Source organism: Schistocerca serialis, chromosome 3 (genome assembly GCF_023864345.2).
Source record: "Schistocerca serialis cubense isolate TAMUIC-IGC-003099 chromosome 3, iqSchSeri2.2, whole genome shotgun sequence".
Lineage (NCBI taxonomy): Eukaryota > Metazoa > Arthropoda > Insecta > Orthoptera > Acrididae > Schistocerca > Schistocerca serialis.
This window is the reverse complement of record NC_064640.1, coordinates 212,861,422-213,123,378: the sequence shown is the minus strand read 5'-3', so window position 1 is coordinate 213,123,378 and position 261,957 is coordinate 212,861,422. Positions and strand designations below refer to the sequence as shown.

Here is a 261,957-nt window from a genome sequence, read left to right as displayed (position 1 = left end):
TGAGGGTGGGCCAACACCGTATTGAATTCAGTCATTACCGATGGAGGGTGCCACAACCTTGTAAGTAATTTTCAGCCGGGTGTCCGGTTACTTTTGATCACATAGTGTATGTGGCAAACACGGGGCCCAAGGCTATTGCAGCACATGTTTCCTTTCTGTGCTGAAATGTCTCATGTATGTCGCTCCTTCCATCTCTTGTTCGTTTTTCTCATGATGTCAGCCTTTGATGTCGCCCCAGCTATTCCCTAGCTTCTCCCTTCCTTTCTTGGAATATATTGTTTTGTTCAGCACCTATTGGCTGAGGTAATAATTTGTGGTCTCCTTTCTGGGTTTGACCTCATTTTCCAAATTTTTATGTGGTGTGGACCAATTGGATTTATCATGGATTTAAATAGTGCCCACTCCATGCAGTGTTAAAGATCATCTGCATACAATACCTGAGCAGGTTCTTTTTGGCACTTAAAATCGAATGCCGTAGCCAATCCAAAATGGTGAAGTCGTTATTTACCCTTTTGATTGAGGCCCCTAACAAAACAGGGATCACACTGTTGTTACCTGAGCTGCTAGCTTCTCACACATGCCTAGGAGTAGATGCTGATCTTCCTGGGCATCATGACTCCCGACAAAGGCCATCGTGCCAGATGGCTTTTGCTGCAGCTGGGTGGCACCCATGGGGAGAGCCCTTGATGCTAGTAGGTGGATCAGGAGGACATTTGGACATACGACATATCAAATTAAACCAAAACAGTAAGCGTTTTGATCTGGCCATCTCATCAGACAAGTATAGAAATTTCAATGTGGACAGTTACTATCATTCTGCTGTCTGTACCATTACTGTTTTCCCTACAATTGCTATCCCTATGGAGAGAGAGACAAGCCAGATGACTAGGAGCAAAACAATTTATCCAATACCTGGTATGTCCTCTAACAGACAGAGATAATTTTACTTCAATGAAACTGTTATTTTTTGTGACACACATTGAAGATAAAGTTTGAAAAGTTGAGTCATTGGGAAAAATGTGCAATGGATTGCTACTGATTAAATCTTCCTCTGCTGCAGAATCTACAACTCTTCAGGCATGTGAACATCTGGGTGATATATCAGTGCTTATTGTCCTACACAAGACTGAATATGGTCCAAGGAATCATCTTATACTGAGACCTAACACTCCAGATAGACAAGCAGCTGCGAGCTAATCTTGAGTGATGAGGTGTACATTTTATCCAACACGTCCAAAAAGGTCCCAACTATGATCGAACAGATGCGAGCACATTCACCTTATCCTTTGAAGGGAATAGTCCAGGCAAATTAGGAAGAATGGGGGAAAAAATTTATAAAGTTTTGATACTTTCGAAGAACATGCTTAGGGGATGTGGAAGTAAAAAAGAGAAAAGTTCCCTCCCCTATTGAAGGAGCTTCCTGTTCCCCACCCCTTAATGTAATTTGTTTTCCTTTTTTCAAACTTTATGAAAAAGGTTCATTTAATGAAGTTATTTATATGACAGAAAATATTTCTGGTGAAATTCTACGCAGAGGTGGTCAGATGCATGTTTAAGCAAGGCAATTAGTTTGAGTGCTAAAATTTGGAGGTAAAAAAGTGAAATTTCTTTTAAAACAGACTTTTATTTATACAGAACAATTTTGTTTTACAGTCTTTTACTTTAGATTTATGCAACTTAAATTATTGGAATGAAAATCATTTTCCATGAAAATTAAAAATTATTGTAAAACTAATCAAAAATTACTTTTGCTGTAATGTATTTACAATTATATGTACAGGATATAGACAATGAAAATACTGCAATACCTATCAAGCAAATAAATTCTTGCTTTTTTTTTTTTCTTTTTTTCATAAAACCATCATCCAAATCTTCTGTCAAATCACTGCGAGGCACATTAGTGCAGCTTTGTCCATGACAGTTTTTGCAAAGTGTTGTGCAATGTAGATCAGCCTTCATACATCCACAGTTTCTTCCGCAGCCTTGAGTAAAGTCACATGAAACCAGTCGCAGTATTTTCTCTGGAGCAGGTGGTCATTTTATTTGAATTGGGGAGAGGGATGAGTTTGATTCCCTCCAGCCCCAGTTTCTGGGATCCAAGTTGTTCCCCAGCCATAGCTGGACTTGTAGGTAAACTAGGTAAGAGTGGAGGCATCCCGCATCAGTAGTGGGTGGCAAATTAGATAGTATGACAGCATTGTTTGCCTGACCCACAAGTGCATTAAAACATTTAAATCAAATGGCAGTTAAGTTGTCATTATCAAGACAAACCACTGTTTTTGTGTAGAGAGAGATTATAAATTTCTCTCCTGATTTTGCAATGGTATCAGGAGAGGAAGCAGGATCGTTGGATATCTGTGGGATATTATGAAGTTGGGGATAGCAGTTGAATAGTTGGAAGGCTTGCAGCTTTCCTTTCCCAAACAAGGCTGAAGTGTTGTCGCAACCACTTACTACATGAAGAAACAATATTGAATTCTTGCATTCATGAATGAGTGAGGAGTTATGTATATCTTTAGAACTGTAGCACCATGTTCTGATGCTACCTTTACCTTCCTTCATCAGTATTACGTCTGTGTTGTCTGGAGCAAGAGCAATATGTTGCACAAGATGATCTACATCTTGACCCACTATAATCACTTGCTGGTAAAATTTTGAGGTACTTATTGCTTTTGCAACAATTTCAACATCTACATAGTCATCTGCAATCCTGGTTTCAGTACCAAAGCTGTCTAGTTTTGGCACAAGCTGTGTAATAAACATTTCCTTATTGCTGAGGTTACTAATAAAGGCGGACTGTGATTCAGTACATAACATCTTGTCACTAAAGAAAATTTCTCGTGAGGTCTGCTTCATCATTCGCCTTTGGTGTTCAGTAGTTTTTATGTTCAGATAACTTTCTGAATATCCATCAAATACAACAGCAACATTGTCTTTATGATGTCTCAAATATAGGCTACTAAGGTTTTATAAGTGTCACCAAAAGTTCCATTCTCGGGCCACACGACATGTTGGATAAAAAACCCTCCATCTATTACAAAGAACTTTGTTTCATTATTGTCAATTTTCCTTCCAGGTGCATGATTGAAAAGACTGTACAGAGACAACTTTTTTGTTTTTCTCATCAATCTACTGCTGTCAAACAGAGACCTTGGTACATTCGATAATCCATACGTGATGCTACCCTGTAAATTGTCAGGTGAATGAAACGTGCACACTATTCTCTGAAATAACTGTGTTGTATCTACTTCAGTTATATTTTTTCCAAGCCAAACAGATGAGATGCACATTGTCCTAACAATGCTAGATCGCTTAAGCTTCAGAGAACCAAATTTTGGCCAGACACTAACTATTGTTCGAAGAGCTGATTCATCAACACACACAGCACTGTAGAAGTTTACTTCCTGAGAAGCTACTAATCCAGATCCTAATGAATACAATTGCTCCTTATAAACAAATGGAGTGTGTTGTTGCAACCATAGCTGAAATGTTCTGCGAATTTTCTTGCCAGTTTCTGTCCTCCCACTCCTCAGTTCAACATGTTGATCATTCGAAACCGAATGTAAATTGAAGAAATGTTCCATAGCTTCACATATCTGGTGAGCTACTGGTATACTACAAATCTATCAGTTCAGCACACTATCGTGAAACCTCTTCCGTGTGAAACACCTCCAACACTCTTCAGGTTCTTCATAATCATTTATTCTATTGTCATGTCAGTCCATACTTCACACCAATACTTACCAGAGTGTCAAACTGTGAAGAAGCTGTCCTTGGTGTATTTATCGAACTCTGTGGTTTTCATGGTTTCTTTCAGTTTTTCCATGTACCTGGAGGTACAAATGACACGCCTTAGCATAAGGAAAGTGTCCAGTTGCGTGGAATATTGGGAGCATAGCTCTCACACATTCTATATGGAGCTCCCAATTCCCCATACGCTCTGCCGGGATGAAATGCAATGCCAAAATGACAAGCTGGATCCATAACTGGGAAGTTTTCCTTCTGTGCTTAATATCATCCATTGTGTTGACAAATTTATTTTTAAGTTTTTCAATCACTTGATCTTTTTCCAAATCACTGAAAGATGTACCGTTTTTTACTCAAATCAGAAATACAGTCTGTAATATGTTGCTTCTCTTCCTCCATGACTGCCATTTCCTCCAGTATTATGATGGAAAGAGCACACATGACTGCAGTGTGAGCCTGAATTGGCCCCAAGTATGCACGAGACCAGAAATTGTATGGGGAACAGAAGCTGCAGCATATACAGTCTCCAAAAGTTGAGGGAGTCCACTGTCTCTCATTAAGAATCCTATTGCTTCTAGAAAAGACATTATCAAGTGAACGCATTTAAATCAAATAACTATATTAGTGAATAACTCATTCCTTCCATTAGCCTCCAATGCAACTATATCTTTAGCTTTCATGTAGAGTGGTTGATCAAACATCACCATACACGTTTGCTGTGTGGTCCTCTTATTCGCTGTGATGGCATAAGTTAAAGCAGTTAAAATAGTACTATAATCTATGGGAGGGTTTTTGATGAATGGAAGTGCTAATACGTCTGATTGCGTATAAGCTTCTCCAGTTGTGATTTTCTCCATAAAACCTTGCCATAGAGGAATAGAAAGCTGTAAAAACTTTCCTATCATCCAAGTAAAATCGTGATTAGTAGCCATTGTTACTTTAGTGAATGATTGTTCTGAGTAGACTTTTGCAGAACAATTTCTTCAATTCTAACTGTATTCTGCCTTCGCATCACTCTCCCAGGAGTCACACACCTGATTCCACCCATAGCATGGAATGTACCTTTGCCTGTCATTGTTGCCATAGTGAAGTCAATATTATTGAAAACGAACTGTGAGAACGAATAATTTGAAACAATTTGATTTCCTAACTGAATGGTAGAAGCCTCAGATAAAGTCACAGTGCTATATGAAGAGTAGAAACCTATATTCAACACAATTTCAAAAATGATTTTTGATCCGACTTTACGAAACAAGTACACTGCAAGACCAAGTTGCAGTGGGGTAATAAATGAACGAGGCCTGGTAGCTGATACAATCACATGGGATATTGCTGTACATTTTTTTAAACGGAACTGTTAACTACCTTTCTTTTTTGACAAAACTACACCCTTCAAAAATTCGTGTAAAGTGTCAGCAACCACAACTTCAACATTCTCTGTCAAACCATTGATATCTGGATATCTGGACTGAACTGGACACCGGATAGGAAGAAACGGCAGTGACAATAGTGGTAGGAGAGCGCAGAGTTAATCTGAAGGGGAACTTGATATTTTCATTGTTGGCATGTACTCTTGATTTCAACAATACTGATAGCAAAAGAAATATCATCAAGTAGAATATATAAGCCATGAAATATTTCCACACACTTAATTACGCTTTTCATTTTAATACTTCGTTAAGTAACAAAAACTGCAAACTATTATGTTAACAGAATTCTATTACAATTCTTGTTCCTCAAATACCATTCGTATGGATGAAAAGATGCAAAAGATCTTTTTTGTATACAATTTTGCGAGGAATATATTTATTAATATGAACTCTGTTCGAAACATGAGCCTTTTTGTGCATAAATTTAAAATGTGGTACAAATTGACTTTTGCTGGGGATAAGAGGGATGCACCCCCCTCCCTATGAAGAGGAACTTTTCTGCTTCTTATTACTTCACCCCACATGAGCATTTCCCTGAAGTTTCAAAAATTTATACATTTTTCCCCCATTTGCTGATTTTCTTACTAATTTGCGTGGGGTAGAATGTCCTCCTGGAAAAAATTAGTCATGGTGTATAGATGTGAAATGAAACCTTACATCATACTGCCCATGAAGTTCTTCTGATGCCTATACTTTGAGCTTATGTTACCCCCTCTGCAGTACACCCAAAATGTGGTAACTGCAGATGATCACTCCATGAAGGTAGTTCTTGTGAACAACCACCCTTGTGTGTCAACTGCACAGAACACCATCCTCCATGTTCACTGGTTTGCCCAGTCTTCAATAAAGAAGAGAAAGTACAGGTGTATAAATCTACTGACAGCCTTTTGTATACTCAGGCATGTAAAAAATATGAACACCTACATCCTGTTGATATGACATCCAGTTATGTGAAAGTAACCACCAACATTCCCTCTACTTTAGTTTTTTCAAAACCAGTTCTTCCACTGCCCTCCTCTCTTGTGCTTCCTGTGGCACAGTCTTTCTGAACCACTTTCCTCACCTGGCTGGAAGAGCAGCTTCCTCTTGTGGCATGAAGTGGTGACGGGGCTCCCTTTTGGTTCCCCTCTCCAAGGAAATCCACAGTTTATTGGTATGATGCCAACCAATGGCTGAAGAAGCTACAATCTGTGGGTCCCAGGGCTGCCCACTCTTTGCCTATCCCCATGCTCATCAGTCGTGGATAGACCCTTGCAATAATCCTGCTAACCAAAGGTTGTGAAGAAGGAGAAGAATCAGGACAAGGCTACTCCAGTGATCCTAGAGGTGCCATATTTCATCATGGCATTGGATTCTGAACCAATGCTCATTGATGCGGTTCCACTGCGATCAGTGACAGGCAGTGACACTGGGATGTGACCAGTCATCCTGGCTACTTTACACCTTACCTGGACACCTGTAACATAGTCATTTAGTGGAACTGTAATGGAACGGAGCACGGTATCAGTTCAATCCGTGGCTCGTTCATCCATCCTCTTCCATATACATACTTAGATCTCTAAATATGAAACGGGCAAAGCTATTCAAATAAAACTGCTAATCACTGAATTTATATCATTGCAATTCGTCAAGGAAAATAACAAAGCTGAAGGAATGCACAGATCAGAACTTTGGGTTGAATTTCAATTCTGAAACTAACATGAAACATGCACAATACCCAGCTGTGATATAACTTAGCATCAACAATGCAGATGATGCTGTAATTTACCATCTAGTAAAATCATCAGACAATCAGTTCCAATTACAAAATGATGTAGGGAGAATTTATGTATGGTGTGAAAAGTGGCAATTGGCACTAAACAAAGAAAAGTGCGAGGTCATCCTCATGGGTACTAAAAGAAATCTGATAAATTTTGGGTATACAATAAATCGCACAAATCTAAGGGCTGTCAATTTGACTTAATACCTAGGAATTACAATTATGAGCAACTTAAATTGGAAAGACCTCATAGATAATATTGTGGGGAAGGCTAAACAAAGACTGTGCTTTGTTGGCAGAACACTTAGAAGATGCGACAAACCCACAGCCTACATCACACTTGTTCGTCCTGTGCTGGAATATTCCTGCATGGTGTGGGATACTTACCAGGTAAGATTGACAGAGGACATCGAAAAAGTGCAAAGAAGGGCAGCTTGTTTCGTGTTATCGCACAACAGGAGTGAGAGTGTCACTGATATGATACGCGAATTGGGGTGGCAGTCACTGAAACAAAGGCGGTTTTCTTTGTGGCGAGATCTATTTACGAAATTTCAATCACCAACTTTCTCTTCCAAATGCAAAAATATTTTTTTGACACCTACCTACGTAGAGAGAAATGATCATCATAATAAAATAAGAGAAATCATAGCTCGAACAGAAAGATTTAGGTGTTCCTTTTTCCCATGCGCCATTCGAGAGTGGAATGGTCGAGAATTAGTATGAAAATGGTTCGATGAACCCTCTGCCAGGCACTTAAGTGTGAATTGCAGAGTAACCATGTAGATATAGAACAAAGCTAAAAGTCCAACCCCCATATGTCGCCAGAAAAATATCCATTAATCTCCGCAACTATATCCCTCAGATAAATCAGATGGCTCAGTGTACTGTCCTGCCATGTGTATAACAACCGCAGACAAGTTAAAATCTGAACAGTACACTTGATGAACTTACAAAAATGATATTACATGATCAATGATGAACTAATACACTTTTCTCAGGACTAATACAGAATATTTACCCTCCAAAAAGTTCTCTCTCTCTAGTATTACTCCAACACATTCCATCGTGATCCTCATTACTTAGACAACTTCATGCATTTGGATTGGAATCACCATTACCTCAAAAGGCCCATAATATAATTCAAAAAATTGCTTTGTCGTCTTATTGTGTTCACTTGACTTCTCCTTTTTTCTCAGCAACACCAGATCCACAACTCTTATTTCTGTCACCTTCATCTTTCTGTCATGTCTTTGTTTTCGTTGCATTGCTCTTCCCTTCATTTTCTCCCTTACAAATGATTCCAACACTTCTCATCATCTGTCTGTGGGGGCGGGAATCAACGTGGTCTGATACCAGATTTGGTGGTTTTGTGTCAAACTCCACCTCCCATAGTGAAAATCCCATTGATCTATACCTCACACAGTTTATTATGGGTCAAAAATCTTTTACATATTGCGCTGCAGAGCTATGTTCATTAGTATAGTATGTCCTGCAGAGCCTTCATAATTCTCTCGTGTATTGGCTTGCTAGATTACGTGAGGGATGATATACTGAGATTCTTACATACTTTATCCCTGCAGAATCTATAAACTTAATCCAATCATTACCACTGAACTGGGATCCATTGTCACTTAACATAGTTTTTGGTATAGCAATCAAAGGAAAATGATCTTGTGTGAACTTAGTAGAGTTGGGCAATCCACTCCTGAACTGATTCAAAGAACTATATGCTTTCACAGAGTGAACAATCAGTGACTTGGAAAAAAGGAATGGTAGCTCTGTGGTTCCAGAAAGCTTCTACAGTGACATCAGTATGCATAACAAAGATTCTAGGGTAGACCGCCACATTAACTTCCCACCCATTGTCCTGAGTTAGTTAATAAGAGACATTCTGTGTCGGGGGGAAAAGAAAAAGCCTTATACAATGTGTTGTGTATGTGTTTGTATGCCTTACTGTTGTGAACAGCTTTTGTCAGCCATGAACAGAATAGAAAGCAAAAAAAGTTCATTCCCTTAGAACAATTAGTTAATTAGAAAACAATTTCTCACCTTTTATTTCTGCATTTGATTGGAAAAGACAGCTTGCAAAGAGCTGCCATGTTGGCCCATTCAATGCTTCACCATGAGAGATGATGCTCTGTGGAGTGGAAGCACTGTTCTGCCTTACTGCTCCTGATTTGGCATGGAGTGGATCGCATGTGATTCATGAGTCACTGTGATCCTGGCTCACTCACTGATATGGCTCTTGGCAGCTGTTCAATGCACCTGACTCTGTGCGGAGGAGATTTTAATGCAACTCAGGAGTCTCAATGCTGTGTGTGATCTTGGCTCATTCATTGATTTTTCTCACAGAGGGCATGGCTTGTTTGCTGTTTCAACATGCAGTTTGACTTTAAACTTTGACTCACTGCTCTCCATTCAGATTCAGCTTGGTGTGGATATTGTTCATTGTAGCAATAATGGTATGTATATCATATTATTAAATTTTGCGTGTAAAGTGTGTTTTTTATCTTGAGACACTGAAATATCTCAAAACGTACACATCAAATCAAAAGATGGAAAATAAGTGTTTGATCCCCTCCTGCCCCACTACCAGGGGGTGGGGTAGGGAACAACTTTGGTATCTTAAATAGGAACAGTCTATTTTTGCTGTAGCATCAGAGTCTATGTGAAAAATACATAACTTTTGTATGTGTAACCTTTGTCATTGCATGATAGATAGCACCATTATAGAAAAATACCAAAATGAGTTCTTAAAAAGTATTGTCTTCAGAAAAATGCAATGGCTAAAAAAATGCACCATGTTTCATTAATTGTGTAAAAAACTTGTTTGATGCATGTCCTCTCACCAATGGGGTGCTCATTTGAGGTGTGCCTTTTCCCCTATGGGATGCTTGTTTGTAAGAGTTTTTTCACAGTAAGTGCTCATAAATGTCGCCACCCACGTCACTGTGCTTATTTATCTGTGCATGAAATCTGCTGACATGCATTGGTGATATGCTAGATCATGTTATCTTGCATTGTTGACCCCATGAACAAAAGACAGGCAAAGTAAGACACGGCAATCTTGCAGGCCTAGACAATGGATCACCTCCTCCAATCCACTGACAGTTGTACGTGTGATATACTTCTTGAGCTGCTACAGAATAATGTGCTGAACAACCATTATGTTGAAACCACATTGTCTGTTGCAAATACAAAGGAAGGTCTGCATGCAATACTGGAAGAATGTCTGATGTTTAACACCATTTAAATTGCGATTGATTAAGAATGGACCAATCTGTGGTTCTTGAAGGTCGAAAAAAGATACCACTGCCAAAATGTTACTTGGTTCTGGAAATTATTCCTAAGAGGTTCCTGAGGGAGGGAAACATGAAACGGATGTTATTTTCTATATTTCAAAATTTGGCAAACAGTAGTCTGACTAATTCCTGATTCACAGCTTCATTGCCAAGTGCTAATGCAGGTATTATGATTCATTGCAGCTAATATCCTAGTTTCATTATTGTTTTAGGGCACAAAAACAACTAGGGTCATATACATCCATGTCAAAACTGTAAATCATGAAGAAAAGAGAGGAGTTAAAAATGACTACACATCAATCCTAATTGATGGAAGGTAAGACAGCTAAAAACAGGGCTGTGGAGAAAGGTCTATAAAATACATCACATTGAAACATAGCTCCGGAACTAAAAACTAAATGGCCTTTGCCATATTGCTATGACAGATAAAAAGTAAAATGCGGTCGACAGTCTGCGCATTGTTGTTACGGTGAGAGGGCCAAGAGGTCGTCATCCAAGCTGCTGGAAGAGGCATAACAACTTGGAACTTGTTCCCATGAAGTGAGGACCAGTGGTGATGCCAAAGTGACACCACCTGCTGACAGAGGGCAACACAGAGATCATTGGAGGGAATGTAAGCACTAGCAGGCTGAGATACGAGAACTGCAGCCTTGACAACAGCATTAGCAGCCTCATTTCCTGTCATGACCAGAAACCCACATAAACATCACAGTGGCTCCATCAAGAGTGAGCAAGTGACAGATTTCCTGGATCTGTTGCACTAAGGGATGGACTGTGTGCAGCACATAGAGGTTTTGCAGGGCTCTGTGTGAGTCTGAGCAGATGACACAATTAGAAAGCCTGTGTTGCCGGATGTATTGTATGGACTGATACAGGGTGAAGAGCTCTGTTGTAAATACTGAGCAGTATTCTGGAAGCCGATACCAAAAAACGTTGACACCGATGACGAAGGCACACCCAACATCACAGTCAGTCCGAGACCCATCAGTGTACACGAAGGTACTTTCACAAAGTTCCATGCAGAGGTCGTGAAACCGAAGGTGCTAGAGCAAGGCTGGAGCAGTGTCCTTAGCAAGCAAACGAAGGCCAAGGTGAATCACCAGCCACCGCCCAAAGCCAGGGTGGTGAAGCATTCATACCCACCGGGAAAGGTGCAAGGTGCAGGGAGTGTGAAGTTAAACTGCTGGAGCAAGAACCGAAAGCGAACTCCAAGAGGTAACAGAGAAGAGGGACGCACCCCATACATCAAAGGAGGCACAGGATGGGTGGCCACGCATGCCAGATAAATGGCATGCATATCTGCTAAGGATAAAATCACGGTGTAGGACAGCAGTAGTTTGGCAGCTTCTGCATACAGACACCCAGCCAGGCTAGTGTAAAAGGTGTCAGTGGCTAATCTTTGATGGTTTCTTTTTTTGTGGTTGTACAGTTCCCCCTGGTGGTGAACTGAACTGTTGAATCAGCCAACAAAAAGACACACATGATTGCACTCAGTTTGGAAAACATTGAGCGCAAAAAGGTTACAAAATTATCTACATTCCTGTCACTTTCTTGACAAATAAAAACCATTACATTTTTCTCTTCTATCATGACAGCCAGCATTCTAACTAATAACACAGTCAGATATTTAAGAAATGTGGGACAACCTACACACAGTATGATCACATCAAATAATGAATGGATGAATAAATGTTTCTAAACAGTTACACAGCGAAAAATGCAAAACACTCAGTCATTAGCCACATATGTCTGCTTTTATGTTTAGTTTTTCTGCCAAGGCCAACTGTGAGCAGCAGCGCATGGGGCTGCCAAGGCCAGACTGTGAGCAGCAGTGCATGATGGGAGAAGCAAACTGGATGGTGGTGGTGGTGGTGGTGGTGGTGGTGGTGGTGGTGGTGGTGGTGGTGAAGAGGAGGCTGGGGCAGGGAAGGCAGGGTAGGGGTGGGGATGGGGATGGTGAAGTGCTGCTTGTGGGAGCATACAGGGCAGTCAGGAGGTTAGGAGGAGAGTAAGGTGGAGGGCGCGATGGGCAGGGGAAAAGAAGTAAAAAGATTGTGGGTGTGTTGGTGGAATAGAGGGCTGTGTAGTGTTGGAATGGGAACAGGGATGGTGGTAGGTGGGTAAAGGACAGTGACGAATGAAAGGTTGAGACCAAGAGGGTTACAGGAACAAAGAATATATTGTAGAGAGAGTTCCCACCTGCGTAAGTCGGAAAAGCAGACAGCTTATTAGTTGTCATGCCCAAATAGAATGCAGCACATTGGTTGCAGCTTAGCTTGTAGATCACGACTGGTTTCACAGGTAGCCCTAACTTTGATGGGATAGATGATGCTTGTGACTGGACTGGAGTAGGTGGTGGTGGTGGTGGTGGTGGTGGTGGTGGTGGTGGTGGGAAGATGTATGGGACAGGTCTATTACAGGGATATGAGCCATGAGGCAAGGGGTTGGGAGCAGGGGTTGTGCAGGGATGGACAAGGAATTGTGTAAGAAATGAAACACCTACAGCTGTCCTTATGATCTTCTTTACTGTGTAGCTACAAGTTTTGGCACTTCAGTACATCATCTTGAGACCTGTATGCATAAAAAGTAACGATAGCATTATCAACCATGCAATACAATGACAGATTACAATGAGAATCAGAATCAAGGACAAGACTGTACAAGTGAATCAACAGTAACCATTTGATGCAATGGACAGGTACACCCATTGTCACATAACTAAAGTATACCATAACAAATTTCCACTCTATTCATTGTACCATTATATTATTTTTAATTACTTCATTAAATAACTGTTACATGATTTTTGTTGGCCAGTCAGCCATACATTATCTGCACAATGCTGAAATAACCTACTGAAAGACAAAACAACTGTGATAAATGTATGAAGGAGACAACAACCGCAGAAACAAGTAAAGCAAAGAAAGATGATTTATATGTCATGTCAAACTATAAAATGCTGAGAGATTACAACCTCAGAAACAAGTAAAGTGAAGAGACATGATCCATGTGCTGCATCAAAGTATGAAATGCTGAGTTGTAAACAGTTAACGTTCATACTTATATCATATGCATAAAATCAATGTCCAAGACATGTCAAAAGACCAAATATAGGACCCACCTCAGATCATAACATATGTAGAACATATGAAAAGCCCCCACATGTTGCATAGTTGATAAGTTGATAATGCTATCATTAATATTTATGCATACAGTCCTGAAGACAGTGCATTGAAGTGCCGAAACTGGTAGCTAGACAATAAAGAACATCATAAGGACAACTGCTGGCATTTCATTTTCTTACCAATAGTGAACGGCTGTGGTCCCCAAGACCTCCAGTCAAAAGGATGGACATACGAAAAGGAATTATGTAGGTTCAGTGGGTTGAGGAATACCACTTTGAGAGGGGTGGGAAGGACAAGGGGAATGCCCCTCTGTGTCCAGATGGTGGAACTTAAGGAGATGGTGGGTGACTGGAGAGATAAGGCGTGGGAGATCTGTCTTTGTATGTATAAGGTTTGGTGGGTAATTATGTTCTGTGAAGGCCTCAGTGAGACCCTCAATATATTTCGAGAGGGACTGCTTGTCACTACAGATGCGATGGCCACAGGTGGCTAGGCTGTATGGAATGGATGGCAGTTGTCAAAGTGGAGGTATTGCAGGTAGTTTGTAGGTTTGGTATGGACTGAGATACTGACTTAACCATCTTTGAGGTGGAGGTCAACATCGAGGAAGGTGGCTTGTTGGGTTGAAAAGCACCGGGCGAAGTGAATGGGGGAGAAGGTGTTGAGGTTCTGGAAGAATGTGGATAGTGTGTCCTCACCATTGATCCACCTCATGGAGATGTCATCAGTGAACCTGAACCAGGTGAGGGGTTTGGGAGTCTGGGTGGTTAGAGAGGATTCATCTAGATGACCCATGAACAGGTTGGCATAGGATGGTGCCCTTAGCTGCATCCCATATTTGTATGTAGGTGATACCTTCAAAGCTGCCTTGCCACAGTGGTAACACCAGTTCCTGTCAGATAACTGAAGTTAAGCACTGTCGGGCTGGGCTAGAACTTGGATGGGTGACCATCCAGTCTGCCAAGTGCTGTTGGCAAGCGGTGTGCACTCAGCTCTTGTGAGGCAAACTCAGGAGCTATTTGATCAAGAAGTAGATGTTCGGGTCTGGTAAACTGACATACTGCCAGGATGAGTGGTTTGCTGACCACACGCCCCTCCATATTTGCATCCAGTGATGCCTGTGGGCTGGGGATGACATGGTGGCTGGTCGGTACTCTTGGGCCTTCCAAGGCCTGTTTGGACAGAGAGGAGGAGGTTGTAGGTGTGGAATGTGGCGGGTGTTGGGTAAGGTGGTGTTCAATAGTGGCAAGACCATAGGCATTAGCGATGTTAGTGTAAAGTGACGAACAGAGCACCATGTGGTAAAGGAACAGGAAGTGTGGAGAGTCGATGGTGGAAATGATTGGTATCTTTTATATAGGAGGGTAGGTTGCAGGTAATAGGCTGAAAGTGTTGATCTGCAAGAGCAGAGATTCTCTCAGTGTGGTTACAGTAACTGCCCACAATTGGGTGTCCTGGGTGGTTGTGTTTATGGAATTTAGGAAGCATGTAGAAGGTAGGAGTGTGGGAGTGGTGGGGGTGAGGAGAGAGATGGACTGTGGGGAGAGGTCCTGGGATGGGCCTAAGGATCTGCTGGATTTCTGAAGTGGGGTTGCTGTGGCAGAGTTTGTATGTGTATGAATATGACAGTTGGCAGAGTCCTTCGCAAGGTAATCCTTGCGGTTCAAAACAACAGTGACAGAGCCATTGTCAGCAGGAAGATAGTAAGGTCAGGATTAGTTTTTACATGGTTCTTTCTGCAGTTGTAAGGTTAGCTTGCATGGTGAGTGATTTGGGGAATGATGGTGATACAAGGTTCGAAGTTAAGAAATTGTGGAAAGTCAACAGGGGGTGATTTGGGGGCAGTGGGGGTGGATCACGGTTGGATGGAGGAGTGAACTGAGTCAGGCAGGGTTCAACGTTGGTCTTTGGTTGAGTCTGGTTTATAGGGTTGGTGACAAAAGTGTTTTTCTACTGTAGGGAGTGGGACAAGGAGAGAAGGTCTTCAACAAGTCCTTCATGATTGAATTTGGGAGTGGGGCAAAAGGTGATGCCTTTGGAAAGGACTGATACTTCTATGAGGCTAAGGCATTTGGAGGAAAGGATAGTGATGTGTTTCTGGTCTGTCCAAGTTCTGGATCCTGTATAGTGGTTGGAGTGAGTTTTTGGGGATGGGGTAAATGTAGTAGGTCTGCAAGTCAGGGTTTGTCAGCTATGAGGAGATGTGTGAGAGATTTGGAGGAAGTTGTAGAGGTGGTGGATAGTGGTAGTCCAAGGCAGGAGTAGGAAGTGAACAGGGTGGAGAGTTTTTTGCAGTGACGTTGAGCATGCTGCTCTAGTTACTGGGGGGCAAGAGTTTGTGTTTAGCATGGGATCCAGGAATTTGGGATTGCATAGCAGGAGAATTGTGTGGATGGAGATCAGGTACTGCAAGGAGGTTTTGGCCTCATGGGCATGGCTTTGCAGGAATATGTTGGTGGGAGTTAAGGACTGGTGGAATCTGAACTGATGGAGGTCATTGTGGAAGGAGAGGTTGCAACCCAAGATGATTAATTTGATGGTAAGGCCATTTTGAGGGATTCCATGAGCCAAACAGTAATGCAGGAACAGTATTTGTTACTGGCTTCTGGCTAGGGGTAAGAAAATTTTCTGTATTGACGCAGAGAGAAGGAGCAACTATTTATGATGGAGGATAAAAACATGTAAAAATACGTAAATAATGTAGAAATATGTCCAAACAATTCGCAAAAATACACAGAAACACATGGGAAATATCATGAAATGGATGAAGTATGAGAAAACAAGAAGAAATCTTATGGAGTAGGCCGATAGTGAAAGATGAAAACCAACTAAAATCAACTTGAAAACACTATGAGATGAAAGAAAAAATAAATGAAAGGTTTATAATGTGGGTTACATGTCTGTGGGTGGATAACTGTGAAGAAGAGCAATATCAGATGTGACTAGATTAGGTGAAGTTAGTATGTGATAACTTGAGTAGCGAGGAGGAGGAGGAGTGGGGTGTGAGGAGGGGTTGTTAGGGCATGATACAAGTTCGTGTGGCACAGGAAGGCATGCGAAATAACAAGTGAGAGTGATGCAGAAAGAGTGAGCAATTTGAAAGTTTAGAATTAATGATATCGATGGGAGTAATGTGGGACATGAGATGCTGCACCAACAGTCAGGAGGACCTGTAGCCATCTGTTGTGTGTGACCAAGACTGTTGATACAGTGTTGGTTGTCACTATTGATGCCACCTCTCTTTATGTTAATGTTCCTAATACCCATGGCCTTGCCACTATCGAACACTACCTTTCCCAATGCCTGCTGGATTCCAAACCTACAACCTCTTTCCTAGTCGTCATGACCAACAATATCCTCACCCACAATTCCTTCTGCTTTGAAGGCATCACCCACAAACAAATCTGGGGTACGGCTATGGGCACCCACACGGCACCATCCTACACTAACCTGTTCATGGGCCTTCTAGATGAATCCTTTCTAAACGCCCAGAATCACAAACCCCTCACCTAGTTCAGATTTGTTGATGACACCGTGGTCTGGATCGAGGTTGAGGACACCCTACCCACATTCCTCCAGACAATTTTAGACCTACTTCTATGCTATCAGTGTTTGCTAAAGATACTGAAAAGGCTGCATATGTAAGGATAAATCATCATTGTATTTCACATAATTTGCTATCAAATGGGCAGTTTGAGTTTAGAAGTGGTTTAACAACTGAAAACACTTTTTCTTTCCTCTTTGAGGTACTGGATGGGTTAAACAAAAGGTTTTTAATGCTAGGCATCTTTGTTGATTTTACTAAGGCATTTGATTGTGCGGACCACAAAATATTGCTCCAGAAGTTGGACCATTATGTAATATAGGAAGTAGCTCATAATTGGTTCACCTCTTACTTTAATAACAAACAGCAAAAGGTCATTCTCCACAGTGTTGAGAATCACTATGATGTGGGGTCTGAGTGGGGCACAGTTAAATTTGGTTACCCCAGGGATCAGTGCTGGGACCACTCCTGTTCCTTTAGTATTACAGGTGATTCTAAAATATTTCTGTTTGCTGATGACACTAGCTTGGTAGTAAAGGACGTTGTCTGCAATGCTGGCATTCTTTCAAATTGTGCAGTTCGTGACAGAAGTTCATGGCTTGTAGAAAATAAACTTATGCTAAATCACAGTAAGACTCAGTTTTTTTACAGTTTCTGACACACAATTCAACAAAACCCAAAACCAGCTGGAGTGGCTGAGCGGTTCTAGGCCCTTCAGTCTGGAACCGTGCAAGCGCTACGGTCACAGGTTCGAATGTAGGTGTTCAGATAGATAGTAAACTGTTGGGGAAAGCCCACATTGACAATGTTGTTCAATGACATAATGCTGCCATTTTTACTATTCAAACGGTATCTGAAAGAAGTGATAGTTCAACATGAAAAGTAGTCTACTTTGCCTGTTTTCATTTGCTTATGACATATGGTATTATATTTTGGAGTAACTCTCCCATTCAGGAAGGATATATATATATATATATAGTGTGTGCGGATCACAAAATATTGCTCCAGAAGTTGGACCATTATGTAATTTATATATATATACACTCCTGGAAATTGAAATAAGAACACCGTGAATTGATTGTCCCAGGAAGGGGAAACTTTATTGACACATTCCTGGGGTCAGATACATCACATGATCACACTGACAGAACCACAGGCACATAGACACAAGCAACAGAGCATGCACAATGTCGGCACTAGTACAGTGTATATCCACCTTTCGCAGCAATGCAGGCTGCTATTCTCCCATGGAGACGATCGTAGAGATGCTGGATGTAGTCCTGTGGAACGGCTTGCCGTGCCATTTCCACCTGGCGCCTCAGTTGGACCAGCGTTCGTGCTGGACGTGCAGACCGCGTGAGGCGACGCTTCATCCAGTCCCAAACATGCTCAATGGGGGACAGATCCGGAGATCTTGCTGGCCAGGGTAGTTGACTTACACCTTCTAGAGCACGTTGGGTGGCACGGGATACATGCGGACGTGCATTGTCCTGTTGGAACAGCAAGTTCCCTTGCCAGTCTAGGAATGGTAGAACGATGGGTTCGATGACGGTTTGGATGAACCATGCACTATTCAGTGTCCCCTCGACGATCACCAGTGGTGTACGGCCAGTGTAGGAGATCGCTCCCCACACCATGATGCCCTGTGTGCCTCGGTCGTATGCAGTCCTGATTGTGGCGTTCACCTGCACGGCGCCAAACACGCATACGACCATCATTGGCACCAAGGCAGAAGCGACTCTCGTCGCTGAAGACGACACGTCTCCATTCGTCCCTCCATTCACGCCTGTCGCGACACCACTGGAGGCGGGCTGCACGATGTTGGGGCGTGAGCGGAAGACGGCCTAACGGTGTGCGGGACCATAGCCCAGCTTCATGGAGACGGTTGCGAATGGTCCTCGCTGATACCCCAGGAGCAACAGTGTCCCTAATTTGCTGGGAAGTGGCGGTGCGGTCCCCTACGGCACTGCGTAGGATCCTACGGTCTTTGCGTGCATCCGTGCGTCGCTGCGGTCCGGTCCCAGGTCGACGCGCACGTGCACCTTCCGCCGACCACTGGCGACAACATCGATGTACTGTGGAGACCTCACGCCCCACGTGTTGAGCAATTCGGCGGTACGTCCACCCGGCCTCCCGCATGCCCACTATACGCCCTCGCTCAAAGTCCGTCAACTGCACATACGGTTCACGTCCACGCTGTCGCGGCATGCTACCAGTGTTAAAGACTGCGATGGAGCTCCGTATGCCACGGCAAACTGGCTGACACTGACAGCGGCGGTGCACAAATGCTGCGCAGCTAGCGCCATTCGACGGCCAACACCGCGGTTCCTGGTGTGTCTGCTGTGCCGTGCGTGTGATCATTGCTTGTACAGCCCTCTCGCAGTGTCCGGAGCAAGTATGGTGGGTCTGCCACACCGGTAGCTTTCACTCAGTTAATACTAGGCAGAAATCCAATCTGCATTTGGATCACACTTCCTTGACTCTTGTTCAGAAAGGCGTGCAGTATACTGCTGCATCCATTTTCAATAAGCTACCACAAGAATGCAAAAATCTTAGCAGTAATCCACATGAATTTCAAATCAAAACTGAAGAGTTTCCTCATGGGTCACTCCTATTCTGTTGAGGAGTTCCTTCAAAAATTAAGCTTATTCCTGTGTTATAGTGTTGATTACATTTACATAAACTTGTGGATTGTATTTTTTTGTTCATAAACATTTTATTTTATCTGTTATTACTTTTATATTGTAATTTCATGTCCTGACACGTTCCATAATCTCAGAGATTTTGAGATTTTTAGCTCACTTTGATCCTGCAGAACTAGATGTGGAAAAAAAGAAAAAAAAACAATAACCTCAACACCTTCTCCCCCATTCGCTTCTCCTGGTCCTCCTCAACCCAACAGACACCTTCCTCTATGTTGACCTTCACCTCAAAGATGGCAAAATCAGTACTTCTGTCCACATCAAATCTACTGACCACCAGCAATACCCCCACCTCGACAGCTGCCACCCATTTCATACCAAGAAGTCCCTCTCATACAGCCTAGCACCTGTGGCTGTCACATCTGTAGTGACAAGCAGTCCCACTCAAAATATACCAAGGGTCTTAATGAGGCCATCACAGATCTTAATTACTCTCCCAACCTTGTACAAAACAGACCTACCATCCCTTATCTCTCCAGGCACACACCACCTCCCAAAGTCCCACTGTCTTGCCACAGAGGAGCATTCCCTTTATGACTCAGTATCACCCAGGACTGGAGCAGCTGAACCACATTCTCTGCCAGGGTTTCAACTACCTCTCATCCCACCCTGAAATGAGGAATGTCCTAACCAGTATCCTTCTTAACCCTCTCACAATGGTATTCCTCCACTCAACAATCTGATACAATATCCTTGTCCATCCTTACACAATCCCTGCTCTTAAATCCTTGCCTCATGGTTCATATCCCTGTAATTGATCTAATTCAAGGCCTGTCCCATACATGTTCCTACTGCCAACTACTTCAGTCTGGTCACAAGCATCATCTGTCCCATCAAAGCTAGGGCCATCTGTGAAACCAGTCATGTGATCTACAAGCTAAGCTGCAACCAATTTGCTGCATTCTATGTGGGCATGACAACTAATAAGCTGTCTGTCCTCATGAATGGCCACTGACAAACTGTAGACAAGAAACAGCTGGACTACCCAATTGCTTAACATGCTGCCTAACACAACATTCTTCACGTCAATGACTGCTTTACTGACTGTACCATCTGTATCTTTCCCACCTACAGTAGCTTTTCTGAATTACATAGGTGGGAACTCTCCCTACAATATATCCTATGTTCCCGTAACCTTCCTGACCTCAACCTTCATTGGTCATTTTCCTTTATCTACCTATCTCTATTCCTGTTCCCATTCCAACACTACACAGCCCTCTTATTTCACCAATGTACCCACAGTCCTTTTTACTTCTCTCCTTTTCACTGCTCTCCCCCTCCCCCCAAGTCCCCCATGCTTCTAATCTGTGAACCTTCCAACTGCACTTAGCTAGCCTACCTTCTCCCAGCCTTACCATCCCCTGCCTCACTCCCTGTTCCCTCCCCAGCCTCCTCTTTACCACTACCACCACCACCACCACCATCACCACCACCACCCAGTTTTCTTCTCCCATAATGCACTTCTGCTTGGCAGCCAGAAGCTGTGGTCGTGTGTGTGTGTGTGGGGGGGGGGGGGGGCATTTGCAGAGATAGATGTGTGTGTGTAAGCTGCATGATGTAAGTCAACCATGTCACCTTTTCATAGAAGAGTTTCAAATAATAGGTATGGTATCATTTTACCAAACTTATTTAAAAAAGTAAATTGCCATTACTACCAGCAATAGCTTCCTGTTCTTGCTCATTGAACCTGAAGAGACATTACTTCTACATCAGATGAAACTCACTCCTGGAAATCAAAGCAAGTCTCAATCTGTTTCGCCTATCTCCCAACCAGAATCTGGTTTAGTATCTTTTTTGACACTGTCACTCCCAGGTGATTTTGCAACAACACATAAGTAAATCTGTCAATGCTATAAAGCCAAATAACATTAAATAAAACTATTAATTTCTTGTACTATGGACCAACAGCTTCTACAATTTTTTGAATGACTTCATATTCACTTTTAGCTGTTACTTTTATTTTAATATTGCAGTTTCTGCGTTTGTACCATTTTCAAGCAGCTACAAAACGTAATTCAGCATAATGAGAAAAACATGAGATCAGCAGTATATACAACCAATTTCTGCAGTTTGTTAACATTCATATACTTACAGGATTTGATATTTTGTCATAGAAACAGGTTAAAAAGTAACATTATTATAGGAGTGTGTTACTTTTGATGATAATACAGTCACTGGTTGTTATTAATGACAACAGTAGATTCTTTACTTGTGGCTAACTACAGGTATACATCCATAAATAATAATAGTTTGTATGCACTCATGGAACATTTTGTAAATGATAAGATTTGATTAAAGTCATACTTTCTAGAGTGCATCCAATCTGAAGAAAGAATGTTTCAAATTTGAGTAAAGGCTTTTACAAGCAAATATAACTTAAAGTTTAAAATCACTATCATAATAATGAAGAATAATTCAAACATGAAATCAACTGCCACTCTTTTGAACTTTCCATACGTTCCACGTTTTGCACATTGTTAACATTGTATTGTCCAATGTGCTATACAAAAGTCAATAGAGAAAACTGTTAATTAAGTCAAAAAAGTAGTTACGTTTTACAACAGGTCTCCTTTTGCCTTAAAAAACTTCCTGAAAATCAAGGAAATTAAAAAAAGACCTATCACCAACCAAATTACTGCCATAAAGCCCAGGAATTGTTCTGTTTGGAAGGTGTTCGTGGATACCATCTGTCAGCTCCTAGGAAGCCACTACCTGGGACTTGAGTGATAGTCAAACTAGACATTTATTGTTACATTGATTATTAATGACTACCGTAGATAATTTGAGGAAGTAGAAGTTTAATTTAAATTATATTTCAGTTTTTGTATTACATTTTGGTTTCAATAAAATTATAAAAAAGTAACAAGTATGAGTTATTTTTATGATTTCCCAAACCCTTATTCAGAATGTTGTGATATTTTTAGTTTTTACTGAAGATGCAATGCAGGACTTTTTAGGAATTTAAGACTACAATGACCTTGAATTAAAAAGGGAAAGTGCATTTCTTTCATTAATTTTAGTGAGTGATTGGTGGTTCATGAAAAAGAGCTAGTTCATTCCAGTGAATGAGTGGTTCTGATCTGATCCTGCAAAATAATGGGTTTGCCCATCTCTAGTGTCGATGGAACTTGAGGCTTGATACAACCATGGAATCATTGCAAATAATAATCTGAAAGCAACAAACACATTTCCTTGAATATGAGCGTAACAGGATTTGAAAGTGGAACTAACTTCTTTAGTAAGAGAAATGTCTCCAGAGAAGCTCTAGAAAGGAAGAGTGACAGTTGGAGAGCGTCATCAGAAACATAAAAAGTGGTGAAGTGCTGTTTCAGATGCTGCACATACGTGTCCTAGTCCTCTTTTGCGTTGTTAAATGGCGTAAAGCCAGGTGAGGGACTCTCCACCTGGAATGTGACCACAGCCTAGATGATTTGGGAACCCTAAAAGTGCAGGAAATCTGTCAAAAACTGTATTTCCTAATGGAGCAATTTAGTCTGTTTTCGAAACTGCTGCTGCAGAAGCAGCACCCATGAGATGCTGCTAACCATTTACCTCAAAGCCACTTATAGTGACCAGTTTCTGACAAGACTGGGAACAACTCAAGAACCAGCAAAACTGACCAAAGGCATTAACAGTGAGTCACCTGAGAGTAAACAGACAGACAATAAGAGAAAGACAAACAATAGACACAGCATGATGGTATAACAGGTCCAATGAGTAAGCCAAGATCAAAATGAAACAATGATTTGTACCAAAATCAATACCAGAGTGCAATGAAATCACAAATGACTGACTGAGCAGCTGCGCTGCTGGCTTTAAAGGGCAGCTGTGAACGCTGATAGAGTGGCATGACAGGTGTGGCTCCATAGCTGGTGCTGCAGTGGCAACAACAGTGCTCAAAGATTATAGCAGTACTGTCTAGCGGCTTTGTGGAGCATGCCTTCCGGTTGGCTTCCAAACTCACCAGGCCAGGATACCAGAATGCCCTTTGCTCCCATAACCCTCCTGGCTTCAATTTCCCCACGCCCTCCACCCAACAGTTTCCCCTTCCTCTATCCTATCACCCCTTCATTGTGTGCCGCTTCCCACCAGCTGAGAGACCTGTGCGTCACATGCCTAGCCCATGTACCTACTACCCCTCCCTCCCACATTTCTAGCTAGTAAACTAGCTACCTCCTTCCTATTTGCTAGCTGCCCACCCGAACCCGTCTTTCTGTTTTCTGCTTCCCTTTGTCTTTATCCACCCTCAACCGACTCAAGAAAGGATTCATTCCGAAAGCTAGCAAGATTTCTTTCTTTTTTATGTGTGTGTTGATAACTAAATGCTTCTGCTTTTTGGTGAGTTGTTTCCTTCACGCCTGAAGTATTTCTCTCTTTTGTGAATTAGTATACATTATTACTCATCATATTGAGCAGGTGTTGAGCAATGGTCAGGCACACAACTCGCACACATGGCCACTGTCATCTCTGGGCTCTGAGGCATGAATCAGGCATGAGCACTGTTGAGTTTAGATACTACTGGATAAGAAGTTAAGACTCGGCATGGATTTTTTTTATTGAGGGGATATTGTTGTCAGTTCAAGGCCCCACTCTTCAGCTTGAATGTTTCAGTAGTTGTATTCATCACAGAGCTGTAATTCTGGTCATTGGAATGAAACTTAGTGTAGTGGCAACTTCTGACACTGAATGTAACAGCAACACCAAATGTAGTGGGAAGAGGTAGAAGGCACTGTATTAAGACTTGTCTGAGTTTCCCAAGTGATTTATTATTTCCAGCTACAGTGCCTCCATTCCTCTCGGTCTGTGTCACTAGGCCCTGTAATGCTAAGGACACCACTTTGCTCTCTGTGAAATGGGTTGGCGTGGAATGATTGCCTCAACAACCCATGCAGCGCCCCACTGTGTGTCGGTCTTTTACGGCTGCAGAATTGCCTCGTTGTCATTATTATAAGTCATTATTATAAGTGTAATTATAGGGGGTGATCAAAAAGTTTCCATTTGAGGGCATTGCTGCAGCAACTCTGACATTGCAAAATAAGCATTGATATGTAAATAGGGGATTAGTGTGGTATTTGTGCCTTTCCCTCGTGCATTTGGTAAATGTGTAAACATGACCTATGGCAATGTTATTACTAAATGCATCAAAAGAGGACCAACATGCTGCTGTTCTTTTCTTGGCTTCCAAAGAACAAACATTGGTAGACATTCATTGAAAAATGAAGAATGTGTGCTGGGAAGCATATATGTCAAAAACCACCTTTGTGGAACTGGGCACTAAGTTCTCTGCTAGTCGGGATTTGACACAGGAGACCTGTCAGTCTGAAAGGCCAGTCCCCTTTTTGCAGCAGTTATGCCACCTCAACTGGGAGACTCTTGAGCGCCTGCCTACCATCCTGATTTCTTCCCATGTGATTATCATGCCTTCAGTCCCCTGAAAAAGGCCTCGAAGTGTCGACGATACCTGTTGCATGAGTATGTGCAGCAGGCAGCTACGGACTACTTCATGCAACAAGTCATGGTGTTTTACCAAATGGGTATCTTCTACTTGGTGCACTGATGCGATGACTGCCTCAGTGCACACCGTGATTTTGCCTGATTATCATTCTGATTCTGGACTGTGCAGCCTTCCAGTGGAATCTTTTTGATTGCCCCTAATGGTTGAGATTATGGTTTAGGTTGTGAGGTATTTGAGAGTATAAAGGAAGTAAATGAGGAAGAGCATCAGCTAACAGTCTTTGTAAATTAAATGTTAAATATCATAAAAAATGGCATTACAGAGAAAGACCACTTGGGCATAGTATGGGAATTAAAAGCAATATTTGTTAGAGGGACAGAAAATTGTTTTCACTGACCACAGTCCTTAGTCATTCCTAATGGGGATTATCACATGGTAAATGCAAATTTGACCATCAAATATCCACGAGTTACAATCTGAAATAAAATGTTGGAAACTAGGCACATGAAGCTTTATCTAGACTCCCTTCAGGGTTAAATTCTAGAAAAGAGGTTGGAGAAGAGGAAAGTCAGTTTTCCTGAAGTAAAATGAATAAATACATATAGAACAATCATCATCATCATCATGATTTATTGCCCATAAACAGGACATTTAGGACCATGGCAGAAGACAAAATATCCAAGTATGGAAACATAAAATGTAACAAAATGATTAACACATCCAGTCCATGAACCAGGATTAAATAGAATTTTAGCATCACAAAAAAACATATGTTTGGCCATTTACTTCTGTCTTGGACATCCTCAATTCAAGCTGTTAGATCTGCTTTTTCCGGGATCAATAAAGTTCTCTCTTTCCACCATGTTCGCGAACGGTCTCTTGTACATCTACCAGTTGGCTAACGTACGAGGGTAATCCCAAAAGTAAGGTCTCCTATTTTTTTTATAAGTACAGAACTCTGTGTGGCAGTTGGTCACACTGTTATGAAGAGTGCTTCATGCACTGTGTGTAAACATGCGCACGTTGCACTGAAGTGCTCAGTCTTGGCTTGGCTGCCATTGAGAATGGAGCTCTCATTGGATGTTACCACCAAGTGCAAATTGCACACAGTTATTCGGTTTTTGAACGCAAAGGGCTCTACACCAATTAAAATCCATTGCTAATTGATGGAAGTGTATGGTAAGTCATGCATGGGTGTCAAAAATGTTCGTAAGTGGTGTAGATATTTTGCAGCTGGTCGGACCGAAAATCACAACGAGCAAAGGAGCGGGAGACCATCAATTTCTGAGGAGACAGTGTTGAAGGTTGAGCAAAGCAAGATTGGCGGATCACCCTGGATGATCTCTGCATGTTGATTCCTGAGGTTTCCCGAAGCACCGCTCACAGAATTTTAATGGAAACATTGAACTACCGGAAGGTGTGCGCAAGATGGGTGCCACGCATGCTGACTGAGGACCACACGCGGGAACGAGTTGATGCTTCCTGCGCATTTCTTCACTGCCTTGCAGCCAAACAGGACAACTTTCTGGACTCAATTGTCATGGGTGATGAAACCTGGGCATACCACTTTACACCTGAGACCAAGCAAAAGTCATGCCAGAGGCAGCATCCTTCTTCGCCAAAGTCAGAGAAATTCAAACAAACACATTCTGCCAGTAAAGTCACGACAACTGTTTTATTGGATTGGAAAGGGGTATTGTTGGTCGACTTTATGCTCATTGGGACCACAATTAATGCTGAAAAAACTCAAACGGGCAATTCAGAACCGGAGAAGAGGAATGTTGAACAAGGGTGTACACATTCTCCATGACAACACTCGCCCACACATCGCTCAGAAAACCGTTGCTCTCCTGCAACAGTTTCAATGGAACATAATTACCCACCCACCCTATAGTCCTGACTTGGCACCCAGTGACTATCACCTGTTCCCTAGGTTAAAAAAACATTTTTCCGGAAAGCGATTCAGCTCCAACAATGAGGTGAAAGGAGAGGTTCATAATTTTGTGAACAGCATGGTGGCGAGCTGGTATGACATGGGCGTACAAAAACTGCCACAGTGTCTACAAAAATGCATTGACAGAAATGGTGATTATTTCGAAAAATAGCTAAATGTTCAAGCTATAAACTGATGTAAACCATTGTAGAAATAAACATGTCTACGTACTCACAAAACAGATAGGAGACCTTACTTTTGGGATTACCCTCGTACTAATACTTTCTTAGGGGGAGTACCCGAAGCTTGGAGACCATGTCCTGCCCATTGTAGTCTTCTTCATGCAATCACTCTCCTAATATCAGCTTTCTTAAACAATACAGATCTTCACTGCATCTTCTTTTCCATGTTCCAGTTTCTGTATTGTTTACTGGACCATAAATTTTCCTTAAAATCTTCATCTCAAATGCACAGACGAAATTTTCCATTGTCTGAGTACTTGTTCAGGTACAGCTGTATGCTTTTGTGGGATAAAATGCTTAACATGTATAGGTGGTTTAAACTGTAGTACACCCAGTTTGTATTTATTATGATTTGTTGAATTTACTTCTCTATCTTACTATTATTCAACAATATTGGCCCCAGGTACTTGAAATGCATGGTAAACATTATGTACCAGTGTGTGTGGAATAACTGTATTTACTAAAGAAAAGGAGGTTATGTTTGCTGCACATGCTGTGACAAAGTGTGATTACAGCTTTTGTCTTGAATGCCTGGCAGCCAGAGACAGTGGTTTTTGTGTGTGTGTGTGTGTGTGTGTGTGTGTGTGTGTGTGTGTGTGTGTGTGTGTGTGTTAATATTGTTAAATAATAATAATAGTGATCTCTATAAAATTATTGTTAAACAGATAAATGTAAGTAACCAGGAAAAGAGAAGCCCATACAAGACAGGGCGATCCTCTCATTCTTGGAGGTAAGAAACATCCTTCCCTTATTTGTAATTATATGATGGAAACATACTAGACTGTAAAATTATAGGGAGACAGAATGACTGGCCTGCACTTGCCTTCAGGAGGTGTAATTTCAAATACTGCCAATAGAAACACATAAAAATAGAAAAAAAAAGATCATACCATTCAGAAGTATTCGTTTCTTTTTTGGTGAGAAAAGAGGGATGGACTGGGAAAGGTAGGAGAAGGGATGGATGTCTTCCTTACCCCAGGATGAGGGGGATCTATGTGTTGTGAGAATGAGGGGAGACATAGATGAAGTGGAAGGTGGCAGACAGAGTAGATCAAAGAAAGTACATTGGTAACGAGCCCAAGTTGACCACATGTTTGGATAACGTAAACTGTAATTTTCTGTTTAACAGAGAAAGGTCTAATACAGTTAACACATTGACTTCCACAAGGCTGCCAGTGGACACAGCAGATGCTCACACAATGTGGCCATATGACCCACTATGTATATTACAGTGTATAGTGCAGCACTTTGCATTAATTGGTTTTTGTGATTAGGGTGATGTTACTGTACACCATACATATATTGTACCAAACAGTGAAACATATGGTCACTGGTGGACACATGGCATCAGACATGAATCTCAGCTGTGTCTGCCGGCAGCCTTGTGGAAGTCGTGGTGTTAAAGTAGATATGTCTGGCCATGAAGAACTGTGATTCATCGTACTTATATACAAGAACATAGATAGCTTCTCAGCTGAACAGGAAACAGTAGTTCAAGAAGGATAGACTGTAGGGAGGATCCCCCTTATGCCAAAGAAGTGATGCCTGCCTCTGCCATGTTGCTGATTCTTCGTGAAGTGTTCGTATTGCAGTGCTGCTCTTTGATCTCTCTTAAAAAAATGACTAAAATGTTCAGCTTTTTTGCCATGATGTGCGCCATGCTTGATGAGTGAGAATTATTGTTAAAAAATTAAGTTTTCAACTGTCTGGTCATTAGTATTCATCCATGAAGGTATATTTTTTCAAAGTGCACTCTCAGAACCGACTGTCACTTCAATGCATTAACACTAAGAGGGTAGGTTTAACCCAAGGGCTTTAACAGTGAAACAGTCTTCTGAAACTCCCCAAGATGGCAGACAGGATTCAACTGACATCTGTGCTTGGCATAGATAATGCCATCTCCCCTTTATCTTAACCTCCTTGGAGTAGTGAGACTGATAATGGACAAGAACTAAATTAATTAAAATACAGGCTCAGTCACACACAAAATGGAGACTAATGTACCAACCATTAAATTCTTAGATGAGTTAACTCATATATTTCTAGAAACATGTCCTAGGCAGGATAAAAAAAAAGTAAGCGCAACATTCATCTTACACCAGTAATTCTAAAAAATACTGGCAGAATGCCATAGCTAAATAATATAAAAATGATGATGCACTTCTATTGAGACAGATCACCTGCAGTAGAGCAGGTGAGAATATCAGCACAACTGTCACAAAGCATTTTAAAATCCAAAACCAATGACAGTTATTTTCTTAACCCATTACATAAATGTAAAGCAGCTTGGGAAAAGAAAGACATTTCAAATAGGAATACTGTAGTAATGCAATTCCTCCTGACATATTAAACGCACACTTTATCAAACTTTACTACAAACATTACACAATAAAACGCATCTGAAAACATTAGTTGAAGCCATGTAACTTCTAGCCAGTTTAGTGATACAATAACCAAACTCAGTGATTATCAAGCTGAAGAGCAATATGGTCTTTCTAAATATGTGATTAAACACATGTTGTTGTTATTGTGGTCTTCAGCCCTGAGACTGGTTTGATGCAGCTCTCCATGCTACTCTATCCTGTGCAAGCTTTTTCATCTCCCAGTACCTACTGCAACCTACATCCTTCTGAATCTGCGTAGTGTATTCATCTCTTGGTCTCCCTCTACGATTTTTACCCTCCACGCTGCCCTCCAATACTAGACTGGTGATCCCTTGATGCCTCAGAACATGTCCTACCAACCGATCCCTTCTTCTGGTCAAGTTGTGCCACAAACTTCTCTTCTCCCCAATCCTATTCAATACTTCCTCATTAGTTATGTGATATACCCATCTAATCTTCAGCATTCTTCTGTAGCACCACATTTCGAAAGCTTCTATTCTCTTCTTGTCCAAACTATTTATCGTCCATGTTTCACTTCCATACATGGCTACACTCCATACGAATACTTTCAGAAATGACTTCCTGACACTTATATCAATACTGGATGTTAACAAATTTCTCTTCTTCAGAAACGCTTTCCTTGCCATTGCCAGCCTACATTTTATATCCTCTCTACTTCGACCATCATCAGTTATTTTGCTCCCCAAATAGCAAAACTCCTTTACTACTTTAAGTGCCTCATTTCCTAATCTAATTCCCTCAGCATCACCCGACTTAATTAGACTACATTCCATTATCCTTGTTTTGCTTTTGTTGATGTTCATCTTATATCCTCCTTTCAAGACACTGTCCATTCCATTCAACTGCTCTTCCAAGTCCTTTGCTGTCTCTGACAGAATTACAATGTCATCGGCGAACCTCAAAGTTTTTATTTCTTCTCCATGAATTTTAATACCTACTCTGAATTTTTCTTTTGTTTCCTTTACTGCTTGCTCAATATACAGATTGAACAACATCGGGGAGAGGCTACAACCCTGTCTTACTCCCTTCCCAACCACTGCTTCCCTTTCATGTCCCTCGACTCTTATAACTGCCATCTGGTTTCTGTACAAATTGTAAATAGCCTTTCGCTCCCTGTATTTTACCCCTGCCACCTTTAGAATTTGAAAGAGAGTATTCCAGTCAACATTGTCAAAAGCTTTCTCTAAGTCTACAAATGCTAGAAACGTAGGTTTGCCTTTCCTTAATCTTTCTTCTAAGATAAGTCGTAAGGTCAGTATTGCCTCACGTGTTCCAGTGTTTCTATGGAATCCAAACTGATCTTCCCCGAGGTTGGCTTCTACTAGTTTTTCCATTCGTCTGTAAAGAATTCGTGTTAGTATTTTGCAGCTGTGACTTATTAAGCTGATAGTTCGGTAATTTTCACATCTGTCAACACCTGCTTTCTTTGGGATTGGAATTATTATATTCTTCTTGAAGTCTGAGGGTATTTTGCCTGTTTCATACATCTTGCTCACCAGATGGTAGAGTTTTGTCAGGACTGGCTCTCCCACGGCCGTCAGTAGTTCCAATGGAATATTGTCTACTCCGGGGGCCTTGTTTCGACTCAGGTCTTTCAGTGCTCTGTCAAACTCATCACGCAGTATCGTATCTCCCATTTCATCTTCATCATTAAACACATAAGAAATCATAATACATTGAACAAAAATTATAAACAAATTATCGAAAGAAGATGTCTGTGTGAAGCATTTAAAAATATCTGCAATCCAACCTGTAATACAGCTTCTGATAACTACAAACATGTTACACTTACATCAATACTTCTTAAAATAATTGGCTACTGTGTGTACCAACAGATGAAGCAATAGTTTGAACAAAATAATCTACTCTTTCCTGTAAAGTATAGCTTCAAGCACAGCCTCTTTGGAGTGAAAGCAGTCAACAAAACTGTGACAAAAGTATGCAATTACTTGCCCACATGGCTAGCCGTGCAGTCTAATTTGCTGCTTCCTGAGTGGGAAGGCATGTCGGTCCCTGGCACGAATCCGCCCGACAGATTAGTGTCAAAGTCCAGTGTGCCAGCCAGCCTGTGGATGGATTTTAAGGCAGTTTTCCACCTGCCTCAGCAAATGTGGGCTGGTTCCCTTTATTCCGCCTCAGTTACACTACGAGTATGTTGGCTATTGCTGCACAAACACTGTCTCCACGTTCGCGTACACCATAATTGCTCTAACACGCATACATCTGGGGCGACACTTGCCTATTATGAGACATCCCCGGGGGGTGGGGGGAGGGTTCCACTGGGGACCGAACCACACAATAACCATGGGTTGGGTGTGGGGCAGCAGTGGGGTGAGTGGACTGCTCTAGCCTGTTGTGGGATTGTGTACCACTGAGGGTAATAGTGGTGATGAAGCCTCTCCATCGTTTCTAGGTCCCCGGTTCAATACACACAATACACACATTCAGTTGCTTTGAGAGTAAGTCAATAAATTGTGCAGTGCTACTGAAAGTAGAAGACAGCCTTTGATGCAGTGCCCCACAGTATCTGAAATAAAAGACTCTAATACCTTTTTGGTTGAAGTATTGCAGTCATCCCTATGCAACAGGAAAAACTAGACATGTTGTCAGTGACAAAGGTTGTACCGCAGGGCTCTATACCTGGACTTTTCCACTTTATAATATATGTAAATGATCTGCTATCATTATTACCTTGTGAAATGGTGCTGTATTCAGGTGACACAACTTTATCTACTCATGATACCAACCTGTATGAGTTGCAATGTAGTGCAGATAGAACACTAATGTTTTTTCCATTGCTTAATTTGATAAGCCGTGTTAGTGAAAAACTCTTACTGCAAGCATATTTTGTGTTGTTGAATTTGCGACAGAACTGATCTGAATTTTGTTGCCTCTCCTTGGTAGCACCAGTCTTGATCACCACCAAGCTGAAAGTTTAATTGAGTGTGGGGTGGTGCTTGTGTTGTTTGTATGGTAGCAACCCCAGATTGACTTCAAGCAGAGGTTGAACAAGTACACCACCACACACAAAATATTAATTAACTTTAGTAAAACACTTTAACATCAAATACTTAACTTGGATGCAATCCATGTCCACTTGAATGATTATATATTTTTATTATTGCCACACAGCAAAATAATACCTGTTTATGACATGAATTGTACTGAATGAGTGCCACATGTTGTTGTTGTGGTCTTCAGTCCAGAGACTGGTTTGATGCAGCTCTCCATGCTACTCTATCCTGTGCAAGGTTCTTCATCTCCCAGTACCTACTGCAACCTACATCTTTCTGAATCTGTTTAGTGTATTCATCTCTTGGTCTCCCTCTGCGATTTTTACCCTCCAAGCTGCCCTTTAATACTAAATTGGTGATCCCTTGATGCCTCAGAATATGCCCTACCAACTGATCCCTTCTTCTAGTCAAGTTGTGCCACAAATTTCTCTTCTCTCCAATTCAAGTCAATACCTCCTCAATAGTTATGTGATCTACCCATCTAATCTTCAGCATTCTTGTGTAGCACCACATTTTGAAAGCTTCTATTCTCTTCTTGTCTAAACTATTTATCGTCCATGTTTCACTTCCATACATGGCTACACTTCATACAAATACTTTCAGAAACGACTTCCTGACACTTACATCTGTGCTCGATGTTAACAAATTTCTCTTCTTCAGAAATGCTTTCCTTGCCATTGTCAGTCTACATTTTATATCCTCTCTACTTCGACCATCTTCAGTTATTTTGCTCCCCAAATAGCAAAACTCCTTTACTACTTTAAGTGTCTCATTTCCTAATCAAATTCCCTCAGCATCACCCAACTTAATTTGCTTCATTCTATTATCCTCGTTTTGCTTTTGTTGATGTTCATCTTATATCCTCCTTTCAAGACCATGTCCATCCCATTCAGCTGCTCTTCCAGGTCCTTTGCTGTCTCTGACAGAATTACAATGTCATCAACAAACCTCAAAGTTTTTATTTATTCTCCATGGATTTTAATTCCTAGTCCAAATTTTTCTTTTGTTTCCTTTACTGCTTGCTCAATATACAAATTGAATAACATCGGGGAGAGGCTACAAACCTGTCTCACTCCCTTGCCAACCACTGCTTCCCTTTCATGTCCCTCAACTCTTTATAACTGCCATCTGGTTTCTGTACAAGTTGTAAACAGCCTTTTGCTCCCTGTATTTTACCCCTGCCACCTTCAGAATTTGAAAGAGAGTATTGCAGTCAACATTGTCAAAAGCTTTCTCTAAGTACAAATGCTAGAAACGTAGATTTGCCTTTCCTTAATCTATTTTCTAAGATAAGTCATAGGGTCAGTATTGCCTCAAGTGTTCCAACATTTCCACAGAATCCAAACTGATCTTCCCCGAGGTCGGCTTCTACCAGTTTTTCCATTTGTCTGTAAAGAATTCGTGTTAGTATTTTGCAGCAGTGGCTTATTAAACTGATAGTTCAGTAATTTTCACATCTGTCAACACCTGCTTTCTTTGGGATTGGAATTATTATATTCTTCTTGAACTCTGAGGGTATTTCGCCTGTCTCATACATCTTGCTCGCTAGATGGTAGAGTTTTGTCAGGACTGGTTCTCCCAAGGCTGTCAGTAGTTCTAATGGAATGTTGTCTACTCCCGGGGCCTTGTTTCGATTAAGGTCTTTCAGTGCTTTGTCAAACTCTTCATGCATTATCATATCTCCCATTTCATCTTCATCTACATTCTCTTCCATTTCTATAATATTGTCCTTAAGAACATCACCCATGTATAGACATATACTCCTTCCACCTTTCTGCTTTCCCTTCTTTGCTTAGAACTGGCTTTCCATCTGAGCTCTTGATATTCATGCAAGTGGTTCTCTTTTCTCCAAAGGTCTCTCTAATTTTCCTGTAGGCAGTATCTATCTTACCCCTAGTGAGATAAGCCTCTACATCCTTACATTTGTGCTCTAGCCGTCCCTGCTTAGCCATTTTGCACTTCCTGTCGATCTCATTTTTGAGACATTTGTATTCCTTTTTGCTGCTTCATTTACTGCATTTTTATATTTTCTCCTTTCATCAATTAAATTCAATATTTCTTCTGTAGCCAAGGATTTCGACTAGCCCTTGTCTTTTTACCTACTTGATCCTCTGCCACCTTCACTATTTTGTCTCTCAAAACTAACCATTCTTCTTCTACTGTATTTCTTTCCTCCATTCTTGTCAATTGTTCCCTAATGCTCTCCCTGAAGCTGCTCTCTACAGCCTCTGGTTCTTTCAGTTTACACAGGTCCCATCTCCTCAAATTCCCACCTTTTTGCAGTTTCTTCAGTTTTAATCTACAGTTCATAACCAATACATTGTGTTCAGAGTCCACATCTGCTGCTGGAAAAGTCTTACAGTTTAAAACCTGGTAGCTGAATCTCTGTCTTACCATTATATAATCTATCTGTTACCTTCTAGTATCTTCAGGCTTCTTCCATGTATACAACCTTCTTTTATGATTCTTGAACCAAGTGTTAGCTATGATTAATTTATGTTCTGTGCAAACTTCTACCAGGCGGCTTCCTCTTTCATTTCTTCCCCCAATCCATATTCACCTACTACGTTTCCTTCTCTCCTTTTTCCTACTATCGAATTCCAGTCACCCATGACTATTAAATTTTCATCTCCCTTCACTATCCGATTAATTTCTTTTATCTCATGATACATTTCATCAATCTCTTCGTCATCTGCGGAGCTAGTTGGCATATAAACTTGTACTACTGTGGTAGGCATGGGCTTCGTATCTATCTTGGCCACAATAATGCGCTCACTATGCTGTTTGTAGTAGCTTAACCACATTCCTGTTTTCCTATTCATTAGTAAACCTACTCCTGCATTACCCCTATTTGATTTTGTATTTATAACCCTGTATGCACCTGACCAGAAGTCTTGTTCGTCCTGCCATCGAACTTCACTAAGTCAGACTATATCTAACTTTAGCCTATCCATTTCCCTTTTTAAATTTTCTAACCTACCTGCCCAATTAAGGGATCTGACATTCCACACTCTGATCCGTAGAACGCCAGTTTTCTTTCTCCTGATAACAACGTCCTCTTGAGTAGTCCCCGCCCAGAGATCCGAATGGGGGACTATTTGTTACCTCCGGAATATTTTACCCAAGAGAACGCCATCATCATTTAACCATACAGTAAAGCTGCATGCCCTCAGGAAAAATTACGGCTGTAATTTCCCCTTGCTTTCAGCCGTTCGCAGTATGAGCACAGCAAAGCCGTTTTGATTAGTGTTGCAAGGCCAGATCAGTCAATCATCCAGACTGTTGCCCCTGTAACTACTGAAAAGGCTGCTGCTTCTCTTCAGGAACCACACAATTGTCTGGCCTCTCAACAGATACCCCTCCATTGAGGTACCAAGTTCAACCTAGGACCTCACTCTTCGGAAAACACCACACCTGCCCTATCTGCTCCCCCCCCCCCCCCCCTTCCTCCCCGCCGAAAAAAAAAAACCACATCACTGTCATGTAGCACTGAGTCACATGATGATGGTGGGGGTAGGCCTGAATGCACACATAGATGAGGAGACAGGGACACAGGGATTGTAGTGATGGCTGATGGTAGCTCCTTGTCCACATTCTGGTATTCACCATGCGAATGACCAAGACGACTGGCCGGAAAACCAGCCACAGCATGTACACTTGCATCCAGTGACACAGTTGCTGTGGGTGAGAAGACAGCAGGTAGGGACTCCAGGGGCTATGTTACACCTGTCTGGGTGTAGTGCCTCCATGGCTGGCTGCAGGTCCAGTGAAGATGTGATGTCAATCTCTGCCAGCACTGCTCTGGACGGCACCAACTGCGATGGGTGGAGATGATGACTGGTGTGGACCTCAGTGATATTCTCGGTCTGTGGACAAAAATTCAGCAGCAGAATCATTAACATAAGATCACTGCAACTGGCTCTGGCGATGCTGGCGCAGCCCAGAGGAACCTTGAATGACGTGTAAGATGAACTACTCAGTAGTTGTGCTATTACATCATGCTCCTGATTCTGTTTCTTTCCAAAAACTGTGAAGAAAACTTCATCCTGCAGCTGAAACTTTGACTGACCTTGTGGAAAACATAATACATTGTTTTCACAGTGGCTGCAGAAGGTGCAGTGAGGTACAGTGACAATGACCATGTAATAATTCTGTTGGCAACTTCCCATCAGATGGCAAGGAGTGGTAGGAGGAAAGAAAAATCATTAAGGCTTGCTCTCCCATGACGTCCGGTGTGGCCATGAGGTTCTAGGCGCTTCAGTCTGGAACTGCGTGACTGCTATGGTCGCAGGTTCGAATGCTGCCTCGGGCATGGATGAGTGTGATGCCCTTAGGTTAGTTAGGTTTAAGTAGTTCTAAGTTCTGGGGGACTAATGACCACAGATGTTAACTCCTATAGTGCTCAGAGCCATTTTTTGCTCTCCCATGTGTGGGAAGAATGGAGTTTTCGCATGTGATCATTGAACACTGAAACAAACAGTGAGACTGAGGATGAAAAGGAGCACTAGTTACATGGGATATGACATTGTTGGCACAAAACTGTTGAAAATTGGTGGACATGAACTGTGGTCTATTGTTCGATATAAGGACCTCACCAAGAACTTCAAAACATAAAATAGAGAACAAAGCCACGATAGTATCAGCAGTATTAGTGAATGTCATGGGGACTACAAACAGAAATTTACTGTATGCATCAACCAGCAACAAGCATTACATATTCCAGATTTGACTCATGAAATCAATGCGTATGTATTGCCATCATCCATACAGACATGCCAACTGAAAAAGGTTTGCAGCAGAGCAGACTGATACCCCAGAAAAACACAGCAACGAGGGGTCATTTGCTGAACCTTGGCATCCGTGCTTGCCCAGTACAGTGACGTCGGGTGCACTGCTTTGAGCTAACTACACTCAGTGACCTTGGTGCAACAATTATAGAACTTCCCACTGGAGGGAGTGAGGAATCACTAGCCATGCATTGTCATTCTCTGTATATAACAGCAGTACACCTCACTGTGCAGATAGCCTGTGATGATGTGAAAAGTAGTAATGTGTCATTATGCAAGGAATTTCTTTCAAACCAAATCACCACCCATGGCACATGTATTGCAAAATTACCTGAGGAGCTGGGCTGGAAACAGTTGCTCCAGCAATATCATGAAAAGTGAGATGAAAATTTTGAATAATTTCAAAATTTTGAGCATCAGTTTCATAATATAACTCCTCAGGCCAATCAAATGCTGTGTCAGTACCGATCAATAAGCAGGACAAGTCAGCATTTGCAAGTTGTGCAATGGGCCTGTACATCAACTTGTATTGATAATTAGACAATAACAGGCCCCCATGTCATTTTTGCACTGTCTGTGGAGGGACTGGCTTGGAAGGAATGAACAAAGCCATTAAAGGCAAATGATCTGTTATCAAATAGAACTTCCACCTGTACAAAAGTTGGTAGAACTTGGTAACACCATAAATAATGGTGAGTGCTTCTTTTTTAAGTTGATGGTAATTGCACAGGACTTTGTTGAGAGTTTTCGAGGCAAATGATTTTGGGCCTGTTCTGTGAGAGAGTACAGCTCCAATCCTGTAAGAAGATGCATCCATAGCTAACATAACAGGCTTAGCTGGATCAAAATGAATCGGACAACAATGACAATGATGATACTGGCCCCAGTAGCCGAGCGGTTCTAGGTGCTTCAGTCTGGAACCGCATGACCGCTATGGTCGCAGGTTCGTATCCTGCCTTGGGCATGAATGTGTGTGATGTCCTTAGGTCAGTAAGGTTTAAGTAGTTCTAAGTTCTAGGGGTCTAATGACCTCAGATGTAAAGTCCCATTGTGCTTAGAGCCATTTGAACCATTTTGAACAATGATGATGATGACTTAACAATGCAGCCTTTCATGGCTGAAATGTGTCATTACATTCTTGGGGCCTCATGAAGGGAACACCATTCCAGCACAGCTGGTTCAGTGGAGCAGCAATTTGCAGTAAACTTAACATAATGTGTTACTTCCCCATAATGGCCTGTAACTCCTTTACATTACGAGGTGCTGGCTAATCTTCAATCACACAGAAATGTGAATGACCAGGATGCATACCCTGTGCATTTATGACATATCCTAAATATTCAAGTTCTTTGTGGAATAAGGAGCACCTTACCTTGTTACACTTTAAGCCAGCTGCAGCGAGCATGTTAAACAAACACTCTAAATTTGCCAATTTTTTTTACAGATGTGCAACCTGTGACAACAATATCATGCAGGTAGTTTGTACATAAAGGGGCTTTGGCTGTTAACTGTTTGAGGAAATTATGAAAAATAGCAGGAGTTGCAGCACTTTTGAATGATAGTCTTCTAAAATGGAACAATCCCAGGTGAGAATTGACCACAAAATATCGCTTGGACTACTCATTCTGTGGTAACTGTAAGTATGCCTCATGTAAATCGATCTAGGAACAGGATCTGCTCTGTCCCAGTCTGGCCATCAGTTTCTCCAGTCACAAGAGAGGAAATGAATTCATGACAGTTCGTGGGTTTACCATGGCTTTGAAATCAGCACAGATACACAAACCTCCTGATGACGTTTTAAGTACGACAAGGAAGATGTCGACTGGCTTGCAGGATCACCTCACTGTCTTTCCATCACTGCAGTTCCTGAGCAACCTGTTCATGTATAGCATGCTAAAATTGTGGCTGCACATTGTCTTTAACAGTAATGTGCACCTCAAAATCCTTAGCCCTTCCTAATCCTCATTATTGCCCCTCATAAACATTAGTGTGAGACACTGAAACACTGATTTGTAACACATTGTCTTATATCAATGGGCTGAACAAATCAAACAAGTCTAAACCAAAAAAGTTTGCACTATTTCTAGAACACAGTACATTAAATGAAACACACCTTGTAATGTCACAAAAAGTTGGCAGCAAACTGCCCAAGTCAAGTACTGGTATTTCATACCAGACAAAACAGGAGTAGACTTTTGTAGTCATGGGTTACCGACAGAATAATACTGAGGTGGTCCTGCACCCTTGGTAGGACTGTCAGGAGAGCAAGCCCTGACAAATTATCATACCTGGTGTGCAAGACATACGACAAAAGTGAAATACCCCTACCAGATTCACTCTCCTATCTGAGTGTAGGATCAATGCGTGGAAATGCAGTGGCAGTCAAGAGAGTTAATTTGGAGCTGGAACGGCTGCTCATGTCGGGTGCGGGGTCACACATTGGTGTGGTTCATGTTGATTCTGTCAGTAGGTGGGATTATACTAGGCATGGCCTTCACCTCAACAGGAAGGGGAAGGGTAAATTGGCTGGGGAAATAGCAGGAAAGTTAAAGGGGGGAGGCACTGTCATGAGTGGTAAAATACCAGTGGTTATAGGATTCAGAAAAGACCCTTTTTTAGGGTAGGGAGGACAGAAAGAAAACAAATTTTAAGAGAGGTTAGAACTGAGACAAACCTTCAGTTTGAGAAAGAAATCAAAAAACATAATTCCAGCTTATTACATCAACATAAACAGCCATTGGTTAAGAATTTTCAACTGTCAGCAGATATTTTAACTCCATCCAATTTTAAGTCAGTCAATGTGAAATGTCAGCTATCTTTATTGCATCAAAATATTCGAGGACTGAGAAATAAAATTAATGAATTAACTATCTGCATAGATGAATTAGAGTCTTCAAACCCAGCTGACATAATCTGCCTCTCTGAACATCATGTGACCACTGGTATAGAACTTTTAAGTGTTACAGGGTTTAGGTTAGCATCTCACTATTGTAGATCAGAAATGGAGAAAGGAGGAGTTGCCACATTCATCAGGAACTGTCATAAATTTAAGAACATAGACATTCATAAATTTTGCCTAGAACAGCATATGGAAGCATGTGCAACAGAATTAGATTTTCACAAAAAATCTTTCATAATATTAAGTGTATATCGAGCACCTGCAGGTAACTTTAATCTGTTTGTAAACCACCTTGAAGCTGTACTGGCCCATTTAACAACCAAAAACAAAGAAATAGTGGTTGCTGGTGATTTCAATGTAGATTTCCTTAAAGACTCTCCCAATAAGAACCTATTTGAGTTAGTAACACCATCATTCAACTTAATTCCCACAGTAAAGTTCCCCACTAGGATAACCACTTGCTCACAAACAGCCATTGATAATATCTTTATAGAAAAGTCAAATGAACAAAATTATATTACAAAACCAATAGTCAATGGCCTCTCAGACCATGACATGCAGTTCCTTCTGTTAAATGTTAATACTGAACAGGATATAAAATCTGTTAAATCTGAGCTCAAGAGGGTAATCAGTAAGCCAAAAATTGATTATTTTAGGACACTCCTCAGAGACATTCACTGGACTGATGTTTACAGTGCTCATGGCATGAATGAAAAATATAACATTTTTGCTAATAAAGTGCTTACCTTATTTGAACACTGCTTTCCCCCAAAACTTACCAAGGTTAGAGCAAAGTCTACAAAGAAGCCATGGATTACTCGAGGAATAGGGGTATCTCGTAAAACAAAAAGAAAACTGTATCTGTCAATCCGAAACATTTCCAATGTTGATGCTATAGCACATTATAAGAAATACTGCAAAGTATTAAAGACTGTAATACGGATGTCAAAGCAAATATATTACAAGGAAAAGATAGTCATATCAGATAACAAAATAAAGACAATATGGGATATAGTGAAGGAGGAGACCGGTAGAACCAGACATGAAGAGGAACAAATAGCATTAAGAGTAAATGATGCATTGGTGACAGATGTGTATAGTGTTGCAGAACTTTTTAACAAACATTTTATAACTGTTACTGAAAAGATGGGGTTGTCAGGTTCGGTAGATGCTGCTATGGATTACCTTAGACCAGACATTTCAAGTAACTTCCATAATATGAATTTGACCCTCACTACCCCAACAGAAATAATGTCCATCATAAAATCTTTAAAATCAAAAACATCTAGTGGGTATGATGAAATATCAACAAAGTTAATTAAAGAATGTGATTCTGAGCTAAGTAACATATTAAGCTATCTGTGTAACCAGTCGTTTATCAGTGGAATATTTCCCGAATGGCTGAAATATGCTGAAGTTAAGCCACTGTTTAAGAAGGGAGATAAAGAAATAGCATCAAATTTCCGTCCAATTTCACTGTTGCCAGCATTCTCAAAAATTTTCGAAAAAGTAATGTACAGTCGTCTTTATAACCATCTTATCTCAAATAACATACTGTCAAAGTCACAATTTGGATTTCTAAAAGGTTCTGATATTGAGAAGGCTATCTACACTTACAGTGAAAATGTACTTAATTCATTAGACAAAAAATTGCAGGCAACTGGTATATTTTGTGATCTGTCAAAGGCATTTGACTGTGTAAATCACAATATCCTTTTAAGTAAACTAGAATATTATAGTGTAACAGGAAATGCTGCAAAATGGTTCAAATCTTATATCTCTGGCAGGAAACAAAGGGTGTTATTAGGAAAGAGACATGTATCAAGCTATCAGGCATCATCCAACTGGGAACTAATTACATGTGGGGTCCCACAAGGTTCCATTTTGGGGCCCTTACTTTTTCTTGTGTATATCAATGACCTTTCATCAGTAACATTACCAGATGCCAAGTTTGTTTTGTTTGCTGATGATACAAACATTGCAATAAATAGCAAATCAAGTGTAGTCTTAGAAAGATCAGCCAATAAAATATTTGTAGACATTAATCACTGGTTCCTAGCCAATTCTTTGTCACTAAACTTTGAAAAAACACACTACATGCAGTTCAGAACTTGTAAGGGGTGTCCCAAGAGTATATGTCTAACATATGATGACAAGAAGATAGAAGAAGTGGACGGTGTTAAATTCTTGGGATTACAGCTTGATAATAAATTCAACTGGGAGGAGCACACCACAGAACTGCTGAAGCGTCTTAACAAATCTCTGTTTGCAATGCGAATTTTGTCAGACATAGGGGATATAAAAATGAAAAAGCTGGCATACTATGCTTACTTTCATTCCATAATGTCATATGGGATTATTTTCTGGGGTAATTCATCAAGCCAAGCTAAAGTTTTCCGGGCACAAAAACGTGCAGTAAGAATTATATGTGGTGTGAACTCAAGAACATCCTGCAGAAGCCTGTTTAGGGAACTAGGGATACTAACTACAGCTTCCCAATATATTTATTCCTTAATGAAATTTGTCATTAAAAATATATCACTTTTTCAAACCAACAGCTCAATTCATGGAATCAATACTAGAAATAAGAATAATCTTCACAAGGATTTAAAGTCACTTAGTCTTGTACAAAAAGGTGTGCATTATTCAGGAACACACATTTTCAATAACTTGCCAGCAGCCATAAAAAGCTTAACAACCAATGAAATTCAGTTTAAGAGAAGCCTAAAGGATTTATTGGTGGCCAACTCCTTCTACTCCATTGATGAATTTCTGAGGAAAACCAACTGATTTGTATATAAGTACAACATAACTTCTGCACAATTTCAGTGCAGTAATGTGTTCACTGAAAATTTGTGTGTGTGTGTGTGTGTGTGTGTGTGTGTGTGTGTAAGTATAATCTAACTTCTGCACCATTTCAGTGCAGTAATGTGTTCATTGTAAATAAGTATTACAGTAGTTGTATTACATGTTTCTTACCTTATAAATAAATATAAAACTTTTTTATTTTAAATTCAGTGCAATAGTATTTGTAAAATGACTCTTAGTGTTCATTAAAAAATGACGATCATTCCACTTGGGACCTGTGGAATGCTACATTAGCTTATTTGTTTTAGTTTAAATATTTGTCATGTATTGTTGTTTTTCTGACATGTTCCACATCCTGGAGGACCTCCTCACTACGGATCAATTGGAATGAAAGTAAATCTAATCTAATCTAATCTAAAGGGCCCTGTGGAGGACTGGGTCACTAATGAGACATTTTTCAAGTAACAGACATTTATTTCTGAGAGTTTTACAATCACTCTGTGTTCTTTCCAGTGATGTCCAGCAGCAGCCATGCTGAGCCTGCATTGTACATAGGTGCAGGGTAGCACATCACTGCCTGGCAAGAAATTTACAGGTGCAGGCTCTGGTGATGTCTGTGGTCAGGGCTGCAGTCCTGTTGTAGGATGGTCTGGTAACCAGCACATGGCTGCAGCATGGTGTGGCTGTGGACATCTGTTGGAGTCTCAGCACTCTAGCTGTTTCAGCTGTGCTTAGGATCAGTCCCAGAAAACTGAATGTCCCTGCTATCAGTTGTTGAGATGGCATGTAGGCAGAACACCTGATAGTGACATGAAGAACAGCATAAGGGCCAGTCTCAGCATACAGCTGGTAAGGTGGTACTTGTACTGCCCAGGAGTGACAGTACAGGTGCCTTGTTCCCAAGCTGAACAGCTTGTGGATGGGTATATTGATTCTTCATTCATGGAAGATAGGCCTGGCCCTCATCTTCAGTTACCATTGTAACCAGCAAGAGTGTAGCTCACAGAGTTGAAGTTCCCTGGACTCTTTGGCAGTGGCAACTGTAGACACTTCATTGTATTCACCAGGGCAAGCAGATGGAGAGGCCTGACCGAGAGTGAGTGGATGCATGACCAAATGTGCTGCTGTCTGCTAAGCCTGTCAATGCTCTTGGCTGGCCTAATGTTTAACTTCAGAGCATTCCTTTACACAAAGTTTGCAGCCTGAAAGGCATAATTGTGTCATCCCTAGGTGACGTTAATACACGTAGCCCCGTTACACAAGAGCATTTTGTCTGCTCAGTACTGTTGTCTAAGTGCTGAATCAGGTGTCCTGATGTTCTCCCTCTCTTACTATGAGCTCCCTGTTTGTCTGTTTGTACTTCACTTCCTCCAGCTGATGACAATTGTTATGTGACCATTGAGTACCCACCAGATGTGTTCCTCTTAGCACCATCCCAGCCAGTTCTAACAAACTTTTATTCCTACACTTAATTACTATTCTGCTGTGAAACACTACTACCGGACCATAAGTCATTGTTGCAAAATATTGACAGGCCTTATTTACAGAAGGATGGAAAACACAGACTGACCTCGAGGAAGATCAGTTAGCTTTCCAAGGAAATGTAGAAATGTGTGAGGCAATGCTGACCCTACGACTTATCCTATAAGAATGTTGAGGAAAGGCAAATCTATGTTTACATCATTTGTAAATTTAGAGAAAGGTTTTGGCAGTGTTGACTGGACTACAGACATTTGAATTTTAAAGGTAGCAGGGATAAAATGTAGGGTCCAAAAGGGTATTTGCAACTTGTACAGAAGGAAATGAGAGGGAAGCAGTAGTGAGATGTAGTGAGACAGGGCTGTAGCCTTCCCCCAATGTTATTCAATCTGTACACTGAACAAGCTGTCAAGGTGACCAAAGAGAATATGAAAAGGAAATTAAAATTCAAGAAGAAGAAACAAGAACTTTGTTCTTTCCTGATGACACTGTAATTCTGTCAGAGATAGCTAAGGACATGAACTAGCATTTTAATGAATTGGATGGTGTCTTGAAAAGAGATTATAAATGAACATCAGTGAAAGAAAAGCAATGGCAATGGAATGTAGTCAGAGTAAATCAGATGATGCTGAGGAAATTGCATTAAGAAATAAGACACTAAAAGTAGTAGATGAGCTTCATTATTTGAGTTGGAAAGTAACACAGAGTTGATTAACATCTAATACAAACCTCAGTCTTAGGAAGTCTTTCCTGAAGGCATTTGTCTGGAGTGCTGCCTTTTATGGTAGTGAAACCTGGACAGCAAGCAATTCAGACAAGAATGAGATAGGAGGTTTTGAAATGCAGTGCTGTGGAAAGAATGCTGGATATTAGCTTGGTATGTTAGATAACAAATAATGAGTTGTTATATCAGTTGCAGAAAAAAAAGGAAGAAAGGGGGGCAGCAGGGGGGGGGGGGGGGGGGCACAACTTGACTAAAAGAAGGAATGGGTTGCCAGGACATATTCTGAGACATCAAGGAACTGTCAGTTTGGTGGTGGTGGTGGTGGTGGTGGTGGTGGTGTGTGTGTGTGTGTGAGAGAGAGAGAGAGAGAGAGAGAGAGAGAGAGAGAGAGAGAGAGAGAGAGAGAGAGACTAAGACTGGAATACAGTAAACAGATTCAAATGAATGCAGACTGAAAACCACAACAACAGATGAAAAATATTGCACATAACTACTTAACTGTATCATTTTTGTATAAACTTTCTTAAAATACTGAAAGTCTACATCTTAGTTTATATGTCAGCGACTGCCCACTGATTTTAGTATGATGTATAATAAATAAGATAATATTCCATCCTCATAAATTATTAATACTGTATAAATTATGAATTGGAAATAAAAGGGAAAATGAATAAATGAATGTTGAGAACATTTTCCTTCTCAAAAATTACATTTTTATTATAATTTTAGTTTCCACTGCCTTGCATTGGTTATGTCACTGAGGTTGTATGTAGCTGCTTTGTCGTATTCTGTTGACAAGATAGCTGAATTTGACAGTCTACTTCACTTACACTTGACCATAAATAGGTTATTACCATCACTAATTTGCTGAAACTACATTGACAAGATGCTGCACTCACTGGAATTGTCATAAATATACTCAAAACTCTTTTGATGTTTGGCTTAAGCATATCATAACCAAGAAAACTTCCAATTATCCAAATAAAAATCTGTGTCAGTGCTCTTCATTAGTGCTCTCTACTGGAATTTGAAAGCCACTATTTTGTTAACTTGCTCAGTCATATAGATATTTTTGCTATATTTGGCATCAAAATCTGCTGCATATTTTTCAGGATAAGATAAAGAGCTCATATTTTAGGCATTCCAGCAGGAAATTAAAATGAGATCTGTTTCAAATTTCACATTTTACGCTATCAAAGAATTTGAAAAGCTCTAGCTTGAGCAGTTGGTGGAAATCAACAAAAATTGCAGCAAGAACTCCATGGCTGAACATGAACAGGCTGTGTAAGCTGCAGCTATATGAACCAGGTGCACAGTTGGCACATAGCCCATGTGACACCTGTTCGGTAATAGTCATTTCTTTATGATACTACTTGGATGAAGTGACACTGTGACGACAGCATTCATTCACAGTCTCAGGCCAAGGAAAAGGCTTCTTCTTGCAGGCAGAAGATAGGAATATGTGGGGCAAGTGAACTGACTTGTCTTCTGGTTAACTCTTAAACAGTCTTTCAAGATTTTTGTTTTGATTTTTGGGCCTCTGCCAGTTTTTGCACTCCCTCTGTACCTGAACACTAGGCATGGGTCACTCTTGCAATGGCTTTGGTATGGCCCTGGCTACTGATAATGATGTACGTGTCTTTCTTGATTAGGGAAACAGATGACAAAAAGTTTCTTGTTCTGGTGGTGGAATACAGCAGAAGGTTTCCAGAAACCAGCAAAGTGATCCTTTGTTGGTGGCGACTATCACAACCTTCACTTGTTGAGATCTAAGCTGTAACCAAGCAGTAGACCAGTGCTGCCATGTCTGTGTTGTAAACAGACTGTCTGGATATGACCTTGTTTACCACGCTTCAAACACCGTGCTTCGCAACAAGGGCAAGCTTTTTTATTATGACCTGAAAAACACTGAGGACAAGACTTCCTTGCCTTATTCTGAAATATACCTCATGTACAACATGAATGAATCAGTTTAACTTTACTTTTACTTTTAATCCAAGCCCTACAGTTGTTCACCTTAAATTAACTAGAGACTGAGTGCCTCATGCACTATGAACAAGAGAAATAGACAGAGCCCTCAATATCAGCTTCAGTCATGTCCCACAAGCCCACCCGGCTAGCTGCACAGTCTAATGTGCTGCTCCCTGAGTGGAAAGGCATTTTGGTTCCTGGCACGAATCCGCCTGGCAGTTTAGTGTTGAGGTCTGGTGTGCCAGCCAGCCTGTGGGTGATTTTTAAGGCGGTTTTCCATCTATCTCGGCAAATGTGGGCTGGTTCCCCTTATTCCGCCTCAGTTATACTCTGTCAGTGATTGCTGCGCAAACCCTGTCTCCACGTACACGTACACCATAATTACTCTACCATGCAAACATTTGGGGTTACACTCATCTGGTATGAGACATTCCTGCGGGGGTCTGCTGGGGGCCAAACCGCACAATAACCCTGAGTTCAGTGTGTGGCGGTGGTGGGGTGGGTGGACTGCTGTGGCCTGTTGTGGGGTTGTGAACCTCTGAGGGCTACGGCAGGACAAAGCCTCTCCATTGTTTCTAGGTCTCTGGTTTAATGCTCAATACACATGTCCACAATACTTTCAGACTCTGCAGTTGACAGAAATATTTTCAGTTCCAGATCTGGCAATTTTATAATAGCAGCATGTACACACGTCTGAAATGTTTTGTGTGATTGCATCACATAACGTAACATTGTTCTAACTTTGTCCACAAGAACACTTGAACCTGCAGTATCTTGTTAACCCTTTGAGTTCAGAGATCCATTGCTTTGAAGATTATTCAGGGTGCTCCTTAAGACGAAAAAATTTAAATCTTGCTATAGCAACATGAATCTGTGCTTTGTTATGCTTTTCAAGTTTTTGAATGATTTCCTCATAATCAGCATCTTCAGGACAAGAGTCAGGGAATAATTTTATGCATAGACTGTACCAGCCTGCTCTGATAGTGGACACAAAACATGCAATATGCACCATACCTTTAATGCCGTATGCTGTAAAGTGGACTTCCAGTTGCACACAATATTTGGACCAGCCCTCTTGTCTGCTTTTAAATGGGCAAAACTTGAGTGCATCAACTGGCTGTGGTGCTACTTGTTGTGACAGTAAGTCCTTCATCTGTTGTACACTGAGCAGCAGTCATTCAGTCTTCTCTGCTTGATGCTGAACAACTCTGTTTAGAGACAGTTCAAATGGGGCCTCAGACAAGTTGAAACACTTGATAATAGATATAAGACAGGAATCGCATGACCGCTACAGTCACAGGTTCGAATCCTGTCTCAGGCATGGATGTGTGTGATGTCCTTAGGTTAGTTAGGTTTAAATAGTTCTAAGTTCTAGGGGACTGATGACCTCAGATGATAAGTCCCATAGTGCTCAGAGCCATTTTTGAACCATGTAAGACACATGGATCCGAACTATGATGATGCTGCTCTCATAGTAGGTTATCACAGAGCAGTGTGAGTGGCACTGTACTGTGACATAAGTAGTCTTCCAGCATATGTAATGTCTTGAGGTGGACTTACCATACATCCAGGGTTAGCTCCGACATTCCTTGTTTTAGTGTTGTCCAGTGTAATGTCTGGGGTTTGAAAATTTTGTGGCCAGTGAGAATCTTTTTAAATTTTAGAACTGTATGTTTGACATTGCGTTTTTAAACCTTCTCTTATGGCCATGCCCCTACAGCCAGCCTTGGAGCAAGCACTATGGGGAAGCAAGGCTACCTGTTCCTCCACAACTTTTCACCTTCTGTTAATCATTTGGCAACACAACAGGGGCAATGTGTTTGTTGTGTGTGAAGTAAATTGTCTACATGATTTGATCATTTTGTCTCTCTTCATTTTTTTGTGTCATCTTTTAGGGATGTGAGTTTAATGTTAACCTTCAACAAGGATACAAATTTTTGAAATTGCATAATGACAGTAAAAATGAACATGTCTATTGCATACTATGTACTGGATAATATTCTGTTCCACATAAATGAAAGGGAATTCAGGACATTGTCATGAAGGATAGGTTGATATTAAAGATCATGTGAAACAGCTAAAGACAGGAGTACTATCAATGCCACTGCTTAACCAAACATAAGGTTGGTTAAAAGGTAATATGATCCAAACTTTTCATCTGCTGGAACCAAACCTGAATGAGGCAACTATTGTTAATGTTATTTTGCTACAACATCTGATAATCTGTTGTGTTCTTTCAGAAACATTAATTACATAACAGTAACAATGGATAGCTCAAACAGAAGTGAAGTAAAATTTACTCCAATTGTTGTAAGACATTCGAGTGTGGAGGGCAGAATTCAAGCTGAACTTTTAAATTTTCACAAACAGTCAGGTGAAACTGCTCAAATTCTGACTCAGTATTTTTTGCAGTATGTGAAGAAATACAGACTTTAAGAAAAGTTGGTTTGATGATAACACCAACAGTAGTTTGGGAGGTGTGAAGAGAAAGGGAAATGAAAATGTGTAGAGAGAAATTCAGCTTGATTTAGACACATATATTTTAGGAATTAACTGTACACTAACAGTTTCTGAGAAAATATATGTCTAATGAAAAATAAAAGTGAAAAATAAAGTTTTGGTAAACTGTTAAGACATTTAAGTAATTTTAGAATTATGATCTATATTCAAAAAATATGGTACTATGTCTTGAGTTGTACCCAAAAAACATGGTAAGTCTATCTTGAGGGTGTGGCTTGCCTGACATCTCTCATTCATGGCTTCATCTGGCAGCAACTGACTTTAAGTTGTGGTGCTATCATGGTGTACTGACTTTGACCCAGGACCTGACGCCTGGGATGACACCAGAATTTGTTTATTGATGTACTTAACACCATGCTTTAGATGACAATAACACACATTTTATTCCATGAAAAGTTCACTTATTAAGTATGGTGGCCAGCTTATATACTATGAACAATGATTAATGCACTTATCTAAGCCAGCACACACAATCACAGTGGTGAAGGTTTCAAGTGTGGCACAAACTAAACAGTCTGCATTTATGTATAAATGACACAGTTCTCAATTATCCCAATTAATGTTAAAGACAATTGTAGTCCAGTAGTTCATTTAAATCAGTCCATGACAATATCTCAATCTGATGGCAAAGATAGTCCACGGTACCTGTTCATCACATCCCAGATCAATTAAAAAATGTACATTAATTTAGATGAGAGTTATCACTTGAAAGTAATTAAATATTAAAATTCCTCAGTTTTGCAGTTATGAGTAGCATATTTTCGCGTACAGAATTACATAATTGCAGAAATGTCAAATGAGAGCTTACTGTATTCAAAATAGATGTACTCAGTTTTCAAACTGCAGACTGATTATTTCATGACTGAGATGGTCTGATGAAGACTGGTGAAGGAACAAACTTATTTTGAAAACTGCATAATAATCTGAAATATGGCTAGGTTTGAATTTAGTGTTTCTGATTAATTACAAGAATCAACAGAATTTTGAATTACAGAAAATGCTACGAGTTACAAAATTATAAGAGTACATGGACACTATTTTTCTTCTGCAATGTGAATCCCCTCATTTACATGAATATTCACCATATTACAAATAATGGTAAATTAGATGAACTTATTAATTGGTGAGTTAATCAATTAATGTTATATGTCATATTGTATGGAAAAATTAAGGCAACAAAAGTATATAGTCGGACTCTGGACTCTAACAGTCATTTTAACTAGATCTGCATTGAAACATAGTACTTGTTCAGAACTTCAAGTGTAATTAGTGTGGAAGATAATTAGCTTTAGGCAATTTAAAATACTTTACTGGGAACTTGGAATGCTTACTCCAAAAATGGGGTTGCCTTCCAAAAATTAGTGGAATTTTGGAAACTGTTTCAATCAGTCAAGGAGGTCTCATACACTCCTGGAAATGGAAAAAAGAACACATTGACACTGGTGTGTCAGACCCACCATACTTGCTCCGGACACAGCGAGAGGGCTGTACAAGCAATGATCACACGCACGGCACAGCGGACACACCAGGAACCGCGGTGTTGGCCGTCGAATGGCGTTAGCTGCGCAGCATTTGTGCACCGCCGCCGTCAGTGTCAGCCAGTTTGCCGTGACATACGGAGCTCCATCGCAGTCTTTAACACTGGTAGCATGCCGCGACAGCGTGGACGTGAACCGTATGTGCAGTTGACGGACTTTGAGCGAGGGCGTATAGTGGGCACGCGGGAGGCCGGGTGGACGTACCGCCGAATTGCTCAACACGTGGGGCGTGAGATCTCCACAGTACATCAATGTTGTCGCCAGTGGTCGGCGGAAGGTGCACGTGCCTGTCGACCTGGGACCGGACCGCAGCGACGCACGGATGCACGCCAAGACCGTAGGATCCTACGCAGTGCCGTCGGGGACCGCACCGCCACTTCCCAGCATATTAGGGACACTGTTGCTCCTGGGGTATCGGCGAGGACCATTCTCAACCGTTTCCATGAAGCTGGGCTACGGTCCCGCACACCGTTAGGCCGTCTTCCGCTCACGCCCCAACATCGTGCAGCCCGCCTCCAGTGGTGTCGCGACAGGCGTGAATGGAGGGACGAATGGAGACGTGTCGTCTTCAGCGATGAGAGTCGCTTCTGCCTTGGTGCCAAAGATGGTCGTATGCGTGTTTGGCGCCGTGCAGGTGAGCGCCACAATCAGGACTGCATACGACCGAGGCACACAGGGCCAACACCCGGCATCATGGTGTGGGGAGCGATCTCCTACACTGGCCGTACACCACTGGTGATCGTGGAGGAGACACTGAATAGTGCACAGTACATCCAAACCGTCATCGAACCCATCGTTCTACCATTCCTAGACCGGCAAGGGAACTTGCTGTTCCAACAGGACAATGCACGTCCGCATGTATACCGTGCCACCCAACGTGCTCTAGAAGGTGTAAGTCAACTGCCCCGGCCAGCAAGATCTCCGGATCTGTCCCCCATGGAGCATGTTTGGGACTGGATGAAGTGTCGTCTCACGCGGTCTGCACGTCCAGCACGAACGCTGGTCCAACTGAGGCGCCAGGTGGAAATGGCATGGCAAGCCGTTCCACAGGACTACATCCAGCATCTCTACGATCGTCTCCATGGGAGAATAGCAGCCTGCATTGCTGCGAAAGGTGGATATACACTGTACTAGTGCCGACATTGTGCATGCTCTGTTGCCTGTGTCTATGTGCCTGTGGGTCTGTCAGTGTGATCATGTGATGTATCTGACCCCAGGAATGTGTCAATAAAGTTTCCCCTTCCTGGGACTATGAATTCACGGTGTTCTTATTTCAATTTCCAGGAGTGTATAAATGATATGAGTTTGCCCCAATTTCTGATTGGTGCTTCAAACTAATGAAAAGAAAAGCACCAGTATGTCAGACTTATTATTTTTTTTAAGTTCTTCTGGAACTAAGCATTTCGTTGAAAAACCAAGGTTGCCAAAAATGTAGATAATTAAATTCTGCATTGCTTGAGTACCAAAACTTTGCTACTTGATTAAATTTTCCTATAGGAAAGCTAGGTGAGAAAATGGTAGAATTTCATACTTTTCAAAAAACACTCATTTCTTCACTGCAAATGTGCTGCATCTGAAAATCAGACAATGTGTGACAAAATTTTATGGAATAAAAGTTGTAGAACATTGTTTGTGTTTTCAAGAACTCAAAGAAAATGTCAAGAAACATAGATGGCAAATAAACAGCACCATTATTAAATTGTATCTAAATCACATGATTAATTACCAACATCAACTTTGTGCTTTCCATTCAATGAATTTTTACGATATTAACTTTTTCTTATTTGTCTGCTGATACATAATCTTTAACCTACAAGTTATTGAGATAATAGTTTTGAAAACTATGGAATTAGCAGATTGATGTTATGTAAAGGGCAAAAAATTTGTTTACAAGGATATTAGTCAAAAGAAATACATTAGATGTTTTATTAGAAATAAAGAAACTTAATTTCTTTAGCAGTAAATTGAGTGACATGTGTCTATGTAAATTTGTGTTAGAGTAATACAATAAAAAAGTATTTCCACCTAGAGTAAAAGATAAATGGTTGGATATAAACGGAGCCAAGTCACTATGCCATTTTTCAACCTCTTCAGAATGTTTAATCTATGTTATAACTACAGAAATGCCACACGTGATTGAGCACGTATAGATAAAATCATTGTTAACTTTGGAAAGGGTCTGTACACTAGCAGTTTGGTGGTGGGGGACTTGCAGAGCATGATCCAATACCCCTTAGGCTTAATGAAAACAAAATTGAAGGACTCTCCACTAATGCAGGTGCCAACACTAAGGAAAAGGTGACATGTTTATAGGGCAGAAGAAAGAAGTAGTAAACCAATTCATTCAGAACCTTAGAAATATTAAGTGGGACTGTATATACCAGTGTCAAACAGGTATAAATGAAACTTGAACTGCTTTTGAGAAATTCATTAACATTTATTTAGATTTGTGGTAAACTTGTTCTCCTCTTATAAAAATCAGTCATGAAAGCAAACCTATAACAAACATTAAGTGATACACCAATGAACTTATCAGTACCAGGTAAAATAAGTGTTCTTTGTATCATGTGTACAAAACCACTCCTAAATATGGAACTGAGCAGAAAGATCAGTTGTACAAAGCTTAACTTGAATGTAAGAGAAGCTACAGAACTAACCTCAGAATGGCAAAAAGAACAGCATACAAAAGGTACATTGAAGGTGCTCCTGATAAGTGCATAGTTGCAAGAAATGTTGTTGCACAAGAGCATCACATATATTACAAACATAATATAGCTCTTGACCCAGATAAAATTTATAATTTTTCATGGATTCTGTTACCAATATGAGGAACAACATGAAAACTACATATGCTAATGTAACAGACTTACTTAAGCAACACCAATGTGAGAACTGCAGCGTTAAATGGAGGACAGTCACACCTACTGGGATTACAAAAGTAGTGGCAAAGTTCTCAAACTTCAAGAGCATGGGCTGTTTAACAAGAGTCTAGAGTTTGTACCATTTCCTATAATACTAAAAAAAATCTCAAAGTTATTCCAGTATATGAAAAAAGTGGACAAACATGATCTCAGAAATTACCGACCAGTTTCAATAGTTCCTAGTTTCTCCAAAATATTTGAATCTCTTATTTGTAACGAACTAAACAACTACTTTGAGTCACATAATCTACTTCCATATAGTCAATTTCGCTTCCGCAAAGGAAGAAATACTACTACTGCTGTTCTCTAAATTGTGAATAAAGTAATAAAAGCATGTGAGAATAAAAATTAAGCTTCACCTCTTTTGTGTGACATAGGTAAGGTATTTGACTGTATTTCTCATGATATCTAATCTGTTAAACTCAAATTCTATGGTGTGCAAGACTCTACATTGGCAGTAATTGTATCATACATAAACAACCGGAAACAGTTTATCTTTATCAGAAACAGGCACTCAGAGATGCTACAAGTTAAAACAGGGGCCCCACAAGGTTCTGTCCTTGGGCCCTTCTTTTTTACAGTTGCAGTCAATAATTTACGCCAATGTGTTCCAAACTATGTTACTTGTTATGTAAATGACACAACTTTGCTAGCTCAGCAAAACACATTAGTTCTGCAAAATATGATGCAAGATAGCATAGAAGCAACACTAAATTGGTTCTCACAAAATACATTGCTTTGCTACCCTGATAAAAACCAGCTGATTATACTAGGATTGTCAAAGAAGGTAGAGGTGACAGCAGTTAAAATTCTGGGAAATCATGTAGACTCTAAGTTAATTTGGGAAATCTCAAGTTACTTATTTAATTTGGAATCTGGAAGTCTTAGTAACAAAAGAATGTTTAAGAGGTATTTCTATTGGACTCTTTCAGTCACATATAGAGTATGAACTGCTCATTTGGGGACATTCTCCTCACATCAGTGAAATTGAAGAAGTCAAAAGAAGGTCGTATGGGTGATGAGCAGTGCTGCTAAATTAGAGCAAGCTGGGCACTATTCATACAGCTCAAAATATTAACAGTCATTAATCTATACATATATGTCTCAGCACTGTAAGTGAAGAACAATATAGCAGATTTTGGCACTATTCATACAGCTCAAAATATTAACAGTCATTAATCTCTACATATATGTCTCAGAAGTGAAGAACAATATAGCAGATTTTGAAATGAGGGAAAACATATGCCACCATAACACTACATGCAAAATAAAATTAGATACACCTGGGCACAATCTGCCAAGAACAGGGAATTCCCATCTAATCAACAGCTTAAGAATATTTAATAAGCTTTCATTTTCTGCTTGGTCAGCTCACATAACTAGCTTCAGAAGCAAGCTATTAGACTGGTTACTTATTAATTCTTTTTATGATATAAGTGAATTTATGAATGTAAAGTCAATTGACATTAATTTTTAATGTTTTCATTATGTGATGTCATTGACTTGATTTATTTATTTATTATTTTATTGTTTATCCTATCATTTTTAGGTTCTATTTGGAATATGTAATATTCACTTAGTTTTAACGTATTAATGAATGAAAATGCAAAATACCTATTCCACCTCAAGTGGCCAGTGGTAAATAAATAATCTAAATCTGGATCTCTTTTTCTTCATTTTACAGTATTACTTCTTTACATGCTTGGAGGATGAGAGTCTAAAGAGAATTAACTCTAATTCTTCAATTTCTTCCATGTTCATACCCTCTATGGGATGTCTTCTTCATTCTTCCAAAATGTCATTACAGTGGAACTTTGATTTTATGTTCTTTGATTTTACATTTTTCATAATCCTACACCATAAATTCGTAGCCCTTGTGAAAAACCCATAAGGTTGATGCTAAAAATCCCCTATTTTACATTTCTTCCTAGCGGAATTTACCTCAGTTCTAAGTTCTTACCCGACACCTCCCTTGACTTCATCCCATTTTCTTCCTATTAACATTTGATGTGACTGAATGAGAGTCACAAGAGACTGATGTTTGCTCCACTAGTGGTGGCAGAGTTGAGGGAATATTTTTAGGCCATTGCGAAGAGGGGAGACATGAGAGAGAAAGTGCTGACATAATCCCCAATCAGTGTTGCCAACACAACTTGCCAAGTGGTTCTAGGCACTACAGTCTGGAACCGCGCAACTGCTATGGTCACAGGTTCGAATCCTGCCTCAGGCATGGATGTGTGTGATGTCCTTAGATTAGTTATGATTAAGTAGTTCTAAGTTATAGGGGACTGATGACCTCAGAAGTTAAGTCCCATAGTGCTCAGAGACATTTGACCCATTTTTGAACCAACACAACTTGCAATGTTTAGTTTCATCACACATTTATGATACAACTACTCCTAGATTGCAGAAGCAATGGATGAATAAGTCAGTTGATGAGAATTGTTTGTGACCCAGCCAATATGTGATGGAGGGAACCAACCACCACCTTTCCTTGCGTCAGTTATGGCTCAGTCTCATCATTTTGCATGTATTTCCAATGTACTGTAGTCAGCAACAGTATCAATCATCAACATTTTAAATTCAAATACTGAGTCTCAAAGAATATGCTCTGTCATAATCAAGGAAATGTAGGGTATTTCTGATTAGTGAGCTTTTATTGGATGGCGATGTGTTAAGTTACTCAACAGCTAGTGCAACCACCACACCACACTAACACACATAAAAGGAGCTCACCTGCTGGATGTTAGGAGAGGGGGAGTGACCCTTCAACAACAGGAGTGCAGGTAGGGGTGAAAGTACACACATCAAAAAAAGTTTTGCATCACCTCGATTCTGAGAGTTCCAGAACCTGTACAGAAAATCAGGATAGACATCAACATAAACATCATTTCTGCCCTTTTTATTGCTCATGAAAACCACACACTGCATGTTGTATCACCATACAGCAAGACATTCAGAGGTGATGGTCCAGATTGCTGTACACACCAGTACCTCTAATACCCAGTAGCATGTCCTCTTGCATTGATACATGCCTGAATTCGTCATGGCATACTATCTACAAGTTCATCAAGAAACTGTTGGTCCAGATTGTCCCACTTCTCAATGGAGATTTGGCATAGATCCCTCAGAGTGGTTGGTGGGTCATATCGTCCATAAACAGCCCTTTTCAATCTATCCCAGGCATGTTTGATAGGATTCATGTCAGGAGAATATGCTGGCCACTCTAGTCAAGCGATGTCATTATCCTGAAGGAAGTCATTCACAAAATGTGAATGATGGGGGTGCGAATTGTCATCCATGAGGACAAATGCCTTGCCAATATGCTGCCGATACGGTTGCACTATCAGTCAGAGGATGGCATTCACATATTGTACAGCCATTACAGCACCTTCCTTGACCATCAGCGGCATACGTCAGGCCCACATAATGCCACCCCAAAACAGCAGGGAACCTCCACCTCAATGCACTCACTGGACAGTGTGTCTAAGGCATTCAGTCTGACTGGGTTGCCACCAAACACATATCCAATGATTGTCTGGTTGAAGGCATTGAAACACTCATCGGTGAAGAGAACGTGATGCCAATCCTAAGCGGTCCATTTGGCATTTTGTTGGGACCATCTGTACCATGCTGCATGGTGTCATGGTTGCAAAGATGGATGTCGCCATGGACATCAGGGGTGAAGTTGCGCATCGTGCAGCCTATTGTGCACAGTTCAAGTCATAACACGATGTCCTGTGGCTGCACGAAAAGCATTATTCAACATGGTGGCATTGCTGTCAGGGTTCCTCCGAGCCATAATCCATAAGCAGCAGTCATCTACTGCAGTGGTAGCCCTTGGGCGACCTGAGCAAGGCAAGTCATCGACAGCCCCTGTCTCTCTGTATCTCCTCCATGTCTGAATAACATCGCTTTGGTTCACTCTGAGATGCCTGGACACTTTCCTTGTTTTGCTTTTTTCTGGATGAGTACAAACGAAAGATCTCTCAAAAATGCTTGTTTCGACATATAATTTGTGGTCATAGCGTGATGGAAAATAACTTAGTTATCTTGTACCCAGATATCAATTTCAATTTTTGATGAGTTTTTATTTGCTGTCACACACACATGAAATTCATTACCACAAATTATCGTATAAACATGGTATTGAACATTTAATTTCCTTCACCTATACAGATTTTATACAATGTATTGGAGAGGATTGGGATTTTTAATCATATATACCAATTAAATGTGTTTTTGTTCGTATTTTGCGGGTTTTAACATTTTCCTCGATTTTAAATTTTTCTCAGTACGGCATTTTTTACTTCCGGACTGCACAAAAATGTAAAATAGGAGTTTCACTGTATCTGTGCCACAGTCATCAATGTCAATAATACAGATGTCAGTTAAACATTGGTGCAGGAGTGTCCTCTGCATAGTTTGCAAACAGTGGTACACTTAATGCTATATTTCCTGCAGGAGCAATGTCCATGGCACCCTATGAAGCAAATTATTTCCAACAGATCCACATGTGCTGCTTCTTTAGTAGTGGGAAAAAGTTGAAGCCTTCCAGTTGCATTGCAGTGGATATGGTGGCTTGTTTTTCCAGGCTTGCACCTGCAAATACATTCTCATCAAATCCTGTCGGGCAGCTGTTTCTGTTGAGAGAGTGTCTTGCACGAGTAAAAAACCTGGCTGCACTGTCGTTTTGGCCTGGTAACAGGCATCAATCACGTGACTAACTTCTTTACACACCTGGCTGCAGAGACAAATGAACAGCTCACACAGAACTCTATGCTTGGGCAGAATATGATTGTATATTTGTAGCTATAAAATTCACGTACTTTTGCTCATTTTGATCCCTCAGTTATCCATGTGCATTAAACAAATTAGCAAGTATACTAAAATGGCTGATTGCTATTAGAGGGGGAAATATGCTGCTGATCACATTTCAGTTGTCTTAAGAACTTTCACCTTAAAGAAAGAAAGCATGTGAAGTATGTGATTGCTATTTTTGTAACATATGTGCATGACCCATTGTACAAGCAGAATCAAGATTAAATAGTATTCAAAATTTGTTGTAATGTATGTGGTCAAGTCAATTATCACTGCGCATCAAACATTGGGAAATGTATTATGGTACTGAAACTTTCCACGCAAAATTTTTACTATCAGGCTGTACCATATGCTACAGGCACATTGTGGATTACTTTAAATACAATTAGATATTTTGAATTTAATTATTATTCTAGGCCCATAAATTACTTTAATGTTATATTATTTTTTGTCTAAATCAAGTAAACAAACTTCAAATTTCATAAACACTTCTCTGTTAGTGCTTGGTGTAAACTTTCATATTTTTCTAGGCGTCTGTATCACTGGTAAATGTAGTTGTTCGTTGACATCTTCATTCCAGCAAAGTTAATTCTATTAAGATTTATTCACTCTAAAAGCAAAATCTAGGTTACTACCTTATACAGTGTTATATTCGTGTACATCTTGTCTGTGTGATAATGACTCGCCCAACATTTGTTTGTTTTTGGTATAAGGCATTTTTTAAAGCATACAATGGTAATACAATTAATATTATAAATCTCTGGTGGCCTAAATGAGCTAGTCACATATTCAATATTCCTTTGATAGCTCTGCTGTTTTCTTTTGCCACAGGAATACTGCTAGTGTTGAGTGTAGAAAGTGCAGAGTGTACACAACAGTTTTTCACTTACAATGGTTCCTACTCTGTGAAGGCTGAAACTACTTTTAATAGCTTTCTATGGACCTGCGCTGAGTGGTTATCTACCATACCAATCTGAGATCTAGCTGTATGACTATCCATCTGACTGAGCATACTTATTAAGTCAGTCAAAATGGTTCAAATGGCTCTGAGCACTATGCGACTTAACTTCTGAAGTCATCAGTCGCCTAGAACTTAGAACTAATTAAACCTAACTAACCTAAGGACATCACACACATCCATGCCGGAGGCAGGATTCAAACCTGTGACCGTAGCAATCACTCGGCTCCAGACTGTAGTGCCCAGAACCGCACAGCCACTCCGGCCGGCTTAAGTCAGTCATTGAGTTTGTGATGGAAAATGTAAATAGTAACACACCAGTGTTATTTAAAATATGGTTGTCTTGTGAACAAACAATTAAGAGTACCTATTATGCCTACTTCCTTCCAAAAAAGCAAATTTTCAGAATACCAAAAATGGTCATTAGAATCATAAGGGATGTAAACTTAGAAACTCCTGTAACATGCCCCCCCCCCCCCCCCCTGTTTAAGAGTTAGGTATTTTACCTTTGCCATGTGTTTACATTATGGTTACTCATGTTTTTTTTTAAAACTAATGTAATGGGCAAGGAATAGCAAACTATTTAAACAGAGGCAACCACCACCATAACAATGTTGTTGTTATCTTATGTCTGAAGACTAGTTTGATGCAGCTCTCCACACTACTCTATTCCATGCAAGCCTCTACATCTCTGGATAACTACTGCAACCTACATAATTTTGAACCTGCTTATTGTATTCATCTCTTTAATAGCATAAAATGCATTAAAATAAGTAAGTTTTGAGCAGCAAATATAATACAACAAACAAAAAGTAACAAAGCAAGCAAAATGAGAATAAGCAAGTGATATGGGATTAGGCAAGTGATTACGGCTGGCATGAGACAATTGCCTTCTGTAGGATGCAGAAAGGGCGAGGTTGAATGATGAATTTGATACACATTTTTCAAAGATTTGATAGTGAAGCCAAATTAAATGTTTCATCTTTATAGTACATTGGTGCTATGAACTCTTGTCCAGCCTCATCCATCTCACCAGAAACAGCACTGGAATTGCTGAATATCTCTGCTGCATGCCGTAGGTCACTTTTCATCTCCAGTGTCTCGAGAAGTTTCAGTTTCATTTTAATGAAAAAGACAAAGTCATGTCATGGCCTCTGAAGGCATGTAGGAACATAAAGTTATCTTTTGATACAACTTGAAATTTAGGGGGGGCTGTAGACTATGTCACCCTGTCTGTCTTTAACTGTCTTCAGTAGAAAATTATTGGGAGACAATATGGCTGAAGTGATCAGAATCAGGAGGTTGATATCCTCCCTGAAAACAACACAAGCACAGTCTTGAGCAATGTTAACAGCAGTAGCTACAATTAGAGTATTGGCATTCTCAGCAGCTTGCTTAACACTGGAGTGATCACCCTCAAGTTCTGTCATCAGTAAAGAAATGATAAAAAATCTTTTTTTATGGTTACTGCTGTTTCATTAAATGCGTGGCTCATTTGGTGGCTCTGTGCAGCTGCTGAGGTGAATCCTATCAACACAATTGTGGTCTTTCTGCCATACCATAGTATGTAAACTACATACTATGTAGTTATGGAAGAAAATAGTTCTTGCATGTCCCTTACCTCTCTATGCAACAGAAATCCTCCATCTACAACAAACTCTGCCTTTTAGAAGTCAATTGGGTCTTTAAGGGCATCAGACAACTTGTAAAACAAAGCTTTTGTGTTTTCCATGTACCTACCTACATCATTGAACATAGATAGAGGATATGGGACCAGCTCATAATCAAACCAGTAATGAAGCTCTTCTTTGGACTTTTTGTGGAACGTGATTCTGTGAAAAATTGATTCACCATTGATATCGACAATCTCTTTCTGCAATGTGATTTTATATGTTACACACTTTAGAGGTAGGACTATTTTTTTCTTTAAAATTTCACAATTTGCTGCACTGCAACTAACCTTCCCCCCATGAACCATGGACCTTGCCATTGGTGGGGAGGCTTGCGTGCCTCAACGATCCAGATAGCCGTACCGTAGGTGCTACCACAACAGAGGGGTATCTGTTGAGAGGCCAGACGAACATATGGTTACTGAAGAGCGGCAGCAGCCTTTTCAGTAGTTGCAGGGGCAAGAGTTTGGATGATTAACTTATTTGGCCTTGTAACACTAACCAAAATGGCCTCGCTGTGCTGGTACTGTGAACAGCTGAAAGCAAGGGGAAACTACAGCTGTAATTTTTCCCGAGGGCATGCAGCTTTACTGTATGGTTAAATGATGATGGCGTCCTCTTGGGTAAAATATTCCAGAGGTAAAATAGTCCCCCATTCAGATCTCCGGGCGGGGACTACTCAAGAGGACGTCGTTATCAGGAGAAAGAAAACTGGCGTTCTACGGATCGGAGGGTGGAATGTCAGAGCCCTTAATCGGGCAGGTAGGTTAGAAGATTTAAAAAGGGAAATGGATAGGTTAAAGTTAGATATAGTGGGAATTAGTGAAGTTTGGTGGCAGGAGGAACAAGACTTTTCGTCAGGTGAATACAGGGCTATAAATACAAAATCAAATAGGCGTAATGCTGGAGTAGGTTTGATAACGAATAAAAAAATAGGAATGCGGGTAAGCTACTACAAACAGCATAGTGAACACATTATTGTGGCCAAGATAGACACAAAGCCCACTCCTACCACAGTAGTACAAGCTTATATGCCAACTAGATCTGCAGATGATGAAGAAATTGATGAAATGTATGATGAGATAAAAGAAATTATTCAGATAGTGAAGGGAGATGAAAATTTAATAGTTGTGGATGACTGGAATTCGATAGTAGGAAAAGGAAGAGAAGGAAACATAGTAGGTGAATATGGATTGGGGGTAAGAAATGAAAGAGGAAGCCGCCTGGTAGAATTTTGCACAGAGCATAACTTAATCATAGCTAACACTTGGTTCAAGAATCATGAAAGAAGGCTGTACACATGGAAGAAGCCTGGAGATACTAGAAGGTACCAGATAGATTATATAATGGTAAGACAGAGATTTAGGAACCAGGTTTTAAATTGTAAGACATTTCCAGAGGCAGATGTGGACTCTGACCACAATCTATTGGTTATGAACTGTAGACTAAAACTGAAGAAACTGCAAAAAGGTGGGAATTTAAGGAGATGGGACATGGATAAACTGACTAAACCAGAGGTCATACAGGGTTTCAGGGAGAGCATAAGGGAACAATTGACAGCAATGGGGGAAAGAAATACAGTAGAAGAAGAATGGGTAGCTCTGAGGGATGAAGTAGTGATGGCAGCTGAGGATCAAGTAGGTAAAAAGACGAGGGCTAGTACAAATCCTTGGGTAACAGAAGGAATATCGAATTTAATTGATGAAAGGAGAAGATATAAAAATGCAGTAAATGAAGAAGGCAAAAAGGAATACAAACGTCTCAAAAATGAGATCAACAGGAAGTGCAAAATGGCTAATCAGGGATGGCTAGAGGACAAATGTAAGGATGTAGAGGCTTATCTCATTAGGGGTAAGATAGATACTGCCTACAGGAAAATTAGAGAGACCTTTGGAGAAAAGAGAACCACTTGTATGAACATCAAGAGCTCAGATGGAAACCCAGTTCTAAGCAAAGAAGGGGAAGCAGAAAGGTGGAAGGAGTATATAGAGGGTCTATACAAGGGCGATGTACTTGAGGACAATATTATGGAAATGAAAGAGGGTGTAGATGAAGATGAAATGGGAGATATGATACTGCATGAAGAGTTTGCAGAGCACTGAAAGACCTAAGTCGAAACAAGACCCCAGTAGTAGACAACATTCCTTTAGAACTACTGACGGCCTTGGGAGAGCCAGCCCTGACAAAACTCTACTATCTAGTGAGCAAAATGTATGAGACATGCAAAATACCCTTAGACTTCAAGAAGAATATAATAATTCCAATCCCAAAGAAAGCAGGTGTTGACAAATGTGAAAATTACCACACTAACAGTTTAATAAGTCACGGGTGCAAAATACTAACACGAATTCTTTACAGACAAATGGAAAAAACTGGTAGAAGCCAACATCGGGGAAGATCAGTTTGTAATCCATATAAATATTAGAACATGTGAGGCAATACTGACTCTACAACTATCTTAGAAGATAGATTAAGGAAAGACAAACCTACATTTCTAGCATCTGTAGACTTGGAGAAAGCTTTTGACAATGTTGACTGTAATACTCTCTTTCAAATTCTGAAGGTGGCAGGGGTAAAATACAGGGAGTGAAAGGCTATTTACAATTTGTATAGAAACCAGATGGCAGTTATAAGAGTTGAGGGGCATGAAAGGGAAGCAGTGGTTGGGAAGGGAGTGAGACAGGGTTGTAGCCTCTCCCCAATGTTATCCAATCTGTATATTGAGCAATCAGTAAAGGAAAAAAAAGAAAAATTCAGAGTAGGTATTAAAATCCATGGAGAAGAAATAAAAACTTTGAGGTTTGCTGATGACATTGTAATTCTGTCAGAGACAGCAAAGGACTTGGAAGAGAAGTTGAACAGAATGGACAGTGTCTTGAAAGGAGGATATAAGATGAACATCAACAAAAGCAAAATGAGGATAATGGAATGTAGTCGATTAAGTTGGGTGATGCTGAGGGAATTAGATTAGGAAATGAGACATGTAAAGTAGTAAAGGAGTTTTGCTATTTGGGGAGCAAAATAACTGAAGATGGTCGAATTAGAGAGGATATAAAATGTAGAATGGCAATGGCAAGGAAAGCATTTCTGAAGAAGAGAAATTTGTTAACATTGAACACAGATTTAAGTGTCAGGAAGTCATTTCTGAAAGTATTTGTGTGGAGTGTAGCCATGTATGGAAGTGAAACATGGACGATAAATAGTTTGGGCAAGAAGAGAATAGAAGCTTTCGAAATGTGGCGCTACAGAAGAATGCTGAAGATTAGATGGGTAGATCACATAACTAATGAGGAGGTATTGAATAGAATTGGGGAGAAGAGGAGTTTGTGGCACAACTTGACTAGAAGAAGGGATCAGTTGGTAGGACATGTTCTGAGGCATCAAAGAATCACCAATTTAGTATTGGAGGGCAGTGTGGAGGGTAAAAATCGTAGAGGGAGACCAAGAGATGAATACACTAAGCAGATTCAGTAGGATGCAGGTTGCAGTAGGTACTGGGAGATGAAGAAGCTTGCACAGGATAGAGTAGCATGGAGAACTGCATCAAACCAGTCTCAGGATTGAAGACCACAACAACAACAACAACAACTAACCCCCATAAAATTTTTAGTCAAACTGCTCAATTGTCAATTGATGCAAGTGTTATAGCCAAGAAATGATTGTTAAAAAAAAAAAACTGGAATAATTACAATTTTCTAACGTATTATTTCTATAGAAAGATTTAATCAAATAGCAAAGCATTGGTACTCAATTGATGTAGAATTTAATGATCCGTATTTTTGGTAACCTTGGCTTTCTTGATTAAATCCTTAATTTTGGAGGAATCTGGAAAAAAAGGTCTGGATTTTTTGTGGTTTTGTTTTCATTGCAGCTGAAGCTCCACTCAGAAACTGAAACAAACTCAGATTATTCATATCATGGGCCTAATTGAATGATTAAAATACTTTACAGAATTCCACTAATTTATGGAAGGCAGAACTCTTAATTTTCTTGACCTTCTATGGAATTATGCTGATTAGATCATGGGTTTTTGCATGCAGAGAACTATTGTGCTGACTTGAACATGTTGGCTGCCACACTTTTAGTGATGGATGTTTCACCAACAGGCAAGGCACATGGCATTTGGTGTGATGTGCCGCCATCTTCATGGGCTATGCTGTGGACACCAGTGGATACATGGCATCAGGTGTGTAGTTCTTCTGTGGCCACTGATGGCTACACAGCAGTCAACATGCTAATCAAGTGTAACTTTTAATTAACAATGCCCTGATGAAAACTAATCACACAAATGGAATCAGAACACTTGAAATAATAATCTGAATAATAAATTTAATTAAAATTCAATCTAAATAAGAAGTTGAGATTTTTAGGTAAGTATTACATGTCACTAGGTAAACACTTTGACAATAAGATGACATTTCACAAAAATATTTGTTTATTTGTGGCAGTAGGAAAACATAACAGCTGGGAAGAGTCCATATGATTTGTCGTATACACCCCAGACTGGGTTAAATAGGGAGATACTGCCAAATAGTTGACTATACAATCCAATGTCTAGACATTTAGTTTTAAAATTTTCATGTATATCATCAACAAAAAGGGAATGTACAAGTTCCATATAACAGGAATTTACAATGGTATACATATGAATTAAATATATACAAAACCTGGACACCAGTAAAAGCTACAAAAGTGTATATATATGATTATACCATGCAAATAAATTACAAAGAAGAGCAGATTTTTAAAATATGCTCAAATGCGTTTGAAAATGGTATTATATACAATATATGAAAAACATACTTTATTGTTAAACATTTATTTAAAACTAGTCAGTCTTTACTGCTTCTGGAAGAATGAAAAAACATAGAGAAACAACACTTTTACAATTTTTTTACTAAAACACTGTTCATTTGCACGGAAATCGCTTGTTAAAACGTTTAGCTGTAAATGGGTCCAACTGGCTGTCCTGTGTACCGTCAGTTACACCAGTGTCATGGAGTTGCTTACACTCTGTCATTGTAAGTGTGAATAAAAACAAACAAAACACCCTATTTTAGCATACTAGTAATTATCATAAGTAAACCTAAAAGAAAACACTTCATTTGGCCTAGTAACCATTATACATACAACACATGTACATCTTTACATCCGAAACTGACACAGAAAATTACCTAAAATAATACGAAGAGAATGGAAACTGTGTCCCTACAAGCAACAGCATAATCCAAATGACTTTGCAAGTTGACAAAGCATATTTTTCACATACCACAGAGAGAACAGAGCCATTATCCTAACACTGTTGCATAATTACTAGTTATATTAAGTTAAGGTGATGGAAGCTGTTTCAAATCATCACATCACTTTGCTCAAATCAAGTTATTACTTTCACTAAATCTGAAAATTAAACTCTTGTGAGATTCCCAAACTATTGCTTATCACCTGCTCATCAGAATATTCATGTTAGTTTTGAGTTACTGTTATTTGTTAATTAGCAAAGCATTGGTTCTACCATGTACCATTACTCAGAATCATCAGCACCATATGCAGTCATTACCTAGAGCACAAATAGCAAATTTCAGTAGCATGTAACACCAAATGTGCAACAGTATATAATTAGTATTTTATCAAAGTACACACACACACACACACACACACACACAGAGAGAGAGAGAGAGAGAGAGAGAGAGAGAGAGAGAGAGAGAGAGGGGGGGGGGGGGGGGGGAGGGGCAACACAAAGGACTTATCTGAATGGGATGGAAATTGGTAGATGTGATGTACATGTACAGACAAATGATTACAATTTCAGAAAAACTGAACAATTTTATTTAAGAGAAAGTACTTCACAAATTAATAAAGTCAATAATGTGTTGATTGACTTTCTGGTCCTTATGCAAGTAGTTATTCAGCTTGGCATTGATTGATAGAGTTGTTGGGTGTCTTCCTGAGGGATACCGTGCCAAATTCAGTCCAACTGGCACATTATATCGCCAAAGTCCTGAGCTGGTTGGAGGGCCATGCCCATAATGGTCCAGAATTTCTCAATTGGGGAGATATCCACCATTCTTGCTGGCCAAGGTACTGTTTGGCAAGCATGAAGACAAGTAGCAGAAAATCTCACTATGTGTGGGCGGGCATTATCTTGCTGATATGCAAGACCAAGTTGGCTTGCCAAGAAGGGCAACAAATTGGTGCATAGAATGTCATCGACTTACCACTGTGCTATAAGGGTGCTGTGTATGACAAATAAAGGGGTCCTGCTATAAAAGGAAATGGCACCCCAGACCATCACTATTGGTTGTCGGGCAATATGGCAGGTGACAGTCAGGTTGTTGTCCCCCCACGGTCCGGGGCATCTCAATACACATCTTTGTTGGTCATCGGGGCTCAGTTTGAAATGAGACTGTCCCACTCCAATCAATGAGATTTCTAGCCAAAGACATGTCTGGAGACGCCCCAGACAGTGGTGGGAGACCAACTTGACTGTCGCTTGCCACACGGCCCGACAACCAGGAATGATATCAGGGTGCCATTTCTTTTAATAGCACTATCCCTTTGATTGTCATCCATGGCATTTGGTTGTCATCTAAGCCACCCTTACAGCTCAGCTGTACATCAACAGTATTCTATGCCCTGTTTGGTTGCCCTTCATGGCAAGCCATTCTGGGCTTACATTTCAGCACCCGCACACAGCGACAGTGTCTACTGCCGGTCTTCGTGCTTGCCAAACCTCTGCCTTGGGCAGCGAGGTCACTGGATCTCTCACCAGTTGAGAACATTTGGAGCATTATGGACAGGGCCCACCAACCAGCTCAGAATTTTGATTACGTAAGGTGCCATTTGGACAGAATTTGGCACGATAGCCCTCTGGAGGACATGCAACATCTCTGTCAAACAATGCCAAGCTGAGTAACTGCTTGCATGAGAGCCAGAAGTGGACCTATGCATTACTGACTTGCTCAATTTCGGAAGCTCTTTTTCTTGAATAACTCATCAAATTTTTCTGAAATTGTAATCATTTGTTTGTCTATGCACATACATCACATTACCAATTTCCATCACATTTGGATAATTCCTTTGTGGTGTGTCATTTTTTTTATAGTGTATCACTCTTTCAGTCAACTTCCATTTTCAGTGCCACACATTATATACAAAAAACTAACATGTTCCTTAATTCAAAAACATGTTTCATTTTTTAAAAAATGCCTGTGTACTGTGACCATTATATTACTCATTCATTTTCATGACTTCAATCATATTCTTTCAATTCCAACCTTGTTATCTAGAGAAGTGCATTGCCAATAAAAAAATTATCCTAATGCAAAGTCAGGCTCCCTAACTGTTGGTAGCCTACCTAACACATTTCTCATTACTTCTCATTATTACTTCCTTATCTTGGTGAGGCATCAACATTACTTATTTCATTATTCCACTGATCAAGAAATACACTCATGCTTTGCTAATCATATAAAAAAATTTTTTTAAAAAATTAAAAAAAAAAAATGAAACTACAGAGTAGCACTTCCACAGTAACAAATCCTAGTATTATATGCAAACTTTACTCTCATTACAAAACAGACATTATACATTAATCTTTCCATAAATAATTGCACTGAGTACCAAAACATTTATATGTTATCCGAAATAGTACTAAAACATGTATTCAAGATTTTCTCTTCTTGTTTAGTTCTGCTGCTGTACAAACCTTTTAGAGTCTTTATGCTTGTTGTTTACTTTAGATCTTTAATGCTACTTTTCAACACTTCCACATTTTTATATTCTGATGACTGTGCTGTTTCACATTTACATTACCTTGCAGCTGAAGGAAATTTATTATTACTGACACAAAATTATCATCATTACTACGCTGAAAACCAAAATAAAAGACACCTCATCAATTTTACAAAATACCATACATGTTCTGTATACTGTCCAGGCTTCGATCCTCTTATACTTTTATTATTTGATATCATTAATATAATATAAACTAACAGCACAAAACAAACTTTACTCACAAACATTCCTATACTTGAAGCGTATACAAAAGTTGAAGGCAATTACTGATCAACTTACAAGCTACAGATAGGATAGTAGAAGAGGTTGAGTGATTCGGGAAAGAGGAAGAATGAAATGACCCATCTTGGGGATGAATTCACTAAAGATCACTGAACCCCCTATCTACTGGTGAAGTCATAATTAATTGGACCCCCTGCCCTTCGATCTAGTTTTGTATTGTTGACTACAAACCTTAGTCTTGACTGACTGTTCTTCATTTACATCACTACTAACCACCAATGACTCACCTTCTTCTTTGACATTCCCTTCCTGCTCATTATCATTTACTTCCCCAGCAGCTTCATTTGCTATCTGAACACATGACATTTCAACCTCACTCACTTCAGAATCATTTGCTTGACTTCACTTACAACCATGTTACTACTTATTCATTTACATTCTGTTTTGCACTGACATTCATTCACAACTTCCTCAATTTCTTTTGGGCGCAACGTTCTTCACTCACTCATTCTCTGCCACAAACACATCCCACAAATCTTTATCTTTACCTACAATTAATAGCCTGGTATCCCATCAGGATAGTTACTCTTCAGCCACTCATCCTCTGCTTCCCACTCTTCCATATCACTGCTTATATCTTCATTTGCATTCTCCAAATCTACTTCCACATCAATATCATCAATAACAATTTCATTACTATCAGCAGAAAATCAAGCTGACAATACTTCATTTAAATCAGATTGACAAGAAACAACTTCTTCCATCTCCTTATTACATATTTTTTCAGTTACTTTATCACAATATTGCAAAGCATGAACTTCATCTAATAATATTAATTTAAGTCTGTACATTTCCATTCTAAATTCCCTGTCTCCACATCCATTCTTTCAAAAACTTTATTTGTTGAGCTATTTTTGTCAGTCATTACACATCACAATATCAGTTTAACTTTTATAATCTCTCATGTCAAGTGCAGCTGCCATCGTGTCATCTGTTCACTGCTCCTACTTGTAATCTCCCCATTGCCTGATTCGTATTCCCACAACAAAATTTCATATCAGGCTGGTTTGTTTACGACTGCTAGCTCCATACTGCTGTCCAAAATGGCATTTATTATTATTATTTATTATTACTATTATTTCAAGCTGATCTGCTCACCCATTGTACAAGGTTTCCCCTGTATACTGCATCTGCTTCAGGTTGCATTTCATGTAATAAAATTTGTATTATTTAGGAAATTGGTTGTGCAGCATCCCATCCAAGGTTTAATCATGATTTTAGTTCATTTATGCCAACAACAAATATTTACACTGTCCAATAATCATGTCATTGCTATAAATAAATAATTCATTGGCCAACAAACAGTTCACTGATTTGCCATATTTTGTAAAGTCCGTGAGTAACAGGGTGGGACAATCTTCACCTGGTAAAACACCACATGCAACAGAGTTAATGAGAATTTTGCAGTCTCTCATTGGAAACACCAGTCTTGATCATCACAAAGCTGAAAGTGAAATTGAGTGTGGGATGGTGTTCGTTCATTGATGTACTCGACACATTATATTGTAGATGACAGCAACATTTTATTGCATGTGCAGGTCACTTATTAAGTACAAATTTTTACACTGCAAACAGTTATTAATACAATTATCCAGGCCAGCAAGCACAATCACAGTGGGAATGTTTTCAGTTGTCACATAGAGTAAACAATTCACATTTATCTACAAATGATACAGTTCTCAATTATCACAGTTCCTGCTAAAGACGATTATATTCTAGTAGTTCATTTAAATCAGTCCAAAACACAAATCACTGAGTTTAGTAATATCTCAGTCCAATGGAAATGATTCTCCACAGTACATATTTATCACATCACAGTTGAATTACAAAATGTCCAGTAGTTTAGATTACAGTTATCACTTGAAGGTAATTATATATCAAAATTCTTAAGCTTTCCAGTTACCAGTGCATGTATTCTCATGTGCAGAAATGACATAATTGTAGAATAAGTCAAACAACAAGAGCGTACTTGACACAGATGTTAACTCTCTTCATTTTGAAATCTTGGACTGACTATTTTATGACTGAGATGGTCTGATAAAGACTGATAAAGGAACAAACTTATTTGGAAAACTAAATAATACTTTGAAAAATTGTTAGGTTGGAAGTTATCACTTTTGGTGAACTACAAGAATCAACAGAATTTTGGATTACAGAGAATGTTACAGGTCACAAAATTATAGAAATATGTGGACACTATTTTTCTTCTGCAATGTGGATCCCCTCGTTTACATGGATAGGCACCATATTGCAAATAATTGCCATTTAGATGAATTTATTTATACTGTATGTCATGTTGTCTGGAAAAATTAAGGTAACAAAAACATGTAGTCAAAGTCTGGAATCTAACAGTGGTTTTGACAAAATCTGCAAAGGAAAACAGTGCTGGTTCAGAATTTCAAGTTTAATTAGTGCAGAAGATAATTAGCTTTAGGCAATTTAAAATATTTTACTCACAATGCTTAACTTTCAAATGGCATAGGTCACTCTATAGAATTATGCTGATTATCTCATAAGTTATTGCATGTAGAGAATTACTATGCTAGCTTTAAGTAACTATAAATTTTAATTAACAGGTCCCCAATAAAAACTAATTATGCATATGGAATCAGAACACATGAAATAATAATCCTAATAATAAATTTAAGTAAAAGTCAGTCTACATAAGAACTTGAGGTTTTTCAGATAAGTGTTACAGGTCACTAGGTAAACAACTCAAAAACAAGATGAAATTTAGCAAAAAAAAATTGTGAGTGTAGAAAAACATAACAGATGGGAAGAATCTACCTACTTCATCACAGATTCCTTTCTGGTTTAAAGAATTCTACAATGAGGAAACTTTAATGGTTCAAAAACTGTTCTGAATGGCAAAAAATATTTTCAGTTGCATAAAGGACTTGAAAAACAAAAACCACATGGGCAATATAATCTGTCATTGAATGTTATGGCAGTGTCTAGCTTTTATATTTATACTGGCCTAGAATATACCAAAGAAAATCTTAATAACCTTGACATTAGGATTTGAAACAAATACTAACAAAGAGATAGAGCGGTTGGCCAGAACTTACCTCAGGTCAGCACAGCTGATAGATACACAAAACAGAACAGAAAATTTACGTATCCTAGCTTTCGAAACTTTGTTCCTTCATCAGGGAGGAGAGAGGGGAAAACAGGGGAAGAAGGGAAAGTGGATTCAGTTACTCACAACCCAGGTTATGAAGCAACAGGGGAAAGGTAAACAGGGAGGGTAGCAAAGATGGGGGCATGGGTGTCAGAGGGAAGCCAAAGATATTCTACTGTAAGTACTGTGCCAGCTTCAAACCAAAGAGGATGCATACAGAAGTAAAGAGGTATATAGTATAAAGATAAACAAAGCTATGTAGGATGAAAAGATGCATGAATGGCTAAAGAGGAAAGGGAAAGAGGAGAAGACTGAAGAGTAAATGGGAGTGAGGTTGGTTAACGTAGGTTCAGTCCAGGGGGATGGCAGGATGAAAGGATGTGTTTGAGTGCAAGTTCCCATCTCCGCAGTTCTGAGGGACTGGTGTTGGATGGGAGAAGCCAAATGGCACCTACAGTGTAGCAGGTTCCTAGGTCCCTAGAATTATGCTGGAGGGCATGCTCTGCTACTGGGTATTGGACATCTCCTAGGCGGACAGTTCATCTGTGCCAGTTCATGCGCTCAGCCAGTTTAGTTGTCATCTTACCAATGTAAAAGGTTGTGCTGTGCAGGCATGTCAGCTGATAGATGACGTGTTGTTTCACATGTGGCCCTGACTTGAATTGTGTGTGTTTTACCAATAGCGGGACTGGAGTAGGTGGTTGTGGGGGGATGCATGGGGCAGGTTTTGCAGTGGGGTCACTTACAGGGGTAGGAACCGATGGGTAGAGAAGGTGGTCTGGGAATATTGCAGGGCTTGACAAAGATGTTATGGAGGTTAGGGGAGCGACGAAAGGCAATAAAAGGTTGTCATTGGTTACAAAAATTTCTACAACATTTGCCATTTATCCTATATAGATCCAGTGACTTGTGTATTAATACAAAGTGACTGCAGTGGTAACAGCTGCATAGCCCACATGTGGATGTAAACAAGATTTATTACTCACAACACTAGCTACAACAATAAGGAAGTAATTGTCCTAAGGCTGTCACAGAACTGGTCAATAAGTAGCATTATCACTACATGAAAACACTAACTGCCAGATGGTACTACCAACTAATTTTATAAAGTTGTGACTCTATAATAAGACAAAGAATGATAATGAAGCTTCTACTAGATTTACATTATGTAAGATGCAATAAACTATGTCCAGTTTAATTAAATATGTAGTAAACATGTACCGAACATTACCTGTTCATTAAGCAATGCAAAACCACGAAATACTGAATGATAAGGAAAATGGTACAAAGGTCACAACTGACAAAGTACAATATTTTTTGATACAGAAAATTATGAACAGTACCAATGATCAACAAACTATATATCCATACTAAATATTAAGACAAAATAATACTGCAACCTGAGACCTAGGTGCCAAATACAACCAGCACTATGTGTGGCTAAGATTACAAACCACTAAATAAATGGATAAAACCTAAGGAGGTACAATTGAGCCCTTTTCACAAAAATTGAAATTGGAAATGCCTTGGGGCTAGGGACTCCCGTCGGGTAGATCATTCACCTAGTGCAACTCTTTCGAGTTGACGCCACTTCGGTGACTTGCATGTCGATGGGGATGAAATGATGATGATAAGGACAACACAACACCCAGTCCCTGAGTGGAGGAAATCTCCGACCCAGCCAGGAATCGAACCCGGGCCATTAGGTATGACATTCCGTCGTGCTGACCACTCAGCTACCAGGAGCGGACAAAAATTGAAATTAATAAATATAATTATAGTACCTTATGCCTAAGTATTTGCTACAGAATATAGCACCAACTGAAAGCACACATGATATATGTCAAGGTACAAGTTAACTGAAGTCCAACAAGCAACATTTTTGTTTATTTTGTAATACATGTTCATGAAGACCATCATATTCGAAGACTAAGATCCAGAAGAGATAGAAATATATATAATCCAAATGTAGCTTAAGGTTTAGGTGTTACATAATAATACTTTTCAGGCCAGCCTGGAAGATGAGTCAGCTGCCAAGGACGACCAACAGAACCAGCACAACTGCTCAGAAGTCAACATACCTGGAATACAGCACAATTTAAACGAAAGGTCAGTGACACAGTAAATATGACTTCGAGCCCCCTGACTAAACCCCACTCAGACCTGAAAATCTATTATCACAATGTCCAATCCTTGAGCAACAAAACTGATGACTTAAGCATTTTGCTGACCAGTGAACTCAGTGATATCTCAGTGGTATGCCTAGCAGAGCACTGGCTCTGCACTGATGTAGTTAAGTTAATCTCACTACCAAACTTCAAATTGTGTGAACACTACTCCAGATCAAATGATGGGCATGGTGGGGTTGCCATCTTCATCTAACAACACATTGAATATAGCCCACTTCCTACCCTAAATGAAATAGGAACAGACAAGATCTTTGAATGTGCAGCCATAAAGCTTACAGATCTAAATCTAATAGTAGCTACAATTTACCGGCCCCCCTCCAGTAGTATTAATGATTTTCTGTTAAATGGGCTTGTTTCTATCCAAAATACGTCAGTGGAAACAGGATGTGATTATATGTGGTGACTTTAATACAGACTTTCTCACCCACAACAGAAACCGGGAAACATTGATTAACATTGCAAAAACTTATAATCTGCATGGCCTTGTAGACGAGCCCACTAGAATAACACCCACATCCAAGACAGCTCTAGATCAAATTTTTGCAAATAGAAATAAACTTAACCCAACTCTAGAAGTATACAATGCAGGATTCAGCAACCGCCAAGCTGTCATTCTAAAGGTTGATGTTAGCAAAGATACATCAAACCCAGTCCCACCTAAAACTTTATGAAGGTTTTTCACCCAAGAGAACTTGAACAAGCTAAATGCCCTCCTTAGTAAAGAAAAGTGGACAGAGATGTACACAGCCAATGATGTCAACATGAAATTCAACATATTTCTTGACAAAATGATCCACCACTTTGAAGAGGCCTTTCCACAAAAACCAGTAAGAATAAATAATAATAATAATAATAATAATAACAATAGAAACAACAGTTGGATTACACCAGCTATAAAAATCTCTTGCAAACATAAAAGAATACTCCACATGTTATGTAAACAAAGTAGTGACTCCCCCCAACTAACAGAATACTATAAAAACTACACATGTATCCTAAGAAGAGTGATAAGACAACCAAAAAGGATGCAGAATAATGAGTACATTGACAAATCCAGCAATAAAGGTAAAATCAATGTGGAATATCATAAAAAGGGAAAGAGGGGAAATGAAAGCTGCACACACGAACATAGAAATCAAACTCAACAATGAATCTATATCTAATCCCAAAGTTGTGGTGAACTCTTTCAACAATTTCTTTACGAGGATAGCTGAAAAATTGGTCCAAAATAATCCTAACACAAATTACCAACTAGCAAACCAAAAAGTTCACACATGTGCAGAGTCAATTTTCATTACCAAAGTCACTGAAAATGATGTTGAAAAAGCCCTCAGAGATTTAAAAAATTCATATTCAGCTGGAATTGATGGTATCCCAGCAGCTGTAATCAAAAATTGTGAACACACAATTGCTGAACCATTAGCTCACCTCTGCGACTGTTCTTTCCAGGCAGGTATCTTCCCTGAAGCTCTGAAACTTTCTAAAGTAACTCCTGTCTTCAAAAAAGGTGATAATAAAGATATAAATAACTACAGGCCTATCTCACTCTCATCCTGCTATTCTAAAGTTTTTGAAAAAATGATGTACAAAAATATGATGGACTTCATTGACAAAAAGATTTACTAAGTTTAGGTCAACATGGGTTCAGGAGCAACAAGTCTAATGAAACTGCAGTATATGATTGCATAAATACGCTATTAGAACTGTTAGATAGAAAACAACCCATAACAGGCATATTTCTGGATCTGTCAAAGGCTTTTGACCACAAAATATTACTGGAAAAATTAGAACACTATGGTATCAGAGGAATTGCAAACAACTGGATTGCTACATTCCTAACCATTCGGATGCAGAGAGTCAGCATGAAATAAACTAATAGACAAAGCAACTCAATAACCGAAATACTATCAAGTAATAAAACTGTAAAGCAACGTGTTCCACAGGGCTCAGTATTGGGACCCGTACTTTTCCTCCTGTATATTAATGACTTGAGCCTGAATGTTAATGCACACAAAACAATAATATTTGCTGATGACACAACTGTACTCCTCAAAGGGGAGAATACAGAGGCTGTGCAAAAAGCTGTGAACTTGGCCACTGAACAACTCAGCAACTGGGCTAAAATCAACAGATTAACTATCAACACCAAAAAGACAGCTTCCATGAACTTTCACACAACACAAAATGCAAATTCCTCTCAGCCATTTGTCACTGTAAATAACCAGTCAATAGAAACCGACACTGTTTTCAAATTCCTGGGTCTGTGGGTTCAAGATAACCTGAAATGGAATACACATACAGGCAAGGTAAATGCCAGGATTTGTACTGGCTGTTATGCATTGAGTGTACTGAAAACATGTGCTAGCCTGAAAACATTAACCAGTGCGTACTATGCTTACACACAAGCCCACCTAAAATATGGTGTAATATTCTCGGGAAATTCTCCAACTGCTGTGAGCACATTCAGAATCCAGAAGAGAGCAATGAGGATTATTACTGGGAGCAAACCCAGAGACTCCTGCAAATCCATCTTCAGAAAGTTGGAAATCCTTACACTGCCTTGCCTCTACATTCTTGAGACTCTAAAATTTTTCAGAAATCACATAGTGCTAACTGACCCCAGAGTCATAAAAATTAATGAAATACATGAACACAACACCAGGAAAAACGCAAACCTGCATGTTATACGTACAAACACTCAACTGTGTAAAAAGGGAGCTTTCCACATGGGCCTCCAACTGTTCAACAATCTTCCCACTAGTATTAAGTCCATCGAAGACAACATAACATTTAGCAAAGCCGTGAAGTCGTATTTGTTGTGTCACTGTTTTTACTCTGTAAATGAATACTTAGAACAGTAATCTTGCTGTTTGTGTTAAATTGAAAACATTGAGCGATATAATACATTAGGATATTATAGGCCTATGTTAATATATGTTAACAATGTTAAATGATATTTTCCAACATCTGCAACACACTATGTACCATCAGATCACATGGAATAAATAAATAAATGACATAACAAGTAAGGTAACTCAAAGTTTTAGAGCTTATTATAAGAAGTGAACAGCTGAATGTTACATAATGTTGTAACCCAAGATCTGGGTGCCAAGTATAAAGAGCTATTACACGTGGCCGCTATTTTTAAATAATAATAATAATAATAATAATAATAATAATAATAATCTGGAAACATCCCCCAGGCTGTGGGTAAGCCATGTCTCCACAATATCCTTTCTTCCAAGAGTGCTAGTTCTGCAAGGTTTGCAGGAGAGCTTCTGTGAAGTTTGGAAGGTAGGAGACGAGATACTGGCAGAAGTAAAGCTGTGAGGATGGGGTGAGAGTCATGCTTGTGTAGCTCAGTTGGTAGAGCACTTGCCTGGGAAAGGCAAAGGTCCCGAGTTCGAGTCTTGGTCCGGTACACAGTTTTAATCTGCCAGGAAGTTTCAATAATAATAATAATAATAATTAATAAAGTGGCACACTGGAACCACTGCCTGTTAATTACAATTGTATGTTTCCTTATTTCTATGTATTTGATGTGAAATAAGGTACCAACAATCATATGTGTAAAGATACAAACTGAATAACACACACACACACTCATGAAGTAGAATTTACTTAACAACCAAGGTCCAGAAGACATAAGAAACAGAATATGTGATGAAGCATTGGGTAAGATAGCTCACAGTCTCAGTGCTCCATATAACACAAGGGCTTATTAAGATTAAAGATAAAAATACAATATCTCTGTGTATCATAATGCACATTAATTAATTTGTTGCTCGATTGTTGATATTCCTACCTGGAGTTTCCATTATTTAATAGTAGGAATCCTTAAGTCTGAGTGCGAAGTATAAAGGGGCAGTAAACATGGCTATAACTGAAATCTGACAAGGATTACATAAGAAATGACATGATACAATTGAAATTAAATATTACATTGAAATAGGTTACAAGAATTCATCAATATTTAGCAGTGTAACTGACAAGTACCCTGAGGTCTATGTGTTATGAATATGAATACGACAGAGATAGTAACTAGCTTGAGATCTATGACCAAATAACAAAAGAACTATGTACACGAATACAGTTGAATTTACAGGGTTCAGCACACAACCTGGTGTCACACAGTTGAAATTGACTGTCAAGTTAAAATGAGATAAGAATTTATCAGTATCCATAAGAGTGAACAACATAGTAGTCTGAAGTTTAGGTGCCACATACTAAACCAGCAGCAGCACTAGTAACATTATATGAAATAGTATAACAATATGCACAATAAACCATAAGTAGTACCTATTGGAATGTACATTTTGTATTCATAAGGTGACTTACATTGTAGCCCAAGGTGTAGGTGCTATCATAGCCAAGGTTGATATATTTCATTAAGGCATTTGATATTGTAGCCCAATGTCTAAGTGCTACCTGTAGCACAAGGTCTAAGTTACTATTATAGCTCATGGTCTAGTTACTCTACTAGTACACAAAACATAAATGGAAGAGGATGTCATATAATTGAAAGCAATAACTATGCAACACCTGAGTATAAAAATGTCAAATTAAGTAATTTTGGCTATCATGTTTAAAATATTCACAAATATAAAAGGTATATTGTAGCCAGATATCTTGATGTTGAAGATATTGAAGTGACCCATATGGCTACAATATAAATATTACCACTGTCAGTCACTTAACACACAAATGTGGCTGTATGAAGACTGAATTTATATACAATAAATAGCCAAAGTCATAAAAAATTTTGTGATCAATGACACTTTTTTACTTTAGGTAAGATAAATGTTTCATATCACTTACCAAATACACTTTTGTATGTATTTATTTTTGTTACACTCTAATATATGTTCCAGTACATAAATGTCCATACAATCCTTCAATTTAATAACAGCTATTCATCTCAACAGATTAAGACGATATGTAATGCCTGGTGGTTGGTTCACACTGAACAAAATAATATTTTTATATTGATAAATTTATCATATAATGGAAGTTCAATTATTAAATGTATCTTGTTATTGTTCACCTCTTATATTTCTCTGCATTTTAGATCTGAAGATAGCCCATTAATGAGCTAAATCTAGTTATCAATAAAGTTATTTTTGTGATCTTGACCTAGGATTTTTTACCCATACATTTCAACATAACAGATCACTTATTTCCCTATTTGACAATGTCCGATAACAGCTACCAATATAAGTCTCCTTTTCTTCAGCCTATATTCTACATAAGCCATGTGGCAAGTATTGTGTGAGATATTTCTACATTTCTCTGGAACCAAAACTAATCTACCCTGAGGGTGGTTTCTATTTTTGCACTCTTCTGTAGATAATTCATGTCAGTATATTGCAAGCATGACTTATTAAACTTATAGTTGGGTGATATTCACATTTGTCAGCACCTGTCTTATGTGCCGCTTGAATTATTACAATCTTCTTGAAGTCTGAGGGAAATGCATCAGTCTTATATGGAAGGTGCTTCAGATAAGGTTTTTTGTCTGTAAATAAAAAAAATTGTAAGTGATAGGAATATTTATGTAGATAAGTAAATGTAAGAAGTGTTACGCTTTCTGTAAAGTTACCAACATAGTCTATTTAGTTATTTTCCAGAGTGCTACAGCGATGAGTTATTTCTTTCAAATAAAACATTTTTTCTATCATGTAGCTGGTGTAACATGCTGTTCATAGTTGATGAAATGTTCTAAGGGTGATGTTGAAATGAGTGCCCATTTTCCTGAATGCACAACTCAATGTGCCTTCTAAACGACCCATGGAAGAGATGTAAAGTTGCTGGTGTTGTGGAGTGACAAGCTTTATTTGATGCACTGTGTGAAATCATTTTTTAGGGTAGATTCTAGAATGAATCTTTACACTGCCATATAAAAGGCAGATCAGACTTCAGAAACAAATGAGGTTTGGTCAGTCATGGGTATACAGGGTGGTCCATTGATAGTGACCGGGCCAAATATCTCACAAAATAAGCATCAAATGAAAAAACTACAAAGAACGAAACTCGTCTAGCTTGAAGGGGGAAACCAGATGATGCTATGGTTGGCCTGCTAGATGGTGCTGTCATAGGTCAAACGGATATCAACTGCGTTTTTTTAAAATAGGAACCCCCATTTTTTATTATATATTTGTGTAGTACGTAACGAAATATGAATGTTTTAGTTGGACCACTTTTTCTGCTTTGTGATAGATGGCGCTGTAATAGTCACAAATGTATAAGTACATGGTATCACGTAACATTCTACCAGTGTGGACAGTATTTGCTTCATGATACATACCCGTGTTAAAATGGACCGTTTACCAATTGCGGAAAAGGTCGATATCGTGTTGATGTATGGCTATTGTGATCAAAATGCGCAACGGGCATGTGCTATGTATGCTGCTTGGTATCCTGGACGACATCATCCAAGTGTCAAGACCATTTGCCGGATAGTTACGTTACTTAAGTAAACACGAAGTGTTCAGCTACATGTGAAACATCAACCACGACCTGCAACAAATGATGATGCCCAAGTAGGTGTTTTACCTGCTGTCATAGCTAATCTGCACATCAGTTGGAGACAAATTGTGTGAGAATCCCCAATCTCAAAAATGTCGGTGTTGAGAATGCTACATCATCATCGATTGCACCGGTACCATATTTCTATGCACCAGGAATTGCATGGCGATGACTTTGAACGTCCTGTACAGCTCTCCCACTGGGCACAGGAGAAATTATGGGACAATGACAGATTTTTTGCACCCGTTCTATTTAGCAATGAAGCATCATTCACCAACAGCGGTAACATAAACCAGCCTAATATGCACTATTGGGCAATGGAAAATCCACGATGGCTGCGACAAGTGGAACGTCAGCGACCTCGGTGGGTTAATGTATGGTGTGGCATTACGGGAGGAGGGATAACTAGCCTCCATTTTATTGATGGCAATCTAAATGATGCAATGTATGCTGATTTCCTATGTAATGTTCTACCGATGTTGTTACAAGATGTTTCACTGCATGACAGAATGGCGATGTACTTGCAACATGATGGATGTCTGGCACATAGCTCGTATGCAGTTGAAGCGGAATTGAATAGCATATTTCATGACAGCTGGATTGGTCGTTGAAGCACCATACCATGGCCCACATGTTCACTGGATCTGACATCCCTGGATTTCTTTCTGTGGGGAAAGGTGAAGGATATTTGCTATCGTGATCCACCAAAAACGCCTGACAACCTGCGTCAGTGCACTGTCAATGCATGTGTGAACATTACCGAAGGCGAACTACTCGTTGTTGAGAGGAATATCATTACACATATTGCCAAATGCATTGAGGTTGGTGGACATCATTTTGAGCATTAATTGCATTAATGTGGTATTTACAGGTAATCATGCTTTAACAGCATGCGGTCTCAGAAATGATAAGTTCACAAAGGTACATGTATCACATTGGAACAACCGAAATAAAATGTTCAAACGTACCTACGTTCTGTATTTTAATTTAAAAAACCTATCTGTTACCAACTGTTCGTCTAAAATTGAGAGCCATATGTTTGTGACTATTACAGCACCATCTATCACAAAGCGAAAAAAGTGGTCCAACTAAAACATTCATATTTCTTTATGTGCTATATGAATATGTAATAAAAACAGGGGTTCCTATTAGAAAAAGCGCAGTTGATATCCATTTGACCTATGGCAGCGCCATCTAGTGGGCCAACCATAGCGCCATCTGGTTTTCCCCTTCAGGCAAGACAAGTTTCATTCTTTGTAGTTTTTTCGTTTGATGCTTATTTCGTGAGATATTTGGCGTGGTCACGATCAATGGACCACCCTGTATATGTGGAATAAACATGACATATACAGTCAACAAGTGTGTTGTCATGGTGCTGATGCTTGGCAAATGCTGACACGATGGAAATGAAGCAGCCATGCCTTATGACATGAGACATCTTGGTCAAAGAGCTCCATCAGCCATTATTTTCTTATGTGCTGAACAATTAGTCCTGCGAACAAGTGGTTTGAGAAGGTGCAGTGGTAGTAGACAAAGATTAGCAATAAGTGAGGATATGGAAGAGAGAGTTTAATTACAGAATACTACAATCCTCATGGCAGCTTATGAGAATTTCCTACAGTCACTAGTTTCAGCATTACATGTGTGTGGTGAATAGTGCACAGTCACAAATTTCACCTGTACCACCTGTCACTGACACAGGAGCTGCATGGGAATGATTTCAATGGGAGAGCTACTTTCTGCAAATGGACCATGAACAATATCACTGAAACCACAACAACAAATTATGATGCAGTGTATTATAATAATATGCATTACTGGGCCACAGAAAATCCTAGGTGGGTATGTCACGGCGATTGCCAAACAAGATGGTCCATTAATGTGTCATGTGAAATCCTTTGAGATGAAATCATTGGTCAACACTACTTCACAAGTACTCTGACATGTGAGATGTAACTAGCTTTTATCATTGAAAATTTGGGTGCTCACTTTGAAATTTTCAAAAGAAGGAAGGAAGACTAGGTTTAATGTCCTGTCGACATTGAAGTCATTAGAGATGGAGCACAAGCTCAGATTGTGTCAAGGATGGGAAGGAAACTGGCTTTGCCCTTTCAAAGGAGCGATACTAGTTTTTGCCTGGAGCGGTTTAGGGAAATCATGGAAAACCTAAATCTGGAAGGCTGGACACAGGTTTTAACCGTCATTCTCCTGACTGAGAGTCCAGTATGCTAACCACTGTGCCACCTCACTCAGTTTGAAAATTTCAGTCTAGACATTAGAGGCCATATGTGGATGCAATACAATCACTACCCAGCCCATTCTGCACATGATGACGTGCGAGAACTAACCCACCAGCTTCCTGAAAGAAAGAAAGAACGCCATGGTCCTCAGAATAGCTCCACAAGATTCATGTTCATACCACTGCAATTTGACAAAATTGAAATTCAACCCACCTATCCTACTGAAATTAGGAAAATAATAAATTCACTCAAAAGAAAAAGCCTGCATGAGATTGATGGCATTTCCAACAGAGTACTAAAAGTTTGTTCCCAACAGATAAGTAGGATTCTCAGTCACATATGTAGTAGCTCACCGAAACAGGGAATTTTTTCCAGATAGACTGAAATATGCTACTGTTAAACCATTGCATATAAAAGGGGATAGGTCTGATGCTAACAAGTACTGCCCAATCTCACTTCTGACAGCTTTATCCAAAATTCTTGAAAAAGTAATGTATTCAAGAGTAGCTTCACATATTTGTAAAAATGAAGTACTAACAAAATGTCAGTTTGGTTTTCAGAAAGACTTTTTCAACAGAAAATGCTATATATGCTTTTGACTGTGTGAATCATGAAATTCCTCCACATAAGCTTAAGCATTGTGGTACAAGCGGGACAGTGCACAAATGGTTGATATTTAACTGGAGGAATGCAGAAGGTTGAAATTAACTGTACAGATAGTCTGCAAGAATCAGCAGCATCCTCTAACTTGGAGGTATCAAGAATTGTGTCCCACAGGCTTCAGTTTTGGGCCCCGTATCGTTCTTAATATACACTCCTGGAAATTGAAATAAGAACACCGTGAATTCATTGTCCCAGGAAGGGAAAACTTTATTGACACATTCCTGGGGTCAGATACATCACATGATCACACTGACAGAACCACAGGCACATAGACACAGGCAACAGAGCATGCACAATGTCGGCACTCGTACAGTGTATATCCACCTTTCGCAGCAATGCAGGCTGCTATTCTCCCATGGAGACGATCGTAGAGATGCTGGATGTAGTCCTGTGGAACGGCTTGCCATGCCATTTCCACCTGGCGCCTCAGTTGGACCAGCGTTCGTGCTGGACGTGCAGACCGCGTGAGACGACGCTTCATCCAGTCCCAAACATGCTCAATGGGGGACAGATCCGGAGATCTTGCTGGCCAGGGTAGTTGACTTACACCTTCTAGAGCACGTTGGGTGGCACGGGATACATGCGGACGTGCATTGTCCTGTTGGAACAGCAAGTTCCCTTGCCGGTCTAGGAATGGTAGAACGATGGGTTCGATGACGGTTTGGATGTACCGTGCACTATTCAGTGTCCTCTCGACGATCACCAGTGGTGTACGGCCAGTGTGGGAGATCGCTCCCCACACCATGATGCCGGGTGTTGGCCCTGTGTGCCTTGGTCGTATCCAGTCCTGATTGTGGCGCTCACCTGCACGGCGCCAAACACGCATACGACCATCATTGGCACCAAGGCAGAAGCGACTCTCATCGCTGAAGACGACACGTCTCCATTCGTCCCTCCATTCACGCCTGTCGCGACACCACTGGAGGCGGCCTGCACGATGTTGGGGCGTGAGCGGAAGACGGCCTAACGGTGTGCGGGACCGTAGCCCAGCTTCATGGAGACGGTTGCGAATGGTCCTCGCCGATACCCCAGGAGCAACAGTGTCCCTAATTTGCTGGGAAGTGGCGGTGCGGTCCCCTACGGCACTGCGTAGGATCCTACGGTCTTGGCGTGCATCCGTGCGTCGCTGCGGTCCGGTCCCAGGTCGACGGGCACGTGCACCTTCCGCCGACCACTGGCGACAACATCGATGTACTGTGGAGACCGCACGCCCCACGTGTTGAGACATTCGGCGGTACGTCCACCCGGCCTCCCGCATGCCCACTATACGCCCTCGCTCAAAGTCCGTCAACTGCACATACGGTTCACGTCCACGCTGTTGCGGCATGCTACCAGTGTTAAAGACTGCGATGGAGCTCCGTATGCCACGGCAAACTGGCTGACACTGACGGCGGCGGTGCACAAATGCTGCGCAGCTAGCGCCATTCGACGGCCAACACCGCGGTTCCTGGTGTGTCCGCTGTGCCGTGCGTGTGATCATTGCTTGTACAGCCCTCTCGCAGTGTCCGGAGCAAGTATGGTGGGTCTGACACACCGGTGTCAATGTGTTCTTTTTTCCATTTCCAGGAGTGTATATTTATGAAGATGCAAAGCTAGTTCTTTTTGATGATGATACAAGTATAGTAATCACACCCAACAAACAAGAATCAGCTGAGGAAATTGTAAATAAAGTCTTTCAGAAAATTATTATGTGGTTCTTTGCAAATTGACTTTCACTAAATTTTGAGAAGACACAGAGCAGATGTCTGTTGCTAAAGCAGAATATTCAAAATTTCTGTGTGTGTGCATTGGCAAGAAATTGAATTGTAAGAAACACACTGATGTTCAGCTGAAATGGCAGGTTCAGCTACTTATGCTATTAGGGTTATTGCAAATTTTGGTGATAAACATATCAATAAATTAGCCTACTATGCCTATTTTCATTCACTGCTTTCATATGGCATCATATTTTTGGGTAATTCATCATTAAGAGAAAAAGTAATCATTGCACAAAAATGTGTAATCAGAATAATAGCTGGAGTTCACCCAAGATCACCTTGCAAATTTTTATTTAAGGAACTCAGGATTTACAGTACCTTTGCAATAGATGCATTAATTTTCGAAATTTATCATCAATAACCCATCCCAGTTCAAAAATAATAGCTACAACACTAGAAGAATGGATGATCTTCACTATTATGGGTCAAATCTGACTTTGGCAGAGAAAGGAGTGAATTATGCTGCCACAAAAATCTTTGATCATTTGCAAGATAGAATTAAATGTTTGACAGATAGCCAACCAACATTTAAAAACAAATTAAAAGAATAACTGAATGACAAGTACTTCTACTCAATAGATGAATTTTTAGATATGAAGTAGTAACTTTCAAATTAAAAATAAATAAATAAATAAAATAAAAAAAATTATATCATCTAAAGAAAATGTGTTAAACAGACACATTCCACATCATTATGAAATGTCATATTCATGACCAATAGAACAAGTATTAATGTAATGTACAGAGTTATTCTAAATAATGGAGCCATTTTCAAAAATTTGTATGTATCTAGGTACAAATCCAAAATGAACAAGCTTTATACCAACGAAAAGAGGAAGTTTCAAAGTTTTTGGTAGGCACCAGCAGGTGGTTGGTGATGGTTTCAGAAGCGGCTGGCAGAGTTCACGTGCCAATAGGGCCATCATTCCATTTCACTGTCAGTTGTGAGTGAGATGGCAACTGTGGAGCACAGGGTTTTCTGTGTTCTTGAGTTCATGAAAAGTGAGCCGCAAATTGCAGTGCAGCGGGCATTTCATAACAAATTCGGTATTCAACCACCAACTTGCAAAAGGATTACCCCATTGATTTAAACAACTTGAACAGACTGGGAGTATGTGCAAAGGAAAAAATACAGGCTGACTGCATTTGTCAGAGGATGATGTCCAAAGGATTCAAGAAAGTTTTGTGTGCAGTCCCAGTAAGTCCTACTAACAGAGCCAGTCGAAAGCTTGTAATACCCCCAACAAACTGTATGGGAAGCTCTGAGACAGCATTTGCTGTACAAACCCTACCGATTACAACTTGTGCAGGCTCTCAACCCCGATGACAAAGAGAAGCACCTCGCATTTTATGGTTATGTGTTAGCAAAGATGGAGGATGACACATTTCTACAGCGTGTAATTTTTAGCAGTGAAGTGATGTTCCACATTAGCGGAAAAGTCAACAGACACAATGTTTGCACATGGGGTTTGAAAAATCCACATTCACCATTGCAATATGAAAGAGACTCACCTAAGATCAACATGTTTGGTGCCACATCCCATACGAAGGTTTATGGGCCATTTTTCTTTGCGGAAAGAACTGTAACAGGAATCACATACTTGGCCATGTTGGAACAATGGCTGTTCCCTCAGGTTATGGAAGATTCCCAGGACTTCATTTTCCAACAGGATGGAGCTCCACGCAATCGGCACTGTGATGTACGAGGCTTTGCACTTCTGGCCACCGAGATCTCCTGATCTCACACCCTGCGACTATTTCTTATGGGGTTATGTGAAGGAAGCTGTTTACGTCCCACCCCTACCAACCACTCTGAACAATCTGCGGCACATGGGGTAGCTGCACAGTCTGAGGCATCTTGTCACTGTCCATACGGCTCCCCCTGTCGGAGGTTCGAGTCCACCCTTGGGCATGGGTGAGCGTGTGTTGTCTTTAGCGTAAGTTAGTTTAAGTTAGATTTAGTAGTGCATAAGCTTAGGGACTGATGACCTCAGCAGTTTGGTTGCATAAGACCTTACCACAAATTTCAATTTCAGTTTTCAATCTGTGGAACCAGATCACTGCTGCAGTGCACTCAGTAACAGTAGATATGGTTTCGCGTGTGTGGGACGAGTTTGGCTACCGCATCAATGTTTTTTATGCAGCCAACGGTGGCCACATTGAACATTTATAACATTTATCACATTTCTAATTATTAAATAATTATTAAAACTAATTAATTACAAAGTCTTACAAGTTATTAAATTGATATCAAACATTATGAAAAAAACTTCGAAACATCCTTTCTTCATTGGCATAAAGCTTGTTCATTTTGGATTTGTACTTGAATAAATAAGAAGTTTTGAAAATAGGTCCATCATTTAGAATAGCCCTGTGATGTAACTGAATGCATAACCCCAGACAGTGCTTTGAGAAAGCTCATCACTCCATGACACCAGCAACTATACATCTTGTCCACATGTCATTTAGAAGATGCACCGAATTGTGCACTCATGAAAATGGGCATTCATTGGAACACCTCAGTTAAATGAACAGTCCACCACAAGGACATCCATCTGAACACAGCCAATTATGTACACCGTGTTACATCCACCTCTAAAACTTTGGACGTTTCTAGCTCCTTCACTAAAACTGATAGAAATTTGATTTAAATTGCTGTGGAAAATAAATAAATAAACTATGTTCATAACTTCACAGAAATAGTAACTTTCATTAGCTTTATGTATCTAAATAAATATTCCTTTCACTTATTATTTTGCAAGTTTCAATGAAAAACATCTTATTTAAAATATCCTGTATAATGACCACCAGTTGGAATAGTTGCATCATGGATGGCTCTCCCAAGTATCTCCGTGATTCCAAAGGAATGTTGTCTACTATAGCAGCCTGGTTTTAACTTGGGCCTTTCAGTGTTCTGTCAAATTCTTCCCGCAATATTGTATCTTCCATCTCATTGTCATCCATTTCCTCTTCCTTTCCACACCATTGTCTTAAAGTTTTTTCTGTCTTTCAGCAATCCCTTTTTTGTGCAGTCTCATTTTTATGTTTTGTTCAATTTGACACCAGTGTATAAAATTATGGAGTTATCAGTTGTTCATGTACACAGTTACTTTTAACTATTAGATATATGTAAAAAAGATTTTACATCCTACATCAGTGGAAACGCATGAAACCAATTTATGGGGCAAATAAATAAATAAAAATTGCTTAATATTTACAATGGTGCTTCTCTTTTCTCTAAAGATTTCTTTTATTTTCTATAGGCAGTGTTCTATGCCTCCCATACCATGTGTACATCAACAGCTTTGCACTTCTCCTCTGACCATTCCAGCTTTGCCACTTTGTACATTCTGCCAATCACTTTTTCTTAGGCATTTGTACTCTCATTTTGCTTCCTTCATTTACTGAGTGAGCTGTCTTCTAACAGGATAATACACTGACAGAAATGGAAAATATTACAAGATGGCACCGCACGGTAAAACAGTAAATGAGGACGGCTCTGATAAATGTGACTATAAAAATGTTAACAATTGTAAGATGTGCGACAAAAAAGTGATTATTGATTAAAGGTATTCGGTGCAAAGGCTGTCACCACTGGTTCCGCGACAAGTGCGCTAAATTAAGCATAAAATTTGTAAATGAGGACTACATATGGACTTGTTTCACGTGCGTTAGTGATGCTGTGGAAAATACACTCCTGGAAATGGAAAAAAGAACACATTGACACCGGTGTGTCAGACCCACCATACTCGCTCCGGACACTGCGAGAGGGCTGTACAAGCAATGATCACACGCACGGCACAGCGGACACACCAGGAACCGCGGTGTTGGCCGTCGAATGGCGCTAGCTGCGCAGCATTTGTGCACCGCCGCCGTCAGTGTCAGCCAGTTTGCCGTGGCATACGGAGCTCCATCGCAGTCTTTAACACTGGTAGCATGCCGCGACAGCGTGGACGTGAACTGTATGTGCAGTTGACGGACTTTGAGCGAGGGCGTATAGTGGGCATGCGGGAGGCCGGGTGGACGTACCGCCGAATTGCTCAACACGTGGGGCATGAGGTCTCCACAGTACATCAATTTTGTCGCCAGTGGTCGGCGGAAGGTGCACGTGCCCGTCGACCTGGGACCGGACCGCAGCGACGCACGGATGCACGCCAAGACCGTAGGATCCTACGCAGTGCCGTAGGGGACCGCACCGCCACTTCCCAGCAAATTAGGGACACTGTTGCTCCTGGGGTATCGGCGAGGACCATTCGCAACCGTCTCCATGAAGCTGGGCTACGGTCCCGCACACCGTTAGGCCGTCTTCCGCTCACGCCCCAACATTGTGCAGCCCGCCTCCAGTGGAGTCGCGACAGGCGTGAATGGAGGGACGAATGGAGACGTGTCGTCTTCAGCGATGAGAGTCGCTTCTGCCTTGGTGGCAATGATGGTCGTATGTGTGTTTGGCGCCGTGCAGGTGAGCGCCACAATCAGGACTGCATACGACCGAGGCACACAGGGCCAACACCCGGCATCATGGTGTGGGAAGCGATCTCCTACACTGGCCGTACACCACTGGTGATCGTCGAGGGGACACTGAATAGTGCACGGTACATCCAAACCGTCATCGAACCCATCGTTCTACCATTCCTAGACCGGCAAGGGAACTTGCTGTTCCAACAGGACAATGCACGTCCGCATGTATCCCGTGCCACCCAACGTGCTCTAGAAGGTGTAAGTCAACTACCCTGGCCAGCAAGATCTCCGGATCTGTCCCCCATTGAGCATGTTTGGGACTGGATGAAGTGTCGTCTCACGCGGTCTGCACGTCCAGCACGAACGCTGGTCCAACTGAGGCGCCAGGTGGAAATGGCATGGCAAGCCGTTCCACAGGACTACATCCAGCATCTCTACGATCGTCTCCATGGGAGAATAGCAGCCTGCATTGCTGCGAAAGGTGGATATACACTGTACTAGTGCCGACATTGTGCATGCTCTGTTGCCTGTGTCTATGTGCCTGTGGTTCTGTCAGTGTCATCATGTGATGTATCTGACCCCAGGAATGTGTCAATAAAGTTTCCCCTTCCTGGGACAATGAATTCACGGTGTTCTTATTTCAATTTCCAGGAGTGTAAATTTAGAGACACCATCAAGGAAAAGGACGAAAAAATCAGAGTACTTCAAAGTGATTTACTTACTCTAAACAACAAATATGCTACTCTGAAGAATAAGTGTATATGTGGTGCAGAGGTACATCTTCAATACAAGGAACCAGGTGTAAACAAGCCAGACTGCTTCTTGGTAAGAGAAGACGATTTCTCGATTAAGGAAGATTATGGACATAAAGAAATGTCAAAAGAAGTCTTCTCACCATTGTGTAAAAGCGATTCTACAAAGAAGATACAACAGAAGAAGAAGGTGAAAATATTCGGCGACAGTCATGGCCGCAACATATGTGAACTCTTGACAAACAGTGTAAATAACGATGTTCAGATCTCAGGCACTGTAAAGCTTGGTGCCAGTTTTGACAATGTGGTTAAAAGTGTTAACGAAGATTGCTCAGAACTCACAGAGAAAGACAGTGTGGTGATAATAGGAGGTACAAACTATGTTTACAGAAATGAAGCCACAGCCTTTGTTAAGAAGCTGATCACAGTGCTGTGGTTACTGCATTTCACAAACGTAATTGTAACAACACTCCCACAGAGGTATGATCTTCCGGACTGGTCGTGTGTCAACAAAGAAACTTGACAAACGAATTATAAGTTAAAAAGTTTTTGTGCCAAATTTGTATATGTAAAGCTCATAGATATTGATACTTACAAAAGAAACTGTTTTACACGCCATGGAATGCATCACAACAAACATGGTAGGAAAAGATTAGTTGCGAGCATTAATGATGTACTTGAACAGATATCTCATGATAATGAAAACAGACCTGTTATTGCAATGGAAGCTCCTTCACAGGGAAACTAATACGGCGGACCAATTCCTATGGAATTAGGTACGAAAGAACTAACAAAGCAAGGGACTGTAAATTAGCAGTAAAGACTCACATAGGTGTAAACTTTACTGACAGTTCAATAGATACTGTAAGTTTATTAGTCAGTAAAAACAGCTTCATAATGCACTTAAATATAGGTGGTGTGTTGGGAGAAATGATGAACAAACTATATGACTTAGAAATAGTCTTAGGGCAAATTAACTCTGTAAAAGTCATATGTTTGAATGAACATTGGCTAAAATGGGACAACGTCAAGCAACTAAATTCACTCTCAGGATACAAGTTAGCATCGAGTTTTTGCAGAAGACAGGGGTATTGGGGATCATGTATATTAGTTGTACAGACACAAAACTTTGAAGCCAAAATGGCTGTCAATTGTTTAAATGAGGAACAGGTATTCAAAAGCTGTTGCATTGAGCTGTCTGAATACGGTTTACTAATGATAAGTATATATCATGTCCCAGAATATTGGGCTACTAGGGCATTTCTAGAGAAATTTGAAACTCTGCTAAGTAGCTTGCAGGTAGGGAAACCATATAAAAAGATTGTAATTTGTTCTGATTTTAATATAAATATAAGAGATGAAAACAGATTTGTTACCACCCTGAAGGATTTGTTGGCTACAAATGGCTTAGCACTAAATTTTACTGAGTACACCAGCCACTTCTGCCACAAGCATTGATAATATGGTGAGCAGCAAAAATTATGGGAATACATAAAAACATGTATTAGAATTAGGAATATCTGATCACTCAGCACTTTTTATATCATTGCCATACATAGACAAAACATATAGGCCCACAGTAAAATTGGTCAGTAATTTCAACCAGCCAAATATAAACACATTTATTTTGAAATTAAAGGAAACCCACTGGACCTTCAGCAACCAGTGTTCAGTAAACAATAATTACAACACTTTCATATCTGAATTCAAGAACACTTTCAATGAATGCTTTCTCCTCGTATCAACACATGATATATACAATAAAAGTAAGACATGGATACGGAAGGTTTCAGGATCTCTAGTATTAGAAAGAGGGAAAAGCATAAGGAAGCAAAAACCAACCATGATGCTGAATTTATTAGGTACAAAATCAAATACAAAAAATATTTTATCAGGTAGTTAAACAATCAAAACAAATGGCAAACAGTAAATATATAGCTAATACCTCAAATAAATCAAAAGCAGTATGGCAGGTTGTCAAGAAAGGAACAGGTACTGAAGAAACAAAACATTTTAATTACAAACTAGACATTGGTGGGAATACTGTTACTAACACTCGGCACATCTGTGAAGAATTTAATAAGTAGTTCATAACCACAAACAAAATTCATAACTTCTTGCTTCCACAAATAAGATCTGATGCACTACTGCAGGAATCAAGAGAGTTTAAATTTACTGCAGTATCATGTCAGGAAGTAGCTAACATCATACAATCCCTAAAAATCTTAAATCTGTGGGTTGGGATGAAATACCAACAAATATCATAAAGGCAAGAAGTGACACCATTGCACCTCAACTCTGTAAAATAATAAACCAATCATTTGATGAGGGCTGCTTTCCAGGCAGACTGAAATATGAGGGCTGCTTTCCAGGCAGACTGAAATATGCTAAAGTTTGTCCAATCTACAAAAAGGAAAAACAAGATGATTTAGTAAATTTCTGACCAGTGTCTACACTCCCAGTTTTCTCTAAAATAGTTGAACGAATAGTATATAATCAATTAGAGAAGTACAATAAAGAAGGTGATGTTATTCTCAATAACCAATATGGGTTTAGGAAGGGATGAAACATTTTACAAGCTGTAAATGAACTAATCTCTAAAGTAAGTAAATGTCTCAACAACAGACAAAGTGTATTTGGTATTTTTTGTGACCTCTCAAAGGTGTTTGACACAGTAAACCGTAAGCTACTGCCCCAAAAATTGGGTATCTATGGCTTCTATGGAAAATCTATAAGATGGTTTTCATCTTATCTCAAAAACAGACACCAAAGGGCGGTGATACATCAAAAGGGAGAGAAAACTTGCTCTAGCTGAAAAGAAATACAAGCAGAAGTGCCCCAGGGCTCGATATTAGGACCACTTCTGTGCTTATATCACATAAATGACATGCCTAGAAAAGTAAATACAGATACAATACTTTACGCAGATGACTCAACTGCTGTAGTCTGCTGCAAAAACACTGAAGAATTAGTATGGACCACGAAACAAACTCTACAAGAACTTGAACAATGGATAAAAAATAATGCTATGAAATTAAATCTTGAAAAAACCCAAATCATACACTTCAGGACCAAACAAACTACTGAATGTATTTCACAAATAGAATATTCAGGTAAAGAACTGACCACAGTTGAATCTGTAAAACTTGCAATGGCCCAACCATGTGGACAGTTTACTGAAGAGATTAAATAGTTTAATTTATGCAATGAGGGTACTACACAAAGTAATGGATTTAACGGTGAAGAAAATTGTATACTACGCGTATTTCATAACAGTTATAAGATATGGAATAATTTTTTGGGGTGCTGAAAAGACAAACCTCCTTCAAATCTTCAAACTACATAAAAATAATCAGAGCAATGACAGGAACTAATAGTAGACATTCATGCAAACCACTATTCGAAAGCCTGGACTTCATGACAATCCCTTCCATCCTCATACATGAAATACTTCTCTTTGAACAGAAAAACTTACATCTGCTTGAAGGAAATACATTCACACATGCCTATGAAACTAGACATAAATTGAAATACATGCTACCTTGTCACAGACTCACACTATATGAAAATACTCCATATTACATGGCTCTGAAGACCAGAAATAAGATAAGGTCAATATTTGGGGAATCCACATTGGAGACCATTGGCACATACCTAAAAAACAAATGTTATTATAGTCTAGAAGAATTTCTAAATGAATAAAAAGCAAATGTTATAGTAGTTTGAATGGCGGTTTGTATTCCGTTCAGTACATCCGTACTTCATATAGGTGTGTGAAATCTATGGTAATGATTCGATGAGTTACGAAAAGATTAAAAATATAATGTTGCATTTTATTATAATAAGGAATGTATGTATTACATATTTCCTGTAGTATATAAAATACTGTAACAACTTAACATTAAAGACTGACGAGTCACCAATGTTCTCAATCGAATGATTGTACAAAAACATGTCATGTGACAATAAAGTATCTTATTTTATCTTATCTTATCTTACCATGAACACCTTGACTGAACACCACCAAACATACTCCACTATTCCAAAACCTGTCAATTAAAATTCCATCTTTCCACAAACTTATTTTCAGAGCAGAAAAAAAGAGATCCTTACAGATGAAGGATATGACTACATGATGGCTATTATGCATGTCTAATGTTACTGGAATTTTTCAGCTGCAGATCACAACACTGCACGCTCAGAGGAAGTGATTGTGCAGCTTATCACTATCTCTTGGAGTCTGAAGCAAGTTGAATCATTGGCATGATGGAGAGAGACAGATAACACAGACAGTTGACTGTAGCACAATGACTGCAGAAAGAGTTGTGACAAGACAAACTCAGAACAATAGTGTGGCAATTGCTAACCCACAAGAAAATTGTAGGATTGTGTGACTGGCTCAGACAAGTAGACAGATGATAATAGCAGAAATCTGGACATAGTTTAGAGGTAGAGCATCACCACAAACTATCAGGAATGATTTACTGGCAGCCAGGGTGAGAGGCAACATGCCACGTTCCATTTGCTGCTAACACCACACCCCAGATAACAGAGACTTGGACGGTGTAGAGCCAAAGTCAACTGGGACATCCTGTGATGTTCAGCGATGAGTCTTTCTTCTGTTTGTGATAGCAAAAATCAACATCAGTGTGTCTGTAGATGACCTGGAGGAAGATCACATCACACGAAGCACCTATTCTCATAACCCATATCCCTCCAGTTGCTGGCATGAAGGTTTAGGGAACCATGGGCATCACTGCCGGGGGGGGGGGGGGGGGGGGGGGGGTTACCAACCCTATAGTTTTTGAAAAGTAATGTCAATTTTTTGAGTCTTAGTTGACAAACAATGGCACCATTAAACAAACATATCCATGCTTAACTCATTACAAATACTAAAAGCTCTTGTGCAGTAAGAATTAATGGTTTCCAGAATTTACTAGTGTGTCAGTAAATCAAATCAACTTATATTATTCACTAAAAAGACAATATTCCAAGTTTTAATGAATTTTGTGTTACAAATATGAGTGACAAAGAAGTGGGGTAGATAAGCTCAAATCTCTTTGTTTTTGCTGTAAGATTGTAGAAGCAGGGCCAGGAAGCATAATGCTTACAATCTAATGCCACACAACAATCACTTATACTCCAATGTTGGTATAATAATCAAGTTATAGTCATTGCATCAGTCAAGTGGTATTGTTATAAACAGAGTTCAAGCCAATTCATCGATACTATCTCTTTTTTAAAAAGAAAAGGAATGATAGTAGGTAAATATTTATTATAAAATATATTCTAATTTACTCGTTTTCATTACTGCCATGTAATAGAACACCTAGTTTATAAGGATTTATCAACTGTTTTTTAAACTGATGTAAATATAGCATATTATGTTCTATGCATGGTATTTGCTAATGTTGAAGCATTGGTAAAACTTGTGCACGCGAACCCAGCTTCGAGCTGTGAAGCGGAATCCAGTTTTACTGCTCTATGATGACTGAAGAACTATCTGCATTCAACAATGACACAGAATAGAACAGAATGGAATATTTATAGTCACATGACATGTTATATACAACCACTTGATTGAAACATTGGTGACTTGTCAAAGAGCAATTTTATGCCTACATAGGTACACATAAAAAAGATACACTAAAAGAAAGCATATGAATGCACCCAGAAGCACATGACATCATAAAAAGAAAAGTACATCTTGCATTTCTTCCTGTTTCTTAAAATTTTCCACAATGGTTTAAATTTTTTCTTTCCAAGTATTTTTCTTGTTTGTTTCTGTTGTTTATAAATATGGACATACATAAAAAGAACACATACCTCCATAAAAAATGGAACACATCTATACATCTAGATACTTAGAAAGATAGATACATATTTTATAAGTGTAGACACTTATAAAAAGAACATATGCATGCAAATAGAACATAATGCAGAAAAAAAAAACAGAAAAACAAACCAAATTCAATATCTCCTGCTTGCCTTTCTCATTTACAGATAGTCTGCACTGTAGTAACATTTACTTTTAAATATTTTAAATGTTTGCTCTTGTGGGTTCTAGATTGCAGTCCTTGAACTTGGACTGTATTTTATTACTAAGCTTCAAAGCCATGTAATATGGAGCATTTTTACATAATGTTAGTCTGTGGGAAGGTAACATGTAATCTTGTTTATGCCTTGTTACATAAGCATGTGAAAACAAATTTCCTTCAAAAAGATGTTGGTTTTTTATCTCGGAGTGAAGTTTTTCATAAACAAACATGGAAGGAATTGTCAACAAGTCAGGGCTTGCAAATAAAAGTTTGCATGACTGTCTACTGTTTGTTCCAGTCATAGATCTGATAATTTTTTTTCTGTAACTTCAACACTCTGAGGTGATTTCCTTTTACAACGCCCCAAAAAGTTATGTCATATCTTACAACTGATATAAAATACACATGGCACACAATTTCCTTAACAGCTAAGTCAGTTACTTTATTTAGAGCCCTTATTGCATAAACAAAACTATTTAACCACTTTAGGAAGCAATCCACATGATCAGTCCATGACAATTTTTTTTGTTTATAATCACTTCAATAAATTGAACAGATCCTGCAGTAATAAGTTCTCTGCCTTCATAACTTAACTGTGTTCTGTATTAAACAGTTTGTTTGTTACTGAAGTGTACAATTTGTGTTTTTATTAGGTTTAGTTTCATAGTATTATTATTTATCAAATTTTCTACTTATTGAAGAGTTGGTTTCATTCTATATGCACATTCTCTCATTCACTAATTTACTTACTTACTCCTTCCTACTTCCCTTCCTTCCTCTTCTTCTTCTTCTTCTGCTTTTTCCCCCTCCCCCCAAAGCCATAAGACTCTAATTCGAGGAGCAGCAGCTTATGGTTTACCATATCAAATACTTCAGCGAACTCACTCCTCTTATCGAGGCATTTGCTTATTTTAGTGATTAGTTCATTAATAGCCTGCACAGTGCTTTGCCCCTTCCTGAATCCATACTGATTATTAAGAATAATGTTATGTTTTCTGTTACACTTGTCTAATTGTTTGTACACTATTCACTCAAATATTTTAGAAAAAAATTGTAGTATTGATATTGGGCAAAAATTTCCTCTCTCCTCTTGTATGTCCTTTTTTGTGGCTAGATCAAACATATTTCAGCCTGCCTGGAAAGCAGCCCTCTTCAAACGGTTGACTTATTATGTGACACAGTTGAGGCTCAAAAAAAAAAAAAAAAAAAAAAAAAAAAAATAGACAAGAGGAGAGAGGAAATTTTTGCCCAATATCAATACTACAATTTTTTTCTAAAATATTTGTGAATAGTGTATAAACAATTAGACAAATGTAACAGAAATCATAACATTATTCTTAATAATCGGTATGGATTCAGGAAGGGGCAAAGCACTGTGTGGGCTATTAATGAACTAATCACTAAAATAAGCAAATGCCTCGATAAGAGGAGTGACTTTGGTAAAGTATTCGATATGGTAAACCATAAGCTGCTGCTCCTCGAATTAGAGTCTTATGGCTTTGGGGGGAGGGGGGAAAAGAAGAAAAAGAAGACGGAAGGAAGAAAGGAAGGAAGGAGTAACTTCCTTCCTTCCTTCTTCTTCTTCTTCTTCTTCTTCTTCTTCTTCTTTTCCCCCCTCAACCCAAAGCCATAAGACACTAATTCGAGGATCAGCAGCTTACGGTTTACCATATCAAATACTTTAGCGAAATCACTCCTCTTAGTGGCGCCGATGAGGTTGACACCAGAATCAATCTGAGTATCATCTTTGAACTAAGCTAAACATTATCTTTGTGCAGTGCCGCCATTTCAGTTCTTTGTAAGCCTTACTTGTGTAAAGAGGTGAATAAATGAACTCCTGATTATAAGGTGTTGTTTGGTGTAACTGACCCGAGCATCCCCCTCACTGGTGACCCCGAGTTATAACTTCTTCCGTTTTCGCCGTTTTACTGTGTTCGCAGCCTCCGCATTGATTATTTTCGTGTGTATTACATCAACATAACATTTGAACAATGACTTCAGCCCAACGCCTAACGCCGGATTTTGTGATCGACATGCATCGTGTGGCAGGCGACGTACACCTGCCAGGACTGCAACACGATGCCTCTCACTCAATGATTACGCCGATTTCGCCGAACGTTTTTGAGCCTGCAGCAATAAGTGAGGTTAGGAGTGTGCATGACTCCAGCTATCAGACGCCTTTGTTCCCGCCACATGTGCCCTCCCTCATCGATGGTGCAGTTACCTGTTACGGATCTCCATGCAGCATGGGACCAATACCGATTTCCACAAATGCTTCGTTGGAGAACCTAGCACCGCCCGGACAACGATTTGCCACGCCGCAATCCATGCAGTACCATGCAGATTCCTACAACGTCGCTGGAACTGCTTTGTTCACAGGTCAACCTCCTCAGCATCCTACCAAGCCTGCACTTGCCTTGGTTCAGCATCAGCACGTGCCTTCCTGCTTCATTACCTCGGCCTGTAACAGGAACAATAGCTTGTTATCTGTGCTGGACCTCCATCTCCATCCCACTGCTACGCCTCAGTGTTTTGTGTCATAACATTCACCTCATCCACATGCCGTTTTGAGTGGAGTGACTATGAACAGTGAACATTCACACATTCTGTCCGACATCATTTTCCGCACTGCGCTTCTGGACAGCCCGCACCTACGCAGCCTCCCTGCAACACAGGTGGCTCCAGCTCTGATCATACATTGAGCTTTCCGCTGACTAGCATGTGATTTGAAACTTTGAACTTTTCGTCACCTGTCGCCCCCGCGCTGGCTCCAGTCAAGCTTCCGCTACCATTCTCTGCACATCTCGGTGCCTCATCCGCGTCGGTCTTACGTGACATGTCAATCCGAACACACCCGCAACGTGTGGAGCTTCCGCAACCACAATCGACACATTACGGTGTCTCACCCGCGTCGCGACGGATCGTGCTCAACCACAACGTGTCACCTTCATGCTGCCACCCGAACAGCCATCGTTGCCACATCCCCTGGAGGCACACTCTCCTGGCATACTGCAGTAACAACAGCTCATTTCAGGCAGTGCCCTGACAAACTCAACTCAACCTGTTCTTCCGAACATTCTACAATGTTTACCGACGCTGCCGCCATTTAATCCCGACAGAGCTACAACCTGGTTCAAAATTGCAGATGAAGTGTTCGACCATTACAAACTCGAAGAGTCAACCAGGTTTCTGTGCCTCATCACCCACCTGCACGACCAGGAGCACTTGACTGCTGACCTGGTTGGCGCCCCGGACTCATCTATCCGGTACGCTCTAGCCAAAGAGACAGTTCTACGTCGGCTTGCACGCTCAACTGAGGCAGCAATACGGCAAGTGCTCCACGTCAAGCAACTAGGCAATGACAAACCTTCCCAGCTCTGGAGGCGGCTACATGCCCTGGTCAGCGCCGATCTATTCTCTGACACAGCTCTCCTCGCCATCTGGTCAGATAAACTATCTCCTCACATCCGCTTTGCTCTGGCTCAAAGGCCTCCTGAACCTGTTGAGCAAAGAATGACGGTTGCTGACAAGCTACATGATGCATCACTGCTCCATTTCGCCAGCCTCTGCCTACGTGACAAGTTTCAGGATCAGGCTCATCACCCTGCGGCAGGACGCGGCTGGGTCCGTACTTTGCCGACTCTTCCGCTCGCTCCGGGAAGAAGTAAACAAGCAACTGAGACGTCACTGGCCTCGCCCATGGTCACGCCCCCTCCTGCAACTGAGCCTGCTGCGGCCACCGAACCTTGGCCGCCACCGCTGGCACCGAACTTTCTGCAGGAAATGCAACTGCACTACCTGTACTGTTACTTCCACACATGGTTTGGTGAGGCGGCATGGAACTGCAGACCACCCTGCTACTTCCCAAACGCCAATCACAGGTAGGTTCGGGTGCCGCCTCCTGCGCACAACATGACAGGCACCACCCAGTGCTCCATTCTGTCCGGGGATGAACGGATAATTGTGGACGACTTTACATTAAAGACATTTCGTCGGGATACCTTTTCCTAGTGGACACATGTGCCGATGTTTCACTGCTGCCCACGTCCTTAGTGTCGTCGAACATCCGCCCTCATCATACTTCACTGAAAGCCAGGAATTCCACTAAACTACAATGCTCAGGTTCAACCTCACACATAGTCTCACTCTCCGCAAACTGCAAACTCGAGTGGACTTTTTTAGTGTGTGAAATTGACGAACCTATACTAGGCATTGACTTCTTGCAACACCACAAATTTTCACCGGACCTAGTGCGAAACACCGTGTTTCACCATCCGTCCAAGACACACTTCCCCTATGCTCCGTCGAGCAACCCCCCCCCCCCCCCCCCCCCCCCCGTCACACATCTGTCGGGGCTCATCTCATCCGTACATGCTTAGCTCTGTCGACGACGTTACAAGAAATCATAAGTGCCTTGTCGAGCTTGAACACGTCACTCACCTATGAAAGGAAAACAACGAGCTCTCCCTCCGGCTCCACAAAACACAGCTCCAGCTCTCCGATGCAGCAAAGGAATTACAGACAGTACAGCAAGGACAAAGCAAGGTCAGTAAGTGCACCAAATCTGCTTGCAATGCCAGCAATCGAGCTTCCATGTGTTTACCTCCCGCTACCCCTCGCAACTGTGCTATCAAGACTGCCATAACGTGTACTGACAGTTCCGCAGGGCCACACCCTCCTAACACGGCAGCATTTGACACTCGGCCGGACACAAGTGTGCATGCGCGACGAGCGTCACGTGTTCCCGAACTGACAGCTCCTACTCTGCCCCTCGCGGACAGCACATCAAACAATGCAGCTTCAGCTCCTGCGCGCCGCCGTACAACTGCCACTGAAAACACAAACAGTGCACTCGCACCAAGTGTTTTGCCCGCGACCGTGCTGCCACAGGCCGCGCCCTCGGACAATGGACTCACTAACGCTTCACGACCTCTACCGAGCTCACCTGTAAATGGAGCCACTGCTTCGGGCCGGCGGCCATCTTGTCACATTGACTCCTGGGACACTTCGCCACCTCGGCTCCCGTCGGATCTGCCGAGTGGCTCCGAACGCCATGACCACGCCTCGCCTGCCCCACCTGCCACACATTGTAAACAAACCGCTTCCCGTGCCGCCTTTCCGTCCGTGCCGTTGGTAAACCAACGGCACGGTTCACAAGCTTCGCCTCACGCCAGGCCCCCCCCATCTCCAGTAAACCACGTCGACTTTGTCCCGAGCACCTCTCCGACCTTAAAAAACAGACTTCTGAACTACAAGCTCCGGCGTCATTGAACCCTCCGCCAGTAGCTGGTCTACGCCCATACATTTGACACCCAAGTAAGATGAGTTGTCGTGCATGTGCGGAGACTACCGTCAACTAAATGCACGAACAATTATGGACACCTACCCCATACCCAACATTGCCGACTTTACCAGTTCCCTTGCAGGTGCGACCACATTCTCTGTCATTGATTACAAATTTCAGTTTCGATTCTTGCCCTTTGGTCTGAAAAACGCAACCCAGACCTGGCAACGCTTCATCAACGAAGTGTTATTCGAACTAAAATTCTGCTTTGCATATCTTGATGACATTCTTGTGTTCAGCTCCTCCATCGAGGACAACATTCGACATGTGCAAACTGTTATGAACACTCTCGCGGCAGCAGGCATTGAGACTAACCAGGACAAATTGTTACTGCATCAACCCACTGTCACTTTTATTGGTTTTCGGGTATCTGCCGACGGCCTTTCACCGCCCCCTGAGAAAGTACAAACAATACTAAACCTACCCAGACCTTTGTCATTCAAAGAGCTCTGGTGCTTTCTGGGGACAGTTAATTATTATCGACGACATCTACCTCGGGCTGCGGAGATTCAGGCTCCACTGATGGACGCCCTGGCAGGAACCAAAACTTTTGGATCTCGGCCCTTTCCATGGACCCCTGCTATGACTGACTCTTTCACTGCCCTCATAAACCTTCTTGCCGAGGCTCGCACCATTGCGCATCCTCATCCCAATGCGCAGCTTTTCATCACCACAGACGTGAGCGATACTGCCATCGGCGCTGTCCTTAGCCAGACTATTGACGGCCAAACTTCGCCTCTGCAGTTCTTCTCGTGCAACCTCACCAATGCACAACGGAAATATTCCGCATTTGACAGGGAGTTGCTCGCGGTCTACGAAGCAATCAAGCATTTTAAGACTGACATTGAGGGACGCCCTTTCTATGTTTTAATGGACCACAAACTCCTGGCTGTGGCCATTACAAACCCGCCAGCTGACCCGCCTCCTCGCCGCTTCGGATACATGGACTTCATATCTCAGCTCACCACCGATGTCAGACACATAAAGGGTGCTGACAATATAGTTGCTGATTTCCTTTTACGAGTCGACGCCGTCCATTCGCTGTTAGACCTCTCTGAACTGCCTAACCTCCAACCCGCCAACGAGGACACACAAAACCTGATTTCAGACTCTACCTTTTCACTACACTTCATCCGCACCACCTTCCCTGGAATTTCTGGTGAGATCTGGTGCAATGACAGTACGGGCAGGTTATGCCCCCTCATCCCAAGCATAATTTAGCCCACCCCGGTGTTCATGTGTCCGCCCACCTTGTAGCTGAGCGCTTTGTGTGGAGAAATGTCAACAAGGATTGCCAGCAACGGGCATGCTCCTGCGTCGCAGCCAATGATGCAAAGTACTCAAGCACACTTCACCCCCCCAAGGCGCCCATTCGATCCCTCCTGGGCATTTCCAGCATATTCATATTGACATTGTCAGCCCTCTACCCCCCTCTAATGGCTTTCATGTTCTCTCGTCTATCGACCGAACAACTCGCTGGGTCGAGGCTGTCCCCCTCCGCAATATTAAGGCAGAAACTGTTGCTCGAGCTTTCATCGAGTCATGGGTATCGCATTTCGGATGTCCAGCTATCATCACGACTGACCAGGGTAGACAATTTGAGTCGGCCCTGTCCAACGAGATTTGTATCATTTGCGGCATCTGGCACATCCATACCACAGCATATCACCCGCAAAGTAACGGGCTAGTTGAGCGCTGGTACCGCACTTTCAAGGCGGCTCTTCGATGCCACGACTCTCTATGGACGGAGGCCCTTCCTCTTGTGCTACTCGGCATTCGTGCGATCTATAAGGAAGACCTCAAAGGCACATTAGCCGAGTTCGTATACGGCCAGAACATTGTTCTCCCTGGCGAACTCATGAGCCCTTCTGCTTCTCTCCCTCAGTCTGACTTACCTTCCTTTGTGGACCGCGTCAGACACCACTTCATCAACCTCCACATCCCTCCGCCCACCAGCCATTCCCACCCTAAGGTTCACGTCCCAAAATCTCTGGAAAATTGCGAGTACGTCATGCTCCGAGATGACACTGTCCGTGCTCCCCTTCAACCTCCATATACTGGCCTGTATCAAGTTCTCCGGCGCTCAGTCAACACTTATGACATCCAGGTGAAAGATTCTGCTGTCACAGTCTCTCTCAACGGACTTAAGCCTGCTCATGTTGAGCCTCCTTCTACCCCCCCTTCAGGCCATGACAATGCCACTCACTGTCATGGCTTACGACACTCCGACAACTCCATCCATGTCGGACTTAAACACTCAATCGAATGACTTCCAACTCCAATCGTCGAGCTCTCCTCTGACCTCGCCCCCTACTTCGATCTCACGCACTCTGTCGAGTGACCACATGCTCCCCAAGTCGAGCTTACCTATGATCACGCCCTCGCCGCTGGGTCCTTCGCCGGTCCCTTCGACCTCTCCCCCGTCGCCTGCCTCACCCTGTCGAGGTTTCTCACGCCCCCCTATGTTGAATTAGCACACTGGACTCGCATTCGGGAGGACGACGGTTCAATCCCGTCTCCGGCCATCCTGATTTAGGTTTTCCGTGATTTCCCTAAATCGTTTCAGGCAAATGCTGGGATGGTTCCTTTGAAAGGGCACGGCCGATTTCCTTCCCAATCCTTCCCTAACCCGGGCTTTCGCTCCGTCTCTAATGACCTCGTTGTCGACGGGACGTTAAACACTAACCACCACCACCACCACCCTATCTTGAAGGTGCCCTCGCTCGAGGTGTTCATGTCTGTTCCCCCAGACATAATCCACAACATCTCTATAATACTATGCGATGATACACTGTTTGTCGTGTGTTTCCCTTCTTCCGGTGCTCATGACACAACCTCCGCCATTCCCTGCCACCTGGTAAAATGTGTTCACCTCTCGCCTGACGTCGACCTGGACATGCTTTGTGTGTTCGCCACGCCCTCCAGACACATTGTCATCGTCACTCCGTTCCACCCGCAAACCGCCGGCCCACCTGTCGCCGCCCGACCAGCACGCCCAGTATGACAACCCGGCGCGCTTCAATGAGTTCCAGGTTTGGTGGCCGAACCTTCCTTCACGTCTACATCTACATCTACATTGATACTCCGCAAGCCACCCAACGGTGTGTGGCGGAGGGCACTTTACGTGCCACTGTCATTACCTCCCTTTCCTGTTCCAGTCGCGTATGGTTCGCGGGAAGAACGACTGTCTGAAAGCCTCCGTGCGCGCTCTAATCTCTCTAATTTTACATTCGTGATCTCCTCGGGAGGTATAAGTAGGGGGAAGCAATATATTCGATACCTCATCCAGAAACGCACCCTCTCGAAACCTGGCGAGCAAGCTACACCGCGATGCAGAGCGCCTCTCTTGCAGAGTCTGCCACTTGAGTTTATTAAACATCTCCGTAACGCTATCACGGTTACCAAATAACCCGGTGATGAAACGCGCCGCTCTTCTTTGGATCTTCTCTATCTCCTCCGTCAACCCGACCTGGTACGGATCCCACACTGATGAGCAATACTCAAGTATAGGTCGAACGAGTGTTTTGCAAGCCACCTCCTTTGTTGATGGACTACATTTTCTAAGCACTCTCCCAATGAATCTCAACCTGGTACCCGCTTTACCAACAATTAATTTTTTTTTTTTTTTTTTTCCCCCTACCGACACAGCTCCCTGACGACACTGTTGAGCTGACCGTGGTCTGGCTCCCACTGACCAACCCTGCCAACGCCATAGTGACCCCCCCCCCCCATGTCTCTCAAGAGTACTTCGTACTGCGGAGGGGGGGCTATGTGGCGCTGATGAGGTCGACACCAGAATCGATCTGAGTATCGTCTTTGAACTAAGCTAAACATTATCTTTGTGCAGTGCTACCATTTCAGTTCTTTGTAAGCCTTACTTGTGTAAAGAGGTGAATAAATGAACTCCTGATTATAAGGTGTTGTTTGGTGTAACTGACCCGAGCATCCCCCTCACTTCTTTTCTCCCCTTCCCCCCAAAGCCATAAGACACTAATTCGAGGAGCAGCAGCTTACGGTTTACCATCTCAAATACTTTAGCAAAGTCACTCCTCTTATCGAGGCATTTGCTTATTTTAGTGATTAGTTCATTAATAGCCCGCACAGTGCTTTGCCCCTTCCTGAATCCATACTGATTATTAAGAATAATGTTATGTTCCCTGTTACATTTGTCTAATTGTTTATACACTATTCACTCAAATATTTTAGAAAAAAAATTGTAGTATTGATATTGGGCAAAAATTTCCTCTCTCCTCTTGTCTGTCCTTTTTTGTGGCTAGATCAAACTTCCACATATTTCAGCCTGCCTGGAAAGCAGCCCTTTTCAAACAGTTGACTTATTATGTGACAGAGTTGAGGCTCAATAGTATCACATCTTGCCTCTATTATTTTTGTTGAAATTTCATACCAGTTCACAGATTTAACATTTTTAGGGATTTTATAATGTTAGCCACACCATCACAGGATACATGATTAAATCTGAATTATCTGATCTGTGTCACATTATATTGGGATTTATGTGTGGAGGAGGTAGATCGTTAATTTTCTTTGAAGTTATAAAATACCTGTTGAATTCTTCACATACATGTCTGGAGTTTGTAATGATTTCCCCGTCAATTTCTAATTTAGGATTAAAGCTTTTTGTTTTTTCAGCACCTATTTCAGTCTCAACAATCTGCCACACAGCTTTTGATTTATTTGTGACATTTGACATATATTTACTGTTTGCCATTTGTTTCACCTGTTTAACTATTCTGTCAAATATTATTTTGTATTTGTTTACATGCCTGACAAACTCTGCTTCATGGTTATTCTTTGCTTCCATGTGGAGTTTCCTCTGTCACGTGCTGTTATAAAGAGGAAACATTCATGGACAACTCTCATGAATTATGATATGAAAGCATTGTAGTTTGCGTTTACTGAATACCTGTTGCTGAATGACAAGGAAGTTTCATTTAGTTTCACGACAAATATATTCACACTGCATTGGCTGGGTGTCCTAACACATTTGGTTGTTACTGTTTTTTCTAAATTTGGCCATGAGAGAAAAAGGGCTGAATGGTCAGATACACCTAATTCTAATATGAACTTTTCTGTAACACCACAGTTGATACTGCTCACTGTATTATGTATACATGTTGCAGAAGATGCTATTAGTCTAGTGTACCCACTAAAGTTTAATGTTAGGCTATTTGCAGATGGCAAATCCTTCAGAGAAATTGCAAACTTGTCATCAGCTCTTACATCTATGTTGAAGTCAGCACAAATTATGATCCTTTTACATAATTTTTCTACTGCAACGTATTCGGCAAGATTTCAAATTGGCTAGAAATGCAAATGCAGCTGGATAGTCAGGGATATGATACATGCTAGTAATTAATATGTCATATTCCAAAAGTTCAATTCATCAGCTTTCAAATAATAGTTCCTGATTCAAGCAATTAAATGTTTGTCTGACTTTAAAGCTTAGTGAGTCTTGTACTAGAATGCATGATGCTCTAAAGCTGTTTTTTCGACAAAAACTTACTACTAATCTGCAACCTGATGCTCAGTCATGTAGCAGTTTGCAAAGTGCATAAGTTGCTGTTGGATCAAATAAACTTAAGAACTGTTGCTAGAATATTTATATTCAATTTTGAAAACAGGAGAAATGTGTTTGGATCATTGTAGGATGAACATTGTAAGATTATTTTACTTTATGCTATGACACCGTCTTTAATTATTGTTTCTGACTTTTTAAGTGTGAACATTTTTATTCCTAGTTTTCCATTTGTGTTTTTAAATGTATTTCTAATGTTTGAAAAATAAACTAAATAAAATTGTACGTGTAATAGGCTATTTATTTACATTGGCAGAATTTAGTCTGTAAAACTGTTGACTGGTTGGTCGATTCGGGGAGGGGACCAAATAGCAAGGTCATCGGACTAGGGAAGGATGAGGAGGAAGTTGGCCGTACCCTTTCACAGGAACCAACCCAGCATTTACCTGAAGCGATTTAGGAAAATCATGGAAAACCTAAATCCGGATGGTCAGGACAGTTGAACCGCCATCCTCCCTATTGCGAGTCCAATGTGCTAACCACTGTGTCAACTCGCTCGGTGTGTAAAACTGTTCAATTTGAAATATTTTTCAGTTGCTTAGGACATAATACATAATAAAGGTACAACACTGTCAATTAATTTAAATGTTAATGTTTTATAACTTGTTTATATTCAGTAATAACAAAACATGTTTTAATCCATGCTTAAATTAGTATACTTTACCAGTTTCAATTACCACAGAAATGTATGGTCCGAGTTTTTTTCAACCTTTCCAAGATAATCTCCTGTTTAGGCCCCTTGTAATCTATACCCTGTCCCCCAATAATTTAGTGCCGGTGTTGTCCGTGTGGGGAATGATTAGATATGACAATAGGGCTTATTTCAAAATTGTTGAAGGGGCACTGAAAGCTATCAGTGTGTAGCAAGAATGGGAAACCTTGTTGTACCCTTTATGACCAAGGTACCAAATGATTTATTCCAGTACAACAACACAAGATGACACACTGCAGGTCACCTCAATCACCTTGAGGAATGTATGGATCCTTAACTTACCTGCCCGGTCCCACATTTGCCACAGGGAGTGTGTCTGGGATGTAAAGAGATATACTTTCAAACCAGCTTAGTAATCTTCATGAAATGACACAGCATGTTTCAGTCACAGCAAGAAATTCCTCAAGCTGAAGTTCAGAGGCTGTTTACTTCCCTGTCACAATGAATACAAGAGCATATTCATGCTCACAGGAGTACAGCTCATACTGACAGTTCCAAATGGAATTGAAGTTGAATAGTTTGATAGCTATTATTTGATGAACATCTCTACAAAGTTTGATGGATATTAGACTAGTATTTAATGGTGTAAAAAATTCCCATTTTCATTAGTGTAGGATGATACTTTTTTGTGCATCATTCAGGGATAACTGACAAAGTCCATGGCATGTTTTGTACAAAAAGAACCACTATACTCAGGTGGAAGACTACCATGAATGCATGAATGAAGAGAAACACCCCTATATGAGAGAAGGGTTAAACACACAAAAACCTGAATAAGATGCACAAATACTGCAATGTGGTATGGACAGCAAAGTTAGAGACAAAGCTAGGCACCGTGCAAACCCAATGCCAGTTACGACGAAAGCACATAAAATATTTTCGAGAGGAGTTATACTAAGAAGGCCATTTACAGGACTTAAGTGTGGACACAAAAATAGTACCTGCCATCAAAGACGTAAGCACATGAAGAAAAAATCATGAAGATTACTATCACTAATTTCACCATTGCAGAAAGAGTGATCTGCAATGGAGGAGTATTTAGTGTTTTGAAAAACTCATCATCAGTGTATTAATCCCATATCAGTTTTCTTTCCAAATTAGAGCAGTTAACAACATTACACGTAAACTTCTTTCAGGAAGTGACTTAATAACTATACATAATAACTGCAGTCTTCTTTTAAGCAGTTTAATATTAATTTTTGTAAGATTGTGGTGAAATAATTATAGCTGTGTTCAACTATTTCGTAAACTGTACTGGGTAAGGAGGACTTAGGCCCTTGGCAGATATTTGTAGTGTCGTTACCCACTTTTTGAGTAAAAGTTATAAGTCTTTAACAAAAGTAATGAGAAGTCACTGTGGAGGGCTGTGTTAATCACTGCACGCTGGTAGTCACCAATGCAGTGACATGTAGTTCACAACAGACATGCAAGTGGAATGCAGAGCCAGGATAGTCGAATGCAGCAGTAGACTGTGCCATGCGGTGATAACCATTGGGATACCTCTAATTACTGGTAAAAGTAATTAAAGTGATACATGCTTAACAAAGAATATTTATAACAAGTAGTGTATTGAAACTTTAGATTTCTCAGTGACATATAAAGACTCCTAGAACTACTATATAAAGGAAAGACCCCATGTTATCTTGTTCTTGTCACTTGTCTTTTTGAGCCTGTTGTTTAGCTTTTGTCTTGCACTTGTGGCTCTGTATGCCACGCTAGGTATGGAGGCTTGTTACCTCTTTGTGTAATTTGAATTACCAGTAAATAATAATGATCAAAGATGAATTTTAAAAATTTGTTCTTGCTGTGAAATGGAAACCTTTACCTCTCCATACCATTTATGTATATGTGGCCAGTGCTTTTTACAGATGGGAGCTCTTGTGGTATGTTAATTTAATTCCAAAAAGTAACTTAAAATTAGTGTTCTTTCATTTCTCACATTCTACATTCTGAACAACCTGCATTTTAAAGCTGTTCACAAAGTCTGATTTTCAGTTAACACAGCAAGATTATATTTGATTGTTGAAAATTTGTTTTCATGTAAAACCACAATAGCAAAAAAATGTTCAAATGTGTGTGGAATCTTATGGGACTTAACTGCTAAGGTCATCAGTCCCTAAGCTTACACACTACTTAACCTAAATTATCCGAAGGACAAACACGCACACCCATGCCCGAGGGAGGACTCGAACCTCTGCCAGGACCAGCCGCACAGTCCATGACTGCAGCGCCTTAGACCGCTTGGCTAATCCCACACGGCCCCCAATAGCAGAAGCTTGCATTAACTTTGGCTTGAGCCTGATGAAGTAATATTTCAGAATTAAAAGAATTTTCAATTTATTTTGAGTAAGAAAGAAAAATATTAAAATCCACACCAGTGATCAATTTTCATAACTTAACTCTTCCCGAACAGGCCATGAAGGCCAAATGGTACCGAATGTCATCCTCAGCCCACAGGCGTCACTGGATGCGGATATGGAGGGGCATGTGGTCAGCACACCGCTCTCCCAGCCGTATGTCAGTTTCCAAGACTAGAGCCGCTACTTCTCAATCAAGTAGCTCCTCAGTTTGCCTCACAAGCACTGAGAGCACCCCGCTTGTCAACAGCACTCGGCAGACCGGATGGTCACACATCCAAGTGCTAGCCCAGTCCGACAGTGCTTAACTTCAGTGATCTGATGGAAACCAGTGTTACCACTGCAGCAATTTTTCATAGCAGCAAAATATATCTATGATCTTAGAATAATAATTTCTTACACCACGATATTTTCAATTTACGTACATGTTATATCTGAATTGCAGTTTCTATTATTAAATGTTGGAAGAGGAGTTCATAACAACAGAAGGCATTTATTCTTGCTTTCCTGGTAATTGTTTAGGGAGATATTTTCCCAATTTCCCGTAATAAAATCAGGTAGGGACTAGTTTACTGCATAGCCAGTGGAGCAATTTCAGCACACTAGGGCAGATCTCATTATGGCTGACATAACAATGTGCCAGGTTTTAGTGAAACAAATGCAAGCCAGATGAATGTAAATAAGTCTGGATTTTGAGGCAGGGAGCACTTCTTGTCGCTGGAGACCAGCAGCATCATCTTGACATCAGAGCTACATTGGACAGTGAGATGACTGGGCACCCTGCAGCAGCCTTGCATTCAAGTCTGGGCTGCATCTGCCGCCAACACTAAGGGAACTCGCCAACCTGCTGTCCGAGCTGCAATCACCGATGCCTAGTCCCTAGTGGGACCTGCTGCCACAGAGCCAGCCACCGTCTGACTCCTGCCAGAGAGCAGCAAGTCGAATCCAGCATGCAGCTGTCTTCGTGCAACATCCCAGTGATGCGTGGAGGGAAAGGGGCTGTACCGACTCCATGATGCCTAGGGAAGTAGCGCACCACTACGTCAATGGCTGTGGCCTCTAAACGTTGCTGGCATTCTGCAGGCCTGTTGTTGTCATTGCAGGGCTTCAGCTCAACAGCGACGGTGGACGCTGACCTCCATATGTCAAAACTAACCAGGGACAATAGAGAGAAGTGTGGTCACCTCATTGTGTCCTCTATTGAAGTCAGTAAATGTCATTCTTAACTGTTGACAGTGTTTCCACTGGGGACATTGGCCCCATCACTCACCCTGCACCATTCAGAGTGGTGTCAAGAGTGCTGAAATTGCCATAATCAGCAGTGGTGGGAGTGCTACTCCCACAGCACGACATCTGAGCCACAACCTACTGTGTCTTCATTTGAGGTGAGTGAGGCTAACAAGGGAACCTCCCCATCGCACCCCCCTCAGATTTAGTTATAAGTTGGCACAGTGGATAGGCCTTGAAAAACTGAACACAGATCATTCCAGAAAACAGGAAGAAGTTGTGTGGAACTATGAAAAAATAAGCAAAATATACAAACTGAGTAGTCCATCCGTAAGAAAGGTAACATCAAGGGCAGTGTGAGCTCAGGAGCGCCGTGGTCCCGTGGTTAGCGTGAGCAACTGCGGAGCGAGAGGTCCTTGGTTCAAACCTTCCCTCGTGTGAAAGTTTTTCTTCCTTTATTTTCGCAAAGTTATGATATGTCCTTTCTTTCATTGACGTCTCTGTTCACTGTAATAAGTTTAGTGTCTATGTTTTGCGACCGCACCGCAAACTTACAGTTCGGAAAATACTCATTGACCTTGTTATTGAAGTCGCGAGCTATATTTGCTGGATTCATATTGCCCACGGAATACATCTCACGTTTTTAATGCACTCCTGTGCAAAGTAGCGAACAGTCAACTGCCAGCCAGGGAGCCTCGTTAGCAGGAATACTCCTCTTCCGTGTGCTGTTGTCGACTGACGTCGTGTGTTTCGATGTTTGTTTAGGTGTAGCATCCTCATGCTACGGCGCAGTTACCTCGTATCGGACGGATGGACGGACAGATAATAATTGTCTGAAAATAAAAAAAATAAACTCTTCACTCGAGGGTAGACTTGAACCAAGGACCTCTTCAACCGCAGCTGCTCACGCTAACCACGGGACCACGACGCTTCTATGCTCGCTGCCTCCTTGATGTTGCTTATCTTCTACATGGACTACTCAGTTTGAATATTTTGCTACTTTTTTCATAGTTCCACACAACTTCTTCCTGTTTTCTCGATTGATCCGTGTTCAGTTTTTCAAGGCCTATCCACTGTGCCAACTTATAACTAAATCTGAGGGGGTGCGATCGGGAGGTTCCCTTGTAAGTTTCATTCTTGTGTGGTGATAACCATGGGATTGAAGTCTAGGGGACATGATTATATGAGTGTTACCTTTATGAAACTGGGGGAACCAGTGAACTTGCCACAGTTTAAGGGGAATTCTAGAGATGAGCTGTTAGCACCCGTGTGTTGGAAACAGTGCAGTTTGTTTGGGCATTCTGCTCCTAGTGTCAAGTCTGTAGAAGTTATTTGCTTTATGTGTAATCAGTTAGGGAAGAGGTCAGGTGGCTCACGTTAAGGCAGAAGAAATAGGTTGTTAGAGTGCTCCGTGACCACCTGTTCTCTGTATGTTATTAGTAGATTGTTCTGTTTTAGTTCAAAATGGCTCTGAGCACTATGGGACTCAACTTCTGAGGTCATTAGTCCCCTAGAACTTAGAACTAGTTAAACCTAACCAACCTAAGGACATCACACACATCCATGCCCGAGGCAGGATTCGAACCTGCGACCGTAGCGGTCTCGCGGTTCCAGACTGCAGCACCTAGAACTGCACGGCCACTTCGGCCAGCCTGTTCTGTTTTGTCTGGAGGTTTAATTTTGAGCTGTAAAGATGAGTAAGGAGGAGGCAGTGGCAAGCTCATAGACACAAGGAGTCACAAGTGAGGATTCTACACACTTATTGGTGAATCAGGTGGCTCAATTAAGGGTAGATTAAGTGATTGTAGGAAGAAGCTGGCAGGCAAAGATCACGATATAGGGGTGTTAAGGTCACAGGCTCTAGGAGTGGATCCGGCAGTTGCTAACCTTTCTTCTCCCTTGTCTGGTACAGGGTCTGAGGATGTGTTGGCATCTATGGAGGATCTCAGGTCATCGGCTAACATTGGAGGTTCACCTGATGAACAGTTGTTACAGATGGCAGAGCTACATTTAACAGGGGAAGAGAAGTTAATTGTGGTTCACAGAGGTGCTATGCATTGCACAGACCTTTGACCAAAGGTATAGGAAGCCAAACACTGCATGGTTTTTACACAAGCAGTTGAGAATGGTTTCCAAGAGGCATAATGAAGCAATTGAGAATTCTGCTGATAGGATTAAGAGTCAGGAGTTGAAGCAGAGTGAAGTGGGCTTGATGTTTTTCTGTGAGGTTTGGTACTGGAGACGACTAGGAGGGTGCACACTGAGGCATCAAAGGATCTCCACGCAGTGGTTAGGCTAGCATTAGAGTGTGAGGAGACTGATATTTGCATGGGTGTAAGGGCTCAGAGAAGCAACTTTGTGTAGAATGTAAAATCTTTTAATTGTGGTTGTGTACCAATCACAGAGGGTTAACAGAGATGGCGTGCATTCCTGATGGTTTAATTCAAATAACAGTAGGGGTGGTATGGACCTACGCCAGGGATATATGGGTAGTGGGAGAGGTGGTCTGGGTGGTCAGAAGCACCTGTTATACTCAAAAGGGAACCCCAGAAGTAGTTTTCAGTAAAGGTGAATGCAGTAAAAACGAATGCAGAGATGGGGTGTGCCATAGTGGGTGTGGCACATACTGGCAAATATAAAGTTTCATTGGACACAGAGATGCATGTGTCGGTGGCCTCATGAAAGTAGGTATGAGGTGTTGTAACCCAGCACATTATAATTTGTGTGCAGTACAGGATAGTGATATACGGCCATTGGTGTCAGTAGTATTGAATTTTTCATTGGAGGGAACAAAGTTTAAGCAATCTGTGGAGGTGGTGTCTCATTCAAAGAAGGGAGATGGGTTACAGCATGATCCTGTAGTCTAAAATTACTTGAGAGTTGATGTCTATCACTTGCTGCTACAGTGTTGTCACATCGGCTCCGGGCTGCCACTCAGTTATAGGTGACACACAGACACAGCAGGTACTTCACAAATGCTGTTAATGTGTAATGCTGGACAATGTTGGAAGGGTCCACTGCGAAGTACATCAGAAATGTGAGATATTCTCTTGACAGCTGTAATGACTGAACTGCAGCAGATGACTTGTTCTGTAACCCTGAATTCAAACTCATGTCCTAAGCTAACCACAACCTCATGAATGCAATTCATCTGAGAAAACAGTGGTCAGCAATCTGTGGAAGAACTAAAATCATGATCACTTTGTTCATGATGATTAAAGCTAATCTCCATGAGCAAATTCAAGACAGAAAAAATGCAGTTTCAGCACTAAAAGCAAACTGTAATTTTTCAGTATCATTGTTTACCTGAAACTATCATCTGGCTACAAAAGCTGCTGCGTTAACAACTGATAATGAGTCCTTGTTGGAAATTGGTTACAGATTATAGGTGACTCAGGCAGATTCCAAACGAAAAAAGAATGACAGGAAGAAAAATAAGAGCAAATAAAAAACAGTACAATGATGAAAATGATTCAGCAAAGTATCAGAAATAAAAGAAATACATTTAAAACAATTAAGTGAACAAAAATAATAATCAAACTTTCTTGATTTATTGCCAATCACTGCACTATGCTACAACATTGGGGTAAATAATTAAATACGACTGTGGTGATCCAGTGGCAATGACGAATTGCAGCCTTCAATAATTTGGCTTCATGCAATGTCACGCAAAGCTTATTTAATGTAAACCAGTCTCTGTGATTATGATAACTATATATGTGATGCTGAATCATGTCTTGTGTAGACCCAAACACATCAAGAAAGAAAGCCAGACTAGAAATTTGAAGAGAACTAACCAATTGTTGTGGCACTTTGCAATGGCGAATGGTTCAGTTGTGACATTGAGTGCTCTGACTGGAGAAAACCAGCTTCAACACATGAAGTATCAACTATCAAGTAATTTTAATCAGACTATAAGGTTAGACTTTCTGCATTAACATCATGCCATAATTATCTTCGATGACGTATGGTGAAACCTAGTGGGGGACATTCCAGCTACGGGAAACTGTTGTCAATGTCGATCTGCCACGAAAAATGTCTAGTATACGAGACAATCCAGTTAAATTATGAGCAATGACATTAAAGCTTGATTCACATGACTATGCGTCAGGAGATACCAGATAGTCACCATGTGTGAATATGGAGCCTGACTTACCAGTTGATATGTTATGTGTAGTAGGCCTGCTGGAAGGTAATGAAGTATTGGATACACCATGTTGATTGGTGAAGCATAGCATTGTACACATACGAGAAAAGAATGGAGGCAAAGACTCATGTCAATGCAGCTAATTTTGGCGCTGAGGTGGTTAGGTTGTTGAAGGGAGTGTTGTCAGCTACAATGGAGATTATAGTGGAGGAGGATTGCAGCACAGATGGTATAGGCTATAAGACCGCATCAGATGCTGCTAAGAATGTATTTCTTGAGAAATTGAAGCATCTACAGGGAACACACAGGACAACCAGGCACAGACCTGTTGCTAGAATTTGAGGATCTGTTTTTTCCACATGGGTCATTGTCTGCTATGCCAGTGTATCTAAGGCTGTATATAATACAATGGTTGATGCAACCAGTTTTGGAGGACTTTATAAATCAGCAATTGGCTGGTGGGATAACAGAAGTGAGCAGTAGCTCCTGTGGGGGAGGGGGATTTGGAAATTGTGATTGTTCCCAATAAGTCTCTGGATTAGGAAGGATAGTGTAAGAATTTATCCTAGGTTAGTGAAAGCAGTGCAAGATTTTCCAGTACCAGGAACAATAAAGGAGTTTCAATTCTTTTGGGGTCTCACAAATTATTATAGGAAGTTTCTGAAGTGGTTTGCGATTACTGCAACACCACTTACGCAATTGTAGCAAAAGGGTGTTAAGTTTGTATGTTCGGAAGAATGTCAGGGAGCATTTGTTGAATTAGAAAAGATATTGGTTGGTTGTTGGATGATTAAAGGGACCAGAATACTAGGTCATCAGACCATTTTTCCTCCAACAGACAGGTCTGCATGACTGTACTTCAGAAATGGCCTACCATTCAAAATCCAGCGGTGGAAAACCCCAAGGTCTACCAGAGGTCACCACAGGCTACATAAGGGACAAGAAAGAAGAAAGGGAGACATAGGAAGAAAGGCAGGCAAGGTGCTCCATCTAGGGAGCAGCCGAAAGTCCCCAAAAGCAGAGTGCAATGAGGGGACTTACATCTCCTACCCCCACCACTTACCAGAGGTACCCCACTCAGAAACTGCTGAGGAAAGACTAGCAGGTTGGACAGGGCAAGAGATGCACAGATAGGCAAAAGACAAACAAGGCGAACAGACCACGCGAGAGGGGAGGCAAAGAGAAAAAAAAGTGAGTAGGGCGAGGGCCAGGATGCACCACCAAGCCCAAACAGCCACAGCCCAGTCTGGGAGAGGAGGCAACAGAGTGTTCTGCCAACCCCTCAGTGGGCCAGTTAGGTTAAGTGGTCCTCCCTTAAAGAGAGTGGTAAAAGCCGTCTTCATGAATAAAATGTAAAACTAAGTCAGCCGTTGAGGTACCATCTCCTAACACCCAGGGTGGTGAGTCAAAGGGTGGCTAGGTTGGAACAGTCCAGCAAAACGTGGACCACAACGACAGTGGGGTGGGTCCTCGTGACAGAACAGATGACCATGAGTTAGCCAAGCATGGCTGAAGTGAAGCCAGCAAAGGATAGTAGAGTCCTTGCAAGAGGCTGGCAAGGAGGACCTCCACAGATTTATGGTCCCCTTTACCACCCATAGTTTATTTGGTGAAATCAGATTGAGCCATTCCATATCCCAGATCCCTAAAACTTGACAGCATAATACTGATCGGAGGTCTGTTTCCAGTTTGGCCAGGCTATCAGCAAGTTCATTCCTCAGGATCCCATCATGAACTGGTGTCAAGATGAAAGTCACGGAGTGTCAACATTGTTCAAGGGCATACAGGAATTCCTGGATAGCCATGACCAAGGGATGGTGAAGGTAACAGTGGTCGAGAGCTTCCACACTGCTCAAGGAGTCACTGGAGTTGGAAAAGGTCTCACCATTGTAGGTATGGATATGCTCAAGAGCATGAGAGATGGCTACCATCTCTGCAGTGAAAACACTATAGTCATCTGGCAAGGAGTGCAGTTCAGTACGTCCTGCATGAGTGCAAGCAAAACCTACGTTACCAGAAACTATTGAGCCATCAGTATAGACTATCTTTGAACCCTGGGCTGTGCCTAGGATGGAGAAAACTAGGTGGTGGAGGGCCTCAGGATGAGATGCTGCTGCTGCTGATGATGATGGTTTAAGGTGAGGGGCGCTCAACATCATGGTCATCTGCACCCTGACAAAAAGTCAGCATGCCAATTTCATGGATGGGGTCGAAGGCTGATGCAGAGCAGTTTACAATGTATTGAAGTCTGCTTCCCTTCCCCACCAATTTAGGCATGTGGCCTGGCAGTTACCAACATTTCACCACTCTTGTAACACTCGAATCAGTATCAGCAAGGATAGTGGGCAGATCTCCATCAAGATTGAGGGTTGCTCTAATATCGGTACTGTATAACCCTGCTTTTACGTTCCCGGATTTAAGGTATTCCCACTGTTTACATTTTTTGTCAACCCTGTCAAATTTCCTATGTCCACAGTGTTAATTTGCACCCAATTTTGCGTCAACATTTTCCTGCGTTTCACACATTACGAAAAAAAGTTTGTGAAGAAAAAAATGATGCTGGAACGCTGTCAGCCATCCAGTAGTATTTACAAATAGTACATGGCTAATTTTCTTCTCACCAGCGCACTCTACTCAGCGGATGTGAACCGCTAAATTTGTGAAAGTAGGAACAATTCGTGCCATGTCTCCCACCACTGCCAAGATCTATTTGACGTGGTAACTAATGGGAGTAACTGGGTTTGTTCGAATACAGATATCATGACCAATCACAACTATTTACAAACTGTGCCCACTGTGCAAACACAGTTTCACGATTGTTGTGATCATCATGACACCTTTGTTGAACCATATTTAGCATGTTTAGGTGTTTGGTCACTTGTACTGCTAGTTGACACTGTCATTCACTCTAGACCATATATAATTATCGATAGTCCATGGTCATTCACTTCGTGGTGCTGAAATGTTTTTAGCTTAAACACAGCATCAGTTATGTATTTGTTTCATGCTGAGCAAAACATGTTTCGAGAGTTTATTCTCGTTGGTAAGTGCAGTATTTACATATGTATTTTTTGTGGTGTTACACAAACAAACAATGTGAGTGATAGTTTGCTTGTGTGTAGTTTTCCACATAACTGAGGAGGTGCAGTACCTAATAACTTCAAAAAGATGACTACAGTGCAAGAGACTCAGAATAACACATATTCAAACACCTCATAAAATACCATTGTACATATTTGCGCTTGACAACAAGAAAAAATTCTCAAAATACGTTGTGCTAAGCCTGGAAAAATATGTAACTATTGCGGTGTTTCATTATTTAAATAATGAATGGCAGCTGCTGGCTTTTCAAAAACATTGATTATGACATATGAAACTGAGTTTAACGATATCCCATACGTAACGTTTACAGCTTAAAACATTATTTCCCACATTTTACATTTTTCTGCATTTTACACAATTTTTTGATGTCCCTTGAAAAGTGTAAAAGTGGGGTTTTACTGTATATAGGACACATGTTGCCAAAATATGCTGAACTGAATGATTCACACCACAAACCTCACCGAGTGGTGGATCCTCCCACTGGAGGAGGAAACCATGTGTTAAAGGGCTATGTCCAATGTGCAGCTTGGTAGGCAGAACCTCCTTCCAGCAGTGAGGCTGAGAAGAAGTTCGCCATGTCTGTGTGGTTGATCTGATGACTGCAGTTTGTTTTCTGTCACCAGCAACCATTCAGTCTCCCACTGACACATGATGTGCCTGTCAGAAAATGAGATGATGGCGAGCAATGGAATGGGACAGTGATCAACAGCACCATCCCAACATGCTTTCTTGACGGCTTTGTTGACCATGTCATTTCCCAGCATCCTGATGTGACCAGGTACCCAGCAAAAGAACACCCTCTTGCCACAGTGTTGCAGCTGCTGTAAGGAGTCATGGATGAGCTGAATCAGCTTGTCTATTGGATACATTTGGTGAAGTGCTTGTAGTGCACTAAGCGAGTCGTAACAGAAAAGAAACCTCGTACGGTGATGTCTGTGAATCCTCTCCAGTGCCATCAGAATGCCATATAAGTTTGCATCATAATTTGTAAATTGTTCCAGAAGACATGCTTTGAAAACAATATCACAGAAAAACAGCATAACAACCGGTGGATCCACCTGTACAAACAACAATAAAACTGTGGTACGTACTTAAAAATGGCCAAAAACAGAGCTGTAAAAACATAATCTGGAGTACATTTTCTTGTACTGTGTCAAGCTTAAAATCATTTTGGGCCTCTGAAGACATCAAGGCAACAAAGTGTTCCATCCCTGGCTGTGTATTTGGAGATCTGATAGATCCAGGTTTTTGAGACAGTCAGTAGCACGTATCCCAAACGGCATGGTTGCACAGGGCCAATTCCTGAGCAGCCATTCAAAGGTGATTGGACCACTGCACTAAATGCCAATGACTGAGGTGATGCTGAGTTTTTCAGTGCCTATTGAACCAAAAGGATACATCACCAAATCCAGAGTGATAGTTCACCAGCCTCTGCACACATACTATGAACTGGGCTGGTCCAAAAGGCTCCAGTCGATATCCGAATGCGCTCATGGTAAACAGCATCTAACATCTTGAGGTAGGAAGTATGGGCTAATCCATAGACCAAGCTGCCATAATCTAAACATGATCGAACAAATGCTCTATAAAACTGCAGGAGGTGGGACCTGTCAACTCCCCATGTTTTTCAGCTAAGGCATTTCAAAATATTCAATGACTGGTAGCCCTTTGTTCGTAGGTCTTTCATGTGTGGGAGCCAAGTTAATTTAGGGTCAAATAATACACCCTAAAAGTGCACAATTTCTTGAAAACATAAAATACTGTCCTCCATTGTGAGCACTGGTTGGTTAAAACTTCGCCAAGCATGGTTAAAATTGACACATGTCGTCTCCTCCAGTGAGAACAGAAAATCAGTTGTCCTGGCCCAGGTTTCCAGCCTCCCAATGGTCAGCTGTAGCTGCCTCGCCACCGTTGTAAGATCAGAGGAAGAGTATAAGATTGCAAAGTCATCCACAAACAAAGAGCATTTGACAAGGCTCCTGGCTGTGGAGGAAATGCCACTGATAGCGATGGCAAACAATGTAACACTGGTACACTGCCTTGGGGGGGCCCATTCTCTTGAACGTAGCAGTCAGATAAGGCTTCCGCAACACTACATGAAAATGCTAGTCCTCAAGAAAGGATTGGATAAGAAGTGGCAGGCATCCACTTAGTACCCATTCATGAAGTTGGTGAAGGATGTTGCACCTCCAAGTAGTGCCGTATGCTTTTTTGGGGTCAAAAAATACACAAAACAAATGGTTTTGGCGTAAGGACTCCTGTATCACCGTCTCCAGTAGAATTAAATTTTCAAGGGTGGAATGGTAGCGCCTAAAACCACACTGGGAGTGGCTCAGGTGACCTTGGGATTCAAGCAGCCCGACGAGGTGGCAGTTGACCGTGCGTTCAAGACTCTTACTCATACAACTGGTAAGGACTACACTCTGGTAACTGTTAGGGGCACTACGGTTCTTGCCTGCTTTCCAGAATAGAATTAATATTGCCTCCTTCCAAGTTGTGGGGTATTGTCCATCAAACCATATCTGATCGAAACAAGAGAGGCGCGATCCTTTCACTTCAGGGCACAGATAACGAAGCATGGCATAACGGATCTCATCAGGTCCTGGAGCAGTGTCTCTGGCCGCAGACAGAGATGATTCCAGTTCCCATATGGACAGTGGAAGGTTGTAGACTTCCTCATTATGCGAGAAGAAATGGAGCTTCCTTATTTCCGCAGTCATATGGAACACCTGAATAGCAGGAGCTTGTCCAGATGACGTAGTGACAGTAAAAAAGTATGAAATTTTCACTCTGCAGCAGAATGTGCGCTGATATGAAACTTCCTGGCAGATTAAAACTGTGTGCCAGACCGAGACTCGAACTCGGGACTGCTGCCCTAGGCTGTGGCTAAGCTGTGTCTCTGCAATATCCTTTCTTTTAGGAGTGCTAGTTCTGCAAAGTATGCAAGAGAGCTTCTACGAAGTTTGGAAGGTAGGAGATGAGGTACTGGTGGAATTAAAGCTGTGAGGATGGCTCGTGAGTCGTGCTTTGCTAGCTCAGTTGGTAGAGCAGTTGCTCGCGAAAGGCAACAGTCCCGAGTTTGAGTCTCGGTCCGGCACACAGTTTTAATCTGCCAGGAAGTTTCAGTAAAAAAGTGTTTCACTGAAACCTGAGCCATGTCTTCTGTTGTGTCCACCAAGACCCCATTACTTTACAAGGCCATAAGGGGATGTGTACTGCCCTTGCCTTGAGCCCCAAACTTGCACACTGGAAGTGGACTGATTAATGGAAGTTGTGAATTCCTTCCAGAAAGCCCTCTCCTGTTCTTTTATCAATCGCCTCGCATGTTCTCTTGCAGATCTGAAGGCATAAAGGTTTGCTGTAGTTGGACGGTGTTTGAAGTTCCACAAAGCTGTTCGTCTGGCCCTGACTGCCAATCGACATTCATCATTCCCCCCCCAAGGTACAGGCAGTCGTTGGAGGTCGTTACTATACCGGATAATGGAGATAATGGACTCTGCAGCATCCTACTGGATCTCACAAGTGATTTGGGCCACCATCCCCTGAAGACAATCCTTTTGTTAAACAAATAGCCTGTTGACTTACTGCAACCAATTTACCTTTTGTATCATCCACCTTCATGGTCTCCTGTCAGCCACCGTCCAAGTCAGCAGACAGATCCACACTGGGAAGAGATCACTAGTATGTAAACCTGTAGCCACTTGCCACTGAACTGAGTCTGCAAGAGCTGGGGACCAAAATCGAAGGTCAAAGGCTGAAACAGACCATGTACCGTGGAAAAGTATGTCATCTGACCCGAGTTCAGAAGGCAGATATTCTTAGAACGGACAAGTCGCTCGATCATCTGACCCCCGGAGCAAGTGGTAGTCGAGCCCCGCAACACACTGTACGCACTGAAGTCCCCCGCAAGGAGGAATTGGTGTGAGAGTGACTGAAAGAGTTCTGTTAGTGCATCTGCTGCCCAAGTGTCATTAGGTGGAAGATACAAAGAACACACTGTGAAGTTAAAGGGTGCTTGAACTTTCATGGCAATTGCTTGTATGGTTGTGGTAAGAGGGACAGGAGAGGAGTGGCATCTGTCATCAATGAAAGCAGCCACTCCACCTTTAGCCCTGTCCCAAGTACTTTCGTCCCTCCTGTAGGGGTGGTAACCCCGTAATGCAAGTGTGTCAGTGAACTTAAGATGAGTTTCTTGTAAGCAGATGCAGAATGGTTTCTTGCAGACTAGGGTCTGCGATTCTTCACATTTGTGAGTGGTATCCATTTAAATACCACTGCAACACAGAAGTCCCTGTGGGAACCGTCATTTAGTGATGGTTGGTATTTCCTTTTTCCCTCGGAAGTGGTTTTACTGGGAAGGTCAGGGGGAAAGTTAGCCGTTTCCCGGCTCTCCGATTGGAAGTCTATATCCTCAAGAGCATAGTCCCCATCTGATAGGGAGAGAGCTTGCTGATCTGAAGGTTTAACTGTCACTTTCTTCTACTTGGAACTACCTTTTGAAGGATGTTTGTCCTTACTTATGGGAGAAGTCAGTTGCTTGGGTTGAGGGGATGGCTTAGTAGGCTTCTGATGGTGGGCAGTGGTATGTGGCTTAGGTGGTAAGCCCATCACCGACTGTTTCCAAATGATTTCTGTTTCAAGTGTAGCATTTCTCTCACAGGTACACCGACAAGTACATGTGCTCGCACTTGAATCCGTACTCTGAGTTTGTGTGGAGGCATCACACTTGGTGATTGGCATCTCACAGGCTGATGCAAAGGTAGCAAAAACTGGAGGTTGCATAACTCTGAAATACTTTTTAGCTTCACCACAGGGTATGCATCTCTTGACTTTCAATTCCTGAATTTTCCTATCCTTGTTGTAAACCTCACTCTTTCTGCTCCACAGTGGGTGATCCCCGTAGTGGTTTATACATTTCAGAGGAACTGAACAAGTATTTTCCAGTTTGTGAGCTGAGCCTCCACAACTGCCACACATAGCCCTTACGTTAGATCCGATAGTCATGAAGCTCATTCTAAAAGGTGACGCATGGGAGACGGACGGTTTTTAATGAAATAATACTCAGCCAACTTTAAAATTAATGCATGTTTATTTACACAAAATCAAAGCTCATTATTTGCCATTTTAGTTAACAAAGTTATTTGTGAAAAATAATGTCGTCAAGGTGATGTCCATAATTACGAATGCAGGACTCGAGTCTCTTCTCAAAATCCTTCATCACACAGACTAAAATTCTCTGCAGGGATGGCAGCAATTTCTTGAATGATTTCATTCTTCAACTCGTCCAAATTTTGCGATTTGTGGTTATAGACATGGTTCTTAAGGTATCCTCACAGAAAAAAGTCACATACTGACAAGTCGGGAGACCTGGAAGGCCAAGGAACATTGCCAAAACACGAGATAATCCGGCCAGGAAACATGCGTCTAAGAACTGTCATTGAAGTGTTTGCGGTGTGCAATGTTGCCCCATCGTGGTGGAAACACACACGTTTTAAAGGGATTCATCGTCCTCTTAGTTCTGGTTTCAAGAATGTTTTAAGCATACCAATGTAACAAACTGAATTAACAGTAACAGTGGCCCCATTCTATTTTTTTTTTAAAAAAAGGTCCAATAATGCCAACAGCACACCAGACTGTTACTTTTTCTGAGTGTAGATGACGCTGGTGGATAAGCTGTGGATGCTCTGGAGCCCAGTAATGTAGGTTTTGCTTATTCATGGTCCCGTTTAAATGAAAATGGGCTTCATCGCTCATCAACAAAATTTCATTTTCATTTGATCCCAAAATCACTTGCATTCTGTAAGTGATGTCTTCTCGTACAGCAAAATCAGTTTCCTTAAGTTGTTGGACAATGAGCATTTTGTAGGGATGGAATTTTAATTCTTTATGCAAAATTTGTCTAACCGATTCACAATTAATTCGTAACTCAGTAGCACAACGTTTAGCTGACCATCCTGGGCTTCTGACTGCTGCTTGCCTTACCCTTTCAACATTTTCTGGTGTCGTCACTCTGCGTCTCGACCCAGGATGCTTCCTATCCAGTATGTTTCCAGTTGATCTGAAGTTTTCCACACATCTGAGGATTGTGTTATGGCTCGGAACAGCTCCATGTTGACTGACATTAAACCGTGCACGAAACAATTGGTGCGTAGCAATAATAGACTCACCACTTTTCGCGAAACTGTCATAGACAAACACTCGATGTTGCACATCCCACTGCTCCATAGTGGATCAGAACTATCCCCACCACGACCACCTCCCACCACCGTGCACTAAATACGACGCAGTTAAAAACCGACCCGTGTGTCACCCTCTAATTTGTTGATCGCCATACTTCTTAAACAGAATGTATACACTGAAGCATGCAACGTCAAACAAGTGGTGGAAAAGCTTTTGATAATACTTTTTCAGCCCGCTCCTGACCATCTGGTAGCCATGCAACTGTTAATCGCTCCTACCCATGCCTTCCATATTCCTGTCATACCAAGGTCAACATGTAGCTTTTGAACGATTCCCTTCTTTAAGTTTATATTTAAAAATGTATCATCATGGAAGCTGCTGACCATAATAACATCTCTTTTGTCCTTCCACTTCATTACTATTTGCTTGCCTCTGTACCCTGATATGTACTTTCCTTTCTTCAGTTTTTCCTTTTTTATGAAGTCAGGGAACCCCTTCCTGTCTTACTGCATTGTACCAACGATGTTTGATTTATTTCTGGTTAGTTTGTCCATCAAATCTGGACTGGTGCACCAGTTGTCAACATAAATACAATGACCTTTCCTGACTAGATCATGCGCATTCTCCAAAACAATTTGAGATGTTATCGTTTCTTCTGGATAATGGCTACCATAATTACTGTCCTTTGCAGCATAAATAATAAAGCTTCATACATACCTGGAGTTGCTTTCACAGAGTATGTAAAATCTGATGCCAAATCTGCTGCTGTTCAATAGAATAAACTGCCTACATCCAAGCAGTCCTTTCCAGAGCAACAACAATTTGTCAATAGTGATGTTCCTCTCTGGCATTTATACTGATCTGAATTTACACTGCAGGTGCTCCATAATCAGGTGAATTCTGAATAGTTTTCTGCTGATAGTGCTTAATGGATCCTACAAGCTATTGTCAGCAAAGTGGAGGAATTTCAATAAAAGATGAAACCAATTTTCACTCATCAGTTTCCAGAAGAAATGTGTGTCAGTTGATTCTCTCTTCGAAAAGTGCATCTTGTGTTCTGGTTTGTGAAGAATTCCTTGAAGTATGAGCATTCTGAAAAGTATTTTTACCTCATCCTTTGTAGTATCCTGCCAACTGTGAACCTTGGAGCTTGCTGCTAACTTGTGATAAGAAGCTATAAACTGTTGTGCATATAAGTTTCTCTGTTGAGCTGTTATTCTTTATCATCCACAGAACACATAGTACAGCTCATCACATCGTTTTAGAGGCACAACTGTACCACTACTGAACAAATATTGATCACCAAGTGAACAAACTCACTAGGTATCATCTACTGCTGCTCATTAGGGGTTTCTGAATCGAAGTCACTTTCACTAGCCTCAACATCGGTATCTTGAAAATTTTCCGAACTGTCACTGAAATTATCGCCACTTTCTAAAAGCAGTTGCTCTATCTGTGGATCTGATAAAAAGTTCTTTTCGCCATTGCAAAAGGTCACTCACTCACACGATAGTAAACACAGATGAAAAAGAAGCACTTTTGTGGCTGCTTCACAGGACGCATACTGTCGATGCACGATTGAGTGGAAAATGTTGTAAGTAGCCCAGAATCTGCTGTCTTGCCTGAAGAAAAATGCTATCTAGTGAGCGAAGATCAACTAGTACGAAAGTTACAATGGCAGCCGAGTAACAACTCATTCCTATTAACTACTAGCCACAGAATGCAGCAGACAGATATATCCGTCATGCCCACTTAAAGAGGTAATGTGATGAATGAAGATGGTGTGCATGAATGGTATCATCTGTTTGAGAGTGGATTGACAAATGTTCAGAATGATGCCAGAAGTGTCCATAACTTCTAAAGTCAGCAACTAACAGGTACAGTAAATGACTTCTTTGTACATCCGCCCCACAGTCCAGACCTTGACCAAATCGTTTACACCTATTACGCACATGAAGAAGTGGCTTGGTTCTCAACTCAGAATTGAATGAAGAAGTTCAAGATGTCACAAGTTGGCTGCAATGTTGGGTGGCAGAATGTTATCCAATATGAAATTTGTCAACTACTTTTGAAGATATAATTGCTTAAATGTTGATGGAGATTATGTAAAGAAGTAATGACAAGTTGTAACTATAAGATTTTTCTTATATTTTTCTTTAACTATTTTGGTATTTTTCATAGCCTGGTGGAGGTTACTTTTCAGATGGTCCTCCACTATAACGTTGTGTGTTTTCAGATGCACTGTTGTATCAGAGCATTCAATGGACTGCTCAATGTAGTACACACCAGAGCCTAGGAATTGACTGCCTTGCATGCGTTTTGCCAGTACCCCTTCTCTTTTACTGTTTCCATAATAATAAAATGTTTGCTTTTATCTTTCTAGGTGTATCCATTTTGTTTGCACAAGATTTCCAACTGACTTTTGGATGAGCATTAAAGACTTTGTATTTTAAATAATATTTCACTATGGGAATCTTTAAAAGAGAAATACAGATAAAAATAAATCAACCACAGTAGGAGTAGCACTGAGTAGAAATAGCAATGATATAGCTCCGTAACAGCAATGTTATGCACAGAGATTGTTGACAGCACATTTTATTGATACTTACAAAGAAAAAATGCACAGCCATTCCTATCACAAATGACAGATACCGAAATGCGCGCGCGTGCACACACACACACACACACACACACACACACACACACACACACACCACCACTAATTCACAAGAAAGAAGTTCTTATTTTTATATTATTTTACCAAAAAACACATGACAAACAAAAATAACAAACATCTGAACGAGTTAGGGAATGTGTGTTTCATAACACTTAAATCACAGTTGTTCAGTACCAACTAATTCAACTTAACTTACTTTATCATTACATGATACCTTTCTTTAAAAAAAAAAAAAAAAAAAAAAAAAAAAAAAAAAAAAAAAAAAAAAAAAATCACTTATGAAACCAAGTGAAAAAAATGTATTAAAAAAAAAAAAATCAGTCGAAAATTAACAGATAATAAGCAAAGCAGTACAAAATGTACGAGATTCAGCATGATGCATCAGATCACATTTGTGATTAAGTGTACAGAGTACAGTTAGTCTGCCTTTAATTAATGATCATCAAATCCAGGCATCGGGTAACTCAATGCAAAATTGCATACTTCTTCCTTCAATTGTTGTATCTTCAGTGATATGTCAGCATCATTCATCATGCACAACTTGAAATCCTTTATCTTTGGACCTAGAGGAAGTAACAGTCATTAATTTAGCACGCTATTCTGTTGCCATAAAATTTTGTATGTACTGTGCATCCAAGTACCTACCAGACTTTGACGATGTCTCAGCAGCAATCTCAACAGCTCTATTAATGTATGCCACAACCTTCTCAAAATCTTTCTCTTTGAACTGCCGTGATGTTAAAGCAGGAACACCTGTTGCAAAGTACAAATGATATATGAGAATTTGGAAATACATTAATGATAACCGAACATGCCACGAAAGTAAAAACTATATGACTCAGTGAACAAGTACAGAAACAAATTACCAGTTACATTCTCCTTATTGCAGATCATTAGAGGAGATTGGAGTGAGCACTGCATAATGGCAGATGCTTGTCAGATTCAATCAAACCCACTAATCTGCCTCCATTGTACCTGGGACTGATTTTACTCAGCTTCACAACCGTTAACTTTCTTATTTGCCTTTACTCTCGTTAACATCACTAGACTGGTTTATAGTCTAAAGGAAGGAAAGTAGCTCCATATTCAGTTTTGTTCATCACTTACCCTCTTCTTTTCTTTACATATCAAATGCACTCTGTTGGTAAAGTTAAAAATAAACATTTATAAATGATTCACCAACCAGCTTTGGTGGGACACAGTGGGGGCAAATTATTTACTTTAATTTTTTAATAAGCATATTATAGTAAGTGAGACTGTTTAAAATCACAAATGTATCTCTTGATTTTGAGTTCACTACATAAATATAGGGAGAAAAAGGCTGCAGGTGGGCACCGGACTTCCAGTATCAATAACTTGTTGTTATTAAAATGACGTTAAGTTCCTAATTGGAAGAAAGTTTTGCCTATCAAATATTTAAGTAATACACAAGCAATAAAGATGTAAGATAATGTTTATTTCTAAATGAAGAAACCATGAGTAAGCAGTACCTTACTTATCATCAATAATTGAATATTTTTTTCTTAGTATAACAAACTCAGAGATCAGAAGAAAATAACATAAGGGACACCAAGAATCCTCTATGTAGTATGTTCTAGTCCTCCGATTGTTTCACTTTTTCAAGTTTTGGTACCATTTACCACTTCTTATTGTTCAAGTATGCAAGTATTTAACAGAAGTTTAATTCTTCTCAAGCTTTATGTAAGTGCTGTTAAAACATTTGTTACTGAAATGCGACAATTTATGCGTACTAACCTAATCTCAGACCACTGGGTGTCATTGCACTCTTATCTCCTGGACAAGTATTTTTGTTTACTGTAATATTGCACTTGTTGCAAACAGTCTCCACTCGTGTACCATCAAGGTTCTTTGATCGTAAATCCACAAGCACCAGATGTGTGTCTGTTCCACCTGATACCAGAGAATAACCACAGTCAAGTAAACCTTTTGCCAAGGCTTTCGCATTCAGAAGAACTTGGTTTTGATATTTTCTGAACTCTGGTGTACAGGCCTAAAATAAAAACAGAATGATCTTAAACCATGTAAAGTTCTAAGGGCTAGATCTGAATAAAAATCTAAATTGGAAGGTACACATTGACTACTTAGCAAATAAACTTGACAGCTTAGCATCTGCATTGTGTATTTTGGTGGGCTCCACAAATATATATACACCAGAAAGATTGTCTATCAATGATACTTTGAGTCAGTTATTTGTCATAGCATAATTTACTGGGGAAATTAGCAAATGTGATGAGACTACTAGTATTACAAAAGGAAATAACTAGGAAAATTTGTGTGGTCGAACAAGTATCCTGTCAACCACTCTTAAAAATTTAATAAATCTATATATTCCCTCCCTTCACATATATGAAGCGTTGTTATTCTTACATACAAATCAGCACACACATTAAACTCTTTCTGTTTCAACCACAGCACTTGCCACAGAAAGAATTTTAAACTCCCAACACACTGTTTAAAACTATGCCCAAACAACAAAGTATGTGTGGTTTAAAATTTACTATAAAATAAAAGGCAGCAATGTATTTAACATGGAGCTTGGTTCATTGAAAAGATTAGTCTTTACTTTTCTTGTGGAAAAGTGTCGTTATTCTATTGAAGCAATCATTGAGGACAGAGTATGTATTTGTGTAGCAGTAACTCAGAAATGCATGTAAGATAATGTAAACTTTTGGATTTCCGTTTAAGAAAGGTTTCTTATTGTGAGTGTGATATGTCTCCTGTAAATCAAATCAAATGATTTGAAAATTTTATGTTACAAGATAAATAAATCACATTTCATATATTTCACAATGATAAACAGTGAACCTATTATCTTACATAACCAATGAATTTTTAAAATAACAAGGAGCCTTAAATGTTGGTTCTTTCTAACTGAATAGATTAAGTGAAACTGCAGTGTTAATATAATGAAGAAAGACAGACATAGTCTACGTCACTACATCCAGATTACTGGTTAAGAGCTTTGTTATAGGTCATCCTCAGAGCCAATTACCTAATACAAGGAGAGACAGGGCTACAATAGTACACGGATGATTGTAATGTGATATAAAAATACAAACAGTGGCACTATATTAGTAAAAAATAAAACATCAATACCTAATTACTGCAAAGTGCAGCTCATCAGCAGGACAAAGATTCAGTTACAGCTATGGGAAGTTGTGCAAAAGGAACTGCAAAGGAAGTTATGCACATATTGTTACATGGCTGATGACATATTCCAGTGCCCTCATATGATTAAAGCTGCCTTTGAAATAAGTTAAAATTTCAAAGTAAAAGCCTAAACAAAATATTAAATACATGATCTATTATACACAAATGACAATACATGATTTATTATACACAAAGTCAAAAATATACATGTTCAAATAACTTACGGGAATACAGCTGGGTGAAGTCATCGACAACTGCTGACATTTTGACAGGTGACCACCCAGTCATTTTCAAAGCAGAAGTGCAGCAAGTAAGCACCGTGCAAGTGACCCCTGTCATTTTCAAGGCAAAACTGCAGAAAGTAAGCACTGCATTTTTGCCTTGAAAATAGGCAGAGTTCACCCGTTGAAATAGCAGGGTTGTCAGTGATGTCACTCAGCTGCATTTCCATTAGTTATTTGAAACTGCATATGCCGGGAAAACTCAGGTCTCATAAACATACATGCTTATGGAAAAAACAAATGATGGTAGTCAAGACAGCACTACCCACAGCCAGACAACCTCACAGACCATGCATCAAATGGACATATTCAAAATCATAGAATCAGTGATACAACAGGTACCCTAGATTGAACAAAGATCATCATCATCTTATAGCATATTTGTGTGAATATAAACCACACATTTTTCCCTGACTTTTGGCTTGAAAAGTCACAGTGTGGCCTATTATCAACATTTTCCGTCCTCAGATCATAAATTGTCAATTTCAAAATCAAGTGTACATGTATCTTGAGGGTTGAGAAACTTATTACAGTAGCTGTTCTTAACAAAAAGAAAAGAGTCTGTTTTGCAAAACTGTGTCAGCTTGTTTACACACTTGTTCACTTTGTAAAGAACCATGGCACAGTGACTGATGCGAGTCAATGTTTTGATATAAATTGAACGGCCTCCCTTGGTACTAACAGCTGTTTCAATGGAGCCAACCATAGTTAGCAGATGACAGTGTGTTCAATGTGTGCTTGTGAACAAAAGCAGAGGCACATACCATACAGAATTCCACATCACAGAAATGTTACATGTATTTGAATTTGCAGTAGTTCAAATTTGATGATGTGATCAATGAAGCTAATCTTTGCTACAAAATACATAGTATTTAACTGCATAAATCGAATCTATTATTAAAGGTATTTGAAAGCCATTTTGCTACTTCTAAAGATTCTAAAGATGCAGACAATTCATTTCACTTATTGCGCTTCATTTTTAACTATTGAAAATATTATCAGGAGTAGCACCTTTGTCTGATTTCTGTTTACATCTGGAAACTTCATCTGCTTCCACATTTCTAATAGTTGCAAATATAGTTTTCAAATACCTTTGACAAAAGTAAAGCATTTACGAACACTGTGGATGCACACACAAAGAATTTTAATCAAATCTAGTTTAAACAGATGGAGATAAAATTCACACAACAATGAATAGATTACTGGTAACAATAAATTTTTATTGCTTTTGCCAAAAATATATAACTACAAGTACATGAAATCTGAATGCATCAAAACATTACATAGCTGGTCCAATTTACTTCAGAATATCCAATTTTACCCAAATCAAGCACAAGCACTTCTCAGCATCACCAGCGTCTGAATCTTCACTAGATAATCCAGAATGTTGCTCAGAGAGTTGCTACGATGAAGGGTATCTACAGTTCCATCAAGATGATTAGAAATTCCAGATTTTTTATAGCTTTTAATGACAAGTTCTTCTGATATCGACTGCCAAGCAACAAAAATCCAATGGCACACTTTTGATACGGAAGCACATAACAAACAGCATCCTGGTGTCAAACCCATTATGTAATCTCTATAGAATTGCCTTATACTAGCTTTGAATCGATGATTTAAACACACATCCAAAAGCTGCAACACACTTGTCATGCCACCAAGAATAATAACTAGGCCATAGTTTCCTTCTTTCAGATTCTGTTTCACTCAATTACCAATGTGCCCAAGAAAAATATACAACCGAAGCACTGACTTTGAGTGAAGAAGAGCTCCTGGCCGCTTATTCTGAAATGTTGAAATCCAGACTAGGACAAGATCCTCTGTCATCCACCATCACGAGCTCTTACACTGCTACCAGGTGGGAAGCTTTCTCACCTGGCTGGGGTTTTCTGATTAAAAACCACATATGGTGGCAACTTTAGTCTTATCAGGTGTAATCCTTGACATCACTGTGCACTGCTACTTTTCAGCATCATATGAACGTATTTGCACACCACGATCACCTACATTATTTACCATAGTGCTTCTCGGCATATCAAAATAGACCGGCATTTGGTTTGCATTCCCTATCTGGGAAAGTAAATAACAATTTTTGCATCTAAGTCAGATTACATAATGCTGCAAAGATAATAAACTATTTTCGGATGCTTGAGGCAGTTTCTGTGCAAGTGTAATTTTGTGACGAACAGATAGTGTGTCTCATTGCATAAATCACAGAACCTACCCATATTAAACTTTAAATTCTAGCAGTGAAATGTTTCTTTTACGTTCTATTTTGCAGCCTTCAATTTGAATTATTTCCTTCATAAGGGCATATCTACATTTCTTATTTTGAGCTACAAAGTCAAGCAAGACTTTTTTCACATCTGCATATTTGACCTTTTGCCCTCGAAATGCACATTGACTAAGTATTTGGGAGTTTCTGTTCACTTGCACATCACTGATGAACATTTTTCTCATCAACATCAAATCTGCGTCCAGCTTCCCACTTTTTGTGTTCCTTTGCATAGCTGATAATGTTAAGTGTAAATTTCACCAAGTAAATAGTATGCTCATTTCCTATCATCACTCGCAATCAAAATGATCAACTTTTCTCTCAGTCTCAACTTCCTTACACTGTCTCTTAAATCAGTCATGTCTCCAGATCTCCCAACAAATCTGATATATCCACAACACACGTGTCAAGTGTAGAGAGCCTGCCACCTAGTGGCAAAGCATGTCACGATTTTAGCAGTCCATGCTATTCTGCTGACTAGTTGAACTTTCTTGTAAATTTAGTAGTGTAGCTCTATGCGCAATAATCTCCTGTCAAAAGTTTAGGTGCAGCCTATACTCACATGTTAAAACAGGCATTCTGTGAAAATGTGTTCTCTTCATTGAAAGTAATGCCTCGTTCTTTTCATTTTGCACAATGTATTTCAAGCTCCTCCAGCACATCCAGGTAATGCCCGTTGTTGGTTTTGTGGAGGATCTCCATGTCTGAGATTTTACAGATGTATGCTGACATGTGTGCCATTGACTCTTCTAAGTATTTAGGAGTTTCTGTTCACTTGCACATCACCGATGAACATTTTTTTCATCAACATCAAATCTGCGTCCAGCTTCCGACTTTTTGTGTTCCTTTACGTAACTGCACCTAAACTTTTGACACGAAATTATATAAAAATCTCAAATATAGGCTACACTACTAAATTTACGAGAAAGTTCAATTAGTCAGCAGAATAGCATGAGCTCCTAAAATTGTAGTTTCACATGATTTGCCACTAGGTGGCAGGCTCCTTACACTTTACACGTGTGTTGTGGATATACCAGATTTATTGGGAAGTCTGGTGATGTGACTGATTTAAGAGACAGTGTACGGTCTTTTTGTGCATAATTATGCTCTTTGAAACATGTTTTAAACATTCTACCTGTCTGCCCAATAGATCATTTCTAACTATCACAAAACATGTCCCTATACAAATATGAGTGTAGATACTCTTTTTTTTTTGCATGAAATATTCTGTTGATCTTGCTGTGCTAAAATACTTTCAGTTTTGAAGGCTGCATGTAATTTTGTTTACATAAAGACTTTTCAGTTTTATCAGATGTTATGCTGTGGTATGCCATGCTGATATATTTCTTATTTAACTTAGGTTCTTTCCTCCTTTATTTCAATTTGTTATTTACCCACGTATTCTGATTATGTGCTTTAGAATATCAATTTCTTTTTTAATCTTGTCTTGTGATTATGTCAGATCTGACATTCTGCTTAGCAGTGAAAGAAAGCATGCTTCCTTACATCTTATGGGGTTACAAGAGTTCACGTGGATTATAAAGTCTCTCTCTTCTTTTACTGTATATTAGATCGGAGAATGATCTGTTGCAATGATTGATACCAGTAATTTAAATAAACATAAAAAGTGATCTGGATGATGTCAGTCTTTCTTCATTATATTAAAAGTGGTCACAGTGCCCTCAGACATCATGTCTTCAATTAAGTTAATTTACTGCATTATTGCAACTGCTGTTCCGTAAGACAGCCAACATTTTTGAGACGGTTTGTAAAAATTAAATTGTAGCTTGAATGTACAACTTCAGTTTCAAATGAATTCTTACTTTGCTGTCTACCATGTTCAGGAATGCCACTGTACTTTTGTGATTAGCATATGAAAACATTAACCCTGATCAATCAATCTGTAAATGAGGAAGTCTTACCAACCATGATCCATCAGCTGTCATGTTAAAATTGCATTTCAATGGATAAATTAAAAAAAAAAAAAAAAAAAAAAAAAAAAATCCTGAATGCAAGGTGCTGTATACTACCACAAAATTCTGTGCATTGCTATTTATGAGATTATTTCACATCCACTATCTGATGAACAACATTAATCAATCCCATTTTAGATTGTTAATGTTTGTGTTCTTTATGTCCAGTACTGGTGTTTTTGTCGTTCAGCAAAAAGCACCTTTTTTGACAAAAGGCATCAACTGCAACTTGAGGAAGGCAAATAACTCAATCACATTAAATGTAAATGATAATTCCATGGATTGTGTGAAAAAACAATATTTTAGTGGTGAATATCGACTGACAGCTGAAACGGAAGGAGCACACGAAGATACCAGCAAGAACGACATCAACATGTCAGCAAGTACAGCACAGTTACACAGTATTCCTATGTACACCTAGTCCTTAGCTACGATATCACTCTTTGGGGATTAAAAGCACCAAATATGGCCAAAGTATTTGAACTACAGAACAAGGCCATAATAATAATAATAATAATAATAATAATAATAATAACTAAGAGCAATAATAAGGCTCACTGTAAAAATCTGTTTAAAAATTAGGGTATTGTAACTGCACCATCAGATTATACCTACGAATCCACTATCTACATTGAGAAAAATGTAATTATTACACCAATTATTATTACAGCTCAGTCCATGACCATGGAAAAAATCCTATGCAATTCCAGGTAAGTATTACAAGTTTCTTTCTCATATTCATCATGAAAGAAATTAATAAGTAATGGTCCTCTTCTAAAGGGAATGGAACTTTACACCATAGAAAATGTTTGAAGTTACGGAAAAATAATAATGTTATAGGAGGTTTACAATGAAGTGGTTAAAAACTGCTGATAAAAGGCCACTCACAACAAAACCAAAAAATATTAAATTGATATAAATCTACAAGGATGCTTTGAAAAGTTCTTGGAATCACTACAATAGGCCAGTGCTAGTTGTTCACGTGATATTCATTCGACTGTTGCCTGTAAACACGTGCCACAACAGTGCTATTGAAAGAGAGCTGTGGCAGTGATGTGGCTCTGTTGTTCCTGAGTAGTGATTTGAAAAGGGGGGGAGGGGGGGAGACGAGATTCGAGCAGTGATTAAGTACTTCATAAAGAAAGGTATGAAAGCAAAGGACATTCATGCCGATTTCCAGAATACACTGAGGGACTCTGCCCTTTCATATTCAACTGTTCCCAAGTAGACAAATGAATTTAAATTTGGTCGGGAGAGCTTAGATGATGATCTGCGCAATGGCCGGCCAAGATGTGTCACTACTCCAGAAATCATTGCAAAAGTGCACAAAATGGTCATGGAGGACGGCCGATTGAAAGTGCATGAAATTGATCATGCTTGCCAGATGTCATCTGAAAGGGTATATCACATTTTAGCTGAAGAATTAGAAATCAAAAAGTTATCTGCAAGATGGTTGCCGCGACTCTTGATGGTGGGGATCAACACACATGTACCACTGCTACGGCAAAATTACACAAACTAAGGCATGAGTTGTTGCCACACACACACCTTTTTCACCTGATATGGCTCCGTCAGACTTTCGTTTTTTCTCAAAACTAAGAATTTTTCTTCGTGGACGAAGATTCACTTCAAACAAAGAACTGATAGAGAGAGTTGACAACTATTTTGCAGGCCCGGAGGAAACTTATTTTCGAGATGGGATCAAGGTACTGGAACATCGTTGGACCAAATGCATTAATATACAAGGACATTACATTGAAAAATAAAAAAAGTTTCAGTGACATAAGTACTTTTTTTTCTATTCCGTTCCAAGAACTTTTTAAATCACTCCTGTATTTAAAATCAAGCAGACTTATACAACATAATACAATTTTCTACAAAAATATATAAATATGTAAGTAATAATTAAAATGCTTTAAATACTATTTTAAATAAAAAATAATGTGTACTTACACAGTAATTATAATTTAAATGTTTCATTTATGCTGATCCCAAGGATTTCTTGAAACATTCAAGTCCCAACTCAAAACACGCAAAATATCTATTTATAAATTTGGTAGAGGAACAAAATTTTGAATTTTTCAGATAATTTCATTATTTATGAAACAAATACATTGTCCCAATGCAGTTATCTAATGTTTTAAGGCCTTTGTTTGTTGTTCTTTTGTAGCACTTTCCAAAATCTTCAAACACTTTGTTTTCTACTCTTTCACTTCCAAGTCTATTTTCCTTTTTTCTAAACTGCTCTGTTGTTCTGAAAGGTGGTGTTCTTAGAGTTGATCACAATATTCCACATAACGTATGTATTTCTTGCACTGTGAACAAGGAATTTTGTAACATCCTAGTTGTCAATGTGTCCTATATTGGATACAGCATCCTGTATTTGCCTATTTATAACAACTGATTTTTCCCTCATGTTTTCAAAGACGCATTCACCATTAACCAAAAAGCTCCATTCAATGTTAGCATTCCATGGGAAAGACTCCAAAGTGCGAGGGTTGACTTAAAAGTAATGCCTCCACCTTCATAATTCTTCAAGAGTTGGCAGCATTCGTATGCACCAGGTACTGGCTTGTTCCGTAGCCTCTTCTCTACAGTTCCAGTTGGCAGGAAGCTTTAGCATTGAACGGTCGTGTTGTTACACTGTAAAGTATGGAACCCCGCGCAAAAGGTCGGTCAATGCGATTTAAGCAAGGTGCAGTCACTGAATTCTTGACAGCAGAAGGTTTCATCGGAGAATGAAAGCAATTTATGGTGATTGTGTTGATATGAGTACTGTGCATCGTTGGACGAGTAAGTTTAAAGATGTTGAGGTGGGAACATCTGACCTGCGTGACAAACAAAGAGTTAGACATCCTGTGACAGCAACCACCAAGTTTCACAAGCAAAATGTTGACAGATTAAGGATGATCATCTTATCACTCACAGATTGCAAGCACTATCGGCATTTCACATATGGCTCACATTATTGCTTTGCTTGGCTTGGCTATCTGAAGATCTGTGCATGATGGGTATCCCGGATACTGACTCCTGAAATGAAAGCTCAGGGACTTGACACTTGCCAGGAACTCCTCTCGGGTTACGAGAATGAAGGTGATGACTTTCTCCATTCAATTGTGACAGGAGACAAAACATGGGTACACCATAACGAACTGGAGATGAAACGTCAGTCTATGGAATATCGACACAAAGACTCGCCCCAGAAAAAGAAAGTCAAGATGCAGCCCTCAGCTGGAAAAATCATGGCCACAGTGTTCTGGGACGCAGATGATGATATCCATGTTGATTTCCTTGATCATGGAATAACAATAAATTCAGAGTGTTACATCACAACGCTGGGAACTCTGAAACGACGGCTAACAAGGGTCCAAAAGGAAAAGGGAAATGTTTTCCTGCAGCAAGACAATTCCAAACCACACACTTCAGGTGCCACCACAGCAGAACTTCAGAGACTGAATCTCACCACCATATGGCATCCTCCATACAGTTCAGATTTAGCACCGCCTGACTTCCATCTGTTTCCGATAATGAAAGATGATCTGTGGGGACATCATTATGCTTCTGATGAAGATGTTGAGAGAAAGCTGAGACTGTGGTTGTGGAAACAGAGTGTCAAATTCGTCCATGACGGCTTCAGAAAACTTCTTCATCGTTGGCACAAATGTATCCAATTGGCTGGTGATTATATGGAAAAGTGAATATTGGTTATTAAAGATCACATTCTAAGGATTATTTCTACATTTGATTTATTAAAATATTCCCATCCAAACCCAATTAAGGAAGGTGGAGGCATTACTTTTTATTCAACCCTCATAATTTCACACCAACCACCAAATATTGGTATTTATCACTTAGGATATTGTACCAGAAATGATCAACTCTTTTTCAGAATGGCTGTATTCTTTAAAAAGAACTGATAACATATGGCAGGGATGTCAGGTCCTTGAATTGTGCATTACATTATCTACTGCAGTTCCACTGAGGTGATTACTTTCTGCGAGATTACAAAACAGCTTATCAAGATGTGCTTTTGCCAAACTGATGTTAGATACAATTAAACCTGGCTCAAGCATGTAATGGCAAGTGTCAGCAGGAAGTTTAAGGGTGGCCTGTTATTAGGTTTCATGACAAATGTTTGAAGACTTGTCTTACATTCTTGTCAAAACTTAAGATTATCGACAGTTCTTACATCCAAACTGGTTTTCTTAAGTTCTTTACAGGTATCAAAACCTAGAATTATGTTTTTGCAGGTGATAGATTTTTCCTTCCTTGGCAGCACCTAACTTGTTTGATATGCTTTTATCTAATATCCCTGGCTTCATAAAGTGTCCTAATACTGTTTTAGTGTGGATACCAAAGCTGTAAGGAGAAATGGAGTTAACAGAGCATCTGTATGGGACTGTGTTTGGAAAGGTTCGATATGCAGGCTAATGACTTGGCAAAAAGCAAGTCTGGCACACAGCAATGGATCATTAATAATTTATTCACCAACATGAAACTTTCATTCTTTGGTTCATTCTTATTCTCCTTCATACCTTCAAGAAATTTCTTCATGTCTGGTGTTATATCGATAGCTCTTTGAGCACATGAGGAATTCACCAGACATTTGATAAAACAAAATTTTGGAAAAACAGTGTAGCCTGAATACTGGGTATACAATGCTATCCTGTCTGGGAAACTCTTGAACAAGCTATAAAAGGCTCTCAAAAATAATGCAGTGTCCCAATGTGTCACTTGACTGCATCTTGAAAAGCACTATGCATGTAAACAAGTCCAAGGCTACCAATATCTAGCAGTTTCAACTCTGCTGAATGTGCTTTATATTCTTTCAGAAACAGTTAATTCACATTTGGCCTGTCATTGAAATCTGGAGAATCTTTACCTTTGGTATGTTTATCACATCAACGGAAGAAGACAGAAGATCAGTAGCTCTGGAATGACCAAGAAAACAGGAAGTAAGGTATCTTCTTGTAATCTCTTTTTATCTTCATCCTAAAATCTTGTATTTACAACCATTTGTGTGGGCCTCACAAATTTATTCAGTGATTCATCAAAACCAAGAACAATGTAACAAGCTTTCATCAGTAACCCAAGCAACTGTTGATTAAAATAAGGTGGAATTCCGAATATAAGAACCTTGCTTAAGTTGCATCTTGTTAGCTACAGCACGATCTTTACACATTCCTGAGATTACAGTATCATCCTTTTCAGCTTCCTGAATTGACTTGTGGGCCATAAGCGTTTCAACACACCACAGAATTTCTCTCATTGTCACATCTTTTAATACAAATTCCGCAAGTCTGCATGGATGATTTGCTGTTGAAGGTAACAGAGATACTTCAGATTCTGAAGACGACAATACTGAAGTGTGTGGCTCAGAAGTAGTGTGTGACAGAATAGCAGTTGACTTTTTTGGCTGCAAAACACTTCAAGTTGAGAAAATGTTTTCTTACTTAAAGCACGATGTGTATGCTTTCTCCCCTTCATGTAGCTAAAAAGTGACTGACATCCCATATTACCATATTACTTACAGATATTTGGCTACAGCAGTAACTGCAATAAGCTAAAATAGGTTGACCAGACACAGGTTCAAGCTAGTCCTTCAAATTTATGTGGCTTTTCCTAATATCTTGATTAAATGCAGAACAGGGAATCAGAAATCATAAAGCGGTTACAGCATCGGTGATTTCAGCCGTAAATAGAAATATTAAAAAAGGTAGGAAGATTTTTCTTTTTAGCAAAAGTGACAAAAAGCAGATTTCAGAGTACTTGATGGCTCAAAACAAAAGTTTTATCTCAAGTACAGATATTGTAGAGGATCAGTGGACAAAGTTCAAAACCATCGTACAATATGCATTAGATGAGTATGTGCCAAGCAAGATTGTAAGGGATGAAAAAGAGCCACCATGGTACAACAACTGAGTTACAAAACTGCTATGGAAGCAAAGGGAACTTCACAGCAAACATAAAAATACCCAAAGCCTTGCAGACAAACAAAAATTACATAAAGCGAAATGTAGTGTGAGGAGGGCTATGTGAGAGGCGTTCAACGAATTCGAAAGTAAAGTTCTATGTACTGACTCGGCAGAAAATCCTAAGAAATTTTGGTCTTATGTCAAAGCGGTAGGTGGATCAAAACAAAATGTCCAGACCCACTGTGACCAAAATGGTACTGAAACAGAGGATGACAGACTAAAGACCAAAATACTAAATGTCTTTTTCCAAAGCTGTTTCACAGAGGAATACTGCACTGTAGTTCCTTCTCTAGATTGTCGCACAGATGACAAAATGGTTGATATCAAAATAGATTACAGAGGGATAGAAAAACAATCAAAATCACTCTAAAGAGGAAAGTCTGCTGGACCAGATGGGATACCAGTTCGATTTTACATGGAGTACGTGAAAGAACTTGCCCCCTTTTTTTGTAGCGGTGTACGGTAAGTCTCTAGAAGAGCGTAGCATTCCAAAGGATTGGAGCAGTTGTAGAATTTTGGAACACTTATTATGTTCGAGTATAATGACTTTTCTGGAGACTATAAATCTACTCTGTAGGAATCAGCATGGGTTTCAAAAAAGACGACTGTGTGAAACCCAGCTAGCGCTATCCGTCCACGAGACTCAGAGGGCCATAGATACGGGTTCCCAGGTAGATGCTGTGTTTCTTGACTTCTGCAGTTCCCCACAGTCGTTTAATGAACAAAGTAAGAGCATATGAACTATCACACTAATTGTGTGACTGGATTGAAGAGTTCCTAGATAACAGAATGCAGCATGTCATTCTCAATGGAGAGAAGTCTTCCAAAGTAAGAGTGATTTCAGGTGTGCTGTAGGGGGATGTCATAGGACCGTTGCTATTCACAATATGTATAAATGACCTTGTGGATAACATCAGAAGTTCACTGAGGCTTTTTGCAGATGATGCTGTAGTATATCGAGATGTTGTAATGATGGAAAATTGTACTTAAATGCAGGAGGCTCAGCAACGAATTGACGCATGGGGCAGGGATTGGCAATTGAATCTCAATGTAGACAAGTGTCATGTGCTGCAAATACACAGAAAGAAAGATCCTTTATCATTTAGCTACAATATAGCAGGTCAGCAACTGGAAGCAGTTAGTTCCATAAATTATCTGGGAGTAGGCATTAGGAGTGATTTAAAATGGAATGACCATATAAAATTAATCACCGGTAAAGCAGATGCCAGACAGATTCATTGGAAGAATCCTAAGGAAATGCGGTCCAGAAACAAAGGAAGTAGGTTACAGTACAGTTGTTAGCCCACTGCTTGGATACTGCTCACCAGTGTGGGATCCATACGAGATAGGGTTGACAGAAGAGATAGATAAGATCCAACAGGGAGCAGTGCGCTTTGTTACAGGATCATTTGGTAATCGCGAAAGCATTACGGAGATGATAGATAAACTCCAGTGGAAGACTCTGCAAGAGGGACGCTCAGTAGCTCGGTACGGGTTTCTGTTGAAGTTTCAAGAACGTACCTTCACCTCCTATGTATATCTCATGAAGAGACCATGAGGATTAGAGACATTCAAGGTACCCTCTGCCACAAACTGTCAGGTGGCTTGCGGAGTATGGATGTAGATGTAGATGCAGATGCAGATGAAATTAGACACTGTAGCACTATTAATCTGTAAACATGGAACAAATAGTTACACCATTTTAAAACACACACGCACTCTCTTTATTATTATGTTTAAGCTCTGCACACACTGTCACATCTAGGTGCTCGGAATATGTTTCTTGTGGCATTTCATGACATGTTTTCACCTTTGTTTCTGGTTTCTGTCCACACTGGTGGCAATGTTTTCTTGTATCCCTTCTTCTGTAATGCTGTCGAATAATTTTCATATTGTTTGCTACATTATGTCTATTGATCAGGAAACTGTAATGATATGGTGTGCCGAACTATTAATACTTTTAGAGATTTCATGCACACAAAATAAAAGGCCTCACTATTGTTGGTGGACAAAAACATTCTAGAGAAGAACTGGAGGTAATAATTTGCTACAGGAGCTGAATATGGAAGACTGCTCTGTTTTTTGTAACTTCATTTGGACGTCATAGACTGATTTTGAATTCCAAATAGTGCCTGAAAGTAGGAGGGCATTGGTGGAAGTCCTGTAGGTCTATGTAATGGTAGCTAAATGAAAAACTTCCATTAAATAAGCATAGTATCACATTGTTATTCAGCTGGTATGATTCCGCACAAATCATGCTTTACTTCGTCAAAAGTGTCGTTACTCACGAATGTGACACGATAATGAATGAGGCAGCAATTCTCTGCAGAGTGTCCTTTTTTGTGCTGTTCTTTTATTGTTTGCTTCACACATTCAACAAGCAGACCTCAGCATAGTACAGCGATATGTAATAACTCAACAATTTTCTGCCCTGACCACGCCATTTTCTCAGAAAAACTCACTACCACAAGAGAAAAAACAACATGGATCAACTCTGTACACCAGACACAATGTGACATACAAACATGCAGTAGTGCCATGCAGCAGTGAGTGGGTGACATGTATCAGCTGCCAGAAAAATTCTTGCCTTCGACCTGTACAAACAATGCTACAGATATTTGTTTCTGTCTTTCAAAACATGTTTCAAGCTAAGTGTACATCCACCTTCAGAACTCATAATGACATTGAACCCTATCTACCTCACTTTCATTAATGCAGAACAATAACAGCCTTAACATCAACAATTTAAACAAACTTTTCCAAAAACATAAACTTTTAACCACAAGCAAAGAACATACTAGCGGATAATGAACTAAACATTGGAAAAAAGTTCAAATCAGCATGAATGAGATTTAAATATGCGTGTTATGATATCATGTGAATGCGGATCAAGCTGGTTTCATGTTTATAAACAGTAACCTGCTTTATCAGTTTTAGAAAACATGAGATGCATAATGTATTTTATGTTGACTTCATATCATATGTTGAAAACACATACCTGCTAGAGCTGGCTGTGAAAATACCTTGTAAACACGTAATAAATGTTACACTGAAAAAAATATTTTTACCTTACCTTTCTTTTAAGAATTGCAATGTGACCATAAAATTTAATCACTGGAGCCTATTAACTTTCAAAAAACCATTATTTAGCAATACACTTTTTACACGTCAAAAACGTTGCAACGCAAGAATCTGTTCCCTTTGACTGCACACAGGTGCCAGCATTGGCTAATATTTTTGGTGCGATGCCGACACATTCAAGACAACTTTCAGTTTAACTAGTATACAGCCAACATAAACATATATGACACATATATCGCAGCCAGTGCTTTTGTAGTTCTAAGCACGAATAATTATATTTTTTCACTGCTAAACAAAAAGAAGGAAAACACAAAAAAGAAGTTGGTGGGCTGTAAGACTTTACATATTTTGAAATCAGTAAGTTTTAAATAAGGTATAAAATCATAAGCAAATACATCCATAAATGTATTTCTTGCTGGTAAATTTCCATAAACTCAAGAACGCCACTGTTCCTGAGATGGTGATTTGAAGAGTCCTATCTGAAAGTGCAAGTGACATACAGCCAATTTTGGGTTTTGAAACGAGAACCGAATTGACATTGGCGACAATGTGTGGTCACCGTATTGCTACTGGCTACAATGACCTTTGATATTTGGTTGAAATACCGACAAGAAATGGAGTTGTATTAAGACTGAGCCAATATTCATATAAGTAGTACTTTTAAATACTAGGTATTTTAAAATTAGTGGTTTATAAAGCTAAATAATATTGAATTACAACGTTAAGTTAAAAAACAGAAAATTCCCTAAGATTTTATGAAATTTCTGAAATTCTGTGAGATTTCCCTGTTTTTCCCAGGTAAAATTTAATCCCCTGAGAATTCCAAGTATTCCAGAAGAATCAGCACCCTGTATGTTAACCTTTTACACACCAAGAAAAATTAAACGAAAGGTTCAAAATAGTACTATTTACTACCAGAGAATCAAACTGCACAACAAATTACTCAAGGAAATGAATGAAAACCAAAATATTTATCAAGGCAGTTAAAGCATGTCTCTTAAACAATACATACTACACAATACAATTACTTAAATAAAAGAAGACGTGGTTGGTAAAACATGTAATACGGCATGTAAATACTGAAAAAAATAAAGTAAAAAATCATTTGCCACTCCAAAATTTACCTTCTGGGTGTAACACGTGTTACTGGGAAATTATCTGCTCAACATCCATGATGGAAAACACAAATCTACTTTCATCATCTCCTTTATCATGGTGGAATGCAGGCAGTTTTTAAGACAGAAAAATGGGAAACCACAAAAATGTAATGCTGAGGCAGGGATACCATGATAATTCTGACTTCAGTCAGACGTAAGAATTTGTAGTGTGCAAAGTGACTTGTTATGCAATGTGTTTCAATAGACAAACATTAGTTCTGGCATTAAGTAAACTTGATTGAGCATTAAAATTGCAACAATATGAAGATGGCATAAAACCAACATCAAATGTAGAAACGTAAAACAAAACCTACAACATAAAGCAAATGACTATCATTTCAGTGCAACTACATGAAGTAGGCAGGAGTAACGCCACCCACATTCTGTATGTAAGAAAATATTATGCAGTCGGTTTGTCATTCAGAAATTGCTTTTAAATGTTGGTTTTTATGAGAAGACTGTAATATCTTCCGCCACGTATAGGAATTCAACAACAGCAGGATTGCGGCCTATAGAGACAGTGTTTTATAGTTGGCTATATTACTGCTCACAGGTAAGGCCACACTCAATTCCATGCAGGATCTTAACGGCCCCACACAACTAGTGCCTGATATGACAGACATTGTTCACTCATCTGTGAAGGATCATACAGCTACATCATGTACCTCGAGTCAGGAGATCCGTTTGCTTTCAGTAAAACAACTAACTACATGCACAGAGCGACAATGTTTGGAGCACCATTGGCTATTACCAAGGTTACCATCATTGTGGCTTCCCTTGCCAGAACAGCAAAGATAGGCATACCCACAGTGGTGCACCTAATGAAAATGCTAGACAGGGGAGTGTACCACATTGTCTTCTGAGATGAGTCCCAGTTCTGATTAGAGCAACACGATGGTGGTGTCCGTGTGTACAGTCTCCAGGAAGAATGAACATTGTCAGATAGCATTTTGTCATCACCATACAGGCCCAGCACCTCACATGATGGTATGGGATGTCTTTGATTCACAACATGTAACTTCTGGTTTACATAGTAACTATTTTGGTCAGTAGATATTACATTTGAGATGCGTTACATCTGGTGGCTATGTCCTGTCTTCGAGGTCTTTGTGATATTTTCTTTCAACAAGATAATGCAAGACTACATGTTGCTCTTGTTTTCCTGACCTACCTGAACACTTATGCTGTTTGAATGCTGCCCTGACCAGCACATACTATAGATATCTCAGCTGATAGAAATGTCTGGTTGTGAGTTGCTGAGACACTGGCATTCCACCAATCACCAGCCACTATGACTGATTAACTGTTCTGAAAAAAATAGAGTTGAAGCAGTGTTTAATAACATATCTACAACTCTCAGGCAAACCCAGTTTGACTATGCCCAGTCTGGTGACAGCCATTGCTGCTTCCAGGTGTGGCAGTTCTGTCCACTAAATTTTGCACCTACAAATCATCTACACATCTGATCATGTATTATTCCTACTATAAGTAAAATGTTGTTATTTCCTATCCTTCCTGGTATTTTATTTCAATGAATAGCATTGTAGTTGTACCAGTAAGCTAATAAGTCTAATATCAATGTGAAATAATTTGTGGATGAATTAACAACTTAATAACTGACAGATGTATCAGAAGCATTGTGGGTTATGCTTATTGTGGTGTCGTCTGAGGAGCAGGGTGCCAAAGCCAGGTTGGCACCTCGCAAAGAAACCACAGAGGTACAGTTGCCACATGTCACACCCATGTATGAGAAATGCTGATGCAGCCCCACCTTCTTGAGTTTCTCCCCACCACATGGCTGAGCAGAGGAGTGGTTAGCCCAGTTCGCAGTTAATGATTAAGACAACAGCATTACCTTATATAGGCCACCAGTATATTAAATGCTTTGGCAGAACGTTAAAGTGAACACTGTCAGTTATTCTTCAAGTGGAGAATCTTGTAAATTTGTCTGCATCAAGTGATACTTCAATATTCAAGAGACAGATGTAAATATTCAGAACATTCCTGTGGAAATTGATAATACAAAGTTAAGTAAATCTTCATATCTATATTGTAAAGAAGTGAACTAACATTTTATGTGTTATAGTTCTGCTCAACCTTCTGCCGGAGCAAACAAAATAATCCACTGTTGTGCCAGCAAGTGTACTTTTGCACAGCACAACATTTACCATTTCGTTTTACCACTTTGGAACAGTGTATTCATATTTAAAACCAGCTAACTGCCTAAATAACTTCCAGTTTGCTCCACTGACCAGTCATTTTGGCAGCTTCTTTTTAGGAAATGTTCTTTTCACTACCCAAGAGGGTTCCCACGCAAAACAAGTGATAGTAGGCCAATCAAACTTTATGGAAACATTTGTAAGGACATGTGGAAGAGAAATAATGAATTAAGTGTGCTTAATTCCTGCACAGAATGTTCTAAGGGCATATGCTGTCAACTTCAATCCATGCAAAAAATGTAAGAGCAAAGCCTATGCCAATATCTGCATCACACCAGTGAGTTTTTATCGATACCATTTCACAATTATTTGCAACATTTTTTCAAGCAGTGGACTGTGGAATGTTCAGGTGACATGGCACAGCTCATGTACTCTTTGAATATTGCACATTGCATCTAGTATTCTCAGCCACCTTTCCCAGAGGCAGTTCCCATATCATCAGTTAATTCAAAACTCTGAATCATATTCTTCAACCTCAGTGTAGAAAGAGTACCTCTCCACATTACTTTCATGGGAGGATACTCGAAAATAGCAACAGCATTGTTCACCTTGTCTGGAACCATGCTGACTGTCTCAAACTGCAATGCACACTAATGCTTGTGTTTCAGCCCTACGTCACTGTACCAGCACCAGCGCTTAATGGAAAGTCATGACAATAAAACCACTAACAATGTAAATTCAGCAGCACACAGTTTGAACATAATTCTTATAATGTTGGGTACCTACACATTAAATAGTTTTTCATCTAGACTGGCTGAAGTAGTGAAAGTTTAAAATTAACCACCCTATAAGTCTTAACTGACTCTCCACTACACAGTGTGTGGGCCTTCAATACTAGACTGCTGGAGCGGATTGATGTAATGAGACATACATTTGAGGACTGCATGGAACAACATTTTTATTGTACATGAAGGTGTTTACTGACTCCACACTAATAAGATGTTTGTCAAAGTTATTTCTTTTCATCGTGTTCCTTACATGTGAGGACATTTGGCTATGTAGAAGCTCAAAAAAATGTAGCTCTACTAAAGTGACTGTACAGGCCACTAAGTTCTTGCCAGTTTTGTACTTAAAAATCAAATATTTTCTCAAAGGTACAGCACTTTATTTTAATTACTAGAAATACATTCTCTTATAATGAACTTTTCCTGTTACATATCCCAACTTAGTATACCAGCAACAAAATACAACAGCTTGCTCGAGTTCACTATGAGTGGGTGAATTTTCAATGTTAATTTCTAACAACATTCAAGCTCAGCAGCCATTCACCTTTTCTATAGGTAGCACACCTTAAGAATGGTGGATTATTTTTTTAACAAAAGAACTGATCACCACCATCATGATCCAGGCAGTTTAGTAAAGCCCTCAATCTCTCCAACACATAACGCTCCACATTTCGCCTCACATCAATCACTGAAGAATGCCCTATAAGTCAATAGGCAGTCACCAAGTGGGGAACTGTAAAGAAGATCAACTAAATCCTAGTCTAGTGTTCTTACTGAGTTTCCTGAGGTTATCAACCTTGTGCCACCCTATCCTCCTTAAGACAGTCATGTCTACTTACAAAATTCATTTAACTGCGTAATCAGTAATTAGAGGTATGAAGTTCGATCCCCAGTCAATTTAGGATTTCTTTTCTGGTACCTTACTTGTCGATTAGTAGCTTATGTACTTGAAAATTATGAAACGTAAAAGTATTTGGACTTGGTGTAAACTTTTTTGTTAAAAGACAACCCTTTACCATATATTAGTTTTAAATTTAGATGATTTACATAATTCCAACAAGAAACTTGGGTAGCACAGGTCCACAAAAACTGGGAGCTGGACTATATCTCAAACAGTTGTTCATTCAACATTCTGTTGGGCATATCACATACAGTGCAAAAATTTTTATAAAACGTCTCAAGGCAAGCAGAGCCAATATTTCAACTCTGACATCAAGTCCCAAAATTAAGCTCAACTATGATAACTGATGCATACACATATTTAAATATCAGGAGATAGTGCACAAAACAGAAGTTTCTCATGAGTACATGTAAGCAAAGTTTGTATTCAGCTACCAATTCTGATGTTAACATTACCATAAACATTATCTTCATCCCTAAGACTGCTCTGATACAGTTCTCCCCCTACATTTCCCTCTATTACCAAATTAACTATACCTTAATGCCTCAGGATGTGTTCTATCGACTAAGCTGTTCTTTTCGTCTATTTGTCTCTTACATTTCTTTGCTCCTGAAATTTATACAGAACCACCTCATCATATACCCATTCCACTCATCTAATCTTCAACCTTCTTCCATAGCATCACATTTCAAAAGCTCCTATCTTCTTCTTGACTGAATTGTTTCATATCTACATCTCACTTCTGCACAAGGTTACACTCAATATCTTCTGAAAATTCCTAACATTCAATTTATATTAAACATTACCAAGTTTCTCTTTTTCAGAAATATTTTTCTTGCTATTACCAGTCTGCATTTTACATCCTCTCTACTTTGGCCATTGTCAGTCTTTAGCTACTCAAATAGTAAAACTCCTCCACTATTAGTGTCATTTCCTAATATAATTAAGTCAGCATCACCTGATTTAATTCGACTACATTTAATTACTGTTTTAATTTTGTTGAAATCCATCTTATAATCTCTTTTCAAGACACTGTGCATTCCCTTCAACTGCTCTTCAAAGTCATTTACCATTTGATAGAATTATAATCTCATTGGCAAGCTGTAAATATCTTATTTCTTCTCCCTGAATTTTAATTCCCCTTGCCAATTTCTCCTTTGTTTTCTTTACTGCTTACTCAATATATGTTACAAAACTTTGCTCAGTCTTTTCTCAGCTACTGCTTCCAATTCATGTCCTTCAGCAATGTGTATATGTGAATGACGAAAAAAAATTCCCAGGTCTTTCCCGGATTTCCCAGTTAAAAATACACTTTCTCCCAGATGAAAACACTTTTTCCATGTTAAGTAACAATATACTTTTCCTCGGAACTGTAAAACTTATCAATCTTTTCAATGCTTGTGGTTTTATACACCGGTGTAGAATTTCCCGGTACTTTAGAAAACGAAACGCAGGGGAAAAAACACGTTTTGGAAAGATGTCTGATGTGCAGCAACATGTACACTGCACATTTTCATATTACGAAAGTATAAATTCAAATTCCACCTAACATCGCATGTTACTTTCCGAAGGATTGAAATCGAGATTGCGATGTGCTTTTGTAAGCCAGTCGTAGCTCATGTCAAGTGATCTTGCCAGCCGATGTCAGCGGATATTCAGAGCATAGGACATGTGATGTAGTCAGCCAATAGCAAAATCACTGTTAAGTAGCGCGAAACACACAAATAGGAAAAGGTAATGGTTTAAATTAATATACATAGGGTTGCTACAAGAAAAGAAAAGCTTTCACGTATAATATTGGTCTGTAAGATTAATACGCTGCAAGAGAAGCTAAGCTTTCACACATAATGTTGATCTTTTTTTGTGCACACAAATGTGCCAGTAGAATTTTTAATGACATAAATGTCTGACCTTCTGGGCTCGAAAATATTCTAAATGGTCGTTCTCAAAGATTTGAATTTTGAGTGAGGGTCAAACGCTCTGTGATTTAAGTAATTCATCGGACATTCACTCACAGAGTTCATCTTGTGTAAAAGTAAATTTAATTTACTTGAAAGTAACGCTTTTCAAACAACCATTTGGAATATTTTCCCATGACCTGTTGGAAATCGATTCATTTCAGCAGTTGCGCCAGATGACAGGCGTCGCCGCGCTTGCGCAGCTACGATGACGCAGGAAGCCCGTACATTCTTACGTGTAAAACATTAAAAGATCTTACATTATGTCATAAAAGAAACAAGACATTAGAGGATACTCAAAGAGCATGGGAATTTTGTGAACCATACTAAAATGCACAATACGGCTTAAAATGCACATTCTTATGTGCAGATTCAGATGTAAATTTTCTTGGAGTACCAGTACCACATTACCTCATCTTTGGTTCTTTATTATGGCATAATGCTATACGCGCTAGAAGATGAAAATGTGAACTTGAAATGTAGCGAACAGTTGAAACTAGCCAATAGTGTGGAGTTTAACACTTCATTTCAAATAAATTGACTGTCTCAGCAGAAAAGATTAATAAAAGTCAAATTTCTTTAACAAAGCAACAAAAAAACTTCATTTTTCTGCAAGGCAATTAATGCTTGACTGTCAGAACGGTGGAAACAAAATAAAATCTTAAACGAATAACAGATTTTAGCCTTCCATAATTATATGAATGTATTTTAATTCACTTGATAGCTCCTGGCTCCACAGAAATCTGTTTTGTTTTCATTGGATGTGAGAGCAACAAACGAAGAGGAAACAGCAAAATCACTTAACATAAACACGAATCACGTGGATACTATCACCTCCCCACTACAACTCTGACTGCTCTGTGCATCAGGTCCGGATCTACGATATTTCTGAACTGGGGCAATATTAGATAGTGGCGCTCCCCCTCCCTCAAGCATTTGAGGTAGGACACCAAAAATTTAAAAAAATCGACTTTTCAAAAATATCTTTATTTTGTAGCGCACATCTTTATGATGAGTCTGATACATAAAACATATGATCGAGGGAACGTAAGACATGTTATTACATTTTAAGTGTGCCGAAGTGCAGTGCCACGCCTCTTCAACACAGCATTCTTCCATCGCACGTCTCTGTATTTCGCTCTGTGGAATTCAAACGTGTAATATTTTGTAATGGGTGCCATCAAACTATATTCAGGCCAGTGGAAATTAAAATGTCCTGTGGTGCCTATCCTACTCCCAGTCGGCCAGTATGACATCATACCCCTCTTTAAAAAATCTTGCAATTAATGGTGGATGGGATTATTTGTAACCGGGAGAACAAGAATTCTTCAGAAAATTTGCAGTCTTTACTGCCTATTAGCTAATAACTTGCTGTTTTGAGTAACATAAAATTAGATATAGGATACATAAAATGAGTAAAGACAAGAGACAAGCAAGACAGTACACATACCTTCAATCCTTAAGTCCTAGCATTTTTTCTCTCTCTAATCTTGCCACAGCTTTATACAGCATACTTTCCTTTCTGGGAAAGAATCTATTACCTCATCAAAGTTCGTCAACGTTTTGCTACGCGAAAAAACGGAATGTGGTTGTCTACTACCAGAAAAGCTGTTAATACAAATAGTACCCAAGAGTGGTGCGGTTTCTCGATCTGATTACATGTATTTTGTCACTGTGTGCTAGATAAAATGAAATATGCCTGCCTAATATTGCAGCAATTGTTACACGCACCAAATAAACGAGACTGTTTTGGCACATATGGTCATTTTTATAACACAACAGAATATAATTCACAAAGTACCAATATCAAATGCATATTAGGCCTACTACAAGCAAAGAGTTTTATGTCAGAAAATAGTTTCACATTTCATTCATACTCTCTAGTTTCTGAAGCACGAGATCGAAAAGTAGTAGTACAAAATTTTTATATAAATTTGGAATCATCATATTATTCTGTAATTTGTGAGAGTCTTCATTTCTTCTCCTTGCTCGTTCTGACTAACAATATTGTCACCACTAATTCTGTAACTATTCCTGCCAGTGTCAAAATTTATCCTCTGGTTAACTTCACCAACCCTGCCACAATCACCGGTTTAGTTATCCCGCATTTGTTCTCCAGTTAGGCATTATTGCGTGTTCGTACAACGCGTTTTCCGTGCTATTCCCAGAATAGAACTTTAGCGGCTGCTTAGTGGTGGCCCTTAGTAGTGTAGCGGTCTAGCCAAAAATGTTTTGTCAAAATATCATTTTCTTGGATACACGGAGAAGGGAATACATAATCTTAGTTGCCTGTTATTCCTGTTAGTCACTTATTTCCACTCTAGTAGTCTGAATCTATGGAATTCGCTAGTAGTTATAACAACGCTGATCATCTGCAGACTCAGTCAACCACATAAACAGCAACTGTCATTCACCCTTGCGGCTTTAATCGCTCAGCTCTTATAGACCCGTCCCCTTTTGTCTACAGGAAAGTTTACTTCTAGATGCGACGGATGTGGGCGCTTTGTGAAACAAGGTCTTTTTCCTCAATAATATGAATTTGGTGCCGCCCCTCCCTCTCCCTGAAACTGCCACCAGGGGCAGATACCACGGTTTGCCCCTGCCCCCTAGTTCCAGGCCTGTTGAACATACGTGAATCTGCCAGCTTAGGCACACCAGCAAAATTTTTCCGGATAGCATCTGGCTGCTTGCTGCAATTGCTTGTACAGCTAACTGGTTCAAATGGTTCAAATGGCTCTGAGCACTATGGGACTTAACATCTGTGGTCATCAGTCCCCTAGAAGTTAGAACTACTTAAACCTAACTAACCTAAGGACATCACACACATCCATGCCCCAGGCAGGATTCGAACCTGCGACTGTAGTGGTCACGCGGTTCCAGACTAAAGCGCCTAGAACCGCACGGCCACATCGGCCGGCTGTACAGCTAACTGCCACACTTCTGTAGCCAGAAGCGGGAGAAGGTACTACTCATACGCGACTGAACTGCACACGCGCATAAGCTCACTCGCAACCACTCGAAGAAATCTATTGTAAACAGTAGTGACTTCATGCTCATCAGAGACAATTTGTTGTTATGAAACACTGCATAGTCTTCCTAAGGGCTTTGACACGTTTTGCTGTTGGCACACACTTGTATTAGCACTGTGTTTTATTCTTGTATATGGTGCATTTCCTTTGAAACTTAAGTTTTATTTTCATTTTTTTCTCTTGTTTGTGTTTTATTGCTGCAGTATTATTCTGCAGTAGTGAGATACAGTAATACAGTAATATTCTTTGTTAGAGTATTGGTTCTTACTAGTCAAAGTTACAAAAATGTAACTAAAAACTAAAACAATGAAAAATTCCTGGAATTCTAAAAAATTCCCGGGTTTTTCCTGGTTTTCTCCTGGATGAAAAAATTCCCGAGTTTGTCCGGAATCTCCCGGTTGTCCCGGATCGTATACACCGTGTTCAGCTCTTATAACAGTCTCATTTCTGTACCAGTTGTACACAAACTTTTGCTACCTATGTTTTACCTTTCTACTATGAAATTTTAAAGGGTGCTTTCCAGTCAACATAAACATAGGTTTCCCTTTCTTCAGTCTGTTTTCTAATAGAAGTAGTTTGGTGATTCCCATTCCGAGGGATGGGAAACTGTAAGCATAATTGGTATCTAATGTCCTGGTGGTTTGGGACTAACTGGTTAAAGAAAAGTTATTTGAGAAGAGGCCTAGATTTAAACAGAAGACTATCGCCCTGCATCAGGACAATGCATCCACCTACAAAGTTGCTTTGGCAGGGGGAAATCTTGAGTAATCTGAAATACAAGTTGCTGGTATGTCTATCTTATTCACTAGATTGAGAACTCTCCTGACTTCCACCTATTCTCACATCTAATGATATTTGTGACTACTAACTGTGTGAAGTAGTTTATAGTAGATATAAATTTTGTAGTAGTAAAAGACATTCTTCTTCTGCCAGGCCAATAACTTTTACCTTTCTCTTTTTACAACAAAAGTTTCTTGTTTATGTCAGCAGTTTTCATCTACTATTTCCAAACTAAGATGTAAGGTTGATGTGGCATAACATTCAGCAAACATTACTCTTATTCCTCAACAGACCCTCAGCAATATGTACGTACAGATGTGTGTATGTATCTGTCCATGTTACTGTAAGTGTGAAATCTACTAATACCATCACCACGCACGTAACAAATGCCAAATTATGCAGGCATAGTGCAAAAATTTATAAATATTCATACATTCTTTTATTTCAATTTAACTTTGTCAATATAAGGCCACGTACTGCCCTTAAGAAACAATTTATGAAAATGTGACAGACTTCAATGAACATATGAACATTAAGAGGAAAATAAAGGAGTATATAATGTTAGTGATGTAACAACTCATTAATATTTCAACTTAGACATTTTTTAGCCTAATGAAAAATAAAGGATCAGTGCAGTCTTAGATAGTATTGCTAGAATCATAACAGACATAATAAAATTATTTTCAGTTACACTCACTCACCTGTTTTAATGCTACAGCCACTGCACCAATGGCATGGTTATGTGGGCCACCCTGAAGTGATGGGAACACAGCTGCATTGATGCGAGATTCAAAATCATACAGTATACTTTTTCCAGCCTTATCAGTACCTTTTACACCACGTCGATAGAAAATCAAGCCAGATCTAATAACAAAATAGCAAAGAAAGAAACCTACAATGTAAATTGATATTAAGATATGTTGGAACAAAGGAATTAAGTTCTTCATTAATGTCATAACATCAGTACTGCTCATTTAATATGCGATTGTCATACTGATTTGTCTTTGTCACTGATTACGTATATTTTTGAGATTATATTACACACGATGGCCAAAAGTTAACAGATTTTGACGATCCACAAAACAAGGCAACAGTAATGTGTTGATCAATATGCATCTGGCAGCACTATAATACAAACAAATATATACTGGAGAAACATGCCAAGGGCTTTAGCTGGCACTTATTCTGTGTGCTGGCACAAGAGGTTCTTATATTGCATATCAGGCTGTCCAGCATGGCTTGTAGTGACGGCACTCGATGTACTCCCTCTAAAGACCGATTACGATCTGTGGTGTGAGTTTTAGGACTTCAGTCATTTGGCCTTGAGCATCCCATGCATACTCAACTGAAATTAACTCTGCACAAGATGTCCATGTTTTGCAGGTGTTCATCCTCTGTGTCTGGGAATCACCATCATCTATGAAATGGAACCCAGGCCCATATCCACAACAAAAAAGGGCTACATCTTATGCCTAGAAAACACATGCATTGAGGTATGTGCTCTTAAAATGATGCCCCCTCAAAGAAGAACAGTGGAACCATCAAACTGATTCTTTTTTACAGTATTTGAAAGGTTGTAACAAGACACAGAAGTGCACCAAGTGAAAGGATGGTGATACTCCCTCTCCAGATTAAACAGAATCATCTGCAAACAGAACCAATTGCTGTAGGGTCCTCTTGCGTTTCAGCTGAAGAAACAACTGAACCTGATTTGTGTGTCACTCTGTTCTGTGTAATTCTTATTTGTACATAAAGTTTTATAGGTCCCAGCAAAATATAATTTAAAAATGTGTTAATTAAAACTTATATATGTGGACACATCTTTATGTAATATGCTGCTATATATAACAAATTCCAGTGAAATAAACTGAGTTTTGTGTACTTGTAATGAGCACTGTTGTTTGAAAAGAAGCCCAGTGATATTTTCTTTAACTTTGTTGATGTACGCAAGAACTGTGAGTGGGTCGTTCCGCAGAGACAAGGCACAAAGCCATGGTAAACCAGAGTAGGTGACTTGGAAACAAGACACTCCTGGCACTGTTGTTTTCAATACAAGAATTTCCTATGTGATAACGACTGAAGTTGAAAGTTGCCGACTGACTTTTATTGTTGAGCAGTAGTTCTACCATTCAGTCATTTTTGATCAGTCATGGAGAACATAAAAAGGAAAAGTTATGCAGATCAGAAAGTAAAATTAATATGCAAGGTGGGTGCTACACACAAAACAAAATCTGAAATAGCTTCAGATTTGGGACTTGCCTATACCATATTACAAACTACCATCAGCAAAAGAAACAGTATTTTGAGAAGGTTTTTAAAATTGGTTGCAAAATTAACAATACACAGCCATCAGCAAGATGAGAGAGACATAGATTTGGAAAAGGCACTTTTTGAATGGTTCCAACAAAAATGGGGTGCAACTTTACCAACCAGTAGCGACTTTTTAATGTTGAAAGCAGAGGTGATAGATTTAGCAGAAGTGTTCACATCACTGCTGATTTCAAGGCCTGTCGGGACAGTTAGAAGGATTTATAAATCATGACATCACAGTTAGAACAATTTCTGGCAAATCTAAAGCTGTGTACGATATCACAGTGCAACACTGAATTGACAAGGTTCTGCCAGGTATCTGAAGGGATTATCAATCTCAAAGTGTCTAAAACTGTGGCAAGATCTGTACATTCTACAGTCTGCTTCCTTGTAAAACATTAGCTGAATACCATGGGTCATGCCATGGAAGGAAGAAAAGTAAAATTCATGCGACAGTTCTGGCCACAGATGCAGGTGAAGCTGACAAACTTCCCCCACTTGTGACAGGACAGTCTAAGAATCTGAGGTGTTTAAAAGGTGAAAGACAAAACCTACAGAATAGAAATGAAATACAAATTCTTGGATGACTATGGGTCGACATGCAGCATATCCATTCCAAATAGTTTTGGAAAATGTTTGAGTGGAATTTTTCCCTCCAAACTGTACCAGTGTTCTAGAGCCACTTGATTTGGGCATTACTGCAAATTTCAAAGTGCAATGTAGAAAAAAACCTGGTTTAACATAAGATACCACTCACTGATGCAGGAAATGAAAATCTCTCAGTTAACTTACTACAAGCTGTGGAATTTCTTTTGGCTGCTTGGCAGCTGGTGTCATCCTCTACAATCAACAACCATTTCTGTACATCTGGTGTGTTACTGGAAGGGACTACTGTTGATGATGATGATGATCATGATGATGAAGAAGAAGAAGGAGGAGGAGAAGGTGTCAGGTAATGAGTTAGCGCTACTGGAGGATGCAGATTTTGACAGTTTTGTACATTTTGGTGACAATCTAGGTGAGTGTGTGGAACTACAGGATGAGGTGATTATTGCTGATGCTTTCCAACAATGTGGTGGCGATCAAGAAGGTGAACCAGCTTCAAGTGACAGTGATGGAGATGACTATTTTAATCTTGAAACATCTATGCTGAGTGAAGTGTTAAGTACAATCAATGTGTGCAGACATTACATAGTGTGAAAATCTGTAGTGAAAAAGCTCTGAATTCATTACTAAGTTTGCAAAATTGGATGTATACAGTTAATGCATGAAAAGTGAAAGAAGCCAAATTATCCGATTTCATTAAAGCAGGATTGAGTTCAAAATAACGTATTTTCTCTTTAATACTGCATCTTTGTTGTTTGTACAGTGCAAAGTGCCAAGTTACAATACAGTATCTAATTTCTCTAAAGCAGGACCAAGTAATATTTTTTCTTTTAATACTGTACTCTATCTTCGACATTTGTGAAGTTCACACTTGTATAAACATATATTTTTTCCAATGGAGAATACGGTGCGTATTACTGTATCTATATCTCACTTACAAGTAATTCTGAGTTACAAGTAATGTTTTCTCTTCCCTTGGATATATGTATAAATCAGGTCCACCTTTATTTGTAAACAATGGCAGATTGTAAAAGTGCAAAATCAGTAAGTTGGGAGAAATGAAGATAGACATGTAGCTTACCATAACTGCTTTATTAACTGTGCACTGAGCAAAGACTACCACAAACATGAAAGTTAAAAGAAGTGCCTATCATCATTCCTGTTCACTGAATACACTGTTATTCTTGATGTAAGTAAGATATATAGAAACTTCATTGATTGGAATGGCGAAGAAAATTATACAGCTGAAGAACCAGTGTCAAAGTATCTAAAATGCTGTGGTAGTAAATTACGTTACAACTAGACTGCCAAAATACCAATAAGAGAAGTTTAAGTCTTCAAACAAGAGGAAGAATCTTCTGTATTTGCAGTTCATTTGGTGCTATGGATTCAAAAAAAGAGAATTTGGTGAGGGCTACAATAAATAAAGCTGACAAACCTGCAAAGTGAGAACCAAGAAATTGAAGAGCATAAATGGCATGTAAAAAGACTAAAAGATACGCTACTAGATGGCACTAGAAGCTACTTATTAATTACTATGCATTTAATTTCAGTCATTATCTGTGATTTATTTGAGAACTAACCACTTAGTTGTAAGTTTGCAGCACTGGCATTTCTGTGCCCCATTCAGTGCAATGGAACAGGAAGCAAATTTTTTCTGGCAGCAAGTAACATTCATTACATGCTACAAACTACGAATGTAGAGTGTCAAAACAAACACATTTTAACTGCAAACAATACCCTTTCTCACTTATACTCAGTATGTAAAGAACTATCAGTACACTTCATCACAACTGAAAAACTATAGCAAAATAGTTGTTTCATGATACTTGTTTTGACAATTATAGGAGGAATCTTTGACAATACCTTGCTCCACGAAGTGTTTTGTGTGTGGTCGTTGTTACAATATCAGCATATTCAAATGGACTTGGGATAACACCACCAGCAACCAATCCAGAAATGTGAGCCATATCTGCCATCAACACTGCTTTAACTGAGTCACAGATCTGAAAACAATTGTCAAATATTATCTTTCATCTTGTATTCATATCTGCAGGGACGTGGAACTAAACCACCTAACCTTCATCCTTCACAACACACACACACACACACACACACACACACACACACACACACAGCACTTTGAAATCGCTCAAGACACTTAATTTTTCATGAGAAACTTCAGTATCTGTAATTAATGGACTGGATATAGGACTAGTTTTGACAGACATGCCACCAAGCAAATTTAGTAGCACTGGAAATCATCTAATGTTTTCAAATGGACATTCCAACTAAGTGTGAAAAATACAGCTGTTAGTTGATTTATAGTTGGACAAATATTTGTCAGAACTATAGCTGATATGCCAACAACACTGTAAACTCACAGGAACTAAGAGTGACTAGAGATAGTGGGTAAGTAGCCCCAGCCTTAGACCATAACCAGCTACAGCAATGGGGGAAATGGCCATAAAATATTTTCTGAAATACTATAATGTGCATCCTTACAACACCAACGTATCAAAGTTGGAAATACGGATTTACAGTCATGCTACAAGTAATGTACTCTCCAGATCTTCCCCATCTTCTTCTTTATTTCTTTTCTTGGGTTCCATGTGACCATCTGGATTCTAAGCTACTCAGTCACACAAACACAATCAATTTGTAACATGATGCACATATCAATAACACAGTTCACTTTTATTCTGTCATATTGTGATACAAAAGGCACTTCACAGGAACTAAGAGTGAGTAATGTATGCACTACATTACACACTCTTAACAATGAGTATTCCATAAGTCATACATTGCTGCTACCTGCTATCCCACTGGTGCAACTATTTACATTTTGCTACAGAACTGAACGCAACACAGAGACAGGTACACAGTAATGCCTTTTAGCCTAAACTGAAATTTTTGAATATCACTATCATTAAAAGTGTTTTTCTAAGATACACCACCAGATCGAAAATATCCTGACACCTAATAGTGGACATTGATATGGGATGTGTCCACCCTTCACCTTTATGATGGTTTGCCTCTGCTGGGATCACTTTCAGGGTGGTACCTGAATCTCTGTGGAGGAATTACAACCCACTGTTCTTCAAGAGCTGAAACCACAGAAGGTAGTAATGCTGGATGCTGGGGTCTGGAGGGAAGTTGGCATTATAACAACTATAAGGTGTTCCATTGGGTGCAGGTCAGGACTCCAGGCAGGCCAGTCCATTTCAGGAATGCTATTGTCAACAAGCCATTATCTCATATATACTGCTTTACAATAGACTGCACTGTCATCCTGATATTACAATCATTCTCTCTGAATAGTTCCTCTACTGTATGCAGTGCACAATGTTGTAAAATGTGCTCGTATCCTTCTAAATTTAGAGTTTTATTAGGTGCAACAAGGGGACCACATACTAAACAACACCCCCCCCCCCCCCCACCACCACCACCATAATAAAATCACCTCCTCTATATTTCACTGGCACTATACATGATGGCAGGTAAGGTAATGTTCTCCAGGCATTCACCAAACCCAAGCCCTTCGATTAGATTGCCAGAGTGTACAGTGTGATTCATTACTCTAAATCACTCATTTCCAGTCATCCACTGCTGGTGGCATCACTCTTTACACCACCTCAAGTGTTGTTTAGCGCTGACTACAGAAATGTGTGGCTTATGAGGAGCTGCTTCACCAATGTAGCCCAGTCTTTTTTCACTCCATATGCACAGTCACTGTGCTGGTTTTACTGCTGGTAGCATGTTGCAACTCACAAGTGATTCCTTCCACTGATTCCCTGCCTTTGTTTTTAAACTGCCCTCCACAATGCTTGATCATCTCAGCCCATCAGTACACGAGGTCTACCTGGTCTTGATTTAGCTCTGGTTGTTCCTTCACGTTTCCACTTCTCAATAATATCACCAACAGCCAACTTGAACAGCTTTAGAAGGCTTGAAATTGCTGTGATGGATTTGTTACTCAGATGAGATCCAATGACTAGCCCACATTCAACGTCAATGAAATCTGTTGACCGACACATTCTGCTGTTTACATCTTCTCTACAACAACACCATACACGCTCTGCCTCTGTTTATGCAGGCAAGTCTATCTCATAACACCTAGTGGCCAATTCCGCATCACGTAAGGGATACAGATACTTTTGATCAGATAGTGTATATCAATACTCTTTAGAGGAACTTTCCATTTGGTATAAATGGCTACCCCTACCAATTGAAAAGGATTACTCTCGTAGAAATCTGCTATGATGTAAATCTCCAAAGAAAATATCCATATTTCTTATCTATATATATGATGCTTAGACACACATAACAATATAGTCACAGTCTATCAGCAGATAACGTAGTTTACCTCTAACCCCTTTCCTATTTTGATGAAACGAGGTCACTGAACATTCTGATCCACATTCCTTATTTATTGTGCTAGTATCTGGCATTTTGAGAACGTTATTTTAGCAGGGATATCTCCCATCTGATTTCATGAGGCTGGTTCCTCCAACGTCCCGGAAATTTTCACTTAAGAGAAAACAAATCCTATTAATTATCTGACCCTCCCTTTCCAACATTACTCAGGTTTAACTCTATGGTTACTCTAAACCAATACCACAAAACTGAGTGTCTTGTCAGGTATCAGCATGTTCTCAAGCCACATATTAACTTGCCTTACAGAACTACCAGGAAGGTGTCGATCATGATCCTGGAACAGTTGCACTAAGTAAAAAATGGTGATATGAGCCTGAGCAACAATCTTTCGAAAGTCATCACCTCTGTCATGAGGTCAGTCCATATATAATAGCTCCTAGCCCATTTCACTATCACTGTGTGAACATCTTGAGTGTGTTCCTTACACAATGCACGCAAATGTGTCACCAGAGTCCTGTACTTGGCTTGAAAATCCTGTTTCCTGAATTTTGCAGAACAGCTTCCTAAAACAATTTGTATTTTTTTAACATTGTTTACAATTATCTAGGATTTCCCACCAATGGTGGTCATCAGCATATTTTCTATCTCTACAACCACTGTATATTTACTCTCACCAACAGCATGCATTACTCATTGCAAGACTGAAAAATAATAACTGACAACGACACACTATTAACAAGAATGATGATGTAGAAGGCAACAAATAAAATTTCTCTGATATTATGAAGAAGTTGGTTGTTTGGTTTTTTGGAGTTGAAGGGTTCAAACTGTGAGGTCATCAGTCCCTTCATCCTGTGTGTATCAAACCATAAACAGCCCAACTGTAACCAAGGTACAATAAAACAGAGACAAAATCAAAGAGAAGTAGGAGTGGGGTGAGAGGGAGTAAAGTGGGTGATCTGCAGTTGGGAGATCCCTGGGGCATGGTATGTGGTGGGAGATGCACCTCCTGTATTCGACCAGCACCACCTCGTCCTCTGTTACCCCAAGAAAATGAGCAGCACAGAAGATGATAAAATTTTAGGAAAGACAAAAAATTAAAATGGCAAACATAAAAGAATAAGGAGAATAAAAAGATGGGAACAGTAGAGACCAGTCTGGACCACCAAGAAAGGGCTGCTGTAGGTCCCCTGGGCCAGAGCAGATGAGGGGTGCCCCTCCAGCCTCTCAGGTGTTGAATGAGGCCAAAGTGCCCCACCTCACAGAGACACGTACAAAACATCTTCACAGGTGAAATGTAAAACCAGGTCAGTCGCTTTGCATCATCTGCTAGTATCAGAGGTAGTGTGCCAAGAAGTTTAAGATATTGCCACAAAGCAGCTAAATTTGAGCACTCTAGTAGGACGTGGGCCACCATCAGTTGGGTGCCAAACTGGCAGTAAGGTGGGTCCTCACAATGGAGTATGTAACCACGGGACAGCCAAGTGCGGCCAGTGCATAGTACACACTGAACAGTGGAGTCTCTTTGAGAAGCACGAGGGGAAGACTGCCATGTGGTTGCAGTCTCCTTTATTGCCCTCAGTTGGTTTGGAGAGTCCAGGGCAAACTGTTCAGAGTTCCAGACCTCCAAGAAATGATGGCATAGAGTCAAGTGAAGGTCCAGCTCTGGGACCCCATTTCCAAAATTGGCATTGGTTGCCAACTTTGCCAAGCAGTTGGCGTGTTCATTCCCTGAGACCCTGATATGTCCAGGTGCCCACACATGATGATTAGCTGTTCAGCTTGATGAGGGTCACAAGGAAGATCCTGGGTACTCTTGACTAAAGGGTAACAAGGATAGCACTGGTCTACTGCCTGATCAGGGAATCACTGCAAATTAAAAGCACCTTGCCGATGCAAGAGTGAGCATGGCTAGGGGCTTGTTCGAGGGCCACCAATTCGGCACTGAAGACACTGCATCTATTTGGCAGGGAGCATAGTTCGCTGCTCCTTGCATGTGTGCACGCAAAACCAGTTTGTCCGTCGATTGCTGAGCAATCAGTGTGTACCACTTTGGACCCAGAAATGCACCAAGGACAGCCAGGAACAGGCAGTGAAAATCAATGGAGTCAACTGAATCTCTCAGTTCCAAGCATAAATCAAGACAAGTCCGAGGTTAGGGTACATGGCATGGGGGCATACACAATTGCTCGTTGACAAGAGGCAACAGTGGGGGAAGTTTGAATTCAGAGCAGTGTCACTGCAGTTATGAACCAAGTTCTGGGTCTCTATTGTGGGAGGCGGATCTCTGATTGTGAATGAATGGTATGGCATTGACAGAAGTGCACGATGCAAGTCTTTATGACTGGAAACTGAAAGCTGTGTGCGAGACCCCACGACTACATCTTTTGAATGATACCCTGCAGTCAGCACTCAGCAATAACCATGCTACAGGAGCAAAAATCATTGGTATACATAGAGGGTGATACTGAAGACCTCATGGCTGCTCCTAGACCACTGATGGCAACTAGAAAGAGAGGGACACTCAATACAGAGCTCTGCAGGACCCCATTCTCTTGGGTACGGGGGTACTGTGGGAAGCACCAACTTGAACCATGTCACCATGTGAAGTCATAAGTCTCCTATAGGTCAAAGAAGGCAGTAGTAAGGTGTTGACGTCAGTCAAAAGCTGTCCAGATGGTAGACTCCAGGCAAACTAACTTATCAGCGGTGGAGCAGCCTTGGTGAAAACTGCCTTGGTTTGGAGCCAGAACGCTTCGAGACTCAAGGAGCCAACACTGCCAGCTCACCATCCATTTGAGTGACTTAACAGAGAACATTGGTGAGACTAATTGAGTGATATAGCTTTCCATCTCTAGGGGCTGCTTACCCGATTTCAGTACTGAGATGATGAAGATGATCTCTTGCCATTGAGATAGAAACTCTCCCTCACTCCAAATATGGGTGAAGGTGGCAAGGAGATAATGCTGACAATCCTCTGATCAGTGTTTGAGCATATGGTTGTGGATGTAGTTTGGCCTTGGTCTTGCATCAGGGCAAAGGGCTAGGGCACTGAGGAATTCCCACTCACTGAATGGAGAATTATAGGGCTCCAGAAGAAATGTAGTGAAAGAAATGTATGCACTCCACCTGCTGTTTAATGACACGAAAGGCAGGTTGATAGTTCTCAGATGCAGAGCTTGAGCATTATGCAGAGCAAAATGTTCAGCTTCTGGGCACTGTTGAAGGAAATACGAGGTACACCTGCTGGGGACTTACGTGTAGAGGATTATGATCTTTGCCAAGACATGTGAAGGAGATGTACATGATTCAATGGCTGAAACTTACCGTTCCCAGCATTCTTTCTTCCATAGTTTTATTATGTAGTGAACCTGGGCACAGAGCCATTTAAAGGCAATGAGGTGCTCCATCAATGGATCCCACTTATGGCTTTGCAGAGCCTGCTGTGAGCTCTAAGAGCCTCCGAGATTTCCGAGTTCCACCAAGGTACTATGTTCCGATGGGGGGGGGGATCCAAAGAAATAGGGGATAGCCAAGCAGGTTGCCAATTGTTTGCTGTTGCACTCTGGACAACTGCATAAATACCTCCACGTAGCTGGGAGCTAAGAATGACAGTGGAGGTGAAAGCATCCCAGTCTGCTTTGTTGAGAGCCCATGTGGGCGAGCACCCAGAGGAGTGATGCTGAGAGAGGAGCAATAGGTCACTACCACAAAGGTCATCATGGATTCTACAGTGGATGGATGCGAGAAGACTAGGGCTGCATACAGAAAGATCAATGACTGATTAAGCTGCACTTGCCACACTCAGGTGTGTGGGGCTACCAATGTTCAAGAGAGAGAGCTCGAGATCTGCCAGTAACTTTTCAATATCTTTACCGTGGCCAGTGATTGTGGTTCCACCCTACAAAGGGTTATAGGCATTGAAGTCATCCAAGATTAAGAAAGGTGAGGGGGGGGGCTGTGCAACCAATGCAGACAATATGTTCCAAGGCAATTCACCATTGGGAGGGAGATAAACATTACAGATGGTAAAATCCTGAAATATCCTTATCCGAACAGCCACAGCCTCCAAAGTTGTATCAAGAGACACAAGTCCACTGTATACAGAGAGCAGAACATATGTGCCACTCCACCTGACACGCTATCATAGTCAGCGTGATTTTTTGAAATACCCTTGTAGCAATGAAGGGCAGTGGTCCACGTTGCTGGAAATCAAGTTTCCTGAAGGACAACGCCAAAAGCAGCAGAGGAGTTGTAGCAGCTCAGCCAGGTGGTGGAAAAAACCACTACAATTTCACTGGAGAATCATGTTATCAGTATACTGTCAGGGCATGAAGGGACCAAGAAGGCAGGTTATGCTCCAGGGTCACCTGCTGCCACCAGCTAAGAGCTAACAATATTAACACACACAGGTTCTGAGACACATTGTGTGGTGCAATGTGGAGCCTCAGGGTGACTGAGATCGCCACCTCGGCCACAGAAGCCAAACATGTGGGATCCAGTGGCGTGGGAGCCACCGCAATGAAGACTACTTTTTATCTTTCTTCTCCTTATGGAGTTTAGATGACTGTGAGAGCTTTCCTGAATCAGTTTCAGGGACTGAGGAATATCGCAAAACCCTACGACCAGCAGGCCAGCAGGCTGTGGCTCCTTTAGCCTCTGGCTGGTGTCCAGTTGCAGACTGGCAGAAACCTTGGGGGGGGGGGGGGGGGGGGGCATTCTGAGCAAGCCCATTCTGGTGTGAGAACCCAAGCAAGGATGTTGCATCTCCAGCTGGGGGATGGGGATCAGCATCCCTGGTGGGTTGAGAGCTGTTGCTCCCAAAGTGCGTGTGGGGGAAGTAGCAGGAGAACAGCCCCTAACCATCAGGGTGGCAGGTATGGTAGGATGCATAATAGGTGACAGTATCGTAGTCAGAGGGGGCAACATTGTCATGCATGCAGGATGCAGATGCTAACCTTTTCTTGGCCTCTTGGTATGTTAGTTACACAGAGTCTCAAATTCCTGTATGTATATCTCTCTCTCTCTCTCTCTCTCTCTCTCTCTCTCTCTCTCTCTCTCTCTCAAAGACAGTGCAGTCTGGTGCGCAGGAAGAATGACGCTCTCCACAGTAGACACAGACAGGAGAAAGGGCACAAGGAACGTTTGCATGCAACAGTTGTCCACAATCCCAAAAGATTGTTCTGGGATCACAGTGCGAAGAAATATGCCTGAATTTCATATATTTGAAGCACCGCATGGGGAGGGGTGGGGGGTGGTGGTGGCGGTCATACGGTTTCACATCACACCAGTACACTATCACCTTCACCTTCGCCTTCTCAGGCAGCTAGTCACCTTCAGAGGCCAAGATGAAGGCCCCACTAGCAACATTATTGTTCTTCAGCCCCTTTGGACACAACAAGAAAGAGGATACCCCGTCACTCAAAGTAGACTTGTAGTTCATCATCAAACAGCAAGAAATCACGATGCAAAATTATGCCTTGTACCATATTAAGGCTATTATGGGGAGTGATGGTCACCAGAATGTCACCCAGCTTGTCACGAGCAAGCAGAGTCCCTGAATGGAGAGGGGATGCTGCTTTAATCAAAACTGACCCACTCTTCATTTTAGAGCTGGCTGCAACTTTCCCAAACTTGCCCTCTATATCCTCTACAAAGAATAAAGGATTTGCAGCCAAAAAATAATCCCCATATATACTTGTACACACTATGTATTGGGGGGAGTATTTCTCTGCTTGTCACTTAGCCTTATGTTCCTCCCATCGCATAGGCAGGGAAGCAAACACCCTCAGGTCTCATCTCTGTGTTGAACGAGTTCTTTCCTTCTGAAGAGACTGCTGGTGCTCTATGACCAGATGCAAGTCATCTGCCATGGTGCAACTCATGCCAAACAAGCTGCCACCCGACCTCAGCAATGGCTACTTGGCCAGTAATCCATTCCTCGAAGTCCCCGTGCCCCAGTCATGATGGGCACATATGCATTGGCATATGAGGACAGTTTCAGCTCAGGCACCAACAGTGCGATCCCCGCATGGTCCAGAGGGGCTACCAACATGTCAAGCCCCCCCCCCACCACTCACACACGCCAACAAACAGGACACTGCCATGCTGGGTTTTGGGTGTACTACCTTATTAAAGGGAAGGGTGCAAAGATGGAAAGGCACAAGGTGGAGCATACACACTTCACTGGGTGACTTCCCTGCAGGATCTACACTTCTGCAGAATTTTGAAAATTGGCAGCAGCTCAAACACAATGGGGGCCATGTGTTTTATTTAATGAAAAGTTGTAGAAAATGCCAGAAGTGGAAACCTGAGTCCCAAATCATAAACCATGTCCAAACGAGGTCTGCAGTCTGCATCAGGAAGACCTTCTGATGGAAAGGCAGAGGGGGAAAGGGATAGTGGTAGTACAGGCTTACAGCACAGAAATGGAAGTAGTATTACAAAGGGATGGACATTATATTAAGAGAATTTGTATCTAATGCTGGGTAATAAATAAGGTACAGAAATTGAATTTTTTAGTATGTTCTTAATACACAATATGTTCTCGCTATCAGTGTCCATGACTTATCTTTATACTTCAAGGCACAAATAATAAACATTGATAGAACATGTGCCATCTCACATAACAACCTTGCCATAAACAATAACTACACTACACATGTTAAGCAATATCATTAAGCCTGACTCTTACCTTTCTGAAGCATTCATAGTCCAGCAGTCGTGAATATGCTGATGTTCCAGCAATTATTACCTTTGGACGAAATAGAAGTGCATTCTTTTTCAACTGGTCATAATCTATTAGGCCAGTTTCAGTATCTAGGCGATAAGGCATTGATTCAAAGTAAACAGAAGTTGCAGATACCCTTTTAGACTCTGTCATGAAACCGTGGGTCAAACTAGAGAGATAAAAAGAAAAACAATTTATTTTAATAACTAGGCCTTGAAGTTACCATCACTGATTATTTCACAGGAGCCATGTCCATAAGTTGTTCATACATCTCAAATTAAAATTCAATTCAGTTCTTTCCACCACTTTCCTGTACAAAAGTTACATCCACCTTGTCAAGAAGGAATGGACAAAATGAGTAGAAAAGAAGTAAAAAGATGTCCAACCAATACTGGTGCTCATGTCAACTGAAAATTTAAATGAGTATAATCTGCATAGTGTTACAAATCATAAAATTGTACCTTTCAAACACAGGTACCTCACTGAGACACTGAAAGAAGATAATTGATAACAGAGAGCATCAGTAGCAGTTAAGTGGATGAAGTGTCCCACAATCTTAGTTCTATATGGAAATTTTGTGCAGCTCATTACAACTATTTTGTCAGCACTGTTATGTAATAGTTTACATATGAACTCAACACTTCACTGCCCCCACCCCTTTTCCAGTTTGGTTGTATCCAAGTTAGTAAAGGTTACTTTGTTCTCTCCTATTCACAAATGAAATATACCGAAGGATATATTTTCCTGTACATGTGTAGGCCTAAATGTTGAGTATTTTCGTGGCACATTCCATTTGCTAGCAAGGGTACTGTGTTTTCCAGTGGGATATACAGGGTGAATCACGTGAAACTTGGGCAGCAAATATTGTGAAAATGGAAAGTGTTATTGATGTATGGTTTTCATACAATGGATTGATAGTCAGGTGCTCATATTGTTATCCAGTAAACAGATTTTCTGAAAGATATAGCCATTATTTGACTGTACAAGAGGTTTTATTTCACAATCTAGGTTTCGACCTTAGGCCATTATCAAGTGTAACAACTGCAACAGATTAAAGCACAATAAAAGTATGAGAATCGGACTGAGTATCCTAAAAATAGCAGGGCAAACAGTTAAACCAATGAATGGGCTGCATGGTTTGTGCTCTTACTTATGTATTACAAATCACTAGACTTTAGTAGAGCCCAAGTCATTGTCAAAACATGTAACTTCAATTCTTCTTCTTTCGTTTCACCCTCTTTGGGGTACGCTGGATCAATCATTTCTTTGTGCGTTGTTCTTTTCTTAGGGCCCAGTATTTCTTCATCCTTTCTGATCTTCTTCTCCTCTCTTCTTCCGAGATGAAGGATTTGGACTTTTGTGTGGATTTGTCTTGGAACCTTATGTTTTCATCTTTAGTAATTAATTTAGCAGTTCGATCAATAAGTGAATTTTCTGAAATATTTAATTCCACTAGGTCTTTCTCAGTTTCTTTAAACCAGTTGGGCTTCGTTTTTCGGTTACGGAAGAAGTCAAAGATTTGTTTAGTTAATCTGTTGGAATTCATTCTGAGAAGATGACCATAAAAATTTATTCTCCTTTTTCGCATAGAATCTGAAAGTTTTTCAATTTTCTTGTAGAGAGTTTCATTTTTAATGTATATAATCTTATTGTCTTGAAATTTTGGCCCAATGATTTTTCTTAAAATTTTTCTTTCCTTTATCTCAAGTTTCTCCATTTGGCCTTTGAAATTCATGTTAAGTGTTTCTGCTGCAAACAGTGCTTCTGGCTTAATCACTGTCTTGTAATGTGTAATTTTTGACCCCCATGAAAGGGATTTTTTGTTGTATGTATTTTTTGTTAGTTGGAAGGCCAATTCAAGTTTATTTTTTCTGGATTCCATTGCTTTGCTTTCCCCAGCATTCCAAGTAATCCATTCTCCGAGATATTTGAATTCTTTTACTATTTCAATCTTCTGTTCTCGAACTTTGAGGTATTTACATGAGTGCTTGATGTTTGTCAATATCTTAGTTTTTTCAGAGGAGATGTGAAGACCAATTTTAGCTGCTTGTTTCTTTAGTTCAAGGATTTGCTCCCGTGCTTCTTCCATTGTTTCACCAAACAGGGCCATATCATCTGCAAAAGCAATGCAATTTACTTTAAGGTTCTTCTTTTTGCAACCCAGTCTTATACCACTCTTAATATTTGTGTTCCATTCTCTGACTACTTTCTCAAGAGCACAATTGAACAGCAACGGTGAGAGCCCATCACCCTGTCGCACTCCCGTTTTTATTTCAAAGGGTTCCGATAGTTCGCCCATAAATTTAACTTTCGAAAATGTATTCGTAAGGGTCGCTTTTATAATATTAGTTGTTTTCTTATCCAAACCCATTTCTTCCAGGACTGATAACAGAGATTCTCTATCAATCGAATCATATGCTTTTTTGAAATCAATGAAGGAGATTACGTATGTCTTTGCCCTTGATTTTTGGTAAGCCATGATGTTTTTGAGGTTTAGTATTTGTTCCGAACATGATCTACCCTTTCTAAAACCTCCCTGGTATTCCTCGATTTGCGGATCCAATTGCGGCTCTGCCCTGTTCAAAAGGACTTTAGAAAGAATCTTGTACGTTATATCCAGCAGTGATATTCCTCTGTAATTGTTGGGGTCTGTCTTCAAACCTTTCTTGTGGATAGGGTGGATGAGAGCTGTTCTCCATTCTGCGGGGATCTCTTCTTCTTTCCAGATTTGATCGAAAACACACTTTAGGGATGTAACTGCTTTTTTGTCAGCCTTTTTCCATAGTTCGGCCACTATTTGATTTTCTCCGGACGCCTTGTTGTTTTTAAGTTCTGAGATGACCTTCTGTAGTTCTTCAGTCGTCGGTGGTTCTGAATCCGGCTTCTCACGGTTGTTTGGAATGGATTCAAATTTTTCAAGGATGGGTTCACAATTCAAGAGTTTCTCAAAGTAGCCTGCTAGTATTTTGCAGTTTTCCGTGTTGTTGTGAGCGATGGTCCCATTTACATCTCGAAATTGGAGGGTGGGTGCTTTGTACCTTGATAACCTTTGTTTGAAAGTTCTGTAAAAGCTCCTTGTGTTGTTTTTAGCAAATTCTTCATCAATTTGGAGGAGAGTTTTGTTTTCATGTGTCTTCTTAATCCTTTTTATATGTTTATCTACCAGTTTTCTAACTGTAATGAAATTCAGTCTACTTTCTTCTGTTTTCTGTGATTGCCAATTTTGCCATGCCTGTTTTCTCGTTTCAATGAGGGCATCACATTCCAGCGACCACCAGGCATGTTTTTTACTTTTTTTGTTAGGTGCTATCCGTTCAGCTGTAGTAATGAGGTTTTCCTTGATATCCCCCCAGCTTTGTGTCTGAATGGTTTCTGTTGCTTTTGTGAATTCATCTGATTTTAATATCTTCTGTGCTATACTTCCGACCCTTAATTTGTTTCATGCTGCGTTTCCTGTTTGGGATGACTTTGAACTTAATTTTAGAAAGGTAATGGTCTGAATCCAAGTTTGCACCCCTGAGTACCCTAACATTCATGATTTCTTTGCTAGAAATCTTCTTAATTGCCACATGATCAAGTTGAAATTCCCCAAGGCTAGGATTTGGGGATACCCATGTTTTTTGTCTTCGTGGTAGTTTTCTTGAAAGCTGTGGATTTAAGAATTAAATTGTGTGCTTGGCAAAGTTCTATTAGTCTCACACCATTTCTGTTTGTTCTCTTGTGTGCAGGATAGTTTCCAACTATTTTCTTATATCTTTTTTCTTTACCAATCTGTGCATTAAAATCTCCAAGAAGAATGATGATGTTTTTATCTGGAATTTTCTGAATAATGTCATCTAGATGATTCCAAAAGGCCTCCACTTTTTCTTTGTTTTTCCTGTTATCCTCGTTTATAGGGGCATGTGCATTGATAATTGTGTAGATTTTGTTTGTGCTTGGGAATGTAAGACTTGAGATTCTTTCTGATTGGGAATCAAAGCAAACTATTGAGTTCAAGATTTGTTTGTTGATTATAAAGGCTTCAATTGTATAAACGAATTTTGTCAAAAATAAATAGGAGAATATTTGTGTAATATGCTAATTTACTGACAATTAGCATTATTCAGTTGATATGGTTGCGGAAAAATAGATAACCACATCACAGGTTTTAAACTTTGCTGCACTGTGTCTAAGCAGCCACTTACATAAACATAAGTGAAATGATTGTCAAAGATCATCAGAAAGGCATCCCAGTTTGCGCCATGTGATCTGTGGTACGTCATGGGAAGAGGTAGTTGGACACTTTACACAAGCTGGTTAGATTATCTTTGAAGTGGGCAGAGAATGCCAGTGTTTACATAATACGGCATGAAGAGCTAACTTTCCAATATGCGTGTAAAAATCATGCAGCCCGTACATTGGTTTAACTGTTTGCTCTGCTATTTTTCTGATACTCAGTCCAATACTTGTACCTTTATTGCGCTTTAATCTGTTGCAGTTGTAACACTTGATAATGGCCTAAGGCCGAAATCTAGATTGTGGAATAAAACCTGCTGTACAGCAAAATTGCAGTTATGTGTTTCAGAAAGTTTTATATGAATGTGCTCCATACAAAAATAAAATAAATAATAATCAGATTGTAATAATACTTAGAAAATGTACTTTTTGTGCAAACACACACTTTTTTAAAAACTGAACACTACCTATCGACATTAATAAATTAAAAGTAGGGTAAATTAGAATGTCAATGGTGTTTATTGCAGGATTCCAGAGCGAGTTGTTTATGAGATACTGCATTTTGAAAAGTTTCCACACAGACACTTGTTTATGCCATTCAAGCTGCATAATTGCTAGGTACAAAGTAGTTGTTCCTTACAATGTGTTTGTGTGTTCCTTGAGTGCACTCTGACATGCTAGTCAGTCAGTGACAGTTCAAGCAATAGGTTGTGAGTGGATGATGGGATTTACCGATGCAGGAAAAAACAGAATTGTGTATGGAGAGTGTAGGAAGATTGCAGTTAAGTCTTATACAGTGTATGCAACAACACCCCACAATGGACATCAACCATCTCGACAATTATTTATTAACCTCTTTAACCAGTTATGTGACAGTGGCAGTGGCAGTGTAACACTTGGACAACATAACAGAAGGAAACAAACAATGACAGAAGAGGGGGGAAATTAATGTTGTTGCTGCTGTTGTAATTGATCTGCATGTTAGCTCCCACAATATCACACGAGGAAGCGTCATGAGTCAGGCATGTGCCCCACTCATTCTCCATTGACAAAAGTTCCATCCCTATCATATCTCTCTCTCCATCAAGAGCTGCATGGAAACGATTACGAGAATTGTGTTAACTTCCATACATACAGGGTGTATACGTGGACAAAGAAAAAAAATTCCCGGATTTTTTCCGGATTTCCCGGTTAAAAATACACTTTCTCCCAGGTGAAAATACATTTTTTCCGTGTTAAGTGACAGTATAGTTGGTTGGTTTGTGGGATTAAAGGGACCAGACTGCTACGAAGTGACAGTATACTCTTCCTCGGCATAGTAAAACTCATCAATCCTTTGAATGTTCATGGTTTTATATACCGCAGTAGAATTTCCCGGCACTTTAGAAAACGAAACTCAGGGGGAGGGGGGCGACACGTTTTGAAAGACATATGATGTGCAGCAACATGTATGCTGCATATTTTCATATTACGATGGTATAAATTTGAATTCCACCATACACCGCATGTTACTTTCTGAAACTTTGAAATCGAGATTGATGCACTTTTGTAAGACAGTCATAGGTCATGTCACGTGATCTCGCCTGCTGATGGCAGCATAGGACACATGATGTAGTAAGCCAATAGCAAGATCACTCTTCAGTAGCGCGAACACAAAAATAAGAAAAGTTAATGGTTTAAATTAATACACATAGCATTCACATATAATATTGGTCTCAAAGATTAATAAGATGGAAGAGAAGCTAAGCTTCCACGTATAATGTTGATCTCTCTTGAGCGTGTTACACTTTAAGAACATCACACAAATGTGCCAGTAAAATTTTTATTAACGACATAAATGTCTGATCTTCTGGACTCTAAATTCTTCTAAATGGTCATCCTCAAAGAGTTGATTTTTAAATGAGAGTCAAACGTTTTGTGATTTAATAAATTCATCATACATTCTCGCACATAGTTCATCTTGCGTAAAAGGAAATCTGCTTTGAATGTAACACTTTTCAAACCACCATTCGCAATATTTTCCCGTGACCTGTTAGAAATAGGTTTGTTTCAACAGTTGCAAGAGAGCACCAGATAACAGGCGTCACCGCGCTTGCACAGCTATGATGACGCAGGAAGCCCATATGTTTGTACGTGTAAAACATTAAAAGATATTATGTATGTCATAAAAGAAAAAAAGACATCAGACGATACCTCAAGAGTGTTGGAATTTCGTGAACCATACTAAATTGCAGAATTCGGCTTAAAATGCAGATTCGTATGTAAATTTTCTTGGAGTACCAGTACTGTATTCTCATGTTTGGTTCTTTATTATGGCATAATGCCATACGTGCACTTGAAATGCAGCGAACAGTTGAAACTAGCCAATAGTGTGAAATTAAACACTTCATCTCAAATAAATTGACTTCCTCAGCAGAAAAGATTAATTTTAAGCCAAATCTCTTTAGCAAACTGGCAAAAATAACTTCATTGTTCTGTAAGGCGATTAATGCTCGACTGTCAGAAAGGTGGAAATAAAATCTGAAACTAACAACATATTTTAGCCTTCCGTAATTATGTGAACGTATTTTAATTCATTTGATAGCCCCCGCCACAAAAATCCGTTTGCTTATCATTTAACATGAGAGCAATAAACGAAGAGGAAACAACAAAATCACAGGTCATGTGAAGACTCCCCACCTCAACTCAGACTGCTCTGTGCATCAGCCCAGATTTACTAAATTTCCGAACCGGAGCAATATTAAGTAGTGGCGCCCAGCCACACCTCTGTAACCAGAAGCGGGAGAAGGTGTTACTCATACGCGACTCAACTGCACACACTCAAGGGCCCATCCGCAACAGCTCAAACGAATCTAATTTAAACAGTTGTCACGTCACGCTCATCGGAGGCAATTTGTTGTTATAAATCATTGCATGGTCTTCCTAAAGCCTTTCGCACATTTTGCTGTTAGCAGACGCTTGTATGAGCACTGTTTTGTTGTTGTATATGGCGCATTTCCTTTGCAACTTAAGTTTTATTTTGGTTTTTTTTTTCTTCTCTCTTTCATGTTTTGTTGCTGCACTATAATTCTGCAGTAGCGGGATACAGTAATATCCTTTGTTAGAGTATTGGTTCCTATCAGTCAAAATCACAAAAATTTAACTGAAAACTAAAACAATGAAAAATTCCCAGAATTCTAGATAATTCCCGAGTTTTTCCAGGTTTTCTCCTGGATGAAAAAATCCCTGGGTTTTTCCCGGGTCTCCCGGTTGTCCCGGGTTGTATACACCCCGTACATAGTCATGAAGACAGGATACTCCAGATACATCACGTATCTTGTTTAATTATGAAGCCATATTTACCAATCATGTCCAGGTAAACTGCCGAAACATGCACTATTGTGATGTTGACAGTCCCTGTTGGCTTTGTCAGGTGGAAATTCAGTATCTATGGACTGTGAACATGTGGTGTGGGATTGTGTACTATCAGCCCATAGGCCCATTTTTCATAGATTTAGCACTGAATGTGTACAAGGATCACAGCCTCCTATCTGATCATCTTCCACGGAAACTCTAAGACATTCCTCTGCAGACTAGCAGTAACCTGTGGTACCAACATGATGGCTGTCCAGCCCATAGTGCACAAAGTACTACAGCATGTCTTCATGAATTGTTACCAAACCATTGGATTGAATGCTGAGGACCTGCACCTCAGCATGCACATTCCATGGATTTAACACCTGTAGACTTTGTTCTGTGGGGAAAGCTGAAAATGTTGTCCACAAGGACATACCGACTATACCCGATGTCATGCTACAATGTATTACTGCAACCTGCTTGGAAATCTGTGCTGAAATGTCTGAACATATTTTATTGGGCAAGGAAACCCTTATGAATAATAAAGACAAAGATGGTAGTGAAACTTTGAACCCTTTTTCAGATGAAGATCTGGATGTTTCTGGATGTACTGCTGATTCTTCAGTACCACAACGGTTTTTCTCAGAAGATTCTTCTTCTGAAAAGGGGAAGTGGTAAATGCTACTTCAGTCTTGAAGAATAATATAAGATTTATCAGAGGATCATTCTGTGATATAACACCACAATTTCGTGTACACTTTTTGCAGTATAAGGACAGACTGATGATTCAGTAAGTCATTCAGACTTTTTTGTGCTTTATGTCATTTGAATTCATTTCTGCAATTTGTAAACAGATAAATAATTATTACACATTTCTCACTGAAAAAAATTATGACAGTACTCACAGGTTAGCACAATGGAGGCGTATAGAGCATGCAGAATTTTATTGCTTCCTGGGATGTTCCTTGCACATGCCAAGAATTAAAAAGTTAGAAGAGGATGAATATTGGTCAACAGTTTCTTTGCTTCAAACACCAATATTTTCACACATAATGTCCAGGGACTGCTACAAACTGATTCTGCATTATTGAATTTTAGTGACAATCTGGCCATATCTGAAGATATTCTTGATCAAATATGACTCATAGTAGAGCACAAAAGAAAAAGAAAAAAATTCATAGGACCATAGTCCCTTTTGAGAATTTAATAATAGATGGAAGTCTACTACTTTTTAAAAGAAGGCTTTGATTTAAGCAGTATATACCAACGAAACATAGCCATTTTGGTATTAACATTTTCATTCCTTGTGACGTACAAAGTAATTATATTGTCTACTCTGGTGCCACCATGGAAATAGAATCCAGAAATGCTGACGGGGTTAAATCAGGCAATGTTGTTGTGAGTTTTGTTGCTGCCATACCTCAACAAAGGTCATGATATTTATTTAGACAGTTGGTACTCGAGCCCTGCATTATTGCTATGGCTGCATGAGAAATGTACCAATGCCATTGGAACCACATGCAAAAACAGGAAACGTTTACCACCATCACCTGACAAACCGAAAAAAATGGGACATTAAATTGAAGTCCTGTGAAACACTGTTGGTTCTAAAATGGATGCTTTCAACCACATAAGTGGACCACATTTTGTTCAAACCAACAACAAGAGAACACAAAATGTGCCAAAATAAACTCACCTGTGTAGTGAGCTACAATAAGTTGCTGGAAGCTGTTGATAAGACAATGAAGTGGTACAAGAAGGTATTGTTCCATTTGACTGACTTGTGTGTGCTGAATGCAAAAACAATTTTTGAAAGAAAAAGAAACAGAACATGCCACTGGTAAATTCCACTTGGAACTAATCCACCAGCTGCTGGACAAATTTCATGAATGAACACATAAAACTGACATCCAATGGACACCAAAGCAAAAAAAACTTAATTTTGACAGCAAAATAAAGAAGGACATTATCCAGGATTCCTTGGGGCATCAGACAAAAAGAGATTCCTCAGAGATGCTGCATAGTATGTACTGCTAACTCACAGTGAAAAATGACATGCATAAGATGCAGAAAGTACGATGTTGATCTTTGCATGGGTCCATGATTTGAAAAACAACAGACACTAAAGAAATATTACGTGGTTTCACTAAATTGTATGTGTCACAAGAAAAGGAAAGTAAGAAGAAAAAAAGGTAATAAAAATAAGGTTTTTAACCCAATCAGTGACAGTCCAACGCCTGAGTCAATGAAGATGCAAAACCAGGAAACTAAATCGGACTGAACATGACAAACAGAAAAATAAAACAGCAAGCAGGAGGCAGGCAGAATCTTATGGTCAAATTTTTTATTGTGGAGAATTGAGTTTAGGCTTGAGCCAATAGGCTTATCACTAAATCAGTTATACCAAAATGTTCGTTGTTCAATTTTGTGAAAGGTTATACGAGACAATTTGCTTTTAAAGTTCAATAATTATTATTTATTTATGATCAGAGTAAGAATTGTTTGTCCAAGTTTTGAGTGACTTTGCTAGGAACCGCTTGCTTATAAAATTTGAAATGTATACGTCTGGTGTTGATGAAATGAAATTGGGTTGTAGGTAAATATATTGGTACTGTAAATCTCAAGTTACAAAATTTTTCAATTACAAATACAGAAGTTTTTATTATTTTCTCAGCTTATGATAAATGTATAACAGAAAGTGTGAGTTGGTTCATAAGTTCTCTTTCATGGTTATCAGGAACTACTACCACTGTGAGCTTCCAACGTAATACTGATTTTACAAAGAGTATTATCAAAGAGTGGTTCGTGTGCTGTAACGTATGATTAGCCGACAGCGGTGTGCTCCCTGCTGCGGCCTGCAGTGGCTGTTAGCTGAGTCAGCTGCCCACTGGCCAGATGCACTATATGTTCATCCTGTCAGCCGGTCAGGCCGGCAGGACACTCAGCTCTTGCAGCCTTGAAAGAGTTAATCTGGTCTCCGAAAGCCATATGCTGATTTTACCCTATTCGATAGGTCACTTACATTATGTTCCATATCTTTCACAATAACACTTGGGTCATTTGCAAGGAGATTTTTTTTTTTTTAATCAACTGTCATGTTTAGTGGCATATTATTGGTAAGAACACCAAGAATAGCATGTCTTGGAACTTTCTTTTTTATTTAGGACTGGATATATGTTTTACTATCAGCATATAAATGACAGTTGATAACAACCATCTGATGGAAATTAGCCAATGTGGAGAATAAATCATTTTATTCACAAAACAGAGTGCCTCAGCAGAACCGTGACATCTTTTAATGTGACAAAGGTCCCAGTAATGTGAACACATTATCCTTATTTGAGAGTGTTCCTGAACATTTGTATCCAGTTAAACTTGTGTACCAGACCACAAATTGAACTCAGATACATTACTTTCATGGAACACACACCTCTGATTGTACTACTCAACCATACCTCATAGAGCAACGCAAAGCTTCAGTTTGCTACCAATTCCTCTCTGGTGTAATTCTAAAATTCCAGAAAGGCTCTCCCATATTTGCTACAGGACTAGCGCACATGGATGGAAGGATGGAGTGCTCAGCACAACTTACTTTTTACAGATTCTTATACTCTGCTAAGCAGTGACAACATATCATTTCAGTAGCCAACTTAAGGATGTGATTCAGTGAAACCCTCTGCAGTATGCTTTTTCCTAATGGTGCTACTCCTGTGGCATTGGGGGTGAGTGTCTGTGGTGTTGGGACAAGTTTAACTTTTGAGTCAGTCTGTAAGATATTCTTTGCAACTTGCCACACACTACCAGTGAAAGTTGTGTACCCCCTTAAGAGATGCCATCTGGAACAATTTTGTCTTGTCACAAGTGTGCTGAAGAATAAAAATATGCATTAGTAATAACCACATGCAAACTTAAGTAGGACGCTAAGACAGAAACTGTCATAGCGTTGCAATTTCATGAATGTCACTAAACAGCACCTTAAAGACAAACCTGTATTGTCATTACTTTTTTTATTACCAGCATTAATATGGCTATTTTGATTTAAATGATGACGATAACAGTCTATTATGGAAAAAAACTTACATCTGTAAAACTAGTTTGAAAATTTATGGACACAATCTAGGAGGAACATATCTTTGTATTAAAAAAGCACACCAGTTAGTTTCACTAGGAATTCCCAGTTCTTTACTGTATTATGCACAGCAGTGACGGCGAAATTAGGTGCAGAGAAAATTTCACTCACTGTCCTCCATGGGGCAAATCAAGTCCCATGATGCGGTCATGTGGCTGCATCAAGCCAGTATATGCAGCAAAGTTGGCAGGTGAACCTGACAGAGGCTGAACGTTTACACCCCATTTCTCTGGATCTAGAGAAAATGCTTCTAATGCTCGTTTCTGGCACAATAGTTCTATTTTGTCAATGACTTCAGTTCCTCCATAATACCTGAAAATAATTTACAAAATAATATTAGTGACTTAGAACTGTATGAGAAATCTTTAAGTTTCACCAGTAATTCAATGTATTATAATGTAGCTCTCTCCCCTGCACTCTCCTCTCCCTCTCCCTCTCCCTCTCCCTCTCCCTCTCCCTCTCGTACATACTCCACATGGTACAGGTTGTAAAGTAACCACTGTAGCCAAAAACATTGTGCTGGTCTGCAACTTTATGGTTTATTTCTGCCCTTGGTCATACTTTACCAGAGGCCTCTTATCCACTCAGATGATTTTGTTTGTGGTCATACACATGTAGAATGCAGTCCTGTATTTACTGAAAAGTTGGTAACTATCTGACTGATTTGTACCTTTATGAATGAGTTGGTGTTGCTCTTTACAATTAGTGATCCAAAGTTCTCCTTGACCACCTACAACACTTATGAGTGTCGCTATCATGTAAATTTCTTTTGTACATCTAAGTAACTTTTTGGAGTTAACAAAAACTACTTAGTTTAACTGAGAATCTCAACTGATGACCAGCTCATTGGTCGGGTGGTTGGTTGAGGCTTAAGAAACTAAAGGGCCTGGTCATCAGCCCTTGTTCCAGGGCGAGTTCATCCAGAACTAGTGACATCCATGAAGTATATGTTCTGATGATGAAAGTACGAAGGAGCTATAAGACTGAGGCATTGAAGGCAATACTGACGCCAGAGCCGAGAAAGATTTTATGGAGAAGTACATGAATCAGTCTGCTATGGCAGTTAGAGCAGACGAGGGATCCCCAAGAGCTCATCTAATGACTAGAAAGGACCCCTCCCCCACTCTGCATCCCTGTCAATCCGATAAGACTGAGAACAGTTACAGAGGAAAGAATGTCTTCTGTTTGGCAGATTCAGAACAGTAAAAGTGAGAAGGCAAAAAATTTAATGGACATCAGTTGGACAGTTAATAATAAAAACAAGAGGAGAGAAATAGATAAGACATCAGGTTGGCACCTCTGGGGCCCTGCATACGACAGGAGTCATTCCACCTACAGCTGTCCCATCCCACTCCATTGTAGTCCAGGCGCTACAGAACACCCCTAATTCAACAAAGTGCTATGCATAAAATAGAAAATAGGGTGCAGCAGAAAAAGGAGACAAACTGAATCTAAATGCAATTAAAACCGAGTAAGTGAGGGACGAGAGAGTGAGCTGGTCAAAGAGGTAGGGTCGTGGATCCCCCCACCCCACATGCAGCAGAAGATGCACCAACGCCAACCATCCTGCCCCTGCCTCAAAGGTAGCTTAAAACCTTATATCTTAAAATAAAAACCAATTTCTGGGAGAAAATGAGAACCAGTTCAACCGTCCATGTATCGACTGCCAATATTTGAGGCGAAAAATTTGGAAAGCCATATTTAGCATGGAGGGCAGTAAGAAGGGAGCATTCCACCAGGGTATGAGGTACTGCCTCTAAGGCTTCACAAGTACAATGTGGAGGTGGCTCATTATATAAAATAATACTATGTGTTAGCATGGTATGACCAATGTGGACATGACACAGAATGGTGGGTTCCTTCTGGGAGGAACAGAAGGAAGGGTGACATGCTGTAGCAGTCTCCTTGATAGTGCAGAGTTTATTAGAGTAAGCAGCAGCCAATCTGATGTCTTTCCATTGCCGAGTAAGCAGAGGTCTTATTTGCACCTGCAGATCAACACCTGGGATTGACAAAATGACTCCTTCAGCCATACAGCTTGTCAACCTATTTTCTGGAATACCTACATGACTTGGGACACAGAGAAAGACAACCGAGCAGTCAGTATGACAATTTCAGTGAGAAGGTAATGAATAGTAGAGACCACTGGGTGACATGAGTAACATCAGTCAATGGCCTGAAGACTGCTAATTGCATCACAACTTATTAAAAAGCAGTCAAGGGAGGCCTGTTTAATGAAATAGAAGGCTCTGTTGATGTCCATCAGCTCACCCATAAAAACACTACATTTTCCTGGCAACGATTGATGTCCTTGACCAGCTGGGGATGTGAAAGCATATCCCATCTTATTCACAATTTGAGAGCCATGTGTGTAAAAGATGGTCACATCTTGAAACTCCTGAAGACCTGAACATAACACATGCCAAGAGGTCATGTTAGTGACTGCAACTTTAGGAGCTTGAAACAGGTTGGTCCTAATTGATAGCTTGGGCACCCACCAGGGGCAGGGGGAAGATGGGGAATAAAAAAAACTTTGACAGCACATTCCATGGAGGAGAGGTGGCGATTGTAGCAGAGGGCTGTGAGGTGCATTCCAACTGGTAACCCCACAACTGGTAACCCCACCCGAATGTGGGTTTCAGGAGGCCAATGTCAACTATATCCATGAAGAAGAGGATATGTCGGACGGTCAGGGAACTGTTGAACGGCGATTGCATAAGAGACCAAGACATGGTACCATTAGAACTGAAAAGGTAAGATCCCACCTTTGACAAAGACACTGTCTATAGGATTAGTCCAAGAGGGACCAGTGACCAGAGAAACTCCACTATGATGGACTGGGTCTAACAATTTCAAAGCTGAAGCTGCTGCCAAACTATAAACCTGGCAACAATAGTCCAGTCAGGATGAGACCAAGTGCTGGTAAATGTGGAGAAGAGTAGCATGATCCACAACCCAAGAGGTACAGGCAAGGTAGCAGAATGTGTTAAGCATGCAAATGCAGTTAGCCTTTAGTTAATGAATATGGGGCAGTCAAGTCAGCTTCTTGTCACAGAGAACTTCTTAAAAAACAAAAAAGGACTAGTTAACAGCATCCAAGTGCTGTTTACCCAAGTTTACTCACAGAGCGAGTGATGATGCCGACCGGTGTTAGGCGAGCAGTGGTAGTTTCATCTGGTGACTTCAGTTTTATATTTTATGAAAAGAACGACCATGAGAGCAGTCCTTTATTATTTTTTATTGGCTGTGAGAATGATTTTTATCAGATGGTCTGCCTCATGTGCCATGATGTCCATATGGTTTTATAAATGTTAATCCACGTTTCAGATCTGATGATGGCACCTTCAGAGTGCTGAAACCGGTCATCTAGTAAACAATATTGAAGCGACCGTAGCTTTTCAATTATTTTAAAAACTGAGTGATCGCCCCACGGCACACCATGTGTTCACTGCAAAATATAATAGATTGGTCCCAGTAAAAGCATCCGTATCAGTTTGAGTACACATTAAATATTGGATAAATTGTTTTGCTCCCAGATGTCTGGCTTGTCCCTCTTCCCATGGGGTAGCCATAGCCAGGTTAGAGCAGTAGGGTTGTAACTGTCTGCACTTAAGTCTTGATTTCTGTCATAAGACACGGTCGAATCAGAACAGACATTGTTTTGATGCAATTTGATATGTTTTATGTATGAAACATCAGCCCTGATGTCACCTATTTCGATGAAAGGCTCTGCCTACAGGTACCACACAGCTGCAGCAAAGGCCATTTGCCATGAGAGCTGTTGCTGAGACTCGTGATGCCCATGAAGACGGGCATCTACTCTTTGGCATGCTGGGAAGCTAGCAGCTCAGACAACAGCAGTGAGATTAAAACTGTGTGCCGGACCGGGACTCGAACTCGGGACCTTTGCCTTTCGCGGGCAAGTGCTCTACCAACTGAGCTACCCGACCACGACTCACGTCCCGTCCTTTACTTCGACCAGTACCTCGTCTCCTACCTTCCAAACTTTACAGAAGCTCTTCTGCGAACCTTGCAGAACTAGCACTCCTGAAAGAAAGCATATTGCGAAGACATGGCTTAGCCACAGCCTGGGGGATGTTCCAGAATGAGATTTTCACTCTGCAGTGAAGTGTGCACTGATATGAAACAGTGCATACTCCCCTGCAGAATGAAAATCTCATTCTGGAAACATCCCCAGGCTGTGGCTAAGCCATGCACTGTTTCATATCAGCGCACACTCCACTGCAGAGTGAAAATCTCATTCTGGAAACAGCAGTGAGGTTCCAGTGTTTTCAGGTGGCTCAACTGAAATGGTATATAACCACCCAACCACATAGACATATGCAGGCACTGTGCACAGATCATCTTCAACTGTTAATGCATTAGGTGCTATTTAAGGTGTTCCTCCCCATTCAGTCCAAACCACAGAAAAATTTTGGAAAATGAAGGTCAAACCCCTAAGGCAACCACAAATTACTTCAGCCAAAAGGTGGTGGATGACAATAGTGTAGGAAAGGTAGGCAGAACCTAGGGAATAGCTGGGTTGACATCAAAGGCTGCCACCACAAGAAAGAAAGAGAAAGACGAGGAAGACAGTCAGAGATAAGTGATTGCACCACAGGAAAGGAAGTACTTGCTGCAATAGCTTGGGGCCCTGTGCTCACTATGCACATATTCTCAAATGAGTTGTGAGTCCTGTGAGGGAGACTATCTCACCTCATAGATCTTTGATAGCAAACAATCGCATGCGTGCTTGCTGAACTATCTTTGTCAAACTGAAGATCTGATCTTTCAGTCTATGACCACATGTGATGTCTGATGTGCAGCTGACTTATGGCTGGTATGGGATGCAATGGTCTCCTGAATGTACAGACCATGGGAATGATGTACTGCTTGTGTCTGGTTCCTGTTCATGTAGGCGATAACTTTTACATTGCAGCCATGGTGATGTACATGTTTTGAACCACTTGGCATCTCCAACAAAAAGTGTCACATAAATCCAAAAGCAGGTTCATCAATGAAGTGCATCATTTAGTACTGAAAGCACATTTAGTAAAGACACCACATACAGCCAAAAATGAACTGGATTCATGTACAGAGAGTCCAGCTACTTATACAAATATTGCATATTCCAGAATACACAAACATTAGATATTCCAAGAACCTCAGAGAAATGATAAACACTAAATAACAAAAATCAGTGGTGGTAGGGTTTGAACTGGCACCACACCAACCAGCGATGCTAACCACTACACAACCTTGCATGCACTACAGTTCATGGCAATGAAATAACATTTACAGCTGATGCACTTCTTGATGAATATCAAAGTGGATTTAGAAAAGATCACTCATGTAGTAACAAGGACTTTTCAATAAAAGAAATCACATAAAAACCTAGAGAATTTAAACCTGACATCTTCAATGATTTCTAAGATCTTGAGAAAACTTTTGGCCGAGTTGATCAAAATAAATTATACAAAACAAGCATGACAATTGCTATACACCACATCTCAAAGAAAATTGCTTATATTTTGAAACAAATATATAGGAGGAGTGAGAGCGAGAGCAAGAGAAAGAAGAATCAGGCTACCAGTAATGAGACAATACTATTTGTCTTTCACCCATTGTTTTTAACATTTATACTGCTGATTTACTTGAAGATTAGAAATCTGGGAAATATCTAGGAATTAAATTATATTAATCTGCCAACATTCATACATTATTATGAGGGGCAGTAAAATGTAAACACCTGCCACAATGACACCATGGAATGGTTCCATTCAAAAGTAATGACCACACGCATTAAGACATTGATCCCACACCGAGCAGTGTTGCACAGTGGTCAGCACACTGGACTCATGTTCTGTAGGATGACCGTTCAAACCCACATCTGGCCATCCTGATTTAGGTTTTCTGTGATTTCCCTAAATCGCTTCAGGCAAATGCCAGGACGGTACGTTTCTACATCTACATCTACATACATACTCCGCAATCCACCATATGGTGCGTGGCGGAGGGTACCTCGTACCACAACTAGCATCTTCTCTCCCTGTTCCACTCCCAAACAGAACGAAGGAAAAATGACTGCCTAATATGCCTCTGTAGGAGCCCTAATCTCTCTTATCTTTGTGGTCTTTCCGCGAAAGTTGGCGGCAGTAAAATTGTACTGCAGTCAGCCTCAAATGCTGGTTCTCTAAATTTCCTCAGTAGCGATTCACGAAAAGAACGCCTCCTTTCCTCTAGAGACTCCCACCCGAGTTCCTGAATAATTTCCGTAACACTCGCGTGATGATCAAATCTACCAGTAACAAATCTAGCAGCCCGCCTCTGAATTGCTTCTATGTCCTCCCTCAATCCGACCTGATAGGGATCCCAAACGCTCTAGCAGTACTCAAGAATAGGTCGTATTAGTGTTTTATAAGCGTCTCCTTTACAGATGAACCACATCTTCCCAAAATTCTACCAATGAACCGAAGACGATTATCCGCCTTCCCCACAACTGCCATTACATGCTTATCCCACTTCATATCGCTCTGCAATGTTACGCCCAAATATTTAATCGACGTGACTGTGTCAAGCGCTACACTACTAATGGAGTATTCAAACATTGCAGGATTCTTTTTCCTATTCATCTGCATTAATTTACATTTATCTATATTTAGAGTTAGCTGCCATTCTCTACACCAATCACAAATCCTGTCCAAGTCATCTTGTATCCTCCTACAGTCACTCAACGACGACACCTTCCCGTACACCACAGCATCATCAGCAAACAGCCGCACATTGCTATCCACCCTATCCAAAAGATCATTTATGTAGACAGAAACCAACAGCGGATCTACCACACTTCCCTGGGGCACTCCAGATGATACCCTCACCTCCGATGAACACTCGCCATCGAGGACAACGTACTGGGTTCTATTACTTAAGAAGTCTTAGATCCACTCACATACTTGGGAACCAATCCCATATGCTCGTACCTTAGTTAGGATTCTGCAGTGGGGCACCCGGTCAAACGCTTTCCGGAAGTCAAGGAATATGGCATCCGTCTGATACCCTTCATCCATGGTTCGCAAGATATCATGTGAAAAAAGGCCGAGTTGCGTTTCGCAGGAGCGATGCTTTCTAAAGCCGTGCTGATGCATGGACAGAAACTTCTCTGTCTCAAGGAAATTCATTATATTCGAGCTGAGAATATGTTCAAGAATCCTGCAACAAACCGATGTTAAGGATATTGGTCTGTAATTGTGAGGATCCGTCCTTCTACCCTTCTTATATACAGACGTCACCTGCGCTTTTTTCCAGTCGCTTGGGACTTTACGTTGGGCAAGAGATTCGCGATAAATGCAAGCTGAATAGGACATGGCTGATTTCTTTCCCCGTCCTTTCTTAACCTGAGCTTGTGCTCCAGCTCTAATGACTTCATCATCAACAGGACGTTAGACACTAATCTCCTCCACCATTGATCCCACTGGGAGAAGAGACGATCAATCCATTTCACAGAATGTGGTCGGCATCCGGTGGATCCACAACCTCCCCCATTCTGGTGCTTTCTCACCATGCACGTCTTTCTTTGGGTTGTCAAAGACATGAAAATTACAAGGTGAAAGATTCAGGCTGTATGGAAGATGTTACAGTTTACCAACCAAATCGCTGAACAGTAGCCTTCATCCAATTGGCAGTGTGGGGGTGGGTGCTATCGTGCAACAGGATGATTCCATTCGACAATATTCCAGGGCATTTTGCGTTTATGATGCAACCCAGTTTCTACAAAGTGTTTTCATAGCACTGTGCACTGATTACGGTTTCACGCTCTAGCAACTTTACAAGCAGAGGATGGCTGCAGTTGAAGAAGAAGAAGAAGAAGAAGAAGAAGAAGAAGGAGGAGGAGGAGGAGGAGGAGGAGGAGGTCATCACGACTTTACCAGAACTTGTGTGAATAGCTTTGGATTTTTTTAGTGGGGGATATGTGGAATGTTTCCACAGTTGGCTTTGCTGTTTACCATTTGGCTGTCCGAAGGAGTCATCCTGTTGCATGATAACACCTGCCCCACACTGCCCACTGGACAACGGCTACGATTCAGTGATTTGGTTGGGAAATACAGCAATATCATTTGTACAGACTGGACCTTTCACCATGTGATTTTCACATCACTGGTGACCTGAAAAGACATGTGTGGGCGTTATTTTCAGCTGGATTAGAAAGTGCAAGAATGGATGTAGTTGTGGATCTGTTAGCTGCCGATCGCATTCTAAGAAACAGGAATAGATCATCTCAGCCAGTGGGGTATCTGTCTTAATATGTTTGGTGACTACTTTTGAGTGGAATCATTCCATGGTCCAGTTGTGGGAGTGTTCCATTTTCATTTGACTGCCCCTCATGTTTTCAGATTATGAAAATAATAATACAGGAAAGAGGTCAAAGATAGTAATTAAAATCAAAGCAACTGAACATGTGTCACAATTTAAATACCTGATCTGTGGCACGAGCTATGATTACAGGTTCGATTATGATATAGATGAAATCCCACACAGAAGATGGAAAAAAACTTAACTACAAAATGAGAAAAGACAGAAAAATGATCCCTCCATTACTACTGTATGGAACTGGCAGCTGCAAAAACAGAAGAAAGATTACAGGAAAAAACAAGTGGCAGAGATGAGAATCTTGAGGAGAGTCAAAGAGTACTCAAGAAGATTCTCCCCCCCCCCTCCCCCCAACACACACACAACAAGACATAGTAGGCAATGACCACTGACACTCTTATTTGCTCTAATGAAAGTGGCAGGAATTAATGCCCAAGTAATTTATGATTCTAATCTCAAAACCAAATGTATACATTGGAGATTCTTAAAGAATTTGTTGCTGAAATTAATAGATGCAAAGTGAATCAAAGATAAAAGGGAATCTACCAAGAGAAATGGCTGCAAGTATTCAACAAAAGTCAACACAACCATTACCTCAAAAGCCTCCCAACAAAGTTAAGAAAAAAGGCATTGTGTGAAATGTACAAGGAAAAAAGATCACTAAACAAAATGTACTTTCAAGTAACAGGAAACATTTTCGTGTTTTCCTACATCATATGGATTTTTGTTGTAAATTTAATGTATTCAGTTATTTCAATGCAATAGCTTTGGACACAAATCATTAATTTCAGTATTGTATGACTCAATATTTGTAAATGGTATGTAACTAATAATTAATAAATAAATATTTTGTTTTATTGTTGTCATTGTATATAAAATATAGTATAATAGTAACCCATAGTAATAACTTACAGGTGATTCAACCACTAATTTCCATGTTAAAATATTCAAAATATGTAAAAAAACTACATGGGGTTTATTACAACCCACACGTCACTAGCATTAGAATTCTGGGCTACATCACTGCCATGTTAATAAAGTAAGCTATCACTAGTTACATTTAAGAATTAATTTTAATTTGTAAAACATTTTAAAAGATAAAATTTATAAGGTAATATCAGTCCCATAGCAAGGATTTGGGCTTGGTGTGGTTACTATGACCAACAGTATCAGCATACACTAACGTTACAAAAGCCATGGGATAGCGATTTGCACACATACTGATGGTCGTAGTATCCTGTACACACGGAAAAAAGGGGCAGAACATTGGCGGAGCTGTAACTTGTACTTTTCTGCTGTGATTATGGCCACACTACAGTAATTAATATACTTTGAACACAGAATGGTAGTGGGAGCTTGACACATGGGATATTTCACATTTAAAATTGTTAGGGAATTGAATACTTCGAGATCGAAGGTGTCAAGATTGTGCTGATTGTGCTGAGAACACCAAATTTCAGGCATTATCTCTCACCACAGACAAGACAGTGGCGACGGTCTTTACTTAATGACTGAGAGCAGTGGCATTTGCGTAGAATTGTCAGTGTTAACAATCAATGCTACACGAAATAACCACAAAAATCAATGTGGGATGCACAAAAAACGTACCCATTAGGACAGTGTGGCGAAATATGACGTTAATGGGCTATGGCAGCAGACAACTGATGCTTGTGTCTTTGCTAACATCACACATTGCCTGCAGCGCTTCTCCTGGCCTCATGACCAAACTGGTTGGACCACGGATGACTGGAAAACCATGGCCTGGTCAGATGAGTCCCAATTTTAGTTGGTACGAGCTGAAGGTAGTGTTCAAGTGTGGCCCAGCCCCCATGAAGCCACGGACCTAAGTTGTCAACAAGGCACTGTGCAAACTGGTAGTGGCTCCATAAAAGGTGTGGGCTGTGTTTACATGGAACGACCTGGGTACTCTGGCCCAACTGAACTGATCACTGCATGGAAATGGTTCTGTTCAGCTACTTTGAGACCATTTGCATCCACTCATGGATTTCATGTTTCCAAACAAAGATGTCATATCACCAGACCACAATTGTTCACGACTGGTTTGAAGAACATTCCGGACAATTCAAGTGAATGACTCGGCTATGCAGATCGTCCAAAATGAATTCCATCGAACGTTTATGGAACATTGGCAACACTTCCATGGTTATGGATGGCTGTAGAAGCAGTACGGATCAATATTTCTGAAAAGGACTTCAGACAACTTGTCGAATCTATGTCACGTCGAGTTACTGCACAATACCAGGCAAAAGCAGATCCGACATGATATTAGGATGTATTCCATGGCTTTTGTCACATCAGAGCATGTTTCATCACCAAATATTTATTAAAAAAGAGCTCACTAGCCTAATCACTCACCTGAATGGAGATTTCAGTTGTCTTGGCTTCAAGTTGGTCTTAATTACTGCACATCAATTGGAAGAATGCAAAAAACAGAAAATTGCAGCACTTCTGTCACTGATATTTATCTAACAGTTCTCTCATTTGATTACATGCCACCTTATTCCTATGCTAAGGAATAAAATGGCGTAGAAAGCTTCCACCAATGCACGGAAATATTATAAAAATGTGTTAATTTATAAAGAGTTTACATCCACATCTACATGGATACTCTGCAAATCACACTTAAGTGTCTGGCCATGGGTTCATCAAACCACCTTCATAATAATTAACAATTATTCCAATCTCTAACAGTATGCAGAAAAAACGAACACCTATTATCTTTCCGTGCGAGCTCCGATTTCCCTTATTTTATTATGATGTTAGTTTCTCCTTATGTAGGTCAGCATCAACAAAATATTTTTTGGAGGAGAAAGTTGGTGACTGAAATTTCATAAGAAGATTCTGCCACAATGAAAAATGCATTTGTTTTAATGATGTCCACCCCAAATCCTTCATCATGTCTGTGTCACACTCTCCCATATTTCGGGATAATACAAAATGTGCTGCTGCTCTTTGAACTTTCTCGATGTACTCCATTAATCTTATCTGGTAAGCAACCCAGACCGCACAGCAGTACTCCAGGAGAAGATGGACAAGCATAGTGTAGACAGTCTCTTTAGTAGATCTGTTACATTTTCTAAGTGTTCTGCCAATAAAATGCCGTCTTGGATTTGCCTTCCCCCATTTTCTACATGTTCTTTCCATTTTAAGTTGTTCATAATTGTAATTCCTACATGTTTAGTTAAATTTACAGCCTTTAGCTTTGAGCAATTTATTGTGTAACCAAAGGTTAATGGATTCCTTTTAGCACTCATGTGAATGATCCCACACTTTTCACTATTTGGGGTCAATTACCAATTTTTGCACCATACAGATATCTCTTTTAAATTGTTTTGCTATTTGATTTGATATTCCGATGACTTTACTGGATGATAAATGACAGCATCATCTGCAAACAACCTAAGATAGCTGCTCAGATTCTCTCCTGAATCATTTATATAGATAAGGAACAGCAGAGGACCTATAAGACTACCTTGGGGAATGTCAGAAATCACTTCTGCTTTACTCGATTACCAACAACTACTTGTCACTTTCTTGCTTACCCTCCCTACCTGATTTACTTACCTCAGTGTCTTGTTCATATTTACGAGGTGCATTCAAGTTCTAAGGCCTCCGATTTTTTTTCTAATTAACTACTCACCCGAAATCTATGAAACTGACGTTACTTATCGACGTAATCGCCCTGCAGACGTACCCATTTTTCACAACGCTAACGCTATGATTCCATGGCAGCAGCGAAGGCTTCTTTAGGAGTCTGTTTTGACCACTGGAAAATTGCTGAGGGAATAGCAGCACGGCTGGTGAATGTGCGGCCACAGATAGTGTCTTTCATTGTTGGAAAAAGCCAAAAGTCACTAGGAGCCAGGTCAGGTGAGTAGGGAGCATGAGGAATCACTTCAAAGTTGTTATCACGAAGAAACTGTTGAGTAACGTTAGCTCGATGTGCGGGTGCGTTGTCTTGGTGAAACAGCACACGCGCAGCCCTTCCCGGACGTTTTTGTTGCAGTGCAGGAAGGAATTTGTTCTTCAAAACATTTTCGTAGGATGCACCTGTTACCGTAGTGCCCTTTGGAACGCACGGACACCATTTTTTCAGCACTGGCGGTTACCCGAAATTTTTTTGGTGGCGGTGAATCTGTGTGCTTCCATTGAGTTGACTGGCGCTTTGTTTCTGGGTTGAAAAATGGCATCCACATCTCATCCATTGTCACAACCGATGAAAAGAAAGTCCCATTCATGCTGTCGTTGCGCGTCAACATTGCTTGGCAACATGCCACACGGGCAGCCATGTGGTCGTCCGTCAGCATTCGTGGCACCCATCTGGATGACACTTTTCGCATTTTCAGGTCGTCATGCAGGATTGTGTACACAAAACCCACAGAAATGCCAACTCTGGAGGCGATCTGTTCAACAGTCATTCGGCGATCCCCCAAAACAATTCTCTCCACTTTCTCGATCATGTCGTCAGACCAGCTTGTGCGAGCCTGAGGTTGTTTCGGTTTGTTGTCACACGATGTTCTGCCTTCATTAAACTGTTGCACCCACGAACGCACTTTCGACACATCCGTAACTCCATCACCACATGTCTCCTTCAACTGTCGATGAATTTCAATTGGTTTCACACCACGCAAATTCAGAAAACGAATGATTGCACGCTGTTCAAGTAAGGAAAATGTCGCCATTTTAAGTATTTAAAACAGTTCTCATTCTCGCCGCTGGTGGTAAAATTCCATCTGCCGTACAGTGCTGCCATCTCTGGGACGTATTGACAATGAACGCGGCCTCATTTTAAAACAATGCGCATGTTTCTATCTCTTTCCAGTCTGGAGAAAAAAAATCGGAGGCCTTAGAACTTGAAGGCAACTCGTAAATACAAATGAGTTTGTTTTACACCTGGATGTACAATCCTTCGTAAAAGTTGGGCTAATACTGTCCACATAAAAAGTATACGTAGTATCCAGAAACTGACTTTTGGATTACAGGAGTAATACCTGACTTCAAATGCAAGGCATACAACTACATATATTAAGGTAAATGAAGGAAAGATGACCCTTTGACTCATCAGAAGAACACTTACACAATTCATTTTTAGCTCTCCAATTTTTAACAAACATCATTTAAGAGAAAAAGATTGGTATGGAGAAATGAACTAAGGTGAACTAAATGATATGTCTATGAAAACTCTTCAGTAAACTGTATAATGAACATTATAGTTACTCACTTTATAGAAATGAAGTAAAGTCTGAATAAAATACAGAAGTGAAATACACTTAAATTTTCCATTTAACATATATACGAGGGAGTACCCCAGAGGGTTGCAACTGGAATTATTTTTTAAAAGCTATATATTTTCAAATTTTTTTACAAAACCATCTTATACCCTTCAAAATATCCCTCTATTACAGCTAATACATTTGGCCCACTGTTGCTTCCACTGTTCAAAACATTATGTGCAGTCATCATTAGAAATGGCTGACAGCTTCCTCCCTCATTTCTTTTCCTTGACTTCTTCAATGTTGTCAAAACGGTGTCCTTTCATGCCCCTTTTCATGCACTATGACTCATCACCAGTAATGACCTTCGACAGATGATCTGGATCAGTGTCAAGTTGTTGTTTCAAAGAACAACATGTTTGAATTCTATGTTCCTTTTGACTGTCAGTCAAAACCCAAGGAACAAACTTGGCAGCAACCCTTTTCATTATCAAATCTTATGTTAAAATTAGCTGAACTGAACTCCATGATAACCCACTAATCTCTGACAGTTGATCAATTGTCTGTCAATGGTCTGTGAGCACTGTCTTTCGAATTGTTCCAATATTTTCGCCGACTCGGGCAATTGATTGATGTCCAGAATGAAGTTTGTCATCAATCGACATGTTGTCATTTTTAAATCAAGAAAACTACTTGTACAATTCAGTTTTTCCCATAGAATAACCTTTCTAAGCTGTTTTCAACATTAAAAAAAGTTTCAGCAGAATTTTTACTGAGTAGAAAACAAAAATTCACAAATGCATATTGTTCACTTATACTTGCCACCATAAAAAACAAAACAAGAACAAAACAGAGCTAGCAGAAACAATCACTGCAGATGCACACAGCAAGTCAAGTCGACAACACAGGCAGCACTGAACTGGCAATGAGCTGCGTTACACACGTCTAGTGGCAGAAATCCGTAGTACACTAGCTCCACCCATGGCAATGTTACCCCCCCCCCTCTTCCCCCCTGTGTTTGGGGGTGGGGGGGGGGGGGTACCCCCTCATAAACTGAACACGCTGATTGTGATATTTCCTCATACTCTTTCATGTATCATTACAGTGTATACTCTTGTGAATTTTGATCACATTTCATCCTACAATAAATCTACATCTACATGGATACTCTGCAAATCACATTTAAGTGCCTGGCAGAGGGTTCATCAAACCACCTTTACAATTCTCTATTATTCCAACCTCGTATAGCGTGCAGAAAGAATGAACATTTATATCTTTCCGTACAAGGTCTGATTTTCCTTATTTTATCATGGTGATTGTTACTCCCTATGTAGATTGGTGTCGTCAACAAAATATTTTCGCATTTGGAGGAGAAAGTTGGTGATTGGACTTTCATGGGAAGACTCCGCCGCAACAAAAAATGCCTTTCTTTTAATGATGCCCAGCCCAAATCCTGTACCATTTCAGTGACACTCTCTCCCCTTTTTCGCAACAATACAAAAGTGCTGCCCTTCTTTGAACTTTTTCGATGTACTGCATCACTCCTATTTGGTAAGGATCCCACATCGCGCAGCAATATCCAAAAGAGGACAGACAAGCATAGTGTAGGCAGTCTCCTCAGTAGATCTGTTACATTTTCTAAGCGTCCTGCTAATAAAATGCAGTCTTTGGTTAGCCTTCCCCACAATATTTTCTGTGTGTTCCTTCCAGTTTAAGTTGTTCGTAATTGTAATTCCTCGATATTTAGTTGTATTTACAGCCTTTAGATTTGACTGATTTATCATGTAACCAAAGTCTAATGGATTCCTTTTAGCACTCATGTGGATGATCTCACATTTTTTGTTATTTAGGGTCCACTGCCAATTTTCACACCATACAGACATCTTTTCTAAATCATTTTGCAATTTGTTTTGATCTTTTGATGACTTTATTAGTTGATAAACGACAGCGTTATCTGCAAACAACCTAAGACAGCTGCTCAGATTGTCTCCCAAATCGTTTACACAAGTAAGAAACAGCAAAGGCCCTAAAACACTACCTTGGCGAACGCCAGAAATCACTTCCATTTTACTTTATGACTTTTGGTCAATTACTACGAACTATCACCTCTCTGACAGGAAATAACAAATCCAGTTACATAACTGAGAAGAGATGATATATTCCATAAGCACGCAATTTCACTACAAGTCGCTTGTGTCAAAAGCCTTCCGGAAATCCAGAAATACGGAATCAATCTGAAATTGCTTGTCAATAGCACTCAACACTTCATGCGAATAAAGAGCTAGTTAGGTTTCACAACAACGTTTTCTAACTCCATGTTGACTGTGTGCCAATAGACTGTTTTCTTCAAGGTAATTCATAATGTTCGAAAAGCCCGCCTGCTTAGCTGGGTGGTGACGTGCTTGTCTCCCATGCAAGTGGACTTGGGTTAGATTCCTGGCTGGGTTGGAGATTTTCTCTGCTCGGGGACTGGGTGTTGTGTTGTCCTCATCATCATTTCATCCTCATCATTGGCGTGCAAGTCACCCAATGTGGCATCAAATGAAATAAGACTTGCACTTGGCGGACGAACTTCCCCAAATAGAGGCCTCCCAGCCAACGATGCCATATGCTCATTTCATTTTTCAATCTTCAAACACAATACATGTTCCAAAACCCTGCTGCATATTGACATTAATGATATGGTCCTGTAATTAAGTGGATTACTCCTACTACCTTTCTTGAATACTGGTGTGACCTGTGCAACTTCCCAGTCTTTGGATAGGGATTTTTCCATCGAGCGAATGGTTGTATATGAATGTTAAGGATGGAGCGATTGCATCAACGTACTCTGAAAGGAACCTAACTGGTATACAGTCTGGACCAGAAGACTTGCTTTTATTAAGTGATTTCAGTTGCTTCACTACTCTGAGGATATTTACTTCTACGTTACTCATGTTGGCAACTGTTCTCGATTCAAATTCTGGAATATTTACTTCGCCTTCTTTTGTGAAGGCATTTCAGAAAGCTGTGTTTAATAACTCTGCTTTGGCAGCGCTGTCTTCGATAGTATCTCCATTGCTATCGCGCAGAGAAGGCATTGATTGCTTCTTACTGCTAGCACACTTCACAAATGACCAGAATCTCTTTGGACTTTCTCCAAGGCAAAGTCTCATTGTGGAAACTATCATAAGCATCTCTCATTGAAGTCTGTGCTAAAGTTTGAGCTTCTGTAAAAGATCGCCAATCTTGGGGATTTTGCATCTGTTTAAATTTGGCATGTTTGTTTCATTGTTTCTGCTACGGTGTTCTGACCCGTTTTGTGTACCAAGGAGGTTCAGCTCCGTCGTTTGTTAATTTATTTGGTATAAATCTCTCAATTGCTGCCAATACTATTTTTTAAATTAAATCCACATCTGGTCTACACTTATATTATTAATTTGGAAGGAGTGGAGCTTGTCTCTCAGGAAGGTGTCAAGTGAATTTTTATCTGCTTTTTTGAATAGGTATATTTTTCATTTATTTTTGGAGGATTTGGGAATTACAATATTCAATCTCACTACGGCAATCCTGTGTGTCACTAATCCTGTATCCGTTTTGATGCTCATTATTAACTCAGAATTATTAGTTGCTAAGAGGACAAGTGTGTTTTACAAACCGTTTACTATTCGCGTGGGCTCATGAACTAAATGCACGAAATGATGTTCAGAGAATGTGTTTAGCACAATTTTGGATGATGTTTTGTGTGTACCTCCAGAATTAAACATGTATTTTCGCCACATATCAAGGGTAAATTAAAGTCACCACCAACTATAATCATGTGAGTTGGGCACGTGTTTGAAATCAAACTCAAGTTTTCTTTGAACCTTTCAGCAATTGTATTATCAGAATTGGGAGGTCTGTAAAAGGATCCAATTATTACTTTATTCCACTTGCCAACAATGACCTCTGCCCATACTAACCCACAGGAACTATCTACTTCAATTTTGCGACAAGATAAACCGCTTCTAACAGCAATTAACACACAACCAGCAGCATATGTGGAGTGGCTAGAAGAATTAGTTTGACATGGAGAAGATCTAGGCAATTGGATCCCAATTTTCAGAAAATAACATTTTTTTCCTCCTAAGAACATTTCGGCAAAAATCCTCATCTGATAGGACACTGTCTTTGGAAGAAATCTCTCTCTCTCTCTCTCTCTCTCTCTCTCTCTCTCTTTCTCTTTCCATTCTGGTGTACTGAATACACGTCAAAATCCACAGATTCAAAGTTACAACAGCTGCCTCTTATGGGAACCACTATTTGCATGCAAAAAGTTTTGGGCAAGAATAGCTGTCAAGTATAGCATAAAAGTTTATGTTGTACTCTTCTATTGACCATCTAACTCATCTGTAAAAGTAAATGAGAACTTCAGGATGAATCTTAGTCAACTTGTACATATGTAAAATAGTGTGGAACCCTGTTCTTAATGTAAAGATATTAGTCAACTTGTACATATGTAAAATAGTGTGGAACCCTGTTCTTAATGTAAAGATATTTGTTGCCAAATAACCAACCACCACCTCTGGGAATGTTCACATAGGGAGAGATCAATAATTGCTCTTCGACGGCAACAATTGCCTATTACACAAGCAGAAGTACACTGCAACATGAAACAAAATCCAGTAAGTTCACAATAAAATTAGTTTACCGAGCCACATGAAAACATGCACAGGTTAAACTGAATAAAGGCCAGTTGCAGTACAGCAACACAGGCATGGGGGTATTGATAAACACCCCTATAATACCCACATTTCGCTGCTCTACCTCTGATGACATCTCCTGCGGTTGGAGATGAAACGTCAGGGGAAAGTTTTATACATCAACCACGGCCTATCAGCCCGGAACTATTAAGTGAAGACAATACCAGCCGTGAAAGCCTACACTGTATGAACCCCCATAACAGCTAAGTTAAATTACTTGGCAAAATAATTATATCAAAGCCTAACTTCACTCTAGGAACCTCACATGCAGGCACACTAAGTGCAAAACAGGAGTAACAGCTCACATCATTTTTTTGCAGAGTCTGTAAATCTAGCATTCTTGTTCAGGTAAATCAGAACACGGCACTGGCTGATTCACAGGAAACCAGATCAAGTTCATTACCACTTGGGCTTAAATCTGCTGGTTAGCTGGTCTCACATGATCAGCCCATTGGAGAGGCCAGTTTTGCTTGCAGGCAGCACCCATAGTGGACATGGATGTAGTGAGACTTTATCATTATACATCTTTTGTCAATACACACAGCAGAGTTACAACACACAGTGTTATTAAAATACACAGAAAAGTCTGTATGCACTGTAAAATGGGTATACGGAAGGTTACTTTAGTTCTTGGACTGCATGATACAATCATTTAGCTCAGACAATGGACAAGTATCTCAGCTATAGCTTATGTTCAAGAGATCAATCAGTCAAGCTGTAGAAAACATGTAACTATCATATCTCCCTTGGCATACAAACAATGCCAGGAAACTTTTTAAGACAGTACCTACTACATAACATGTACAAAAAATACGTCTAAGTCTGCAAATATGCAAATGTTAATTTAAATGTGTTTGGCTGGAAAAATGTGCACATACTAAAGCCTTCAATGACTACCATGGAAAAATATTATTTTGAGATCTTTTCCAAAACTTCTAAAAATGTATATGTATATGTATGGATTGTCAGTGACTCCCAAGTTAATGTTCTAAAACTTGTCTGCCAATCATCATTTACTGTAGCTTACAACAAATCCATAGTACAGGGAAGTGTTCGCTGTGATTGTAAAAGAATTCAGGTGGCACACATCTACAACAAATGCGGAAAAACTGATCCACTAAGCAACTGTTTTATATCACTAACATCTATTTGTAGTAAATTTTTAGAATTTATGCAGAGCTCAAATGCAATGAACCATCTGGAATGAATGATCTCTATGAAACTAATATGGATAGAGAAAACAATGATCATCATGGAAGCAACTACGGATCTTTACACACGAAATCCAAAGAACTGGTTAGCATCAACTGTATGGATCTGACATTCTTGTGTTCTACATTTTCGAGAAGCTGTTGATTTGACGTCACAACAATGCCCAACATAAATAAGTCTGTACGGCACATATAACCAGGTTTGTGACTGGATTGGAAATTTCTGTGCCGTTAGAACACAATATGCTATTCTGAACATCGTAAACTGCAAAAAACTTATGAAAAACCTTATGTGCCCCTGGGAAAGATAAATAGGATAATTACTGATCAGTTTATACATTAATTACTTACTGTTAATTCACAAGGAAATTCTGACCAGTAAAATTGCAATGGCAACCACTTAGAATTTGAAAAATCTTGTTTATCTTCCTATCAAATACTCTATACTCAACTTTATGGTGAGCACTTATCTTCATTCCTTCCACTGCTTAAATTCAAGTTGGCCACTTCTGAAATGGAAAACTATAGCAATCTTTGCCTACTGATTAAGGAGTCTCTACTAGATTCAGCTACACCATACACATAACCTGTCGTAACATGCGGGAATATGAAGTGAAATAATCACATAGACTCACTCTTAAGGGAAGCTAGTGCAAGACTCATTTATTGGAAGGACACAAGGAAAAATTCAGTTTATTTGCGAAAGCAGTTGTATACAAGATACTTGTGAGATCCAATGATGCCAGGCTAATATGGGACACAGTTTATACGAAGATAGTCTGCACTGGAACAGAGTGGTTCAACTGATGATATAGCAAAAAATACTGAAAATCTTAACTGATAATCATACCAAAGAAGGTACCACAAGTATCCAGAACAGCTGCTTAGAAAAAAAATCCAAGAGTCTGCATTCAGCTTGAAATTACAAATGTAGAGGGTTTCTCATGAAAGAAGTCCAGGAGGCGGTCCACATGTCACATGGTGCGTTTGCCAACTGCAGCACTGCGTCTGCTGGTTGTCGCTACGTGCAGTTCTCTGACGCCAATACTTTGAATGCGCCCCCTACACTGTGCGACTGGTGTACTGGTGTTTTTATCGAGTTTTCTTGCCAAGTTTAATCACTTCAAACATTGTTGCTAGATGTCATTATTGTAACTGTGCCGAGTCCAGGGCTTTCCCTTACTGTATCTTGCTGGGCCCGGTCCTCAAACAGAAACACTGTGCATGTGTGTTCTATACTGTGCGACTGGATGTTCAGATGTTTTGTTTTGAGTTTCCTATCAAGTTTCCATTCGGTATGGTATACACAAAGGATCAACAAGTGTTTCTTGTGTTGAACTATGCAAAAAGAGAATTGTATGTGGAGAATGTTCCCAATGATTCAACAATACACAGATTAGTGAAGAAATTTCAGGAGACTGGATTTGTGTTACACAAATGAAGGCCTAGAGAACCTATGGTTTGAACTGGGAAAAAAAAATTTATATGAGGTAGGGGAGGCCCTGGAAAGAAGTCCGAGAAAATCTCTGGACCATTTGCACTCAAGACAAGTGTGTCAAGAGCATCTGCTCGCAGAGCTGTGCACAAACCAAAATTGAAACTGTACAAAATAATGGTAGTGCATTAGCTGAGGAACTCAAATACTGTTGCTCAATGTCGTTATTGCAGCTGACTGTTACAGTCTGTGCACAATGGGGAAGTTTATCCCAAGACGCTTTTTTTTTTCTGACAAAGCATCGCTGCATTTGTCATGGTGAGTAAATTCTCAGAACAATTGATGCCAGAGCTCAAAAATTCGCATGAATTACCTTAACAACCTCTGCACGATGTGAAAACAGGAGTGTGGTGTGCAATTAGTGCAAGACGAATTATTGGACCAATCTTTTTCCACAAAACAATATGTTGTGACAGATACGTGAACAATATACTGCATCCATTTTTTCGTGAACTACCACCTAACGAAAAGCTGTGCCATTATTTCACGCAGGACAATGCGAGACCATACATCACCAATGCTTCTTTATGACGGCTATACAAAGTGTTTTTGATGACTCACCTCACTGTTCTCCGTATCTATATCAGTGTGACTTTTATCTTTGGGGAATGTTAAAAGACAAGGTGTATGCAACCAATCCCACACACTCAAAGAGTTGGAAGACAGGGTTTGGCTAGTCATTTCCCAGTTGTCGGCAGCCAAAATTCGTCAAGTGTTTGCTAATGTGTTCAGGAGACGCCAGGTTGCTTTTACCACAGAGGGAAATCATCTTGAGCACCTACTATAAATAAAGGTAAGCTGAAAAGACACTGTTAGCTAGAGCATAACCACCTATGGTAAACTAACATACGCAAACAGCGACAAATGTCGGTAAGCCCCTGCATATCAGCAACACTGACTGGCAACTACCAGCTGCTATTAGAGCCGACCAACAGGCCACAGCAGGGACACCGACGAGCTCGCCCACAGACGCACGAACAATCTGCCAACACTCCCTCACACTATGCCTCCAGTATATGACCTATCGGACACAAGACCGATAACAAACGTAACTGTTGCAGGTTGCAGGACGCTGAACGAGGACTCTGTACCAGCACCCAGCGCTAGCCGCCGAGCAGCACAAACGCACAACGTCAAGGTATCAACATGCATGATACCCACTACCAACAAAGCCTATCCTTGCACAACCTATCGCAGGCAGCAAGACAACCGCTACTGCTCTTGCCGCCCGACCTAACTTTCGCAGAGGTTTTTTTCCCTTGGCTCTTGCTTTGGCAATTTTTTTCCTCTGCCCTTCAAACCGCTACCCTTCGTCAGATTTCGACCAATCTATCTCCAGATGAGCGCGTATTAATGGTTAATTCTAACCAGACGTATGCAAACATCGCAGTACCCACATCCTGCGACGCCTCACTTTAGTGAATACTAACCCTTATGCAGAGATGGCAGTAGACCTTTTGTGTTGGCCATCATGCCGGTGTGGGCGTGGAGGGGCTCCACCTCTTATTAAAAAAAATAATAATAATAAAAAAATTAAAAAAATAGCCAATCAGATGGCAATGTTGTTTATCCTTAACTCAGGGGAAGCGCACATGCAGCCAACTCCTGGCAGATTAGTGTCCGAGGCTCCAGCATGGTGGCAGCCAGTGGCACTGCCACACGACCTATGGAGCCTTCCCAGGCATCTTTCATGAGATAACCTGTACTTAAGTTCCCTATGTTTTGCTCCTGTAGAAACTGAAGAAAAAATTAAATTAATAATGACTCTCAGAGGCATATAGCCAATATTTCTTCCTGTGCTCTATCCAGGAATGGAACACCAAGAAACTTTAATATTCTGTAAAAAGGGCCCCCTGTCACATTATTTTGATTTTTTAAGTGTAGTGTATTAAATGTAGATTAACAAAATTATTTTATTTTTGTCAACACTTACACCAAGTTAACTTAAAATACATCAGTACAGCTGTTCACTGTTCCTGAAATAATTAAATACTTTTTTGAAACTGTGCAAGAATATTCTAATACAAATAATACCAGTAATACTTAGAAACCATCACACGTATCCAATATTGCTCTAAACACTGATCAAGGAAAGAATAAATAAATAAATTATATCAGACAAAATTCATCCAGGTCATGTTGGGCACACAATTTACACTGGCATGTAAAAACTACTGGAAAAAAGTAGCTTTCCCAAGATGTATCACTGCCATAGCTTGATGTTCCTGGGTGCATAAAGTGTTCCCAACTCCTGTCATACGAGGATGTGTCCAATGTTGTTGAACATTATTGTTTTAGTGGTCCAGGTGTTCTGGTGTGGGAAGGCATAAGTTTCATGGGCTTACTGACATCCTAATCTGGTCAGAGTTTTTTGTGGCACTGCACTCCTCCCCCACATGTCTCTTTTCAGGGTAACGTTCAACCTGGACTTCATTTTTACGGGTCACGATGAGGGACCGCATTGAACAGCACAGGTGCAGCAGCTCTTGGAATGAGAGGATATTCCAAGAATGGAATTGCATGCCCATTACCATGTGACTTAAATCTCATCAAGCATGTGTGGGATGGGTTGGGGAGGCATATTGCAACATGTTCTCATGCACCAGTGACCATCCTGCTGTTGTCAGCTGTGCTAGTGGAGGACTGGAATGCCCTACCACAAGAAATACTTAACAACCCCGTGGTCAGCATGGGACCAAGTTGTAGAGCAAGCACTGCCATTCATGGTGATCACACTCCCTACTAAGATACATGTGCCACCTTTAGTAATGTGCAGGGAAGCATCATGAATCATGATAAATTTAGTGTCATAGTTGTCTTTTATATTAAAAGTGTCATTTCTGTTTTTCTCATTACATATTTCTTTCAGTTAGCTTTTGTACAACATTGTAGCAGTTTTGTCTATGTATGGTCAAAGTTTCCTTGAGATACATTACTTGGGAGTGACATGGGAAAGTTACTTTTGTCCTCAAGTTTTGAACATCAGTTTATCATTGGTCTATCATAAACAAAGAACACAAAAAATTTTATGAAACCATTCAATCCAATTAATTTAATTGAACTTGCTTGGTTCAGAAAGGCTACAACTTACATCTACTTGATATCTGAAACCGTTCTTGTGTTGCTGCAATAATAGCATAGGATTTTCAGAAATAAGAGATTAGTTTCAGCAGATAATATTTTAGATAGATACAAGATGTAGTGCGCCAGTGAATAAAGCTGCTGTTGACCTTTGTAACAAAAACAAAACCTTTACTAATAGCAACTGGATGTTTTTCAAAACACACCTTTGTCCTGGGTAACCTTCCGAATATTTGTTATTCAGGCATGAACCGAGGGCTTCAAGTGCTGCTCGGCTGCAGAAGTTCTGTAATCATTAGAAAGTATTACTTGTAGAATGAACACTTACTTTGGATTTTAGTGTAAATAAGAAGTAAACATCTTAACCCGTATTAGACCACTGTTCCAGTTTTTGGAATGTCGTATTACACAGTTTCTACTGAAGTACATATTGTGAAGAAAGTGAAAATTTTATATGGTGGTGTTATGTTGGTGACACTGAGAATGTGCCTCAGTTATTCCATTGTTGAACTGCATATGAGTACCAAAAGACACTGTTGTTAAATGTTATTTCAGTGCGACATGTTATCCTCAAAGATGTGAGTAAATGTCTTCTATTTTTTTCACTAGTTTTCACTGTAAGTGAGATTTTGTAGATCTTATGAGTTAACCATCGTATCTGAAGTGCATTAATCTTGGCAACAAAGGATTTCTGCTCATGGATCTGCGTTAAAATTCTGTGTTTCATTTTTTGAAAGCAGCTCCAACAGGGTAAGTTATGTGAACTACTGAACATTACAGCACAGGAGAATCCTCACCTGCTCAAATCAGATGGTTTTATAAGCTCTCCACAAAAATGTAGAGGACTCGGATGAGAACAGTGGTGATGAAGAAGGGACCATCTCTCTGGAAAAGAATTCAGCAGAAGAAGAAGGTACAGCCACCACTATAGTTGGGAGCAATGTGAAACCAGTTGCTGTACGAAACTTCATGAATGAAAATGAAGGTGGTGCAGCTGATGAAGAACCTTCTGAACAAAGTAATGAGTTGTAAGAAACTGGTAACACTTCCACCACAATACTCTGACTTTCAACACAAAATAGAGACAACAGAAAATAAGAAGCGTTGTTTACAGAAGAAACACTTGTACACTGACCTTTCTATTGATGAAGGGAAGCAGTGAACTCTGAATCCTTTAATTTTATTACAGGAATAGAGTCCTATTGCATTATGTAAGCTTTTCTTTGATAATGAACCATGATTGCAACTTATACCAACTAATATGCTATGAAAACTAAAAATTTTCAACTACACAATACTGTTAATGACCTTGAAATATATTTCACAATTTTACTTGTATTTGCTTATTCTCAGGTTCCTAGATTGAAGGTGTATTATGAAAAAGGGTGACAACTGTCAAAACACCACTATTTTTAATGCTACGCCCTGGAAGAGGTTTATACAAATTACGAGAAACATTTACGTTTAAGACAATAATAACTTATATCCTGATAATAAATACTCTAAAGTTTGGCCTTTGTTACAATCAGTGAATGAAAAATGGAAGACATTTTATCATGGGGATGTAAATTTGTCAGTGGATGAAGCAGAACAACACATGCATGGTGAGCCAATGAGATTCAGTTATGAAGCCTGATGCCTGCTGTATATCATGGAACAAGAACTGGTAACAGTTTACCAAAGATTGATATTGTCATGAATCTTGTCAGTGCTCTGAAAGGGAAAACCAGCTGTAATCTGTTTTTGACAACTACTTCACTTCTTTTTAATGAAGATCACACCAAACAGAACTGGGAATGCGATTCTGTTTATACGAACATAGGTGGAGTGAATTGCCTGTATGAGAATGTATACAAATATAGAACATAAATTATGGGCAAAAGTGGTATTGGCAACCAATAATATTCCCAGCAAGTGCATTGGTAGAAAATGCTTGCAACTCTCCGGAGGGAATACAATGAGCAAGGAACAAACTTCTGATTTTCTTGCAATCACATGACATGTGATGTGACATACTAACTAAAATATCATCAAAAAAATTCATCAGAAGACAACTTGCCAACTGTGTTAGATATGTTGCAAAGAAGGTAATGAAAGAAGTTAGATATAATAATGAAGGACACTATATAGCAAAAAGGACATAAACAGACAATGTGGACTGGGGGAAGGAAAAAACTATGAAACGCTTGAAGTGTAATGTCACCACCCATTTGTGAGTCTTCAAGAAAAGTAACTGTATTTTAATTCATTACATTTTTTCAGTGATATTTTAACAAATCTGTAAAGAGTTTTCAAGTACGAAAGAATAAATATTTAATGTAAATGTAATGTTGTTCTTATTTATACAATACTCTAGCAAAACTACTGTTCAAAAAATGGAACGTCCAAGAAAATGTAGCTATTTATCAATGTGGGGCCATTGTTCTGGAAGTGGGGTTCACAAAGCAACAGGGATTAAATTTTTTAAATGCAGAAATTTCTCTATGAATAATGTTTTTGGATGTCAAAGTCATTGGAAATCCATGGCAAAAGGAAAACAAATGTTGATCCCACATGGGTTAACATACTTTATGATGATGATATATCAAGTGCCTGTGAAGTTTTATTTGAAGGCTTCACCACATTAAAATCAAATAAAAAATTGTAAATGTGCATGGTAACAACCCAATTCAAATTTAGTTTAGTCTTTTTTTTCTCCTTTTAATTCTCCGTGATAATAATAATAATAATAATAATAATAATAATAATAATAAACAAGACCATGGATGAACATTTATTTAATGTTTGATACCACACTATTATTCATTACACATAGGAGGGAATGAGCAGCCTACAGGCACATGGAAAGCTTCCAACTCGTGCATTAGTGAACACCATCATTTGTAATTATCATATTCCTTGGTAATTTACATAATAGATAACACTGTTATACAAAAGTTTACTACACCGTCTTACATGTTATAAATAAGAAAAATGTTAATTTTTTCCTCAAAGAATGAACACTAAGTCATTATTTCACATAAAAAATTGTTGAAAACTTGACTGAAGAATAAAATAAACAAACTTGAATTCTTTAATGTACAGATGAGGGTAACTAGTTATTTTCAGAGGCAAGTTTTTGCTTCACACATAAAAGTAGCTTCAGGCATACCTTAAGGGAGTGTTGCTGGATTATTCGTTTACACAATATACAGGGTGTTCCTCCTAAAAGTCATCAGATGCACTTTCTCTGGTGTTTCAGCAGATATATGCCACTTACTTTTTGCAATGTTTAGCTGGAGTGAGCCTAAATAAATGCAGCACATCACATCTTTCATGTGACACCTATTGTTGGTGGAAAGCATCAGTTTGTTTCCTTGTTACAAACAAAATTCTTTCTAAAGCAGAGTTTTATGTGCTCATTTGATAGAGGAGTTCCAGGTTAGTCCAGTCCATTATTTGTTTTATCGAGATGTATTAACAGGACAGCAAAACATGAAGAATAATCAGTACTCCAGCAATAACAGCACCCCCCTGGCCTGTGCTGGGTGCTACCACCATGCTACTCACTCGCTGCTAGAGTACTGGTTATTCTTTGTGTTTTACAGTCCCTGTTAATACATCTCAACCAAAAAAATAACAAATTTGACTAATTTGGTACCACTATCAAATGGGCACGTAAATTCTTCTTTAAAATAATTTGATTTGTAATGGGAAAAACTGAGGCTTTCCAGCAACAACAGGGGTCACGTGAAAGACATGATGAATAGTACTTGTTTTGAATGACTCCAGTTACACATTTCAGAAATAAAATTGCAAATAGATGCTGACACATAGGAAAAAATAACCTGATGACTCTTAGGAAGGACATCTGGTATATAAATGACCAGATGGTTAATGTCTGACGTTCCACAAGGCTTTTCACAGGTGATGCTGTTGTATACAGAGAAATTACAATGCTACAAAACTGTAGCGAAATGCAAGAAGATCTGCAGGACTGACATGTGGTGCAGGGATTTGCAACTGGCCCTCAACATAAACAAATGTAACACACACAGAAAGATCCATTATTGTACATTACATGATGCAGAATAATCACTGCAAGCAGTCACATACATAAAATATCTAGGCGTACGCATACAAAGTGATCATAACTGGAACAGTCACAAAAAAAAAAAAAAAAAAAAAAAAAAAAAAAAAAAAAAAAAAAAAAAAAATAATCCTCAGGAAATTACTCCAGCCATAAAGGAGGTAGCTTACGAAACCCTTTTCCAAGCAATACTCTAATATTGCTCATCAGTCTGGGATAGGACTGATAGACAAAACAGAGAATATTCAAAGAAGAGCAGCACATTTTGTTACAGGTTCATTTAATAAGTGTCATGAAGATGCTCGGTCAACTTCAGTGGCAGATACTACAAGAGAGGCATGCAGCATCACAATATGGTTTACTGTTAACATTCCAAGAGGATTTGGTCCTAGAAGAGTCAATCAATATATTGCTTTCATCTCCACACATCTCACAAAAATACCATGAAAATAAAATTAGAAAGATATGAATTCAAACTGAGGTTTACCAGCAATCATTCTTCCCATGAAGTACTTGTGACAAACAGGAGAAGGGGGAAGTGCCATTCTTACACAAAAGCCCCTCCATCATACTCCATAAAGTGACTTGCAGAGTATAGGTGCAGATGCAGAATATGGGACCAATTTGAGAGCACACAGAGTGAAGCAGGAAATGGTTTTACTGACCACTGCTTATCCTACACTAATAAAGGTTGAAGACAATACCTCAAACTTAGTACTTACTAAGAATTTTGAAGATGTGTGTGTTGTTTTCCATAAAGCACTATTTTGATTTATCTTTAATGCATACATTTATAAAGAGAGCTTTGCAATAGTAGCTGAAGCCTCTAACCAGAGAAGAGATCATCTTTATTTTGTTGACAGTTAGTCAACAAAGCTGCCACTGTGTTCTTTATTTTGGTCCTATTCTACAACATAACTAATATTTAGTAACCTCAAGTTAGCACACCAGCTACCATCACCACAACAACATTCCACAATCAAATCACCAAAACAAGAAACACATGTAAACTTGCACACTAACCTATATTCATCTAGATATCTACATCATTATGCTGCAATTCACTCTTAAGTGTTTGGTAGAGGGAACATGGAACCTCCTTCTGACTATTGCTCAACCCTTCTGCTCTCTAAAAGTGCATGGGAACAATGAACACCTGAAGCTTCCTGTGCAAGCTTTGATTTCTTTTATTTTTAGAAAGATGGTCACTTCTCTCTATGTAGGTGGGAGTCAACAGTATGTTTTGGCTTTCAGAGGAGAAACTGGTGATGTAATTTTTGTGGAAGTACTTCACTGTAATGAAAAAAATCTTTGTTTTAATGATTGTCACTCATACTAGCTTTCATATCCAAGACACTCGCTGACCTATTTTGTGATAGTACACGATGATGTGCCCTCCCCTGAACTTCTTTGATGTCCTCTGCCAGTCCTAACCGGTAAGGACCCCATACTGTACAGCAATACCCCAGAAGAGGAAGGACAAGCACAGTGTAGGCAGTCTACTAAATTTTTTTACACCTTTTAAGTGTTCGGCCAATTAAGTACAGTCCTTAGTTCAGCTTCCACACAACATTTTCTATGTGATGGTTCCAATTTAAGAGGTTTGTAATTGTAATCCCAGGGTAATCAGTTGAATTGACAGCCTTTACGTTTGTATGGTTCATCATGTAACCAAAGTTTAACAGGAATGGCATCACACCTTTTACTGTTCAGAGTCAATTGCCACTTTTCACATCATGCAGATAACTTGCATAAATCATGTTATTTGTTTTGAACTTCTGGTGGCCTTACTAGATGGTAAACAACAGCATAACATGCAAACGATTTAAGAGGGCTGCTTAGCTTGTATCTTAAATCATTTATCCAGATTAAGAACAGCAGAGGGTCTATTAGACTTCCTTGAGGAAGCCCAGATGTATAGGTGTAAAGGTAGTCAACACTGCCCCATATCATTAACCACTAATTAAGATATGATCATGCCAAGCTCCTTCACTGATCTGTGATTGACTTGATGAATATTTGACAAACAGAATCCACTGAGTTATACTGCATGGCAAATGTTCAATAGATGTTCCTTCAGCTTCAAGTAAGCATAAAAAAGACCTCTAATGTTTAAAGACCTCTAATGTTTTCTATGAGTATCAAATAGTATCAGCAGCACTATAATATTGCTACTCGATGATGCTGTTGTGTATAGGAAATTATCATTATTGGACAATATAAATGAAATGCAGAAACACTCAGACAAAATTTCCAAATTGACTAAGCATCAGTACTAAATGAAATGATTGAATAAAATCAATACTAGGCAAGGCGAAGACTTAACTCTCATGGAAGGGTTCTGGGAAAGTGCAGTAGATCTGTTAAGGAAATAACGCACAAGACACTAGGGCAATGAATTCTATAGTGCCCCAATATTTGGAGCTCTTATCAAGTAAGCATGACAGTGATATCAAATACATTCTGAGACACAAAGCTAGGATCATAACAGTACAGTATATCCTGTATGAAAGGAAGAGAAATGCTCGAGCAATGTAAAATAGAAAACCTTAAACCTTGGAATTGCATACCGATATATATTTCTCTCTCTCTCTCTCTCTCTCTCTCTCTCTCTCTCTCTCTCTCTCTCTCTCTCTCTCTCTCTCCCCCAAACTGGTGATTCCTTGCTGGCTTGGAATGTCAACTGATACCCTTCTTTTAGTGAAGTCATGCAATAAATTTCTTTATTAAATTCACAACATCCTCATTAGTTAATCTACCCAACTAATCTTCCGCATTCTTCTGTAGCACCACATTTCAAAATTTCTTGTATTCTCTTCTAGTTTGAACTGCTTACTGTCCATGGCTCTTTCCATACAAGGCTATACTGCAGGCAAATATCTTCAGAAAAGACTTCCCAACCTTGCAGTTTATACTCTATGTTAACAAATTCCTCTTTTTCAGATATGTTTCATTGCTATTGACAGTCACATTTCATATCTTCTCTGTTTCAGCTATCATCAGTTACTTCACTGTCCAAATAACCAACTCATCTACTACCTTTAGATCCAACACAGGAAGTTAGCTGTACAGACACCCATTTGCTTTGCTGGAGCACGAATATTTGCTCCTCTTTGTGGCACTAAAATAGCTGTGATGATGTACGGTCCCTGAATGTGATCCAGAAGACATACTACAACTGATTCTGACAAGCTTCTGCCATCAACAGCTCAACCACTGTAGCAGATGATAAAGCTCATTTATTTACATGCACCAAAATTTCCGAAAAGGATAAACAGTTGATAGAGCTGTGCAATGAGGTCAAGAGCTGTTTGGTCTAAGCATCATGTGGGGGCAGATTTGGAGAATATATGGTCTACACATGCACATATATAGGAACTGCTTGTAAGATGGTGTTCAGAGGGGAAAGGTGAGGAATGGTTCAAGCATTAAAAATGCTTGTCATTCAACTCCTGGCTATCCATCACAACTGAAGTTGTCCTGTCTGTGGAAACAATAGCATAGACAGACTGACTGACTATGGGGGTTAAAATGTGCTAATTAGTGAAGTCATTAGTTCCTTCTTCCTTTAATAACTGAAACTTAAATAAATCCATGAGAAGAAAAGGGTGGACAACTAATTTGTTCTTTTGTGTCATCTGAGACACAGAAGCAGGCAAAAAGTAGAGTGAAAGAAAAACTAACATATGAAGTAATAAAATACAGTGAGGTGTGGCAGAATTCTCAAGTCACAGAATAATAAAAGTAATAGATAACAAACAAGTATCAAAATAAGGATGAATATAAAGACATAAAAAGATTGAAAAGGCATTGGGGCAGGTTGGTCCACTTTTCTGGGGCAGCTTAGACAGACGATTTGAATCTTTAGGAGATTCAGCTAAGGCATAAAACTAAAGGAAAAGGAAGTGAAGCAAAACGGTTGTAGAAATGTAATGAAACATTGTGAAATGTGAAAGGTTCAAGAGCCAGAAGTAGGTGGGGACCTGCACTGCCAGTCTTGCAGCCAGAGATCAACTTCAAATCCTGATCAACAGTGCTGCAGTGTCACTGCTACGTTGCCCACCCTCACCCATGCTGAGCTTGGCGGGTTTGTGCCACTCACAGCATCGCAATTACTAACAGCAGCATTTTCTGAATCCTTGGCGTTGTTCTCCTTCTGTTCATTGGTAAGACAGTGGTCCTGTCCCAGCTGTCATTTATTACAAGCTTGCCGAGATTGACCATATGTTGTAGTTATGTGTGGTGACGAGATTGACCACATGTTGTAGTTACGTGAGGAGTATGCCATCAGACTATTTGGCAACTGTTTGCGAAGTCAGTGGGCCATGAGTCAGTCATCGGTTGCCCCGGTGTTTTAGCTGGATTCGGGGGGGGGGGGGGGGGGGGGGGGCTGCATCCAACACCCTACATGTGGAAGCCCGGTGTGTTTTGCTGACGTTGGTAGTGGATGGGTGACTGGTCGACTTTCAAGCAGACAGATAAGCAGTGGTCAGCCTCCTCATTAATTAAGATAGGTACAGGATCTTGGGGTGATCAGAGTTTCAATGGACACTCCGTTAGGTTGCGTCTTATAGTAAACAAGGCATTCCTTTGTGGGGGCAATTCTCCATCTCTGCATTGTAATAATGTGAACAGCAACTTACATTATTTTTTGTCAACTAAATATTGACGCAAAATGTTTTAATGCTAAATACATTTCCTATTTTTAGCTTCCAGTGGATTGACGAAGTGCATTTAGTGTCCTCAATCCATTCTTTTTCACAATTTGGACTCCTTACTGAAGTCATACTGTCATACTGTTTCAGAATTCCTTGGGCTGGGCAGATAATTTTGAGGCACAAATTTCTCTTAAGGCTTCAATGGTACCTAAATTCTGTGGTCCTCACTCCATTCCCTTTACCATGTGTGACAGATAAAGGCCAAGTTGCAGCATTGGCAGGATGAAGGCATCACCTCTCCTATTTCGATGAGTTAGTGGGCCACCTGTAACTTTACATGTATGTAGGTGAGCTAATCAGCTGCCTAGAATTGGTATCAGGTGAGATGTGTGAAGCTGAACACTTGCAGAGAGCCCCAGGGCCGCCCAAGTGCCTCAGTCAGCCCCCCCACAGTGACCATTGCTGATGAGCCCAGTTGTGGGTACAAACGCTAGGCTGGAAATGGGAAAATCGCGGTACATGGAATTTGGATGATGCACTGACTGCTTATGAGGGCTATGCTCTAGCAATGGGGGAGTGTCTGACAAACTGAAAGATGGCTTCTTACACCCCTGTAAAATTTAACAATAAATTACAGTTACACAATAAAGCAAGTCTGAATACATCAGCAATCTCAGAAAAATGAAGTGCTACAATATTTACAATATCTTTGAAACTACTGAAGTTAATATTTACAGTGGCCAGTGACTAAATATTTTCTCAATGACCCTTTAAATTAACAACTTTTAAATGCTTCATGCAATTTAAGCAAATGATATTTCAGAGGGTAGCACTGTGCTATAGTTATCATTCCTGAAAGCTACATATCTGTATCTATTTTACTTATTGACTTATGGCATCTTTTATATCTTTTTATTACGCAAATGTCTGTCAGAACACTGTATCCTCCATGATAACACAGCAAATTAATGCAGCATGAATACATCATATCTGGTGATACTTGGGTATTTACTTAATGAATATTTTACTATTTTGCTAGTAACTTTATTTAAATATTAATTTCAACTGGTAATACAAAATCATGTTAATTTAAGAAGTGTCAATCGCTTGTGGTAGCTGACTTCACTATTAAAAAGAGTGCTGAAAGACGCTTCTGGCAAGCAGGCATAAATAATTGTTTAAACAATATTTAACAAAAATTCATTGTCATTTAATGTGTGTGCACTTTTATAAGAATACTAGCTTATTTACTTATGAACAAACTTTTATTTGTAATTTATCGTAAATCATTTGAGATAATGTGTGATATTCAGTCGTGTTGGGATTTATCATGGGTGGTGAACAGTCACTTTGATATTCTAACTTTTTCCACTTGCATTACGGAACTGAAAACACAGTATGATTCACTATTCTTTATACCACTTGCATTAATTTGTGAATCCTCATACTGAACTCTGAACTACTTTGAGCTGGCAAATGTTTCGTGTATTGTGATCATGAAATGGTCTTCGTTTTCACGAGTCTCCGATTATTTGGCTTAAGTATTTTACTACCATTCTTATAATGCTCTCAATGTAACTTTACTGCATTTGATAAGGTTATTTTCCATCTGCGTATTAACTAGAAATCATAGGACCACTTTCCATTTATTTAAGATGTACTAGCTTGAAGAAATATTATTCAACATAATTTTCTGTAGCCTAAATCAACTACAGATGTTAGAATAGAACCCTTTTTATTAAATAATTTATTTATCTTTATTTTATATTTCTGTGGGTCTTATCCATTCGTGATTCTAGCCAATGCAAAGATTATTGATGGCAGGATCACAGAGACAGATTATTATTAGCAGTTAGTTAGCTGCTGGGCATGAAAGCAGATACGCGTGGCTTGACCCTGTGACTACATTGTGCTACTCTTTTTTAAACAGCCACACATAGCTGAACTACCTAAGGTGCAAACAACTTCAGGTAAATTCGCAATTGGTTTGCTCATAAGGGATGTTGTTTAAAGATCAACTATTCATCAGCAAAAAACAGAGGAAGCATCACACACCCCTTTAATGGTTATTCAGAAGACCAATGGCGCCACGCACTGCTGCAGTGATTATACACTGTCAGTCAACATGCAATGTGTCATGATTTCATATCCCATTTTGCTGTAGGTGAAATTATTGGTGAAGTTTTCACTTGAGGGGGAGGGGGGACAGCAGTGTTTTCTTCACCTCGACTTGCACAATGCTTAACTGCACTTACTGTTTAACTTTGTTTCTCGGACTTTCCTGACCCTCAAGACACACTTGAGATCTCTGACGGCCATAGCAACTTTGTGTATCTGCCACAGACTGGTTTTCAATGAGGAGTTCCTGAGAAAGGGTGGGGACGGGCATTGATTCTGCTGGAGCAGCAATAAGGGTGGTTAAATGTTTAAAATATCTATCTTGCTAACATGATGAAGATCTTTGTTCCAGGAATCTCAGTTCCCTACAAGCAACAAGAACACTCATATTTCACTGGAGTATTGGAAGCACTTAACTGGTTTATCTTCCCTTCCTCCAACCCATTTGTTTTCTCAGTCATGGTTTGACACCAGCAATGGTTAGTGTTGTGTCTAGACAAGACAGCCTAGACACAATGAGAGGAAGCTGAAAGACACGCGCTTAAACTCACGCAGGCTGGCGTGAGGTCTGAAACAGGATACGTAATGAATGCTATAAAGAAAAGTACGTAGCTTCTGGAATACTTAACTTTAATCCATAATTGTAGAACATCGCTCTTGATGATACATGCTTCATATAATAAATATCAATTGAATACGGCGCCTTGCTAGGTCGTAGCAAATGTAGCTGAAGGCTATGCTAACTATCGTCTCTGCAAATGAGAGCGTATTTGTCAGTGAACCTTTCCTTGCAAAGTCGGCTGTACAACTGGGGCGAGTGCTAGTAAGTCTCTTTAGACCTGCCGTGTGGTGGCGCTCGGTCTGCTATCACTGACAATGGCGACACGTGGGTCCGGCGTATACTAATGGACCGCGGCCGATTTAAAGGCTACCACCTAGCAAGTGTGGTGTCTGGCGGTGACTCCACAGTTAGAACATTCACTGATGTAACTGATGATTTCTGTCTGACACTTTCCACAATATGTACAATTTATTCAACATTTGACTGGTATGAAGATATTAGAGTTGTGTGGCCTGACGGCTCTGAAACTTCTCAACTTTGTAACTAGTGGATTTTTTTGAAAGAATACTTTTAACTACAAGTACTAGTACCTTCCAGTTCCAATAAGGCTCTTTCACATTCTGCATTACATTTTTCAGTACAGTCGCATATGAAGTATATAAGATAGGTGGATATTATGGCTTATCTGTTCCTCTAGCTTTACTGTACTGTATGCAGTTTGCAGTTTTTTTTATCCACACAACAGAATATTAACTTCATTCAAGATAGGGTGGATGCCAAAAAATTTGTATGAATGAGACGAAACCTTTACGGAAATGTTTCAACTTTTGAAGCAGCACAACACTGATAACATTATAGGTTGTACACGATGTTATGAATGGTTCTTCCAATTAAAAAGTTGCAGACAAGCAACTGAAGATGGTCCTTGAGTTGTGGCACTTGCTTTCAGTATATCAAGAATCTGATTAATAGCGTAAGTTACCTGTGAGGAAACTTGCGAAGAAGGTTGGAACCTCAATTGGCTTGAGTCATGAGATTTTAACAAAATAAATTGGGAACATGCATTGTGTTACTGTAAATTTTATTCTTTGTTTGATGACTGCAGAGAAGAAAGAACAATTGAGTGAATGTTAGCAATAAACTCCTCAAAGAAGCTGATGATGACTAAACAGTCATGCATCACAGGAGACAAAGACTGGTATCATGGCTATGAAATTAAGACAAAAGGATCTTGAAGCCCAAAATCAGCAGGACAGCCTCACTCTAATGCCAATGACATGTTAACAGTATTTTTGTTTTTCAAAAATCCATGAAATTGTGACTTTCATATTTTTGTTTTCAGGTCAAACAACCAGTCATCACTACTATGCTAGTGTTTTTTAAAATGTGGCATGAGAAAATTCAGAAAGAAGACTATAGCTGTGGCAAAACAACAAAGAACTATCACCATGACAACATGTCAATTTGTGTAATTCATGCCAAAAAGCAGACTATTCTTCATAGCATACTCCAAGATCTCAATTCATATCATTTTCGTGTTTCCAAAATTAAAATCAGAGTTCAATGGATGCAATTTTGTCAATGACACAACTTTGGATGCCATCAGTGATTACAGAGAACTGATCACCGGCAGTGAAGGACATTCCAAAATAAACTTTCCAGGACTGCATGGTACAATGGAAACACCACTACAACATGTGTGAGTAGGGAGGGAACAGAGAGAGTACTCTGAACGGACAAGCTTGAAACATCTGGAAGTTGAATGAAAAATTTTTCCTCTTTAAGTTCAGTTACCATTTGACCAGACCTCATATGCACTTTCCTTTACAGATGCATCATGCTTTCACAGAAACATCTTTACAAATCTAAATATTCAGGTTATCTTTACCACTACCAATATAATATGCTTCCCTGTTTCACATCACATCAGAATATTCCCTTATGTATTGAAATGACATTTTCAGAAGTCTACTAGTTATCTTTCAATATGATATTGATTCTTTTCCCTTCCACCTATTATCTTTTGTTTATCCATATTTACAATGAGCTACCACTCAGCATATCAAGTGGAAATACTGCTTAAGTTCCTGCAAACTGGAATGTTGGGAATATATTATCATACCTTAAGGCAAATACATCATGTTTTTAGTATTCTCTGAAACTACTGACATGTCAAGTATCATTTAAGAAGGACATCCATTTTCTGAAACTTACCATTAACTTCTACACTAATGCACACTGATCAGCCAGAACATTATCACCACAGACATACTATTGACATAAACGCGTTCAGGTGATTGCAGCATCACTTGGTGAGGAATGACTGCTACTATGTGCATGTAGTATCAGTGAGCATGTTGTTCTTGTGTAGAATGGGGAAAGTGTGCAATCAATCAGAGTTTGACCGAGGGCAGATTGTGATGGCCCGAGGCTCAGCAGAAGCATTTCGGAAACTGCACTACTTGATGGGTATGGGGAGGAGTGCTGTGGTGAGTGTCAACATGTGGCAAAACCAAGGTGAAACCATGTCCAGATATGATGGGGTTGGGCGGCCATCCCCCACTACAGATGTCTGACGACGTAGTGTGGGATGGCCCAGAGGCTCAGCAGAAGCATTTCGGAAACTGCACTACTTGATGGGTATGGGGAGGAGTGCTGTGGTGAGTGTCAACATGTGGCAAAACCAAGGTGAAACCATGTCCAGATATGATGGGGTTGGGCGGCCATCCCCCACTACAGATGTCTGACGACGTAGTGTGGGCGGGCTGGTAAAAAAGGACAAGTGGCGAACTATGGTGGAACTAACATCACACTAAAATGCTGGGCAGAGTACAAGTTTGTCTGAACACAAAGTGAACCAAACACTCGTAACGATGAGCATCCGCAGCCGCCGATCCATGCACGACTGAAATGGGCACATGACCATCAGCATTGGACATTGGCACAGTGAGAGAGTGTTGCATTGTCTGATGAATCCTGATACCTTCTTCATCAAGCTGATGGGATGGCACAAATCTGTTGTCTTCCAGGTGAACAGCTCCTCGACCCCAGTACTGCGGGACGGAGACAAGCTGGTGGCAGTTCCATTATGCTCTGGGGAACATACACATGGGCATCCATGGGTCCAGCGGAACTCATGCAAGGCATCATGATAGCCAATGAGTATTGTACACTGGTTGCGGACCACGTACAAGCGTTCATGATGATCATGTTTCCCAAGAGCAGTGGCGTTTTTCAATACAATAATGCACTAGGTCACAAGGCCAGAGTGTGATGGAGTGGTTCAAGGAACACAGCCGCAAGTTCTGGTTAATGTTTTGCCCCCCCCCCCCCCCCCTCCCCCAGCCCCACAATTCGCCAAATTTGAACCCAACTCAGCATATCTGGAATGCGACTGAACAAGATGTCAGAGTTCATCATCCCCTTTCCTGGAATTTATGGGAATTAGACGACTTGTGTTTGCAGATTTTGTGGGAACTCCCTCCAGCAACCTACAAAGGGCCCAATGCTTACATGCCACAATGCGTCGCCACTGTTATCCGTGCCAGTGGTGGACATACCAGCTACTAGGTAGGTGGCCATAAAGTTCTGCCTGATCAGTGTACTTCAAAGCTCTGCAGACATTACAGCCATTGTTGGGAACAACATCAGAATATTGTGTCTCCTGTGCAAGTACATAATGGCTACTGAAATGTATCCAAAGTTTGCAGCAACAGATGACTGCCAACAGTGGAAAGTCACAGTTCATGGAACCTAGATCCACTAAAATTGAAAATCAAACAAACACTGTTGCGTAAGATCCCTAAGATTGTCACTATTTAGCACCCTGCAGGAAACATGTATAGTTTACTTATGACTACAGAGCTGCATCATTACTACATGCCCACAGAGGTAATTTCTGCACTTTCGGACCAACACCTTCAGCCTATAGCCCATAACCATCCTCCTATACAAAGGACACCGACTATTTCCTCTACTGACTCTCCACAGTTCCTGTTCCTTTCCAACTCAGTACGCTGCTCGTTACTGTTGATGTTACCTCCCTCTACACCAACATCCCAAAGCCTATTGCTACATATTGTCCGTATACCAGCTATGTCCTTCCCCCATGAACCATGGACCTTGCCGTTGGTGGGGAGGTGTGCGTGCCTCAGCGATACAGATAGCTGTACCATAGGTGCAACCACAATAGAGGGGTATCTGTTGAGAGGCCAGACAAACGTGTGGTTCCTGAAGAGGGGCAGCAACCTTTTCAGTAGTTGCACGGGCAACAGTCTGGATGATTGACTGATCTGGCCTTGTAACACTAAACGAAACAGCCTTGCTGTGCTGGTACTGCGAAACTGCGAACGGCTGAAAGCAAGGGGAAACCACAGCCATAGTTTTCCCAGAGCACATGTAGCTTTACTGTATGGTTAAATGATGATGGCGTCCTCTTGGGTAAAATGTTCCAGAGGTAAAATAGTCCCCCATTCGGATCTTTGGGTGGGGACTACTCAGGAGGACGTTGTTATCAGGAGAAAGAAAACTGGTGTTCTACGGGTCGGAGTGTGGAATGTCAGATCCCTTAATTGGGCAGGTAGGTTAGAAAATTTAAAAAGGGAAGTGGATAGGTTGAAGTTAGATATAGTGGGAATTAGTGAAGTTTGGTGGTAGGAGGAACAAGACTTCCGGGCAGGTGAATACAGGGTTATAAATACTAAATCAAATAGGGGGAAAGGAAGGGGTACGTTTAATAATGAATAAAAAAATAGGAATGCGGGTAAGCTACTACAAACAGCATAGTGAGCGCATTATTGTGGCCAAGATAGATACGAAGCCCATGCCTACCACAGTAGTACAAGTTTATATGCCGATTAGCTCTGCAGATGACGAACAGATTGATGAAATGTATGATGAGATAAAAGAAATTATTCAGATAGTGAAGGGAGATGAAAATTTATTGTCATGGGTGACAAATTCGATAGTAGGAAAGAAGGTTGTATACATGGAAGAAGCCTGGAGATACTGAAAGGCTTCAAACAGATTATATGATGGTAAGGCAGAGATTTAGGAACCAGATTTTAAATTGTAAGACATTTCCAGGAACAGATGTGGACTCTGACCACAATCTATTGGTTATGAACTGTAGATTAAAACTGAAGAAACTGCAAAAAGAGGGAATTTAAGGAGATGGGACCTGGATAAAGTGACAGAAGCAGAGGTTGTAGGTAGTTTCAGGGAGAGCATTATGGAACAATTGACAAGAATGGGGGAAAGAAATACAGTAGAAGAAGAATGGGTAGCTTTGAGGGATGAAGTAGTGAAGGCAGCAGAGGATCAAGTAGGTAAAAAGATGAGGGCTGGTAGAAATCCTTGGTAACAGAAGAGATACTGAATTTAATTGATGAAAGGAGAAAATAGAAAAATGCAGTAAATGAAGAAGGCAAAAAGGAATACAAATGTCTCAAAAATGTGACTGACAGGAAGTGCAAAATGGCTAAGCAGGGATGGCTAGAGCACAAATGTAAGGATGTAGAGGCTAATCTCACTAGGGGTAAGATAGATACTGCCTACAGGAAAATTAAAGAGACCTTCGGAGAAAAGAGAACCACTTGCACGAATATCAAGAGCTCCGATGGAAACCCAGTTCTAAGCAAAGAAGGGAAAGCAGAAAGGTGGAAGGAGTATATAGAGGGTCTATACAAGGGCGATGTTCTCGAGGACAATTTTATGGAAATGGAAGAGGATGAAGATGAAATGGGGGATATTATACTGCGGGAAGAGTTTGACAGAGCACTGAAAGACCTAAGTCGAAACAAGGCCCCAGGAATACACAACATTCCATTAGAACTACTGATAGCCTCAGGAGAGCCAGCCCTGACAAAACTCTACCATCTGGTGAGCAAAATGTATGAGACAGGCAAAATACCCTTAGAATTCAAGAAGAATATATTAATTCCAATCCCAAAGAAAGCAGGCATTGACAGATGTGAAAATTACCGAACAATCAGTTTAATAAGCCACGGCTGCAAATTACGAACACGAATTCTTTACAGACCAATGGAAAAACTGCTAGAAGCCAACCTCGGGGAAGATCAGTTAGGAATCCGTAGAAATGTTTGAACACGTGAGGCAATACTGACCCTACGACTTATCTTAGAAGATAGATTAAGGAAAGGCAAACCCACATTTCTAGCATTTGTAGACTTAGAGAAAGCTTTTGACAATGTTGACTTGAATACTCTCTCTCAAATTCTGAAGGAGGCAGGGGTAAAATACAGGGAGCAAAAGGCTATTTACAATTTGTACAGAAACCAGATGGCAGTTGTAAGAGTCGAGGGGCATGAAAAGGAAGCGGTGGTTGGGAAGGGAGTGAGACAGGGTTGTAGCCTATCCCTGATGTTATTCAATCTGTATATTGAGCAAGCAGTAAAGGAAACAAAAGAAGAATTGGGAGTAGGAATTAAAATCCATGGAGAAGAAATAAAAACTTTGAACTTCACCGATGACATTGTAATTCTGTCAGAGACAGTGAAGGACCTGGAAGAGCAGCTGAACAGAATGGACAGTGTCTCTAAAGGAGGGTATAAGATGAACATCAACAAAAGCAAAATGAGTATAATGGAATGTAGTCGAATTAAATCGGGTGATGCTGAGGGAATTAGATTTGGAAATGAGACACTTAAAGTAGTAAAGGAGTTTTGCTATTTGGGGAGCAAAATAACTGATGATGGTCGAAACAGAGAGGATATAAAATGTAGAATGGCAATGGCAAGGAAAGCGTTTCTGAAGAAGAAAAATTTGTTAACATCGAGTATAGATTTAAATGTCAGGAAGTCAATTTTGAAAGTATTTGTATGGAGTGTAACCATGTACGGAAGTGAAACGCGGATGATAAATAGTTTGGATAAGAAGAGAATAGAAGCTTTCGAAATGTGGTGCTACAGAAGAATGCTGAAGATTAGATGGGTAGATCACATAAATAATGAGGAGGTACTGAATAGAATTGGGGAGAAGAGAAATTTGTGGCACAACTTGACTAGAGGAAGGGATCAGTTGGTAGGACATATTCTGAGGCATGAAGGGATCACCAATTTAGTACTGGAGGGCAGCATGGAGGGTAAATATCTTAGAGGGAGACCACGAGATGAATATGCTAAACAGATTCAGAAGGATGTAGGTTGCAGAAGGTACTGGGAGATGAAGCTTGCACAGGATAGAGTAGCATGGAGAGCTGCATCAAACCAGTCCCTGGACTGAAGACCACGACAACAACAACCAGCTATGTTGCACTCCCAGCATAGCACCTCCACCCTGAGGGTTTGCTTAGCCTTGGCTTGTAGGTGTCTCTCTGTGAGTATTGTGTCCAGTAGATGTGGTATCATTTACAAATAATTTGTTTACACACTGGTTATTACAGGTGCCACCAGGGGGCACCAGCCACATTAGAGCAGTGCATGGACCACCAATGGCTGCAGTGCTATCAACTCCCCCATTTTTCATTCTGCATGCTGGGTACTTAATGTGTGGCAATCCTCCAGCAGGCAGCGTTCACTCTCTCTAATCCAGTTGTGGGCTAGGCACTGGCAGCACCAGTGGCCATCAGTCTGAACCACAATGAGACCAGTCCTAGAGCTCACATCTACACTGCTACTCCACCATGCCACATCACATCAAGTCACCTACGCCACACTGCTTCCGCACTGTGTCTGCATCATGGTGCAGTAACACAACTCACTTGCTGCTGCAGTGTCTCTCAGGGACTGTTAAGTCTACAGCAGACTTTCCTGAACTATTCTTTATTGTGAAATAGAAATATATTAATTGCAACCTGGTAATAATTACTTACTAATCAGCTATTACATGCAGCCTTAACAATTAGGATACTTCAGATGGTGACAAGGATAAATGTTTGCTGGCCCCAGCACCAGCCCTGTATTCATCCTCCAGTGTCATCTCCCACACAGCCACCACCCTCTTCCGCCATGGCCGGCCCTCTTCTCAAGGGTGGCACTGACGTACTTCAGATGGCGATGAGGATTTGTATGACACCACTGCACCCTTATTGTCTGTCACTTCAAATGGTGACAAGGATAAATGCTCTGCTGGTCTTGTTCATCACCAGTAACCACTCACTTCCAGCCAAGCCCAACACTCATGCTGTCACGGCTGGCCTTTCCACGAGGGTAGGCCTGCCCAGTTCCAAGCTAGTGATGAGACGGTGCACCTTCCTCTCGTCCAATGTGTGTCCACATCTTGCCTTCACCCACACCTAATGCTGCTCTGCACAATGCAGCCACAGTCAGTCCTTTTCCAAAGGACTGGCATCCATTGATGACGATGGTTGAATCTACACACCAACAACCCCAGAGGCATCTGCCATTGTTGTACTGCCTACCCACAAAGTCCCCTCCATCAGCCGCACCCGACACTGCCCAACCACTTCATGCCATCACCACAATGATGCAGCCATTGCCAGACATCCTCGTAAGGGTAACAGTTGAGGACACACCAGTTGGCTCCACAGACACCACTCCGCTTTCACTGCACCAAACTTAACATGTTGTCCCCTCTGGCCATTAGCCTGATGCTGGTTCAATCCACCTGTGCCTACACCACAGGAATGCAGTCATGGCCAGACTCCTCCATGGGGGCAGTACACCACATCAACGGGCACCAAGGGTCTTGCCCACATTCCCTCCTGCTGTGCCTGAGGACACTACTGCATCCTGTCTCTGGGATTTCTATCGGTCTGTATGCCGGGTCGTCTAGCAGTTATCGCACCTTGCTATCATAATATGCCACTGAATGTGGTATGGCATACATCGGCCAGACAACCAGGACAGTTGACATAAGGTGTAAAGAGCACCAAAGGCACACAAGACTTAGACAGGCAACCAAGTCAGCGATTGCTGAACGTTGTTTAGAACTCAATCATTCTATGAAGTATAATGATGCCAAGATTTTAACACAAACATTGAGATACTGGGACAGCGTCATCAAAGAATCTATTGAGATTAAGGTTGTGGAGAATCTCATTAACCGGGACACCAGTTTCTAGCTGAGCTCGGTCTGGAACCCAGCACTCGATGCAACTTGACAACATCCAGACCCCAAGGGACACAAGTATAAGGATGGAATTAGAGATGACAGCCCAGTACATGTAACTAAGGACGTATGTGAAATGGCACCTCAGACAACAAAGTATCTAAGGATGCTCTTCCGAGTCTTGAGCAACGATCTGAACACAATCAGCCTGTAAATGATGCTGCAGCCACTCCTGGGAGGCAAGAACTTCGGAGGGAATGCATAACACGACACAGCAAAGTAACGACTCAAATGACAACAATTGGAAGATGAAAGGTATTCAGCTATATTGACAACGGATAAGAACCACAAAGTACGTGCACAGCGTTCGGAACAGCCGTGGCTAGGAGAAAATGCTACAGCCGTTGCTATTGGTCGGCGCACACCACGGACAGAGTGCCAGATGCGGCACGGACCGCAGAGGGAACACCTAGCACAACATAGGCATAAATACCAGACTCATTCCACACTGGAATCAGTATCAGACAGCAGCTGAAGAAGACTGCAAGTCACACAGCTGAAATATCGCGCAGGAAAAATGCAAATAACTGGCAGAAACCCGATTAATCGACATGACAACGCCTCACCGGGAAAGCTTTAATAATTATCTTACATTATGACATCAGAGGATACTCCAAAAGCATGGAAATTTTGTGAACCATACTAAAACGCATAATTTGGCTTAAAGTGCTCATTCTTATGTTGAGATTCAGATGTAAATTTTCTTGGAGTATCAGCACTGTATTATCTCATGTTTGGTTCTCTATTATGGTCTAATGCCATATGTGCTAGAAGATGAAAATGTGTACTTTAACTGCAGCAAACAGTTGAAACTAGTCAATAGTGTGGAATTAAACACTTCATTTCAAATAAATTAACTGCCTCAACAGAAAAGGTTAATAAAAACCAAATTTATTTAACAAACCGACAAATATAACTTCATTGATCAGCAAGGCGATTAATGCTTGACTGTCAGAAAGGTGGAAATAAAATAAAATCTGAAACTAGTAACATATTTTAGCCTTCTGTATTTACGTGAATGTATTTTAATTCACTTGACAGCTCCTGGCCACAGAAATCTGTTTTGTATTCATTTGACGTGAGAGCAATAAATGAAGAGGAAACATGAAAATCACTTAACGTAAACACAGGTCACGTAGAGACTACCACCTCCCCACTACAACTCAGACTGCTCTGTGCATCAGGTCCAGATCTACAATATTTCCAAACTGGGGCAATAGTAGATAGTGACACTCCCCCTCCCTCGAGCATTTGAGGAAGGACACCAAAAATTTAAAAAAAATTGACTTTTCAAAAATATCTTTATTTTGTAGCACACATCTTTCTGAAGAGTTTGATAAATAAAACATATATGTTCGAGGGAACATAAGGCATGTTATTTGGTCTTAAGTGTGCCAAAGTGCAGTGCCACACCTCTTCACACATCATTCTTCCATCACACATCTCTGTATTTCGCTCTGTGGAATTCAAACGTGTAATATTTTGTAATGGGTGCTGTCAAACTATATTCAGGACAGTGGAAATTAAAATGTCCTGTGGTGCCTCTCCTGATCCCAGTCGGCCGGTTTGACAACCTGCCCCCCCCTTTAAAAAAAACTTGCAATTAATACTGGATGGGATTATTTGTAACTGGCAGAACAAGAACTCTTCAGAAAATATGCAGTCTTTACTGCCTATTAGCTAAAAACTTGCTGTTTTGTATGACATAAAATTAAATATGGGATACATAAAACCAGTAAAGACAAGAGACAAGCAAGACAGTACACATATCTTCAATCCTTAAGGCCTAGAATTTTTTTCTCTCTAATCTGGCCACAGTTTTGTATGGTGTACTTTCCTTTCTGAGAAAGAATCTATTACCTCATCAAAGTTTGTCAATGTTTTGCTACATGAAAAAACGAAATGTCATTGTCTAGTACTAGAAAAGCTGTTAATAGAAATAGTACCCAGGACTGGTGTGGTTTCTCGATCTGATTACACGTATTTTGTCACTTTCTGTCAGATAAAATGAAATAAGGCCTGCCTAATATTTAAGCAATTGTAACACACGCCAAATAAACGAAACTGTTTTGGCACCAATGGTCATTTTTATAACACGACAGAATATAATTCATGAAGTACCAATATCAAATGCCTATTAGGGCTACTACAAGGAAAAAGTTTTATGTTAGGAAATAGTGTCACATCTCATTCATACTCTCTAGCTTCTGAAGCACGAGATCGAAAAGTAGTAGTACAAAATTTTTATATAAATTTGGAATTGACATATTCTTCCATAATTTGTGAGAGTCCCTGTTTCTTCTCCTTCCTCGTTCAAACAAACAACATTGTAATCACTAATTCCATAACTATTCCTGCCAGTGCCAATACTTAGTCTCTGGTTAACTTCACTAACCCAGCCACAATCACTAGTTTAGTTATCCCAAGTTTATTCTCCGGTTAGGTGTTATTATGTGTTCGTACAACGTGTTTTCCGTGCTACTCCCAGAACAGAATCTTAGCCGCTGCTAGCTGGCAACTGTATAACTGGCCCTTAGTAGTGTAGCAGTCCGGTCAAAAATTTTCTGTCAAAATTTCATTTTCTTGGATACACAAAGAAGATAATACATAATCTTTGTTACCTTTTATTCCTGTTAGTCGTTTATTTCCACTCTGGTAGTCTAAATCCATGGATTTCGCTAGTAATTATAACAACGCTGATCATTTGCAAACCCAGCCAACCACATAAATAGTGATTGTCATTCACCCATCCGGCTTTATTCGGCACAGCTCGTATAGCCCCGTTCCCTTTTGTCTGCAGGAAAGTTTATTTCTAGAAGCGATGGGGATTCCCCTGGCAGAGACATCACGTACATTATGCATGCATTCAAAAATCAAGTTACGATTCATTCAGAAATAAACTTAGAATTAGTTCCAAAATGTTCAAAAACCAACAGGGATGCATTTCAAAATCATATGAATAATTGATAGACCTATGTGTAATGGAGGCTAGGTGCTTTTTGAAACAAGGTCTTTTTCCTCAATACTATGAATTTCAGTTATTACTTGGAACTATTATTTATTGTTAACTCTGTGCTATGAAATAAAATCTGTATTAGTTGCAACCTGGGAATCATCACTTATTAATCAGTTATTACGTGCAGCCTTACCATTTAGGTCCCTTTCACCCATGGTCTTGTCGCTACTGAATACTATGTTTCCCAACACCCAACTGACTCCCTGTCCTTTCAATGTATCACCTACAAAAAACATTCGTGATACCACCATGGTCATCTGCATGGCCTCATCCTATGCTAATCTGTTTATCTAGAGGAACCCTTCCCAGCCACCCAAAATACCAAACCCCTCATCTAGTTCAGATCAACTGAGGACATCTTCATGATCTGGACTGACTGTGAGGACACCTTATCCACGTTTCCAGAACCTCAACACCTTCTCCCCTATTTGCTTCACCTGGTCCTCCACAGCCCAATAAGCCACATTCCTTGATGTCAACCTACAACTCAAAAATGGCTACATCAGTACCTCTGTCAACATCAAATCTACCAAACACCAACAATACCTCTGCTTTGACAGTTGCCACTCATTCCACACTAAGTAGTCCTATCCACACAGCCTAGCCATTGGTGGTCATCATCATACCTGTAGTGGCAACAGTCCATCCCCAGAGGCCTTCGCAGATCAAAATTACTCTCCCCACCTTGTCCAGAAACATATTTATGTCATGTCTCCCCAAATCACCTACCGGCCGCCACATACCCACTGCCCAGCTACAAAGGAGCATCCCTCTCATTCCTCAGTACAACACAGGACTGAATCACATACTTTTCCACAGTTTCTACTACCTCTATGGTGCCCTGATATGAGAAATATCCTCCCCATCCCTCCCACAGTGGTATTCCTCTACCCACACAATAACCTTGTCTGTCCCTACTCCAAACCCCTTGCCTTGCCTTGCCTTGCCTCATGGCTCAAGTCCCAGCAACAGACCTAGATGCATGACCAGTCCCATACATCCTCTCACTATTGCCTACTCCAAACTTGTCGCAGGCATCTCCTACACCATCAAAGACAGAGCTGTTTGCGAAGGCAGCCATGTAGTCTACCAAGCTAGATGCAAACACTGCGCCACATTCTACGTGGGCATGATAACTAACATGCTGTCTGTTCACAGGAATGGCCATCAGCAAATTGTGGTCAAGAGACAGCTTGACAACCCAGGTGCAGACCTTGCTACCCAACACAATGTGCTTGACTTTAATGACAGCTCCTCAGCCTGTGTCATCTGCATTCTTCCCACGAGCACGAGCTTTACTTAACTGTGCAGGTGAACTCTCCCAGTAACCCAGCAACATATCCATTGTTCCTGTAACCTTTGCCACCCCCCCCCCCCCCCCCCCCCCCCCCGCTTCAACCTCTGCTAGTTTCCCTCCTCCATCTACCTATTCCTTTTCCCTGCTCCCCACTCCACTATTACTCATGCCTTGGATCTTGTCAATACATGTCTCTTCCCTGCCCTCACTCCAGTGCTACACATGCCTACTCCGCTTTCCTTCACCACAACACTGTATCTCCACCATGTCCCTGCACACTTCAACAGGCAGTACTAGCACCTTCTGACAGCCTTACTCTGCTATCCACCTCCCTCCTCCCACCCACTGCCCCATGCCTCTCCTGTTTGTAAAAAAACCCACCCAAGCAAAGATTTGTGCTCACCTCAGATGCAACTGAAGTTGGGTCTTGGCACCTGGAGACGATAGTGGCATGCATGCGCACGTGTGTGTGTTGTGTGTGTGTGTGTGTGTGTGTGTGTGTGTGTGTGTGTGTGTGTGTGTGTCAATGACTCAGTGCCTCTTCTATTTGGTGAGTAGCACTCTAGCCTTTTCATATTGTTGCCTTTGATACAAACACATACAACAAATATCTGCAGAGAAATGTTATCATTCCCAAGACTTCATACCATAAATAATGCTTACCTCCGAAGCAATTAATTCTAAACCACTCTTCTGTCTTTTCTTTTCTTCTTGAATCAATGCCCACATTTCAGGATCATCTTCACTTAATGATTCATTCCCAGTCCAACAAGAGGCTGGTCTCATATGTGGAAAGCCATTTTTCTGAAACAATACAGCAATCAATACAAGCAGATGGAAAAAGGGCATTAAAATAAACACATGTTATAGGATAATACCTAGAGTAAAGCAGAAACAGCAACTCTCTCAGATAGCAAATGACTTTAAAACACCTGTTCCTGGGACACAGGAAGGCGCAACGGCCCCAGATCGAATCTGGCTCTCTGATTAATGATAGGGGCCAGTGTGCCAGCTAACTTGGAAATAGTTTTTAGTTAGTTTTCTGCATCCACTTAGGTAAATACCACGTCAGTTTGCAAATTCTGTCTCGGTCACACGCGGTACAGACTTTGAAAAACATTATCACATTTGACTATGTCATTGCACTATATGTAAAAAAAAAAAGGGTACACAGTTTTCTTCCCAGGGGAGCTGGCAGTAGCTTCAAAATGCCTTTGGTAGTGACAAACTCATTGTAATAATAGCCTATACAGAAGTTTGGTACTCCCCAAACTTGAGAAGTTTCGTAAGTGTCTCAACCCCGCATTGGCTGGATACAAGGCCCCAGACAGGAATCAAGGAAAAACAGCAACTAGCCACTATTAATAATGCTATCTATTTAGAACAAATAATGCCATTATTAAGTTCAAAATGACAGTTTCATCATCTGACAGCTGTTCACATTTAAAATTACATATAGCTTATGCTCGATATGTGATGTTCATTGTTTTTCATCGTGGTAAAAAAGTTCCTCAGAATGGTGATGCCACTGAAAATCCTGCCTCCTTACAGCACTGTTGACTGCTTTAGTGCTGTGTCTAGATACGACATTGTCTAGGTGAATGGCTGTCCTCAACCTGCACTGCGCCACAGAGGACAGTGTTATACTACAGGGGACATTCACCTGAGCTTCCACGGGACTTGTGGCAGTAATTTAAGGTTTTATGAGGGATGTGAACTATGGAAATTATTGCAGACTAATAGCATCCTTCCATGCTCGACATCTCCTCTGACAGCCATAGCATCTTCCAGCAGTATAATTGTGTGTCAAAAGTCCAGAATCATTTTACAGTGGTTTGAAGAGGATAATTGTGAACCTACACTGATGTCTCGGCAAACAAATTCATTTAATCTGAACCTGATGCAACACACTGGAGACACTGTCAAGTGCCAGGGCTACTCTCACATAACACCATCTCATAATTTAATGGAAATAAATGATTTGTGCACAGACATATGGTGCCACATAATTCCAGAAATCTACTTCAGACTTAAATCCATGTAGTGCAGAATCACTGTTGTACTGCATTCAGAAGATGGACCAACATGTTATTAAGCAGGTAGTCACTATGTTCTGGTTGATTAGTGTATTTACACTCATGTCAAGACAAAAAACAGAACACCTTGAATGACTAGCAATGTGATGTTCATATGCATAGGACATGTACATTAGTATGTTCTGCAGAAATGATTAGCATTTCAGTCACCTCAGTTCAGCTTGTGTCCTGCTGCCTAGTAGACACAGGGTCTGCCATAGGCCCTGATAACTTATTCCACGTGTGATGGCATTGATGTGTATAAGGTTCGAGTGGCATCCTGTGATATAGCCACCCATGCTGCATTCACCTGGTTCCAAAGTTCATCTTTGGTGTTTGGAATTGGGTCATAGTGCTGCACCTGACATTTCACCATATCCCAAACATTTTCAGTTGGCGAGAAGTCTGGTGATGTGGCACGCCAGGGCAAAAGGCTGACATCCTGTGTCACCACGAAGACATGTTCGTGCAGCAACATGTGGTCATGCATTATCGTGCTGAAAAATTGTGTCTGGGGTGTTGTGCAGAAAGGGTATGGCTACAGGTCGCAGAATGTCATTCTTGTAGGTCACACTGATCACAGTGCCTGGACACGTACCAGTTGTGATTTGTGGTTGTACCCAATAGCATCACACATCATAAGACCTTGAGCTGGAGCCATATATCTTGTGTGAATGTAGTTACTGTGATGCCACTTACCCTGTCTGCGGAAAACCAAAATGTAGCTATCATTTTCAAACAAACACAACCTGGATTCATCCAAAAATATTATCCGATGCCATTCCTGTCCCTAGTGACGTTGTTCCATACACAACTGCAATTTAGCATGTTTCTGCACATTTGTCAAAGGTAGGCAGAGAAGTGGACAATGTGCATGTAACCCACACTATAAAAACGGCGACAGACTGTTGCCCCCGACAGTGTATAATGTACAATGAAATTTTCACTCTACAGCGGAGTGTGCGATGATATGAAACTTCCTGGCAGATTAAAACTGTGTGCCGGACCGAGACTCGAACTCGGGACCTCTGCCTTTCGCGGGCAAGTGCTCTACCAACTGAGCTACCCAAGCACTCCTGACAGATTAAAACTGTGTGCCGGACTGAGACTTGAACTCACACCTTTGCCTTTTGCGGGCAAGTGCTCTACCGACTGAGCTACCCAAGCACGACTCACGCCCCGGTCTCACAGCTTTAATTCCGCCAGAGCACTTGCCCGTGAAAGGCAGAGGTCCCGAGTTAGAGTCTCGGTCCGGCACACAGTTTTCATCTGCCAGGAAGTTTCAGTGTATGATGTGTTCCACTGTTGTGCCAGAGCCGAGGAGGACGCAGATCTGTCCCGCAAAGCCATTCGGATGAGGTGTCTGTTTTCTCAGGGGTGGTCTGGGTGGTGCGATCTGATCCATCTTGTCGTGTTCTACAGTCTTCCATAAATAATTCTGTACACACCCATTGCAGCAGTTTCCTGGATGGACATGTCGTATTCTCTCATGCTAATAATGCGCCCTATTTCAAATTCACTGATTTGACTGCATGTATGCTCAAGTCACACTGATCCATTACTTTGTTGTGCAGCAGTATTGATGTGGACCTTGAACCTGTGGGGTGACATTGTTCAAATGCTACTCATTTCTGCTGATCATAATATTGTACATGTCCTGTGAGTATGAATATCCTATCCTAGTCAGTTAAGGTGTTCCGTTTCTTTTGAACATGAGTGTACATTAAACAAAACATATTTTAAAGAAGTCACTGTACACACCTGTGTTTTTTATTCAGATACTAGTAAGAAGAAACTAATCTATGGATGGCCCACTAAATCTCGTATACCAAAACTGATAATTGACAGCAGTGAGAATGTAACATATGTGCATCAGAACTTGTGGTTGCCAGGAGTTGTAATTTACAGTTCTTCACTTTTGGTACCTCTTCCACTGTCACATGATTGCCCTTTAACAAAATATGGGGCTCAGGTGCCCATAATTACTTACTACACTCAAATAATTAAATGAAATCTTGGCAGTTTTTCCACTGGCTTACTTGTTTTCTTTTATCAATTTCATAAAGCCATTGCCTGGTGCACTTTATATGTTTATATGACTGTGTGATTTACATCCACACAACTAAACCATTTCAAAATGCTGGACACTGTCCAGCATGAGAGCATAAGGTTGACAACAAGGGCTCACAGAGTGTGGTCCCATTCCCAGTCTTTCTGCACAAGCTAACAACTTTTTACATCAGAAGATAACCACTCATAATGCATCATTTGTACATAGTGCCATCAACACTACTGTACAGCACTAGTGAACACAAACTCATGGCTGTCTATGTGTAGCAAATTTAAAAGATTTTATTCCAAGGTTGTAGCAGTTTACTGCTTGATTATAGTGTGACATGATGATTCTGAAATTCCCAGAGGCTGATGGGTGTCTACCACTAGTATTACATTAGAACAAAAGAATCAAGAACTCACCTGTGGCAACATGGCCAGGAATTGATTACAGAATTTGAAGTACTTCTTCCAACTCATGTGGCATACTGACTTCAACATTTCTGTTTTAGACCTGATGCTTTCTGAGCTATACACTAAAGGGTGACTTGTGGCATATGAATGTAGATGTACATGAAGGGGTTACAACGTGCTTGGCACACAATGCAGCAATACTCCCTTGTGATGATCAGATGGGGTCAAATGAAACTTCGATGATAGGTATGTTTGCCCTCACATTCCCATGCAGTCCACCACTGGGCCACTGTCACATCTGAATGCCGGACAAATATGGATGCTGCACAATTTGACCAGTTGGCTAAATGGAGGCCCAAAATGTGCCCCCCCCCCCTCCCAAACTACGTGATGTGCTGACAGCACTGTTTTACACAAGTATGAAGCATCTTCATGTTGCTCACAGCAACTACTCAACATCTGATACAGTCCAGAGCACTTACCTACTCTACCAGGCCCTATAACACCATTAAGAATGAACGACAGTGACACACTCTGGTGGCAATTCTACCTGTCACAGTGAATTACAACTCTATAATCATTTGCATAGCTGCCAATAGTATGTAAGTGTACGATGTTACATTGACGTACAACCATGTCTTCTGGGTGCTTCACTTTTTTTTCAGGCAGCATATATTTTACTTGTTTTTGATGAAGACATTCCACAGCTACACTTTATTTTTCTCTTATTTACTTACATTTTGTTCTTTGCAACCAGTTTCAGGGTTGCACTCACATTCTTAAGCAGTCATTCCTGCCATCCATCAAGCTGTCAAGCAGGAATCTGGCATTGCCACTGGTCATAGCTGTGACAAATATTTTATCAGCTGTGAACCTGCTAATAAAAATTCCTTTTCAAATGTAATGGAGAAGATCATGAAAAATGTATTGTGTATGAAATTTTAATAATTATACCAATGTAATGGATTCCAAATGGAGTGTCTTAGCTTATAATGAATAGATTCCATTTAAATGTAGTCAGACACAGTATCACAGTGTTAAAGGTAAGAACAAAAACCACTTCCCCCCCCCCCCCCCCCCCCCCACTCTAGGTTCACTCTCTTCATGATGGTTGAAACAACATAGTCTTTTTCTTCCCACTTCTCCTGCAGTTCTAATATTGAGAACTGCATTAAATCTTAGCATATTACAGTATACTTGAAAAAGTTACAGGTGATGTGCAATTCAATGGGATCTACCCCAAGCCTGGTATTTTTACAAATGTTGTATTATACCAATATATAGTTTTAATTGAATGTGTTCCATTTTGGAGTCCCTTAATAAATTTCAGAGTCTCAGCACATTTTTAGATATTTCAAAACGTAATACAGGGACACATTTTATAACCTGACATCTCTGGGGAATAGGTTTTTATTGCTTCCATTCCTTGTTTTGTATTAGAATGTACCAGTATTCCTTTTTAATGTAACAGTCAAGCCAAAAATCAGGACTATTGTTGAATCTAACAAGGGTCCCAGACATACTTACAGTGTTCTAGTTACAGAAAACTGTTAGTGTTGACCAGCACAATCTTCAGATACTTTGGCTGTGATCAGGCATTACTGGACGAATACCCCCAGAACCCTCCAGTCTATTATTGTTCAATTTCACAAAATTGAATAGGTGCAATCTTCAGTGATTATTAAAAATTATGCATGCAACAGTCTGTTGTATTGTTATCCCTTGCTAGGCTCGTAATCATATGTAAAAGAATTTTTCAGATGGATTTAATAAGTTAGCATATAGTTTCCATGAAATTCTCCCAGCATTACCAAATAGTCTCCAAAATAATCATATCGTTTTCTGCCCTCTCAGTAATAAAATGGAATGTTTCCAATAGCTGGCTACTATTTAAACTCTTAAAGTGCTGCCAATCCATGTCTGGTTGTATTTATCTTTTCACACAATTACAGCAGATTTTTAAGTGCCTTGAGGACAGGTACAGGTGCATCAAAAACTATGTGGATCACGAAAGCAATAGTAAAAATGAGAGTAACATAATTTTCTCACGAAGCTGAAGGGTACTGAGGTTCATTAGGGACTTTCGCTCTGTAGTTATTTTACAATTATGAAACGAAAAGACTAGTGACAGAACTTTTGAATTTTAGTTTCCATGTCAATGTCATTTCACAACATGGCAAAAACTGTTGCTAACTTCCTGTGGCTTCTTTGTTTGCATGTTTTGGTGTTGGAAGAAGCTGCAGTAGGACTGTAGGCACTTGTAAAGTCCTGTGACCAACAGCAGTGAGCCACATTTTTAGAAAATCCTCAGTCAATCACAAAATAACAAACATGTATTATTAAATAACATTCACTGCTGTACTGAGTGTCTGTTCTAGGCCTCTTCCAAAGTTTGAGCCACTGATGAGAGTTTTTCTGGAGCAGGTACCTTGAACATTAAGAGGTCTTGTGTGATTTTTGCTCCTTCCACTTAAAGCTATTAGCACCACCACTGCATACCAAGTAATTCATTAGTCTTCATAGTTACATAGATGTTTTTAATGTATTGCACAGCTTCAACATGTTTCCTCTTATACAGAGCCCTCAAAGAATAACAAATAGAATGAAAATTCTTATAGGCTAACACATTTTCACATGCTGACACCACAAACATTGAAATTGTTAATACTGACTTAGGGCTATCTGATCATAATGCCCTTTTCCTTACAATTGCACCTATACCTGTGAAAGAAAGGTATGCACTTTTTTTCTTCCATTTTGTCAGACAGTGTTAGTTTTATTGGCAGTCTAAGTAATGAATCCTGGTTGGAAGTGCTTTTCACAGTTAAGTACTAACAATGCTTACGATGCTACTATTTGGGAATCATGTCCAATTTGAAATTCATTTTCCTGAGAAACTGACTAGAGTATTTTCAAGTTGGATCACAACAGCTAGATCTTGGATTACGTCAAACATTAAGATTTCCTGCAGGGCTTTAAAAGTACTTAGTTCTCAAATGAAAAGATTCACAGATCCCTGATCTCTAGAATACATAAAGATTTACAAGAAAATATAGCAACAGGTACTTAGAAATGATAACATAACAAGAATGTCAGCCAACAAATTAAAAACTGGCTCAAATGGCTCTGAGCACTATGGGACTTAACATCTATGGTCATCAGTCAATTAAAAACTGGGATACTGAAAAAAGTGAAGTGGAGAAAATACAAGAACAGTAGGGAATTACACTTAAAACTTCTGAAAACATCAATATTGGCAAAAAAAAAAATACCTGCCAAATTAAATCTATGATTACTTTACAAACGCTTCACAAATCAGGATGAACTTAGCTTTCGCACAGCAGCATACATCACGAGTTTAATTCCAACTAGTGAACACAAAATAGTAAATGTGATTAAAAGCTTCAAATGTAGGCAGCATAGATGACATACCAGTGTCACTTATAATCCATACTGCTTCATCAGTCACAAAGCCCTTGGCTCACTTGTTAAATTATCACTGAGGGAGTGTTCTCTCAAAGATTACAAATATCAAGACAGATACCTTTATTCCAAGCCTGGGAATAAGCATACAGTTGAAAATTACCAAAACATTTCACTAATCTAGGCATTCTCTAGAGTAACTGAGATATTAACGAAACAACAAATTGTCAAGTACTTATCCAAGCACAGCATACTGAATAATAATCAGCATGGATTTCAAACAGGCAGAAGTACAGAAACAGCAATAAATGGTCACATCAATGAAATAGTTTGAAATGAGATTGGTAGTTGATGCAAGGAAAATCTAAGTAGGTGCACCCCGAGATAGGGTGTCAAGCCCCCTTCTGTCACTTATTTATGCAAGTGACACACACACCTCAGAAATTGCAGGTAAGATAATGTTTCCTGATGACACTATTGTAATAGTGAATGATATAAGAGCTAGACTTTGTGACTTGCAAACCTAGTCCGATTACTGCAGTTATAATACTCGTAGCTGTGGGACCCTCCCTATAGAACAAGTTAGAGCAACACTTATACAAAGACATATGAGCCACTTTGATGTCATTCTTTAAATGCACTGCCAACACACAATGAGGTGACAAAAGTCAAGGGATGCCACCTAATATCGTGCCTGACCTTTTGCCTGGCATACTGCAGCAACTCAATGTGGCTTGGTCTCAACAAGTCATCGGAATTCCCCTGCAGAAATTCTGAGCCATGCTGCCTCTGTATGTAGCCATTCACAGTTGCGAGAGTGGTGTTGGTGCAGGACGTTGTGCACGAACTGACCTCTCAATCATGTCCCACGAATGCTTGATGGGATTAATGTAAGGCGATCTGGATAGCCAAATCATTTGCTCTAATCCAGAATGTTCTTCACACCAATTCATTCATTCATTTATTTATTGGTCCATTTGATTCATTACATACTTAAACAGTACACTGAATATAGGACAAGTCAAAATTGCGAAAGGAGCGGAGAAAAAAAACACACACACACACACACACACACACACACACACACACACACACACACACACACAGAGAGAGAGAGAGAGAGAGAGAGAGAGAGAGAGAGAGAGAGAGAGAGAGAGAATGACAAAATTAATTGCAGATAACAATCAAATTACAAGTGACAAATATAGCAATTTGAATTATTTAACCACTATTACATAATCATTGTTTACGAGGCTATTTTTTGTAATTTAAAAATTATTTTACAGAGTAAAAACATTTTTCCACTAGAAATGACTTAAGATTATGTTTAAGAAAATTTTTATGTTGCTGCAATTTTAAATCACTGGGTAGGCTGTCATATAGCTGAACTGTTATCTGTGATACACTTTCTTGGTACAGTGCTGTTCTACGCTGTGACATGTGGATATTATTTGTGTTTCTTGTGTTGTGACTGTGTATATGCTTATTTTGTTGAAGATGTCCAGTTTGGTTTAAAAGATACTCATTTGAGAACAGGATACACTCGTATATGTAAAGGCTCGGTAGGCTCATTATTTTCATCTGGATGAAATTTGGTCTACATGTTTCTAGTTTTCTTAGGTTGCAGATAGCCCTGATTGCTCTTTTCTGCACCCTAAAGATCTTTATGCTGGTGGCTGAATTACCCCAGAAGATTAGCCCATATCGGAGTAGTGCATGGAAGTAGGCATAATACGCTTGAGTAACTGTTGACTTGCTTGCACTTTTATTTGACACACACAGAGCATAACAAGCTTTTGAAAGTTTTTTCTCAAGTTCTTTTATATGACAGTCCCATTTTAAATTATCTTGTACCCATAGGCCTAGAACCTTAGTGTCAGTAACCGAGTTCAGTAACGTATTTTCAAGGTATGGTACTGTAACAAAGTTTTGCACATGTGGAGAAGAGACAGAGACAGAGAATTCATAAAGACAGTTTTTTCTTTATTTATTATTATTATTTTATTTTTTTGAAACCTGCTAGTAATTTGGGACATTACAGTATCTATTGCTACTTCCAATGATATTTTGTCAGCAGCTGTTATTAATATGCTGGTGTCACCAGCAAATAAGATTAGTTTTCCCAATTTAATAAAGTCATTTATATCATCAATATAAAGGAGGAACAGTAGAGGTCCTAGGACAGAACCTTGTGGCACTCCATACTTTATTGTTGATTTACTGGAGACATGTGGTGTTGTGATAATATTTCCTTGTACTGAAATGTCATCATGCCTTAAAACCACCACTTGCTGCCTGTTTTCTAGGTAAGATCTTATCCACTGATTTGGGATTCCTCGGACACCTGTTTGATCTAATTTGTGAATGAGGAAGTCATGGTCAGTTACGTCGAAAGCTTTTGAAAGGTCCAGAAAGATACCAGTAGCATCTTTTCTGTCATCCATTGCTTTAAGCACAGCTTCTATGCACTCATACATTGCTGTTGTTGTAGACTTTGATTTGCTGAATCCATGTTGATTTGCTGAGAGTAATGAATTTTTTGTAATGTAGCTTAGTAGTCTATTGTAGAAAATTTTCTCAAATATTTTGGAGAAAACACTGAGTTGGGATACTGGACGATAATTATTTACATTTTCAGAGTCCCCTTTTTTGAACAGTGGAGTTACTTCAGCTGTTTTTAGGCTACTGGGAAAGATTCCAGTTGATAAGGAGTTGTTAGAGGTTTTAATACATTATCAGATGACTTTTTGAAGAGACAGTCTGGCACACCATCCAGTCCACATGAATATTTGTTTTTGAGTGACCTTATTATTTGTTTCACTTCTGTTTCCATGACTGTTTGAAGGAACATACTGCTTTGCTATATTAGTAAAGTACATGTTAAACTTTTCAGCTACCTCTTTTGGATCTGAGTGTCTGTTATTTTCAATCTGAAGAGAGATATTTTGTGAAGTTGACTGTTCTGTACCAGTTTCTGCTCTAATAACCTTCCATACAGCTTTCATTTTATTGTTTGCATTTGAGATGTACTCATTTTTTCGTTTTTTGGCTTCTTTTATTACCTTGCTGAATATTTGGTTGTATTTTTTCACATAATTTCTGAATTCTGGAGTAGTATTTCTGTGCTTAATAAGACAGTGAAAACCGAGCGGGGTGGCGCAGTGGTTAGACACTGGACTCGCATTCGGGAGAACGACGGTTCAATCCCGCGTCCGGCCATCCTGATTTAGGTTTTCCGTGATTTCCCTACATCACTCCAGGCAAATGCCGGGATGGTTCCTCTGAAAGGGCACGGCCGAATTCCTTCCGAATCCTTCCCTAATCCGATGAGACCGATGACCACGCTGTCTGGTCTCCTTCCCCAAAACCAACCAACCAACCTAAGACAGTGAAGAACTTTTTCTTCTACTGGAAGTTATAATGCCTTTCGTGAACAACTGTGGACTGGTGACATGGTGCACTGTTATGCATGAAAATTCAATCTTTTTTGGGAATATGAAGTCCATGAATGGTCTCCAAATAGCCAAACATAACCATTTCCATGTAAACACATCCCACACTATTATGGAGCCACTACAAGCTTGCACGGTGCCTTGTTGACAGCTTGGGTTTACAGATTCATGGGGTCTGCACCAGACTCAAACCCTACCATTAGCTCTTATCACCCGAAATCAGGCCTCATATGACCAGACCATGGTTTTCCAGTTGTCTAGGGTCCAACTAATAAGGTCATAAGCCCAGGGGAGACACTGCAGATGATGTCCTGCTGTTAGTAAAGGCACTAGCACCAGTTGTCTTCTGCCATAGCTCATTAACATCAAATTTCACCACACTGTCTTAACAGATACATTTGTCATACATTCCACATTGATTTCTGTGATTATTTTATGCAGTGTTGCTTACCTGTTAGTGCTAACAATTTTATACAAATGTTGCTGTGCCCTGTTGTTGAGTTGTCCACAGTGACAGGTAATGCCTGAAATTTGGCATTCTTGGCACACCCTAGACACTGTGAGTCTCAGAATATTGAACTTCCTAATGATGCCTGAACTGGAATGCCCCATGCATCTAGCTCCAACTTCCATTCCACTTTCAAAGTCAGTCAATTCTTCACATGAATCACCTAAGTACAAATGACAGCACCACCAATGCACTGCCCTTTTCTACCTTATGTACACCATCTGTGTATGTGCTAATTCCTATCCCATGACATGTCACCTCCATGTACAGAAGTAAGTTGGGGAGAGAAACTACTTTTACAGCAGAGCTAAAATCATTTCTTGTTGAGGCTTGTTTCTACTATGTGAATGAATATGTTACCTTACAGGATTACTAGGCCCTCACACACTGTAGAGTTCTCTTGATTCTGTTACCTGGTGTACCATAAATACTGTGTTTGTTTTCGCAAATAAGGTTTCTACTGTTGGTTTTCTGTTTTCTCTATTTCAGATGCAGTGAAATACATTTCTTCTGAGAAGGGATCTGGTGGCAGCCTAGTTGTGATGCATAGAGTGTTGGCAGGTTTTTGTGTGTTATAGCTTTCAGCAGTGCTATATAATGTGTTCGTGTGTTTTTATTTTTTCAGGGGAGTTTTATTTCGAAGTTCCATGCTTTACTTGCATGACTGATTTACTTACTGTGCATATTGTACTTTTCAGCAGTGTTATATAATGTGTTCACTTGTTTCCACTTTTGTTCATTGATCTACCTCTTTTGTATGTTGCATTCACAATGTAGACTATGTATATGTGATTCCTCTTCCAATCATATACTGAGCAAGATTGCTATGCAAGTCTTTAATGTACTGGACTTGATCTGAGAGGACTAGGATTTATTCCCCATCTGGCATCCTGGCTTGGGTTTTTCATTGCTTCTCCCAGTTGTTAGGGTAAACGCTAGGATGGTTCCTTTCACTAGGCCATAACCAACTTCATGCCACATCCTCACCTGTTCCCATCCTACTTTGTTAAAGTTTTATATATGTGCATATTATTTCTGTAATGCATCCGACTTGTCTGGTAATATTGCACTAGATGGTCTATGGACATACAAAAAAAAAATAAAAAATAGAAATTCAGTCAAAGAAATAGGATCTTTGTGTACACAGTTTCTTATTTTGAAGGGGTTTTACACTGTACTGGCCTTACAAAAATTTCTGTAACTGGCACAGTGGAAACTCAATGTAGATTTATTTTCTGTTTGTGGGTTAACTGGCTTAAATATTTAATTTATGATAAAAGCTCTGGTCATCACTACTCAGTAATAGTCAACAAAATGTGTATTTTGCAACTATCCCAGCAAGGAACTTTAGAGACAAAAAGAAAGAATCCTTTGGGAGAACTCCGAGTATCAATTTTTTTCTGTTTTCAGACCACGTCTCCAAGTTGTGTGCTCTAGATCAGGTTTGGACATAGTAGGTTACTGCAGCCTATGCACCCTATCAATCACCATACATGCAGAGCTATGTTACTGATGGGCCTATGGGAGAGGAGACACTGTGCTTCAAGGATCTGCAAACATAGTTGCTTTCTGGTGAAAAATTTTGAATGTGCAAAATGGCAACAGAGAAAACCCAATTGAATTTCCTGGTAGCTGAGGTTCTTTAATTGTTCAGTGTCTTCAAAGTAGTTTAGGATGTGTAACCAACAGGAAAATAAGTTTATACTGTCTAGGGTACTTTTCTTCTACAGAGCCAAGAAGTTACAACATTCTTCTGGGCACAAAGGCATATCAGAAATGACAGTAATATTATAGGTCACACTGCAGTCAGTTAAAACAGCAACCCTCCTTTTCCTGCTTCTCATCCTCACCATCGTCACTGAAGGGACGAAGTAATGCAGTCATTTCCCTACCTCCTTGGGAAATACAAACTGAAAACAGGAAAGGATATAAAGTAACAGTTCATTCCATGCTTGTTGAAATCAACAAGCTGTAGCTGTACTACTTAAATGAGGCAGTTGAAAGAGAAAAAAAAGCCTTAGGTAACTAGAAACCATAACAGTTTTAAAACTAATAAAATTCATGGGACATGTACTATTTGCAGAATGAGATTTTCACTCTGCAGCAGAGTGTGCGCTGATATGAAACTTCCTGGCAGATTAAAACTGTGTGCCGGACCAAGATTCGAACTCGGGACCTTTGCCCCAGAGTGTGCGCTGATATGAAACTTCCTGGCAGATTAAAACTGTGTGCCGGACCAAGATTCGAACTCGGGACCTTTGCCCCAGGTAGTAGAGCACTTGCCCGCGAAAGGCAAAGGTCCCGAGTTCGAGTCTCGGTCCGGCACACAGTTTTAATCTGCCAGGAAGTTACATGTACTATTTGATCCGTGACATGTGGCAATGAGCAGTTAAAAATAGGGGAACAAATCTGCTGTGTACCAAGAAAAGCACTGTCCAGTTAATTTAAAGCCAGAATAGGAACAGATCTGTAATGCAGTCAAAGGTCTAAGTTATGTTGGAAGGCAACGAAGTGTAAACACAAAACGATGCTACGATACTGATCTGCAACATATCCTGTGGTAAATGTACATTGTCCTCAACATTTGCTGCAGATTTAATACTTGTCATTAGGACAACTTGTTAACAATGTTTTACGATTGGTTCTGTCATTTTTGATATCTGACAGACTCTCCTGTTGCCAACATTCACACTATATTGAACAGCCTTTTCATTTTAAATCATTAAAATTACAAGGTACATTCAGAAATCACATATTACACAGTAGAGAAATCTTGTCGAATATTTCTGTGCATATTGCGAACCTCAAATATGAAAACACAATGGGCCATTGTATAAAGGCGGTCATCTGGGCTTCACTGACAGCCCTGTTTCAAAAATCAGTGCAGTGCTAAAATAGGTAAAAAGGCAATAAACAGTGCATTGTTGCCACATCATCACACTTATCAGCATGCAAAAAATAAACACATACCACACAAGAAAAAGAAGTCAGTCAAAGTTGATGCCACAAGGTTCTAAAACACCAATCACTTTGACTTCAAATAAATGTGCCAAACAAACAAATCTGTAAGTCCTAAAACCGGGTATGGATTGAAAGGGAAGTTTCCAGTTGTGTTTGCCACCCAAGAAGTCCATATTCAATTGGAATAACATGCAGAAATTGAAGCTTCTAGCACATGGTATTTTAACTTCAGTTAGATGAAATTAACCATCCCTGATACGTAAGTCACAGTCAAGGATGGAAAATTAGGGGAAAAAATTCATGTAGTCACATTTTTGTACAGTGGCAGGAGGGGAATTTCTGCAGACAACAACGTGTGATTAAACACTTTTATTTTACTCAACTAAGGTAATGGAAACCATGATGTGATGTTGGGTTTAACCTAGGTGAATTAAGACATGTCTATTATGTTATATGTATAAATATAATTGAATTTTTTATGCCCTGACTACATCTATACAATGAAAAGTGTATATACATGAATTAATGAAAAAATGAAAAATTGCCTCATTACTTGTGTGTGATTTACTTATGGTACTTATTTATTTATTTGATTAATTTTTGAGTTCAATGGATTCTTGATGTGAGTATCACTAGGATGTAGAACATGTCACGTTATTACAATAATAATCACATGTCAACAGTGATGAGGCTTTCAATCTAAATGATATGTAAAATCTAATTTTATTAGCCTGTTATTAATGACATCTCTCAGAACATTTCAGACCACTTGCATAGCTAACAATTATGATGAAGTGTATAAAAGAATGTTAACAAAAATTACTCTTACGTGCCACCTATATACCACTAGGGTGAGATAGATACTGCCTACAGGAAAATGAAAGAGATCTTCGGAGAAAAGAGAACAACTTGTATGAATATCAAGAGCTCAGATGGAAAACAAGCTCTCAGCAAAGAAGCGAAGGCAGAAAGATGGACAGAATATATAGAGGGTCTAGACAAAGGCAATGTACTTCAGGGCAATATTATGGAAATGGAAGAGGACATAGACGAAGATGTAAGGGGAGCTATGATACTGCGTGAAGAGTTTGACAGACCACTGAGAGACCTAAGTCGAAACACGGCCCGAGGAGCAGACAGCATTCCATTACAACTACTGACAGCCTTGGGAGAGCCAGCCCCGACAAAACTCTGCCATCTGGTGAGCAAGATGTAATAGACAAGCAAAATACCCTCAGACTTCATGAAGAATATAATAATTCCAATCCCAAAGAAACTAAGTGTTGACAGATGTGAAAATTACCGAACCATCAATTTAATAAGTCAAGGCTGCAAAATACTAACACAAATTCTTTCCGGACGAATGGAAAAACTGGTAGAAGTTGACCACGGGGAATATCAGATTTCCAGAAAAATGTTTGACCATGTGAGGCAATACTAACCCTACGACTTATCTTAGAAGATAGATTAAGCAAAGGCAAACCTATGTTTCTATCATCTGTAGACTTAGAGAAAGCTTTTGACAATGTTGACTGGAATAGTCTCTTTCAAATACTGAAGGTGGCATAGATCAAATACAGGGACCGAAAGGCTATTTACAATTTGTACAGAAACCAGATGTCAGTTATATGAGTCGAGGGATAGGAAAGGGAAGCAGTGGTTGAGAAGGGAGTGCGGCAGTGTTGTAGCCTATCTCTGATGTTATCCAGTCTGTATTCTGAGCAAGCAGTAAAGGAAACAATCCATAGATTAACAACATTATAGTCATTTAAATGGTGAACTCCATGACATGGAATTGTGCATTTAACTTCCTACATGATATCCACTCAGATCTGAACATGAAACAAATCTACAAATATTAAAATTCAACTGAACACTAATTCTCAAGTACATGCATATTTACGTTTGTAAATTTGTAAACACATTACACAGAAGTGAATGTGATGGCCTGAGAATACATATGCATATGATCCAAGTAAAACAAAAACATTATTTACGAAGACCACCTGAAAATCCAGAACTGCTAAGAATGCACAAACAGCAGCACACCAAATCAAGGACGCAACGATCTGTTCATATTAACTGGAGGTTATTTTAGTTCTCTCTGTTTTCCGGCAAACAGTATTTACTATTTGACAGCTGGCTTTTTTATGGGAGCAATGCTGAAAATTACGTCAAAATGTGAATAATCAACACAAGCGAATGTTATGTGTTAATTCTAGTCATCCGTCTTATAACAATTAGCATTTAATACAGGACTACGATTCGTTCCTCTAGTGCGGATTAATTATATTCGCACAAACTAGATAATGGAAATAATGAATTTTAGCAATAACATCGCTGGGTATAAGTTTTAGGTGTCTCCTATAAGAACACCCACAGTGTGAGAGTAATCAAATGTATACATTGTTTGGCAGAGTCTACGTATATTTCATTACAATTAGTACAAAGAAAACAACAAGTTTGCGATATATTGTTATTGTGTCGGTAGGTTATCAAAAACATTTTCACTACACACTGTCGCTTTAAAGAGCCATACAAAATCATTTCGTATTTCACAAGTTTTATTTTAAGAAAACATCAGGACATACCATATTAACAACTATACATATTATCAATGCTATATGTAGCTAGGATGCAACTAGAGTTTGTCTTTGAGCGCACAGGCAACTGCGCGAACTTTTCACAAATTTGAAGATATCTGAAGGGATAAACTTAAATTAATATTCTTACAAAAATTCGTAGGAGTCGATGGGCGATTTCTGTTATCACCCTGATTTACTCTCTAAATAAGCAACACTCCCAAGAGGCAAAACCGTAATAATCAGTAATATATCCAAACACCTCTGCAACAATGCTTTTCATCAACACCTGATACAAAAACTTGTTGCAGCTCTTGACAACATTAGTGCCGCTTTTAACGCTGGTCCGACATATACCTCTTCCTTAAGCGGCTACTCTACGTGCATTTGTATCAACTTAAGTATACGAAATATGTGTCAGAAAAAAATACCGTGTGTAACATTCAAGCGCTGTTTACAATACGGTACAAGCTACTTACGTTCAAATATTGAGTAGATATAACAGAAAGTCTACGAAGAACAAACATTTAACCGAGAAATATAGCGACACCCAACGAAAAAATTTTTCCACTAATAAACGAATATCTCCTACTGAAATTACACACACACGCAGGACTACACACCCAACACGCACACTCAACTAACGCAGTCGCTGCTACTGTACTGTGAAAAGTACGCGCGATTAACATCAGCGATAATACAACTACACTACCCTCTGTATGTCAGTTGCTCCGTTACCAACATCCGAATGCGAAAATGAACGAAACTCTAATTCACATATGTTCAGTTTTAACATTTAAGGTATTCAAGATAAATGCATTAAAAATGTGACAACAATACTTATATCTATTCAAAAAGCGACTTAGCAACTATCATCCACGTTAGTGTAGCAATTATTATAATTTCCTGGAGCTTTCTATTAATTCGAATAATCTTCCATTATTTACGACATTTTACTATCTTTATTTGGCTTTAGGCGCTTCTCCGCCATACAATCATTCTGATAAACTGCTGAAAAGTTCTTTGCGTTAGTATCTCTGTGAAAAGTATATGAGACAGCTAGGCTGTTATATCGTTTAACCCTTTGTACAGCTTCCTGAGAGAATAAGCTGGAAAAGAGGGGAGGGGGCAAATTCAGGCATGAAAAATTTCTTGTTATTACTGGTGTGAGAAGGGATTCTAGTTTAGGTCAAGCATTCATCCAGACAGACTGTGCGCGAAGCTGAAAGAGTTTTAAAAAATGTAACTGAGGAAACCAGTATAGCCAGCTTAAAAGAAAAGATATTGCACAACCACTCAGTCAAATCAAGACAACTTCAGCTTCTGGCAGAGAAACCAAGAATATAATTAACTCACTTAAAACTAAAAATTCTTGTGGGACTGACAGCATTTCAAGCAAAATGTTGAAAGAATGTTCTTGTGATATAGCTACTGCACTTACAAATATATTTAATGTATCACTTTCACAAGGTATCTTTACAGAATTAGCTACGGAATTGTTGGAACCCTCTTTCAGAATGATAATAGAATAGACATTAATAACTATTGAGACATTTCACCATTACTTTCATTCCTAAAAGTTTTGGGATAGGTAACTTATTTAAGAATGGTTGAGGACATACACAATTATAAGGTTCTTACCCAATTACTATTTCGATTCCAGGAGAACCTCTACAATGAACATCTACCATTTCACTGACCATGTATTGAAATATCTAAATAACATGATTTCACGTACCAGGACTTTTTTTGCCTTTCAAAGAACAATGAGCAATATTTAACTAACGGGGAGCAAAGACTTATGTTAGCCAACTCATGCAGCTCTCATGATGAATTTTCTTTTTGAACATGGACAAATTATTACTGATAATCCACAGTGTTCAATTCACGAAACCCCCCCCCCCCCTCTCTTCTTGCCATATAAAAATCGTTTTCCATCTTACAGTGATAAGCAGAAATAGCGCCATTTTGTGATTATGCAAGCATCATAATCAAGCTCAACAGAGCTGCAAGAACAGAAGCAGCAATCAATGAAGTATTTAGTAGTATTGCAGACTGGTTCTCAATAAATTCTAGTCATAGATAGAAGAGCTCTCATCTTTTGCCAACGGACTTCGAAACTGTAGCACCTAAAATATCAGCAGAATTGCCACATGCATCATTCACACTAGTCTGCCAATTGAAATGATATGTTACATAATACATTTCCAAGAGTCCGCTTTAAATATCTGTGCATATATACACATGTGTTCCATACTATCACAGATCAAGTACTGAAAGAGATGGCCAGTTATGGGATGGAAACTGTTTGCACCTATTAAGCAATACATATTGATGTTCTTTTAAGGAATTAGTTTACTTCCATAAGCAAATTAAAATAAAATTTAATTAGTCAATATAATGACTAAAAGATGATTTTTGAACCATTATCTCACTGATATAATAAACATTAGTCAAGGCACTAAAGCTACATTTCACAGTTGGTAATTACTACTTCCATCCATGTGTCATGACTCACTTTCCCACACCTGTCATACACAGTTCATGTACAGGAAAGCAGAACACATGATGATGACCATAGTAGAGAGGTAGTAAAATGTGGAATGGCAATAGCAAGAAAGGAATTTCTGAAAAAGAGCAATTTGTTATCACTGAATTCATATTTAAAAGTTAGGAAGTAGTTTTTGGAGGTATTCTTCTGTGGTGTAGTTTTGCACTGAAAATAAATTTGAATGATAAGCACTTCAGATGAGATGTGGACAGAAACTTTTCAAACTTGGTGCTGCAGGTGAAAGCTGAAGATTAGATGTATAGATCTGACAGCTAAAGAAGATGTAATGGATCGAACTGGTGAAAAAAGAAATTAATGGCGTAAGAAGACTAAAAGAGCGATAAGTTGACAGTATCAGCGCTGAGACATAAAGGAGTAATTAATTTGGTAATGAAGTGAAGAGTGGAGGGGTGTAAAAATTATAGAGTGAGACAAAGGTTTGACTACAGTAAACAGATTGAAATGGATGTAGTTTGCAGTAGTTATACAGATACAAAGAGTCCTGCAGAGGGTAGACTAGCATGCAGAGCTGTATCAAATCAGTCTTTGGATTGGCGTATTGGAAAATGTTCCATGGTTCTGATTTATGTATGCCTACTGTAAAAACAAAACCAAGAAACATTCTCAATGCCTATGTCAATGAGCACAACAAATGGTTAAAATCTTATGAGCGGAGTGTCTGCAGACACAATCAGCACCAAAAAAGACTAATTTCTGAAAATTATAAGGCAACTGCACAGTTGTAAATAAAATTAAATATAGCCTACTTGAAAACTTATTATTTTTATGTGAATTTAGAAAAATATTCCTGCATTTTATTTAAAATATAAGTTAGACAGTTGTCAAGGTTTGATAAAAATATTACCATTACTTTACTCAAGTGAATGGAAAAAATTGATCATTTTATGTTGCATGGTAAATGCACAGCTATAACGACAAAAAATGATGTGTAGTTCGATTTCATTATATGTGGTGACTACCAAGCAACTCTTATAACATGACATGTGTATTGTTCTAAACTGCATGTGCCCTGAACCATGACAACATGATGTTTCAAGATTAACATAATGTTAACTTTCTACATTCAAGATAGTTGGAAGCTACAGGTTTTGACATTGCAATTATGAGCACATTGTGGTTAATTTTTGTGGTAAAAGTGTTTTGCCATTGCAGTTATGAGCACATAATCATTAAATTTTGTGGTGAAAGTATATGACAGTTTCAATGCTTTTAAGTAATTGTTCAGTGGATTTGAGAAAGAGAGCAACAAGGTATCTTGTAGCAGTATAACTTCATCTTCAGCATAACTTTTGATGAAGGAAGTCACATGCTATGTTAAAATTTATTTTGGCGCACTTGCGTCAAACATAACGCCGAAATTCGGTGTAGGATAACTTCAGTATTTCATTTTATTTAACTGATGTGAAGTGTAACAGTAAAAATATTAATGTTTAGATTAGTCTTTAGGGCATCATAAATAGCATCCAACACATCAAGCAAGGACTCTGAAATTGTACTTTTGAGGAAGTGGTGCAAACATTGGGAAGGTGACAGGTAATCGACAAAATTGGAATACAGTTCTCAACCAAGAACTGTATGTACATGAGTATTGAATTTTTAATAGAGCTCAAGTAACAGATCTACAAGTACTCCAAATTGGCTGTAGGTATTCGAAAGTAATTAACTCTCTGTTGTAAGTTTGTTTGACACCACTGTGTTATTTTTTATAAAATCCATTGCAGGACCCAAAATTTGTGCTTTCTCTTCATTTTATTGGATTCTTTTCGCAGTTGTAATGTCATAACCTGAATGACAATGAATAATCCCAGCGTACCCTACAATGAAAATCTGTGGCACTAAACATTCCATTCCATTATGGCACGCAGAAACAGTAGATGAATGATTCGAATGAGTGAACAGTCTCTATTGCTATTATGCAATTGGAATCTAAAAACAATTACACTGTTGCAACAGAGACTGTTTACTCATTTAAATTGTTGTGACACTACATTTTGACAGTAGTTTGTGGAAACAGTATCACATGGCGCCACTCTTGCATCAGCTATCATTCCATTTGTTACGTCATCACATTTTTTTGCATGTGAAAACATTCATTTACTTAATAAGGCAGCACACAATGGCAGCCAGCTGGCGTCGCTGACTGGTGGAGACCCATGCATGTGAGGCAGAACATACGAGACATGTTTTCATCATTGATGGTTAGAATGTCTGTGTTTATACAGTGTCTGCATACTCACATTACAATAAACACAATCATTGTAACCAACAATGTTGTATTGAGGCCTCAACAGGCTAAAATGACTATAAAATATTTGTCTCTCCCTGTGCAGGAATCACGAAATGTGCAAGTGTAAAGATGTTGAGGCCATGACCTATGGACGCTTTGGTTGGACCTGGAAACTTGTTTGGCTATCCAGAGTGACTAAGGCGGCTGCTCGCGATAGGTGGGAAATCCAGGTTTGAGTTCTAGTCTGGCACAAATTTTCATTTGTCACAAACAGGGTTACAGAATTCCACTGACAGTGCAAAAAAGGAGTGATTTAATTGTCCCAGACTTCTTAACCATTTTCTTTTTTGGAAAACGTCATCAGTAGCGAAGTTTCAACAAAAAAAGCTATATTTTTCTTGTTGCCACGTTAAAATTGGCTTCTTTTGGTAAAACACAAAGGCATTCACAGAATTTCACCTCACTATCATGTTGTGCAGACACAATTGCGACACAGTCCTGAAAAAGTGGCTTATTGAGTGAGAAAATGAGCACACGTAAGGTCAACAGCTTATGATAAAGCACATCCTTGGTACAAAAAGTAAAATGTACTAAAAAAGACTAGGAATAGATACACTCTTAGACAAAAAAGAAGACATACAATGAAGGAATCATCCAAATAGGACAGAAATCGGTAGATGTGATGTACATGTACGGGCAAACAAATGATTACAATTTCAGACAAGTGGATGATCTATTCTCGCAGATGAGCTTTACAAATTGAGTAAGTCAGTAATGCATTGGCCCAATTCTGGCCCTTATGCAAGCAGTTGTTCGGCTTGGCACTAATCGACAGAGATTGGATATTCTCCAGAGTGAAATTGTGTCAAATTCTGTCCAATTGGTGCATCAAAATCTCGAGCTGATTCGAAGTCCTGCCAACAATGCTACAAACATTCTAATTGGAGAGAGATACAGCGACCTTGATGGTGAAGGTAGGGCTTGGCAAGCATGATGAGAAGTGGTAGAAACTCTCTCTGTATGCGGTATAACGACTCCTTTTCTTACTAGGCTAATTACTGTTTAGCTCTACAGGGCCATTATACTGAAATGTTTCCCCACACCACCTAGTGTTGTCTTTCTATTTGTGTGAGTAACTGTATGTTCACTGTTGTGGGTAAATACATACAGCGTACACAGGGCGGTGTGTGAAACTGATGGCGATTACACGCTTCCGCTGTTGTAGAAATCTGCTCCAGATGCTGCAGATACCGTGTTGAGCTGAAAGTGGTAACCAAAATACGGAGAAATATTCTTCGGGGGTCTGTTGCATAGCAATCAGATTGCTTTCAGTTCTGAGAAATGTCCAGTTACTATTGTGGATTTGAATGATCCATGAAGTGACTTCTTTTCCGAAGAAAACATCGAACTATTTCACTAGAACTGAACGCTCCCGTCGGAACTGTTCTCAACTGGTGTTTATTAGTAAATCACAATAGCAGTACATCGCTGGGTGTATAATAAGACGTACCTTCTTGAAATGAACAATATTTTATTGTTCTATTAACTGATTTCCTTCCATATGTACTTATATTTTACAATGTGAATCAAAAACTCGCAATGGCGTCGATTTTTTACATCACAAGAATGGCTCTCCTCTACTAAAATTACTCTTAACAAGAACAAAACAAAAACTATATCCTAAGAATAATTATGTGAGCGCTGTCCGCCACAGAGTAATAAACAATATCTTTGTCTCTCTCTCGCACTGTCACAGCAAGTTACGCTACATGATACATCATATATGCCCCTCTTGTAGACGAACGTTTTTGGGCAAAAACAAACACGAGCGTTCACACAACACTATATCGGTGATTGTTTATGACGCTGTATTAATGTCCACTAGAGTGTTAATGTCCACAGTATTTCTTATGATATTTTGGTATTAGTGAATGACTATCTAAATGTAAATTATTGATTTGGGTGCATATACTGCTGACAAAGCCTGTGCTGAATTCCTGATGCAGCATATATGCGTAGCTTACATGCTTGCTTTTATTCATTTGTCGAGGATGGCATGAGATGTGATCAGAAACCCTTTTCATCATCACTCAAAGCTTCTGTCACTCGCCTTGGGATGTCTCAAACGGGTAATCTAGCCATTCGGCCAAGCCCCACAAAGGAAAACCAAGGAAAACCTTGGGGTAGATTTACCATCCTCGTATTTCTCATTTGCAAAGGAAATTAATTGAATTACAATGAAAAATAATAAAAAAATATTTACAATATGGATTTTTTTTAAATGAATTTAAACACTGTTCACAAAAGAAACACAACACTGTTAATCTTCTGTGTCTTGAGGTGAACCGTGGACGCGTTGGTTTACGTCCATCTACGATTCCCTTATATCTGTCATCTCCTGGTAACTGATGGAATTCTATTCCCATTTCACCGTCTCCTCGTGGGTATTATGGTTTTCCACATATGGTTAACATGAAAATAAGAGTCAGTGTAAGTTCCGTGGAAAAGGAATTTGATCTATGCTGAGCTGAAATAGAATCTAATCTAAAGTTCTTTCTAATTGTCTGTCCTGAATTCGAAATATTCGGAAGTCGTAAGGTGTTCTTCATTTCTATCAACAACCCTAGAATGCACTATACGCAAATCCAACTGGAGCTGCCGTGTCAACTTATGCTCGTCATCTTTCAGATGGACTTTAACACTTGTTGAAGGGCTTATAACTGAAAGGCATTCGCTCAGTTGGTAACTTCGCGAGCAACAATTGATATAACATAATTTACATACACAGGTATGTTACAACAATAGTACAATTCTAAAGACAATGTTCATCACAAAAGATTGAAACAAAGTAATAGGCGTCCTTTTAAAACTGAGAACGGGTTACCCCTTCCGAACAGCATGACTTCAGCTCAGCGAGTAAAAAAGCAAATACAAACATACATTGAGATTGTTAAATTGACATAAGAAAAAATATCTTGCCATAGACCAGATTCATTTGAGTCACTAACCCATGGTCATTATGCATTGTGAAACCTGATTGAAATTACTATCTACTAAATAAAAGTTTTTTAAAAGAAATCATTCATACTATAGCTAAATTCTCTGCATACTGAAAAGAAAACTTATCCTTACAGTGGAAAACCTATACATAATGTCTGCATATCTCTCGTACAGTATGCCTGAAAAGAAAAACTAACTACTAAATTGCAAAAAAAAAACTATCCTAAGTATGATTCATAGGTTTAATGAAAATTCTCTAATCAATATTATTTGATAAGAATAGTATTTTCAATCTTCAGAATCTTCAGTCATCATGAAATTGCTTTAACAAGTGATGAGGATACATTCCTTTCACCTTTCCATTCTTCACATCCTTTAAAACATAAGTTCCTGGATGGGGTATTTTGGTAATCACAAATGGTCCTTGATACAATAATTGCCATTTTGTGTTCTTCCTCTGTATAGGATGAGTTTTTAGTAAAACTTGGTCTTTCACTTTATATGTTTTTATTTTTCCAAGTCGATTGTCAAAATATATTTTCCTTTTTCTTGTCGTGTCCATTATATTGAGTAAGGATTGTCGTACTTTATTTTGTAGGTCTATTTTGTTAATAGCTACTTTAGGAATTGGTCGAATCCAGTCATTCTGTTCCTGTTTTCCAAACATCATTTCGTATGGGGTGTATTCTGTCGTAGTATGTGGCATATTGTTTACAATTTCCTGAAAATCGTGAAGATAATCGATCCATTTGGGTTGCTGGTTGTGGCAATATGTTCTCATGAACCGGTTTAATTCACGAAAAATTCGTTCCACGGGATTCGCCGAAGGGTGGTACACTGATGTTAGAATTTGTTTTATACCACAACTGGCTAATGTTTGCCTCCAACGAAATCCAGTGAACATTGACCCATTGTCAGAAAGAATAGCCTCTGGTTTGCCTACTTTGACCATATAATCTTTGACCAGCTTCTTGGCTATGGATGCAGCAGTAGCTGATTTTAATGGATAAAGTTTGACATACTTAGTGAATATATCAAGAAAAGCTACAATATATTTGCATCCTCCCCTCGATGATGGTAGAGGACCACAGCCGTCGACCGAAATGATTGACAGTGGTTTAGTGGGTATAATAGGATGTAGGAAACCTTTCACACAAAAATTTCCTGGTTTGGCTAGCTGACAAATTTTACATTTCCTTAACTGTCTGTGCACTTTCCTGCGAATGTTTGGGAAGTAGCAATATGCTTGAATCTTCCGAGCACACTTTAATACTCCAAAATGTCCCCAAGTGATGTGCGTGTGCAAAATTAAGTCATTCTCATTCTTCTCGGGAATACACACCTTCCAATTATCTGAATCAAGATGCCCTCTGAAAAATAAGACATCATCCTCAACTTTGTACAGTCTCTTCAGATCATCGTTTCCAGGCTTTGCTAAAGTTTCCTTTATTGAATGCCAACGAGGATCTTCATTCTGTAGGTTTTCCATGTTCTTACACATGTCAAGAAAATGTTTCCTATATGTTCTATCAGTCATTATGAGAACATTAAATTCGGACGGATTGCCGGTGATGTTGATAGTTGACAAATCTCCATCTGGCATTCTAGACAGTGCATCAGCGATGAAATTATCCTGTCCGCTTAGGTATTTAATTTCAAATTGAAACTCTTGGAGTGAGAGCGTCCATCTTGCTAATCTTGGATGTAATAATTTACATGTTTGCAAAAAACTTAACGCTTTGTGGTCACAGTATACTGTTGTCTTCGCTCCATATAAGTAATAGTAAAATTTCTTAAATGACCAGACTACGGCCAATGCTTCCCTTTCGGTAGTCGTATATGTTCTTTCACAAGCAGTTAAGAGTCGGCTAGCAAAAGCTATTGGACAGAAAGTTGATATCGTATCTATCATCTTCACTTGGAAGAGGCATGACCCTATTCCAGTTTCCGAAGCATCTGCCATTAAACCGAATTCTTGGCTCATATCTGGATGATATAATATTTGTGAATTGACTAAGGCATGTTTTATTGCTTCAAATGCATTCTGACATTGTTGCGTCCACACCCACGGAGTATTTTTGCGCAACAAGCTGTACAACGGTTCTGCATTAATAGAGTGGTCGTGAATGAAACGCCTGAAAAAAGAGACAACCCTGAGGAAGCCCTTTAACTGTCTTTTTTGTTGTTGGAACTGCAAAGTTTTTGATTGCCTTTAGTTTCTCGGAGTCCGGTAAGATGCCTTTTCCATTTATAAGATGACCCAAAAATTTGATTTTATCTCGAGCAAAATGGGACTTTTGCAGATTTGCGGTTATGCCTGCTTTCTTGAAACGTTCTAACACTCTTCTCAATAAATCAACGTGCTCCTCCCATGTGCTCGTAGCTATGAGCATGTCGTCCACAAATAAAGTTAAATTGCTTCGAAGTGCAGGTCCCAATGCATGATCTAGAGCATTTATAAAAACTCCTGAGCTCACGTTTAGCCCAAAAGGTAAAACCTTAAATTGATAGCTTCTACCTGCATGTACAAATGCGGTGTACTTTTTTTGATGGTTCGTCTAGAGCCACCTGCCAAAATGAACTTCTCAAATCTATATTTGTTAAGTATTTCATCCCCTCGAACTTTTGAATTAGCTCATCGATGTTTTCCGGGTGAGTTCGCACGGGCATGATAATCTTATTTATCTGCCGTGCGTCTAGCACGAGACGAACTTTTCCTCCCTTTTTCGATACAACATGAAGCGGACTACAGTATGGACTCGTCGAAGGTTCGATCAGATCCCATTCAAGCATCTGGTGGATTTCCGCATCAACTGCCTTTCGTTGGTGCCACGGTACTGGATAAAAAATACGGCAGAAAACTTGGTGTGGTATCAGATCTAAATGGCATGTGTATCCCTTGATTACACCAGGTCTTTCTTGAAAGACTTCATGATATTCCTGTAGAAGATCATATAATTGCTTTCTTTGATGTTGTTGCAAATATTCAGGTTCTTGTACCTTTTCATATACCATAACTTCAGGGTTTAAAACTGGTTGCAAGTAATTAATTTGGTAATACCGTACAGGTTTGCTATGTATCCACTTTACTTGCAGCTTTCGTCCCTGACAATACTTTCCATGGGTACTATATTCCCTGAGAAGGTTCACTTGATGTCTCTGATCCATTATTGTAAAACTGGCACGGCCTAGAGAAAAATCGATATGCCAATTTCTCTCTCTAAATTCATCTATATCCAGGATACAGTCCTCAACCAATTTTTTTATTACAAGGAACGTACAATTTATAGCTACATTTCCTATATCTAACTGGAGTTGAGTCTGCACTTTAACCTGAGAAGACTTATGACCAGTAGGACCTACAATTCTACAACATTGAACAGGAAAAATCGGTGGATTTGCTTTCTGAAGTATTCTTTGAAATAACTTCTCAGAAACGACATTTACTGCTGCTCCCGTATCTAAAGTAACTTGCACAGTAATGCCTTCAATCGCCGCCTGAATTTTCGCAACAGGTACAGTGATATGTTCCTCTTGACAAGGCATCATATCGTGCTGAAGTTCTTCTATTAATAATCTGCCTTCATTGTACCGGAAAAATTTGACGCTCGAATTTTCGCCCCTGAAAACTTCCTCGACTGCACCGTCGGGGCTTCTGACAGTCGAGTTTAGTTTGACGATTGTCCATTATTAGTAGATGTCTGCTCCGTTACGTCGGTTATTATTGGTGGTTGATTTCTCCATTCATTTGCATTTTCATTTGGTACCCAACCTGAAGTTTGTGGTTGGTTGTGATATTCATGGGTTGGTTGCTGATATCGGCGTTTTTGCTGATAATTCCCTTCTTGATAGTATCCTTTCCTCTTCTTATTATTCTTCCTCCATTTCCGTTTATATGTTTGTTCACATTGTTGGTCATGATTACACTGGTCGGGATTTTTGTTACCAGATTTCACGTTTTTCTGGAAATAATTCACCTGTGGGTTTGGTGAATTGTGTGCAAAAGGTTTGTTTCCATACTGTTTGTTGTTACTATTGTATTTGTTAGGTTGGTAACTTGGTTGGTTATAGCGCACACGAGATTCTTCGAACAGAATGTCTATAGAATCCAATGTGGCAAGAAAATCTTCCACATGTTGTTCAGGCACATGTAGAAGTTTTTCCTTAACTTCAAGTGGAAGTTTGCCCTTTAATATTCGAATGATATCCTGCGTCGGGATTGGTTCATTCCAGTATTTACTTTTATTTATATATTTCTCGAAATACTTTCTTAAAGATCCATTTTTGAAAGAAAAAGGTTGTGGGTCAAAAACTTCCTTACGTAGTCTTTCTTGTACACCTTTATTCCAGTATTTGTGCAAGAAAGCGCGTTCAAATTGGTCATAATCTTGACACCAATCGGATGCTTCTGACGCCCACATCGATCCGTCTCCATGTATGAATCCTGCAACGTACATAATTTTTTGTTGCTCAGTCCACATTCGCGGCAATATCCCTTTAAATTGCTTGATAAATACCACGGGATTGATCGACTTCCTTTCGGGAATAAATATCTGGAATTGACGATATTTAAGCATTTTTTCTTCATTCATAGTCACAGGTGTATTCTGGTGGCTACTACGCGGTGAATGATAATCTCGATAATTTGTTTCTGGTTGATTACGTAAATATGCACCAGTACATGGACTTTGTTGCATGGATTCGGTTTCACTGGTTTCATCAGGAATAATGTCTGCTTTTGATAAACTGCAAGTAGTATGTGCCCTTCTAGTATTAACTAGACCCTGCTGGCATGCTTTTAATGTATTTTCTATCTTTGCTTTCCAAGCAGGAAATTCATCTCCTATATTCTCCTTAATCTCTTTAACTTCTGCTTTAAGTTGTTCTTGTGCAGCTTCGTTGTTAACTTGCACGTTAGAAACTGTTTCTTTCAAGGTTTTGTCAACATAATTTCGCACTGTCTCGGTTTGCTCTTTCGCCCAATCTTCAATGTCCTTAGAAAATGCGATCTTATGTTCATTGAAAAGTTTCTCTATGTGTTTCTCGCCTTCGAGACTGAGAGTGTCTATCCTCCGAGTAAGCTCAATGACAGCTTGCTCGTTATCGTGCTTAATTGTATTCACGTCTTGCGCAATAGTGTTCTGTACATGAATAACTTCTTGCACTTGATGATTTAGTGTATCTTGGCGACATAAGATGTCTTTGTATTTGTTTGTTAATTCCTGATACTGTTGTTCTTGTGTAACTATGAGTTGTGCCTGACTGGTAATCAAGTGACTCTGCTTTGTTTCCAAACTCTGGAATTTTTCAGTAATCTTATCATTTATTTCTTTTAGTTTATTAGATTGCTCCTGAGCCAAATTAAATTGCGCACTCTCCAATGCCTGGAATCTACGATTCATGTCGTTTGCAAATGTGGATTGTGCCGTTGCAAGATTAGATTGTGATGTTTCCAATGCCTTAATCCCTTGTGTTATGACAGTCAAACTTGACATCAGCTGGGATAACAAATCGGTATTATCAGCAATTGGCGATTGCACTGGGCTTAATGAGGATTGTACCGACACAATTTTCGGTACAGTCATTTCGTTTTCGCACGCGTCTGTGTCAGAGATGAAATTCATGTTGT

General features: G+C 39.9%; 1 protein-coding gene across 1 annotated transcript; it reads right to left on the bottom strand.

Moving 5' to 3' along the window:
• Positions 1-129,212: 129,212 nt before the first annotated feature.
• Positions 129,213-249,194, bottom strand: LOC126469934 (serine hydroxymethyltransferase, mitochondrial-like). The gene is made up of 10 exons (XM_050097333.1): positions 249,009-249,194; positions 231,726-231,866; positions 206,459-206,538; positions 182,255-182,455; positions 170,428-170,632; positions 161,223-161,362; positions 157,142-157,304; positions 130,671-130,926; positions 129,561-129,668; positions 129,213-129,478 (listed from the first exon to the last, which is right to left on the bottom strand). The coding sequence occupies exons 1-10, from the start codon at positions 249,054-249,056 to the stop codon at positions 129,348-129,350; spliced, it is 1,473 nt and encodes a 490-aa protein (XP_049953290.1). The 5' UTR covers positions 249,057-249,194; the 3' UTR covers positions 129,213-129,347.
• Between the last annotated feature and the right edge of the window lie 12,763 nt (positions 249,195-261,957).

Bases quoted from the DNA above. Each gene is read 5' to 3' on its own strand.
- LOC126469934 (XM_050097333.1), bottom strand. From the start codon at position 249,056: ATGTTTGTTCTTCGTAGACTTTCTGTTATATCTACTCAATATTTGAAC. The intron at 161,363-170,427 runs GTAAGAGTCAGG...AATTGTTTTCAG, and splicing joins ACTATGAATGCTTCAGAAAG to ATCTGTGACTCAGTTAAAGC. The intron at 157,305-161,222 runs GTATTGTCAAAG...TTTTGTTATTAG, and splicing joins AAAACACTTCGTGGAGCAAG to ATCTGGCTTGATTTTCTATC.